Below are 288,358 nucleotides of genomic sequence, written 5' to 3' on the forward strand. Positions count from 1 at the left end.
GGTCCTAGTCCCAGATAAAGCTTTGAACCAAAGAAGCAATATGAGAGAAAGTGCAAGCTGGATCTTTTCCACTGAGAAAACACCACCAAGCTACAGTGAGTTTTTCAGACCTATACAGAATCTGACAGCTATAGCCTAGGATCAGTGAGGCTGTAGCAAGATCGATGAGAAACTGCCCCATGGCAGCTTCTCATCAGACTGCTTACCTGCACTGACTGCAGCAGAAATTGACAGATGCTGGGCCAAGACTCTGGGAAGACTGTGGTCCAGCCTTGACCACGTAGCCCCAATGGAGACATGCAAGGTCATCAGGACACTCCTGCTTTAGATGTGCCCTTTCACCCCTGGATTGACCCCATTGTTCTTTGGTTCCTATAACAGGTAGCCCAGCCTCCCTCGGGTTTGTTTAAAAACACTTTTTATTATAAAGTCCATTGATAAATTATTTATATATAAACTTGCTAGTCTTAAAATATTATAACATTTGATACTAATATCAAATAAATGTGAACTTAATTACCTAGATAGTTCAATATTGAGACAATAAAAATTGTCTAAAAATGAAGTAATTTGAGTTGCAAACCCCAAGGCTGCTGTGAAATGCTAGTACTGAAGAACTCTAATAAGAGAACATACATAAGTAATGTTGAGTACATTCCAGACATGAGGACTAGAATCTTAAATCTACTGTCAATTCTTTAAATTATATAGAATGGATGAAAAAAATGAGGCAAAATGATTAGATAAAAGGGGTCAAAAGATCAAATACAATAAATCTATGCTGCTCAGAGCCCTAATCAAGAAGAAACTTGGCAATGGCCAGGGAACAGTAAAATCAATGTTTTCTACGATCCACTGCATCATTTATGCTTAATTCAATATGAACAATTTGAACTTGTCGTTCCCTAGCCAAGGGATTATAAAGGAAGATTGTGCATACAGTGAGAGCAGTTCCAAACAGCTGTTCAAACAAATGTAATTTCTGAAAATGTTCTTGATGTTCTTTGGTCTGATGTTTAGTTTAAAAGGAACTCAGGTGAGGATTCCATTTGCAGTGGAATTTAGGAAGATTGAACTTGTGATGAAAAAGCAAATGAACCTGGGAAGCTGTCCCATTTTGTTGCCACCTGAGGTTGGCCTTTTCAGCTTTGTTGGCAAAATACAAGCACACGGCCATGGCTGGTTAGTGATGGATTCAGCTCTATAGAAGAAATATAGAGTAAGAAAGAATTTTGGTAGGAAAAAAAAGAAACAAGGGAGACTAAGAAAGCAGGCCAAATGGAGGAATTGGCATCTCTTCAGCCAGTTAACACACCACCTCCTGCTTTTGAGGACACAAACTGTAATCCAGTGACAATCATCAATAATTGTTAAAGATCTAGAAAAGTGATGCCACTGTGGTGGTGGAGGGTCACACCGGAAAGAGATAGGAGGAACTATAGGCAACAGAGGATGATTGGTTTAAATAAAAAATATTCAGGAGATGGGGAGCAGGGAAGGATGCTAGATTGCTTAAAGTGTTAGTCATTCAGTCAAGTCCTACTCTTTGTGACCCCATGGACTATAGCCCACCAGGCTCCAATGTCCATGGAATTTTCCAGGCAAGAATAACAGAGTGGGTTGCCATTTCCTTCTCCAGGGGATATTCCTGACCCAGGGATCAAACATGGGTCTCTTGCATTGCAGGCAGATTCTTTACCATCCTAGTTACCAGGGAAGCCCTAGATTATATGAGCAGATATCTTTCTTTTAATGAAATAATTTATGTGCTCATTCCTTCCTTATTGACTTTTAAAAGGTATATGAATAAATTTGTCCTTAAAAAAAATCTCTTAGGGATTTCCCTGGTAGTCAAGTAGCAAAGACTCCATGCTCACACTGCAGGGGGCTCAGGTTTGATCCCTGGCCAGGGAACTAGATCCTACACAGTGCAACTGAGAGCTTGCATGCAACAAATAAAACCCAGTGCAGCCAAATGAATAAATAAATATGTGTTTTTTTTTTAAGCTCTTAAACTAAAATTATAGGAAATGAATTCTTCTACTCTATTGATTTTTAGAACTCAAGTAATATATGTGTTCACATCTCTGGTGAATGGGCATAGGTGCATCCAGGTCTAAATATTCCCAGTCATGATGGGTCTCATTTCCTCCAAGAAGGCTCGCACATTAAGCTATACCTTCCAAGCTATCAAATTAGCATTACTGTTTAGAAGCACTGAGTGATGACAAGCCATCATCTATGTCATGCTTCAGAATCAAAATTATCCAGCAGAGCAAGATCTAAGTTTAGGTTGTTAATTTTCAAATTGGTTTGCAAACTGTGAGCTTTGTTTTTGTTCATTGCCCTTGTGGTTGGTATACATTCAGATCTCCATCAATTCTGGTGAGTGAAAAGGACACATATGTGTTTATGATCGAGCACTTCTACACAAATTGCATGGTGAATTCCTTGGGGACAGGGTCTGTTACAGCATTTCATTGCATCTCGTAGTATTCAACATAACATGCTGAATATATACATTTAATAATGAGGAAAGAGAAGAGCCAAACAGATACGTATTTGTTGAACATGTGCTATGTGACATATACTCTGCAGGTCATAAAATGGCAAAATAGAAGAGTGGAAAGTTTTATATCGTGATAGTAGGTGCCCATGCACTAGCAGTTATTTATCTTTGAGTCTAATTACCTTGACTGAATAAGAGAATAGTACTGACCTCACAAATAATGGTCAAATGAAAACAGCATGTATTCTATGTAGTATAAACTCTAATATGCTATGCAAATAAGGAGAGTTCTTATAATACTATAGAGATGAGATGTGGTCCACTGGGAAGAAAACTTTACCATATATTTGAAGACATGAGAGCTGATTCTTGATACAGCAAAAAATATGCAGTGATAAGTCATATAACAAGGAGATCATTTAATGTATATAAGTAAAGCAAAAGCAAAGTACAATCTAAACTAGTTTCTTTACAAATGTATTTTCATTTTGAAACATTCTTTTCTACCTTGTGCCCAAGGAAAGGAGATATCTCTCAATTCATAGCACCTAAGCCAGACCTCACATTTCTCTGTGTACCGTAACCAGTTCTTACAATCTGATGCCTAATAAGTATTTGTTAGGTACCAGTTTTGTAGGACACACTGTGTGGAATCAGAGAAAGATAACACGTAGTCTTGTTCCTTACCTTAAGGACGTTTTTGGGGAGAGATGGAAAAGAAAGTGACACAGACATTAGAAATAAAGAATGCAACACCATTAAGGAAAATGATTGGTGTAGGCACAGACTAGAGGATATGAGGAGAGTTATGTGCTGGAAATGTGACTTCAGCAGGAATTACTCAGCTAGAAAAATAGATTTAGTGGAATACTTCTAACATCAGTAAATATGAACCGTGCAACACATGAGATGTACTTTTGTTTCTGAGGAGACTGGTCTGGATTTTAGCAGTGATGGCAAACCCAACTCAAAATGTCCTAGTGGGATTCTTTTTTTGCTCAGTAAAATGAAATTCACAAAATAGAACTGGCTTCATCCCAAAGGATGGTGCTTGAAGAAGCAGACGACAGTGGTTAAGGCTGTCCTCCTGGAATCGCGTTTCTAAGGTTCCAACCCCTAGTTCTGTCTCTTGATGACTGTATGTCTCTTCAGTTCAGTTCAGTTCAGTTCAGTCACTCAGTTGTGTCCAACTCTTTGCAACCCCATGGACTGCAGCATGCCAGGCCTCCCTGTCCATCACTAATTCCTAGAGTTTACTCAAACTCATGTCCATTGAGTTGGTACTACTGTCCAGCCATATCATCCTCTGTCATCCCCTTCTCCTCCTGCCTGCAATCTTTCCCAGCATCAAGGTCTTTTCAAATGAGTCAGTTCTTCACATCAGGTGGCCAAAGTACTGGAGTTTCAGCTTCAGCATCAGTACTAACAATGAATATTCAGCACTGATTTCCTTTAGGATGGGCTGGTTGAATCTCCTTGCAGTCCAAGGGACTCTCAAGAGTCTTCTCCAACACCACAGTTCAAAAGCATCAATTATTTGGCACTCAGCTTTCTTTCTAGTCCAACTCTCGCATCCATACATGACTACTGGAAAAACCATAGCTTTGACTAGACGGATCTTTGCTGATAAAGTAATGTCTCTGCTTTTTAATATGCTGTCTAGGTTGGTCAAACTTTTCTTCTAAGGAGGAGCAAGCATCTTTTAATTTAATGCCAAGTGTGTCTCTTGGCACCCTTTAAAAATTGTGCACCTGTTTCCTCAGCTGTAAAACAGGAATAGGATTGTTGCAACCAACACAAAGTATTCCCCCATGTCTAGCGATTCCTGATTCGGGAAGATCCCTTGCAGGAGGGCATGGCAACCCACTCTAGTATTCTTGGAGGGAGAATTCCATGGACAGAGGAGCTTGGCACGCTGCAGTCCAAGGGGTCACAGAAAGTCAGACACCACTGAAGCAACTTAATATGAGCCTGAGTGCTTAGAACAATGCCCATGACATCATAAATGCTCCATGAGTGTTAACTTTAGTTGTTAGGATCCAGTCTCTCAAGATTTTTCCATGTCTCAAGAACAAAGAGGTGTCTAAAAGCTCCCAGATGAGGACCAATGGAAAGAGAGTGTCCTTTTCCAGGTCATGGCTCTGATTGGTCATCCTTAAACAAATCACTATGGCCTGAAAAATACCATGTTCTGAACAGGCCTGAATTCTTTGCATGGACTATCCTTGGAATACTGTCGAGAAAATAACCCTTAAAGGAGGGGGTTGAGAGGTTTTCAAAGAACAAAATAGGAGTGCTGTGGACACATAAATGATGACTAAATCAGTTCAGTTCAGTCGCTCAGTCCTGTCTGTCTCTTTGTGACCCCATGGACTGCAGCACACCAGGCCTCCCTCTCTATCATCAACTCCCAGAGCTTGCTCAAATTCATGTCCATGAGTTGGTGATGCCATCCAACCATCTCATCCTCTGTCGTCCCTTCTCCTCCTGCCTGCAATCTTTCCCAGCATCAGAGTCTTTTCCAATGAGTCAGCTCTTCTCATCAGGTGGCCAAAGTATTGGAGTTTCAGCTTCAACATCAGTCCTTTCAATGAATATTCAGGACTGATTTCCTTTAGGATGGACTGATTTGATCTCCTTGCAGCCCGAGGGACTCTCAAGACTCTTCTCCAACACCATAGTTCAAAAGCATCAATTCTTTGGTGCTCTTCTTTCTTTATGGTGTAACTCTCACATCCATATATGACTACTGGAAAAACCATAGCTTTGACTAAATGGACCTTTCTTGGCAAAGTAAGTTTCTCCTCTTTAAAATACTATCTATGTTGGTCATAGTTTTTCTTCCAAGGAGCAAGGGTCTTTTAATTTCATGGCTGCACTCACCATCTGCCGTGATTTTGGAGCCCAAGAAAATAGTCTCTCGCTCTTTCCTTTGTTTACCTCTCGATTTGCCATGCAGTAATGGGATCAGACGCCATGATCTTTGTTTTTTGAATGTTAAGCCAGCTTTTTCACTCTCCTCTTTCATTTCATCAAGAGGCTCTTTATTTCTTCCTCGCTTTCTGCCATAAGGATGCTGTCATCTGCATATCTGAGGTTATTGATATTTCTCCTGGCAATCTTGATTCTATCTTGTGCTTCATCCAGCCCGGCATTTCTCATGATGTACTCTGCATATAAGTTAAATAAGCAGGGGACCAATATACAGCCTTGATGTACTCCTTTCCCTATTTGGAACCAGTCTGTTGTTCCATGTCCAGTTCTAACTGCTGCTTCTTGACCTGCATACAGATTTCTCAAGAGGCAGGTCAGGTGGTCTGGTATTCCCATCTCTTTCAGAATTTTCCACAGCTGGTTGTGATCTACACAAAGGCTTTCATGCAATTAATAAAGCAGAAGTAGATGCTTTTCTGGAACTCTCTTGCTTTTTCTATGATCCAATGGATGCTGGCAATGTGATCCCTGGTTCCTCTGCCTTTTTTAAATCCAGCTTGAATATCTGGAAGTTCACGGTTCATGTACTGTTTAAGCCTGGCTTGGAGAATTTTTTGAGTATCACTTTGCTAGCGTGTGAGATGAGTGCAATTGTGCAGTAATTTGAACATTCTTTGGCATTGCCTTTCTTTGGGATTGGAATGAAAATTGACCTTTTCCAGTCCTGTGGCCACTGCTGAGTTTTCCAAATTTGCTGGCATATTGAGTGCAGCACTTTCACAGCCTCATCTTTTAGGATGACTAAATACTAGGTAATAAATGCAATGAGTTACTTTTGCAAGCTTTAAAGGGAATAGTAAATATAAATTAATTAAATTAAACAGGAAAGTTGGAATCAGGTTGTGAAAGTATTTGATTTTGGGCATTAGAGAGAATAGGTGAACAGGAGGAGACACTGAGGACAGAAGATCCAACTACAGCTGCCAGGCGCTGGAAAGATAAGGAATTTCTGGGATCAGTTTGAAACTCTCCAGGATCTGTTCTTGTCCACAGTGAATGACAAGAGCTTTATCTGATTTCAGATGCCCTTGATCTTCCAATATTAATATTTGCCTTGTTTATATAATATGTATATATGTATGTGTGTGTATGTATATATATACACACACACACAAATATGTCATCTGCATATAAGGATGCAGATGACAGCATCCTTATGGCAGAAAGCGAGGAAGAAATAAAGAGCCTCTTGATGAAATGAAAGAGGAGAGTGAAAAAGCTGGCTTAAAGCTTAACATTCAAAAAACAAAGATCATGGCATCTGATCCCATGTGTTCCTATATTGGGTTCCTATATATATATAGGAACCCAAAATATATCTGTTTTTATACAGAGCATAATTTCATTGCAGTTAAGTGAAATCAAAGAGGTTTTTTCCTTACACTGTGAAGATTTAGATGTGCCTAAGCTCTGTTACTGTGTGTAAGAGTAATTTAGAGAATGGAAATTATTGCTCTTCCTTTAAAAATAAAATTGGATACAGGATGAATACATTTACCAGACCAAGCAGATGATGTACACATTATAGAAACCATTACGAAGATTTTAATTTGAAGTACCAGGTGGACCACTTTAATGCTGATAGAAACCTCTGGCTAATTCTAGTTCAAATGATCATGAAACCTCACATGGCTCACATTTCTCATTTTACTCAAGTACACGTTTCTGTGGCATTTAATAAAAATAAGAAAAAAATAATGGACCAAGTAATGTTTTTCTTAGCTTCAAAACTCTGTTACATGATGTGTTAATATAAATGGAAAGTTGGTTCTTTTGTACTTTCATTCAACAAACATTCTTCGAATTTCTTCAAACCATATGCTCCTGCATTGTTTTGTTAATCCATTAACTTGTATAATGATCACAGTAACTGTGCAATAAGTACATTAACCTCACTTTCTCCTCCCTCCATATATGTATCCATACATAACTTGTAGTAAGAAATATTAAATAATCTGCTGCTTCTGCTGCTCAGTCGCTTCAGTCATGCCCAACTCTTTCTGACCCTAGGGACTGTAGCCCTCCAGCTCCTCTGTCTTCCATTATCTCCTAGAGTTTGTTCAAATTCATATCCATTGAGTCGGTGATGCTATCTAACCATTTCATCCTCTTCCAACCCCTTCTCCTTTTGCCTTTAGTCTTTCTCAATGACTTTCCAATGAGTCAGCTCTTGGCATCAGGTGGCCAAAGTATTGGAGCTCCAGCTTCAGCAACAATCCTTCCAATGAAAATTAAGACTTGTTTGAGCTCTTGCAGCCCAAGGGACTCTCAAGGGTCTTCTCTAGGGTCTTCTCCAGTTTGAAAGCATTTATTACCAGGAAGCAATGTTCCCATTGAGGGGATGATGAGGTTCAGAATCTATCTTAATTCATTTGAAGTGTCTTGTAGCTCAATAATCTGAGGGACTTGGATTCAAATTCTGTCCCAATGACTCATTACTTCACTTCTCTTAGTCTTTGTTTAAAATGATGAAAACAGTAGTACCCATCTTATAGAATGGGGATTAAAGGAGTCAGAGTTGTAAATTGCAACAGCACCTCACCAGCTCCTTAGGAAGGACTCAGTAAGTGATATCTGTTGTTAGTTATTAATCTTCCAAGAGAAACCTGAGTCCCCTCTGCAGTGCTCATTTCAAATGGCCATTCTGCCTTAAGTTATACACTTAAGGCAGAAGATAATTCATTAGCTCCCAATCCAGCCCATTTCATCTTTAAACAGCTCTCTGGAATGGTTGGAAAACTATTCCTTGTAAAGAATAAAATCCTTCTTCGTGTACCTTCTTCACGTTGATTTTTGTTCTGTCCCTTAGGACTTCGTTGTATGTTCCGCATTCTTCTTTCATTTGATAGCCTCCCAAATACATGAAGACAACTTTCAAGTTTCCCATTGAATTTGTTTTGCTCTAAGCTAATAAGCAGCCCAAGAATGCATGGGGTTGTTAGGTTGATTAGTCTTTTGTTATTGTTTATTTTGATTTGTTTCTTTTCCAAGTGCATATTAAAAGGTAATAAAATGTACTAACACAAACAAATACACAAACAGAAAATTCAGCTTCAGCCTTAATGTTACTCTAAAATCTCTGGTTTTGGCTTTATCCTGGGCCTTTGGAACACAGAGAAGCAAGATCCCTGTTTCAATGTAATGCTTGCAGCTGCTGCTGCTAAGTCGCTTCAGTCGTGTCCGACTCTGTGCGACCCCATAGAAGGCAGCTCACCCGGCTCCCCATCCCTGGGATTCTCCAGGTAAGACCACTGGAGTGGGTTGCCATGTCCTTCTCCAGTACATGAAAGTGAAAAGTCAAAGTGAAGTCGCTCAGTTGTGTCCGACTCTTAGAGACCCCATGGACTGCAGCCTACCAGGCTCCTCTGTCCATGGGATTTTCCAGGCAAGAGTACTGGAGTGGGATGCCATTGCCTTCTCTGAATGTAATCCCTAAAATTCCTAATTTCTGTGTAATCAACCATTATGAGATATTTTATGATACTCTCAAATCCAATCAGCACACTCAGTTCAGAAATTGAACAAGGCATGCCATTCAGCTCTTCTGTGTATTTACCTCTGAATATTCACTTTCAAATATAGGTAAGCATTCTGAATGTAACTCAGATCATAAGTCTTTTTCTTTCTTTATGGGCTGAAAATTTTGTCAATGATGTGCAGTGTTTATTTATTATTGTGCAAATAAAACTATGATTATGAAAGATGTTAATTTTATGCACAAAACATTAATGAAAGTCTTTTTTTGAAGGCATTTAAAATAGTTAAACAGGAAAACATATTGATAGCTAATATAAATGTTTACAATAAGTAAGGGACTCTGCTGTATCAGTGTTTCTCATGCTTTAATCTGCTGACAAATCAGCTGCAAATCTTATAAAAATTCAGATTCTGGTTCAGTTGGTGGACCCTAAGGTTCTGTTACTTCTATCAAGTTTCCAAGTGATGCCTATTTTGAAGAATATTAAATCCTGTTTGGGACAATGAATGCTTATAAAAATAAATATATATTCATAGCAGAAAAACAGGATGAAATATCATAATTTTAAGAGCATTCTTTTAATATTAAAGCCAATGAGATCACTTTTGTTTGAAAATTTCAAGTTTATGATGATCACATAGGCATGTTCCAGACAAAGTACTAGTCTATTACCTTTTTAAACAAATAAATTAGTGGTTTTGTGTTACAGTATAAGACTTTTGAAACTTGACTAATAGATTTTTCACAGTAAATTTCAATAAAAATTTGTCATGTGTGCATGCTCAGTTATATCTGACTCTTTGTGACACTATGGACTGTATGTAGCCTACCAAACTCCTCTGTCTATGGGATTATCCTGGTGAGAGTACTGGAGTGGGTCGCCATTTCCTCCTCCAGGGGATCTTCCCAACCCAGGGATCAAACTCATGTCTCCTGCACTGGCTGATAGATTCTTTACCACTAAGCCACCTGGGAAGTCCCACTAATAATTATTTTTTTTATAAAATTATATATTTATTCTAGTGTCTCAGGTGTTCCATTTTGATGGTGATAATAGCTTGAACTTTATAGCATAGCCAGCAGAACAATGACTCTGCAGAAATGTCCGTGTCCTAATCCCTAGGGCTCATGCACATAGTATATTATATAGCTAAGTGGAATTGACTGACTGTAAAATAAGGAGATTGTTCTGCATTATCCAGGTGAACAGAATGTGATTACAGGAGTCCTTAAATGGAGAAGAAAGAGGCAGAAGTGTCAGAGTGATAGGACTTAGGAGAAGCTTCAACTCATTGCTGACTTTGAAGATGAAGGAAGGGCCATGAGCCAAGGACTACGAGCAGCCTTTAGGGGAAGGAAAAAAAGGAAAACAGATTCCTCCCTAGAGTCTCTAAAAAGACCTGCAGATGCCTTGGTATTACCCATCAAGACCTATTTCAAATTTTTCAACTCCAGAAGTATAAGAAATGAATCCAGGTGGTGTTAGCCACTACATTTGCTGTCCTTTATTCCAGTAACAATAGCAAACTAATATGCTCATCTTTGGCCAAAAAATTATTCTAATCCTTAGCCATGCAGCACACATCTAAAACATGTGTCTCTTAACATTCATAGTCTCAAAAATACATTCTCTGTGCAAGGTACCACTCAATGCCCCAAAGCTCAAGAAACAATGAGTGGCATACACCCTTCAAAATATAGTCCAGTGAAGTTATCCTCACAATTAGTCATAAATTTTATCAGCAACAAAGTGGATAGAAAATGGCCATGACTTTGTCTGACACTAAGGTATAAATGTCCTTCATTTTACCCACAAGTGTGACTAGGATATGTCAAGTGAGAATAAGCATGATGCATCTTCCCAAAGCATTTTATAGCATTTATATGTTCAAGTGACTATGTGATGAAGAAGAAACAGGACCATAGATTTGAATGGGAAATGAAGGAAACATTGGCAGGCTGTAGAGTCTCCTCACATACCTCTCCTCTTCTCTAGGATGGTCATTTCACACTTCTCAACTCTTAAGTTTAGGTGTAAACACTTAAGCAACTTACTTCTTTTGAAGGAGTTCAGAGATTGTCATTCCAAAATACGCCATTTTGGCACACTGGTTATTTTGAATTAAAGGCACTTGAGAAACAGAAGAGTACTCTGACCTTCCTTTTCCTTCTTAGCAGCAGGAGATACAACTCCCATGTGAAAGATGCTCTCCCCGACTGGGAGGTACAGTGACTTTTTTATCTTTAAGGACAAAAAGTTGAAAGAATTCTGTACCAACAGACCTTGTTAAAATAATTCTCATCTTCTCTTAGCCTCCACACATAGTTTGGTCATTTCTTCACAGTCGCCTCTCTCTTTACATCCTATTATAAAAACAACTAGATTTTCTCATTTCTTTAGGTTATTTCCTTATGCTATTGTTCAGTCGCTCAGTCGTGTCCAACTCTTTGCAACCCCATGGCCTGCAGCACGTCAGGCTTCCCTGTCCTTCACCATCTCCTGGAGTTTGCTCAAACTCATGTCCATTGAGTTGGTGATGCCATCCAACCATCTCATCCTCTGTCGTCCCCTTCTCCTGCCCTCAATCCTTTCCAGCATCAGGGTCTTTTCAAATGAGTCAGCTCTTCACATCACATGGCCAAGTATTGGAGTTTCAGCTTCAACATCAGTCCTTCCACTGAACACTCAGGATTGATCCCCTTTAGGATGGACTAGTCTGATCTCCTTGTGGTCCAAGGGACTCTCAAGAGTCTTCTCCAACACCACAGTTCAAAAGCATCAATTCTTCGGCACTTAGCCTTTTTTTACAGTCCAGCTCTCAGTAAGGTCACTCAAATCATGTAAAACTTATATTAAATGAATTTGTATGCTATACTCGTGTTAGTTCATCTTTGTCAGTTTAATTTTCAGACACAGTCAGGGTCCCGAAGAAGACTGGAGGAAACTTTTCTTGTCTTCACTTTGGTTAGAGGCTCAGCTTTTACTAAGCTTATTAAAGATTATCAACAAATTCTTAAAATTTCAGTTTGATTAGGTAATACATAGACTTATTTTTAGAAAATAATTTTTAATAAGTCTTATGACGATCCACTGTCTTAATCAAGAATTGTATGAGCAGTCCTGGGATTTTCAGAAGCACTGGTCCATATGAGATTTAACATATTTGCCAGACAGGTTGGGGTTTCCTAGGTGGCTCAGTGGCAAAGAATCTGCCTGTCAATGCAGGAGATGAGGGTTCTATCCCTGGGTAGAGAAGATACTCTGGAGGAGGAATTGGGAACCTATTCCAGTATTCTTGCCTAGAAAATCCCTTGGACAGAGAAGCTGGGGGGCTACAGTTCATGGGATGGCAAAAGAGTCTGGCATAACTGACCATGTGCACATGCACCAAGCAGGTTAGTCTCCAAGAATCCAAACATTAAAAACCATCATTTTCATAACTTTTTTGGAGGAGTTCTCAGATGAAAGCCTTTTGTCAAACACTTGCCAATGAGTTTAATTTGCCTCTCAAAAAAAAAAAAAAGTGGGCCAACCTGATCAGTAAGTCAGTTTAGTCACTCAGTCATGTCTGACTCTTTGTGACCCCACGGACTGCAGCACACCAGGCCTCCCTGTCCATCACCAACTCCCACAGTTTACTCAAACTCATGTCCATTGAGTTGGTGATGCCATCCAACTATCTCATCCTTTGTGGTCCCCTTCTCCTTCCACCTTCAATCTTTCCCAGCATCAGGGTCTTTTCAAATAAGTCAGTTCTTTGCATCAGGTATTGGAATTTCAGCTTCAGCATCAGTCCTTCCAATGAATATTCATGACTAATTTCCTTTAGGATGGACTGGTTGGATCTCCTTACAGTCCAAGGGACTCTCAAGAGTCTTCTCCAACACCACAGTTTAAAAGCATCAATTCTTCGGTGCTCAGCTTTCTTTTTTTTTTTTTAATTTTATTTTATTTTTAAACTTTACATAACTGTATTAGATTTGCCAAATATCAAAATGAATCCGCCACAGGTACACATGTGTTCCCCATCCCGAACCCTCCTCCCTCCCCCCTCCCCATTCCATCCCTCTGGGTCGTCCCAGTGCACCAGCCCCAAGCATCCAGTATCGTGCATCGAACCTGGACTGGCAACTCATTTCATACATGATATTTTACATGTTTCAATGCCATTCTCCCAAATCTTCCCACCCTCTCCCTCTCCCACAGAGTCCATAAGACTGTTCTATACATCAGTGTCTCTTTATAGTCCAACTCTCACATCCATACATGACTACTAGCCTTGACGAGATGGACCTTTGTTGGTAAAGTAATATCTTTGCTTTTTAATATACTGTCTCAATGAATTTGAGTTGCTCTGCATCTGACTTTCTTCATGAGACCTCGTTTCCTGATGATCCCTTTTGTCCCCAGTAGTAGTTCCTCATACTGACTTCATTTCATAGCGCAAGACCTAGTACATGTCTGACTTGCATTCTGACACCTTCTCCTCTGAGACTGAGAATGTGATTTGGCTTTGATTTCTGCCTTTGTCTTTCCTTCCATCCTCTCCTTCTTCCTTCATTGATTCAGTATCTATCAAAACTACCCAGCAACCAGGCACTGGCCCAATACTGTTCCAGAGTGAATGCAGTGCACATCCTTTAAGCTTCCTAAGCTGTCTTTTGCCTCGTGTGGATCTCTATTCAGCTCTGAATTTACTGAGGGACAGTGTTTTATTATATAGATTTAATGACAATTGTTAACATTCTTTTAAAGAGGCTCCCAGGTTTATTGCTGGATGGCTTGCTAATGTTTGTTGGTACAGTATGGAAGAGTCCATCAGGCCTTCTGTAACAGTCTTTTATTGATAAAAGAAAAACAATCACTTTGAACTAATCTCACTTTAATTCCTATTGTGGTTACCTTTGTGACTCAAACAAAGGAACACAAACTCTAATGCTATATTATAGAAACGCCTGATGTAAATGCTACAAGGAAAATAGGAAAAACTGAATGTAATTAAACCTAAAACTAGGACCAGAACAACATCTTAACCCTTGAATCTGAAGAACAAGATGGGCTCTTGTGAACTTCCACCAGGCTGAATGTGTTTAGCTAATAATAATTATGATTGAACAGATGACTCAATTATGCCATATGCCATTTTATTGGTCCCCAGAGTGTATTTGTGAATACACAGAGATAAATGTAATTCATTATTATGTTAATCAAGACCAAAGGTCTTGTGGCAGACAGGTAGGAAAATGATAGTGGCTAATGAAACGTTTGCTTTTCTGTGTTCAACATCATGAGAGGATAGCATTCTTAATGCCCAAATGAGTCAACAGTGACCACAGTGCTAATATATGAGGTTTTCTAGAACAAAAGTGTTTGATCAGGCAGAAATAATGTGGTATTATTTTTAGGGTTCTTTGGTGATTGATTTGTTGGACTTTAGTTCTCTCTCCTTTTACTTCAGTTACCTGATTAAGTGTTATAATAGAAATAATCTCCACTAATATTTAGAAAAAAAAAACAATATGCAGAGTACACAGGAGATTTACTTAATGGATCTCTTAAGGAAATTCTTCTAGATTAAGGCATTCTCTTTAGCTTTGTTTAACATTTCAAAATGCAAATCACTCTGTAGGTAAGATTTGATTGTAAGTTTTTGACCAAATTAATGTGAGTATAGCTTTAATCTTTTCAGTTAGAAAAGAAAATCATTTAAAGTTTAAAAATTTTTTTTAAAATTTTAACAGAATATAACAAAGACTTAGATTTATCTGAATGCCAGAGTAATACTGCTTTGTGCAGGAGACAATTCTGAGCTCTGGTTCATACTAAAGAAAATCCTGCTAGATTCTGTGTTCCACTGGAGCAGAAGATTCTGCTTTGTTTTATAATTTTTCACCTATTTACACTAAAACTCTTACAAGTGGGTGCTCAGTTAAATGTTTCCACTGAATGTGTCCCACCATTAGCAACTACAAATTTAAATTTATGACTATATGGTTTATTGGAAATATAAATGTTTACTTTGTTCTTAGCAATTAGTCAAGAATATACAAGCTGGTTCTAAACTAGCTCTTTATTGATAAATTTAAATCCATTTCTTCTTTATCTGCAGACACATGTGAAGATAATGAAGAACAGTCCCCTTTTTAGAAATAAGTAACACATTTTTCTTGAATTCTTTATTGGATCTTTTATTGGTCATTTCTACTTCCAGTTTTAGAAGCTCTTATCTAGTGTTTTTCCAGTTTCTCTTTAATCCTTTAAGAAACATAAAGATAAAATTCACCCAAATTTTCAGGAAGTGAGGAGAGTAAGTGAGGGGGAGAGATATTTACAGTTACTCCTGTTCTATTGTATTATACCCCCTAAAAAAGAGATTCATCTCATATAGCTGAACAATTTAAGTTGTTGATAGAAATGGTTTTAAATTATGTGCTCTTAAAAAAAAGTTATTGGAGTATAGTTGCTTTACAGGGTTGTGTTAGTTTCTGCTGTAGAGCAGAGTATATCAGTTCTATGTATACATATATCCCCTGTTTTAGATTTTCCTCCCATTTAGGTCTCCATACAGCACTGAGTTAGAGTTCCTTGTGCTATATAGTAGGTTCCTATTTTACACATAGTAGTGTATTATACGGAGAAGGCAATGGCACCCCACTCCAGTACTCTTGCCTGGAAAATCCCATGGATGAAGGAGCCTGAAAGGCTGGAGTCCATGGGGTCACTGAGGGTTGGACACGACTGAGCGACTTCACTTTCACTTTTCACTTTCATGCATTGGAGAAGGAAATGGCAACCCACTCCAGTTTTCTTGCCTGGAGAATCCCAGGGATGGGGGAGCCTGGTGGGCTGCCGTCTATGGGGTCACACAGAGTCGGACATGGCTGAAGCTACTTAGCAGCAGCAGCAGCAGTGTATTATATGCCAATGCCATTTCATCCAACCTCTTCCTCTGATGGTATCCGTAAGTTTGTCCTTTACATCCAAGTCTCTATTTCTTCTTTGCAAATAAGTTTATCTGTACCATTTTTCTAGATTCCACATACAAACAATATTATATGATACTTTGTTCTCTTTCTGATTTACTTCACTCTATATGACATTCTCTAGGTCTATCCATGCCTCTGCAAATGGCATTATTTTTATTCCTCTTGATGGCTGAGCAAATAGGACTTAATTAAACTTAAAAAGCTTTTGCACAGCAAAGAAAGCCATAAACAAAACAAAACAAACAAAAAAAAGCCCTTAGAATGGGAGAAAATATTTGCACATGAAGAAATCAACAAAGTATTAATCTCCCAAATATACAAGCAGCTCACTCAGCTCAATACCAAAAAAAATTAAACAACCCAATGAAAACATGGGCAGAAGATCTAACAGGCATTTCTCAAGAAGATTTACAGATGGCCAAGAAATACGTATATTGCATATATTTTACTGTTTATTTTTTATTGAGCTATTCTACATTGTGCTATTGTTTTGGCCATATCATGGGGCATGTGAGGATTTTAGTTTTACAATCAGTGATCCAAACCCATGTGTGTTCTGTCTTAATCACTGGACCACCAGGGCAGTCCATACTTTGTGCAATTGTTATTCATATATGTCATTTTTCTCACCAGAATTTGGCCCCCTGGTGCCTCAAATGGTAAAGAATCTGCCTGCAATGCAGGAGACCCTGGTTCCATCCTTGGGTCGGAAAGATCCCCTGGAGAAGGGAATGGCTACCCACTCCAGTATTCTTGCCTGAAGAATTCTATGGACAGAGAAACCCGGTGGGCTACAGTTCATGGGGTTGCAAAGAGTTGAATACGACTGAAGTGACTTTGCACGCATGCACACAAGTTAGCATCAGGATGCCCTGTCCATCTTTGTATCACCCAATGACTAATGTAAAACCCATCCCACCTCACCAGAATCTCACAGAATCTTATTTTCTCTCAAGAGTAAGATGGCCAGAAGAGAAGGTATCCTCATATCCTGGACCTTCACTTTTGAATTTAAAACTTGCATTTAGAAAACACAGGATGGGTACTTTGCTCCTGTGGAATGGATTCATTGTGGCAGGATAACTGGGATGACTGAAAGAGAAAGGAACTTATCCATTAAGTGAATAATGCTTCTTTTAAAAGAGAACATTAGTGATCATTTGTACATAGGCATGGTGAAAATTGCTCATATACTATTTCAAAATTGTTTTACCAATGCAAACATTTCTTAAAGCTGAAAGATGACTCACCCTAAATAAATGTCGGATGTACCTTATCTGTTTTTTCTATGTAAGGGTCTCACTAGGTTATCCTAGGTTCTGTCCCTAAGAAGTCTGTGTCTAACCTTTCCAGGGACTTGAGAGCATATCACATTTTTTCCCGTTCAGTGGGTAGCTCTGAAATTGCCACTTTGGCTATTGTATACAATTTTCCATCCATCTATTCTCATTGTCAACCATCCTTATAAAGTGGCATTTGAACACTTCACTGAACATGAGAACTATTTTATGGAGGAAATGATTAATTGCCAGATATGATAAGAATGGAGACCAGCAGAGAAAAATCTGTTCCTGGAATAGACTTTGGGGAGTGGAATTTGACAGATAAGTTAGTTTTTCTGTGCTTTAAGAGATGGAAGTTCTTGCAACTTCCACCTTCACCTTTCATCACTGGAACCTGTATGTCTCAGTCCTGCTTTTGGCTTCATAGCTTCTACCATGTTTAATTTAGGGACCATCATAGGGCAGTAAGGAAATACAAGAATGTTTCTAAAAATTCCACTTATCTTAATGGAATGAAGATGGAAGAACGTTCGTTGACAGTGATTACAAGGACTATAGCCTTAAAAATAAAATTAAGCTTAGTGTTTACAGTTAACTGAAGAAAAATAATAATTTATGTATCTTTTTTGTATTATTTATTTGAGTTAAAACATGTATCTTCTTCTGCCACAGATTGCAGTATAATTAATGTGGGTCTCTCAACATCAACACTAATTAGTTAGAAATGTAAATTTCCAGATCGCTTGATCCTAATTAGAAAGTGATTCTCCCCCTAAAGTTTGCATGTAAATCATGTAAAAAATGCTATCTAATCAAATAACTTGAACATGTAAATGCATATATATGCTGTATCTTTGCACAGGTTACTTATTAATATACTGTTTTAGTTCATTAGATTTGCTATTCTACATATGTTTCTGTAGAGATTTCAAATAAATGCACAAGGCACTGAATTATCAAACTTGAAAAAAGTCTGAATGTTTAAGCCATGACAATGATTAGAAATTGGATTTAAAGAATGAAATGAAAGGTACATTTCTCTCTTGTCTCTTCATTTTTCACTCTCTTGCTGTGAACTCTTTCCCTGGCCTCTCTGTTACTCCCATCATCTTTCTACCAGGATCTGACTTCACCTCTCCTTTGTGTCTTGCTACGTTTTACCTGCTTTCCTGACCACTGCACCCACTCAGACTAGAAGACTCCACTTTCCAATTCTTCCATCCCAATGAATGGCTTTATAACTTGGATGATGTTATATAGGGGTCAGAGGAGAAACACATCTGCTATTCATCTTCTTGATCTTATTAGATCATCTTTTTCCTGGCCAGCTCCAAAGAAATTTAATTCCCTTTAAGTTCAGTTCAGTCGCTCAGTCGTGTCCGACTCTTTGTGACCCCATGGACTGCAGCACATCAGGTTTTCCTGTCCATCACCAACTCCCGGAGCTTGCTCAAACTCATGTCCATTGAGTCAGTGATACCATCCAACACCGAAATCTCTGTCTTTGTAAATGCAGATGACCTGAATCAGAATTAAAAGCAATTGAAGTATTTTTAGAAATTCTGAGCTCTAGTCAGATCAGAATATTATTTAGAGTTCCTTCAAATAGCTTCAGTTGGTACCTTAAAAAAATCCAGTTTATGCTCTAGTGGCCTGTGATTGTATACATCAAGAGCATTTTAAAATGTTGATTGAGGTGATTTAATTTGAGCCATCTTTAGTGATTGATGTATCTTTAAGTGGTAGTGATCAATTGGTTCCTATTTTAAAATGATCCATAGCAGGAGGTTCAAACTTACCACCTACTGGGTCCTGATGTGTAAACTTACATAATGAAGCGTTCCAGGTTAGAAATGAATAGATGAAGACTGGAGAAGGCAATGGCACCCCACTCCAGTACTCTTGCCTGGAAAATCCCATGGACAGAGGAGCATGGTAGGCTACAGTCCATGGGGTCGCTAAGAGTCGGACGACTGAGCGACTTGACTTTCACTTGTCACTTTCATGCATTGGAGAAGGAAATGGCAACCCACTCCAGTGTTATTGCCTGGAGAATCCCAGGGACAGGGGAGCCTGGTGGGCTGCTGTCTATGGGGTTGCAGAGAGTCGGGCATGACTGAAGCGACTTAGCAGCAGCAGTAGCAGTGATCCAGTGAAGGATGCTCCATATATGTCTGTCAGTTGCCTCTCAGCCCTCTCTGAATAACATACAATAAATCCCCTACATGCAAACCTTCAAATTGAGAACTTTCAAAGATGTGAATGTGCGTTTGCACGTCCTTTCATGCAAGTTACTTCAAGCGTCTGGTGTACATCATCACACGAGAGCATCCTTTACAAGTGTTTGTGCTTTTGTGTACTTTATTGTACAGAACTGTATATAGCACAGCAGTAAGGTGTCTTTATGTCAAGTCCAGGATGTCCAGAAACAAGCATAAAAGCAGCAGTGATGTAGCTAGTACTAGTATATTTTTCATGGTACTGTACTGTAAGAGGATGAGATGATTAGATGGCATCATGGACTCAAGGGACAGAATTTGAGCAAACTCCAAGAGATAGTGAAGGACAGGGAAGCCTGGCATGCTGCAGTCCGTGGAGTTACAAAACGTCAGACACAACTTAGAGACGGAACAATAATTGTAAGATTAAAAATGCTTTCTTTATCTTTTGTGTTTGTTTTTTATGTATTATTTGTGTGAAAAGTATTGTAAACCTACAGTACTATATAGCTGATTATGTTAGTTGGGTAACTAGGCTAACTGTTGGACTTATAAAGTTGGACTTCTGAGCACACTCTCAGAACAGAACTCGTTCATACATGCGCGACTTACTGCATGCATAGAATACATTTCAGCACCATAAATTCCAAATAAACATTGCTGAGAACAGGATTAAACTTGAACCTAAAAGACCTTAGGCTTGAATTTAGCTGCATCATAGGGCAAAATCCTTCGGGATTTTGCTGGTCCTGCTGTTAGTGCTGGGGTGTGGGATGGAGTGTGGGTTAAGGACAGGCCCAGTTCCATCTCTGGCATTTGGAATGATTTTGCAGCAGATTCTTGAGTGGCAAACAAGTCTGCAGAAATAATTTTGTCAAACTGAATAGGTCATCAGTCAATCAATCATACTTTAAATAATATATTTGTAGTTTTGATTAGCATGTCATTTGTGAATAATAATTTTGCCCATTGTTCAGAATTTTGCCTACTTTAAAAAATGCATTGCTTAGCTTTATTTGTGACAGTCAATACTTCAGGGCAGGGGAACCTGCCCCTAGCGTACTCTAAAGTTACCAGAAAAATCATTAAACCAATGTTTAATTGCACCATTTGGACAAATTGCTTTTAGCCAAATCATTCGGAATCATTTTCCTTCACATCATTGTGCCCTTTCCTTTACACCCAGACCCCCATTCCCTCTCCAGGTCCTTTCCAGGAGACTCAGAAAGCACTCAGGTGATAGAGTGGCAGGCAGAAGCAGAGTAAGCAGAGCAGTCTATCTGAGTCTGGATTCTAAGCCTGTATACTCCAGCAATGCTGGAGGACTCTGCTTATGTGGAAAGACAGCTAGATAGACCATCCTGGTGACTCTTCTGGGCTAACAAGGCTCGAGTCCGCCTAGAAGTTGTCCTAATATAACTAGTGCACTGCAAGGACCCATCAGTGTCTCCTTAAATATTAAATCAGGTGAGAGGGGCCGAGGGATGAGGCAGGTGCAAACTGGCCTCGTGGATGTGATTTGACAGACTTGTCAAGGAAAGCCTTGTCTTCCCAGCTGAGGGGAGTACAGTCAGTAGGACACAGTCCACATTAAGCAACTGTGAAAGGCAGGGGACTAGGCCAAACTTAGGACCAATCTGACAAGCCATTTGCACTCCAGAATTCCTTGTGGGTTCAGCCAAGAAACCTTCAGAACCATGTTGCAGCTGGAACTTCATAACCTGATATCACAAAGCGTTGGGAAAAAGCAGAGTGACAGGGCCTGTTGGAGAAGGTGCTCATACATAGGAACATATTTGTTGCATCAGAAACAACACAAAATCAAAAAACCTTGAGGGGCCAGGAAAGTAGCATGAGTAATGGAAGTGTTGCAGGAAGAGGGATCCCTCCCAGGGCCTGGGAGTAGGCTCTTGTCTGACACACAGAAATGAATTCTCTGAGGAGAAACACATGCTGACAAAGAGACTGTATTGCAAAGGGGCGCTCAGGCAGAGAACAGCAGGGTAATGGAAACCAGAAGGACTGCTCTGCCATGTGCCCCCAGTCTCATGTTTTATGGTGATAGGGTTAGTTTCAGGGTTGTTTTTGGCCAATCATTCTGATTCAGGGGCCTTCCTGATAGTGCGTGCATTGCTCAGCCAAGGTGGATTCCAGCGAGGAGGATTCTGGGAGGTTGGTAGGACATATGGACTGGCATTTCCTCTCTCCTTTTGACATTTTCTGTATGGTTCAGATGGTAAAGAATCTGCCTGCAATGCAGGAAACCTGGGCTTGATCTCTGAGTTGGGAATATCCTCTGGAGAAGGGAACTGCTACCCACTCCAGTATTCTGGCCTGGAGAATTCCATGGACAGAAGAGCCTGGCGGGTTACGATCTATGGGGTCGCAAAGAGTCAGACATGACTGAGTGACTTTCGCTTTCACTTTTCATATCATTCTGGTAGGTGAAGCTCTGTCATTTCTGCATTCTTTACCAGGACCTCCTGTTGTAAGATAACTCATGCAAGTGGTTGCTCTCATGCCTGACCAGGGCGGGTGGTTTAGGTCGGTGGTTTCCCAAACAGAGGCATCCTAATTCTAAAATTCTAATCCAACAGAGAAGGGTACTGTCTGCAGTCAACTGGAGGCTCATACACCCTGCAAGGGTCTCACCAAACTCAATTCTATCCTACTGCTGCATCAGGACCATGTGATTTTTTTGTAGACACACCTTCTTTACTAAAGGAGATGTCACAATTTTATCAATATGAACTTTTAAAAATTCTTATAAGTGTATAAATTATGAGAAAGGGATCAACTTGTAGTCTTCTAACACTTTCCATCCTATAGGTGGTTTGGGGGAAAGGTAAGATCATGGACTATGAAGCACAGATGTCCCCTTATTTTGCACAGGGAAAGAGATGATCATTGGTTGAGCAGGTTCAAGAAACCAAGCAGTCTGACTAGCATCTGTAATACTTGCTTCTTTCCCTTTTTGCTGCTTGTTCTCTGCAGTGCTCTAGATCACTTTGGGAAAGCATTTGTGCAGCAAAGTCAGCATGGGATGAGTTATTTAAAGACTTTTAATCCGATTACTGGCAAAAGTTGTATTTCCATCTCGCCTTTAGATAGGGTATAAATTTAGAAATCCAATATGTCGAAGGCAATTAAATACCATTTTAAGTACAGAAAAGAGCTGTTCCAAGGGGAATACTGAATTTCCTTAGGTTCCCCATGAAATCAAGAGCAAAGGAATGAGCAATGGGGAATGGACTTTCTTTACCAGTGAAAGCCAAGAAGTCTGTTTGCCTGAACCATGGGAAGTGAAGTGAAGTGAAGTGAAGTCACTCAGTCGTGTCCGACTCTTTGCGACCCAATGGACTGTAGCTTACCAGGCTCCTCAGTCCATGGGATTTTCCAGGCAAGAGTACTGGAGTAGGTTGCCATTTCCTTCTCCAGGGGATCTTCCTGACCCAGGGATCGAACCCAGGGTCTCCTGCATTGTAGGCAGACGCTTTACCATCTGAGCTACCAGGGAAGAACCATGGGAAGGTTTCCTAAAAGTGGATTTTCTACCTATGTAAGAACCTGGCCCTGGTATAGGTAGGCCAATTTGTATCTTTTATCAAACTCTAAGCCTCTATGTTTCTGCCAGAGTTATACCTCTGAAAGAGACTTGTGAAGGAATTTATACTGTTGGATGTTTCCTAGACCGGCATACATTCTAAACCTACTCTCTGTGAGCTTGAGAGCTTTGTAGAAAAACATGTCTGACATCCCATGAATGCATTTCAGTGGACAAAAATCTGAACTCTTTTTCTCAACCACAATAACCACATGCAATCACTTCTGTCCATTGTGAGGGTTCTTGTGAAATGCTCAGTTTCTCAACCATTCAGGCATTCCTTGCTGCTGCTGCTGCTGCTACTAAGTCGTTTCAGTCGTGTCCGACTCTGTGCGACCCCATAGACGGCAGCCTACCAGGCTCCCCCGTCCCTGGGATTCTCCAGGCAAGAATCCTGGAGTGGGTTGCCATTTCCTCCTCCAATGCATGAAAGTGAAAAGTGAAAGTGAAGTTGCTCAGTCGTTAAGCACAAAATAACTGCACTCTTAAGAAGCAATCAGCAGGCTTATTAAGGCTCACCTGCAATTGAAGGCACCATGTTGTTTGTTAATTTGCATTGCAAATAAGGTGGCCTGAACCAGTCCCTTTAATGGCTTGAGGGCTTTGTGATACAGGAAAGAGTCTGCCCTACCTGTGTGCTATCACACAATACTCAACTGAAAAAGCAAAAAAAGAACACATACACAAATTTCCCAAAAGTACCATTTCCCCAAAACATTTTCACCTCAAACATGTGCAGAAGATTTATGCCCACTTGACAAATCCTGTTTTCCCTTTCTCCATCTGTGATTTATGGGAATTTGTGCAGTTTCTTTTATTTCCTTTCTTTTCTGTGGGTGGCATGGATGTCTGTTAAATTTTGCAGATATTTAATCAGCAGGGTTAAGAAAATGAGCATTTGGGCTTACTTTTGGGATAAAGAGACTACTTAAGTAAAAGCATTAATAGAAAGATGGAAATTGTTTAATTCTCTTATTTCAAGTATTCTTTGTCATGTTTACGACCCCAGGTGTGAGGCTTCTTCTGTTCCCCATTGTGAAGCTGATGAGGGGTTATGAAAAGTTAATAGTCGAGGCTGCGGGAGTTGTTCCTATGATTTTCTAGTTAAAATGCTATTTAGCAGTAAATTGGGTATATAAACAGATATGTGTCTTTTTCCCTAATAAAACATACAAATGGAGAGAAAAACATATCATCAAAAAAATTAAAACTTGAAGTCTGAAAGATATGTCCAGATGGTATCTAAACAATTCGAATCAGCTAGATATCTGGAATTTTCTATAATAGTGAAAGACTTTGCATTTGGTTTAAGCAAAACATTAATCACCAATCTATTTGGCTTTGCTTTAATCTCAATAGGCCTTTTCCTGCCTGAAATAGCCTCCACTTTTTCTAAATGTCTCTAAACGGGCGATTGATGTCTCTGTGCCTTTCAATCAGATTTTTCTAGACCAATCAATTAGCAAAGCATTTATCAGATTATCATCCATGTGGGAATCCTATGCTGGACTCTGTGACTCTGAAATTGAAAACAGGGATAAAACAGTGCCCTTCACATTCTTTTAGAGGAGCAATTAATTTAAATAAAGCAAATAACCCTAAGCCACTGGGTCCAAAAATAACTGAATTATATAGTATAAATTCATTTGCTTGTTGACTATAGTCTTTTGTTCAACAAATACTGATTGAGTTCTTACTATTAATATGTGGCAGCCACTCTTCCAGCCTCCTCGAGTACAGAGATGACCAAACCTGTCATAGTTAATGCCCCCAGTGAGTCATTCGATCAATGAAAATTCGGAAAAGTATGAGCTGAAGAAATGAGAAGCGTCTCCTTGATGGAGTTGGGGCATATTTTGAGCAATGAGAGATGGCATTTTCTGAGTTGAATTGTGTCCCTCCAAAAGATGGATTAAAGTCCCAACCTCCTGTTACCTGTGAATGTGATCTTATTTAGAAACAGGATCTTTGCACACACAGGCAAGCTAAGGTGAGGTCGTCCTGAATTGAGATCTTAATCCAATAGAAATGATGTCCTTGTAAGAAGAGATGAAATCCAGACTCAGATACAGAGAGAAAACAGCCATGTGAAGGCAGAGGCAGAGTTTGAATTGATGGGTCTACAAGCCAAGGAGAATTGCTGGTAACACCAGGAGCTAAGAGACAGCCATGGGATAGGTTCTACCTGAGAGACTTCAGAGAGAGTCTGGCACTGCCAACATGCCTGGATTTCTGACTTCTGGCCTCCAGAACTGCAAGAGAATTTCTGTTATTTAAAGCCATCTAATTTGAGCTGTTTTGTTATGGCACCACCAGGAAATTTATACAAGAAACAAAGACAGGACAGTGAGAAAGAAAGGTTCAACAAGCAAACAGAACAGAAACAGCAAAAGGGGAAATAAATAAGATTGCTGGAACTACAGGTTCAATTCAAGTGGGCAATATATTCTAGAGACTCTTGGCATTTAGATTAAGAAAGTGATTGCATGACAAACGGAAAAATTTAGACTTAGACAGTAAAAAATCATTGAGGAATTGGGAGATTGGGATTGACATAAGCACACTACTGTATATAAAATAGATAACTATTAAGAACCTACCCTATAGCACAGGGAATTCTACTCAGTACTCTGTAATGGCCTATGCGGGAAAAGACTCTAAAAAAGAGTAGATATATAGATACGTATAACTGATTCACTTTGCTATACACCTGAAACCAAGACAATATTGCAAATCAATTATACTAGTCATTTTGACAAATACCTGAACAACATCCACCGTCCTAATGAGAAAGAAAGAGTAAGCCACTGAAGACATGAAGAAGACATAATGGAAAAAAGAGGAGGCACTAGCCGACTTTGGTAATGAGTGATTTCATGTAACCTATAAATTTAACAGTTTTGAGTATATATTTAAATTCTAGCCTTGGTATTTAGAATTTCTCTGTCAGGTGGGTAGGTGGTACTTCAAAACTCTGATTTCAGACTGACAAAATAAAGGGGGGAAGTGCTAATTAATAGCTAATAGGTTATTCAGAATTAAAAAAAAAAAAAAAAAAAAGAAGGATCACTACGGAAGGTGACTGCAGCCACTAAATTAAAAGCTGCTTGCTCCTTAGAAGAAGAGTTATCACAAAACTACACAGCATATTAAAAAGCAGAGACATCACTTTGCTGACAAAGGTCCATATAGTCAAAGCTCTGGTTTTCCTAGTACAGATGTGAGAGCTGGACCATAAAGAAGGCTGAACACTGAAAAATTGACACTTTTGAACTATGGTGTTAGAGAAGACTCTTGAAAGTCTCTTGGACGGCAAGGAGATCAAATCGGTCAATCCTAAAGTAAATCAACCCTGAATATTCATTGAAAGGTCTGATGCTAAAGCTGAAGCTCCAATACTCTGGCTACCTGGTACAAAGAGCCAACTTATTTGAAAAAGACCCTGATGCTGAGAAAGATTGAGGGCAGGAGGAGAAGGGGACGACAGAGGATGAGATGGTTGGATGGCACCACTGATTCAATGGACATGAATTTGAGCAAGCTCTGGGACATGGTGAAGGACAGGGAGGCCTGGTGTGCTGCAGTCTAGGGGGTGGCAAAGAGTCAGACACAATTTAACAACTGAACAAGGTTATTCCGAAGATTTCACAATAACATATATTTCTGCTTTCTTATCTATTAGGCACTGCGTAAATGGTAAATAATTGCATGTGTGCTTCCCTTTTGGAGCCCACACAGTTTTAAAAGTTGGTGTGTTTTCCTAATGTTGCTTGTGACCTAGTTTTTTTGTGCCTGAAGTAATATGTCTGGTAAAACTCTTCTCTTGAAATATTACCACAGAAAAATCCCGCCCTTCCTTATTGTCTAAACATCTCTTTATTTTTATATTATATGCAAACACATAAACGTCCATTCTGCTAGTTGTTAGAAATAAAATTAAAGCCCATTAAGTTTACTTGGACTTATTCATTAGCATCAACTGAAACCGCAAATTTCAGGACAGAAGTGAAGTCTGGCATGCATAGTATAGGCTCTTTTGAGTTTCTGTTGAATCTTGCTAAAATTTGTGTCATGATTGAGAAAAAGTGCAGTCAGCATTTCTCTTGGGTAAAAAACAATCAGAATAAAAACATCTTGGGTGGGAGGGGAGCTTGTTTAGAAATTCTCCTTTCCCATGGAATACAGGAGATTGTATGCTCTGTTTCACATGCATTCTAAAATAATGAAAATTCTAAAATAATAGCCAACCCTTTACTAGGACTGTAGTGAAAAATAAAAGCTTAGTACATGTGGTAGTCTTGCCTGTAAGGCCTATATAAATATAAGTAAAATTTTACATATATCTGTACATATGTATATACACACATATGTGTAGAATCTTACATGAATCTTACAAGAAACATAATTTTTATATGACAATGCAAAAAATGTTGCTGAATCTTAATTTTTCGCATTCACACCTTTGAAAATTTGACCACAGTATATGTTAAAGCAATATGGAAGATCAACTTTCATTCAATCCAGTGTAGAGGAATTTAAACAAATCTCCATTGTCCATGAAGACAGGACTCCTCTGACCATTCTGCTATGAATGTCTGCCAGAAACCATATCTGTATTGTTGAGTGTGCTATACACATGTTTGTTCCCAAACAAAGATGCAGGAATCAGTTTAAAAACCAAGGCGGAACAGCTATTCAAGTCCTGAAGTGTGCATAACCATGTGTGTAAATGAATATGTGGGAAGCAGAGAAGTTTGGATGAATCTTAACTTGTGAGCAGTGAGTGCTCAGTCATGTCTGACTTTTGCAAACCCATGGACTGTAGCCCCCAGGCACCTCTGTCTATGGAATTTTTCAGGCAAGAATATTGGAGTGGGCAGCCATTCCCTTCTCCATGGGATCTTTCCCACCCTGGAATCGAACCTATGTCTCTTGTGAGTGAAAGTCGCTCAGTTGTGTCCAACTCTTTGCGACTCCATGGACTATACAGTCCAGGGAATTCTCCAGGCCAGAATACTGGAGTGGATAGCCTTTCCCTTCTCCAGGGGATCTTTCCAACCCAGGGATTAAACCCAGGTCTCCCGCATTGCAGGTAGATTCTTTACCAGCTGAACCACAAGGGAAGACCAAGAATACTGGAGTGGGTAGCCTATCCCTTCTCCAGCAGATCGTCCCAAATGAGGAATCAACCCGGGGTCTCCTGCACTGCACATGATTCTTACCAACTGAGCTATCAGGGAAGCCCACATCTCTTATGTCTCCAGTATTGCAGGTGCTAGCGCCATCTGGAAACCTAGAATTTTAATAAGAAAGCTGCTCTAGAAAAGCCTCTGTGGCCTTGATCCTTGGATATTGCTGTGGTGATAGATTAAGAAAAATATACCTGAAACTTTTTGGAAGTAATGCTTTTTTTTTTTTTCTCAAAGATTTTTTTCATTGTCATGTACAAGAAAATGTTGAGGCAGAGTAGTACTTAGACATATTTTTTTATTAACTTTGTTTACTCAAATTTGGAGTGAAACTCTAAACTAGATATATAGTAATAACATGCATTAAATATGAATAGAAATAACCTGGAAAGCCACCCTATGGAAACACTGCATGTCTGTGGTTGATTTTGGTGAACACATACAGCCAGTTTTCACAAGGTTCCAGGTTTTGGGGGAAGGCGCTATACGTGCATTATCTTATTTAATCTCCATGCAGCCTCTGTGAAATGTTGCCTCATCTGACACAGGAGAAAAGAAACTGAGAGGGCAAGTGGCTCACAATCACGGATGGTGAATGGGAAAACCAGGACTGAATTGTCTCTATTAGTCTTTAAAGCCAGCCTCAACTCTTTTCTGTTTAACAGTGAAAATGCTTTCATGGAATGCATTAAAATGCAGCATAGTAACAGGGACACCACTTAAGTTGCTAATATTTTAACACACAGAACTTAATGAAGAGGTCAAAAATAATGACAAGAAATACCACTTAATGAGTGTTTATTATATTTCCTGCCAAATGTGTGTTATCTCATTTAATCTCCCTACAGTCCTTTAAGGGAGCTACTAATATTTTGTTTTATGAATGGATTAACTAAGGATTAAAGAGGTGAAATAATTTGCCTAAAGTCATACATCTAGGAAGAAGCAGAGCCAGGATTTGAATCTTGAAAAACTGACTTTTAAGAAAATACTGCCTCCTGAGGAGAAGAAAAGTGGTCAAAATCAACCAAATTCAATGTTCTAGCTCTGAGATTCATGCAGGTCTACTCAGACCCTCAGGTTCAGACTCTCACCTGGTTGCTCTTGACTTTCATTTGAATTTATACATGCTTATGGTAAAAATTTTTGAAAGTATATATATAACATAACAAAAGCATAAGAAAAATGATCAGTGAACTGAATCAGTGTATTCACTATATGTCTTTTGGTATATGTCACTCTGAGGAAATATGTTTCCCTTGTGGACAGTTTTTCAAGTTTTTGTAACAGCCAAGGTTTAGACTATTACAAGACGAAACCAAACTAAGCCATTTGTGGTTTAGTGAACTGACTAGCTTCATTCACTTTTCTCAAACAGCATCATCTTCTCTTTGCTGTCATAATACTTGCTAAGTTGCTTCAGTCCTGTCTGACTCTCTTTGCGACACTATGGACGGTAGCCCACCATAGGATTCTGTCCATGGGATTCTGCAGGCAAGAATACTAGAGTAGGTTGCCGTACCCTCCTCCAGGGGATCTTCCCGACCTGGGATTGAATCTGTGTCTCTTATATCTCCTGCATTGGCAGGTGGGTTCTTTTCCACTAGGGCCACCTTGGAACTTCATGATCCCGTAATACTTAAATTTCTTGTTATTCTGTTAAGGATAATGCTGAGGTTGAAAACAAATAAAACTGACAGAAATAAGTAAAACTAATGTGAGAGTTGGACCATAAAGAAGGCTGAGCACTGAAGAATTGATGCTTTTGAACTGTGGTGTTGCAGAAGATGCTTGAGAGTCCCTTGGACAGCAAGGAAATCAAATCAGTCAATCCTAAAGGAAATCAGTCCTGAATATTCATTGGAAGGACTAATGCTGAAGCTGAAACTCCAATACTTTGGCCACCTGATATGAAGAACTGACTCATTGGAAAAGACCCTGATGCTGGAAAAGATTGAAGGCAGGAGGAGAAGGGGACAACAGAGGATTAGACAGTTGGATGGCATCACTGACTCAATGGACATAAGTTTGAGCAGGCTCTGAAAGTTGGTGATGGACATGGAAGCCTGGCTTACTGCAGGCCATGGGGTCAAACACGACTGAGAGACTGAACTGAATTTTTATTTGATTTATACATTATGGGTATAGATTCCAAATACGGTAAGGAAAAAACAGTTCTACCTGAATTTGAAAAGCTAGATTGATGTTTTGGCATTTTCCTATGTTTATGTTACACCCAGAAATCTAGACTAAGAAATCAGTTAGACATTTAGATGTGAGAGTTGCCGTTTGAATAGGTAAGTTGTATATCTTAATAATGGATCTTTTCAGATTTCATTCAGCTATTTTGTCTTTGAGTAGATAGTGCTAGAGAGTAAATCAATATTTCATTTATAATTCAAATCTCCTAGTTCAGTTTTTTGTATATATTTAAACAACAATGAACTGATTTCCCAATGAGAAACTGAAGAACACACTTATTCCAGTCTCTAATGAAGTACATGTTTAGAATTTTGAATATATTATGCATGAGTTGATGAAAACCTCTGGGGTGGATTACTTTAATTTGTATAGATGTCTGAAAATGTTTTTTTACATCCAAAACATGCCGGGTTTTGTTCATTGTAGGAACATTCTAGTTCTAGTGTCTTCGCCCAGTAATATGCTGGTCAATGTTCAATAGGCTTCTTCAGAAAAAGAAAACACGTTAGTGTATGTTTTGTGATGTACCTAAAAGGTGATTTTAAAACTAAATCTTTTTTGTTTGGTTTCTTAAATTTTGTACAAAATTTAAATCTTGCACTCCATTTAGTTATTACAAAATATTGGCTATATTCCTTGTGTTGTACAATATATCCTTGTAGCCTATATTATACTCAAAACTTGGTGCCTTTCACTCCCCTTCCACTATATTGCCCCCCACCACACACACACACACACACACACACACACACTGGTGATCTTTAGTTTGTTCTCTGTATCTGTGAGTCTGCCTCTATTTTTGTTGTATGCACTAGTTTGTTGTGTTTTTTAGATTCACATTTAAGTGACGTCATACAGTATTTTATATGCACATCATATATATGTGTGTGTATAAAAAATACACACACATATATATGATGTGCATATAAAATGTATATATATACATACATAGCATATATATATATACACATCACATCTTCTTTATCCATTCATCTGTTTATGGATAAGACATACCTTGAAGTCTAAACTGCATTATTATCATTTTCTCCATCACTTTTCCAAATCCAGACAATCAAAACAATACCAAGCTCTGACTGGTAACATTTGTGAATTTCCACAGCATAGATACTATTTTAGTGACTGATATAAAGCAACTAACCAAAGGCTACTCAGTTGCAAAGAGGCATACACATCATTATAAAGTATCACACCGAACAGGCATAATAATTCTAAGTCACTTCAGCATATATTAATAGTAGAATAAGTAAAATAACTAGGAAATAATGAGTTTTTAGCATGCCATTTTTGTCCCCAGTATGATTTTCTCTTAAGTTTGTATCATTTAATGTTAAGAATGGCTGCATTTAGCAACTATTTCAGAAACTTACTATAATTTTAATAATTGGATTTTGCTAGCTTGTATAAGCCAGCTTTAGCCATCATTGCTTATGCCTTTGGAGGAAAGGAACTGTAAAAAATTACACAATGCATTATGTATCATCTTATATATTATAATCAACATGAGAGGTGTATATATGTGTGTGTCTGTGTCTATGGGTGTGTGCTTTTAAAAGTATAACTCTAAAGCAGCACTTCTCAAACTTTAATGTGCATAAAACTCGGGGATTTTGTTAAAATGCTGTTTCTGATCTAGTAGGTCTGAGATTCTATATTCTAACAAGTTCCCAGATGTTAGTGATGCTTCAGGTCTATGGACCATACTTTGGTCTCACTCTATATATAAATATACAAAGAGACTGATAGATATAGAACACATGCACACATGTGATATGAAAGGGTCTACTCTATCTGCCCCAAATAGAACAGTGTGTAATTAATTGTCACTCTATAGAGAAAACAGGGATAAAAATGAGAATTGGAAAAGTTAGGGATGGCCTAGTGGAAGAGGAGGAACTGCCACTGAGGACAAGTAGGATAAAAAAAATGCAAGCAAGAATTAGAAAATCAAATTTAAGGCCTGAAGTCAAAGCTTATCAATCCTAGTATTAAAGAAAATGTTTAAGGAAAAACCAAATCAGTTCAAGCTTTGTGAGATTTTAGGACCTAGGAGAGATGAGAAAACCTTGAATTTCAGCCAAGATCACTTGAAATTAATGCTGTAGGCATTTATAAGAACGTAAGTGATTGATGAAAATATATTTATTATGCTCTAGGAAGTTTAATCTTGTGCCATCCAAATTGAATACAATGTAAACTTGGTACAGAGAGGTTGTTTGTCATAAATTAGGGGTAAGTGGTCAATGGCTATGCTAGAGGGTGAAAAAAGTACAGGAAGAATCCGAGTCCTGGGAATGGAGGATGAAGTGTATCAGATACCAAACCACTGCGACTGGGAACATAATAGGGTAGCTGATTAAATGGTAGCCCTGGGAAGGGAAGAAGCCAGTCTTTAATTTTTCTCTTTTCTTTTTAAGCTGAGAGTAAGGCAGAAGGCATTAACTTTGCTTGTTAATCCATGTTTTCTCAAGGTTGAAGTAATTCTAAGGTGTACCTCATGGCAGAGTTTAGAAACATGATCCTTAGGAAATTCATGATTATAAACCTCATGAGTTTGTGAGAAATCGGGTATCTTGTATTACTCATTTGCCTTTACAACAAAACAAATTTTCTGAAAGGAAACCAAACAATGAGTTACAGTTTTAACCTGGAGGTGGGATATATATTTCTAATCATTTCATTGTTTATATTGTTTTTTTTTCCTAAGCAATATAACTTTAAGTCTTTTTCAGGAATAATCTGGGTATTAAAATAGATAATCAAAAACTTTCATGAAGAGCTGTGATTTTGAAAGATTCAGAAAGGAGACAGTAGAATATTTCAGGAAAAGGCAACCATGGGCTTTACTGAACGGTAGAGGAGAAAAGCATATTTTAAACCCTTATGTGGGCTTCCCTGGTGGCTCAGAGCATAAAGCAACAGACCTGGGTTCGATCCCTGGGTTGGGAAGATCCCCTGGAGAAGGAAATGGCCCTGAACTTCCAGATGTTCAAGCTAGTTTTAGAAATGGAAGAGGAACCAGAGATCAAATTGCCAACATCCACTGGATCTTAAAAAAGAAGGAGTTCCAGAAAAACATCTATTTCTGCTTTATTGACTATGCTAAAGCCTTTGACTGTGTGGATCACAATAAACTGTGGAAAATTCTTCAAGAGATGGGAATACCAGACCACCTGACCTGCCTCTTGAGAAATCTGTATGCAGGTCAGGAAGTAACAGTTAGAACTGGACATGGAACAACAAACGGGTTCCAAATAGGAAAAGGAGTACATCAAGGCTGTATATTGTCACCCTGCTTATATAACTTCTATGCAGAGTACATCATGAGAAACACTGGGCTGGAAGAAGCACAAGCTGGAATCAAGATTGCCGGGAGAAATATCAATAACCTCAGATATGCAGATGACACCACCCGTATGGCAGAAAGTGAAGAACTAAAGAGCCTGTTGATGAAAGTGAAAGAGGAGAGTGAAAAAGCTGGCTTAAAGCTCAACATTCAGAAAACTAAGATCATGGCATCCAGTCCCATCACTTAATTGCAAATAGATGGGGAAACAGTGGAAATAGTGGCTGACTTTATTTTTCTGGGCTCCAAAATCACTGCAGATGGTGATTGCAGCCATGAAATTAAAAGACACTTACTCCTTGGAAGGAAAATTATGACCAACCTAGACAGCATATTAAAAAGCAGAGACATTACTTTGTCAACAAAGGTCTGTCTAGTCTGGAGAAGGCAATGGCAACCCACTCCAGTACTCTTGCCTGGAAAATCCCATGGACGGAGGAGCCTGGTGGGCTGCCATCTCTGGGGTCGCACAGAGTCGGACACGACTGAGTGACTTCACTTTCACTTTTCACTTTCATGCATTGGAGAAGGAAATGACAACCCACTCCAGTGTTCTTCCCTGGAGAATCCCATGGACGGAGGAGCCTGGTGGGCTGCCATCTCTGGGGTCGCACAGAGTCGGACACGACTGAGTGACTTCACTTTCACTTTTCACTTTCATGCATTGGAGAAGGAAATGACAACCCACTCCAGTGTTCTTCCCTGGAGAATCCCAGGGACGGGGGAGCCTGGTGGGCTGCCATCTCTGGGGTCGCAGAGTCGGACATGATTGAAGCAGTAGTCAAGGCTCTGGTTTTTCCAGTGGTCATGTATGGATATGAGAGTTGGACTATAAAGAAAGCTGAGCACTGAAGAATTTATGCTTTTGAACTGTGGTTTTGGAGAAGACTGTTGAAAGTCCCTTTGACTGCAAGGAGACCCAACCAGTCCATCCTAAAGGAGATCAGTCCTGGTTGTTCATTGGAAGGACTGATGTTGAAGCTGAAATTCTAATACTTTGGCCACCTGATGGGAAGAGCTGACTCATTTGAAAAGACCCTGATGTTGGGAAAGATCAAAGGCAGGAGGAGAAGGGGACGACAGAGGATGAGATGGTTGGATGGCATCACCAACTCAATGGACATGGGTTTGGGTGAACTCCGGGAGTTGGTGATGGATGGGGAGGCCTGGTGTGGTGTGGTTCATGGGGTTGCAAAGAGTCAGACACGACTGAGCAATTGAACTGAACTCAACTGAACTGAACTGAAACCCTTATGTATAAAGGGTTTTCCAAACAGTATTACAAAGAATTTCAAAATAGCTATTTCACCTTTTTTATAGTATAGAAATTGGTCTGGAAGTAGTGGAAGGAATGGAAGATGACTTTTCACAGATAGTTTACAAGAAACATGTTTGAATAGTGAAAAAAAGAGTAAAGAAGTTTGACTTGAATTCAAGATGCCATCAGGGAATCCAGTTGTTCTAAAGAAACTAGGGATTCAGCATTCAGTGCCAATTTGTTTTAATATTATGATAATAGGTTGACTATTGATGGAGCCACAGATGATTCAGAGAACTATGGATGAGTGGGAACCAAAGGAGAAAACAATACAAAAAGATGGGAACATTAATGAGAGATATGTTAAAAAGGAGTAGGACTTCCCACAGTTGGAAGAGGAATTCGGGCAAATAAGTTCACTGTTATCAAATCCTTCCCTTAGAATTCAGTATTATTTGCACAGGAATTTCTAATTCTTGCAAAATCAGGTCAGTTACTCTTAATTTAAAATGCAAGTTGTCCTAAATTAATACTATACCTCAGTGCATTAGAGTCTCTTGATGTGATTCACTTATTAAGTGAATCTCAGAAAGAATACTTAATTAAAAAAAAAGTCCAGACAATTTTTTGACCCATTGGGCTTCTCTGATAGCTCAGTTGGTAAAGAATCCACCTGCAGTGCAGGAGACCCTGGTTCAATTTCTGGGTCGGGAAGATCACCTGTAGAAGGGAAAGGTTACCCACTCCAGTATTCTGGCCTGGAGAATTCCATGGACTGTATAGTCCATGGGGTCGCAAAGAGTTGGACACGACTGAGCAACTTTCACTTTCAAATGACCCATCAGTTCAGTCAGTTCAGTCGCTCAGTGGTGCCAACTATTTGCGACCTCATGAATTGCAGCACGCCAGGTCTCCCTGTCCATCACCATCTCTCGGAGTTCATTCAAACTCACGTCCATCGAGTCTGTGATGCCATCCAGCCATCTCATCCTCTGTCGTCCCCTTCTCCTCCTGCCCCCAATCCCTCCCAGCATCAGAGACTTTTCCAATGAGTCAACTCTTCGCATTAGGTGGCCAAAGTACTGGAGTTTTAGCTTTAGCATCATTCCTTCCAAAGAACATCCAGGGCTGATCTCCTTCAAAATGTACTGGTTGGATCTCCTTGCAGTCCAAGGGACTCTCAAGAGTCTTCTCCAACACCACAGTTCAAAAGCATCAATTCTTTGGCGCTCAGATTTCTTTACAGTCCAAATCTCACATCCATACATGACCACTGGAAAAACCATAGCTTTGACTAGATGGAGCTTTGTAGGCAATGTAATGTCTCTGCTTTTGAATATGCTGTCTATGTTGGTCATAACTTTTCTTCCAAGGAGTAAGCGTCTTTTAATTTCATGGCTGCAATCACCATCTGCAGTGATTTTAGAGCCCAGAAAAATAGTCTGACACTGTTTCCACTGTTTCCCCATCTATTTCCCATGAAGTGATGGGACCGGATGCCATGATCTTCGTTTTCTGAATGTTGAGCTTTAAGCCAACTTTTTCACACTCCTCTTTCACTTTCATCAAGAGGCTTTTTAGTTTCTCTTCACTTTCTGCCATAAGGGTAGTGTCATCTGCATATCTGAGGTTACTGATATTTCTCCGGGCAATCTTGATTCCAGCTTGTGCTTCTTTCAGCCCAGTGTTTCTCATGATGTACTCTGCATATAAGTTAAATAAGCAGGGTGACAATATACAGCCTTGATGTACTCCTTTTCCTATTTGGAACCCGTTTGTTGTTCCATGTCCAGTTCTAACTGTTACTTCCTGACCTGCATACAGATTTCTCAAGAGGCAGATCAGTTGGTCTGGTATTCCCATCTCTTGAAGAATTTTCCACAGTTTATTGTGATCCACACAGTCAAAGGCTTTGGCATAGTCAATAAAGCAGAAACAGATGTTTTTCTGGAACTCTTGCATTTTGATGATCCAGTGGATGTTGGCAATTTGATCTCTGGTTCCTCTGCCTTTTCTAAAACCAGCTTGAACATCTGGAAGTTCATGGTTCACGTATTGCTTAAGCCTGGCTTGGAGAATTTTGAGCATTACTTTACTAGCATGTGAGATGAGTGCAATTGTGTGGTAGTTTGAGCATTCCTTGGCATTGCCTTTCTTTGGGATTGGAATGAAAACTGACTTTTTCCAGTCCTGTGGCCACTGCTGAGTTTTCCAAATTTGCTGGCATATTGAGTGCAGCACTTTAATAGCATTATCTTTCAGGATTTGAAATAGCTCAACTGGAATTGACCCATGAGGATAGTTAAAAGACACTGTTAACATATGCATAGCAAAAGTCCCTCAATAAAGTAGTGTGGCGTGCCAAAGCTTCAACTTTCCACAGGTTTTGGTGGTCCAGCCAAAATAACTTTAATAGCTTTTTTGGATCTGTTACAATGCATTATGAAAACACTTAGATTTCCAAAGTACAATTATTTTCTTTCCCTTTTTTAATCACCAGAAATGAACAAAGGTTACTTGCTTATGCAATCACCTTATATATCTTATAGTATGATCAGCATTTCTTTAAGGGCAAACTTTAGAAGATCTAGGGGTTACATTTAGCTAGGCTGTTAGAATTTGAGAAGCATCTCAATTTTTCAGAGTACAAAATCGAATTTCATTGAATGATTCCCTAAGTGACTTCCTTTCCCCAGTCCTGTTTTCTACAAAGAATCTTTCTTAATGCAAAGCATTATTCCATCTCTATGTTCCTCTCTTCAATTTCTAACCAATCCCAAAGGTGAACATATATTAAGAAATTCTAGTTCTTCACCTGTCTACTGGCAATGTCAGGCTTCACCAACCATGCAACCTTGGTTGAAATTAAAGCAATCAAAATATGCATGACTTTCTAAGGACATTTGAATCACTCTCATGTAAATTCCTAACAGCCATTCTGATAGTCTGAGATAACCTTAAATCTTAGGAAATTATTTTCTAAAATCTATGTTCTTTTTAAGAAAACTTTTTAGTTCATCAGACAATATTGAACGTCTACTATGTATGGATATCATATCAGGGCAGTTGTTATTGGGGTTGTCTGTGCAGAGAAATTCTAGAAATTAAGAAAATATGATATCTTCCCCTCCAAATGCTTAAATATACAACACGGAAGATAGAGATTTATATGGAAATTCTAATACAAAACAAAATGTACTGCTAGGAATTGGAGGCCTGATGGAAACGTGAAAGGGAGGAAGGTGGAGGTCAACTAGGCGAGTTTAAGTATTATTTCTTAGATGCAAAAGCATTTGAGCTAGCCCTTGAAGAAGTGTATGTTTTCAGTAGGATGGGTGAACTTTATTCGGGATGGACTTGGAGGGGAAAGGAAATAGTATGAAGGAATATTGAGACCCAAGAATACAGGTTTTATAGCACAACTAGTTTGTGTAATTGACTCATAGGATATATTGTGAAGTTTTGCATGGCAAAGGTGGCCCAGAGAATATCTAGACAGATATTGAATGCAAAACTAAAAAGAATGGCAAAAGAGATCCATTGAAGATATTTAAGCAGGAGAATTGCATACCCATGGCTGTGCTTGAGAAGAGGACTTAAAACTTGTTTGATATAAGAGTAGTGAGAAGACAATCTGACTTTCTTATACAATTTAATTTTTTAAGTTAAAAATTTGTTTAAAAAAAGAGTTGCTATATTTTTGCTCAATAATACAGTCCAGGTAATAAGGGTCTGCATTAATTATTTTAAATTTAAAGTAAACAACCCTTCTGCTTATTTATAATCACTTTGTTTGATGTACGGGCTATCTTACACTTCAATAAGAGATCTAAAATGGAGATTTATTTTTTTTTCCTATTTCTTCTCTTAAGTTGACATCCCTTTGAAATTTCAGAATCATTCTTAATTTACGCACCATGAAATCAAAGGGAGAAATCAGGGGAAAATTGGATGATGGCTATTGATCTCAAGTTTTTTTCTTTATAACAAGAATGCCTTTTCTACAGAAATATTTGTCAATTAAAAGTATTACCTTATTTATAATTCATCATCTCTTGGGAAATAATCAGGTTATCTATATACTTCTTGTAACTTTGCTTTATCTAGGTTTCTATCAATAGTTGAACTTTCTGCACTAAATGGGAAAATTATGATGATTATTTATTTTCTCCAATTAGTTACTGTTGATTCATTGAATGCCCACTATATTCTAGCTAATGCTTTAGAATGTAAATGTTGTCTTAAAATAGTGAATACATTTTATTCCATTTATATTTTTTTTCCTAAATGTCAATGCTAATTTTTGAATGAAAAACTTTGTGATGTCCTAATACACAATTATTAGGTCACAATAATAATAATGTAATAATAATAACGATGATGATGATGTCACAATAAAGAATGTGTTGTTGGAAGAGGGTGTTTGCTATGAAATATTTGTCAATTAAAAGAATTACCTTATTTATAATTCATCATCTTTTGGCAAAACTCTGTTAGCCTTTGCTCTGCTTCATTTTGTATTCCAAGGCCAAACTTGTCTGTTACTCCAGGTATCTCTTGACTTCCTACTTTTGCATTCCAGTCCCTATAATGAAAAGAACATCTTTTTTTTTGGTGTTAGTTCTAGAAGGTTTAGTAGGTCATCAAAGAATCATTCAAATTCAACTTCTCTGGCATTAATGGTTGGGGCATAGACTTGGATTATTGTGATATTGAGTGGTTTGCCTTGGAAATGAACAGAGATCATTCTGTTGTTTTTGAGATTGCACCCAAGTGCTGCATTTTGGACTCTTTTGTTGACTATGATGGCTACTCCATTTCTTCTAAGAGATTCTTGCCCACAGTAGTAGATATAATGATCATCTGAATTAAACTCACCCATTCCAGTCCGTTTTCATTCATTGATTCCTAAAATATTGATGTTCCCTCTTGCCATCTCCTGTTTGACTGCTTCCAATTTACCTTGACTCATGAACCTAAGATTCCAGGTTCTTATTCAGTATTGTTCTTTACAGCATCAGACTTTACTTTCATCACCAGTCACATCCACAACTGGGCATTGTTTTCACTTTGGCTCAGCCTTTTAATTCTTTCTAGAGCTATTTTCCCACTCATTTCCAGTAGCATCTTGGGCTTCTATGGACCTGGGGAGTTCATCTTTCATTGTCATATATTTTTGCCTTTGCATACTGTTAATGGGATTCTCAAGGCAAGAATCAGATCAGATCAGTCACTCAGTCATGTCCGACTCTTTGCGACCCCATGAATCGCAGCACACCAGGCCCCCCTGTCCATCACCAACTCCCGGAGGTCACTCAGACTCATGTCCATCGAGTCAGTGATGCCATCCAGCCATCTCATCCTCTGTCGTCCCCTTCTCCTCTTGCCCCCAATCCCTCCCAGCATCAGAGTCTTTTCCAATGAGTCAACTCTTCTCATGAGGTGGCCAAAGTACTGGAGTTTCAGCTTTAGCATCATTCCTTCCAAAGAAATCCCAGGGCTGATCTCCTTCAGAATGGCCTGGTTGGATCTCCTTGCAGTCCAAGAGACTCTCAAGAGTCTTCTCCAACACCACAGTTCAAAAGCATCAATTCTTCGGCGCTCAACCTTCTGCACAGTCCAACTCTCACATCCATACATGACCACAGGAAAAACCATAGCCTTGACTAGACAGACCTTTGTTGGCAAAGTAATGTCTCTGCTTTTGAATATGCTATCTAGGTTGGTCATAACTTTCCTTCCAAGGAGTAAGCGTCTTTTAATTTCATGGCTGCAGTCACCATCTGCAGTGATTTTGGAGCCCAGAAAAATAAAGTCTGACACTGTTTCCACTGTTTCCTCATCTATATGCCATGAAGTGATGGGACCGGATGCCATGATCTTAGTTTTCTGAATGTTGAGCTTTAAGCCAACTTTTTCACTCTCCACTTTCACCTTCATCAAGAGGCTTTTTAGTTTCTCTTCACTTTCTGCCATAAGGGTGGTGTCATCTGCATATCTGAGGTTATTGATATTTCTCCCGGCAATCTTGATTCCAGCCTGTGTTTCTTCAAGGAAAGAATACTGAAGTGGTTTGGCATTCCCTTCTCCAGTGGACCATGTTTTGTCAGAACTCTCCACCATGACCCGTCTGTCTTGGGTGGCCTTACACAGCATGGCTCATAGTTTCACTGTGATATATCCGTTGGTTAGTTTCTGTGATTTTGTCTTTCATTTTGTTTGCCCTCTGATAGATAAGGATAAGAGGCTTGTGGAAGCTTCCTGATGGGAGGGACTGGCTGTGGGGGAATCTGGGTTTTGTTTTGTTTGGGCAGGGTCACACTCAGTAAATCTTTAATCCAATTTTCTATTGATGGTAGGGCTGTGTTCCCTCCCTGTTTTATGGCCTGAGGCAAATCTATGTTAGGGATAATGGTGGTAATGGTAACCTCCCTCAAAAGGATTTATGCCAGGACTCTTGTATTCGGTGCCACTGACCCCGTGGCAGGCCATTGTCAACCCATGCCTCTGCCAGAGATTCCCGGACACTCATAGGCAAGTCTGGGTCAGTCTCTTGTGGGGGTCACTGATTCTTTCTCCTGAGTCCTGGTGTGTACAAGGTTTTGTTTGTGCCCTCCAAGAGTCTGCTTCCCCAGCCAGTCCTGTATAAGTTCTGTAATCAAATCCCACTGCCCTCCAAAGTCAAATTCCCTGGGGGCTCTCAGTCCCTTTGCCAGATCCCCAGGTTGGAAAATCTGTTGTGGGTCCTAGAACTTTGGTAACAGTGCAAGAACTTCTTTGGTATAATTGTTCTCCAGTTTGTGGATCATCTGCTCAGTGGCTCAATGACGGGGCTAATAGCCACTCCTCCAAGAGGCCTTATGCCACATGCCTTGCCTCTCAGGTCTGCTGCAGTCAGAAGCCCTGTCCCTGAGGCGGGCCACTGCTGACCCAGGCCTCCACAGGAGACACTCACACACTCAGAGGCAGGTCTGGTTTATTCTCTGTGGAGTCCCTGGGTCCTGGGGCACACAAGGATTTTTTTGGCCCTTCTGAGTGTCTCTGGCAGGTAGGGAGTTTGATTCTAAATGTGATTTCACCCCTCCTACCTGTTGGGGTTTTTCCTTTGCCCCTGAACATATCACCAGATGGTCAATACCAAAATTGGATTGATTATATTCTTTGCAGCCAAAGATGGAGAAGGTCTATACAGTCAGCAAAAACAAAACCAGGAGCTGACCGTGGCTCAGATCAAGAACTATTTATTGAAAAAAAAAAATCACACTTAAATTGAAGAAGGTAGGGAAAACCACTAGACCATTCAGGTATGACCTAAATCAAATCCCTTATGATTATACAGTAGAAGTGACAAAAAGATTCAAAGGATTAGATCTGATAGACAGAGAGCCTGAAGTGTTATGGACGGAGGTTCATGACATTGTACAAGAGGTGGTGATCAAAACCATCCCCAAGGAAAAGAAATGCAAAAAGGCAAAATCATTGTCTGAGGAGTTCTTAAAAATAGCTGAGAAAAGAAGAGAAACTAAAGGCAAAGGAGAAAAGGAAAGATATACCTGTCTGAATGCAGAGTTCCAAAGAATAGCAAGGGGAGATAAGAAAGCCCTCCTAAGTGAGCAATGCAAAGACATAGAGGAAAACACTGGAATGGGAAAGACTAGAGATCTCTTCAAGAAAATTAGAGATAGCAAAGGAACAGTTCATGCAAGGATGGGCTCAATAAAGGAACAAATGGTGTGGACCTAACAGAAGCAGAAGATATTGAGAAGAGGTGGCAAGAATACACAGAAGGACTATATGACAAAGATCTTCATGACCCAGATAACCACAACGGTGTGATCACTCACCTAGAGCCAGACATCTTGGAATGGGAAGTCAAGTGGGCCTTAGGAAGTATCTCTATGAACAAAGCTGGGGGAGGTGATGGAATTCCAGCTGAGCTATTTCAAATCCTAAAAGATGATGCTGTGAAAGTGCTGCACTCAATATGCAGAAAACTTGGAAAACTCAGCAGTGGCCACAGGACTGGAAAAAGTCAGTTTTCATTCCAATCCCAAAGAAAGGCAATGCCAAAGAATGTTCTAACTACTGCATAATTGCACTCATCAGGAGGAAAAGGGTATGACAGAGGATGAGATGCTTGGATGGCATCAGTGACTCTATGGACATGAGTTTGGGCAAGCTCCAGAAGCTGGTGATGGACAGGGAAGCCTGCTGTGCTACAGTCCATGGGGTTGCAAAGAGTCGGACATGACTGTGTGACTGACCTGAACTGAATGAAGAACTGAATGAGTTAAGAATAAAAATGGGGAGAACAGAGTTTTGGGACCTGTGTTATTGTTTGTTTAGTCAATATTAGGTCTGACTCTTTTGTGACCCCAAGTACTGTGTAGCCTGCCAGGTTCCTCTGTCCATGGAATCCTCCAGGCAATAATACTGGAGTGGGTTGTCATTTCCTTCTCCAAGGGATCCTTCCCACCCAGGGATGAAACCTGCATTGGCAGGCAGATTCTTTACCACTGAGACATCAGGGAAGCCCATTTGGGGCTTGTTACTAATTTATTAAATTTTTAACCTCAGCAGACTGATTTAAATGGATAGTATTTACTTGTGAACCAGGTCTCTCCTTAAACAATGTTGTAAATTAAGTGTGTGTGTGTGCTCAGTTGGGTCCAACTCTTTGATATCCCATGAACTGTAGCCCACCAGGCTCCTCTGTCCATGGGATTTCCCAGGCAAGAATATTGGAGTTGGTTGCCATTTCCTCCTCCTGAGGATCTCCTGACCCAGCGATCGAACTCATGTCTTTCATTCTTCTGCATTGGCAGGTGGATACTTTACCACTGCAGCACCTGGGAAGCCCTGATGTAAAGTAATATGTCTCAAAACTTGGTCACAGAATATTTTCTATACTGGAAACCAAATATGTGAAATAAAGTTTGTGATGTTCTGGTTCAGAACACTTAGGCATTTCACTCTTAGGCATTTGTTTATTGTGTACTCAATACATGTTTTTGATTCCTGGTTTGGCCAAACATTGTGCTAAGTGCTGGAGATCAAAATGAGGCAGACTCAGAGCCCCTGCAGTTTGTGATTCAAATTGAAAGAGAAAGACATCAAAATAGTAACAACAAATATACACATACACACATTCAATGGCAACTGTATGATAACTGATAGTGAAGTCACGCAGTGGGGTCCAACTCTTTGTGACCCCCATGGACCATACAGTCCATGGAATTCTTCAGGCCAGAATACTGGAGTGGGTAGCCTTTCCTTTCTCCAGGGGATCTTCCCAACCTAGGGATTGAACCCTGGTCTCCCACATTGCGGGCAGATTCTTTACCAGCTGAGCCACAAGAGAAGCCCATAAAAAGCAACAATACATAGGGAGTTTCCCTGGTGGCTCAGCGGTAAAGAATTCACCTATAATGTAGGAGATGCAGGAGCCATGGGTTTGATCCCTGGGTCGAGAAGATCCCCTGGAGAAGGAAATGATATCTCACTCCAGTAATCTTGCTGGGACAACCCCATGGACAGAGGAATCTGGTGGCTTACATTCCATGGGGTCACAAAGAGTGAGACAAGACTGAAGGACTGATTATGCATGCAATGATACATAGAATTTGAAAAAGTGTAATAAGAACAAAAATAAAACAGCAGGATACAAACTTATCCTTATATGGGATACATGATGATAATTTCTTTTCCATTTTCTATTTTTTAAAATAGAATTCTTGTCATGAAACCCTTTAACCATCTCTATCTACAATTTGACAGAAAAAGTTTCATTCAAGATGGTTTCATTACAAAACATCTTTCTATCTGTTTTTTTCAAATAAAAGTTGGGGGCAATTTTGTTGGGATGCTCTTAAACTTTGCTTATGTGTATATGGTGATTGATGTGAGAAAGGAAAAAGACTGAAAACAGAATGCTACATGCTGGGGTAGTAGACCCTTGTCCATCCCCAAAGCATGCTGGCTCTTCCACTGTTTCTCCGCTCCTTGGCCTTCCTTGCTGTCATTATGTAACAAACCAACTAAGAGGCCATCTAATATTTTTTCTTCTTCACTAGGTCAGCAACAGCTTAAAAGAATATTAAAGGAGAATGTAGCTCCTAACGATGGATAAATAAGTCATTTCAGTGGAAAGCTGGAGATTGCTGAGCAGTTGGGGAAATTCATATACACACCCCTTCTTCATTTCCTCTTTATTCAGAGGCAACAGAAAACCAGACCTCCCAGAATGTAATTTTATGTACTTGCTGCTTCATCTACACCATGCCTATTTGGTCTATTGCCAACCCTCGCCCCCCTCCCCCTTCCCTTCTAGGGTCATCAGTTCTTTAAAATTCAAATTCCCTCCTCCAGGTCTCTTAGCTGGAATCCCTAAGGTAGTTTCTTTTCCCCAGCTGGCCCTACCCAAGCAAATGGCTTAGGTAAACAAATGTGCAGTCTTGCTGCAAATGGGAAAAACAACAGGGTGAGAGAAATGGATGAAATGGTGTTTAGAGGAAGGCGGAAGCCTGTGGACTCATTATTTCAGGGATTCCATGGACTGTTCAGGACTTCTTCAGATAGCTGGTAAATATTTCATCTCTTTTATTGAGAAGAGATTGGCTTATGTTTACCTTAAAGAATATGTTGCTATGGTCCATCTGTGTGACTCTTCCATGTTGGCAATATGTAGGTATGAGTACTGTGAAATTCTTTCATTTATTTTTAATTGTTTAAACATTAAGTTAATCCACCATTATGCAACTTTCCTGCCCTGGTGGGAGTAGAGACTTTAAAAAGGAAAAGTGTTAGTTTCATGTTTACTTATGTTTTTTTTCTATTTTCTAAAACTGGGAAATGCTGGGTAAAACACTGGTTAGAATTCTACTTTTAATAATTATTTGTAATTTTGACAAAAGGTACTCATAGAAATGTTATGAAGTATACACGCATATATACAACATGTATACACTATTAAAATATATTATGAGTAAAACTATGCCTAGGAAGAATATTGATTCTAAGTAAATATTTAACTTAGTGCTCAAAATACTTGTTAAAGTTTTGAGTTTTACATGAAGAATGGAAATAATTTTATTAATGCTTGAGTCCCTCCAAGTTTTATGTGGAACTAATTTGATAACAATTGGTAAACGAATAAAAATGTTATACCATTTATCTATTTCAGGCTCAGGAAAATAACTCTTGAAAAGTGTAATTTAAGCCTTTTTAAATTCTATCAGGGAGCAAACCTGTTTGCTTAAGGTATCAAATGCATGATAAATACATGTAGGGAATTTAATGTCAAATTTTAAAATAAATGCAGTTTTTAAAATCAAAGGACTCACATCTGCCAAGATGTATTTTGGGATTGTGGTTTGCAGGGAAAATTTGAGGGTCAACATTGCTAAGGTTCTTGAGAAGGTATGATCCTCCATCACAGAAGTTTTCCAGCTTATAAATCCCAAATGAGCAACAGTGCTGGATTGGGAACACAGCCCTTTACTAGGGCTCAGCCACTGTTCAGGCTAGCTGCAGAATAGTAAGCATCCTTACATCTATTCACATCTAGTGTCATTATTTATCATTTAAAAAAATCTCATTTTGTAGTCTCCATGGCACTGTGAAGTGGATAAGGCAAGTATTTTCTCTCTATTGAAGATAGGAGGTTGAGGATCAGAAATTAAATGGCTTCCCTAAGACTACTTAGTTCAACTAACTTATAGGTTAAGGCACCCTCCTTCTAGAATCAGGTGCTATGATGTGACCTCCTTTACTCTTTGTACCTGACATTAAGCCTCTTGCTTACTGTTGAGTAGCTTAATGCTGAGTTTCCTCAGAGTTATTGCTAAGGTTAATTACTGCTTTAAAATGTTATTTGTGAATCTTAATGTTTGATCATGAGCTTGGGAATCAAACTTGGCACATCTAGTCCAGTGGATCTCAATGTGTGGTCCCCAACGAGCTGAGCCTTAGCGCCACTTGGGTGCTGGCTATTAATGCAAATGACAGTTCTTGGGCCTCACACCAGATTACCAAACCAGAAGCTCTAAGGGTAGGGCCCATTCACTGGGGGCTCAACAAGCCCTCCAGGTGATTTTGAGGTCCTCTGAATGAAGTTTAGGATCACTAGCCTGGCCTATTCAGACTCCTGTTGATGTACTCGCCATAGTGGGTCACTGACTCTGAAACCTTAGTAACATCTCTCCTGAGTTAGCTTTGTACTTGCTTTAACCCAAAAGTTTTTCTAAGAACGATTACTGGAGACGGAAGCAGGGTGAGATGTCTATAAGTTAAGGTACTCTATTTATGATATTTTCCAGAGGACTGTTTGAAAGCAGCAGAGCAGTAGGGAGAAGTAGATGGTACACAGGTATTCACTTGGCCAGTAAAAGTCCATAGAGTACATATAGACTTAACTCCCTCTCATTGAATTCCATAGCCCCACACTTAGGGCCATACTTGGAAGGAGAAGATGAATATTTTCCAAATTTCTGAAATGACTAAATAATGGGCATGAGAGGAGAGTACTACATCATCACCTTGAAAATTTTCAGAACACTGAGGTTACATTATCTCAACAGTGGCACAGTTGCTACTTTTTCTTTAATTAATTTTTATTGGAGTATAATTGCTTTACAATGTTGTGTTAGAGTTTACTGTATAAGAAAATGAATCAGCTCTAAGTATAGATATATCCCCTCTTTCTTGGATTTCCTTCCCATTTAGGTCACCACAGAGAATTGAGTAGAGTTCCTTGGTGCTATACAGTAGGTTCGTATTAGTTGTCTATTGACATATATATGCTACTGATTTGTTGTTATTGTTGTTTATTTGCTCAGTCATGTAAAACTCCTTTGCGACCCATGGATTATAGCCTGACAGACTCCTCTGTACGTGGGATTTCCCAGGCAAGAATACTGGAGCGGGTTGCCATTTCCTTCTCTAGGGGATCTTCCAGACCCAGGGATCGGACCCACGTCTTTGGCATTGGCAGGCCGGTTCTTTACCACCGAGCCACCAGGGAAGCCACACTGTTGGTACTGTATATAAAGTAGACAATTGCCATTTTGGACTAGATAACTCTTTGCTGTGGCAGCTGTCCTAGGTAATGAAAATCTTTAACAGCATCTCTGGCTTCTACTCACTAGGTGCCAGGAGCTAGCCCTGCTAGAGTCATGGCAGACAAAAGGGTCACTGGACGTTGTTACTAGGCCCCTGGGGAGCACACTTGCCTCCACTTTGCTTGAGAACTAGTGTTGGATGGTACCCCCTCTCACTTTCCCCACCTCACAGTGCCAACTCTGAGCTAAGTGCATGGTACCCTGATTGAAATAGCCATCGCCTCTGAGACTTCCTTCTCCTGGACATTATTTCAGGACCAATGTAAAAAGAGAAGAATCAGATTTTTGAGAAGCTTTGTGGCTGTGAATGGAAAATAAATGAGAAGTAGGAGGGAGATGGTGAAGCCAAGATGGTATTCACTGATCTGATACTCCTGTTGACAGCCCACTTTGAAAGAATAGCCAAGGGTGGGAGCTAAGGAAGAAGAGGAGCTTGAGAACTGCAGCTATTAGCACTTCTGTAGGAAATAAATGTTCCAGGCTTTGATGCTACAGAGAATTTTCTCAAGGCCTGCGCAAACAGCTCGATGGATGAGCCCAAGGAGCAAGCAGACATAGGCACTGAGCCTTGCCTGCTGCTGAGCTGGGCTTATGGTATTAGGTAGACCTGATCTCCACTTTCAAATGCCACGCATTTCCTCCATGGAGACATTTGCTTCTCATCAATAACCATTTGAAGTAACCTTTGGGTTTATTTCCTGGCACTGTTCATGTAAATTCATTGCCCCCAGGCAAAAGCACGTTTGGCTATTTTAAACTACAGAAGAAGAACCCCCATCAGAGCCCACGTGGGAGGTAGGTGTGTTGGCTGGAGATGACGCCCTCCTTCAGGCTCTGAGAGAATATGTTCTCATCCTCTACCCCATTCCCCTCTTCACCTGCACAGTCCAATCTCTCTGGCCTTTCCCCTTTGAGGAAATGGTCTGACAGCTCCTCCTCCATGTACATTTAAGTTCCAGTTCTTCCTCAGAAACCCTTACATTTAAAAATATTCCAAAAGGAAAAGACTTTCCAGATAAGGGAACTGTAGCCAGCTGGAACCAGTTAAGTCCACACAGCAGAAACTTTAGCCAGCAGTGTGGGAGACTGGAGAAGGTAATGGCAACCCACTACAGTATTCTTGCCTGGAAAATCCCATGGATGGAGGAGCCTGGTGGGCTGCAGTCCATGGGGTTGCAAAGAGTCAGACACGACTGAGCGACTTCACTTGCACTTTCACTTTCATGCATTGGATGAGGAAATGGTAACCCATTCCACTATCCTTGCCTGGAGAATCCCAGGGATGGGGGAGCCTGGTGGGCTGCTGTCTATGGAGTCTCACAGAGTCGAATATGACTTAAGCGACTTAGCAGCAGTAGCAGTGGGAGACAATGGCTCTGGGTGCAGGATATATATGACCAGCACTTCAGAAATCACACAGAGACAAAAGCATCAGCTGTATCTGGTACCCAAGGCCAGCCTCTGGCTTCTCTCTTTTCTGGCTTCTGTTCTCTTGGACGCTTTCTGGGGCTGATGTCCCTTTCTCTCTGGGAAGGAGCATCCCGGCACATTCTCTGCTTTTGCTCTGGGAATGATGGGAGCGGACAAGGCACATACTTGGGTGTGACCTTCAAACCTGGAAGAATCCTCAACTTCCCCTCGACCTCTAACTCAGCCTCAAGCTCCTTTCCTGCTTTCTCATAGGTAACTTTCAACTGGACAGAATACAATTTTTTAAAGTTAGTTTTCATAGACCAGGTTTACCCCATTCTATAAGACAACATGCAGTATTTCTGGTGGTACTGTTTATTTATTTATTTAGTATTTTCAGATCATTCAACAGTCCCTTTTCCATCAGTCTCACAAAGGCCTCCCCCCTCCCCCCACACACTTATATCTACACCCACAGAAAAAATTGCATAGACAGCATTTTAAACTAATCCTCTTTCTCTGTGTACAGTAACACATCTTTGGCAGTTCTGGCAGAAGGTTGGCTGACATTCTCAGGGTGCTTGGGAGAAGAGAGGAAAGGTCCCATTGGGGGCTGGAGAGGAAAATTTGTCCACAGCATTCACAAAGCTCTTTTTGTTCACTTAAGAATTTTCTTCTGATCCGTATTGATTGACCATCATAGGACTTAAATCAAAATGCTATGTTATTTCCATTTCTTAATCTTGCTGTTGCTTGGAAAAAGGAATAACAGAGGAAAAAAAAAAAACTTCATTGTTCTCCCAACAGAGCTTGAAGGAGAACAAACATGCTTGGCAGCATATGCCTAACGAAGTCATGAGTGCCAGGAAAAGAATGATAATCCTTGGCCTTTAGAAATATAACAAACAGATTCTGTGTATTTAATTTAAGAAAGAAAATCAGACTGCTCATTTTGTAAGCCAATCGTGGAAACTTAATGGAATTTTTATTTCATCTCTTTGATATGACTTTTATTTCCCAAACTTTCTAAGTAGGCAGATTGCATCTTCATTCTTCTCATAAGGAACATTCTTTCAGGGTGGGTTTTAGCCTTTTTCTGTGAGGGTCTGCAGAGCCCAGGAGAACAATTGTCATGAAATGAATTCCACTGTGATGGTTGCTAAGTGTGAGTGTGTCAGTAGCGTTGAAACAAGCACTCCCCTTAAAGAACCATCTAGCTCAAAACCGCTTGGCAAGAGGGAAACAAGCATATTTCCAGGTAAGGAAACAGAGGCTTTCCAGCATAAGAACCCAGGGAGGAAAGGGGTTCCAACTTCACCTACAAAATTATTCAATGACTGAGGATATCACCTCCCAACTGAAATAAAGTTTCACTCAGCTGCATGCCCACTCCAAAGTCTGCATCATACTCATGTTTTTCTAGCTGCTTCCTCGTAGACTAGAAGTTCCCCTTTTTCTTTCAAACATGTGTTGTCCCATTTGCCCATAGCTGGTAATTAATCATAACAAAAGCCAATAGATTCCTGTTTTCCTTTCTTATTAAAAGTCTAATAAAATTTTTATTATCTTTTTTAGAGCTGAAACAAGTGCCTATGTTCACCATATTCTGAAATTCCCAACATTTACGATGGTCATAAAATCAATATGGGCTCATGCAGCCAGAGTCTAGGTGTGTAAGTAAGCAGGCTTTCCTCACTTCTAAAGTATAGAGGTTAAACTCACATAGTGCAAGGCTCCTCAACCCTAACTTGCCTACTAAGAGACTCTGGGGAGCTTCTTAAATAGCAGAGCCAGGGACCTTGACCCAGATAACATAATAGTTCCTTCCGGGGACTGATCCTGACCCTAAATCTCCCCAAGTGGATCCCATGCAGGTTGAAAATCAAGAACTACAAGTCCATTCTTCAAAGGATGCTCATAGCTCTATGAGATTCTCAGAAAACCAGATTGGGAAACACTGAAAAGTGTAAAAGTTTCTAGGATGGTCACAGTACACATTCACATGTTGTTCTGCTCTATACCATCCAACATGCAGTGTTGTCCCAAAGGTATCCCTTTGATTACTTACAACATAAAACTCTTGTTCAACTTCCTTAGCAACAACATGTGGGACCCATAAACATTATCCTTTGAAGAGAAATTTTCAAGGCATCTCCATGAGCAAAGCTTTAGAGCAGTGATTTTGAATGCTTGTTGCTAAATGAAGGGGAAGATTAGTTTTGAGGAAGATTGTGGATTTTCCTTGTAGATGCAAATACCTCTCCCTGACCTGCTTTGTAAGTTAAACATTGCGAGTAGCATCTTCTGTTCCTACAGTGAAGTCTCCTGGGTAACAGAAATGTCAAGGAGGCTGGGAAAGGCATAAAGCTTGAGAGGATTAAGTAGCCACAAACCAAGATTACCAATCCAGGGCCCCAAAGAGGAGTTTATGCAAGGCTGAGTCAGAGAGGAGTGTTGGACAGTATGGATCCTGAGAAGACAGAGAGAACTAATTATGTAAATTAAAATTTTGATAGATCTTTGTTTTCTCTTAAACGTGGACTTCCTAAATTTGTCCAACAGTTTGCTGTTAGCCAAGGAATCTCAAACACGTCTGGGTACTTGTGTGGTGAGTCGAATGACTAGTTTCTGTTAAGAGGGATTGAGATTCATATTCACCCACCTGAGCTTTACACTCTTGACTGCCCTTACGAGATTGCTCGTTTGGTTTGTATTTAACCAGAGCTTCTTGAAGGTGTTCCAAGTAATATACTTGATGCTGGATTCAGATTGAGAGTCAAGATGAACAAAGCTTAGGGTCTTCTGAATACCATCTGGCCCATCCAATATCCCTTCCTAATGGTGCCTGAAGAGTTCTTAACTCAGGATTTTAAAAGTGGGAAAAAAAATTAAATAAAATTAACACGTTACAGAATAATTATGGTTTATTAACAGTAGTGGAGAAGGCAATGGCACCCCACTCCAGTACTCTTGCCTGGAAAATCCCATGGATGGAGGAGCCTGATGGGCTGTAGTCCATGGGGTCACTAAGAGTCGGACACGACTGAGCGACTTCACTTGCACTTTTCACTTTCATGCATTGGAGAAGGAAATGGCAACCCACTCCAGGGTCCTTGCCTGGAGAATACCAGGGACGGGGGAGCCTGGTGGGCTGCTGTCTATGGGGTCGCACAGAGTCAGACACGACTGAAGTGACTTAGCAGCATTAACAGTAGCATGATTATGTAAGCAGTAAACAAATTTGTTGTTGTTCAGTCACTAAGTTGTGTCCAACTCTTTGTGACCCCATGGACTGTAGACTGCCAGGATCCTCTGTCTATACACTCCATGAAAGATGATGCAAGGAATAAATTTCGATCAACTTGCTTTCTAAGGAGGTAGTGATAGTGAATCCTTTGGCTGGACTGTGGTTAAAGGGAAGGTCCCATTGCTGATTCAACCCATCTCTACTTCCTCAGGTACTGTGGTCCTATCATTCTTATTATGCATGCATCACATCTCCTGTTGAACACTATCACTCCACCTGTCTGAAATGTCTTCTTCTTTCATTATAGGTATTATATCAGAGAATTTATGTGTCTCTGATTTTATTTTATATCAGAGAATTCATTTTATATATTTATTTTATATCAGAGAATTTATATTTGTACATTTACAATCTCTCAGCAGCTCCTTGAAATTCATACTTAACTCTAGAATCCTCACCAACTGTAATTCTATAATTTTTACTATAGTTTGTCTTTAGAAAGAACTTAGTAAAATTTCCTCCTCCTCTACTGCGTGTGGTGCAAGGCCATCTGCTATTGATGACTTCTTCCCAGTGGGTTGAGCAGGGGTCTTTTCTTTGTAGTTAGTGATATTTCAAGCCCTGAGAGATGCTTGTAGCACTGCTGAATTTTGCAGGAGACATTTCCAGATTGGGTATGATCTATGGAAGGCTCATCTTCACTGTAAAATTCACTGATTCTGTGACACTTCCTTCAATGCAATAAAAGATTCCCTAGCCTGTGAAAGCTCATTACTTAACCTTGTATTTTTATTATGTATTGTCTGCATATTCTCAGGTAGTAAAAGATTAGAAACCTATATCCTGTCTGGTTGTGGAACAGGAAATGATGAACAGACATAATGGAAGAGGTGGTGGTAAGGATCAAAAGGATGTGGGTTGAGTCCAGGAACCAAGTAGAGCAGATCAAGGGCAAAAATGTGTCCCCCTCACGTATTGATTGCCCCATGGCCCATGGGACTGGTGTGTGACAGGAAGAGCAAAGTCCACAGGTCATAATGGCAACCCCTTTGCCTGTTGATTATTATAAGCATCTGTATCAGGGCCATCAGAGGCCACACTATTTTAACCACACATTATATTTTTATCTATGATTCTATACTTAGAATTTTTCTTTTGAAAATCCCCATGATCCATGAGTCATAAGCGTATACTCAAATTCTGGGGACAGGCAGGCCTGGTTCAAAAGCAACTTAGTTGCAAGCTCTAAGACCTCATACAAATTATTAAGCTCCTTAAAGGTCATATTCCATCTGTAAAACATTGACAATTAATAGTCCCTAATTCATAGGGCTGTTTGGAGATAAGTCATATATAGGATCAATAAGTCATGTGTAAGTCATGTATAGGATAATACCTTATACATAGATGTTTATGATTTCAATGTCACTACCATTATTGTTACAAGTAATTTAATCCATGCACTCATTTAACACACATCTTCATTAATGAAGTACCTGGGATCATTAATCTTCAATTCAAATGTGAACCATGTGACTCCACACAGGACACAGAGTGTTATAGAAGGGGTATGTATCAGAATTGACTCTACCAGTCCATTTACCAATTGGGGTGTGTTTCTTTATTCATAAAGCAGGTATAATCATACTATATGGCATATTCACAAGGACACTGTGACAAGCATATCACTTGAAGAATAAATGTATTTTGTATAAATGTAAAATACTCATAATTTTGATGCAATTTCCACAACGTATTCTGTCAGTATGGTGCAGAGTATAAAGTAGGGTCTGCTAAAATAAGAACATTTTAAAAAATTTATTTCATTAAAGTATAGTTTATTTACAATGTTGTGTTAATTTCTGGTGTACAATAGAGTGACAGTTATACATATACACATTCTTCTTTATATTTTTTCCATTATAGTTTATCACAGGATATTGAATATAGTTCCCTGTGTTATACAGTAGGATTTTATTTATCTAATTTATATATGCTACTTTGTATCTGCTAGACTTGCCTGACAACACTGAGAGCAGAGGTGTCATTATCCACATTTTTTAGTTGACAAAACTGAGAATCATAAAGATTCAGTGCCTGACAGAGCCAAGACCAGAAGTCAAGAGTTCTTGATCTTTAATTCAGAGCTCTTTCTTTCTTTCTTTCTTTCTTTTTTTAAATTTTATTTTATTTTTAAACTTTACAATATTGTATTAGAGCTTGTTCTTCTATCATAATTTAGGAAAGGATAATGTAGGGAGGCTGCCTTTTATGAGAGATTTTTTTTTTTTTGGCATTGAGGCTTAGGGGGAAAATAGCATTTTTTAATAACAACTTTCATGTTTTTTAAAAACAGTGTTTAAAATGCACTTCCAAAGCATATATTAGTAAAGAGTGATGTCATTATACTCTGTCTCAGTAAGAAGATGGATTGGTTCAGAGCGGTGAACTGAAAGCTGAAGAGTAACATCTGCTCATAGCCATGTTTACCTAAACATGGTGTACAGAAAGACCAACATAAAAATAATGGGAGACTTAACACAAAAGTATTTTTATATTTTCCCAACATGACTAGTAGAGTTGTTTTCTTAACAGCAGAATTGCAAGAAAACTTTTCTTTCTGTATCCACGGTCACCACCCTAGCTCAAGTCACTTGGGATCTCTCCAAGATTAGCACAATGGCCTGATCATTTGATCTATCTCATTTTATTCTTGCTCTGGGGCTTCTCAGGTGGCGCAGTGGTAAAGAATCCACCTGCCAATGCAAGAGACACGAGAGATGCTGGTTTGATCCCTGGGTCGGAAAGATCCCTTAGAAATGGCAACCTGCTCCAGAATTCTTGCCTGCAAAATGTCCTGGACAGAGTATCCTGGCGGGCTACAGTCCATGGGGTTGCAAGGAGTCAGACATGACTGAGCACGTACACACACACACACACACACACACACACACACATTCTTACCCTTCAACTCCCACTATTAACATGGAACTTTACACCATCTCACTCTTTTGTTTAAATCACCAAAAACTTCAACAATCACCTTTACCTGGACAACAACAACAAAAAAGGAGCCTTGATGGGTGACATTTGCTAGTTCCCACCTGTATAAATATTTCTATTGTGACTAATTTCAAACCAGCAATGTGAAGTCATCTTGGAGGTGGGAAGATAAGTGCAGGAGATGTTCTGCCTAGCCAGGATAATCAGCTCCATGTATAACTGGAAATCTCCCCAAAGACATCCCAAGCCACTCAAAGTGGAATTGAGTAGCTATGAATTATGCCCATGTTTCCAGTTACCTCTTTAGTCTCACTTCCAATCCAAGTCTCTTCTTGTTAGTTTCACTCTTTATTACTCAGTTATTTAATTGGTAAAATGGGGATGTGCTTGTGAGGACACATCACATGAAAAGTATGACAGCATTCAGTACTCCCAAGAAGGCAAATATTTTATAAATCCAAGTTGGTGGGAACACTGGCAGTGCCCTGAACATGAGGGGATGTGACACATACTGAGCCAGACAAATTACTCAATGAGTGTGTGTCCCCACAAAACTGGATATGAACCAAAGTTTCTGTCACCTGATTTTCTGTGAATAGTCTCTAGATCTTTGGGTGAAAAAGGGAAGTATTAGTTTGCTTGATTTTGAGGATGATTTCAAAAGGCAGAGATGAGTCATTTGCAGTGATACATACAGTCTCATCAAATCCTCTCCGTTTTGTAGGTTCAGTCACTAGGACTTTACTTTGCAGTGACCAGTTTGGCTGGATTCACCTTATTGTCTCAATTAGCCATTCATTTCTGCTCCAGAATCTGCTTGTGGTTTTTGAAGGGAAGATACTAGAAATCAAGATATAAAATTTCATTCCTTCCAAGAAACTGTATCTCAGAAAGGGTAAAAGAGGTTTGAAAGAAATGGTTTGAAAATAGACCTTCCACATGTATCTGTCAAGGTATGACTTTGGGGTTTTTTTTGTATTATCTGAACTTGGTCATATTGTGTAGGGAAATGTTATTTTCTATTTATGTTAATGATGCCTTGAGAATTGAGAAACAGTGGGAAAAAAGGTGAGGAGATATAGCCCCCGGAGGAGAATCCCATGGACAGAAGCGCCTGGTGGGCTAGTCAGTACGGTGCAAAGAGTCGGACATGGTTGAAGTGACTTAGCACAGCACAGATTGCTTTCTGCTCTTTGAGCTTGTATACACAAGGTAATCACTTCTTTACTTGCGTCCTTATGCAGGGTAGGGGAGAGCAGATCTTGTTAGCCTGGATTCACAAGAATGTTAAACATATGCAGCTTGTTTATGTCTATATTTCTTATACCACTATCATTAAAGCTAATAATACCAACCCAAAACAATGCATCTTTATCTAAACTCTTTAAATTTGGCTGGGGGAAAAAATTGAAAGTATTTATTTGCTTATCACACAGAATTAAATTAATACTGCTCATGTAACTTCTTCATTGTAAAAATTCTACACTTGTACTTATTTTGATAATTTATAAAGAAATATTGGTAGATCAATTTTTCTGTCAATATAGTCTTCTAAAATTTCAGGACTGTGCTAGGACCTATGCGAACTAAAAATAAGCATAAGAGACTTCTAATTTATTTAGGAACAAAAACTCAAAATTACAAAATTAACTGGGAAAAAAATCTGTTATATTTGCACTTCTGAGGGCTAAGAAAGTAGAGAAGCTTAGAGAAATAGCTATTAGTGAGAGTGAATTGAAAGATGAGTAGATGGTATATTTTAAAGGACATGTAGAATTTGCAGAAGTGGAAAGGATATCTTCTGTGAAGAATGAATTATCCCCTCATCCCCCTGTCTAAAGCAGGTCCCCTCCACTTTCTTTCATCACATTTTTCACTTCCACCCTATTTTTTTCCTTGCTTGCTGAGTTGCTTTAATCATGTCTGACTCTGTGACCTCATGGACTGTAGCCTGCCAGGCTCCTTTGTCCATGGGATTCTCCAGGCAAGAATACTGGAGTGGATTGCCATGCCCTCCTCCAGGGCATCTTCCTGACCCAGGGGTCAAACCTGCATTTCTTTTGTCTCCTGCATTGGCAGGCAGGTACTTTATCACCTGGCATTAGTCTTGATCACCTGGTTCTGCTAGTCTCTTAAGTTTGGGAAAGATAAACAATCTTGGTCTCTGTTGAAAGACGGGGACCTAGTACATTAGCTGGCACAGATAGGTCTTCAATAATTATGAGTTTAAATAGCAAATTGTTAATTAACCAGGTATCTGTGTTTTTGAAGGGGATTATCAGCAAAGAAAGGATATTGAGAAGTATAGTATCAGAAAATAAGTTTGAATGTGTATGGTGCTGTCACATTAGAAAATATTTTAAGATCAAATACTATTAGGGGCATTTGAGCAAGGGAGTGTTCCGTTTAATGGATCTTCAGTAGACTGACCTAGTAATGCTCTGGGAGAACCATGAGAGGAGAAGGCTGCAGAGTAAATCTGGTTCTTTGCTTGAGGTCATCTGCACATGATGATGACAGCCTTGCTGCTATTACCCAGAACTGGCTGATCACGATTTCCGCACTCGATACACCCATGTTCATCATATGTTCTTCATATTAATATTACAGCACAAGGACTAGGGTGTTGAGGCTAGTTGCCAAGCAGTGATAATAACAATTGTTCATAAAACTTAAGCTGCTCGCAGAAACACAAGTTTTACAGCAATTGAGGAGGAACATGGAGATGATTGCAAGACCAGTAGAGAAGAGGTTTCAAGAAAGTGTCAAAGGAGATTTGAGATCAAGCAAACAGAGGTAGTGAGCAAAAAACAAAAACAAAAACAGGTGTTGGTAGTCAATGATACAGATGCTTAAAACTAAGGTTATGGGGGGAGTGAAGCTACTGGCTATTGAAAGGATAGGTTCTGACTATGAGAGAGGGGGCTGAGATAGGAAGAGAAAAAGGAAATATTTGAGGAAAAGATTTCAAAAAACTGAGTGGCCAGGGAACGTGCATATATTTAACACTGTGTCTTACATGTTCCTAAGTTAGTCTAAAATTTACCAATTTTTCCATTTTTTAAACTGAGTTGCAATGAAAATCTCTTTTGGTGATTCCAATCTGGAATCCAAAGTCTGCAAATGCTTAAAAAAACTTAAAACAGATGCTCACAAATGACAGTTATAAATGCAGTAAAAATCAGCCTTTGCCAAAGAATCATTACGTTAATTGTCCTCCTTAAGTTGAACAATTCCTCAGAAAACAAAAAACTTCCTTTTCAATAAGACAGCCATGAAGTCACATGTCCTTGCTTCCCTTAGATGTGCATAAGAAGGGTTTATTTCAATAGGGTAGATCTTAAATTCAAATGTGCTTTCCATTAAACGGTAAACCCTGGGGGCTGTGTATTTTTCACTATTGTGTAACACAGGCAACAAATAACAGATGATAAATATTATAATGAGGCCAGCTAAGATACCGCATCCATTATAATGGGGAAATTGTTTCTTTTTATTTTAGGATGCACTGTGGGCATTAAAAATGTTGCTAAACTGTTGTGATAATAGCTTCTAATTTGTTATGAATAAAGATGTGTAGGAGAGGATGAGGTTTGATCAAAAGCAAAATTTTAACACTGGACCCTGAAGCCCTTAAGGGTTGCACTTTAAAGTGAACAATCCAAGTACATGCATTGACAGGGAGCATTCGGTTCAATCATTTTGTCTGAAGGAAACCAATCTGGGAAATTGTTCCCGGAAAGTCATTCTAGAAAAGCAGAGCCAAGCTTCTGACCTCTGCATAGGCTGTCTACGGCATCTATATTTCAGTCTTTTATATTATTACATTTGGGTGCATTAAGCAGATGTAAACCTGATGTGTATAAAGACACACACTGGCCACTCCGTTTAGAGTAACTAATGTGTCTATGAATGAGTGTTTCGTTCTTAAGCAGTATCTCTAGCGATTCCATTTACAAGTCACTCATTATATGGATGAGAGATAGAAGGTTGGATTTTAAAATGGCATACATTTTTTAAAAATGAACTTTAAAAATGCCAAGGAATACAGTTCTCAGACTTACCAGTTTGCCAAGATAGGGTGTTCAATAGAAAAAAAATGGTTTCTGTTTTTAAACAGGAAAAACACTTCATGAATATAACCTGACTTTGTTTTATGCTCACATTTTTAATGCCACAAATATTATGAATGATTGCTGGGTAAGGTATTATAATACTACCCTAGTGGTAGGTGAAAGAATCTATTTGGACATGATTTCTCCAGTAGCCTTATGGTCATATGGTGATGTACAAGCAGAGCTAGAAACAGAAATCTCCCAACTAGGGTGGAAAAAGCATGCATACAGTGTGAATGTGTGTGTGTGTGTGTGTGAGAGAGTGTGTGTGTGTGTGTGTTTGTATGCGTGTCTCTCTGTCCGTGTGAGATTTATAGCGTCTTTTTCTGTAAACGCAACAATTATAGATTTTTTTTCACTTTATCAGTACTTCCTAGAAAAACAATGGCTTGATTATTTTTCAGTTGTAGACCTTGAGCTCAGTCTTCTTTAGAGGCTGGGAATTTCTGAAAGAAGTAAAATTCTCTAAACTTCACTTTACCTCTTCACTTCCTTCCAAACCAAACTTCTATTTAAAAAAATGGTCTTATAGACTTATTTATTGAAGAAATTTCTAGACAGTTTTAATCTTTTAATGTAATATACACTTGGAAATACTGAGCTAAAATAATTTACTCTATATTCATTTTCATTATTGTCTGAATTTACTTTAAATTCCTAAACATTTACATGTTACTTTCTATGTGCAAAGAAGCATACCTGATACTATGGGAGATAAAGAAATGTACAAAATTTGATCCCCATTCTCAAAAAATTCTAGAATCTCATGTTTGTGTATGATAGCTGTATGGCAGAAAGTGACAAAAAACACACAAGAAATTCAAGATAGTGGAGAAAGAGTATTGATAAAACGTTCAGGGAGAATGTGGCACTCAAGTTAGGCTCCGAGGAACATGAAATTTATTTTTTTTTTCAAATGGAGATATAGTTTGAAGAGGAAGTGATCCCAGGGAGACAGAATTATGGAGTGGGTGGAAACGAGGTTGGGCCGTATGTACAAAGTTTGAATTGCCTTACAGATAAACTAGACTCTATCTTGGGTAATACTGAAAGCTCTATAGAAGAAAGAGGTAATCTTATTTCTTTCTTTTGTTTTTAGGATCATTGTTGAGGTTAGTGAATATTGAGGTGGGATTCAGATAGAGAATCAATTTAGTAGCCAAGACAAAAGTTAATTAAAGTCTCATTGATGGTTTGAAAATAGGAGACCAATGTGAGAGCCAAAGAGAAAAGGAAGGATTTACTGACCAGAATGTACATAGGAAGATTGTAGGTGTGAAATTGCTTGGGAATTTCTGTTCTGTGACTGGTAGCATGAGGATGCTATTGAACACCAAGTTTCAATAGAAGGAAGTGAGAGGTGATGCTGAATTGGTTTTGGAATATACTGACCTTGTGTATCAAAGGGATATCCAATTGAAAATACCCAGCATTTGTGGGGAGTGCAAGTATATGTCTCAGAATTTAAGAAACAATAGAATATTGGATTTAGAAATCAACTGAATAGAATAGAATGTTGAACTCTTGAAAATTGATAGCTGTCAAGGACATGTACAAAGAAAAGACAATAACGGAAAAAGAATCTTGGTTTATACTGAAGCCTGAGGGCAAGGAGAGAAATCAGTAAAGATAACAAGCAGGAGGAGCCAGAAAGATGAAAAAATAACAGAGGACATTTTCAGGGAAGCCAAGAAAAATGGGACATTCTAGAAGGCAGCTGTGGTCTAAAAGAGTGAAACCAGCTCTAAAGAGACCAACAAGAATCTAGACAAAGAAAAAAGAAAATCTCCTAGATTATAGGCTTTGCAAGGAAAGAGTGTTTTTTAAGGAAACCATTTCAGTAGACTTGGGTGGCAGAAGTCAGATAACAATGGACACAGAGAGGATGTGATCTGTGGATCAGTCACAAAGGAGGCCAGACTTTTGAGAATTTTACGTCCTGTTTCAAGGTGCATCTTCAGCAGCTAACGATGTTTTGGATGCAAAAGAGATGTTCAGTAAATATTTGCAAATTAAATATAAATGAATGACCTAATAAATGAATGTGAGAGAAGGAAGAAAGGCAGAAAGGTAGAGTAAAAGGGGAAAGAAGAAGAGAGGGAGAGAGGAAGAGTGAAAGGGAAAAAGAGAAAGAATGAGAGAGATGGGCAGGAACTCACACAGGTTTGAAGGAAAGTATTTCTAAAGAAAGGGGAGCCTGGAATCTTCTGGATTGTCAATGAGATTAAGCCAATGGAGAATGCAGAAAGATGAATGTATGTCAGAAAATCCTATGAGAGAGATTGAGTCAGAAAACCAGAGGAAGAGTATATAGCTAATGATGTAGAGAGAATCACAGATGAAGAAGCAAGGGTCTCCTCATTAGAGGGTAACAATCTTCTCAGTGAAAGAGACTTTGAGGTGAGCTCTACTGAGGGCCTGGGCTTGGATTTACCAAAACCGAGGTGTCCTAAACAGTCATTATGCCGTGTACCATTTGTCAATATAATATTATCTTAACCTTTAGGGAAGTGGAGAAGGGAATGGCAATCCACTCCAGTATTCTTGCCTGGAGAATTCCATGGACAGAGAAGCCTGGTGGGCTACAGTCCGTGGGGTTGCAAAGAGTCGGACACAACTGAGAGACTAACACACACAACATAACACACATGAGGTGTCCTAAACAGTCATTATGCCATGAACCATTTGTCAGTATAATATTATCTAAACATTTAGGAAAGTATAAACATTTAGGGAAGATAAACTTAGTTATATTTGGATAATTTGAAAATACTATTTAGAAAGACATGATGATTATTGGTTTGATAAGGAAGATGAAAGAGCGATATCTTTTTATTCACTGGCAGCTCATTTTCCACAGTTATTCTAGAACTTAAACTTTCTGAAGTGTATTATCCCCTTTTAGCCTCATAGTTCTGTTTAAACTGCACAATATTTCTGAGACCTGAGCAAAATAGTTTGCAAGTAATATTTCACTGTGTTCAAATACTCTGCATTTGTAGGTACTTTCTATAATGCTTTTGAAGTTTCCTTTTGCCCAAAACATTTAGAGCATCATTCCATTAAATTTTAAGATGCTGTTACTGACAGAAGAATATAGTTCAAGTAATTGAAAGGGTGAATGCCTTATGTTTAAGACAGATGTGACACTATAGCTTTTTTATTCTGGTTCCCTGATTTTTCTTGGCAAATTGTATCACATCACTTGTAGAAGGTCGGTGAATAGTTAGGTGGTTTTGTACTTGGGAACTTTACAGATTCAAGGAAAAATTATTTTGGGGGTGTAAAATCATGTGAAAAATAACTCTGGGCTATACAAATTCCTTTTTGCCAATATTATGGGTAATACAGACTCGCCAAAATGTGATACATGTTTTGCTAGATCTGAACAAAAAACAATAACAGAAACTTTCCGTGGTGATGTCAGCATCTAATGTGATGTCATGAATAATGGTTTGGGCTGGGAAAGTCATTAGGTACCCAAATGCTGATTTGTACCTTCTCAGAAGAGAAAATATCTTGAAATGGTACTGAAGAGTTTAACATTTGCTGCTTTCTGGAATTGTCCAGTTCTTGGCCTTCCCTGGTAGCTCAGCTGGTCAAGAATCCACCTGCAATGTGGGAGAACTGGGTTTGATCCCTGGGTTGGGAAAGTCTCCTGGAGAAGGGAATGGCTACCCACTCCAGTATTCTGGCTTGGAGAATTCCATGCACTGTATAGTCCATGGGGTCACAAAAAACCGGACATGACTAAGCGACTTTTCACTTTCCTGAATTCACGGCATTGCTTTGTATGGCTTCACCACTGGGAAAATAGGTTCTACCTCCAGAGCCATATCCAAAGTGCTTTCAAGAATGTAATTGTTCAAATAATTTTCTATGAGTAAATTAACCTTTTACATTATTTTATTGACTATGTAATCAACTGTACACAATTCTACCTGAATAAAAATTTGACTTCCTGTAGGTCAATGGCTATCTCCAAAACTTTCTTTGAATCAATTATCTTTGAGTCTTTAGTGGATAATTTTGTGGGTGTTTTTTTTTTTTTTTTTGTAGGGAGGAAGGAAATCAGCATTTTTTAAGGCTTATCGAAACTACTGTGTGCCAGGCTCTTTGCTTGATGATTTTTTAATAGAATATAAATATAGAAGATCTGATTAAACAAAATATTGAAAAATTGGAGCAATATTTTTTAAAAAGAAACACATGAACCCATATAAAACTCTAAAATGTAAAGTAAATATACACTGTTTACCAAAATTTGAAATACAGTCTTTGATTTATGTGTGCTTTCCCTAATTGGATTTCCATATAATCTTTATGCACAAAGTGTGTCTATTAGTTTTCACTTTTTAATTTAGTTTTGGTTTCTTTAAAGCTGAGTCCAAATTTAAAGCCGGACATGACTTTGGAAAAACCTTTGGAAAAACAAACAAATAAACACAGTTCAGACTCCTTTTAGATTTAACAAATTTACCCTAATCTCACCACATCCAATAACACCATTTTTTTTTTTTCAGTAAAACTTGTTATATTGAGTATCTTAAAAACCATTGACATAGTTTCTCAACAAAGTTTTTGGAGAAACTCTTTCTAATTGTTCAAACTCACATTTCTTTGGTTTATATACTATTTGGTAACATAGTTACAGGGACAAGTACAATTGACATAGCAGTTTTGAGGGCAAACTTAACTGATTCTGCATACAATTCAGTCTTCACAGCATAAAGGCCAGGGGCATTCAGAGTGCTGTGGCTGTTAGTCAAAATGTCTTACAAAGTGTAAGAATTCTATCTAATCCAGGGATTTGTTAAATAAAAATTAGTTCTCTAAACTTCCACTGTGCCATTTCAGGCATCCAGACGGTCTATACACACTATGACAGGTGACTATTAGTAACCTCCTTTTTGTTTGAACAGTGAAAATAATTATTGGATACTTGAGTTCCACAATGTCCTGGAAAACTTTTCTTTCTAATGATAGTTCGAAAATGCTCAAGTCAAAAGAGTTTTTAAAAAGAATGGCTCTGAAAATATCAAGCAATTTTTCATGGATCATATCTTTCCCTCCCTTCCATTATCTCCACTTAACTTCCACTTGCTGCAAATAATTCATGGTCTGTCCCTCACGTAGCCCACAGACGAGAAGAGATCAACTCACAGATGAGAACTGTAGAGTATCTTGAAGGAGGCGCTCTGATACTTTGATATGGAGAAGGACAGAGCCCTCTGTCAGCCATAGAGAGGCTTGGCGATCAAACTTGAAAAGACTGGCTCTTAATACAAAGAAGCCTGGCAGCCTACAGTCCATGGAGTCACAAAGAGGCGGACATGACTGAGTAACTGAGCACACATATAATATAAACCTTCTTCAAAAAACCACATCTAGATTGCCTTTTTTTTTTTTTTTTTTCTTTTTGGCTGCATGGCGTATGGGATCTTAGTTCCCTGACCAGGGATTAAAACTGCACCTCCTGCAGTGGAAGCACTGAGTCCTAACCACTGGATGGCCAGGGAAGTTCCTGAATTACGTCTTTAAACATGATTTAGCCAAAGGAAGAAGCTCAAGCAGACAGAGCAGTGTGACTGCTGGCTGAGGTCACAATTTAACCTGCCTGTGTCCTCAAAAGTCATTACCGCCTTTCCTCACATAGTCACTCTTGAATTCTATCCCTGGATCAACCATCTGGAACAAAGTTAAGGTGGGAACACCTTGTATTTGGGTGATTTTAAGGTCAAGGGGAGAAAACATGGCAGATGAGATTTGGTATAGGATCGAAATCTGAAAAACCTTGAGTGTCAAATAAAAGTTTGAATTTTTAGTCTGAAGAAATGGAAATGCTATCACAGGGTTTTAATTTAGGGAGTGACATGAGCAAATCTGCATTTACAGGGATAAATCTGGTGGCACCGTGGAGAAAGATCCGCTAAGAGGCAATTGCATTAATTTAGCCCAGAATTGATGAGCACCTAAAACCAAGCAGGCCAGGGGAAATGGAGAGGAGGGAATTAAACTGATCCCTGCCTTGAGATTACTCTTATAACAAGGATAAGAATTAATAGCGTGTGAATATTCACAGATTTTTCCTTTCTCCTTCATCATAAACTAAGAAAGTGGCAACTGAAGCAAAGGAAGAAGTAGAGCAAAATGTGCATGCTAAGTCACGTCAGTTGTGTTTCTGAGACCTCATGGACTGTAGCCCACCTGCCAGGCTCCTCTGTCCATGGGATTCTCCAGGCAAGAATACTGGAGTGGGTTGCCATGCCCTCCTCCAGGGGATCTTCCCAACCCAGGAATCGAACCCACATCTCTTATGTCTCCTGCATTGGTGGCAGGTTCTTTACCACTAGTAATACCTGGGAAGCACATAGAGCAGAATATTATTAAGTGTGCTTAAGAAATCTGGGAGTTATTCTTGAACTATGCCTAATTGTACACACATTGCTCCATTCATTTCACTAATAAATACTTACTGGGTTTCCTATTTGAGCCAAGCACAGTTCCAGCCATTGAAATATGGAACTAACAGGTCCAGTGAAGTTCTGCCCAAATACCTCTGTAATTTTTCACTTTCTCTTGATTTCAGCTGTTAGTACACACATTCTATTCTCTCCACTGCTATCCCTTGTCTGTGTCTTACTAATGCTCTGCATGACCTGGAGAGTCACTTCTTCCCAAGGGACTTCCCAGACCTTCAGCCATGGTTGGGGCCCCAGGACTTGTGCTTCCCTTGCACCTGCCTCGTACTTCCCCTGAAAGAACATCTGATCACATGGGGCTGAAATCATGCTGGTTCAATAGCCTGTGATGCCCTGAGAACAGGGACCTCTCTGCTCTGGTCACTGCCCAGCCAAGGGGAGGCACTCGGATACTTCATAAATAAATAGTGTGTCGATGAATTAAGTGGCTCAACACATAGAATTTTTTCTTCCTCCATAAAAATGATACCTTTAGGAAGCTAAACTTCTCATTATACTTTAAACTGGCATTATGTTAGCCTTATGCCCAGGAAGCTCAAGGCCATTATATGTTAACATTCTATGTTTCTAGCCTCTACTTCTAGATTGAGAAATGAGCTACATATGGTTAGCTAAACTCATTTGTAAAAACTTGGCATGTTCTCAAACCATATTCAAAGCTTATGTTAGTTTTGAGGATACAAATAAAACATATATTTTCCAGAACTTCCCCTTCTTCAGTTGAATTTTTGGAAAAGATCTCCCACATTGTGAACTTCTATAAACTATATTCTAAGTTGAATCTGAATATCATGATTTGATTTGAATTTTCCATACACTCTTATTCAAGCCATGACACTTTAAAGAGAAGAGAAGTCTCATTTGTGTATAGGAATAAGGACTGTTTTAATTTTAGATTTCAAAGTACTATAGATAATAGCATATGTTAATCTTAAAAGCACTTGTCATGTTTCAAGTAAAAATAAGTCTCTTAAAGATGTTCCATAGAATTTGTTATGCCTTTAATAAGCATTAGATTTCAGTTCTGTCTTTTTAGAACCTCAGAAGTGAATAATAAGAATGTTGATAAAGTTTAAAAAAAATCTCTCTACCCCTCATTCTAAGTTCTTCACTTTATGACCAATCAATGGGCCACAATATCACCTTCAAACTCTTGGCAATAAGCACTTATGATAAATAACAACATATTTGTTTTGCAAGCATAACTCACTTGCCATGACTACCTTAAGCCCTAACTTTCAGAAAAATCTTGAGTTATCATATTTTTTACAGAAATAACCATAAAATTCATTCAAAAGATCTGCTGAACTCTGTATGATACCTAACATAATTATGACAGAAATATAGATTATTTATTTTTATTACTTTTCCATTTTCAAGCAGTATCTTCCCCTTCCCCCCAATTTGGTCTTGGGAATATATTGCCTGATGATTATTGCCAAAGCCCCCTTAGAGAAATACGCAACATGTATTTTTACTCTTGAAGTATTTTTTTTTTTATGGTGCCAAATAGTGGAAATGTACTCAACTTATACAGGGTACCTTGCTAGGTGTCTTTGACATATTTGATCTTTTTTAACTTATAATAACTCTGGAAAGTATTTCATAACTCCCTAAAGATAAAGGTAATGGAGATTCAGAAAGTATGTGTCGCCCATCTAAAATTAGATAGCTAGTTAATGGTTGATTACACATTTAATATTCTTTCCGAGATACCAAATTTTAGGAAGAGTTAAAATGTCTTTTAGTATGGAGAAATAATACAATTGTTGCTTAAGTATATCAGTTTTAAATATAACATCTGAAGTTAATAGAAACTTCATCCCTTCTTTTTGGGACAGGTTTCTTTGTTTCCCATCGTTTTGTTTTGCTTTTATAAGTCACCACAGCAGGTAATAAAAAGATATGTAATGATCCCATTTTTAAAACTTGACCTTAAGACCCGAGAAACATCAATAAACAGCCAGACACAGGAAATTGATATCTGGAAAAAAATGTGAGAAAGTTAAGATATCAGTGTAGCACAAAAGTAGGAAACAGATATCACTGAGGATATGAAGTGGTGAAAATGACTGTTTGAGCCTAAGGCAAGAAATCCACATATTATGGCTCTGAATAAGCAACTTGGGGTCAGGGAAGACATTAATGGTAATGGTGAGTGAATAATTTGGAAGAAAATATGAACACAGTTTGATGTTACTGGAGCCCAGTTTCCACATCAAAGTGTACTGCGTGAGTAAAATCATACATTTGGGGCAAACATATTCAGTAGTTAACTACTTCCACTTATATTGTTAAATAGAAAAGGTATTTTCAAGCAATAAATAAAAATGACACATTAATTTCCTCCCTTGTGTCATTCCTTTCCTGAGACCAACTACATTTCTGAGATGTTAGCCCCCACTAACATTTATTTAGTAATTGCTGCATTGTGATGGTTCATTTAGAACTGCATTACAATGTAAGTGCCAGAAAACCCAACTATACTGGGCTTTAACAAAAGGGAATTTAGTATTTGACAAAACTGATGAGTCCTAGGGTTGATCTATGTGGTCAGGTATCTGATTCTTTGCGACCTCATGAACTATAGACCTCAAACTAGCAATTCTACAGGAGAAAGGGTCATCATCAGGGTGAATGTAACAGAGAAGATACTAGAAGGATACTGAGACTCATTCTAACACCATTTTGTCCCAACTTGGCCTTACACATGACCTCTGTGTGTGTGTGTGCTCAGTCATGTCTGACTCTTTGCAACCCCATGAACTGTAGCCCGCCAGTTCCTCTGTCCATGGGATTTTCCAGACAAGAAAACTGGAGTGGGTTGCCATTTCTTCCTCCAAGGGATCTTCCCAACCCAAGGGTCAAACCTGTGTCTCCTGCATTGGCAGGGAGATTGGTTACCACTTAGCCACCTGATCTAGCTGCAGACATATCTAGATCCAGGTCTACAGTGGCACAGACCTGATTCCACTAGTCTCCCTTTGTACTGGCAAGAGGGTTGAGGCACGTCTGAGCTGCTACACAGTACCTGGGTTTACTGTAGTTCAACCAACTTGAGGAATTTTCCAGTCTCCACAATAGTCACAGTGGCCACAGGGATCTAGTGGTTGATTGGCTGAGTAACATGTTAGACTGAGAGGAAGAAGCCCGATCTCCACATAGGAGTTTCCATTGCCAGGAGTAGAGAGAATGAATCCCAGGGAGGCACAGAAGACAAATGCTCAGGAAATCCTCTAAGCCATCCCTCTATCTCCCCAGAGTGGACTTACTTCCTTTCTTCATGTTTTCCTTCATAAAACATGAATGTTTGAGCACTTGTAATATGATGGTGTTTATAGCAGTGAGCAAGAAGACAAGACTCTTGCCTGCATGAAGCTTGAGAGGAGTGAATGTGAAGAGCCACTTGTACTCATCAAGGATTAATGGGACTGTGAAGATGAATTGTATGACAATTTCCATCCATCAAAAATTGTATAAAATGTAATGAATCATGCTCTCTTTTAAAAGTCTAACTATGGGTTGGGGCATATTGCTGTCAAGAGAGAGAAAAGTATAACATACCAATCTCTTGGTTCTTTCTATATCTAATTTTTCATAAGCTCAGGCTGTTTTAGTGGGACATGATGCCTACAAGAGGCCATTGCTGAGGGGGTGAATGACAAGTTCTAGAGCAGGAGCCCCCTGGCGAGTGAGATAGTGGGGACTCATGGGGCAGCAGAGGGTCAATAGCTTTTGGCCCCATGTAGCTGTGGAGAAAGTAAGAGGAAGATAGCATGAAATACAAACTTTTTAATTAATTATTTTATTGAATAAAACATTAATTTCCTTCTATTCATTCATTGTAAAATGCCTAACATGAGAGATTTGAATAGTTAGCAGATAACAGTGGTAAACTTGCCCACAGGCAAGTTTTATTATCTCCTTTAAAGATACAGTCTTCATTTCCCTTTCAGACTTTTGCCATTTATTTTATGATTTAATTTCCCTTCTCCCTAATATGATCAAACCATCTTAAAAAATCAACAGAAAAAATTCCAGGTGGTTCAGGGTTTTGCAAAGGTATAAATACACTGGATTGTGCATCAGGGTCAGAGATGGATTTTTGAGCTTAGCTTCACAGGACTGTTTGACTCTTTGTGACTCTATGGACTGTAGCCCTCCACCCCCGCCCCCCAGGCTCCTCTGTCCATAGAATTCTCTAGACAAGAATACTGGAGTGGGTAGGCATTCCCTTTTCTAGGGGATCTTCCCAACTTCCCAACCCAGGGATCAAACCCGTGTCTCCTGCATTGCTGGCATATTTCTTACCATCTGAGCCACCAGCACCCTGGGTCAGGAAGATGCCCTGGAGAAGAGAATGGCTATCCACGCCAGGATTCCTGCTGGGAGAATTCCATGAACACAGGAGTCTGGCAGGCTATAGTCCGTAGGATCACAAAGAGTCAGACACGGCTGAGCAACTAACTCGTTACTACAACACTTTTCACAGAATGTTACTCCCTCCCAAAAAAAATCCAAGCAAGCAAACTCTTAGGTAACCCCTGAGTTTGCATCCCAACTTCCTAGATATGCTTGAAAGAGGATAAACATATGAACTAGGGTTCTATTTTTTTCCAGTGGTTCCCAGGAAGACTCTACTATGAGCTATTGGCATGTTTGCTTCAAAACTACCCAGAGAAGCAATATCTCTGTCACTCTTAGAGCTGACATCTCACCTTAGCAGCTCACCCTTCTCAGAGGTTGTGTTTTCATCTCTGAAAAGAGGTATTTCTCAGAAGGAGATATAGAACATTAATGCTGATGGATTTTCAAGAAAACAGCAAGACAAGTAACAATCTCTGTTGAACACTGCTGTCAAAGCAGTTTTAAAGTTCCTGTTTTGTACCTTTATTTGTCAGTCTTGATCAACAGGTACTTTAAAAAATCAAAGCAAAGTATTGAAGAAAAAGGCTAGATTATTTTGAGTTAAATGTAAGATTCTGTTTTGACTTTGTGTGAAGTTTTGTTGAGGATATGTGGTATCATACACTTTTTAGAGATGTAGGCTAACACTGCAAATGATGATCCCATAAACAAAATTCTGGAGGATTGGACTTAAAAGAAGGAATTGCAAAGTTAAAATTATTGACTGCATATTATATGTCAGTGCTGTGCTTAGTCGCTCATCTGTGTCTAACTCTTTACAACCCCATAGAGATATCCTGCCAGGCTGTCTGTCCATGGGGATTCTCCGGGCAAGAATATTGGAATGGGTTGCCATGCCCTCCTCTAGGGGATCTTCCAACACAAAGATTGAACCCAGGTCTCCCACATTGCAGGAGGATTCTTTACTGTCTGAACCATGAGGGAAGCCCAAGAATATTGGAGTGGATAGCCTATCCCTTCTCCAAGGGAACTTCCCAAACTCCAGGGGAAGTTCCCAGGTATCGAACTGGAGTCTCCTGCATTGCAGGCAGATGTTTTACCAGCTGAGCTCCCAGGGAAGCTTATTATATGTCAGACTCTGTGGCAAATGCTTCAGTGTAGCATTTCAAGTTAACCTGATAATAATTCCTTGGGGCCAGTACTACTATTTATCTCTTAAGGAAATAGTCTTTGGGATTAGCAGCCTAAGGAGAGGTGCTAAATGATGGAGCTGAGGATAGAAACCACAGCTCAGTGATTCCAGAGCACATGTCCAGCCTGTTCATAAGCCAATAACTTGTTTGGAGAAGTTTGCAAATATTTTATACACACTTCTAGGAAAACAACCTCCATTGATTTAAAGTAGTGCTTTATTTATTTAATTATTTTATAATAGAAAAACTAACCAACAGACAATTAGATCTCGCAACATCACCTTCATTGTGTGAGAAAAGTGTACTTGTTTAAATTCAGTGCTATGAAACTTATTTGTATTTTTATAACATTAGATGTGTCAGCCCTAGTCTATCTTGAGCGCTAGAGTCTCACTGCAAAAAGACTCTGCCTTCTTCAGCCCACATAACTTTCACTTCAAGCCAAGTATTCCTGTATTGGAGTTGGTTCTTACTTCCCTAACCAGCATTTAAATGCTCAGTCTGAGGCAAGAGTCTACCCTATTTTCACGTGCATTTCTTATTTCTGGGGTCTCACTTCTGTTTTTAGGCTTTCTCTTTCCTCCTTCTTTGGTTTCCAAATGTCAGAGATTATATGATTGTTCCCAAGTATGTCAGTTCAGGCCCTCCAGCATACAGACACCAAGATAGATGGAATTTAGAATAAAAGATTTATTGAGGAGGATGCCTGGGATAAGAAAGGAACAGGAAAAGGCAGGAAGGCCTCGGGTCACAGTGCAGCATCACACCTGTGAAAGGAGAGGGGCAAGGAAAGATAACTGGATAGGAAGAGCCTCAGATCATGGTGCACCTATGGGGCAGGCTCAGCCAGCCCTATGGGAGAACTCAGACACAAGGACTCCCACACTAGGCAGAAATAGCCTAGTCCCATACCTCATCATGCTCAACCACTAGCCAGGAGCTTTCCATGGGCAAAGTGGCCTTGACCTAAATGCTGCAGCTGATTTGAAGACTCTGTGGCTGGTGGCTGGCAGCTAACCACTGTCCATGGAGAAATTTTATGGCTGCCACAATTGAGCTCTTATGCTCAGCAGATGCTCTTCTGCAGATCTGAGGGCGAGCTCTTTCATGGCTCCCATTGGACTCTTCCTTAAGGGAAACTTACAAGGGAACAGTTGGTATGATCAGCTATAGGCTCCTTCCTTCCAGTTCAAATGCATGCCAAGTCACTTCAGTCGTGTCCAACTCTTTGCACCCTATGGACTGTAGCCTGCCAGGCTCCTCTGTTTATGGGAATTTCTAGGCAAGAATACTGGAATAGGTTGCCATGCCTTCCAGGGGATCTTCCCAACCCAGGGATTGAACCTGCATCTCCTATGTCTCCTCCTCCAGCAGGTTCTTTACTATTAGTGCCACCTGGGAACCCCATTCAGTTCGTATAGGGGCTGCAATTAATTCTCATTATCTCCCTCCTCCCACACTTATTCTAAATTCACCTTACTCTCACACAGCTAATACCTCTGCTGGTCTCTGTCACTCACTTAGTAGTCAAACAAATTTAATAAGAGGTTGGGATGTCTGGTAAACAAAACCTTCTCTTGCTAGATTGCTGCATGTGCCCTTTCAAAGCCATACTGGGCACGGGAATATCCAGGGATGTCCCACACATTTTTCTCTCTGCACCATCTTGTAAGAGTAGGTGCACCTTCTCCTATTGATTAGGGTCCATGATCTCTTCCGTAATGGATACCTTAGTTTTTTGCCTGCTGGCCAGTATACAAAGAGAGCTCAAATTACTTAGGAGGCAGCTTCGATGTTCCATGAGATCCTTGCTGTGTCGTCTAGAAAGAATGTGTCTTCTTTGAAGACCAGGACTTCTAACTCAGTAGAGACCAGAATTATGGGGATAAGAAACAGAAAACCCCTCAATGGGTTGCTGGTTGTCAGCTACCTTAATTCCTAATGTCAAGTCTCCTCTTGAAGACAGATCTCAGAGTCATATACCACAGGTGTTGTACCAGTGCTTGGCCCTCTACCTCGGAGAGGATTATACATCCCCATGTATGGTCATGTAATTTGCAGTGTTTTCCTGTTGGGCAGATTCAGTCCTCACCCATCAACATCAAGCTTGTGGTTTTAGCCAATGAATGTGTGTTCATGATATATATACTCCATCTGAGCAGAAGCTTTGAGACACACCGTGTGGTTCAGTTCCAGTTCAGCCACTCAATCGTGTCTGACTCTTTGCAACCCCATGGACTGCAGCATGCCAGGCCTCCTTGTCAATCACCAACTCCCGGAGTTTACTCAAACTCATGTCCATTGAGTTGGTGATGCTATCCAACCATCTCATCCTCTGTTGTCCCCTTCTCCTCCCACCTTTACTCTTTGCCAGCATCAGGGTCTTTTCAAATGAGTCAGTTCTTCACATCAGGTGGCCAAAGTATTGGAGTTTCAGCTTTAGCAACAGTCCTTCCAATGAATATTCAGGACTGATTTCCTTTAGGATGGACTGGTTTGATCTCCTTGTAGTCCAAGAGACTCTCAAGAGTCTTCTCCAGCACCACAGTTCAAAAAACATCAATTTTTTGGCACTCAGTGTTCTTTAGAGTCCAACTCTCACATCCATACATGACTACTGGAAAAACCATAGCTTTGACTAGATAGACCTTTGTTGACAAAGTAATGTCTCGGTTTTGCAATATGCTGCCTAGATTGGTCATAACTTTTCTTCCAAGGAGCAAGTGTCTTAATTTCATGGCTGCAGGCACCATCTGCAGTGATTCTGGAGCCCAACTGTGTGGTTCAGTGAGTGTTTTTCCCTTTCTGCCATGAGAACATATCCTAGTGGGGGTTAGTTCCTAGAATGAAGAAGACATGTGGAGTAGAGCCACAGCTGATGCACAGCCAACTCAATGAATACAAGCAAAAAATAAACCTGTGTTGTTAAAAACAACTTAGTTAAAAATGACTAAGAATTGGGGATTATTTGTTACTTCAGGATAACCTAACGAGATCTTACTAATGCATGGTAGCTTGTCTTATCTGTGATATTTTCCCTGGTCTCTGGCAAGTCATCTTTGCTTGATTTCTGATACCTGTGTCTCTCTCCCTGTTTCTAACTAACAGACATCTATCATAAATATCTTTAAGTATTGTTCTTAATATTTCTGGGGGTCTCTGGATTGACTATATCAGAGACACCTGGATATAGTTTTTAAGAAATTGTTGGCTACAGAATTTGGTTCATTGGCTACAGAGATACTGATTCAACAAATATGATTCAGTAGTAGTCAGTATGGGTCCAGAGATTTGCATATCTTAAAAACTACACATAGTCCTCTCATACATTCAGGAGTTAGTTGTATGTTATATTCCATAGTCTTCAATTTGCTTTAGACTAATTATCTTTGCTGGTCTCTTGAACCTAAATGTACCATAACTTTTACTGCTCAATTTTAGCCTTGGATAATGGCCTTTCTATCAGACTTATCTTAGCCCCATATCTTCATCCTGCATTTACAGCCTGGTCAAATGAAATTTCACCTAAGACCTACCATTGTTTAAAGCATACACTGAATTTCTCTTTGGAAAAGTTGTTAGTGTGTATGTGTATTTGTGTGTATGCATGTGTGTCTGTGTGTGTATACATGACATATACGAACAAAAGGATAGAGAGAGAAAACTGTACTATGCTGAAAAAGGTTTTGAACATTTTGAAATGAAGCAGCAGAGCTAATTATCTGTCTGGGAAAGGTACGTATTTAGGTTTTGAGCTATTTAGGTCAAAAGTAACAGAGAAATTGCTGATACAATTATTCCTAGTAACACTCTCATAAATGCCTGTGTGCGTTCACACATGCATAATCCCCTCACGTGGATATGTTCCTGGGAATGACTGTCTAAATAAATCCTCAAAGTACCTTTTGTTCAGTGATATGACAGTGGAGGTAAGGAAAGGATGCATAGAATGATTGAGGCAAAGTTAGATGAGATCAAATGTTTCATCTTCCATAAGAAAGATTAAGGTCACAATCATCACAAATCAATGATAAACCTTCCCATTCTATCACACCCTGATCCACCCTCTACCACTTCTGCCTTAAATTCTTACTGATTTTGCACAAACTGTTCCATTTGAATTTATTCTCGCTTATTTTTTGACTGACGTTCTAGAAGAAAGCCCAGAATATGAAATGCATGAGGACACTGAATGGATTTAGGAGACTGACCACTATGATGTGAAAACTGCCACCTAATCATTTGCTTGATTTCATTCATGTTTCTAGATATCAACTGCTCTGGACAGTACACTGAAGTTCCCTTATTTTGTTTTGCAAAGACAGTATGTCTAGAGTTTATCAACTCAAAATACTCCGAAAAATATGAAATAAATATAAAAATCATTTTTGATTGAATAGCAAATTGTGATCAGAATTAAATGCCAGAATCAAAGTCACATGCACTAGTTGGATCCTTTCTGGCTCTATTCTCAAGGCTCATATAACTGTCATAACTGCTTCACTGAAGATGGAAAAAAGGCTCATTTACCATTATTGTTCCTACCGGAATTAAAATGTATGACAAACCTTAGAGTCATGAAAAATACAATGAAGAGACAACTAAAATTAAAATTAAGACTTCCCTGGTGGTCCAGTGGTTAAGACTCCAACTTCCACTGCGAGGGACAGGAGTTTGATTCCTGGTGAGAGTAATACGATTCTGCATGCCGCACGCATGGCACGGCCAGGATAAATGAAAAAATAAATGAAATTTAAAGAAATAAATTTTTAAAAGGCATAAATAAACTTATGTTTGGAAAGGTAGATTCAAGAGGCTTCCAAAATTCATTTGCTCAAAGATACTTTTTATACTTCATACATGTCTAAGAAAATTAAATATTTCTAACAATGCTTCATTTTATTCCCTCTATTGATGAATGGCCATAAATGGGAAAAACTCTAGAAAAACATCTTTTAAAAATTCACATTGACATTCATGTCCTTTTTGTTCATAAAAGGGTCAACATTACTTAATAGCATAGAAAAAGGCCTAAGGGTCATTTTCTCTATGATGAGTTGAGCTTCAAACTGAGAGAAATTTCTTATGAATTTAAAATTTTTTGTTCAAACATTCCTATTTGAAACTTAAGAAACTTACGTTTGGATACCTCTCATACTTCGGATGTTTATGAAGTATTTAGAACTGTTCCAGAATTGGATGAGATTTCAACTTCATCCCTTTATTTTATTCAGTGTGGCTAATTTATTAGTTCAGTTCATTTTAGTTCAGTCACTCAGTCGTGTCTGACTCTTTGTGACCCCATGAACCGCAGCACACCAGGCCTCCCTGTCCATCACAAACTCCCAGAGCCCACCTAAACCCATTTCCACTGAGTCGGTGATGCCATCCAACCATCTCATCCTCTGTCGTCCCCTTCTGCACCTGCCCTCAATCTTTCCCAGCATCAAGGTCTTCTCAAATGAGTCAGCCCTTCACATCAGGTGGCCAAAGTACTGGAGTTTCAGATACAATATCAGTCCTTCCAATGAACACCCAGGAATGATCTCCTTTAGGATGGACTGGGTGGATCTCCTTGCAGTCCAAGGGACTCTCAAGAGTATTCTCCAGCACCACAGTTCAAAAGCATCAATTCTTCAGTGCTCAGCCTTCTTCACAGTCCAACTCTCACATCCATACATGACCACAGGAAAAACCACAGCCTTGACTAGACGAACCTTTGTTGGCAAAGTAATGTCTCTGCTTTTTAATATGCTGTATAGGTTGGTCATAACTTTCCTTCCAAGGAGTAAGCGTCTTTTAATTTCATGGCTGCAATCACCATCTGCAGTGATTTCGGAGCCCCCAAAATAAAGTCAGCCACTCTTTCCACTGTTTCCCCATCTATTTCCCATGAAGTGATGGGACCAGATGCCATGATCTTCGTTTTCTGAATGTTGAGCTTTAAGCCAACTTTTTCACTCTCCTCTTTCACTTTCATCAAGAAGCTCTTTAGTTCTTCTTCACTTTCTGCCATAAGGGTGGTGTTATCTGCATATCTGAGGTTATTGATATTTCTCCCGGCAATCTTGATTCCAGCTTGTGCTTCATCCAGCCCAGCATTTCTCATGATGTACTCTGCATATAATTTAAATAAGCAGGGTAACAATATACAGCCTTGATGAATTCTTTTTTCTATTTGGAACCAGTCTGTTGTTCCATGTCCAGTTCTAACTATTGCTTCATGACTTGCATAAAGGTTTCTCAAGAGGTAGGTCAGGTGGTCTGGTATTCCCATCTCTTGAAGAATTTTCCACAGTTTGTTGTGATCCACAGAGTCAAAGGCTTTGGTATCGTCAATAAAGCAAAAATAGATGTTTTTCTGGAACTCTCTTGCTTTTTTGATGATCCAGCGAATGTTGGCAATTTGATCTCTGGTTCCTCTGCCTTTTCTAAAATCAGCTTGAACATCTGGAAGTTCATGGTTCATGTATTGCTGAAGCCTAGCTTGGAGAATTCTGAGCATTACTTTACTAGCGTGTGAGATGAGTGCAATTGTGAGGTAGTTTGAGCATTCTTTGGCATTGCCTTTCATTGGGTTTGGAATGAAAACTGACTTTTTCCAGTCCTGTGGCCACTGCTGAGTTTTCCAAATTTGCTGGCATATTGAGTGAAGCACTTTCACAACATCATCTTTTAGAATTTTAAATAGCTCAACTGGAATTCCATCACCTCCACTAGCTTTGTTCATAGCGATACTTCCTAAGGCCCACTTGACTTCACATTCCAAGATGTTTGGCTCTAGGTGAGTGATCACATCATCATGATTATCTGGGTCATGAAGATCTTTTTTGTATAGTTCTGTATATTCTTGCCACCTCTTCTTAATATCCTCTGCTTCTATTAGGTCCATACCATTTTTGTCCTTTGTTGAGCCCATCTTTTCATGAAATATTCCCCTGGTCTCTCTAATTTTCTTGAAGAGATGTCTAGTCTTTCCTATTCTATTGTTTTCCTCTATTTCTCATTGATCGCTGAGAAAGGCTTTCTTATCTCTCCTTGCTATTCTTTGGAACTCTGCATTCAAATGGGTTTATTTCCTTTTCTCCTTTGCTTTTTGCTTCCCTTCTTTTCACAGCTATTTGTAAGGCCTCCCCAGACAACCATTTTGCTTTTTTGCATTTCTTTTCCATGGGGATGGTCTTGATCCCTGTCTCCTGTACAATGTCACAAACCTCCATCCATAGTTCATCAGGCACTCCATCTATCAGATCTAGTCCCTTAAATCTATTTCTCGCTTCCACTGTATAATCATAAGGGATTTGATTTAGGTCATACCTGAATGGTCTCGTGGTTTTCCCCACTTTCTTCAATTTAAGTCTGAATTTGGCAATAAGGAGTTTATGATCAGAGCCACAGTCAGCTCCTGGTCTTCTTTTTGCTGACTGTATAGACAGTCTTCATCTTTGGCTGCAAAGAATATGATCAGTCTGATTTCGGTGTTGACCATCTGGTGATGTCCATGTGTAGAGTCTGCTCTTGTGTTGTTGGAAGAGGGTGTTTGCTATGACCAGTGTGTTCTCTTGGCAAAACTCTGTTAGCCTTTGCCCTGCTTCATTCTGTGTACCAAGGTGACATTTCCCTGTTACTCCAGGTATCTCTTGACTTCCTCCTTTTTTGTATTCTAGTCCCTTCTAATGAAAAGGACACCTTTTTTTGGTGTTAGTTCTAAAAGGTCTTGTACGTCTTCATAAAACCATTCAACTTCAGCTTCTGGTCGGGGCATAGACTTGAATTACCGTGATATTGAATGGTTTGCCTTGGAAACTAACAGAGATCATTCTTTCATTTTTGAGATTGCACACAAGTACTGCATTTCAGACTCTTTTGTTGACTGTGATGGCTACTCCATTTCTTCTAAGGGATTCTTGCTCATAGTAGTAGATATAATGGTCATCTGAGTTAAATTCACCCATTCCAATCCATCTTAGTTCACTGATTCCTAGAATGTTGAAGTTCACTCTTGCCATCTCCTGTTTGACCACTTCCAATTTGCCTTCATTCATGGACCTAACGTTCCAGGTTCCTATGCAATATTGCTCTTTACAGCATCAGACCTTGTTTCTATCACCAGTGACACCCACAATTGGGTATTTTTTTTTTTTTGCTTTGGCTCCATCCCTTCATTCTTTCTGGAGTTATTTCTCCACTGATCTCCAGTAGCATTTTGGGCATCTACCGACCTGGGGAGTTCATCTTTCAGTGTCCTATCTTTTTGCCTTTTTATACTGTTCATGGGGTTCTCAAGGCAAGAATACTGAAGTGGTTTGCCATTCCCTTCTCCAGTGGACCACATTCTGTCAGACCTCTCCACCATGACCAGTCCATCTTGGGTGGCCCCACACTGCCTGGCTTATTTTCATTGAGTTAGACAAGCTGTGGTCCATGTGATCAGATTGGCTAGTTGTCTGTGATTGTGGTTTCAGTCTGTCTGTCTTCTGATGCCCTCTCTCAGTGCTTACCATCTTACTTGGGTTTCTCTTACCTTGGATGTGGGGTATCTCTTCATGGCTGCTCCAGCAAAAAGCAGCTGCTGCTCCTTACCTTGGATGTAGCTCCTCTTGGCTGCCGCCCCTGAGTTTGGGTGTGGGGTAGCTCCTCCCAGCTGCTCCTAGCTGTTCTACTAATTTATTAGTAGAAATAAGTTACTAGTGTAACCAAAGGATTCTGGAAACTGAAGAGAGATTGACCATTATTTTACTGATTTAAGCAAGTATTTCCCCACCCTTTCTTTCTTTCTTCCTTCTTTTACTCCTTCCTTCACTTCTTTACCCATTCCTGTCTCTCTCCCCCCTTGTATTCCTAACAGAACCCCCTTTGTGGTTGCTGTTTGTTTTGTTTTTCCCTCTATGCTAACTAGGTAAAAGTAGGGATGAGCTTGTGAAGTAGAAAAGAGGTACAGTTGCTGCCCCCTTGACCTCAGTCATGTGTCAGTCAACAACATATATGTACTAGTATATATAAGTGAAGTGAGTGAAAATCACTCAGTTGTGTCCAAGTCTTTGCAACCCCATGGACTGCAGCCTGCCAGGCTCTACTGTCCATGGAATTCTCCAAGCAAGAATACTGGAGTGGGTTGGCATTTCCTTCTCCAAGTATATATAAAAGAGATAACTAATAAGGATCTATTGTACAGCACAGGGAACTTGACTCAATACTCTATAATGGCCTATATGGGAAATGAATCTTAAAAAAGAATGGATATATGTTTATGCATAACTGATTAACTTTGCTGCACACCTAAAACCAGCATAACATTTTAAATTGACTATACTCCAAGAAAATTTTTCTGAAAAAGCAGTCTGCAAGTCATTGTCACAGATTCTTGTTTCCTTTTTAAGCCACTGGCAAGATCTCAGTTCAGTTCAGTTGCTCAGTTGTATCCGACTCTTTGCGACCCCATGGACTGTAGTACGCCAGGCCTCTCTGTCCATCACCAACTCCCGACTTTACCCAAACTCATGTCCGTTGAGTCGGTGATGCCATCCAACCATTTCATCCTCTGCTGTCCCCTTCTCCTCCTGTCCTCAGTCTTTCCCAGCATCAGGGTCTTTTCCAATGAGTTAGCTCTTTGCATCAGGTGGCCAAAGTATTGGAGTTTTAGCTTCAACATCAGTCCTTCCAATGAACACCCAGGACTGATCTCCTTTAGGATGGAATGGTTGGATCTCCTTGCAGTCCAAGGGACTCTCAAGAGACTTCTCCAACACCACAGTTCAAAAACATCAGTTCTTCTGTGCTCAGCTTTCTTTATAGTCCAAGTCTCACATCCATATATGACTAGTGGAAAAACCATAGCCTTGACTAGATGGACCTTTGTTGGCAAAGTAATGTCTCTGTTTTTTAATATGCTGTCTAGGTGTTCTTTGGAAAGTCTGATGCTAAAGCTGAAACTCCAATACTTTGGCCACCTCATGTGAAGAGTTGACTCATTGGAAAAGACTCTGATGCTGGGATGGATTGGGACAGGAGGAGAAGGGGACAACAGAGGATGAGATGGCTGGATGGCATCACCAACTCGATGGACATGAGTTTGGGTGAACTCCAGGAGTTGGTGATAGACAGGGAGGCCTGGCATGCTGCAATTCATGGGGTCACAAAGAGTCGGACACAACTGAACGACTGAACTGAACTGAAGCGTCTAACAAGATTTACCTGAAAGTAAAGAAAGACAATTGAAGATGAAATGTTCTATGTGGTAGTCTGGGGCTTTTTTTTTAGAATGCTAATTTTTGAGTATCTGAATACCAGTATAGCAGAATTTCTGATTATGGTTAAATCATATTGCTTTAACATCATATTGAATGCAAAAGTATAGAATATATTCACACTGTTGGATACGCTTCTTTACAAGTCTTAAGTTAAAATGTGAACTGTCATCAGTTATAGATATACTTGTGCCCATGACGTTGCCCATCCTGGCTCACCTGGCACTGGTTTCCTCTTTCTCTTACAGCATAGGTGGAGAAGTGGGGCGAGGCCACGAGGGAACTTACGTGGGCAAACATTTCCGCATGGGATTCATGACAATGCCCGCGCCCCAGGACCGGCTGCCCCACCCTTGCTCCAGTGGCTTCTCCGTCAGGTCGCAGTCGCTGCATTCGGTCGGGGGCACAGACGACGACAGCAGCTGTGGCTCCCGGAGACAACCACCCCCCAAGCCCAAGCGGGACCCCAGTACCAAGCTGAGCACGTCCTCTGAGACGGTCAACAGTATGGCCGCCAGTAAGAGCGGGAAAGGCCCCGAGCGGACCGAAGGTAAAACCAGCCAGGCCCATTTCACCTAGAAAGAGGCTTCACACCAAGTGTCCAGGCCTGCATACCCACCAGCATTTGCCTGGGTCACATGATCTTGTCTCCTCCACCTTAAGTCTCAGAAAAGAAGAATCCAGGGGCATTGGAGTGTTGCCAAATGACACCCCCCACAATATATTTAATTTATATCACCTGAAAAGGACGTGAGTTTTCTAGCCCCCTTTAAGGGGCTTTGAATCATTAGGAAATTATTTTGCCTAGCAGTATATCTAAAATCTATATTTTTTTGCTTTTATTCCTATTACTTGTATAATTATAGAAGTTTTATGAGATTCCCAGGTGGTGCTAGTGGTAAAGAACTCACCTGCCATTGCAGGGGAGGTGAGAGGCAGGTTGGATCCCTGGGTAGGGAAGATCCCCTGGAGGAGGGAATGGCAACTCACTCCAGTATTCTTGCCTGGAGAATCCATCCCCTGGACAGAGGAGCCTGGCAGACTGCAGTCCATAGGGTTGTAAAAGTGTGGGACATGACTGAGCAACTTAGCACAATTGCACACATCATGAAATCATAACGGGGGCTTTGTAATGCCAGAAAATATAAAAAAGAAAAATCGTAATCATCTTTAGAAATAATCATTTCTTAGTCATTTTGGTGTACTTCCAGTGAATTTGAATTTATGCATGTATGTGTGTACATTTGTAGCCTCTACTTCAATCCCTGTCTTCTGTTTTTACCATATCTACATTTTTTTCTCAGCCATGAAGTACATAAATCAAATATATCTTAGTCTCTCTGTTGGTCTATAATTATAAATTAGGTCAGATTAACCCCAGATCTCACTGGTACTTTAGCCTTGCTTGAATAAATCAGTTTCAGCTTTCCTGAAATTTCCCCGAGAGTCCCTTGCAGGGCGAGTAGTCCCAAGTGAGTTTTGATACAGGCGCATTCAGATCGTTGTGTGTCAGTTGTGGGAGATGCTTCAGGGCGTCCAGTGCTGACAGGACTGGCTTGAGAGCATGTTTCCTCCAGGTCCCATGGTCTTTCTCTTACCCTGCCTGTCCCTGACATTCTTCCCCAGTGGCTCACGTGAGCACCTGGTATTCCAAGTTTCCCAGTAGCTTGCAACAAAGAGTGGACACCAGCTGGTCCTTTCCTTAACTGGGCAGGTTTCTTTGTCACTTAGGCTCCCCCGTCCTTCACAAAAGCTCCCTCATCTTGTGGTCTAATCCTCCCACAGAAATGTAAACCTAGCCTATGGTATGGTTACCCACGAAGCATATTCCATCTCTTCTAACATCTTCATCTCTCCTTTCACCTGTATCAGTGTCCAATGGCATATTTAGCCAAAAAGCAAAAGCTTCAGAGAATATTGAAGAATACAAAATAATGCCTGGAGATTGAGCTAATCCATACTTTCTTCAGGGAAAATCTCCACTTAGGCTCAGTTTCTTCTACTTCATATACAGTCAGAATACATCACAATTGTGGGTATGTGTGTGAGATTATATGTGTGAATAATATGCATTTGTGCATATTTAGAAAATTGAAATCCTAGTGCATAGTTTTGTGCTTTATATTTTCACTTGTTTTCTTGTGGTTATTTTCCATGGCATTCAGTTTGTTGGGAAACGCCAGTTTTAAGGAAGGGCATGAACATCATGGTAATTTATGCAATTGTTATTTCTTTGATGAAGTCTTACTTGGGCTTCCCTGGTGGCTCAGATGGTAAAGAATCTGCCTGCAATGCAGGAGACCCAGGTTCAATCCCTGGGTCAGGAAGATCCCCTGGAGAAGGGAATGGCAACCCACTCCAGTATTCTTGCCTTGAAGAATTCCATGGACATAGGAGCCTGTCAGGCTACAGCCCATGGGGCCTCAGAGTCAGACATGACTGAGTGGCTAATACTCAACACACCAGATTGGTTCCAGACTGTTCTGCTGTAATCAATCACACTGCAATGAAGGCTTGTGTGTGTGTGTGAGGGGGTGTCTATTTGTTTGTGTAACTCTTTTGTTCCTCTACCTTGAAACAGATTTGAATTCTGAGTCTTTTTTTCTCATGATTCAAGGTCATCAGTATGTCCTTCAACTTGTAACACACTGATGTTTTAGAGATAGTGTTCAATTTACTTGTTAATAAACTAAAAGGCTCTAGAGATCTGCGTTTTGTAAATTTTAAATATTGCTCCTAAGTTTTCCCTGATATGGATACATGGTGCCTTTTGTTTCTCTTTATAGTCTATGAGGTTATTTCCAGAAGTCACCTCTTCTTACTTGTACTGGCAGAAAACTACATAATCAATTACATTGCATTGTTTTCAAAAGCAGATTATGATTTAGAGCTCTCTGAATGATGAGGGCCTGAATATAATCTAAAATGATTCAAGAATAAAGGGGGATAAAAGAACCATTGGAAGGGGAAGCGAAAAGGAATCAGACTAGGTGAGCAGCCAGTAAAAGGGTGTGTTATCAGGTGAGGTAACGGTGCTGGAAACACCCATGGAAGCAGTGTAACATACACATCTCAAAATAGTCCCCTCCCTAGGGAGGGGAGCCTCGGGGTCTTCCGAGTGGTCATGTGGAAAATTATGATTGTCCCACAGAAGAAATATTTGAGTGGTGATTCAATTGTCTTAAAGACAGAACTGATTGCCATTCATTTGAGATGCTTCAGGTAGCTAAATCCTGAGATAGAGAAACTCATAAGTCTCTCAGATCCCTTCACCATCTCAAGATTTAAGGCTCTAAAGAGCTTATTATCAGAGAAGACAGGAAGTCTGTTATCTTTATTACTTCTGAGGCAGAAGAGAAGACAGTGAGTAAATTAAAGCAGTAGCAAAGGCTTATCTCAGACTTGGAAAACTACCTTATGGTCGGTAAGGCTTATTAAACACTAAGTTCAAGTTCAACATCTCTCCTCAAAAGGACTTCTAGGGCAGTTAAAGAGCCTTCAGCTGTAGTGCCTCTTTAAGGATGGTCAATGGACCAGAAGGACTATTAAGATTCAGTGCAGAAATGGTCAACTTTTATAGAAGAGTGATTTTTCAATGCAAATTTCAGCTTCTCTTTGGAGCACTTAATCAAAAGGCAACTGCAGAACTGGATATATTCAAATCTGTTTTACCAAGGTATGACTTCAATAACAGGAGAGAATCAGAGCTCAGTTCAAAGATGGGAGAAAAATCTTGAGTCCAAATGCATGTATTCATATGTGTGTACTCAAAGCGAAAATTATATAACTATGTAGATTGTTCTTTTGTGAATCCTCAACTCTTTATAATTGTGAGTTAACTGGACTTCATTATGGAGCATATGTTTTCTTTACAATTTTTCTAGCTTTAAGAATTATAACAAAGATGAAGAGTGACTTTTATAAATCTTAGTTTGTCTTTTCTTTTTACATTAAATGTCAGCAAAGTCAAAATATTGATTCTGGGGCATTAGAATGATTTCCATGGTAACCAGCTTCTATTTAAGTCAGGGATTATGACTTCCCTGAGGATGAAAGTAAAAAGGAAATGGCCTTGTAGCAAAACAGCTTTCAGAGTAGGAAAGAAATAGTTTAATGATGAACACAAACAAAAAAATCACATACCAGGAAAAGTATAATTTAGCTTTTAAAAATTGTAATTGTGTCATACTGAAAATATATATTTGCAATTCTATTTTAAGATCTTTCATAATGACACATTTCAAAATGTATACAGTAGAGAAGATAAATTGACCATAAATATGCAATAGATATTTTAATTGCTCTTTCTATTGCTTCAGTGTAATACCTGCTGAGTTTGAGGAAAGATTAGTGAAGCAAAAGGAGCTAACTAGAAAGGATGAGAGACCTGACAACTACATCTGTAGGATGCAGGAAAGAGCAGTAATTGTGCAAACTCACATTCTCCATTCCCATTGTTCAGGTCAACACGTATTTCATTTCTTAATAGAGTCATTCGCAGAGATGCTCTGTGGTACAGGCAAAAGAGACTGTGCTTAGAATCTACAAGCAAACATTGACTTTGAGACAGTGATCTAATGAGACTGTTTCTTCACCTTTAAAATGATGATGAGGCACTGAAAACTAATCATAGCCTGCCCCTCTCACAGCCTTATGACCGTACAGTTGGCTAATGCCCACAACTGTGCATGGTAAAAAGAAAATGCTATACAAATGTAAGTTCATATGATTTTAAATGTGTACTTACACTTATTAACTAAACTGAACTGAATTGACTTATTAACGGGCCAGAATAACATGAAATTTTGGTTTCATGTGCACACATGCTAAGTTTCTTCAGGGGTGTCTGACTCTTTCCAACCTTGTGAACTGTAGCCTGCCAGGCTTCTCTGTCCTTGGGATTCTCCAGGCAAGAGTTACTGGAGTAGGTTGCCATTCCCTTCTGCAGGAGATCTTCCCATAGCACATATATTAAAAATATATAGGAGAAATACAGAGGTTGGTTCCCTCTTTGCCCACTTTCTGAAGAGATTTTATTATTAATGGGTATTGAATTTTAGCAAAAACTTTTTTCGCATCTATTAAGATGATCATGTGGTTTTTATTTATTATTATTTTTTAAATTTTATTTTATTTTTAAACTTTACGTAATTGTATTAGTTTTGCCAAATATCAATTTTTCAGTTTGTTACTGTGCTGTCTCTCACTGATTTGCAGATATTGAAGAATCCTTGTATTCCTTGGATAAGTCCCACTTGATCATGTTGTATGATCCTTTTAATGTTTTGTTGGATTCAGTTTGCTAGTATTTTCCAGAGAATTTTGCATCTACGTTCATCAGTGATCAAAATGTTAGTCACTCAGTCATGTCCAACTCTTTTTGACCCCATGGATTATAGCCTGCCAGGCTCCTCTGTCCATGGAGTTCTCCAGGCAAGAATACTGGAGCGGGTTGCCATTCTCTTCTCCAGGGGATCTTCCTGATCCAGGGCTTGAACCCCCGTCACCTGCATTGCACAGACTCTTTACCATCTGAGCCACTAGGGAAGCCCTCATCTTGGTCTGTAATTTTCTTTTTTTGTGATATCTTCTTCTGGTTTTGGCATCAGGGTGGTAGTGTCCTCGCAGAATGACCTTGGGAGCATTCCTTCTTCTGCAATTTTTTTGGGGAAAATTTTAGAAAGATAGGTGCTATGTCTTCTCTAAATGTTTGAGAGAATTCACCTGTAAAGCCATCTGGACCTGGACTTTTGTTAGTTGGAAGTTTTTAAATCACTGTTTCAATTTCAGTACCTGTTATTGGTCTGTTCATATTTTTTATTTCTTCCTGTTTCGATCTTGGAAGGTTGTACCTTTCTAAGAATTTGTCCATCTTTTCATTTTTATTGCCATATAGTTTACAAACAGAAACAGACTTAAAGACATCAGAAACAAACTATGGTTAATGATGGGGAAATGTATGTGGGGGAGGGATAACATGAGTTTGGGATGAACATATACACACTACTATATGTATGGTAGATAACCAACAAGGATCTCTTTATAGCACAGGGAACTCTACTCAATATTCTCTATAACTTACATGAGAAAAGAATCCAAAAAAGAGTGAATATATGTATGTGCATCACTGAATCACTTTACTGTACACCTGAAATTAACACAACATTGTAAATCAACTACACTCCAGTAAAATCAAATAAATTAATAAATATGTAAGACAGGAAAGAAAAAGCCATACACACATACCTTATATGTTAGGCTTAAAATTTTTACACAATGACCCAAATAAACAGAGAAATATTTTCTGGTTGTAATAAACTCCTCATAATAGCATGACATTAATATGTTTAGTGTAATGAAGAAAACATATTTTTATTAAATCAAGTATTTCTATACTTTAGACTCCATTAAAAAACTTAAGTATTCTTTTTTTGAAGTATAATTAAGGTATACCATTATGTTAGTTGGTTCTTCCCAGATGGAGCTAGTGGAAAAGAATCGATCTGCCAATGCAGGAGATATTAAGAGACATGGGTTTGATCCCTGGGTCAGGAAGATCTTTTGGAGGAGGGCATGGCCACCTATTCCAGTATTCTTACCTGGAGAATTCCATGGACAGAGGAGCCTGGTGGCCTACAGTCCATAAGGTCGCAAAGAATCAGATACAACTGAAGCGACTGAGCACACACGCATTATGTTAGTTTCGGCTGTACAACATATTGATTGAATATTTGGATATGTTGCATAATGATCACCATGATAAATCTAGTTAGCATCCATCACCATACATATTACCTACTTTTTGGTGATGAGAACTTTTAGAATTTATTCTCTTAGAAGCTTTTAAGTATTTAATACAGTATTATTAACTGTAGTCACCATGCTGTACATTCCATCCTCAGGACTTACTGGATGTCTGTTCTTCTTAACCCTCTTCACCATTTCTCACACACCTTCAAAACTAAGTGTTCTTAACTTTCTTTTGTTTTAAATTCTTCTTTCAAGTAATTGTTAACACTTAGTTTATTATATTGCTTCATGATTATCTTCAGAAGACAATGAATTAGGATGGTTCTTCTCGTTTCTGATATTACCTTCTAGATATATTTGTTAGAGTCGTCTATGAATCAGAATTTGGAATACATGCAGAAACATTTGGAATCACAATGTGTCCTCAAAAACTTGAACTGTGAGGTTGAGCCAGAACCAAAGGAAGACTAAATTCATTATAGGGTCACTGCCTTAAAAAAAAAGAAATGCAAATCCCTCTTTCAAGATTACCAAAATAGATGACAGTCTTCAGCAATGTTGCTTTTCTTTTCTTTATTTATTCTGCCAATTCTTTGAGTGTCTACTTGGTTGTAGGGAAATCCAGCAGTGAACAAAATAGAAATGGTCCTTTCCTTCATGTTCTTTGTATGTGCTCAGTCACTTCAGTTGTGTTCGACTCTGCAACCCCATGGACTGTAAGCCCACTAGACTCCTCTGTCCATGGGATTCTCCAGGCAAGAACACTGGAATGGGATGCCATGCCCTCTTCCAGAGGATCTTCCTGACCCAGGGATTGAACCTGTGTCTGTTATGTCTCATGCATTGGCAGGCAGGTTCTTTACCACTATTGCCACATGGGGAGCTCTTCCTTCATGTTACTTACAACCAATATTGTTTCCAATTCTGTAGCTCAGCCTATTTCCCTCTATTTACACCATGAGGCAAGCACTGATTTGTTGTTGTTGTCGTTCAGTTACTCAGTCGTGTCCAACACTTTGTAACACCCCTGTCCTTCACCATCTCCCAAAGCTTGCTCAAACTCTTGTGTCTGGTTCTAACTGTTGCTTCTTGACTTGCATACATGTTTCTCAGCACTGATTTACAGGAATATTTTCTGGAAAACAGAAAATCTGGCATGACAGCCACGTGAGCATCATCTGTGTAATTAGTTGTTTAGCTCTGGAAGAAACAGTTTAGCACATTTTAATAATGTGTTTTTGTCCTACAAAGAGTATTTGCTGTTCTCTCATTGTTCAATGCTAACAATTTAAAGATGCCTGTATCTGATTTTGTACCAATGTACAGCTTTGTAGGCAACCTATATGCATTTGAGGGGAGAGGAGAAACAAGTTGAATGTACTTTTTATGTTGGGGAATTTACAAATTTTCCAGGTCAGAATTCCAGTTTGGGAACTTGAATAAGCCCCAGTCAGAGCCAGCCATAAACTTGGTTTTGCTTTTTCTCAGTGACTAGCCCAGATTTCTAATCCTTACAAGATATTTATCAAAATTAGACTGTGCCTTTTATGACTCAGCATGAAATATTAGAAAAATATGGGCTCCAGAAGGAAACAGACATTGGTTTCATATCAGTGCTGCCAACAAGTAATACACTCTCTCTCACAGACACAGTTTTCTCATCTGTACAATGGAAATAGCAATATTAGTCTTAGGCAGTGGATAGAATCTTGTCCAAGATTTTTATCCAGGATTCTCCACTCCCTCGTATACTCACCTTGGATATTCCCTGGAACTCTCATACCATTGGTGGCCTTAAGATTAAGGGGGCCATGTGGCAAGGAATGTGTTGTTGTTTGTTGTTGTTCAGTCACCTAGTCATTTCTGAGTCTTTGCGATCCCATGGACTGCAGCACACCAGGATTCCCAGTCCTTCACTATCTCCCAGAGTTTGCTCAAACTCATGTCCATTGAGTTAATGATGCCATCCAATCATCTCATCCTCTGTCATCGTCTTCTCCTCCTGCCCTCAATCTTTCCTAACATCAGGGTCTTTAAAGTCAAGGAATGCGGGTGGTCTCTAACAACTGAGCATAGTCTCTGGCTAAAAGCCAGCAAGGAAACAGGGACTTCAGTTCTATAACTACAGGATATGAATTCCGCCAACAACAATACTCAGCTTAGAAGTAGGGTTTCTTCTATAATCTCCAAAAATGTCACCTGGCTGCCACCTCGATTTCAGCCAGTGGGACCCTGAGCAGAGATCCCAGCCTTCTGGGTTCCAGAAGGGTTCCATGGCTGGGTTCCAGCCATGCCCAGTGAAAGTGAAAGTCACTCAGTCATGTTCTAGTCTTTGTGACCCCATGGACTATACAGTCCCTGGAATTCTTCAGGCCAGAATACTGAAGTGGGTAGCCTTTCCCTTCTCCAGTGGATCTTCCCAATCCAGGGATCAAACCCAGGTCTTCTGCATTGCAGACAGATTCTTTACCAGCTGAGCCACAAGGGAAGCCCAAGAATACTGGAGTGGGTAGCCTATCCCTTCTCCAGTGGATCTTCCTGACCCAGGAATCAACCCAGGGTCTCCTGCATTGCAGGTGGATTCTTTACAACTGAGGTATGAAGGAAGCCCAGCCATGTCCAGACTTCTGATGTATAGAACCAAGAGCTAATAGAGGGGTACTGATTTTCAAGCTGCTGTATTTGTGATAACTTGTTATTGTAGCGATAGAAAAAGAATCCATTTTATTAAATTATTGGGCAGAAAAAGTGGGGTAAAATTCATTGGCAAAGCACATAGCTTAGAGCCTGGAGAAGAGCGCATCCTCAGCAACCTTGCTGTCCTTTTCAGTGTGTGTGCGTGCTCAGTCTCTTCAGTCGTGTCTGACTCTTTATGATCCTATGGACTGTAGCCCACTACACTCCTCTGTCCATGGAATTTCCCAGGCAAGAATACCGGAGTAGGTTATTATGCCCTCCTCCAGGAGATCTTTCCGACCCAGAGATCAAACCTATGACTTTTGCATCTCCTGCATTGCAGACAGATTCTTTACCACTAAGACAGTGTTGGTGGTTTTCCAGATTCCCCAGGTCAGACTTTGAAAGTAAATGAGACGATAGAAGCCCAGAAAATGCTGACATGTTAGATCTCTTGAATATCTGCTCAACTCTTTCTGAATTTGTGTGGATCTTTTCTTGAGAGGATCTGTCCTTTCTTGCCAGCAGTTTTTGTTTTTTCAAAGGACTCAGTGATGGCTTTTCAGTGGTGTTTTCAATGACTCATTTAAATGACTGCAACTTGCAGGCTTAGTGCCTTTTTTTCATGTAACAAGTGGCACTTGTAGTTCACAGCAGGCTTTCTAGGAGCCTTCAAAGCTCCATTTAGCACCACACTAATGAAACACAAGGAAAGTGGAAAACAAGCTCTTGAAATCTTCATCGTTTTGGCACTGGGTAGTGTTCTAGTGTATGTTCTTGTTGCTTTGATGGGATGAAATGTGGGGAATTGTCACTGAAGCCCCACATTCCTAGGTTTCACTTTCCAGGTTGACAGAATCAGAAGTTGCTAGGCTTCCTGGTGTAAAAGCCATCTGTCAAACCAGGCTGCTCAGACAGAGACAGAGTTGTATGACTCCAGTGTGTGATCTTTTTCTAAATGTACCCCGAGGCCCATGAATGAAACTATTTGTAAGTCAAATCATCTTTCTCTTGGTCCTGGCTATAGATTCTAGTCCAGAGAACTACCCTGCCTCTTTCTGGTCTCACCCAACACCCTTTCAGTAACACTCTGAATTTGGTCTGATTGGTCTCAGTGTCTGAAATTCATAAGACGATTTTTATCTATTTTGTTGCTACTGATGGCATCTTCCACGAGAGACCAATAAGCTCAAACTTCCCGAGTATCTGTTCTGATCATGGCATTGATTGTGGAGTATTCTATTGCTATACTGAGCTTAGTCACTGAGTCATGTCTGACTCTTTGCAACCCCGTGGACTGTAGCCTGACAGGCTCCTCTTTCGATGGAATTCTCCAGGCAAGAATACTGGAGTCAGTAGTCATTCCCTTCTCCAGGGAATTTCCCAACGCAGAGCTTGAACCTGGCTTTCCTGCATTGCAGGGAGATTCCTTACTGTCTAAGTCACCAGGAAAGCCTGGTGCTGTACTCAGTTCAGTTCAGTCATTCAGTCATGTCTGACTCTTTGCAATCCCATGGACTGTAGCACACCAGGATTCCCTGTCCATCACCAACTCCCAGAGCTTACTCAAACTCATGTCCATTGAGTCAGTGTTGCCATCCAACCATCTCATCATCTGTTGTCCCCTTCTCCTCCTGCCTTCAATTTTTCCCAGCATCAGGGTTTTTTCAAATGAGTCAGTTCTACAAAGCAGGTGGCCAAGGTATTGGAGTTTCAGCTTCTGCATCAGTCCTTCCAATAAATATTCAGGACTGATTTCCTTTAAGATGAATTGGTTGGATCTCCTTGCTGTCCAAGGGACTCTCAAGAGTCTTCTCCAACACCACAGTTCAAAAGCATCAATTCTTCGGTGCTCAGCTTTCTTCACAGTCCAATTTTCACATCCATACATGACCACTGGAAAAACCATAGCCTTGACTAGATGCACCTTTATTGGCAAAGTAATGCCTCTGCTTTTGAATATGCTGTCTAGGTTGGTCATTCCTTTCCTTCCAAGGAGTAAGTGTCTTTTAATTTCATGGCTGCAATCACCATCTGCAGTGATTTTGGAACCCAGAAAAATAAAGTCTGACACTGTTTCCACTGTTTCCCCATCTATTTCCCATGAAGTGATTGGACTAGATGCCATGATCTTAGTTTTCTGAATGTTGAGCTTTAAGCCAACTTTTTCACTCTCCTCTTTCACTTTCTTCAAGAGGCTCTTTAGTTCTTCTTCACTTTCTGCCATAAGAGTAGTGTCTTCTGCGTATCTGTGGTTATTGATATTTCTTCCAGCAATCTTGATTCCAGCTTGTGCTTCATCCATGCTGGCATGTCACATGATGTACTCTGCATATAAGTGAAGTAAGCAGGGTGAAAATATACAGCCTTGAAATACTCCTTTCCTGATTTGGAACCAGTCTGTTGTTCCATGTCCAGTTCTAACTGTTGCTTCTTAACCTGCATACATATTTCTCAGGAGGCAGGTCAGGCAATCTGGTATTCCCATCTCTTGAAGAATGCTGTGATCCACACAGTCAAAGGCTTTCGTGTAGTCAATAAAGCAGAAGTAGATGTTTTTCTGGAACTCTCTTGGTTTCTTGATGATCCAACGGATATTGGCAATTTGATCTCTGGTTCCTCTGCCTTTTCTAAATCCAGCTTGAACATCTGGAAGTTCACAGTTCATGCACTGTTGAAACCTGGCTTGGAGAATTTTGAGCATTACTTTGCTAGTAAGTGAGATGAATGTAATTGTGTGGTAGTTTGAGCATTCTTTGGCATTGCCTTTCTTTGGGATTGGAATGAAAACTGACCTTTTCCAGTCCTGTGGCCACTGCTGAGTTTTCCAAGTTTTCTGGCATACCGAGTGCAGCACTTTCACAGCATCATCTTTTAGGATTTGAAATAGCTCAACTGGAATTCCTTTACCTCCACTAGCTTTGTTCTTGTGTTGCTTCCTAAGGCCCACTTGACTTCGCATTCCAGGATGTCTGACACTGGGTGACTGATCACACCATCATGGTCATCTGGGTCATGAAAATCTTTTTTGTATAGTTCTTCTGTGTATTCTTGCCACCTCTTCTTAATATCCTCTGCTTCTGTTAGGTCCATACCATTTCTGTCCTTTATTGCGCCCATCTTTGCATGAAATGTTCCCTTGGTATCTCTAATTTTCTTGAAGAGATCTCTAGTCTTTCCCATTCTATTGTTTTCCTCTATTTCTTTGCACTGATCACTGAGGAAGGCTTTCTTCTCTCTCCTTGCTATTCTTTGGAACTCTGCATTCAAATGGGTTTACCTTTCCTTTTCTCCTTTGTCTTTTGCTTCTCTTCTTTTCACAGCTATTTGTAAGACCCCTCAGACAACCATTTTGCCTTTTTGCATTTCTTTTTCTTGATAATGTTCTTGATCACTGCCTCCTATACAATGTCACAAACCTCTGTCCATAGTTCTTTAGGCACTCTGTCCATCAGATCTAAGCCCTTCAATCTATTTGTCACTTCTACCGTATAATCATAAGAGATTTGATTTAGGTCATACCTGACTGGTCTAGTGGTTTTCCTTACTTTCTTCAATTTAAATCTGAATTTGGCAATAAGGAGTTCATTATCTGAGCCACAGTCAGTTCCTGGTCTTATTTTTGCTGACTGTATAGAGCTTCTCCATCTTTGGCTGCAAAGAATATAATCAATCTGATTTTGGTATTGACCATCTGGTGATGTCCATGTGTAGAGTCTTCTCTTGTGTTGTTGGAAGAGGGTGTTTGCTATGACCAGTGTGTTCTCTTGGCAAAACTCTGTTAGCCTTTGCCCTGCTTCATTCTATACTTCAAGGCCAAATTTGCCTGTTACTCCAGGTATCTCTTGACTTCCTAATTTTCATTCCAGTCCCCTATGATGAAAGGCACATCTTTTCTGGGTATTAGTTCCAGAAGGTCTGGTATGTCTTCATAGAACTATTCAACTTCAGCTTCTTCAGCATTACTGGTCAGGGCCTAGGCTTGGATTACTGTGATATTGAATGGTTTGGCTTGGAAACGAACAGAGATCATTCTGTCGTTCTTGAGATTGCATCCAAGTACTGCATTTCGGACTCTTTTGTTGACTATGATGGCTATTCCATTTCTTCTGAGGGATTCTTGCCCATAGTAGTAGATATAATGGTCATCTGAGTTAAATTCACCCATTTCAGTCCATTTTAGTTCACTGATTCCTAAAATGTTGATGTTCCCTCTTGCCAGTTCCTATTTGACCACTTCCAATTTGCCTTGATTCATGGACCTAACATTCCAGGTTCCTATGCAATATTGCTCTTACAGCATCGGACCTTGCTTCCATCACCAGTCATACCCACAACTGGGTGTTGTTTTTGCTTTGGCTCCATCCCTTCATTCTTTCTGGAGTTATTTTTCCACTGATCTCCAGTAGCATATTGGGCATTGACCAACCTGGAGACTTCATTTTTCAGTGTTGTATCTTTTTGCCTTTTTATACTGTTCATGGGGTTCTCAAGGCAAGAATACTGAAGTGGTTTGCCATTCCCTTCTCCCATGGATCGCATTTTGTCATAATTCTCCACCATGACCCATCTGTCTTGGGTGGCCCTACATGGCATTCCTCATAGTTTCATTGAGTTAGACAAGCTGTGGTCCATGTGATAAGATTGGTTAGTTTCCTGTAATTGTGCTTTTCATTCTGTCTGCCCTCTGATGGAAAAGGATAAGAGGATTATGGAAGCTTCCTGATGGGAGAGACTGACTTGGGGGAAAACTGGGTCTTGTTCCAATGGGTGGGGCCATGCTTAGTAAATCCTCAATACTGTACTGTGTTATTTATTTCAGATTTTTTAGGGTCAAGTCTGTGGAATGTTGCTTAATAAGTGTTTACTGAATCAATCAGGATAACAAGTTTAGAGCAGCTGAGGATAACAGTTCTGAGGCCCTATTCTCCTGGTTCAGAGTCAAGCTGATTACAACACTTCACTTCAGAGACAAGATATCACCATAAATAATGACCTATTACAAAGATCAGGTTAGCCCTGCCCTGGCTTAAAGTAGACAGTGCAGTCTGTCTTTGTCAGGTTTTCCAGAGTCTGACTTCCTGTGTGTCTGCATTGGGAGAATGCAGACCACCCTTAAGCAGGCCACCACTGACCCATGCCTCTCCCTGAGACTCCTGGACACTCACAGTCAAGTCTGGGCCAGTCTTTTGTGGGGTCACTGTTCCTTTCTTCAGGGTCCTGGTGTGCACAAGGTTTTGTTTGTGCTTTCCAAGAGTCTGTTTCCCCAGTCCTGTGTAAGTTCTGATGGCTCTATGGTGGGGTTAATGGTGACCTCCTCCAAGAGGGCTTCTGCCATACCCAGGACTGCTGCACCCAGAGCCCCTGCTGTATTAGTTGACATAAATTTGTGGCTTAAACTGTACACCTTGATTATTTCACAGTTTCTGAGAGTCAGGAATTTCCACAGCATCTCCCAAGGCTTCAATCCAGGTGCCAGCTGGGGCTGGGGTCTTATCTGAGGCTAAAAGTCCTTTTTGGTTCGTATGGATGTTGGCAGAATCCATTTCCTTGTGGTTGTAGAAAATTATATCTTACTTCAAGGAAACAAGGAGAAATTGTCTCTCTCCCTTTGTTTCTCTTGCTTCAGGAAATGCCTGCATCTTCCATTAAAGAACTAACCAGGATAATCTCCCCTCTGATAAAAGCAGAGTCTACTGATTCAGTTCAGTTCAGTCACTCAGTCATGTCCGACTCTTTGTGACCCCATGGACTGCAGCATGCCAGGCTTCCCTGTCTATCACCAACTCCTGGAGCTAGTTCAAACTCTTGTCCATCGAGTCGGTGATGCCATCCAACCATCTCATCCTCTATCATCCCCTTATCCTCCTACCTTCAGTCTTTCCCAGCATCAGGGTCTTTTCCAATAAGTTGGTTCTTCACATCAGGTGGACAAAGTATTGGAGCTTCAGCATCAGTCCTTCCAATGAATATTCAGAACTGATTTCCTTTAAGATTGACAGGTTTGATCTCTTTGCAGTCCAACGGATTCTCAAGAATCTTTTCCAACCCTACAGTTCAAAAGCATCAATTCTTTGGCACTCAGCTTTCTTTATAGTCCAACTCTCACATGCATACATGACTACTGGAAAAGCCATAGCTTTGACTAGATGGACCTTTGTTGGCAAAGTAATGTCTCTGCTTTTTAATATGCTATCCAGGTTGGTCATAACTTTTCTTCCAAGGAACAAGTGTCTTTTAATTTCATGGCTGTAGTCACCATCTGCAGTGATTTTGGAGCCCAAAGAAATGAAGTCTGTCACTGTTTCTGTTGTCTCTTCGTCTAATTACCATGGAGTGATAGGACTGGATCCCAAGATGTTAGTTTTTTGAATGTTGAGTTTTAAGCCAGCTTTTCCACTCTCCTCTTTTACTTTCATCAAGAGGCTCTTTAGTTCCTCTTCACTTTCTGCTATAAAGGTGGTGTCATCTGCATATCTGAGGTGATTGATATTTCTCCTGGCAATCTTGATTCCAGCTTGTGCTTCATCGATCCTGGCATTTCACACAATGTACTCTGCATATAAATTAAATAAGCAGGGTGACAATACACAGCCTTGACGTACTCCTTTCCCAATTTGGAGCCAGTCTGTTGTTCCACATCCGGTTTTAACTGTTTCTTCTTGACCTGCATACAGATTTCTAAGGAGGCAGATAAGTTGGAATAATTCAAATACCTCAAGGCGTCTAAACAACTGGTAAATAAAAAAGGCAAAGCATCACCCCATTTCTCTCTGTCTTTTCCTTTTTCCATATAAAAGAAGTTATCCCTGTTGCAAAAGATCTGAATTATTATTTTAGAGTTGAAAGTGAGAAAATCTCATTTATTTTGGCCTCAGCCTTCCTGGAAGACATGATAAAATATGCTCCTTTGTTCAGCAGCTCCAAGTCCAAAGGAATTCTAGAATATAAAGATCCAAGTATTGACACCAAAATGGTACAAATAAGAAAAGTTGTATTGTGCATAATTATCAGTCTATTTGATCCTCCCTGCTAATTTTGCTAGCTGGGGAGCTCTTTTGTTGACCCAAAGAGCTAGCTTGACCCAACACTGTCATTGTCCCCTAAAACATCAGATGGATGTGGGCTAGATAATCCACAGCATCTTTGATATGGCAAAGATGCTCCCCAAGCTTTGGCTTGTCGATTTCCCCAGAACCCCAGTATTGTAGGAATTAGTGGTTGTAATTTATACAAAGTGATTTCCTGTCCTCTCTCTACGTGTTGAGTAGTATTTTGATGACAAGTAAAAATGAGACTGTATGTTTCTAAATTATACAACTTCTCATAATTTTTATCTCTCAAAAATTTTATCAATTTCCAGTTATAGGAAAACAGACTTCAGAAAGCATGTGTCCTCAATGAAGAAGATATTAAATGTAACCCTCAGTGCAACTTTCTGCTGAAATTTAATAGACTAATGTAAATACCATAAGACATCTAGATAATTGGTAAATAAATCTCTGTTTTTGTCAGACCTCAAACTTGAATAAGGTTTTTTTCTTCTATGCATTTATACTGAAAGATTAGGAAGTAATGTGGTAAATTCTTAAATTACTAAGATTTTAAAAGGAAAATGAAGGACAAGAGTTGATGGCCTGCCTTCCTTAAATGGTTCCTATTTCCTTTGGCTCTCTTCTCTACAAGACTGTCAACTCTCACATCTCCTCTGCTTCTCTGTGCTTCAGTCTGGCCTCTAAATTCTGAAGCTAACTGAGAACATCATCCTTAGAAGGCAATTCAGAACCTCCTTGCACTTACATAAACATGTTTCCTGCAAGTAACCCAGCCCCTTCTCAATCTTTCCAACCTCAGTCAGTGCATGTCTCAGGGTATTTCTGATAAAAACATTTTCTTCCATTTGGCTACATAAAGCATTTGATACAATTAAAATGTAATTTTTATTTTTTAAAAAAGTGGCATAATCTCCTTTATACTTGTACAGACCACCTCATAGATCCTCATAGATTTAACAGTCATTGGAAGGAGTCTTTCTAACTGATGAACTTCCCTCAAGGTATGATGGAAATGAGATTAGCTCCTTTCGGGAGAATCTGACCTTGACTACTAGTCTTACCTACTTCTAACCTTGGCTTAGTGGCTTCTTCAAACCACAGTTTTGCATCTCTCCTTCCTTGTTTAGCTGATTTCTAAAAGGCCTTCTGCATGCCCATGCTCCGTGGCCTCAATGTTCATTTGCCCCAGATCCATAGTTTACTGCTGACTCCACCTTCACTGTCACTGAATCCCATCTTGGTCCCCAGCTCAGTGACTTCCTTTTATGCCTGTCCTTTGGTATTTCTCTTCAGCATTTTAGACTGTTGATCATTCCCATATTTCCTAAATCAGCTATTCCTTTGTTATTCATGCATGGCTCCCTACTGGTTTTCTTCCTCTGGCTTCTAATTCTTCTTTGAGGGTATCTCTTGTTCTGCTTGATTTTTCAGTGATGATGTTTCTACAGGCTTTTTCTAGGAACGTCTAGATGCATCTAGATGATGTTTCTAGATTAATAAGATCATTGGATCTTATTAATATTTTCTTCTCTTATATGCTACTCTATATTTGTTGAATAAGCAAGTGATGAATTTTACACACTCTCTGAGTGTCTGACTGCATCTCTGGACCCACGTGTCTGTAGATGTCACAGAGTTTTCAAACTCATCATATCCACATTGACCCAGCAGTTTCCTCCATGTTTCCAAACCTGATACTCAGTTTAGAAAAGTGAGAGCCTTATCAGATTTCTCTCCTTAGCTTAGCCCTGACATCTAATCAGTTAACAAGTGTAGCCAATTCTTCTCCTCATACTTCTGCTGCCTGACCTTCTCCATCATCTGCAGTCTTTCTCTCCTATCCTAGACCATCGTCATTTCTCACTTGGACAACTGCTCAGGAACCTCACTGGTCTCCTTTCCTGCACCATCACCTTTTCAAGTCCATCATTTTTACTACATCCAGAGAGGATTTTTCTCTCATACATACCAGATCACATCATTACTCAGCTCCTGATTTCACTGAATCATGTCTGTTCTTCATTTACCTGATAAAATGACAACACGTTAGCAGAACCCTCACCATCTGACCCCTGCCAGTCCCCAGAACCACATCTCCTAACAGTCATGCTTCTCACAGCATTCCCAAACCATATAATTTTCTCTGAACAAAGGCAGAAAGCTTGTTCCTGCCTCTGTACCCTTGAGAGTGAAATCCCTTCTTTCTGTAACATCTTCTCCTCATTAACTTCTATGGCAAATTTCCACTCATATATCAAGACCCCAATGCAACTGCTACCTTCTCTGTGATGTTTGTAGGCACATTCTTCTGTGTAGTTTGCGTATGACTCCAGTATATCTATTGTTATGTGCTCAGTCAGTTCAGTCATGTCTTACTCTTTGTGACCCCATGGACTGTACCCTACCAGGCTCCTCTGTCCATGGAATCTCCCAGGCCAGAATACTGGAATGGGTTACTATTTCCTTCTCCAGGGAATCTTTCTGACCCAGGAGTCAAACCTGTGTCTCCTGCATCTCCTACATTGGAGGCAAATTCTTTACCACTGAGCCATCCAGGAAGCCCATCTATTGTTATGTGCTGTGCTAAATCACTTTAGTCATGTCCCACTTTTTGCAATACTACGGACTGTAACCCACCAGGTTCCTCTGTCCATGAGATTCTCCAAGCAAGGATACTGGAGTGGGTTGCCATGCCTTCCTCTAGGGAATCTTCCCAACCCAGGGATCGAACCCATGTCTCCTGCATTGGCAGTGAGGTTCTCTTACCACTAACGCCACCTGGGAAGTCCCTATTTTATATCATATGCTAAATATTTGCCTGATTTTTGTATCCTGAGTCTAAACATGCCTTAGAAATGTGGACCTGTTCTTTTCCTCTTTGCGTCTTCAATGCCTACCACAGAGTAGGACTTAATAGGTAAAGTTGAAGGAGCATATTTTTAATAACACACTCTTTCATTAATGAGTCTTCCAACTGGCTAATTGCTATGAAGAGTTATTGCACTTTCAAGCATCTTTAGAGTAAAAAGAAGTTAAAGCATTTGGAGAGCTTAGAGGAAAAAGCAGGGTGATTCATGATACTCAGGGAGCAAGTATCTTGGCCATCCATCTACCCTTCAGTCCCAGCTTTGTTTACGATACGGTAACCACTCTGAATGATTTAAAAGATGAAATGCTTCTGCTTGCTCTTAGGCTAGGTTTGTAAAACCTTACAATATGCTTCCTCCGTTGTTTTACATTTCTGAATCTTGATGGGTATGCAAATTAATTATAGGGGGTGGTGAAAAATACTGTTGACAAGCTGTAATGTATTATTGGTGCCATGTACTTATTGGTTTATCTTCATGTTATAAATAAAACATATTCTGATTGTGCCCTTCAGATAAGGTTTTTTAAAAAGTTTCTCAATTAATATGCAAGAGATAACTGAGGTTGCTTTCTCTTAAATGACTTTTGAAAGTTGTTTTAGTCTTTCCTATCCTTATATATAATGGGGTTTCCCTTGGTTGCTTATGTCATCATCTTAGGAGGCCAGATATGTTCTTCTAGATTAATTGTATTTTTCCATTCTATAGGCATGCAGCTTCTGAACAATTCTTCATTCTACCATGAAGAAGCATGTGTAAAGCCATTTTTTAAGCCAGAATGACTGCGTGTGTGCATAAATCTTGCCTTTAATTGACCTCGACAAAGCATATACTTATTGCAGAATGAGTGCCTTGATTTAATGGCCCTGTGTCTTTCCTGAGAGTTTCTAGAATATGTATTGCTTTCTACACTTTTTCTTGTTAAGTGGAAGGGCAGTGATTTAAGACAAGCTCTTTTTATTTTTTTCTATTAATATGTATTAAATTAAGTTGATTATATGGAGCAGAACATGGGAACACATTGCCCTTTGGAAATCCCTGCTTTCTGACAGCTCCATCTAATGAGAACAGCTGAAAACTAACAAGAATTTTAAAAAAAGAGTTTAGAGGAGAAAGACTTATTCTTGCACTAAGGCTTGTGAATTTTTACAGAATATAAACTACACAGTTTTTTCTTTTTTTTTTAACTGGTATAAATTTGTTATAAGCAATGAATGAGCATGGGAAAAGGAAAAGTAAGGATTGTTTTACTGATATTAAAGGAAGAGAAACATTTAAAGAGTGTATATATTTAGTATCAAGTTAAAGAGCATCAAAAGGTCTTGATTATAACTAACCTCCTTTTCCGTTCAGGGTTAATGTGATGACCTGAGGATATCATTTGTCGAGAGTTATTTATTAAGTATCTATCATGTGCCAGCTACAATGTTAGGTAACAGAGAAACAGGAAAGATGTGTTATCTCCCCTAAAAAGACTTGACAACCCAAGGAGGCCCACTGATAATCAAACAGGCAGTCACGGTAAAGTGGGATCAGTTCCTGGGTGGAGGCAGGGGTGGGACAGAGTATAGGGCCCACTGTGTGAGCATAAATCAAGGGCACCTACCCCAACTTAAAGAGTCAGAGGTGGGTTCTTAGAGGAAGTGTCATTAATGCTGAAAATAAGGATGCAAGATATTTTAGAAATATTCTGTGTAAAAATACTTAAAATGACAAAGTATATTGCAACTGAATGAGAAAGCTCTTCTTCCTCCAGAAAATATGGCAAAGCAGACTGATTTACATCCTTGTAGCTCTAAATAACCAAAACTCTACTGTCCATATATAATTTTATTTGGGGAATTCAGATGTTTATTTTATCTTGTTTAATCTTCCATCTCTAAGAGATGTGAAAGGCTGGGTTATCTTTAAGAGAAAGGTAAGTGTTCACAGAGATGAAATTCAATTTGAGATACTCACTTCCACAAAATATTAAATAGACCTCCTTGTACCCATATGTGAAATATAAATAAGAAACATGAAAATTAGAACTGGCCTATTTTTATACATTTTAATTTTATTTTCTTTCTCCAAACTGTGGATAATATGTCCATGATTGTTTACATGATGGGTCTTCCCTGGTAGCTCAGCTGGTAAAGAATCTGCCTGCAATGATATGGGGCTTCCCAGTGGCTCAACAGTAAAGAATATTCCTGCAATGCAAGAGACACAGAGGATGTGGGTTTGATCACTGGGTTGGGAAGTTCCCCTGGAGGAGGAAATGGCAACCTGCTCCGTATTCTTGCCTGAAAAATCCCATGAACAGAGGAGCCTAGTGGGCTACAGTCTATGGGATCACAAAGGGTCAGACACAACTGAGCACAAGGTTTACGTGAAATATAAACTTGAGGGAGAAAAGGAATACATGTTCTATCTATGCTCCCTTAAATCAAAGAAGCCAGAGCCTTATCGATCTGTCCCTTAGCTGAGATGCTTTCTCCTATTCCCATTCAACATTTAGATTTCTGTGGCTGTGAAAATCTTTGTTTTAGCAACATGTGCACACCAGCTTAGGGCTTCCTACATGGTGCTAGTGGTAAAGAACCCACCTGCCGATGCAGGGGACACGAGCCATTCATTCGATCCCTGGTTTGGGAAGATCCCCTTGAGGATGGCATGCAAACCCGTTCCAGTATTCTTGCCTTGACAATCCCATGGATAGAGGAGCCTGGCGGTCTATATTCCATAGGGTTGCAAAGAGTCGGACACGACTGAAGTGACTGAGCATACGTGCATGCACATCAGCTTGACAGTGGGTACTGGATTAAATATAAAATTAATTGTCACATTAAAAATAGTTGAGTAAAAAGTTGTTGATTTGGTTCTAGTGGCAAAATGAATGTTGAAACAACATTCTCACATGGTGATAGAGAAAGAGCTATGTCTTACAAGTGGAACAGAGAATGATGAAGAGCTTCTATACTTGTAATCTGGGATGTATCTAATGGAAGGATTACTGTCTTTCTCAGTCCCCAAACAATATGGAAATGCTGACTATAGCCACTGAAAGGAAGTTAAATTCCTCCATTATGGGCCAATATGTCCAGAGAGGCAACTTCTTGTGATCTATGAGATTGTTCTTTTAACAAATATTTATTGAGTACCTACTATATGCCAGTCACTGTTCTAGGAGTTTCAGATACATCCATGAACAAATTTTTGCAAAAGGTGCATGACCTTTGAAGTATTTATATGCTAGCGGGAGTAAGAAATTGATATATAATAGACATACCAACGGAGAAGGCAATGACACCCCATTCCAGTACTCTTGCCTGGAAAATCCCATGGACGGAGGAGCCTGGTAGGCTGCAGTCTATGGGGTCGCTAAGAGTCAGACACAACTGAGCAACTTCACTTTCTCTTTTCACTTTCATGCATTGGAGAAGGAAATGGCAACCCACTCCAGTGTTCTTGCCTGGAGAATCCAAGGGACGAGGAAGTCTGGTGGGCTGCCATCTATGGGGTCGCACAGAGTCGGACACAACTGAAGTGACTTAGCATAGCAGACATACTAAACCCACACATTGGCTAGTATGTTATGTGTGTATGTTAGTCGCTCAGTCGTGTCTGACTCTTTGTGACCCCATGTACTGTAGCCTGCCAGGCTCCTCTGTCCATGGGGTTCTCCAGGCAAGAATACTAGAGTGGATTGCCACCTCCTTCTCCACAGGATCTTCCCGACCCAGGGACTGAACACAAGTCTCCTGCATTGCAGGCAGATGCTTTACCATCTGAGCCACCAGGGAAGCCTGACTAGCATGTTAGCATGTTATAAATGCTATGGGAGAAAGAAAAATCTAGACCAAGGCAGAGAGATCCAAGAGGCTGGGGCACCTTTAAGAAGAGAGGGCAGAAAAGATTTCATCCTGATTTTTGAGTTAAGGTATGCACTCAATCTCATCAGAGGATGAGATGGTTAGATAGCATCACCAACTCAATAGCATGAATCTGAGCAAACTCTGGGAGATAGTGGAGGACAGGGAAGCCTGGCATGCTACAGTCCATGGGGTCACAAAGAGTCAGACACAACTTAGTGATTGAACAACAACAACAACATTGGATCAGTCTAGATCTGATCAGGAGAGAAAAACCATGCAGTTATTTGAAAAGGGAGGCTCACTGTAAAGAATCACTAATTATAACTGAGGATCAGAGTAATGGGAACAGTCAGAAATAAGTAAAGAAAACTGCAAAACTGCAATGAATACAGGATTGAAGATGCAAGGAACAGTCACTAGTCCCAAGGCTGAGATAGAGTGCCCCCTTCAACCTAGGTGAGACCCATGCCTTGTTGGAAGGCATAGCTGTGAATTATTGGCAGAGACATCACTGTGGTGCAATGGTACTCTTACTGAAAATTCATCTTCTGGAACTTCCTGAAAAACCACCTTTTTAGGTGCTGGCGCTCATAGGAGTTTCTCATCAGTGGTACTCCACTACCTGGGATTTGGCTTGCTGCAAGCAACTGATGTTTTGGGAGCCAGATGCTAGTGAAGCTATCTGCTCTGTGGGGTGGGAATTAGATGTGGGAAAGCCACTTTGTGCAGCAGAAGGTTGGCTAGTGAGCCCGGGAACCAGGAAATAAAACCCTTTTCTGCTGTAATGTTCCTCCAGCATCCTCTGTAGACAAAGCTTAACATTGTGCCAGCTGGCCCAGGAGAAAATATTTAAAGGGCCTAAATTCCTTGTCACAAGCAGGAGAAGAGGATGCATTTGGAAGTGAGAGTCACCTAGTTGATAACTCATGTGGACAGAAAGGAGATAAGGACTCCCACTTAGGTGGGTGTCTTGAGGGAGTGCATTCCCAGTGGAGAAAACAGTTACCTGGAAGGTCCAAAAATTGGAATTGCATAAGAAAAAGGTCAGTGTAAGGGGAGCATTGTGGGTGAAAATGACAAGACCAGGAAGTGAGGTCAGAGAGGAAAAGAAGGTGAGACCCTGTAGAATCTTCCTTGTAGGTCTTCCTAGGGCTTGGTGTACAAGGGAGCCATTGCAGGGGGTGGAGCAGAAGAGTGGCAGGGTGTGTTTGTAAAAAATATTTGTGGTGACTGTGGTGAGGATAAATTTATAGGGGTCAGATATAGAATCAGGAAGACAGCCAGGATGCTTTTGCAGTCATACAGATGAGTGCTTCAGCCAAGGTTGCTTACCAGGGGTTCTCAACTTTTTGGCACCAAGGACTGGTTTGTGGAGGACAGTTCTTCCATGGACTGGGAGTGATGTGAGGGGAGATGGTTTCAGGATGATTCATGCACATTACATTTCTTGGGCACTTTATTTCTATTATTGTTACATCAGCTCCACCTTAGGTCATCAGGCATTAGATCCTGGAGGTGGGAGACCCCTGGCTTAGACCAAAGTAGAAGTGGAATTGGTGAAAAATAGAAAAGTATTACCTTTTCTGTTGGGGCAGTTACTCAAAATCCTATCTCCATTCCTTCCTTACTAGTGCTATAGATATAAATGTAGATACAGGTATAGATCTGGATGTAGATATAGATACCTAGATACACTTAGGGTATACTTTTCCTAGCTGTGAAAACTTTTTCCTTAAGAAAAGGATGCTAGTGCTCCGTATCCATGAAAACTCATTAAATGTGTGCTGTTGATTGCATTTTTTTTTTCTGGCAATCTGAAATGTTTTAAGTCAAGAATGAGTTTTAGTAAAAGATCTGTAGATGCTTAAATTATAAACATAGCAGACATGGCTAGTTCATCAAAGAAATAAATGCAAAAAGTTGTATTTATTGTTTGTGCTTTCCAAACAAAAACATATAAAAGATGTTTTAAGGGCCGCCCTCTAGAGCAGCCCCCAAACCCTCTCCAGCTGTCCCAGCCTTGCTTTTCTGCTGCTCGGCCTAGGTTGTGCCCACACATGAAGCTTGGGTTTCCCTCCAGCTCTCCAAACACATCCCTCCCTTTCCTTGGCCATTGCTCTTAGCCTTACCTGCATTGAAATGCCAGTCTACTTTCCCCTGACCCTGGGAAAATCCTCATGTCCACCACTCTCCTGCCCCAGACCTCTTGGAGCGAAGACTTACCTAGTTCCTTGCAGGAGTGTATTTTTTCCAGAAATTTTTTGTTGTGGTTGTTTAGTCTCTAAGTTGTGTCTGACTCTTTGGAACCTTATGGACAGTAGCCCCCCAGGCTCCTCTGTCCACGGGATTTTCCAGCTAAGAATACTGGAGTGGGTTGCCATTTCCTCCCAGACCCAGGGATTGAACCCGCATCTCCTGCTAAGTTGTGTTTTCTTAAAGATCTTACTCTTCTTTGTATCCCTACTAAATTCCCCAAAGCCTGCTATATTTAATAAATACATATTGAAGTTGACTTTTATTTATTTGGAAAGAAAGTTGTAGAGATGAATACTAAACCTACTAATTAGAGATACACTATGTAAGAAGAATTGAGATCATTCTAACAAACTATTTTCCACCATTATATGCCAGCTTAGGTCTGTGACCAGTAATTACTCCCCTGGAGTATTGAACTGAGAAGTAATTCCTTGCAACAGTATTATCCGTGGAATTTCCCACCTCTCCAGGTACAATAAAAGACACAGTTTATTAATAGTTTGAATACTTTTTCCTATGAACCATCATTAGTTTCCATTAATTCTTGCTCTTCCAGGGACTATCACACTAGACAGATGAAATTGTCTGTGATCCTTAATCTTTTAGCACTTTCTGAGTGAACTATTATACATGGGATATTCACATACCTTTATTAATACTCAAACTGGCACCAAATGCAAGTACTTAATGTCTGTGTATTAAGCGATGTACCTCACTACTTAATTATATAATGCTCATGTGTCTCTGGAGAGTAGGAGGTTTACTGGGGATGTCAAATTTCCTACAACTCTGAAATTATGCTAGCTTGGAGCAAAACAAAAATGCAGAGAGAAAGAAATGATGTGGGTTTTATTGCCATATTCTCTAAGAACACTAAAGGAAAAATAAAACATCTGATGAGGACAGGAATAATCAAATTCTATGCAACAATGAAAATCCACAGCTTGACAAAAGTTGCTATGCTAGAAAATGCTTCTAAAAACATTTACTTCAAAACTAAGAACTTTCCATCCTAAGGGATAATTAATTGTGAGCTAAATTGTTTAGTTACTTTCAAGTAATAAGCCAAGCAAGATACTGAATGGTTCTTGTAATGAGAGCAAAATTTTTCAGAACTTGGCTATTTGAAATAGCTTTCTCCATTCCTAGAATAGTATTGAAATCCTATTTTTTTCTGCTTATACATGTATTTTATCTGGTCTCTTCTATCACAGTTTCCTGGTTGCATTATAATTATCCCTTCACATCTGTTTTCAACTCTAAGCAGTGAACTCCTGTGGAATAAGAATCACGTTAATCTAACACATGTTTGGTGCTAGTAAGCGCTCAATTAAATATGTGTTGGAAGAATAAGAGAATCAAATACAACTCTTGTGACTCTAGATTGAGCAAATGAACATAGCATGGAGTCATTACCACAATGGGAAAGATCAGGAAAGAACTGAGTTTCAGGTTGATATGCCTGTAAGATGTCAACTGGAGAGAAAAGTGAATAATTGGATATAGTTCTCTGGGGAATTGAGATAGCACTATAGATTTGGTGATCATTAGAATAAAGACAGCATTTAGCCACTGGATCAGACAGAGTCACCCTGGGAGAGAAAGATGTGGGTCAGAGGGTCTAGAAACATCCCATGTGTAACTCAAGACTCAAGTAGGTATGAAAGAGGTCAAGAAAGAGAACAGAAAAACATCCAGTAAGTTAGGAGGGAACAGGAGGGTAAATTAAAAGCCAAGAATTAAGTTATAAAGATATAGTGATGAATGGCAACAAGCCATAGAGAGCTTAGCTAAGTGGAGGGCAGAAGTGTGCCTGTTAGATCTGGCCGTATAGGGGTTGTTGGTGATCAGGACAAAACTAATTTGGGGACTGGAGGAGGTAGAAATTGAAATTGAAAGGGGGGTGCAGGGAAAATGGACTAGGAGGAAGTGGAGAGAGGGCAAATGTAATTTTGGGGGGAAGGCAGGCTATGAAAAGGAATTGAGAAAAGGGATTGAAGCTGGAAGGAAATGAGAGATAAGGCTAAGATACGTGTGTACATGCTTGTGTGAACTACAGGAGGAGTAAGAATGTGTTAGGAATGGTCAGTCAGGATCCAGAGAAGAGGGAAAGACTAACAGTCATGAGAGAGGAGGTAACCAATGGAGGAAAGCGCCCCCTCCAACTGAAACAGATCATGGATACACTTAGGGCTTTTATCTCTGTACCCAAAGAAAATGAAGACAGGTATAAATTCTGGTTTGTGTCTTAATTTGATCCTGAGACTAAAGAAATTTCTCTCTGGTGGTGTTCCAGTAATCTTTGGCTACATAGCAAACCACCCCACAGCTTTGTGGCTTGACAGTGATTTATTGTTGCTCATTCTGGGCTTTGACCAGACTCAGCTGAGTAGTTCTGCTCCACATAGTGTCAGTGAGATCACTCATGGTACTGTATTCAGCTGAGAGCTTGGCAAGAAGATGGCCTTCCAGCCTCAAGGGTTTTTTTTCATGTGGATTCTTATACATCAGTAGTCTATCATTATAGCATGGCAGCTGTCTTCCAAGGGCAATTATTTCTATGAGGACACATTTGATATTCAAGTATTCATACTGATATTTCAGTATTTATCTGCTTGTATTATGCATTGGCCAAGCAAGTCTCATGGTTAAAATGAGAGTCAATATGGGAGAGGCTTTACAAAGCCATTCATGCCAGGAGATGAATTCATCAGGAACCACTCATTTTTCATTGTTGTGGACATAACCATTCCATTAAAGGGTCTGATATCATAAAGTGTTTATGCCTACCATTTTGGCTTTAAAATGGGGTGAAAATTGATCAGGTTTTATCAATAATTTTGAAAGTATTTTCTAAAAAAGACAAAAAATAGGCATTTAATTAACTAGCCTATGATAATCTGAGAATGAAAAAATTCGCTTAAAACTCAACATTCAGAAAACTAAGATCATGGCATCTGGTCCATCACTTCAAATGGCAAATAGATGGGGAAACAATGGAAACAGTGACAAACTTTAATTTGAGGGGCTCCAAAATCACTGCAGAATGTGACTGCAGCCATGAAATTAGAAGACACTTGCTCCTTGGAAGAAAAGTTATGACCAACCTAGACAACATATTAAAAAGCAGAGACATTACTTTGCCAACAAAGATCCATCTAGTCAAAGCTATGGTTTTTCCAGTAGTCATGAATGCATGTGAGTGTTGGATTATAAAGAATGCAGAGTGCTGAAGAATTGATGCTTTTGAACTGTGGTGTTGGAGAAGACTCTTGAGAGTCCCTTGGACAGCAAGGAGATCCAACCAGTCCATTCTAAAGGAAATCAGTCCTGAATATTCCTTGGAAAGACTGATGCTGAAGCTGAAGCTCTAATACTTTGGCCACCTGATGTGAAGAACTGACTCTCTGGAAAACACCCTCATGTTGGGAAAGATTGAAGGCAGGAGGAGATGGGATGACAGAGGATGAGATAGTTGGATGGCATTGCCAACTCAATGGACATGAGTTTGAGTAAACTCCAGCAGTTGGTGATGGACAGGGAAGCCTGGCGTGCTGCAGTCCATAGGGTCGCAAAGAGTCGGACAGGACTGAGCGACTGAACTGAACTGACTGAATCTGATCCTTGTCTCTTAGCCCTCACTGCTATTCCTTTTTTTTTTTTTTTTGGTACTAGAATTTTCATGTTTCAGTGGTAATAAAACAATAAGCAGTGGAATACATATTTTAAAGTAGCCCACGTTTTTCTTCCTGGTGTGCTCCTATGGCCTTAATAGGAACTATTCGTAGTATAAAAATATTCCCCAATCCAAAAACAGCTGTAAAACTGTCATCTGAAAACATTGATCCTGGTAACAACTAATGCACAGATCATGGGAATTTTGAACACCACTTGTGAAATAATTACAGTTTTCTAAATGCAATATTATAGCAGCTTATAGAAACTGGGAGCATTTTCCAGTTTCCTTTTCAATTTTTTGTCTTTATGTATTTTCTATACAAAATATGTTAGTGCTTTTGGGATGGTTTTTGTACACCAAAATAATCATACTTGAGCTTTCTTCCAGAAGGATTTATGTTTTGACCAGCTATTCGGAAAGAGGTGTGAGCAAACAAAGTAAATATAGGCTAGGGTGGGAGGAAAAAAACAAGAATTTTGTTTCTTATGTTTTAAAAATACATTTCATGCACTTCAGCTGGGTTTTTACTTGATTTCCTGTTCCTTCCTATTTTCAAATTATAGACAGAACAAGGTCAGATCAAATCTGGGTTAATCAGTGAACCATTCTCTTTTCCTTTTCCTTTTCCTGGATCTGATCTATTTACTATCACCCTTACAATAAAAAATTCTTTGCTGTTAAAATCTTTTAGTCATAATCTTACGTTAATAATAAGATTTTAGGGGTCTCCAAACCCTCCAGACTTAAGGTCTATCCATTCAGTTAACAATGGTAGATAGTGTAACTAATAGTTCTGGCCCATATATCACTGGATGCCATAGTAGTCTTTCCTGAGGACATGGAAGAATGCCTTCATCCTATCCACAGAGGACCACTTCCATACAAACCAGCCTAATCCTGATTAGTCCCTGTTACTGCCTTTGCTTGATAATAATAGTCAAAATCATTTAGAGCTGATACGAGGACAACAGAAGCCTCAAGAGTTTCTAGAGTTGTCCTGACAGCTGGTGAGGGATACAGATGGAAACCTTGTTTGGCAATGTTCCTCTCTCCCCTCCATTTCTGCTCACTGTAGGTAGGGATCATCTAAATATTAGTTAAGCATTTTCTCCTCCTGGCTTCCCTGGTGACTCAGTGGTAGAGAGTCTGCCCATAATCTAGGAGAATCAGGAGACTTGGTTTCGATCCCTGGGCTGGGAAGATCCCCTGGAGGAGGAAATGGCAACCCACTCCAGTATTCTTGCCTGAGAAATCCCACAGACAGAGGAGCCTGATAGGTTCCAGTCCAAAACGTCACAAACAGCTGGACACGACTGAGTGACTGAGCCTAAATGATATACCCCTCCACTCTCACAATCACACAGATCCTTGTACCACAGTCCAACAGTCCTTATCCTGCTCTCTGTTTCTATTAGCAGCTATTACCTTCTAATATACCATATAATTTATTTGTGGCTATATATTTTCTGAGTGCTATTAGCATAAAAACTCCCTGAGAGCAGGAATCTTCTCATTGATGGATTCTTACCAGCTGGAACATCTAAAGAGTTGTTAAATTTCTTCATATGTAAATAAATGAATTTAAAACATGATAATACTGGAAATCTGGCTTTTATAAAATGAATATTCTCTTTTGAGGAACATTCTCCTAAGCAAACAAAAAACTTTTTCTCATTCTGAAATAATCCTGTGTATATGCTTTCGTAAGTATGCAGTGCATATAATTTTAGTGTATGCCAAACATATTACAGAGGCCAATATCAGTGGCTATAAGCTAAATTTTAGTAGCTGAACAAAATAGAAATTTTGTTCTTGACTATGTCATAGTCCAAACGTGGGTGCTTATGGTCTAGTGTGGTTTCCTCATATATGGTAATTCAGACACACAAACTTTTTCAATGTGTGACTGTCCTGTTTGTGGGGCACCTCAGTCATCAATGTCCAGCTGGGTTGAGGGGAAATAGATGGATTTGTAGTCATCTTGGATTTGAGGAGACACACCTCACTTCTGTTGATTCCATATCTTTAATCAGAATTGTCACATGACTCCACCTGGGTGCAATAGGATATGCAGCCTCTGGACAGCTCCTTCCTAGGCTCTACACTAAGGTGTGTGTGTGTGTGTGTGCACATGTGCGTGTGTATGCATGTGCATGCTCAGTCGTGTCCAACACTTTGTGACCCCACAGACTGCTGCCCTCCATGTTCCTCTGTCCATGGAATTCTCCAGACAAGATTACTGGAGTGAGTTGCCATTTCCTTCTCCAATGAATCTTCCCAATTCAGGGATTGAACCTGTGGCTCTTGAGTATCCTGCATTGGCAGGCAAATTCTTTACTACTAGTGTTATGGCACCCCACTCCAGTATTCTTGCCTGGAAAATCCCATGGACGGAGGAGCCTGGTAGGCTGCAGTCCATGGGTCTCGAAGAGTCAGACATGACTGAGCGACTTCCCTTTCACTTTTCACTTTCCTGCATTGGAGAAGGAAATGGCAACCCACTCCAGTGTTCTTGCCTGGAGAATCCCAGGGATGGGGGAGCCTGGTGGGCTGCTGTCTCTGGGGTCACACAGAGTCGGACACGACTGAAGTGACTTAGCAGCAGCAGCAGTGCTGCCTGGGAAGCCCCTACACTATGGAAGGTGAGAATGAATTTTGATGAACTGTTTATTATCTCTGTTGCAATTCCTGACCAAGTTCTTCTGCAGCTTTACTTCCCATTAACAAGTTTACTATCATAATATTGCATGGTAACTTAAAGAATATAATGGTTGACAACATTGTCCCTGGCTCTGTCCAACTTCAGGCTACAGGTCAGGGTTAATTAAGTATGCACCAAATATCTTTGATGCCAGGACATAAGCTAAGCTCTTAGCATTGGTACTCGGGGCAGATTTTCTCATAAGCATGATTGAAAGAGTCCAACTCAAACCACCCATATCCAAACCCTCTTCTGAGCTATAGAATAGATTGTGTGCATGCTCAGTCAGTCAGTCTTGTCTCACTGTTTGTGATCCCATGGACTATAGCCCTCCAGGCTCCTCTGTCTGTGCAATTTCCCAGGCAGGAATACTGGAGCATGTTTCTGTTTCCTACTCCAGAGGATCTTCCCAACCCAGGGATCGAACCCACATCTCCTGCATTGGCAGACAGATTATTTTACCACTGTGCCACCTGGGAATGTCCACAGAATAGACTAGGTCTGCTAATTTCATTGATCAGTGCAACTCACATAGCTAAGCTCAACAAATAAGGAAGACTGCTGCACCTATGGCATGTAGCATATGAAAGGGAAGTAAGTGTCTAATGACAGATTACATGCTCCACAGGCTTATGTTAAGCAGCTTCAAACATAGAAGTCGAAGTTAGTAAGGCATCTCAAATGGTTTCACCTGAGAATAGAGGGTGCGCTGAAGTGAGGGATTCTTCATATTCAGAGATCACAGGTTGGTAGAGGCTCTTTTGAATTAACAGTTCCCAGAGATAACTTCCCATTTTCTCATGATCCTTATATATACAATAATCCCAGCTTTTCTTCGGTCCATCACTGTCTTTATGTTACAGCCTTTTCAGGCTAGTTCCTGTGCTCCTCATACACCAAAGACATTCTCTTCTGGTTTTGGCTAGTTTTATTATTTGCATGACATCTGTCACCTGGAATTCTTGCTTCTCTCCATCTCTTTTAATAGCCATCCATTGAATACTTAAGAGATCTCATTACTTCTTTGAAAATTTCTTTACCTTTTGGGTACTGACTGACTTCTTTCCTCTCTGCTCCATGTATCCATCCATCCTTTTAACAGTATTTAATGCTCTGGGAGTTGGTGATGGACAGGGAGGCCTGGCGTGCTGCAATTCATGGGGTCACAAAGAGTCGGACACGACTGAGCGACTGAACTGAACTGAACTGAATATATATCAAGCATTCTTTTACAAAATGTGGATATAATATGAATAAGATAAATAAAAACTTCAATTTTGTGGAGTTTATATTTTAGTGGGGAATGTAGAACCAAGACACAAATATAGTTTTAAATCTATGAAAATGAATCTCTGCATCTATGGAAAAGGGAAAACATGACTTTATAGGGGGAATGAGCAACATTATATAGGTAGTCAGGAATGACCTTCTCAATATTTAAGCTGAAAACAAAATAGCCCATGCGGCTATAGTCAAATATATAATTCTAATCAGAGTCAGCATACCAAAAGTATTTTTAAAGTATCTCCTTTATCCCCACCCTGGCATCCATTTCTCATATTTAACTTGTTGGGTGAATACAAAAAGGACCAAGTAGAATAAGGAAAGGCTGTTTGCCAGGGTCTATAATTTGCTCAGTTATTTTAGAATTAGGTTAAATTACCTTGTTTTAAGGGTCTTTTTTTTTTTTTTTAACAAAGCCACAGTTGAACAAATATGGTAGAATAACATAGCCTACTGTATTATGACTCTACTTTAAAAGATCAAGAGAAAAATTAACAAAGGTCCTCATTCATATTATTTTCTTACCCTGGTTTTTTTGTCCTCAGTTTGTATTGTTTTTGGTGTTGACTGGTTTAATCCCAATTTTCCAAGGAAGTGATCTGACTGTGGAGGGAGGACAAACTTGTCCCCATCAACATTGAGGGTATTTTTGCTTCTGATTAAGAACTAAGTGGTGATGTAGATAATAAAATGGGGATTTGAAATTTCCACTGTTTGCTTCATGTTAGTTTCCTACTGCTACTATAACAACATACCACAGACCTAGTGGTTGAAACAACATAAATTCATTATCTGATAATTCTGTCTGACATGAGCCTCACTGGGCTAAAATCAAGATGTTAGCAGGGCCGCTTTCCTTTCTGGAGGCTGTAAGGAATTCTCTCTTTCTGTGACTTTTCCAGCTTCTGTGTGTTAGTCAGTTAGTCATGTCCAATTCTTTGCAACCCCGTGGACTGTAGCCTGCCAGGTTCCTCGGCATGGAATTCTCCAAGCAAGAATACTGGAGTGGGTTGTCATTTCCTTTTCCAGGGGATCTTCCCAACCCAGGGATTGAACCTGGGTCTCCCACATTGCATGCAAATTCTTTATGGTCTGAGCCACCAGAGAAGCCCTTTCCAGCTTCTAGAGGACACATGATGTTTTTGGTTTATGACCCTCTTCCTCCATCTCCAAAGCAAGTAATAGCTGGTCAAGTCCTCATGACACATCTCTCTGACCAACTTCCATCATCACATCACTTCCACTGACCACAGCCAGGTAACAGATCCTCTGTTTTAAAGGTTCATGAGATTCAGTGCACTCACTGGCTAATCTCTTCATCCCAGAGTCCTTTTGCTTAACCATATCTGCAGAGTTCCCTTTGTTGTATAGGATCATGAATTCTAATTTCCAGATTTTTAAGGATTTGGGCATCTTGGAGTCTGCCACAATTCTCTCTTACCCAGCTTTCTTGAAATTAATGAGTGACATCCATAAATGCAGACAGCCTTCCCAAAGAGAGCCATTCTTTACTGCTTCCTGGGAATGCATAAGGTTAATGAAAGTGTTTTCTTAGCACTGTGACACCACTCAGCTTCTGACCAAGAACTCTTTGTGACATGTTATGGGAAAAGTCCCTCCTGTTTGGCTTCTGTAGCTAGAATTTGAATCACACTGTGCAACTGTTCTATGACAGCCTGGAGAAATTCTTTCTATTACATTGGGAGGTCAAGGCAGTCTTCCCATACCCTCCCCAATTGTTTGTGTTTTAGCATCATCCCCTTCTTTCCTTTTGATGTATTCCAAATTGTTCCTGGGAGGAAACTCTGGTGATAATTCTAATTTCAGCAGCTCTTGCTCTGGGGACTGATCTGGGCCTTGTCTTTGATATTGTGCTTCTCTAATCATAATCCTGACTTTCTGAAATATGAGTGTCAGTAGAGAAAAGGCTTGCCAACCCCATCGCTCATTTATCACTGAGACGATGCTTTTAAGGAAGGTCTTAAATGAAGGCATTGTACAAATGCCAAAAAAAAAAAAAGGGCATTATGTCTAGGGATTAGTGAAAGCTTCCCATTGTCTGACCTCAATTAGAAAAAGCAGAAACATTTCTAAGGTTTGCTTTCAAGACGCCTAAAGTGGCTGGCTGGATTGGAGTTAACTCTCTCCTAAGTCGAAGCTCTTTGCCATTAGTGATCTAGTAACCTCATTCCTTTACTTCTTTTTGGAAACTCCTCATGAATTGATGTAGGGCCCTCTCCTCAGTGACTGAGACTGGATTTAAACTCATGCATACTGGAAGTGATGAGGGGTAATTGTGCAAAATAATGGAAGAAATTTAAATATTTCTGAAAAGATACATAAACATACAATTAAAAATTGGGAGTTGGAATGAAGTGAAATTCCTCAAGCTTTTTCTCATTACTATATAAGGAGTCTTCCTGCTAGTGGTAAAGAACCTGCCTGCCAATGCAGGATACATGAGATGCAGTTCAGCCCCTGGATTGGGAAGAACCCCTGGAGGAGGGAATGGGAACCCACTGCAGTATTCTTGCCTGGAGAATCCCATGGACAGAGGAGCCTGGTGGACTACAGTTCATGGGGTCGCACAGAGTCAGACACAACTGAAGTGACTTAGCACACATGATCACAAGGAGTCTTCTAGGTATATTCTTCCTCACTGTCTGCCCTCCCATGATATTTTAATACCACTGATAACACTGTATATCTGATGATGTGTGATATGTCTATTCATGCTTTATATGTGGAAAGAGTAAGATATTTTCCTCCTGCCCCCCAAACTAATGTTTGTCTCCTTGAGGAAGATGTTGCCCTGTTGTAAATGCTTGATATAAATTGAAACTGTACACTTAAAAAAAAATATCCTCACCATTTTTATAATATTACAATTATTTTAAAAGTGAAACTTGATTTGACGTAGATGTATACATATGGAAAAACATATACATGTACATATGTTTTTCCATACATGTACAGGTACAGCCATACTACCCTAAGTCATGCAAATATAAGTATATAATACTTATAAAAATATAATTTTGTAAACATGGCTATCTTTCCATATCAGTTTCTGTATTTGTGGAGTACTTCATTATATATTATAGCTATAATGTCTTCTAATTTAGTACACAGTACTTTTGCTGGATATTATGTTGTTTCTTTGGGATCATGCATGGATGTGAGAGTTGGACTGTGAAGAAAGCTGAGTGCCGAAGAATTGATGCTTTTGAACTGTGGTATTGGAGAAAATTCTTGAGAGTCCCTTGGACTGCAAGGAGATGCAACCAGTCCATTCTGAAGGAGATCAGTCCTGGGTGTTCTTTGGAAGGACTGATGCTAAAGCTGAAACTCCAATACTTTGGCCACCTCATGTGAAGAGTTGACTCACTGGAAAAGACTCTGATGCTGGGAGGGATTGGGGGCAGGAGGAGAAGGGGACGACAGAGGATGAGATGGCTGGATGGCATCACGGACTCGATGGACGTGAGTCTGGGTGAACTCCAGGAGTTGGTGATGGACAGGAAGGCCTGGCATGCTGCGATTCATGGGGTCCCAAAGAGTCGGACACAACTGAGTGACTGAACTGAACTGATGTTGTTTCTAACTTATTTTGACAGAAATAACACCATGATATATGCATATTCTTGTATGTATCTTTTCATATGTGACTGGATATTTCCTTGGAATCCATACCTACAAGGACAACCTTCCAGCAAATGCACTTCCCAAGGCATTTGATATAGGATGCTGAATTACTCACAAAACTGCATGGTTCCTTTCAAAAGGCCATAATCATAGCAAAATTTGTCTGGGATCTGGGTAATTAAGTGGTATATTTCCTCCCAATAAAATATTACATTCACAGCCAGATGATTTGGCATATTTTTAGAGGGTATAATTGTTCAATTGGAGCAGAAATTCTCTTGCAAGCAGGCACTGGCAGGAGATTTGTGACGTGTATAGAATTTTCCATGTGTAACTCAACTGTCCAAAACTATAGGGGATTTTGTGAGAAAGGGCCAGGAAAAATGATGATTATCCATGTTGCTTTTTGTTTGATTCCTTCTAACATACTTTCTTTTAAAAAACGTTTTATTTTGAATTGGGATATAGTCAGTTAACAATGTTGTGTTCGTTTCAGGTGAACAGTGAAGGGACCCAGTCATACATATACATCCTTTCTTCTTATTATTTTTTTAGTATTTTAGAACTAGCTACTCCTTTCAGCTTAGCTTCTGTGAACAGATTTTCTGCTGAAGTTTTACATGGCAAAGATGCAGATTACAAAGGAATTATCTTCCCCAAACTGTTTTTTGTTGCTTCTCATGACTTTATCAATTCAATATATATTTCTTGTGCAACTGACAGATGACAAGCACTTCTACAGGCCTAGAGGAGACAGCCATGCCTACAAACATTTGTAGGTATATGTTTTAGAGGAGGTAGACAATTCTACTTATTCCAAGTAGATATAAATATATAATATAATGGTAGTTAATGATAAGTACTATGAAGATATAAAGTGAGCAGTGGTGGGGGGGTGAAGAGGCAAGGGGATGACTATTTCAGATATATAAAATAGATAACTAATAAGAACATACTCTATGGCACAGGGAACTCAATTCCATACTCTGTAATGATCTAAATGGGATTAGAATCTGAAAGAGTGTTGTGCACACACATATATAATGGAAACCCTCTCCAATGTTCTTACCTGGAAAATTCCATGGGGAGAGGAGCCTGGTGGACTACAGTCCATGGGGTTGCAAAGAGTCGCTCAGTTATATGAGTGACTGAGCATAGCACAGATACATACATATATATATGTAATTGATTTACTGTACAGCACAAAACAAACATAACTTTGTAAATCAACTATGCTCCAACAAAGAATATTATTCCAGTGAAATTATATAATCAACTAATTAAAAAGGACAGATAAAACCTTTTGAGCAAAATTAAAATGAAATGATGAAACAAGCCTTGCAGATATCTGGAGGAAGATCATCACAGATAGAAGGAAGAACAAGTACAAAAGTCCTAAGATCAGAAGATGCTTGGCAGTTAGGAAGAGGAAGAAGGTCAGTGTGGCAAGAGCAGGGTGAGCAAGAAGGATACAGGTAGGAAAAGAAGTTGGGGAGGTAGACAAATATTTTGGGTAATGTATGGCATTATGAGATACAGTGAGAACTACACAGCATCTCCAATTTTGAATCATTACAGCCACTTGTTCAATAAATAGCTTAAAACTTCTGCTTCATCCCAGAGCCCTGGCTAGACACCAGGTATGTAAGATGAAGGCAGGCAGGGCTCTCACTGAGGGAACATTCCAGGGTGGGGTGATCTCCCTGCTTGCACACCCCTGGCCCTGAGCTCCTTTGTAGTTGTCTTTGTTGTTGTTGTTCAGTCACCCATTCATGTCCAACTCTTTGTGACCCCATGGACTGCAGCACACCAGACCTCCCTGTCCCTCACCATCTCACAGAATTTGCCCAAGTTCATGTTCATTGCATCAGTGATGTTGTCCAGCTGTCTCATCCTCTGACGCCCTCTTCTCCTTCTGCCCTCAATCTTTCCCAGCATCAATGAGTCGTCTGTGCACATCAGATGACCAAAATATTGGAGCTTCAGCATCAGTCCTTCCAGTGAATATGTAGGGTTGATCTCCCTTAAGATTGACTGGTTTGATTTTCTTGCTGTCCAAGGGACTTTCATGAGTCTTCTCCAGCACCACAGTTCAAAAGCATCAATTCTTTGACATTCTGCCTTCTTTACAGTCCAGCTCTCACAACCATGTGTGACTACTGGGAAGATCATAGCCTTAACTATATGGACCTTTGTCTTACCTCCTCCTAAACTACCGTCTTAGTTTGGATAAACTTGGGCCACATCTCTTGTCCTATTCCAATCGTGACTTTTTTTGCTGCTCTTCATACTATTAGTTCCTTCTACATGGGTCACAGATAAGATGTCTGATGATGAGACAAGGTTACCTGCTTATCTACTTCATTGCCAAATATCTTTGAATTGAAATTAATAACAAGTGTTTAGAATGAATGAGAACTATGAATATTTACATCTTTTTATCTGCAGTCATAGAGGCAATTGTGGTTTATTATGATAAGGCTATCGTGGGTGAGGGAGATGGCATTAGAGCTCAGTAAGAGTTCACCTTGTGGTTGTTGTTTATCCCCTAAGTTGTGTCTGACTGTGTTGTAACCCCATGGACTGCAAACCACCAGGGTCCTCTGCCCATGGAATTTTCCAAACAAGCATACTGCAGTGGGTTGCCATTTCCTTCTCCAGGGGATCTTCCTGGCCCAGGTATCAAACCTGCATCTCCTGCATTGGCAGGTGGCTTCTTCACTGCTGAGCCACTGGGAATAACCACCAGGGAATAATTCACCCATACAGCTGCAATATAGAGATCAGTTTATTTTTAATAAAACAATATTTTTCATTTAGTAGCCTTCACACATCATTTTACTGTTGCACGCATTAAGTTACTGTGCCGTGTGCTCAGCCATGTCTGACTCTGCGACCCCGTGGACTGTAGTATTCCAGGCTCCTCTGTCCATGTAATTCTCCAGGCAAGAATACTGGAGTGAGTTGCTATTTCCTACTCCAGGGAATCTTCTGGACCCAAGGATCTATTGAACCAGAGTCTCTTGCGTTTCCTGCATTGGAAGGCAGATTCTTTACCACTGAGCCACCTTGGAAACATGTTTAGAAATTAAATATTAAGTCATCTGCTCACCCACCCCCAAAGGACTGGGGACCCCATTTTTTTCATCTGTTTCTTTTCACTCAGCTCTCTGTCTGGAACAGGCTTTTACCACATTCATGGCAGTGAACATAATAGTGCAAAAGGAATAATTAATGTCTGGCTTCCTGCATTTGAAATGTTCTGGGCCTAACTGGACCATAGTGAAAAGATTAGAATGTTATGAAAAGCTCACTAGAAATCTTCAAGACCTGGAAGACAGGGTGGGGCAGGAAAGAGTGGGCACAGCAGTTTGGATTACGGGTGCTTTTGCTACTTCTTTTGTCAGTTGTGAGTCTCACTTGCTGGTAAATACTTAGAAATTATATGTTTTTGTTTCCCCTTTAAATGGTACATTCACTGGGGGAAAGAACAGTTTCTGCTATGGCTTTGTGTGGGTGGGTGACAAATGATACATAAAGGAGGAAAATGATTCTTCTTTGAATCTGTTCACAGAAATACAGAGAACAATCTGAGAAATCCAGGGCATGTGGCTTCCTGCTCATTCTAAGGGCATTTGCCATATGTGTCCAATATCTCAATTATCTCTGTGACTCCGGAATTTCAGTTATTGTTTCAAGTAGCTTGCCAACATACACCACTGGAAAGCTCTTATGCTCTGGTCTAAGTGCTGTGTGCTTTAGGGTGATTGTCAGAGGTTTTTGGGACATGGGTTTGATTGCAAAGGATCCTTATCTCCAAGGTAACACCGACATTCCTATTGGCTGGGAACAGTTTGTCTTCCCTGTTTGGGTCTTTGTGCTATTTGAAAAGCATCACAGGAGCAAATTTACTTGAGAACATTCAGAGTCCAGGAAATGGAAGAGGCGGCACTGTTCTCAACTACCCTGTGTGCGTGTTCTGTATAGCTTGTACCTGCTGAGTGACCCAGGACATGACCCCAAACCTTGTTCCTGTTAAGATCGACTTCTCCTCATTTGATCTCCTCACTTGCGTATCCCCAGCATTGAGCTCCTGTGTAATGGTCTTATCTCTACCTAAACCACCATCTTAGTTTGGATAAACGTGCACCACATCGCTTCTCCTGTTTTAGTTGTAATAGTTTTTGCTGGTTCTCATACTATGATTGGCTTCCCAGGTGGCTCAGTGGTAAATAATCCACCTGCCAATACAGGAGATGCAAGATATGTGTGTTTGATCTCTGGGTCGAGAAGATCCCCTGGAATAGGAAATGGCAACCCACTCCAGTATTCTTGGCTGGAGAAACCCATAGATAGAGGAGCCTGGTGGGCTACAGTCTATGGAGTCGCAGAGTCAGACGTGACTGAGCACACATGGGCAGCATACTATGATTATGATTAGTTAATATATGATTAATATAATTAATATATGATTAGTTCTTTCTACATGGATCACGGATATCTGATGATGAAACAAGGTCTACCCATTTATCTGCTTCATTGCAAAGTATTTTTGAAGTGAAATAAATATAAAATAGTTTTTTGTTCTTTAATTAAAGATTTCTATGTATAAAGTTACAAGGACATACAAGAAAAAGTAAAGTGAAATGGACATAATAGCCTGGGGTGGGGAGAGTAGCATCTTTTTCTTAGGAGTTGGGAGAGGGTGAGGGTAAAGCCTAGATTTTTTTTTTAATTTATTTTTAATTGGAGGATAATTGCTTTGCAATGTTGTATTGGTTTTTGCTGTGTAACGTCGTGAATCAGCCATAAGTATAAATGTATTCCATCCTTCTTGAGCCTCCCACCCATCCCCCGTCTCACCCCTCTGGGTCGTTACAGAGCACCAAGCCGAGGTCCCTGTGTTATACAGCAGCTTCTTGTCTTACACATGGTAGTGCGTATATGTCATTTCTACTCTCTCAGTTTATCCCACCCTCTCCTCCGCACGCTGCATTCACAAGGACATTCTCTACATCTGCATCTCTATGAGCACTATGAAATTTTACATCCATCTCTTTGTAACTTTGCAAAAAATTTAATTTTATTCTAAAACTTGCACTGTGCTTTGTGCTTGGATCTGGGGCTTCAGAGGTGAGGAAGGCAAACATAATTTTCCTACCTAGGGGAGAAAGAAGATATGAAACAATCAATTAGATAATTCAAATAGGCATGCACCTAGAAATGAGGACACAAAAAAGAGAAGAGTTCCAGGGGAGGTTATTTTTAGATTGAATTTCCCTGAAAGAGGTTCCTGAGTGAAAATTACACTAAGATTTGAAGTAAGGGGTGGTGAGGTGGGGCAGGGTGCTGGGAAGGGCATTCTGACTCTAGGAAGTCCTTGATGGAGACTCATTTTCTTGATCTGAATCACTGAAAGAGAAGCCTCTGGCTGAAGCAAGCTCTCAAAGGGATGGGCACTGCAAGATGTGGTTGGAGCAAGAGATTTGAGCCACATGGTGGAAGATCTTATTTATTACAATGATTATGAGGAGTCATTGACAGATTTTGAGCAAGGGTTGGGGAACGGGCTCATGGCATAGTCAGAGCTAATTGATTATTGTAGTTACAACTGTATATGTAAAGGATCTGATCAGGCATTTTCATTATCACAAAGCAGGGCATTTCTGGGTGTATAGGGAATAGATAGACTCAAAAATGTATATATGATAATATGCTACATACACTTATATATATGCAGGTATATATGTGCACACATATACATGTGTACGCACACACATAGAAATTCAATTTTGAGTTTGAAAGTACACTTTGAGACTAAGAGCATTTCTTTAGATTCCCATTATTATTGTGCAAAACAACTATGAGTTGAAGTTTAATTTGTAGATTAAAATTACAAGCTGAGGTTTAAGTTAGATGTCTAAGTTGTGACTTGAATATAGGAAAGACTCTCATGGAAAAATCTGAGGACTGTAATCTAAGAATAATACAGACTGGGCAAACCATCATGTCTCCCTCTCTTTTTTTTTTTTTTTCTCACATTGTAGGTTCAGAATTCATATCAACTTGATGACTTTATTGTAAAGAAAAAAAGCAAATCAAAATCTAAAACTGAATCCACAGTTGTCATACTGTTTGAACAATAAAAGGCTAGATTCACATGTAGCCCATGAATTCATTCAAGGTGAGAAAGACTGTGGTCTCCTCTGCAATGTTACTTCCTATGGCCCACTATTTGCCTGCCTATGGAGCCCCAGCTCTGAAGTTACTGTGGGTTAAACAGAACTGCCAAATTAAAGGAGAAATAAGAGGCAAAACTGATCTGAGGCCTCAGGTCCAAAAGTCAAGGCTTACATTCTCCCATTGACCAATGCTGCTTCAGTTTGTGCTGTGTTTTCAGTGATCCTTAAGAATTCAGAACCAAAATAGACCAGTATCTGTTCCTCCTGGTCAATGAGCATGTGGCCTGGGTCATGCCACTGAGTCCCCAATGGAACCATTTTCCTCATTTGAATTTCTAGAAAGATAAATATGGACCTTATTCAAAGGGCTTGCTAAAGAAGAATGATAGAATCATCAGGATCAAACAAATGTTGTGCACAAACAAAAAGAAATCATTTCACTTTTCCAGTCCTCATCTGCAAAAATGGAGAGTAGACTACACAGGGATAAGTGAAAGTCGCTCAGTCATGTCCGACTCTTTGTGACCCCATGGACTATACAGTCCATGGAATTCTCCAGGCCAGAATACTGGAGTGGGTAGCCTTTCCCTTCTCCAGAGGATCTTCCCAACCCAGGGATCAAACCCAGGTCTCCTGCGTTGCAGGAGGATTCTTTACCAGCCGAGCCACCAGGGAAGCCTGTACAGGGATAAAGAAGTACCTATAATATCCCAAACTTAATTACATAAATATTACGCAATCTACATGCTCATTAAATGCATAGAGCATAAAGCAATAAGATGTTCTTGAGATGAGCCACTTCATCTTTTGGAAATATTCTTTTTCATTTTTAGAATCTAGTCCACACTCTTCTTAAATTTGAAGCACAAAAAGCTGTTCCCAATGTCATTTTGCAGAACCTAGAGAGTATCTCTGTGGTTTGGAAAAAGGAGAATTTGAGTAAGAAAGTATTAATCTGTTGAATTTTCTGCATTGCTTCATGTATGCTGTGACTTCCATCCACATTTTCTCTTCTGTTTTGATTTTTAATTGCATTTTTAAATTAAAACCCACTCAAGAAAAATCATCTTTTTAAAAAAAATTAAGCTGTTAAGCTTGAAAGAAACTAAGAGTGCCAACATTGAAATGATAATATCCAAAAAATTCCAAAACTATATATCTCTAAAGGAAGGATTACATCTTCTCAAATAAATTCACTTCAATTATGTGGCTATACATAAGATATAACTCTAATACTGAAGGAAACTGAAATATTGATCTCATAGTTCAATGAACATAAAATCTATATTTATTTAGGCAATCATTCATTTTACAATTTCCCAGAACTGGTAGGCTTGCTGGCATTGGTGCCATTAATTTTTATAGCTCAGTGCTAAATAAATGTGAAGTATGCGTGAAAGCATACAGTCTCATTACATATCTTCCAACATAGAGACATTTTTTATGAATACTGAAAATAATGGATAATGATATCGGCTTTACTTTTTAAGCCCTTCCTGTGGCCCGGGCAGTATGCTAAACACTTCAGTACAGTGTCTTTTTAAACTCTCACAACATCCTGCAAACAAACATCATTATAGTCACTTAACAGTTGAGTTCAATGAGGCTTAAAGAATTTAGAGTTGACTTTTCCAAGGTTACACAGCTACTAAATTGGATTTGTAGTTTAGGCTAATCTTACTCATGAAAGAGTATTGTTAATGTTTTTTAAAAATTGTTTAAAACTCCTATTTAAAACTCCTTAAAATATTTGTAAAAAAAAATGCATCATCATATATAAAGGCAAATTATTATTTGACAGTATGGCACCTAGAGTCAGATCACTGGGTTCAAAGCAAGTTTCTACCACTTGGTCAAGTAATTTATTTTCTCTATAATGTAATTTCAGTGCCCATAAAATGGGTTTTATAATAGCATTACCTCCCAGTGATGTTGTGGGGATTAAATAAACTTGTCTCCCAAAAGCACATTGCCTATTACCAAAAAAATACATTTGATACACGATAGCCTCCTCCTCCTCTTCCTCCCCTTTCTCCTTCCCCTTCTTTATATTATTCCTATACTTTTATTACAGATGTTACACACATCAACACATCAACTTCAGTGAAATTGAATGAAATGTTTTATGGTTCTGTAATTTCATGCTGCTTCCTCTGTGATCTCAGATACTTTAAAAGATCACAAACATTTCTATCTTTATATCTCAACCAGGACAGATTTACAAAGGATAATCCTAGTAGACTGTATCTATGGAACTGCAGGGAATCGGCTTCTACAAAGTTGGCTGCCCAAGGGACAGGGGAAAATGTTCTGTTAATCGGATTTTTCTCCCATCTTACTTTTCTTTAACATAGTATCCTCCTGGGTTGAATCTAAATTAACTGAGCTTCTGTTGGATCTTCAGCATCATGCATTTTCCATGGCTCATTTTTTGTTGTCACATTTTTCTTTTTTTTGCTCAAGACTCAGGAAATTAACTTATTTGCTTACTTCCTTACTCCACAGGTAGTGATGTTGCAACTGATAGCTACCATGAACTTGTAAAGATTGCTAAAATATTTGGGCAAAAGGATAAAGAGCTATAACAAGTGGTTTAATAACTCAGCTATATTAAGTTTTAAATATATGTGTTACTTTCTATGACTTGGACTTCCTAAGTATCATTTGGTTGAGCACTGGGTGGAAGTTAATATGTAGCACAGATAAAACCAAGAAAGATTTTGGTTTGGGGAACCTGTAGTAATATAGGCACAGAGTTTTGTTCAGGTTCTTTTTTTTTTTTTAAATAAAACTAGTCTTTAAGGTTAAGTATGCCTAAAATCTCTAAGGAGGTCAACTTTTATTAAAAAAAAAAAAGATTAAAAATGGAGGAAAGAATGATAAATACCCGAAGGAATATATGAGAAAGAGAACTGAAAATTTTAAATCATTATGCTTACAGAGTAAAATAACTGAGAAGCAAACAAGAGAAATATCCAGTGTGATAAGTACTGATTGGATGGTTATAGAAGACTTCTCTGAAGAAGTGACTTTTTTTCGCTGAGTGCTAGGAAGAAGCTGGGCTTCCCGGATGGTGCTAATGATAAAGAATTTGCCTGTCAATGCAGGAGGCATGAAATGTGGGTTCAATTCCTGGATCAGGAAAATCTCCTGGAGGAGGGCATGGCAAACCCACTCCAGTATTCTTGCCTAGAGAATCCCGTGGAGAGGGGAGCCTGGAGAGCCACAGTCCATAAGATTGCAAAGAGTTGAACATGTCTGAAGCCATTTAGCATGCACACACAGGAAGGAGCCAGCTGCGCATAGTTCAAGGATATCAAATAGAAAACAGGACTGGACAGTAAATGGTAAAAACAGATTTTATTTAGGACTATTACAATCGGTAATGGAAATATCAAACTGGATATTTGTGATAAATACTATAAATAGAGGAAATAGCAACCCACTCCAGTATTCTTGCCTGGAGAATTCCATGGACAGAGGAGCATGGTGGGCTACAGTCCATAGATGGCAGTGTCGGACATGACCGAATGACTTTCACTTTCACTTTTATTATAAATAGAAGGTTGTGTCTCCTTAGGAATGCTGGCTGGCTCTCTGAACAAATTCCAATGCAATTATGTTACTGTGATGAATTTCCCTGTTAAAGTGTGTACGTGTGTGCTGAGTCTCTTCAGGCGTGTCCAACTTTTTATGACTCTAAGGACTATAGCCCACCAGGCTCCTCTGTCCATGGGATTCTGCAAGCAAGAATATTGGAGTGGGTTGCCATGCCCTCCTCCAGGGGATCTTCCTAACCCAGGGATCGAACCCGAGTCTCTTACATCTCCTGCATTGGCAGATGGGTTCTTTACCACTAGTGCCACCTAGGAAGCTAACCCTGGTAAAGTACTGCCCTTTAATCCATAAACTCAGAAAATCCATCATTAAAGGTCTAATAACCAAGATGTCAAAGTTCAGTTCAGTTCAGTTCAGTTGCTCGGTCGTGTTTGACTCTTTGCAACCCCATGAACTGCAGGCATGCCAGGCCTCCCTGTCCATCACCAACTCCCGTGTTTACCCAAACTCATGTCCATTGAGTTGGTGATGCCATCCAACCATCTCATCCTTTGTCCTCCCCTTCTCCTCCTGCCCTCAATCTTTTCCAGCATCAGGGTCTTTTCCAGTGAGTCGACTCTTCGCATCAGGTGGCCAAAGTATTGGAGTTTCAGCTTCAACATCAGTCCTTCCAATGAACACCCAGGACTGATCTCCTTTAGGATGGACTGGTTGGATCTCCTTGCAGTACAAGGGACTCTGAGTCTTCTCCAACACCACAGTTCAAAAGCATCAATTCTTTGCTGCTCAGCTTTCTTTATAGTCCAACTCTCACATTCATACATGACTACTGGAAAACAGAGAGCCTTGACTAGATGGACCTTTAATGACAAAGTAAAGTCTCTGCTTTTTAATAGTAGCTAAGCTCAAAAGTGTTGGTACATGTCTCTCTTTAGGCTTCTGTAACAAAATATCGCAGACCTATGAACAACAGAAACTAGTTTCACGGTTCTAGAGGCTGTAAGTGCATGATCTGGTTCCAGGCTGCATACTGCTGACCTATTCAGCACGCCCACATAGCAAAAGAGGCCAGTGAGCTCTGTGGGGTCACTTTCCTATGATCTTTAATCCCCTTCACGAGGGTGCCACACTCATAAACTAATTTCTCCCAAGGCCCATCTTCTAACACTGTAACATGAAATGTTAAGATTCTGTCTTGTGAATTTGTTGGGTGGGGAGTGAAGGGACACAAACATTCAGACCATAGCAGTGTGCTGCTAAGTCGCTTCAGTCGTGTCCGACTCTGTGCGACCCCAGAGACAGCAGCCCACCAGGCTCCCCCATCCCTGGGATTCTCCAGGCAAGAACACTGGAGTGGGTTGCCATTGCCTTCTCCAATGCATGAAAGTGAAAAGTGAAAGTGAAGTCGCTCAGTCGTGTGCGACTCTTAGCGAACCCATAGACCGCAGCCTACCAGGCTCCTCTGTCCATGGGATTTTCCAGGCAAGAGTACTGGAGTGGGGTGCCATTGTCCTTGCAGTCGAAGGAACTCTCAAGAGTCTTCTCCAACACCACAGTTCAAAAACATCAATTCTTCCGCACTCAGCCTTCTTTATAGTCCAACTCTCACATCCATACGTGACTACTGGAAAAACCATAGCCTTGACTAGACAGACCTTTGTTGACAAAATAATGTCTCTGCTTTTGAATATGCTGTCTAGGTTGGTCATAACTTTCCTTCCAAGGAGTAAGCGTCTTTTAATTTCATGGCTGCAATCACCATCTGCAGTGATTTTAGAGCCCAGACAAATAAAGTCAGCCACTATTTCCACTGTTTCCCCATCTATTTGCCATGAAGTGATGGGACCGGATGCCATGATCTTAGTTTTCTGAATGTTGAGCTTTAAGCCAACTTTTTCACTCTCCTCTTTTGGATATTACTCTTCTTAAAAAGTTTCTTGATGAAACAGAAGTCAGAGAAGGAATGACTCACAAGAATCACATTGTAGTAGCTATAGACTCTTACCAGTGTGCTGGGCCCATCCCCACAACAGGGAGATAACAGAGTACCAGGTTCCCCAGCCATTGGTGCAGAGGCCACCATCTTTTGCTCTGTGACTTTCCTGGCTTGATAATCCCTGTGGCTCAAAAGAGCCCTGTTAGTTGTTTTTCCTTTACATATGTTGATACCTACACTCTGATTTCAGTCCAGTCTTTTTGACCAGAAAGTATATAATCTCTTTTTATGTCTCTTCTCTGAATCATCCCATGGTGACTTTGTAAGACTCAGAAAGCAATCTTACTTCTTTAATTTCCCTATTCTTCAAGGATGCTTTCTGTTTCCTCAGGGTGCACACTGTGCCCTACTTCTACGAAAATAACAATAGCATTTTCTGTGAGATAGCTACACAAACAGGAAATCAATTTTAGGATTTTTTTTCAGTTATCTATGTGTGCAATAAACCAACCCAAAATGCTGTTGCTGAAAACACCAACAATTTTTTACTTATTCTATGAGTTGAGCTGGCTTCTATGCATAGTTCTTCTATTCTGTGTTTCATTGTTTGGGGTCTCTCATTTAGCCATACTCAACTGGCAGTCAGGATGAGTTGAAGGATCCAACAAGGCTTCACTCACACTCCTGGGTGGTCTTTCTTCTCCAGGTGGTCTCTTCACATATTTGCGTTGAGTTTCTTCACAGCATGTTGGTCTAAGAGATTTTACATGGCAATTTACAGTGGCTTTTGAGATACAGGCAGTGAAAGCTGTCAGTTCTCTTAATTCAAGACACATTATCACTTCTGCCACATTATATTTATCAAGGTAAGTTAAGGCCTGCCTTGATTTGAGAAGGACATAGATTACTTACTGAGAAATGGAAAACATACAAGGAGGGGAGGAATTGAGGGTGGCTTTCTTAGAAGCCAATCTATCACAACTTGCCTTCTAGTCCCATTGTTTTTAATAATCAAATATTGACCAGAAGTTTCACTGAATTATACCATAAGCTTGCAATCCAGGATTTCATCATCTAGATCATGGCCTTATGGTTCCTTGGGTGCAATTTGTCATATGCAGAGGTCTTTGAATTAAAAGTACAGTTTATCTGCCCTACAAAACTTGACACAGACTGGCAGTTCAGGAGCAGGAAAACCACAGTGTACAGTCTTGTTCAGAACAGTAGGGATTGGAGGCACATAGAAGTCACTGCAATTAAGTGACTAGTGCTATAACATAGAAGTCATAGCAATTTGGGAATCCAGTTGTGTACATATGTACAGTTCTTCCTATTCTCGTTGTTATTCAGTCACTAAGTTATATCTTACTCTTTGACTCCGTGGACTGCAGCATGCCAGGCTCCTCTCTCCTCCACTATCAGAGTTTGCTCAAATTCATGTCCATAGAATCAGTGATGCTCTCATCCTTTGCTGTCCTCCTTTTCCTTTTGCCTTCAATCTCTCTGAGCATCAGGATCATTTCCAACGAGTGGGCTCTTACATCAGGTGGTGAAAGTATTCGAGCTTCAGCTTCAGTATCAGTCCTTCCAATGAATATTCAGCGTTGATTTCCTTTAGAATTGACTGGTTTGATATCCTTACAGTCCAGGGGATTCTCAAGAGTCTTCTCCAACTCCACAATTTGAAAGCATCAATTCTTTGGCACTCAGCCTTCTTTATGGTCCAACTCTCACATTCATACATGACTACTGGAAAAACCATAGCTTTGACTAGATGGACCTTTTTCAGCAAAGTGATGTCTCCAGAAGAATTTATTGATTAGAGCCCAGTTCTGCTCCCCAGTTTGGGTTCTGTAATTATCCTCTCTGAGCTCTTAAATCTTCCCTCCGAGTCATCTTTCCTTGTTCACAAGAAATGCCCTGTATCTAATTTAAGCCAAGACTCTCAGTCCCACTCAACTTTAAGACCATAGTGGTGAGCCAATTCCATGTCTTACACTGTTTCAATCCAAACTTTGATCTGAGTCTTGTGTTTTCATTGTTGGCAGATCTAGGATGGTACAAATAGCACAAACACTACAATTCTAAATCTGATCCTTTTTGTATATTTTCACACTTTTGTGGTCCTACTGTAAACAAACCAAGAGTATTTGTAACTCCCATCCCTTTATAAACACCTTCATTAAAAAAAAAAAAATAAAACAAAATAAGAAAAGAACAATTTTGTGGATTCTATTATGGGGGTTGTGACTGTGAACATAAAAATATTCTTAAAACTCCTGAAATTCTGAGTTGTGAAAAGAGAGTTATTGTGAGCAGAATTCTACTGAAAGTGGGAAATGTGTCTCTCACCTTCTAGAATCAGCCAGTTCAGTATCTTGTAATTTGGCCATAACTTCTGTTCACTGGACACTCATTTCCCAGTTTGAATGACCTATTTAAATATAATTCTGTAACCAGAGCTATTTAAGTATACCTCTTTAAGGAAACCACACAATAGTGCCATTATAGCATGCATGAGGACGACCTTTCTAAGTGATACTTTTTGCCATATACAAAATAAGGAATTTTAGGGTTTTTTCCCTTTTTCCTTTCCTTCATTTTAAAAGGTATAAAAGATTGAATCGACTGAAATTTTTTTAAGTAGTTGATAAGGAATTTATATTTCTTCATCAGTGGTATATGAAGTTTGGGTTGGATAATCTCTAAGACTCTTTCAAATTCTGGGAATCTGTGATCAAAGGGACTTTTCATCAGAGGAGATACTCACCTGTGTTGTCTCTTTTCTCACTTCTTGCATCAAGAACATGCATAGACACTAAAGTGTGGTTATTCATTACTCTTTCTTTAATAAGGAAAAAATATTTCAGGATAGTTTGACAAGGGACATGGTGAATTTCCAAAATTAACTGTGAAAGACAGATCATTTGGGCATGACTGAAAGCCATACATAATCTCTGTGCACAGATATTTCACTTCAAAAATGTCACTTTCTGCTTATTCAATGCTACTGTCATTATACTATTTTAAGCATAAAGTTTGTGTTCTGGAGCTGAACAGGGATTACTGCTTCTATCTTTGGTCTTATTAGAAATAATTTACAGTTCATTCAAGTGCAGTAAAAGTCACCTTTTTATTATGGTTGAATTAGGTTAAATGTTGAAATCTGCAATGCAAATTTTATTATCATTTATTAGTAGAATTTCATCATCTATGTATATAGAACAAAACTATTTTTAAGCACCTTTTAAAGAAATAATTTTTAAAACATGAATTTTTAGTTAATTTTTAGTTCTCTAGAGTGATGTTAAACTAGAATGAATCATGAGACAATGTTGCTAAAAATTTCAGTCTTTTCCTTCTTTTGGTAAGCAAACAAACAAAGCATATATGACAGCTGAAACAAAATTTCATTGCTCAATGAATTATTTACTCAGTACTTGGAATAAGGTGAAACCAGGTGATAAGTTGCAAATGCAGAGAAAAATCAGTTCATTAGAGATGAAATCATTCCCTCTTCTGACTTTTCAGAGAGAACCATGAGGTTGCAAGGGGGATGTGTAATGGGAACCAGACATTGCCTGGAATAAAATTCTCCTGATATTGAAGCAATGAATCTGTTTGTTCATCCTGATTGGCTGTAATTTACTTATTGCTTTACTCACTAAATAATCCTCAATACTCTCATCTTGATTTGAATCAAACAAAGGAAGAGGAGCAGGAAATAAAGTGGGTTTGAATTATATGAATCTGCTTGCCTTAGGCTCTTTTCACTATACATGGAAAGGGGGAGGGAAGAAGCTTGTCCAAATAATGAAGGATTCTCTGGACAAGGATGGCTGGAGAATTGCTTTCGATGATGGGCAGGAGGACACACCCAACCCAGTGGAGGAGCAGAGAGTCTATATGCCACAGGAAGCAACAACAGAAAACAAAGAATATCTAGAAAGTGGGTTCATTAAATAGCATGACATGTGCCTTGGCATAAATCAGAGGTTGGATTATCAGAGAGAAAAGAACCAGAATAACAGGCAGTGGGCAGGGAAGGATGCTCCTGGGTGGGTACCTTAGATCAACATCTCTGTATTCCGCATTAATATGCTCTCTAACGTGGCTTCAGTGGTTGAGGAGTATCGGGGAAGGGAAGGTGCAAATTACATCCAAAAGAATTCTCCAGGCAAGAATACTGGAGTGGGTAGCCATATCCTTCTCCAGGGGATCTTCCTGACCCAGGTATTGAGCCCGGGTCTCCTGGATTGCAGGCAGATTGGTAAATAATACCAACTGAGCTATGAGGGAAGCCCAAAAGACTGGGAAAGAGCTATATTAATTCTTAAAGTAACAAAGCTTGTTAAAGTATTACACCACCAGAAGATGAAAGAGTGGGTGCTTGAGTGTTAACATTATAGGGTGTTTCATTCAATCAATCAATTCAGTTGCTCAGTCGTCTATGACTCTTTGCGACCCCATGAACTGCAGCACGTCAGGCCTCCCTGTCCATCACCAACACGGGAAGTCCACCCAAACCCATGTCCATTGAATCGGTGATGCCATCCAACCATCTCATCCTCGGTCATCTCCTTCTCCTCCTGCCCTCAATCTTTCCTAGCATCAGGGTCTTTTCAAATGAGTCGGCTCTTCGCATCAGGTGGCCAAAGTATTGGAGTTTCAGTTACAACATCAGTCCTTCCAATGAATACCCGGGACTGATCTCCTTTAGGATAGACTGGTTGGATCTCCTTGCAGTCCAAGGGACTCTCAAGAGTCTTCTCCAACACCACAGTTCAAAAGCATCAATTCTTCGGTGCTCAGCTTTCTTTATAGTCCAACTCTCACATCCATACATGACCACTGGAAAAACCATAGCCTTGACTAGATGGACCTTTGTTGACAAAGGAATGTCTCTGCTTTTGAATATGCTGTCTAGGTTGGTCATAACATTCCTTTCAAGGAGTAAGAGTCTTTTAATTTCATGGCTGCAGTCACCATCTGCAGTGATTTTGGAGCCCCAAAAAATAAAGTCTGACACTGTTTCCACTGTTTTCCCAACTATTTCCCATGAAGTGATGGGACCAGATGCCATGACCTTAGTTTTCTGAATGTTGAGCTTTAAGCCAACTTTTTCACTCTCCTTTTTCACTTTCATCAAGAGGCTTTTTAGTTCTTCTTCACTTTTTGCCATAAGGGTGGTGTCATCTGCATATCTGAGGTTATTGATATTTCTCCCGGCAATTGTGATTCTAGTTTGTGCTTCTTCCAGCCCAGCGTGTCTCATGATGTTCTCTGCATTTAAGTTAAATAAGCAGGGTGACAATATACAGCCTTGACATACTCCTTTTCCTATTTGGAACCAGTCTGTTGTTCCATGTCCAGTTATAACTGTTGCTTCCTGACCTGCATACAGGTTTCTCCAGAGGCAGGTCAGGTGGTCTGGTATTCCCATTTCTTTCAGAATTTTCCACAGTTTATTGTGATCCACACAGTCAAAGGCTTTGGCATAGTCAATAAAGCAGAAATAGATGGTTTTCTGGAACTCTCTTGCTTTTTCGATAATCCAGCGGATGTTGGCAATTTGATCCTGTTTCCTCTGCCTTTTCTAAAACCAGCTTGAACATCAGGAAGTTCATGGTTCACGTATTTCTGAAGCTTGGCTTGGAGAATTTTAAGCATCACTTTACTAGTGTGTGAGATGAGTGCAACTGTGCGGTAGTTTGAGCATTCTTTGGCATTGTCTTTCTTTGGGATTGGAATGAAAACTGACCTTTTCCAGTCCTGTGGCCACTGCAGAGTTCTCCAAATGTGCTTGTGCATTGAGTGCAACACTTTCACAGCATCATCTTTTAGGATTTGAAATAGCTCAACCTGAATTCCATTACTTCCACTAGCTTTGTTCATAGTGATGCTTCCTAAGGCCCACTTGACTTCACATTCCAGGATGTCTGGCTCTAGGAGAATGATCATACCATTGTGACTATCTGGGTCATGAAGATCTTTTTTGTACAGTTCTTTTGTGTATTCTTGCCACTTCTTCTTAATATCTTCTGCTTCTGTTAGGTCGCTACCATTTCTGTCCTTTATCAAGCCCATCTTTGCATGAAATGTTCCCTTGGTATCTCTAATTTTCTTGAAGAGGTCTCTAGTCTTTTCCATTCTATTTTTTCCCTCTATTTCTTTGCATTGATCACTGAGGAAGGCTTTCTTATCTCTCCTTGCTATTCTTTGGAACTCTGCATTCAAATGTGTATCTTTCCTTTTCTCCTTTGATTTTCGCTTCCCTTCTCTTCACAGCTATTTGTAAGGCCTCCCCAGACAGCCATTTTGCTTTTTTGCATTTCTTTTTCTTGGGATGGTCTTGTTTCCTGTCTTCTGTACAATGTCATGAACCTCCATCCATAATTCACCAGGCACTCTGTCTATCAGATCTAGTTTTAATCAGTATTCTGTGTTCTAAGTCATCTCAAGCTGACATAACAAAATTCCACGGACTAGGTGGCTTAAACAGCAGATATTTATTTTCTCATAGTTCTTGAGGGCAGAAGTCCAAGATCAAGGTATTAACATAGTTTCTGCTGAGAATACTTTTCCTGCCCAGCAGATGGCAATCTTTTCACTATGTCCTCACATGGAGAAGAGAATGAGACAATGAAAATGCTTTCTGGTGATGCTTCTTATAAGGTCACTAATCTCTTCCATCAGTAGTACCCAGCCCTCATGACTTCATGACCTAATTATCACTCAAAGGATCTCCCTCCAATAACATCACATTGGATGTTAGGACTTCAAGAAAATAATTTGCCAGGGACACAGTTCAGTCCATAGCAACTGTCAATTTTGATTACCTTAGATTCATCACAAGAGTCACATATGTAATTCCCCTTGTCAGATAATATTTGTACTTGGTTTGGTATTAAAGTTGTCCTCACAGTACAAATAAATTATCTAAATTTCTTCGCAATGAACTTTTTTAGTCGCTAAGTCATGTCTGACTCTTTTGCGACCCCATGAAGTGCAGTCCTCCAGGCTCCTCTGTCCATGGGATTTGCCAGGCAAGAATACTGGAGTGAGTTGCCATTGCCTTCTCCAGGGCACCTTTTGACCCAGGAATCAAACCCACATTTCCTGCATTGGTAGGTGGATCATTTATCACTGAGCCACCTGGGAAGCCCTAATAATGAACAGTTATCTTAATTCTAACTATGTTGTGTTATAGAATAGAATCTTTTTCTTTCTTCCATTATTTAATAGATATGGTGGGTCTTTATTTTATTTCATTTTTTTCTGTTTATTTTGGCAAACAAAACTAGTGTCATTTGCTTATATTTTGAGTGCAACCCAAGCATTGGTCTTGCCTGTTCCAAAGGCCACATTCTAATCTATGTGGGAAGAGGGATGCTGGTTCCAGGGAAGAGGCTGATGCTTCCACTTTCCTGAATATCATGTCACTTTCAGCTCTACCCTGACCTCTATGTTCCTGGGAATCCTGGGCTGCAGTCTTCCCTCAATGCACTGTTTCTACCTAGGTTTGGGCTCAGTAGATGCTTGTGTTCTGCTTGTCCTGTTAATTCTCTCCACACAACTACCCAAGTCTATGTTGGTATTATAATTTAGAGGAAGGTCAAAAAAGAAAAAAAACCCAGCAGTGAGTTATAATTTAGGAATCAGAATAATGAAAGTCTTATTCTAAGTATGATAATTCTTAAATCATGAAGTTATCCATTTCATGGACACACATTCATTCCTAACTTTAGATTAACCCTCAATTTACAGAATGACTTGCTACTTCCCACACCATTCAATTCCTATAACTCAATACTCAGTGGCAAGTATTCCTAGAGGGTGAATTATGCAGTCTAGGATGACAAGCTGAGGTGGAAGATGGCAAGAAACAAGCTACAGAATAGTCTGGGTGGACTTTTAAGTCTTGGCTCTTTCAAAGTCCCTTCCAATTCAAAGTCAATCTTATTCATTAATTTATGGTTTTACTTTATTTGGGCCCAGATTTTTGTATATAATTTGATAATTTACTTAAACCATATAAAGTGAAGATGCATGGTAGATTTCAAAACCAATAAAAATTTATTACCAGTAAGAGATACAGAGAGGAACTATTAGTCACTTTGGGTCCTGCCTAAAGAATCTTCTGGGTCGTTTTCATCCCATTATGTCCCTAGATTTTTCTTATTTGACATGAAAAGGCTCTACTGCTGTATCACCCCACCCTGGAAACGGCATCTAGTTTTTTCCTACTGTAAGTTAAAGGAAAAGTATACATAATATTAAGAAACTTCCCTCAACAAGCTGTTTGATTGTAATGAGTGAAAAAAATCATCATGGGAACAATGGAGCAGAATATTTGAAAGCAGGAATGACCTAGAAAAGAAGTGAGCAATATAGCCACTGCTAGAGTATGTGATGGGTTCTCTTTCTCAGAAGATATGATTGATGTTTAGGGAAGCCACCTAAATAAACTTTAAGCACTTGATTCTCCTATAGTAAGTTTTAGAAGACTTTCTGTATCACAGGTTATACTAATTGAAAAACAAAACTAAGGAAACTTGGGGTATTTCCTGCTTTGTGCCTTGAGACCTCCTCTCCCTTCAAGCTGCAAATTATAGAGAAGTCTGTTCTTTTCTCATAGTTTTATACCTATAAACTAAACTGTCAACTTACATTGTATGCTATCACTTACCACAATGAACTACATTCTGCCACATTGGATAAAAATGATAATCATTATAATTCTGTATCAGCACAATGCAATAATGAGATAATAACAAAACTTCAGTACCTTCCCTGCATGCTAAACAATTGTTTGCAGTCACAGACACATTGCCTGTTTGGCCCTCCTGGATGGAGTCAGAAGTTTATACTCCATTGCAAGGAGGACTTCCAGCAGGCTGTGGAATATACTTGTATGTACATCTATTGTGAGTTTCCAGAAGTTATTCTTGAAGCTTGCACATCATTCTCTGGATTATTCTCTTGTAAAACTCTCTAGGGGCTTCTTATGTGTCAGGGCAATAAATTCATTCCAAGACAGCATTTGGAATATCATGAGAGACCTTCTGAACAAAAACAGAATACACCATAATCAACACTACCTGGAGATTTGGAGATTAACTTGTCTAGCCTCATAAGATGTTCACATCAATTTCCCCTGATGTATCAGCCCCATCTGTATAAAAGTTATTTGTCTGAACCAAGACAGAGATTAAGTCTAGCAGGCTGGAACATTTTTATCCCAAATGAAAGCAAGATGTGATCATGTGTAATAGCCATATCATTAAATGGGCACAGTCCCCATGGTGTTATTATAACCATTTGTTCTAACAGAAACTGTTTTGTTTTTTTTCCCTTAAGTTTCTTTGTTGCTTAATTGGTAGAGGTTGATTTTTATCAAATATGTGATTGTTTTTATCCAATTTGTGTCATATGAAAGTTTCTATTTAGAAATTCTAAGACAGTGGTGAAGAGTTCTGGCCTTAATGCATTTATCAGTGTTGGATTATTAATATTAATTTGAAGATAAATATTACTATGGTTTTCACATCATGTTTTTCTAAATATTGAAATGTTTGATTTCTGTTGCAATTTTAGTCTATGCCTCCATCTAGAAATGATTCAGGTTACCCCTTCCCTCATAAGTTTAGAGTAGTAAAGTGTTAGTGGTTCAGGGGTGTCTGACTCTTTGTGACCGCATAGACTGTAGCCCCCCAGGCTCCTCCATCCATGGGATTCTCCAGGCAAGAATACTGGAGTGGGTTGACATTTCCTTCTCATTAGAGTAGGAAAGCCACCTGCAAGTCATATCTGAAAGTTTTACTATCGTACTCATCTGTTTTACTGTTTTCTTCTTTTAGTGTCAACCAAGCCAAGACCCCACAGTGATGAATATTCAAAGAAGATTCCTCCTCCCAAACCAAAACGGAACCCGAACACTCAGCTCAGCACATCTTTTGACGAAACGTATATCAAAAAGCACGGACCCAGGAGGACCTCACTCCCGCGGGACTCCTCCCTCTGCCAGGTCAGCAGCCCCGCAGGGGACCCCGAGGAGGAGGAGCCCGTGTACATTGAGATGGTGGGGAACATTCTCAGAGACTTCCGGAAGGACGATGAGGACCAGAGTGAGGCCGTCTACGAAGAAATGAAATACCCCATTTTTGACGATCTAGGCCAAGACTCAAAATGTGACCTCGACCATCACAGCTGTTCTTCGCAGTGTGCTACTCCCACGGTGCCTGACCTGGACTTGGCCAAGTCCTCAGTGCCATGTACTCCAAAGGGTTTGCTCTGTGACATACCCCCGCCCTTTCCCAACCTGCTGTCTCATAGACCCCCGCTGCTGGTGTTCCCCCCGGCCCCGGTGCAGTGCTCCCCCAACTCGGATGAGTCTCCGCTCACCCCGCTGGAGGTCACCAAGCTTCCTGTGTTGGAAAACGTGTCTTATATGAAACAGCAGGCCGGGGCCTCTCCATCCTCCTTGCCATCGCATGCCTCCGGCCACGCGAAAGTGGAGAAAGACCAGGCCGGAGCCCTGGGGCCAGTTCCCACCTCCTCCGTGCTCTCCTCGTCTCCTCCCCCGCCCTCCACTCTGTACCGAACGCAGTCGCCGCACGGCTACCCCAAAAGTCACTCCGCTTCCCCATCGCCTGTGAGCATGGGCAGGTCCCTGACCCCGCTCAGCCTCAAAAGGCCCCCACCCTACGACGCCGTGCATTCGGGCAGCCTCTCCAGGAGCTCGCCATCAGTGCCTCACTCCACCCCCAGACCGCTGTCAGACGGGAGCAAGATGGTCAACGCCGCGGTCAATACCTACGGCTCGGCTCCGAGCGGCTCCCGGTCCAGAACCCCCACGAGTCCTTTGGAAGAGTTAACCAGCCTCTTTACCTCGGGGCGCAGCCTGCTGAGGAAGTCGTCCAGCGGCCGCCGCTCTAAAGAACCTGCAGAGAGTAAGTGCACAGACGCTGTCCTTTGTGACTTGAGTGCAAGGAAGCCCTTGATGTACAGATAAGGCACGTGGTATGTGGGCTTGGCGGGGCTTCCCAGGTGGCTCAGTGGTAAAGAATCCGACTGCAAATGCAGGAGACCAGGGTTCGATCCCTGGGTCGGGAAGATCCCCTGGAGAAGGAAATGGCAACCCACTCCAGTATTCTTGCCTGGGAAAGCCCATGGACAGAGGAGCCTGGTGGCTATAGTCCAGGGGGTCGCAGAGGACAGGACTTAGTAACACAGCAACAAAGTGAGCTTCGGTCCTTTTAGTCGAAAGCTCAAGATGCGTGATTTTTTTTTTTTTTTTCACCATACCAAAGGAAATATTGCCTTCTTACAGGTCCTTAAAAGTGAAAGACAGAGGCAGGGCCGTCGGAGGCAGAGAGATGAACATGCGGGTTTGAGGTTGGGGGAGGGGGTTGTGAGCCAAGAAATCAGAAAACTTCTAGAACATTGAAGAGTCCAGGGAACCCATTCTCTCCTAGACCTTCAGAAAGAATGGGAGCCCAGCCTACAGGCTTGATTTCAGTCATGTGAAACGCGTTTCAGACTTCTGTCTTCTAGAATTTCGAAGTAGTAAATTTGTGTCATTTTTTTTTAAGCTGCCCAAACAAAAAAGGGACTAGTGTGTTCTGAAAGAACTGAAAGTGACGGTCTGCACAATATAATATATTAAAAAGAGGAATCGGTTTTAAATTTAAAATGAAGTGTAAGATCTCAATTTAAGTGACCCCTGGAAGTCTAACAAAGAAAACATATTAGTATAAAAATTTTTAGGTACGTCTTGATTTGGCAGGAAATGATACATTCAAACATGGAATTGGTAAGTGTTAAAATTGCCTTATATTAAAAACTGCTCGAGCAAATCTGTATTAGAAAGCCTTTACTGGAAAGAGAGCAATTTGAATAGAATTATTACTTTTTTAAAAAACAACAAATTATTCTCTCCGCATACTCCATGTTGCTACATCCTTACCTTCCTGCTAAACTAGACTAGGCTTGCTGTTTCCCTTTTAAAGCCCTTGGTAATTAGCATCTTATTCCTATGGTACTTTTCCTAGATCTATCAACACATAAATTACAGAAAGATTGTTAATGATAAGTAGGTGGGGAACATGATATTTACCACTGAATTTCAAAGACTAGGGATTGTCTCTATCTGAAGGACTAACGCTTTTGTGAGATCCAAATCACTACGTAAAGATTTTGTAAAGTCAAAACAGATCCCAGTTTTCTCAATGTTCATTTCATTAAATTACACTGTTTTCCTTTATTTAAAAATGTCTTAGGGCACTTAAGCTGAAACGTAATCATTTACATCTCCAATGATGCCATAGGATTCCTAAAGAATCCACCAGCCAAAGCAGGAGACGAGACGCAAGAGACAAAGTTTCCGTCTCTGGGTCGGGAAGATCCCCTGGAGTAGGAAATGGCAACCCGCTCCACTGTTCTCACCTGGAAGATTCCTTGGATAGAGGAGTCTGGCAGGCTACAAGTGACTGAGCACACAGGCATTCATGCAGTTACACTGAGAAACTTCTTTAAAGGAAAAGAACTCTTCAGCATGTCTGATGAAGATGGTGATGAAATTCCATAGATAATTAATATTCATTAGTGGTTATAAGCAACTTATCTTTTTCCTCTTTAATCAGAAAGATTGATGAAAACATTAACTTCTTACTACCAGACATATTCACAACTCAGCGTTGTTTCCGCTTTGGCCCAGCCTCTTCATTCTTTCTGGAGCTATTTCTCTGTTCTTCCCAGGAGCATTCTGGACACCTGCTGACCTGTGAGGCTCATTTTCTGGTATCTTGTCTTTTTGTCATGTCTTCAACTCTGAATGATTGAGTTGGTTTAAACATACATCTAGTAAGCTTTTTGGAAAAAGGTGGAAAAAAATTATGGAGAAGACTTTACTCTCAAAATACATATTGGTTAGTATGAAATTAGTAGAAGTTTAATCCTAGAATTGGTGAAATGAGCCGGTGTTCCCCCTACCTACCAATTTCTTTGGACATTTCTTAACAGCTCCAGCTGGCAGTTATACCAATTAGCTAGAAAAAGTATATGTAAAAAAAGTGATTAACTAATGAAGTTATTTCAAGAAAAATCCATCTGTTAGAATCAGACTATGTGCTATATGTCACAGACTTTCCTATTCAACTCCAAAACGAGCTTTGTATGCGTCTAAAACCAAGCTTGTACGTGGAAAAGTGATCTAGGCTCTTTATAGCTTTTTAGAGATCTGAGGATTAAATTCCTTTCCATATGTTATTAACTGTGCATCAGCTCTTCAGAGAAAGGTCATGCCCTGAGTTATATCAATTTCAATATTTTACTTTATCATATGGAAGGGAGGAAAAATGCACATAGAATTTCTAACGAGTAATCCAAAGCCATTTTTTTTTTGACTCAGGAAGAAAATAGAAAAACACTGTCTGATTTTAACACAATCACAGGGGCTCTTAGAATCATCCTGTGATTCAAAATATAGATCCAAAAGTGTTGATAGCTGAGAGTTTACCTACAGTTACTGCTGCCCTCAGTGATACAACTATCCGCTTCCCTCTTGACAGATAGGATTTGTAAACACTTGCCCATAACATGGGGAGAGGATAAGTGATATGAAGTAGTATACCATTCATGACCCCTGAGTCACATTCTTTTTTTTTTTTTTTTTTTTGCATTTCAGAAATAAAAGTAAGACTTGTATCTCTGTGCTCCATACCCCACTAAGTTTCACTGCTGCTGCTGCTGCTAAGTCGCTTCAGTCGTGTCCGACTCTGTGCGACCCCAGAGACGGCAGCCCACCAGGCTCCCCCATCCCTGGGATTCTCCAGGCAAGAACACTGGAGTGGGTTGCCATTGCCTTCTCCAATGCAGGAAAGTGAAAAGCGAAAGTGAAGTCGCTCAGTCGTGTCTGACTCTTTGCGACCCCATGGACTGCAGCCCACCAGGCTCCTCCATCCATGGGATTTTCCAGGCAAGAGTACTAGAGTGGGGTGCCATTGCCTTCACTAGAAATGTTCATTTTGCTAATATTCTGATATTCAATTCAAAGCAAATATAATCTTTTGGCTTTAAAAAGCTATGTCAAATAAAATGTATCCCTTCAACTCTTATTTTTAATAATCTCTAAAAGATACACCTAATTTAATAATTTCATGTCTTAGAGGCTTATAATTATTGATGGGGTTTGGGAAATAGGAAAGAGTTAAAATAATACAGTAGTGTTAGACTATGAATCAATTTCATTTTGCTTCACAGTTTTCTAAGTACAGCCTTCACATTAATTGAAGCATGTTTTTTTAGGAAGCATTTTTTTTTAAACTCAGAAGCATGCTTTTCCTAGTTGATCTGGCATTATTTTGTTATTTAACTATGCATGAGCATAGTAATGATAAATTTATGTAAACTGGTTCTTATTAGTATTTTTAAAATCTGTGCAGTGCTATATGCTTAGTCGCTCAGTTGTGTCCAACTCTTTGTGACCCCATGGACTGCAGACTGCCAGGCTCCTCTGTCTCTGGGGATTCTTCAGGCAAGAATACTGGAGTGGATTTTCATGCCCTTCTGCAGGGGATCTTCACAACCCAGGGATTTAACTCAGGTCTCCCACATTGCAGATGGATTCTTTACCATCTAAGCCACTATATATCACCTGTATACTGATAAAGAAGATAGCAAACATGTTAGAAGTGATTAACTTGTATTTTATTATTCCACATTTCTTTGTCTATATGAGAAGTAGGTGAAGTATTGCATTGGCCAAAAAATTTGAATAAACCTTTGGTCAACCCAATACAAATATGCTTTGTGGTGAATTTTCTACTTATCATTTTTATCTTCCTTTTACACATTCTTTTTCTATATATTCTTTGATTGGAATCTAGAACACTTAGGTCGTGAATAGGCCATTTTGTTTTAATAAATCAAAAGCCCTGAATCATAGAAACTATTAGCCAGAATCAAGTGAGAAAAAAAGAAAACTCTTTTATCCTCTCAAATAAATCTTTTAAAAATAAAGTTCAGCCTATATTTAATATAAATGCATGAATGTATGTTCCTATGAAAATGTATGAGGCATAATGAAGGATATAATTAAATTTATGGTATACTTGAGGGACAAAATGCAACAGAAAAGTTAAAAGTGGAAAAGTGGAAAGAGAAACTTTAAAGAAAAAAATAGAAACATGAAACAGCAAAGAGAAGCAATAAATTAAAAATACTGAGGCACCAAGAAGCATACACAAAAAATGCACACAGCAAGTCAAGTGGTCACATAAACAAATATAAGTGCCAACCAATGAAGCACATACAAGGTACACAGAAAACCAGAGGAGAAACACCGAAACACAGTAGGGTCAACCAACGATCAAAGAAAAATAAAGATGTAAGCTCATTCTTCTGGTACTGTTGCATGAGTGCTAAGTTGCTTCAGTCGTGTTCAACTCTTTGTGACCTTACAGACCTTAGCCCACCAGGCTCCTCTGTCCATAGGATTCTCTAGGCAAGAATACTGGACTGGGTTGCAATGGCCTCCTCCAGGGAATCTTCCTGACACAGGGATTGAACCCATGTCTCTCATGTCTCCTGCATTCGCAAGCGGGTTCTTTACCACTGCCACCACCGGGGAAGCCTATGAAAGTGAAAGTCACTCAGTCGTGTCCAACCCTTTGTGACCCTATGGACTGTACAGTCCATGGAATTCAGGCCAGAATACTGGAGTGGGTAGCCTTTCCCTTCTCCAGGTGATCTTCCCAACCCAAGGATCACACCCAGGTCTCCAGCATTGCAAGTGGATTCTTTACCAGCTGAGCCATAAGGGAAGCCCAAGAATATTGGAGTGGGTAGCCTACCCTTCTTCAGTGGATCTTCCCGAGCCAGGAGTCGAACCAGGTAATCAATCCAATATCAATCAATTCATATATATATATATATTTATTTTCCCATCCCTTTAATAAGACTCCCTTTTAAGACTTTTGGATGCTATGTTACATATTTACAATTGTAGATATACATATGTCCTTTGGGTCTGATGACAGACAGTTGGGAATCAGATGTAACTTTTGCCTTTCCACTCACTTTCTTAAACAACAACAACCCTAAACCATCAAACAAGCAAAATAACCCCATGCCCTCCACCTCCCATACGCATGCCTTTTTCATTGTTTAAGTAGCTTGAGGTCAAGTGATTCCTAAAATATTAGGCATTGCAGGCAAAGCAACTGATCCAATTGACTCTTACTTATTTAATTAAAACATAATTTTAAATTAGAAAAACAATGATTTTGGAAGGTTGTATGTGTATAGTACCCCATTTTAAAGAAAAAGGAAGGGTATATGAATATCAGGGTGTTTGACTCAGGGTCACTGTTGTGATCAGCACTGCGTGGGTACCGTGTGCTAACACTTGAGACGTGTCCAGCAAGATGGCCTGAACAAGGGAGGCCTCACACAGGGGTGGCCCTCATTGTCCCGTCACTTGTAGTAGCAGTGAGAGTACTGATAGATTAACTGTGATACTGAGGTCTCCTCCAGTGGGACTGTTTGAGGTTGTAGAGCTCACTAGTCCTCTATAGCTCTACTATTTAAATTCACTTAAATTCTTCTGTCTGGCTCTTGTGGTTTTCCTGCCTGCTCTGTCTTGCAGGTAGTTTTATTGATGGATCTGGCCTCTCCTCCCCTCCCCTTCTTCCCTCTTTTCCTTTTGTGCTTTTCCTCATTGTATTATCATATCATTAATCAGTTTTGGACCAAGAAACCAGATATCCAAACTTTTCTGTGGAGCCTCTCATCGAACTTAAGTGCTTGACCTGCAGTGTAGGGACTTTGTGACTTTCACTTTCAAAGGCCACATGAATCCATTTGCTTAGTCTTGGATGAAGTTCTCAGATTCATGTCTGAGATGGTCAGGGGTGACCATTTCTGAGAACTCAGCTGTCCTGGGAAACATGAAACTAATGTTAACTTACACATTTTGTTTAGCCCATTGGAAATATTTTTTCCTAGTAAAATCTGGCAAGCACACTAGCTAAGGACTTTATTTTTCTCTCCTGTTAATTCCTGTGAAAGTAGAGACTGACAAAGAGTGGGTTGGACAGAAAAGCTGAGGGGAAGGGTGGGGAAGAGAACCCAGGAGCCTGAATCTTGCATTTACTGTGGGGAATGGGTGAGCCTTCAGCCTGTTACTGCCCACTGCCCAGCATGCTGACTATGAGCAGAACTTCCATTTGCATGGTGACTAGAAGCCACCTGGCCAGTGTTGAAGGGTGAAACCTGGAACCTCTTGAACATACGAATCCTCCAAAGGCTCCAATCCTCCAAAGGAGTGGTAAAGGACCCACTGGCCAATACAGGAAACATGAGGGAAGTGGGTTCAATCCCTGGATCAGGAAGAACCCCCTGGAGGAGGGCATAGCAACCCAGTCTGTATTCTTGCCTGGAGAATCCCATGGACAGAGGAGCCTGGTGGGCTACAGTCCATGGGGTTGCAAAGAGTTGGACCCAGCTGAAGCGACTGAGCATTCATGCAGAACAGTTGAAGTGATATCTGAGGATATAACAAGGAGAATTCCAGAAGATCTGGCAAGATCAGAGCCTATAGGTTCTGCTAAACTTCTTAATCTAAACTTTACAATCCTTGTCAGGTTCTTTTCCTGCTGTTTATTGATTGCCCTCCTGCTCAGAGTCCCACACTGTGGCCTCAAACTGGTTTCTGTCTTAGCAGGACTCCTTCCAGTAGCTCAGAAGGAAAATTGAGCCCTCCTCTGGGTTATGATGATGTCCTCAGGCCAGGACTGTGGAGACATGCTCCCAGGAATATCCTTAGGTCGTTCAAAGTACAGTGGGCAAAGGACCTCGTGCATTATTTTCACCTGCCTGTTACTAAAAACACAGATTCCTGGGCTTTATCATAAATAGACCTGTTCAATGAAAAATTTTGGAGCTTGGGCCTGTGATCTTGACTTTTTGGTAATCCTCAGTAATGTTTATGGCTGTACATGTGTGCTAAGTCGCTTCAGTCATGTCTAACTATTTGCAACCTCATAGACTCTAGCCCTCCAGGCTCCTCTATCCATGGGAGGAGGAGCCCATGGACAGCCCAAGAGAGCCCTTGTCTCTCTCTCCAGACGAGAATACTGGAATGGGTTGCGATTCCCTTCTCTGGGAATATTTATGGCTAATATCCAACAATAACTCAGGGGTATATGGCTAAATATTATCAACACTATTTACTGTGTCCAAGAGAAACCTGTAATACATCAATACTTTGAGTTTGCTTTCTAATAAACACAGGCAGGGAAAAGGAAAGGAGGGAGGGAGGAGTAAAATTGAGATAACATGAAATGAGTAAATATTGTTTTTCTTTCCTTAAGTCAGTTACTGATTAGTTGACAGCTTGCCAAAAAAGACAGTCAGGGTCATTTGATTGAACCAGCAGGGAAAACAATTTCACTACCTCCAGTTTCTTCTGGAGTCCTTGAGAGTTTAACAGCGTATCAGGTAGTGGACGATGTGTGAAAAACATCCATTCTTGTTCTTAAAACCTTCTTGCATGCCAGGTATGTGTCATTTCTTCTTCTCCTTTTTTTTTTTTAATTTTTATTGCAGTATAGTTGCTTTACAATGTTGTGTTAATTTCTGTGTACAGCAAAGTGAATAAGCTGTATGTATACATACATTCCCTGTTTTTAAGATTTCCTTTGCATTTAAGTCACCAGAGAGCATTGAGTAGAGTTCCCTGTGCTATACGGCATGTTTTCATTAGATATCTATTTTATCGTAGTGTATATATGTCAATCCCAATCTCTCAGTTTACCCCATCCCTTTCTTCCCCTTCCTGGTATCTGTAAGCTTGTTCTCTACATCTGTATCTCTATTTCTGCTTTGCAAATAAGTTCATCTGTATGTGTCATTTCCTTCCTCTGAATTTCTTGACTCTTAAATTTGAGAACCACTGTTAAGAACTGCTTCAGGAAGGAGTTGTTTCTGTTGGTTATACAGTCAGGAGAATTTGAGACTCAGGCCAACAGCAGTCTTCACCCCAGAGATCTGTTTAGATGGGTCTAGACCATTCAAGGGGGAGAGCTAGACAGAGCAGAATGGTACCCACAGATGGAGCCATGATACACAACGAGGGTGTGCTATCTAGGGAGGTTCCCCAGGCCACAATCTAGCCAATGTAGTAGAGCAGAACAAGAGAATGGGGGTCTTCCTTCTGGGACACTGGAGGGGATGAGGAAAGCAAGGAGGAGGTCTAACTGTCATAACTGAGCCAAGCATCTCAGTAGTTAGAGCTAACAATATTAATGGGGAAATGAGGTGATGAGCTTCTTGGGAAATGTTTCTGCCTCAAACAGGTTTGCCTCAGAAATGATTTCAACATGAACTAAGTATGATGGAATTCATCCGAGAAGTAGTGTTGAGGACTCAGGGAAAGAATGCAGCCCTAATCTTTTCCTTCAGAATGCTTCCGAAACAAGAGTAGGATGGACTTGCTTTTCTGCCATTGCCTCTGTGCCATACAGAGTCCGAAGCATTTTACTTGTATTCCACCTTCACTGCAGTACTAGGAGGTAGGTAATATTAACACTGCCATTTTAAAGATAGGAGAAGCTGAGGCATAGCTTACCCAGAGTCACATACGGAGTAAATCTAAGGCTTGAATCCAGATTATTTGGCTTCAGGGTTTTGGGTCTTAATGATACTTTATCTATACTTGTCAGTCTCCCCGATTACTTTCCCATCCAATTTCCTTAAAATACACCAGTACCATCAAAAACTCTAATGTCTCATACTGCTGTTGCTCCCAGAGTTATCTGCTGGATAAGATAAAGCTGGATCTATACCTAAATGACATGGACCACTTCATATTTGTCATCAGCTTAGGAAGGGAGAGGAAAACCTTTTCAGGACCCTCCAAAATTCACTTTGGATTATCCTAGTCACTCTGATGAAGAAGGTAATGGCACCCACTCCAGTATTCTTGCCTGGAGAATCCCATGGACGGAGGAGCCTGGTAGGCTGCAGTCCATGGAGTCGCTAAGAGTCAGACACGACTGAGCGACTTCATTTTCACTTTTCACTTTCATGCATTGGAGAAGGAAATGGCAACCCACTCCAGTATTCTTGCCTGGAGAATCCCAGGGATGGGGGAGCCTGGTGGGCTGCTATCTCTGGGGTCACACAGAGTCGGACACGACTGAAGCGACTTAGCAGCAGCAGCAGTCACTCTGAAGGGATTTTCTGGACCCCAGGCCTCTGAGCTGTCACTGAAGGACTGTGGTCTGCCCAGTGGGCCTCACAGTCACCTAAATGGCCTGGCAGAGAGACCATGAGCACTCATCTCAATGCCTTTAAGCATAACTTAGGGATGCTTGGACATGTTTATTTGGGCTGGGAGGTTTATAGTACTGAGCTACCAACTAGATGATTCATTTTCCAGGAATATAGGGCTTTTGCCCACACTTCCTTGCATCTTGTCCATAACTAAGCAGTATCTTGGTGGCTCAGGGCTGCCCCAAGAGGAAAAAAAACACTCCATGGACTAAAAAAAAAAAAAATCAGCCAATGCCCAAAGGCAATGAGAGCCTTAGCATCACTCACCTAGAAAATGATCTAGTGAAACAAACAAACAAAATCTCCTAAAGAGGCCCTTGTAAAATGCTTCTTGGCTTGATTTCTTTTCTCTTCAGATTTATGTTAATGTGTACTTGGCAGAATCAGACACCAATCTTTAAACACACACACACACACACACACACACACACATGCAGTTCTTTAAGAACACACTGGCCTATTTAATTATTATTTTTTTTAAAGTTAAACAATATTTTCAAGATGATGAAGTTAAATAATATATAAGTAAAATCCCTTGATTTTGAAAATGCATGTGACTCCTTGGCTACTGGGACCATGACACTACCTGTTTTCCTCATTCAGTTTCTCTTAGGATTGCAACATAGAATCACTGAAGAAGACATAATTTCATAAATAATTGCTCACCTTTCTGGGAGTAGACTGCAGCTGTCTTTGATTGATGCAGGCAGACATGTTTATTCCCCGTGTTTATGTTCTCTGGCTGCTGAATCTTTAAGTGCAATTTCTTGTCAGCAATTTAATCAGCAGTTCTCTCCATTAAGAAGAACCCTCCCTGCTTTAGGCTTAAAAAATGCAGAAACATTTTCAATTCAGACATAAAGCTAATCTAGTCAATTTTTTTTTTAAGCCAGGATTTCCTTAGTTTGTATTCAGTATACTAAGACTGATTTCCTTTTCTTCTGTTGAATTATCTCAAACAGAAAATTCAGTTTCTGATTTGTATTTGATATCATGTGTTTTCAACAGTTTGACATCTACGAGAAATTAAATGGTAGGTAAAAGTAGAGTGAATATTCTTTGGAAGGACTGTTGCTGAAGCACCAATAGTTTGGCCACCTGATGTGAAGAGCTTGGAAAAGACCCTGATATTGGGAAAGACTGAGGGCAAAAGGAGAAGTAGGCAACAAATGGTTCGATAGCATCACCAACTCAATGGACGTGAATTCAGGCAAACTCCAGGAGATAATGGACAGAGGAGCTGTAGCCCATGCTGCAGCCCATGGGGTCACAAAGAGTCAGACATGACTTAGCAACTAAACAACATCAACAATAAATAAAGGGTTTCTTATCAGTCACATAGTTCCTCACATGTGTTCTACATTTTCATATGATCTAGAAGGCTTGGCAGGGCCTGGACATCGTAAGAGATGGTTTTCTTCTTGGCTGAACCATTTAAGACGCTTTGACAACTTTGGATCAATCAGTTCATCTCTTAATGCCTTAGTTTTCTCACTTTTCAGATGAGACTATTAAGTGCTCAAACTGTGAATCTCTTTGGGCTCTGCTGTTTGATACATCTGTGGATTATTGAATGAGCTGTAGATCCCCAAACAAATGACCACTTCCTGCCTCTGAAGCTTTCTTTCTGATGCTGTTTTATCTTGCGGAAAGGATTCCTCCAGTAACTCCATAAAACAAAGTCTAATGGCACAGAGTCGGACACGACTGAAGTGACTTAGCAGCAGCAGCAGCAATGCTTGGATCATGGCTTGCATCTTGATTGACTTTTTCTTATGCTATTGTCTAGAAATAATCTCTCTTTCAATTCTTGGAGCATTATATACATCTGTGATGGTATGTGTCTTATTCTGACCTATTGTAAAGTTGCTTTTTTTTCTGTTTTATTCCCCGTTAAGACATATGGCTAGGGAGATCAAGGGCCATACCTTTTCATCATTTTGTTTCATGTAGCACTTGGCTCAATGCAATCTTTCCCAAAGTTGATACAGGATAAGTATTTATTGAACTTGTTGAAATAATAGGCATAGTGACGTGAGAGAGCTATTGAAGAAACAAAAGCCATAAGAGAAATGTTTGACCATTAAGTAAAAAAAAGAGAAAAAATCAGATCCTATGACTTAGAAAATTCTACACTGAAATCAATATAGTCATTCAGCCAAAAAGGAACTATACTAAATGCTAAATTCATTGCTTCTGCACTTAAATATCCTATTTAAAAGAATGCCCATTTCATTCTAGGCAGATTTATTAGGGGAAAGATATAAAGATTATAGCCATAAAGCATTTAAATGTGGGTCATTTTGTAGATGTCAGATCATCACCAGTTCCTGTACAAATGGATAGCTGAAAAAAAATTGATCACGTCTCAACATTTGGAGATAGAGAGATGCATTTTTCATGAAGAAATAACAGAGACTAACATCTTAAAGAAGGAATTTGAATCTGCTTAACATTATGCATTATTGAACTCAAATAGTAAAGAGAATAAGAACACATTCAGCTAAGTCATTTTACCTCCTTGGTGAAAAAGCACTGCATAAACCAAGGGAGTTATTATTATGGGACCACTGGTCTTAAATGAATGTGTTTCCAGGTAAGAATTTGTTTAAATTATAAAATATTTGAAAAGCTTTTTTTTTTTTAATTTTCAGAAAGATCAATTTTCAGAATTCAATAAATGGATGGCAATTCTGAATTTAATGAAGTGTCTGTAGTGGTGCATGGTGTTTCTCGGCTGAAGCAAACTCATTATTGTTGTTAGTTGATGGGAGCTGGGTTAATTAAATGTTCCACTCCTGGTAGAATAACCAATCAACTGAAGAATCTGGGCTATTGCTATTCCCAAATGAAAGGAGTAAAAATGCTATAAAGAATCTAAGAGGGGAGGAGGGAGGATTAGTAACATGGATTTGGAAGCAGAATATCCTGTCTAGCCAGATACACCCCGAACATATGAACTGAAAGGAAAAAATTCAAATACAGAAGTCTGGAATAGTCTTGTAACAATTGAAGGTAGAAAGAATACTTTCCCCAGATTTTCTTCTGGTCAAATTTCAGTTACATTCAAAAATATATCATTTTTTTAAATGTTTTGCATCTGTGCCCTTGTTACAGATGGAACTGATATAATTAAATTGAGAAAGAAAAAGGATAGTAAAACTATAGAATCATAAAGTAAAGATTGGCGGTATCCGTGTATTGTCCAATCCTAGATCCACCCATGTCACTGCTGCTGCTGCTAAGTCACTTCAATCGTGTCTGACTCTGTGTGACCCCATAGATGGCAGCCCACCAGGCTCCCCCATCCCTGGGATTCTCCAGGCAAGAACACTGGAGTGGGTTGCCATTGCCTTCTCCAATGCAGGAAAGTGAAAAGTGAAAGTGAAGTTGCTCAGTCGTGTCCGATTCTTAGCGACCCCACAGACTGCAGCCCACCAGGCTCCTCTGTCCATGGGATTGTCCAGGCAAGAGTACTGGAGAGGGGTGCCATTGCCTTCTCCGACCCATGTCGCTATGGGTGGGTAATTCTAAAGTGGTCTCTGTTCCCGTGACACAAATAAGAAATCAATATTTCTAGGAACTTGGAAACTGGGAAAAGTTTTAGATGTTAGGACCCCCCAACAGAAGGATCAGAGCTGAAACAAAGCATTATTCTCTTTACATTATCAGATTTTGAATCTCAAAGTTACCTCTTTAATTTTTTGATTGATAAGTTATTAACTACTTATGATTAAGGACAAGAGAACTCTGTCAAAACGATGAAAGGCTTTTGTCAAAGAAACTTGACCAAGCTTTTGTGCAAAAGAACTTTTAAATCTAAGAAATTAAAACAGATTGCCTGAGAGTCATCCTTCTTTGATTGATTGCTAATCTCACTCGAAGCCTGCAAAACTCACTTTGACTTCTAGACCATGCTTTGTTTGTGATCAGTGAATATAAATGATAATAAAATTGTCCATCTGTGTTTCAGAAAAAGCAGCTAGATTCTACACCCAGCCATGATACTCATTTCCTTTTCATGGCCAAGACATTCAAGTGAATGTTTACTTGCTGCCTTCATTTCCTATCTCCCATCCCATCTTTCATTTCCTACAAGCTGGCTTCCTCTTCTACTCACTCCAGAGTCACTAAGGGCTTCCTCACTGGCCTCTGGACCTTTCCTCTTTTGGACGAGAAAACATCACAGAACATTTGATATTCTTAATTCCTCCATCTGAGGGCATTCTTGGTTCTCATGCAATATGATGTCTGTATTAACAATTAATTTTGAACTCTATCCATTCAGCTTCCTTTTTGCCTTTTCAACTAAACGGTCAGGACATAGTGGTAAGTCTTTTTTTTTTTTTTTTTTTTTCCCAGCACCTGAACAATTAGCACATTTTCTGGCACAGAGGACATTTTTGTCAATATGTATTCCTTGAATGATCAAATGACTGGCTAAATTGAATGAATGTGTGTCCAGTCTCTACAATTGAATGATTCATTTTTGAGCGGAAAGACTATGTGTGTGCTGTGTGCTAAGTTGCGTCAATTGTGTCCGAGTCTTTGCAACCCCATGTGCAATAGCCTGCCAGGCTCCTCTGTCCATTGGATTCTCCAAGCAAGAATACTGTAGTGGGTTGCCACTCCCTTCTGCAGGGGATCTTCCCGACCCAGGGATGAAACCTGGGTTTCCTGCACTGCAGGTAGATTCTTTACCGTCTGAACCACCAGGGAAGTGAAGCGCATTTATTATCTAATTTCCAGAAGATGATAAGGAGTTTTAGAATGAATCTTCATTTCTATACTTTCGTTTGTTCTTAAAAATCCTTTTGTTTGACCAGCTTAAAAAGCCATCTTGGTATAATGCAAGGTAGATGGGAGGGGGATCACTTAATATATATAAATGGAAAAGAAACAGGAATCAGATATCATGGGGTCAAAAGATGAATTTATCACTGAACAGTTGTTCTTTCAGGGCAAGTCAAATCCTCCCAGTATCAGCTTTTTCATATTCATCTCAGAGGATCATTGTGTAAAATGAAAGAAAAAATGTGTTCTAGAAAAGACTTCATAAAATATAAATAGCTGCAGAGGTCTAAGGGGTGATTGTTTGATTTTTAAATATCTGGGGAAAATAAATATTTTATACAAAAAAAAATGCAGCAAGGTCAAAACGAATTAAATTTTTAGGCAGTCCACTCTGTTCCCACAACTCTCTTCAGTTCGGTTTGGGTAAAGGATCTGACATCTTAAGTGGATCCCACACCTGATGTAAAGGAGCACATAGCAGTCGGCAGAATGTTCCCTCTGGAGGCAAGTTGTTTCAGGGTTGCCAGATGATATCTAAGGCTGGAGGGTGGAGAGACATCACACCTGAGAGAGCAGTTACCCTGACCCGAGAAAGAACAGTGCTGAGAACAAAGAGCTCTTCCTCATTGAAAAAAGGGCAGAGAAACATGGCAACATGATTGTGAAAGATGATTTTTTCACAGAGGAAAAAAATTCAGTATAACTGGATAGTGGATGTGTTTTTCAAATGTAATGAATATTTTTCTTTTCCTGCTTATGAATTTAAAATAAAAATCTTGCTTCCAAAAAAAGTATAAGTATTAATATTAAACAATGAATGAATAGAAGCCAAAGACTCAAAGTGTTTAATACAAAAAAAAAAAATATTTAGTATGTTGATGGAGGACTGTTCGCAGGGTGATATGTGAAGTGTTGTTTCTAAGCAGATTCAAAAAGAATCTCTTTTCCTTCTAAAGTGATTGGTCAACATGCAAACGGATTTGAAGGTTAGCATTTGGGAAAAAAAATCAGAAAAAAAGCAATAAGAAACACAAATTTTGTATAAAAACATGTGTGCAACTACAGATAGAGGAATAATGCCAACCCCAAAAACCAGATTAACTAGCATCAGTAGGCAGAGCATGAGGTGACCATCCCTATACTTCTCATAAATGAAAGGCTACAGACACAAAAATAGCTGTCGAAAGACTTCATTGTCGATTTTCTCATTTTATATTAACTTGCGTGGCTTCCCTAGTAAAGTCTTTATCTAGATGCTAATTAAGCAGAGGTTTGCTTTTCACATCAACTTTTAATATTCCCTCCACATAGCTAAATGAAACCTGCAGCGTGAGGCTCCGCTAGTTAAAAGCAGTCCTGACCTACTTCCATGTGAAATCAATGGATGACTTAAAGAGACTCATGAGTAGCTGACATTTAAGGAGGCCAGCTCATCGTCCGGGTTGGTGTAAAACGTATGTTTCCTTGGGCTTCAGCATTCTCTCCTTTTTTATTCATTTTAAAAGTCCTTCTAAGAATAGAGAGGACCGTGGAAGCTATTGAGTCAGAGAAGTGGAGCCAGACCTGCATTTTGTGCCCCTGGGAGATTTTGAGCTCCTGTGTCAGATATGTCTATAGTGGCTTCAAATTAGCAGAAACCCCTATATCTGGGACTGAGGAAGGGAAAGAAAGGTCTAAAAGGCCCCACTTGCACTCAAATATAATCCACAGAAAAGCAAAATCGAATCCACCAGAATAAGGTCTTCAGACACCTATGTTTCAATTTCGAAAGTAAGAATCCAGGGTATATGACAAACCGTTTTGAAGACTAGTATGTTAAAGATCTGAATTGTAGGGCATGAAATAGGAACAGGAATCAAAACCAGCTAGGCAGAGGATCAATAGTCCCTTGGGGTATGGAAAAGCACAGTGGGTCTCCATCTGGAGAGGGACTTCTATGAAAGATCGGATAAGTTCCTGCCAAGTGTTAACATGAATCCACAGAAGGGGTCACTGTACAACCTGATGGAAGTGGAGGGTTGCCTGGCTTCACATAGATTCCAGAGTTCTGAGCTAGAATACTAAGCTAAAGTGGAGTGAGCTAGTAAAATTAATGGTAGAAGTAGTGTTCAGTGTACATATCTTTTACTTCCTTGGTTAAATTTATTCCTAAGTATTTCATTCTTTTCAGTGCTATTAATACATAGTGTTTTAACCATGTATACACATTCACTCAGTCTTTCATTCATTCAGTTAATGCTTATTAAATAGCTACTCTGTGCAGGCACTATTCCAGGTGCTGGCGTGTCTATTTTGAAGTGTCAAACAATGCCTGCGTGCTCATCACTTCAGTCATGTCCGACTCTTTGTGACCTTATGAACTGTAGCCCACCAGGCTCCTCAACCCATGGGATTCTCCAGACAAGAATACTGGAGTGGGTTGCTATGCCCTTCCCCAAGTGTTGAACAATAAAACCTAATAATTCAAGTGAAGATGAGGGACCCCTTTATTAAGGGAGAGGGTTCTTTTTGAGTGGAGCTTTGGCAATCAAAAACACATTTTGGGAACTTCCCTGGTGGTTCAGTGGTTAAAACTTCCTACTTCCAATGCAGGGAGCCTGGGTTCAATCTCTGGTTGGAGAACTAGATCCCACATGCTGCAACCAAGACCCCGCACAGTCAAATAAATAAACACATATTGTTACAAAGACATAAATAGTAGAACTAAGCATTCAGAACTGAACATTTTAGAAAAAGGCTCTGTTTCTCTTTCTCCCTTGCCCCTGCATTGTGCATGCTGACCCTCCTGGCTTATGTCACAACAGTTCTTTAGGTTCTGAAGGTCATAAAGCCCTGGGCACTCTGGATTCACTCCAATGGACTGGCTCTGGTGACCCTCAGGAGATAAGTGGGTTTTATTTGAGGCATAATCATGGCCTCATCTAAAGAATCTAGTATTGCAAATATTGCTCTCTCCTTATCCTCCTCCTAATTTTTTTCCCTTTTCCCTTTTTTCCTTTTTTTTTTACTTATGAGTCTAACCCAGAACAATGGATATTGGAATTCCCTGAGGCCTTATTAATCATTCAGATTGGTTTTGGCTCAAAAATTCTGCTACTAAATAACTTAGATAACTAGTATCACAGTAATGAAGAGTGTTGGTAACATCAGAAATAAGGAATGATATCCAGGTTTAAGGATTTTTAAATTTAATTCACAAAAAATGAGAAAGGTACCTCTATTCCTGAGGTACTTTGTGATTAAGGAGTTCATACATGATCCGTATGTATGTTTATGTGAAAGTATGTGAAGATGTTGACCAGAGTTGAGAAAAGGGGACAGGTGACTGACTTAAGCATTGATGGCAGAGGTACCCAATTCAAAGATGTCTATCTTGAATAAATGTATTGCTGGCCACAGGACTGAAGAGCCAGACACTCCCACTGCCTCCAATTTCCTTTGTTTTAGAGATCTTGGTTGATTTCATAACTGACTGTTTAGACCCACTTGTTTTTTCTCTCCCTGGGCTTCAAATTCTTGCAGTTGCTATGTTTTAAATTCGCCAATAAAGAGTGAGCCCATAAAACCCTAGGCTGCACTCTCAACCCTAAACTGGTGATTTTTCTTTCTTGTGCATGTGGTACCATAGGGCTTCCCAGGTGGCTCAGTGGGTAAAGAACCCACCTGCCAAAGAAGGAGACATAAAAGATGAGGATTCGATTTTAGGTCAGAAGATCCCCTGGAGGAGGGCACGACAACCCACTCCAGTATTCTTACCTGGAGAATTCCATGGACATGGACAGAGGAGTCTGGTGGGCTACAGTCCATAGGGTAGAGTCAGACACAACCATAGCAACTTAGCCCCTACACGCTGCCGTGCACTTTTGGGGACCTGTGAGCAACAAAAATTTTTTTTTTCAAGGTTTCATGGTGATTTTTTGCTGAAGGTGTCTTGCAATCATAGAGCCACAAGGGCTGGTCCTATGAGGGACTGGCTACTATAGCTTGGTACAAAAGTAACTGCAGTTTGAGATTGTGAATTATAAACTATTATAACTAGGCTAAACACATCTTTACTGATCGAAGCAGGAACCATTACAATCAACACATTTTTGCCAATGAGAAATAAATTTATTTACTACAGCATAAAAATCCATGCTTTGGGATTCAACAAAGTCTTGGAAAGCATTTTCTGCTTCCTGCTGTGGACGCAGTTTTGCCTGCAAAAAGTCGTGATGCTCAAAGAAGTGCTAAGTCAGCTGGTGAGAGGTCAGGTGAATATGGCAGATGAAGCAAAACTTTGTGGCCCAATTCGTTCAACTCTTGAAGTGTTGGTTGTGCTATGTGCGGTCAGGTGTCGTCTTGGAGAAGAATTGGGCCCATCCTGTTGACCAGTGCCAGCTGCCAGCATTGCAGTTTTCAGTGAATCTCACTGATTTGCTGAGCATACTTCTCAGGTGTTCATGTTTCACTGGGATTCAGAAAGCTGTAGTGCATCAGACCAGCAGAAGATCACCAAACAGTGGTCATAGTCATTTTTTTCTTGTTAATTTGGCTTTGGGAAGAGCTTTGGAGCATCTTCTTGGTCCAGCCACTGAGCCATTTGTCATATACAGTCCACTTTCCGTTGCAAGTCACAATCCAGTTGAGAAATGGTTTGTCATTGCATAGAATAAGAGAAGATGATGCTTCAAAACAACACTTTTTTTGATTTGCAGTCAGCTCATGAGGCACCCATTTATCGATCTTTTTCGCCTTTCCAACTTGCTTCAAACCACAGAATGGTCAACATTGAGCTCTTTAGCAACTTTTCATGTAGCTGTAAGAGGATCAGCTTCAATCATTGCTGATTGATTGAGCAATCAATCAATTACCAATTGACCAATTGACCAATTCTCAGTTAGTCATTGTCAACTTCCAATGGCCGGCCAATATCCTCCTCATCTTCAAGACTCCTGTCTCCTAGGCAGAACTTCTTGAACCACCACTGCACTGTGTGTTCATTAGTAGTTCCTGGGCCAAATGTGTTGTTGATGTTGCAAACTGTCTGCTGCTTTAAGACCCATTTTGAACCTAAATAAGAAAACCACTTGAATTTGCTTTTTGTCTACCATCATTTCTACAGTCTAAAATAAATATAAAATAAACAACAAGTAATATGTCATTAGCAAAAAAAAAGCAAGAAATGTGCATTAAAATGATATAAAATAACCACATTTATTTAAGCATGTCTTCCAGTATCAAACTGCAAGGTACAACAATGCAAAACCACAATTATTTTTGCACCAACGGTCAGATTGGCTGAAACTGGAACAAAATAGAAAGGGAGTTAGGGAAGGAAGGATGGAAAGAAGGAAGGAATGGAGGGACGGAGGGAGAAAGGAAGAGAGGGAAAGAGAGAAACTGAGAAATGCAATGATGTTGCCACAGGAAAATTCCAGAGAAGAATTTTTACATCTTACTTTTCTTGGCTTCAAAAAGAACAATTGGAGAATAAAATCATTGATTTTCTACTCTTGTTGTTAGACCATGAATCACACAGTAGGTGCTCAATAAAAAATTTGCTGGGTCTTAGAAAGAATCTGGAGAAGGCAATGGCAGCCCACTCCAGTACTCTTGCCTGGGAAATCCCATGGACGGAGGAACCTGGTGGGCTGCAGTCCATGGGGTTGCTAAGAGTCGGATACGACTGAGCGTCTTCACTTTCAGTTTTCACTTTCATGCATTGGAGAAGGAAATGGCAACCCACTCCAGTGTTCTTGCCTGGAGAATCCCAGGGACAGTGGATCCTGGTGGGCTGCCATCTATGGGGTTGCACAGAGTCGGACACAATTGAAGCGACTTAGCAGCAGCAGCAGCAGAAAGAATCTTATTTAATTACATATAACAGACAAACTAAAATAAAAAGAGGCTCAATTCAGTTCAGTTCAGTCACTCAGTCATGTCCAACTCTTTGCAACCCCATGGACTGCAGCACACCAAGCTTCCCCGTCCATCACCAACTTCCAGAGCTTTTTCAAACTCGTGTCCATTGAGTCAGTGATGCCATCCAGCCATCTCATCCTCTGTTGTCCCCTTCTCCTCCTGCCCTCAATCTTTCCCAGAATCAGGGTCTTTTCCAATGAGTCAGTTCTTTGCATCAGGTGGCCAAAGTATTGGAGCTTCAGCTTCAGCTTCACCATCCAATTAATATTCAGGACTGATCTCCTTGCAGTCCAAGGGACTCTCAAGAGTCTTCTCCAACACCACAGTTCAAAAGCATTAATTACTTGAGCAAGGATTTAATGTTATGTAGAAAAATAATCTGAAAAGAATTTCAGCTTTTTTCTGTGTCCTCTGAATATTAAGAAAGCAACATTTACATATATTTCTACTAGTTTACTTCTAGCATTACTTCATCTTCTTGACTAACTACTTTAAAAAGAACATGTTATGGGGGAAAATCAAACCTAGATAACTTATAATATCCCCAAACAAGTTTTTTTTTTTCTCTTTTCAAATTTATATGTATATTTTCCCCAAGAATATGATGCAAGATTATTCAACCATGTTTCCCAAACACAATTTCTATGTGTTATCTAAAGACTCTGTGATTTAAAATCAAGAATGTACAATATACACTCATTTCCATATCCATCTTATATTATCCTTAAAAAGATTGCTATTCCTACCATGCTCTTCTTATGAAACTTTAAGAGCTAACTCCTTTAATCCCCCAAATAAGGCTATTAGTAGCTGTGGTTTCAACAATACTCTTTTGCATTTATTTTGATAGAAATTAATTATTATGTTTTTTGATGAAGACATTATTCTTCATACTATCTAATGTTTGCTTCAGAAATATTTATGACTGTGTTTTCAGAATTATACCTTTTAGGAAGAATAGAAATGATATTTTTCTCTTCCCATGCATTAATATTTTTAGTGCCTGAATGCCTCTGTTACTTTAAAAGAAGACTGAAGCATTTTTCCATCTGCCTGTTAAAATGATATGAGTCTTAATTAAACTCATTTGCACCTGTGCATATATCCAGCTACCCACACATCTCCCACCTACTAGTGAAAAAGCTTGTATCTCCTTCAAAAATAAAAAAGGGAACTATGATCCTTAAAAAAATCATAGAAAACAGACAACACTGAGAAGTAAGTTATGATGGTTTTGGATATCTTCTATTGATGACTTTTTCATCTTTTAATATTGTTTGGCGGGTGATATAAAAAAGTTGGTTGTATTCCTTAAATTGCTGGTTTCTGTGTCATTTATAAGGCAGCCTAGCTGAAAAAGTCAAGTAAAGACATAAAAATTCATCAGCAAATTCTCACCCACTCGCTGGTTGCTTGTATGTGTTGTTAGCTTTGGCAATTCAATCTTTCCTTATTTATGAAGATAGGAAATAATCCAGGTTCGATGCACGATACTGGATGCTTGGGGCTGGTGCACTGGGACGACCCAGAGGGATGGAATGGGGAGGGAGGAGGGAGGAGGGTTCAGGATGGGGAACACATGTATACCTGTGGCGGATTCATTTTGATATTTGGCAAAACTAATACAGTTATGTAAAGTTTAAAAATAAAATAAAATTAAAAAAAAAGAAAAGGAAAGAAAGGACAGAAGAAAGATATTTAAAAAAAAAAACAATAGGAATCATCTAAAAACTTGATGTGATCAAATATTTTTCTCCACCTACAAATTTTTTCCAAAGAATTCTAATAAATATAAAACAGATGTGTCTTTTTTCTAGGTCTTTTTCATTTATCTTGGGTAAAGAAGGATAATGAAAATGCTTTCAATCAAAACAGGTGAAACTGGGAAAATAAAGGACCAAACTAGTCTACAAAAAGAATGCTACTGTTGCCATTTAGTCCCTTAGTCATGTCTGACTCTTTGCAACCCCATGGACTGTAGCCCGCCAGGTTCCTTTGTCCATGGGATGATCCAGGGAAGAATACTGGAATTGGTTGCCATTTCCTTCTCTGGGGGATCTTTCCTACCCAGGGACCAAACCTGCGTCTCCTGTATCAGCAGGCCAGTTCCTGGGAAGCGCACAAAAAGAATGGAAAGTATATTAAATGTTGCTTTAAAAACAAACAAACATTCAGTTAAGTATAGAATAGTGATTTTGAACCCCAGCTTTACTTTCAAAACTCTTGGGGAGCTTTTAAAAATGCTTACGTTCTTAGCCCCATACTCAGTGATGATTTAATTGTGGCCCAGGCATGGATACTTTCTGAAGTCTCTCCAAGAGTGTCCAACAGGCAGTCAGGATTGAAACCTGCAGTATAGAGAGTATTCTGTATTTATCAATAGACTCCTAAACCTGAGTTCAGATGCCTCATTTAAAGACAAGCAAATAGGCTCAGAGGGGAAAGTGATCTGCTCAAGGCCTCACAGTTAATTAGGGACTTAGTTTGAACTGGTACCCAGGGTCTCATAATCCCAAAGATGACTCAGTTTATACTGTAAAATGCTGTGGCTGAGACTTCCCAGATCATGACATTAAGAGCTGTGAACCCTCTGTACTTGGTTTCCAAATTGCTGGTATGAATCCAGGCACTGCATTATTAGTACAGAGTTTATATCTTCCAACAACATTCAGGCCATTTCTCTAAAAATGTGATAATAACCCATGTAACAGGAACTTCCCAAATGTCTAATAGTAATTTCCTGTGCACATTAACTCAGTCTTGAGGACACATAAAAATGTCCTATATTACAAAGTCCTCCCAACCTTCCTATGTCTGGTAGCAGAGTCTGGCTTGGATCTTTCTAGTCATTCATTTTTTCTATTGGTCAAAGGGTTATTCTGACCTAACCACGTAAAAAATAGAAACAAAAATGGTAGATGAATGAATAGAATTCCACATTTTTCTTTCTTGTACCAGAAGAAGTTAATGTGGATTCCTTGCATCCAGTAGTTAACTGGTCTACTTTCTCCCAGTGGCCTTAATGAGCAGCGGTTCTGCTCATAAAGCCACATCCTCTTGGATATCTCATAAAGGGCAATTCAAATTATAGCCATGGTTTCTTTATCCTACTCTTCCCATTGTTACTTCTGATTGGACTTGGCATCGTTTCTTCCACATTTTGGCTGTGCGATTCTTCATGCTGTCAGTCGCACCCAAGGATATTTTGTATGTAAGAGCTCCCCTCTTTTGTTGTATACCAAGGTATCATTAATTAATTTGAAAAATCTCTTTAAAACAAGCCCAGATCATATTTTAAGAATATTATTCTTCAATAGTCGGTCATTATCATCAAATAGCATTTTTGTAATATATTTCAGTGCACTTGAACCCTATTTCACTTTAAACTGAGGAACCAAGTGCATGATTTTGGACTCTTTTTTTCCATTGAATTTCAGATTCAGAAGGCATCTTAGAAATGCTGTGGTCTAAATCCTTTATTTGAGACATGAGTTCATAGGAGCAGGGAAAGTAAAATAGCATACCTAGTGTCACCTTGATGATGGCAGAACCATTGCCTAGGTCAAGTTTCCCAAACAGTTAGATCCACAAATCTCTGTGCTATGCCAGCCTCTATTCAGCATGACTGTGACTGGGACGGTAGGAGGAGAAAAATGTAAAGCTAACATATGTTCGTGTCCCTGTGGCCTCCTTTCTTCAAAAAGATTCTTTTTTAGATTGTTAACTTTATGGTAATCTGCTGCCTTGTGTCCTACTTAAGCTGACACTCGTGTCAAGTCTTCTATAACTGCATATGATTTTGGAATTTGTCAAAGGATATAGATAGCTTAAAACATCCTAAGCCGAAATCTGTGACTGATCCAGGTTTAAAGATTTTATAACCCTAGAACTCTGTATTTTAGAATTGTCAAATATTTTAGTATTCCCTTTGTCTTCTAAGAGGTTTTATTGGTAGCTTCTCTATCCAATATGTGAAGAACTGGATGTAGAGGGAACTCAGCTGAGCTGCAGTCCTGTCAGATTTTAAAAGGGAAAGAAGAACGGAGAGACCTCCATTGACATTATGGGTGCTATAGACAGCTGTGGGCATAAATATTTAATGTAGTAAATTATAGAGAGATATTTGCATTTTATGCACTATTCTGAAGTAAAAAGGATTGTTGAACAATAAGGACACTTTCTGTAATTATGTTTCATTTTTAATATGCAGAGAATTGACTCTGGGTTCAGAGTAGTTATTTAATGAAATCTCAAAGTAACCTTGTCTGGTATTTCTCTCTTTATATCTTGACATCAGATTAAGAGCAGACAATGAGGTTGATTTTTTAAAAAATGATTATCTTGTCATTGAACAGATGATATATTTTGAATTAAAAAATGATCTTCATCAGGTAGATAGTCGCAAATTCATCTGCGTTGGATGCAAACTCTAAAAATTGTCTATAAAAAATAGGCAACAAAATAGTTTATGTTTCTGCATCTTTGTATCTATGTCTGTACAATTCAGTGAAAAAGATGTTTAATAAGTTGGTGACATCAGAATGCTAAGATAGTGATCTCTGGAGTGCTGGGGATTTCCTGTACCCAGAGATAAGATGGTGCTGATTATAAGCCACTGACCTGCGAGAACTCCTTACACATTGTTTTCCTGGTTCTTGCACACTTCTGGAGAATCTTCCTTTAATACTGATGGCATCACCATTACTCTTCTCCTCAAAAATAAATACAAACTCTGAAGGCTGTCACTCAAAACCCTCCTTACTTCTTCTTTTCTATGTACATTCAGGCCCCATTCTTTCCTAATATAAGGCCTCTCTAGACAGATTAAACTTATTGTAGAACCCAAAACGTTGTTCCTGTCTACCCTTTGTTGAAAGTATTTGCTTGTGCTATTTTGTCAGACTGAAAGTTTGTTGTTAGACAGGATCAGTTTTGGGGAGGATAGCCCCAAAGTAAAAGCCTGGAAGCCAGCTTGGGGCTATTAACACAAAAAGTTCAGGGGTTCAAGGTGTTTGAGGAAAGTTCTAGAAGGAGAAAATGGAGGTTCTGGATGGACACAGGCTTTTGGCCCCCTGGACTCCTTGCCTTATGGTGAGAGTGCAACAGGAGGAGAATCAGAATGAGATCCTCCAAGGAGTAGTGCCCAGGACAGGGGCCCTGGTTGCCCAGGGCAAAGGGGGACATTGTCTTTACTTAAATCTGCTCCAAATAAAAGACATAGAACGCAATGATATTAAAATGTTAATAACGTAATGGTATTTGAGATTTGGAAATGTCCTTAAAAGTGAATTTATATCGCATAATGCATGCATGCTCAGTTGCTCAGTCATGTACAACTCTTTGCAACCCTATGTACTATCGTCCACCAGGCTCTTCTGTCCATGGGATAGCCCAAGCAAGAATACTGGAGTGGGTTGCCATTTCCTCCTCCAAGGGATCTTTCCAACCTTGGGATCAAACTCAGGTCTTTTGAATTGGCAGACGGATTTTTTTTTTTTTTTTTTTAAACCACTGAGCTCCCTGGGAAGCCTATTATTATACTGACCAGGGCTTTATGGTTGAGTGATAAATATGGGCTTCTGCTGATCATATTCACAGCCCACACTTCCTCTGTGGCAGATAAGAAAGACACTGATTGCCTTCATGAATAATTCTCATTGAACAAAGCAGGCCACAGCATTGGCTGAAGAGAAAAGCCTAAAACAGTCATTTCTGAGGGCTGGCCTATGCACATCATTTCTCTTCTCTGGCCCAGAGTAAGTGAACAGCATGATACTCACATTTTAAAAATAAAGATTTCAGAAAGAGAATGTGCCACACTGGGAGTCAAAACACTATTCAGAGTCAGACAGATTGGGAATCACATCTCGGCTTTATTATTTACCAGTGTGTACTGGTTTCTTCATCAGTAAAATGAGAATTATGTAATCACAGAGCAGTTACTCAACAAACATCTGTTTTCTTCCACTCATTTTTTCAAATCTCTCCCTACCCTAAGAAAAATCCAGAGAGTGATGGAACTAGATCAAGATTTCATGTACAGTCTATATGTTAGTCTTCAGAAGCTTATTTCTTAGAGTTCTAGAGGCTAGAAGTCCAAGCTCAAAGTATCAAGAGGTTTGGTTTCTCCTGAAGCCTCTCTCCTAGGCTTGCAGATGGCCGCCTTCTGACTGTGTCCTCTTGTGGCTTTTTCCCTATAGGTATGCTAAGAGTCAGACACAACTGAGCGACTTCCCTTTCACTTTTCACTTTCATACATTAGAGAAGGAAATGGAAACCCACTCCAGTGTTCTTGCCTGGAGAATCCCAGGGATGGGGGAGCCTGGTGGGCTGCCGTCTATGGGGTCGCACAGAGTCGGACACGACTGAAGCAACTTAGCAGCAGCAGCATGCATCCTTGGTATCTCTTCCTCTTCTTACGAAGAAGATCCCAGTCATATTGGATTGGGATCCCACCCTTATGACCTCATTACCTTAATTACCTATTTAAAGACTGAATCTCCAAAGATAGTCACATTCAGTGTTAAGCTTCAACAAATGAATTGAGGTCAGGGGAGGGCATTGGAGAAGACTCTGATGCTGGGAAAGATTGAAGGTAGGAGGAAAAGGGGATGACAGAGGATGAGATGGTTGGAGGGCATCACCAACTCAATGGACATGGTCTGAACAAACTCCAGGAGTTGATGAGGGACAGGGAGGGCTTGCATGCTACAGTCCATGGGGTTGCAAAGAGTCAGACAAGACTTAGCAACTGAACAACAACAGGGGAGGGCACAGTCCGGGTTCATACGTGTGGGAGTAGAAAAGAGATGGAAAAAAGTAAATAACTGGAAATTTCAATTACATACCAGAGTTTAAGTTTTTCTCTAAAAATGTGTTATAGGATGAGATTGAATCTGAATTTCTGCTTCATCTTTACCAACAGCAGACTGTCTGGGGACCACCCATGAATTTTCCAGAGTGCCTTCTGTGAGGCTGAAGAAGCCATGAGATTTTTTTCTGAAATAGGAGAAAACAAGCAAGCAAGCAAACAAATGCTCTAAAAAATAAGTTCAAGAAACTCTGCAGATTATACCAGCCTCCTAGACAGGGATAGTGTACAAAATTTTGTTAAAAGACTTGAAGAAATCTTAAGAGAGCAAAGCTATTTAACATTGTTTAGCCCAGCATTTTCCCAACTTATCTAACTGTTGAAACATTTTGTTATTAATACCTATAATCTATTAAGAGTTGTAGGTGTTTATGGCATGCAGAATTTGTGTTTCACCTGTGTGAACACATTTGTTCTCAGAGTTTGAGGTTTCAGCAACTTGGTTGGTGTTGGGATGCAGAGAGAGGAGGAGCTGAGCTAGAAGCAAATTTTTAGAATATGTTGTAGACGGAAATGAAATCTACGCTGGGGTAACATTATATCACTCCAGTAGGAAAAATCTGGCAAGAGCCACTCAAAACCCTAATTTCCATGAAATTGCCCTCTTCAGATTTTTTTAAATCAAGGACAAAGAATTAATTAGAAGACTAGGCATCAGTCCCTCTTCTAAGCTGCAACTAGCATAATATTTATGTCTCTCTCTCTCTATATATATAGTCTATCCCTATTAAAAAAAATGTTCAATTGTTTTCCTTTGCTCTCAGAATTTGCAATGAAGCTCTTTCCCCCAGGAGATCTTACATATCTGAACCAAGTTTCTCTCTCCACCTCACTTAGTATTGGGTTGGTCAAAGACTTTGTTCAAGTTTCCCATACTATCTATGGAAAAACCTAAGCAAACCTTTTGGCCAACCCAATAGCTCTCACATCTTCTCCTCTCTGCTCTAGCTATGCAGACCTTCCTTCCCTCTTTCAACTTGCATGCATACTGGACAGTAAGTTTACCATGGGCTACAAAATTCATCTAGCCCATCCTCATCCGTCCTTTACCACTTGTTGAATCACTATTGAATCAAGATTTCTTGATCACTCTACTAATAAAATGTAGTGTCAGGCCCTTTCGTTAGACCCCACCATCTCTCCTTGTTCATACCAGACCTCAAATACCACCTGTATTAGTTCATGTAATTTCTTTCTCTCTCTCTCTCTTAGAGTAGGAGCCCCATATGGGTAGAAGTCGTGGTGTTGTAGTTTGCTGTCCTTTTCTCTCACTGTCACAGCGCCTGGCGTGAAAATGTCCATACAGACCGAGCAAGACATGTACATTTAATCACTGATTGAACAAAATAAGGAAAAATATGTACTTCACTTGCCACTTTTTTCAAAGCAATCCAAAAAATATTTCAGAGTGAAATGGTCAAACCAGTCTTAGAAAATTGCACTTAATTAGACATTCTGACTTGTTTCAGTGTAACTGATAAATATCTCTTAATAGCTATGGTTTACTAATACAATCTACATTCCATCTGAAAACTACTGTTAACTTCTTTTTTTTTTTTAATAGATCATATGACAGTTCCATTTTTAATTTTCTGAGGAGGCTCCGTACTGTTTTCTATCTTGAGAAATTTACAATTTACAATCTCACAAACTGTGCACAAGGGTTCCCTTTTCTCCACATCCACACCAAGAGCTTCAATTTTTTAAGTTAAGTTCAGCCCTGCTGAATAAAGAAATCTTACTGTTAACTTCTTTATTACTTGAATGTTGATATCAGAAGCTGAGTTGTTTGTGCATGCTTCCTGTCTGACTCCTTGCCACCCTATATGGACTGTAGCCTGCCAGATTCCTCTGTTCATGATATTTTCCAGGCAAGAATACTGGGATGGGTTGCCATGCTCTCCTCCAGGGGATCTTTCCAACCCAGGGATCGAATCTAAATCTCTTGTGTCTCCTGCGCAGGTGGATTCTTTACTACTAGTGCCACCTGGAAAGCCCTGAGTTGTTTGTAATCTATACTATTTAGATTGACAACTGATTTCTCCCAAATATCTTCAGTGGATTTTCTACTTATACAATCTCCAAATTTCTGAAAATAAAATTATTGATTCTTTTTAAATAAGGTAAATAATCCTCCTTATAGGAATCCAAGCAAAAGAAAACTAAACAAAGCTGCACTGGTGGGCTGTTTGTTCAGAGAAACCTGAGTTCAAATCCATAGTATTTAAAGCATTTACTGTGTACTCAATAAAGATGTAATTATCAGTTTTCTAAAGTGGTTTTATTATAACTAGAGCTCAGAGAGAAGCATTGCTTGCTGAATTCCTATACCACATTTGGCAATTTAACTCACCATTTTGTCCTTCTTTTTTCTATCAGTATGCCAATAAAAATATTGCCCTCATTAGAAACTCAAAGACCTTTTGTTTATTTATTTTTGACCACATCGTGTGGCTTGTGGAGTGATCTTATTCCACAACCAGAGACTGAACTGGGGCCCCAGCATTGAAACACCGAGTCCTAACTACCGTGCCCTGGAGGAATCCCCAAGAACTTTATACTTAGAATATAGTTTACAGGAGACAAAATGAGAAATAGTCTATTGAAATCTGTATTAGAGTAATCCACCTGCTACAGCAAGCAACTCCACAACCTCAGGGGCTTAGTAGAGTAGGACTTATATCTTTTTCACGGCACGGACCACAACATATGTCACAGACACGATAATGAATTAATGGGTTCAATGGGAAATGGGCTATTTTCCCCCTAGTTATTGGGAATTTTCCTTCTGGTGGTTCTTCCAGAACTCAGGACCTCAAAAAAAAAAAAAAAAAAAAAAATCCTAATCAGCAGGAGAGGGATACAAGAGAATGCGGATTCTGCGGGGAGTTTTAGGACTAGCCCTGGAGCTGGCATACGTCACTTCCACCCACATTCTAGTGACCAAATCTCAGTTGTATGGCTCTCCTTGACTGCAAGGAGTTCTGGGAAGTGTGATTTTTCTAGGTGCTCAGAAAGAACAGTTTGGTCAGCATCTAGCTAGTCTGCGCCCACAGGTCCATTTGGCTTCTGCACTACAAGAATAGACAAAAGCATGAAAGTGAAAGTGAAGTCGCTCAGTCGTGTCCGACTCTTTGCGACCCCTTGGACTGTAGCCTACCAGGCTTCTCAGTCCATAGGATTTTCCAGGCAAGAGTACTGGAGTGGGTTGCCATTGCTTTCTCCAGGAGATCTTCCTGACCCAGGGATCGAACCTGGGTCTCCCACATTGTAGGCAGATGCTTTACCCTCTAAGCCACCAGGGAAGCCCTAAACATAGATTATGTTATTTGAGGGGCTTCTCTGGTGGCTCTCAGTAGTAAAGAATCTGCCTGCCAATGCAGGAGTCACGGGTTCAGTCCCTGGTCTGAGAAGATCCCATGTGCCACGGAGCAACCAAACCCTGTTCCACAACTACTGAGTCTGTGTCCTAGAGCCCAGGAGCTGCAACAAGAGAAGCCACCACAACGAAAAGTCCATGAACCACTACTAAGGAGTACTCCCCACTTATCACAACTAGAGAAAAGCCTGAGCAGCCCTGAAGACCCAGCAGAGCCATAAATAAATAAGTAAATCTTAGGTTACATACGTTGAGAAAATTGTCTCTCGTTGGCCTGCAATGCTAGAATTTTTTAAAGAAAGTGTTACGAAAATCTGTCAACATTTACATTGTGCCTGATGACTTCAGTGAAGGTTTTTTAGGTAGAGAAAATCTCTTGATGAAAAGAGAGTAATTAAATCATGTGGGCATTTGTTTGAAAGTTTTTAAAGGCCAAACACAGCCTTTAAAATTCTATTTATTATGAATAAGTATCATTCTTTGCAACCATAAAAAAATAACTTTTGAATATAAGTCAGTATGTGAGTTTCTGTGTCTTAGGGTGATAGTTACCTGCTGGGCTGTGGTCAGGAAACCTGTCGCTTTATCAGGTCTTTACTAATTGGCATTTGTGTGACCTTGAGTAAGCTACGCAAAAGCTCTGAGCTGTCTTTAAATGTGTAAAATAATTAGGATTCTTTGCATAGTCTCTCTTAGTTCAATACGTGTCATCTGTTTTATTACTTTATTAAATGGTGTGTGTGTGTGTGTGTATGTGCTCAGTCCTGCCTGACTCTGTGACCCCAGGGACTGTAGCCTGCCAGGCTCCTCTGTCCATGGAATCTCCTAGGCAAGAACCCTAGAGTGAGTTGCCATTTCCTCCTCCAGGGGATCTTCCCAACCAAGGATTAAACCCTTGTCTCTTGCACTCCTGCGTTGGCAGGCAGATTGTTTACTACTGGCGCCACCTGGGAAGCCTACTTATTAAATGATCTGCCTCATCTATTTTATTAAAACCAAGCTTTTACTTTACCACTCTTCTTAACACAAACAGAAGTTTTGTTTCTGATTTTATTTAAAACCATGGACTCTCTAGCTGCTTGAGCTATTATCATTCTTTCTCTCTATATATATTTGAAGAGAAGGCATCCCTTAAATGTTAGAATTGATGTAACTGACCCCAAATGACAGAGTTCACACAAGAGAGAAGCAATCATAAAAAGTTAAAAACTCACCTCTGCTCCTCAGTGCCCTTTCATTGTGCAGACAGAGGCGCCTTTGCCCTGTTTTCCTTGGAGACTTGGGAGGTGGAATCATAGAAGGGCAAGGGGAAGATCTCAGAGACCACCTGGACTCTTAGGTAAACCATGTCAGGCTGTCTGGCTCTGATCAGTTCCAGACACCACAGTTTGAAAAGACACAATGACATGCAATTACTGTCCAGGACAGAGAGAATGGGAGAGTGAGAGTTCTGGATTTGTATTCTGAATATGATGTGACCAAGGGGAGACAGACTCCCTGCTCTAGATGCTAAAGGATGTTTACTTAAGAACAGAACTAGACTAGCTCTCTGAGTTGTTGCAGAAACAGGATGACCAACAACCAACCAATGATGGTGCTTGGAGAGAGACCAACCTGAGCTCCGGATAGGAGCTTTCTAGTACTTAAATATGTTTTCCGTTGAGTCAAGCTTTCCCATGAGATGGGAACACTAGGGGAACACTCCCCTAGTGGGGAGGCCCACTAAGTAAGATGGCCATCAGCAATTCCATACACTTACACCCTCCTTTTGATGAGTTGTTGTGTTTAGGATTTCTGAGATCTCTTTCAGCTCTCAAATTTGATGCCTGAATCTAATACACATCTGATAATGCATTTTAGTGTAGTGCTTCCTTTAGAGTCCAAATGTGTTGTCTTTTCTGCCTAATTAAGTTGCCTTTATCGCCTTTCATTATTTCCATGGTTCAGCAGTGGGAATAGAATGGAGAGACTTCAATCTTGAGGATTATACTAATATAAGGGGATAGTTCTAAAGTGTCCTTTATGCCCATAGCAAACTTGAATTCTCATCAGAAACATGAGATTTGGTCTCTATATTTCCAAGCACTATTAAGTAGGTATTTTGTATCTGAGGGATCTCTGTGTGAAAGTGTGAAATTTTGAGTACAATGGCAGTCACAAACCACAAATTTAAAAGTCTCATGTCTAAGTCATCTGAATCATGTAGATGTTTCATGGAAGCAGTTAAGTGATAAGGTAAATTAATCTTTTTAAATATTGCAAAAAATCAAAATAATCTTATGTCTCCCCAAGAAAACAGTGTTTACTGGTCATATTTACAAATAAATATTTATTTACTCAGACAGATTACTTATTTTCTGGTCTACCATTAGCAAGTCAATAAAAAACATGTATGCATTAACAAAAAATAATAATTTTTACTATAGGAATTAACTTTTGTTTGTCAGTGAGGGTTATTGGTTCTTGCCATGGTCCATGTGCTGGCTGAGTTTGGAAAGGTTGGTGGGGAGGCTGAGTCATGGTCTAAGATAGGGTTACATCTGGGACTTACACGCTAATAAGTCCTGAGTGAAGAAACAGGGATGCATTCATTCATCCCCTTGATTTTCATTGATGTCTATTCGATATTAAGTACCAACATGAAAGATGTAGTCTTTAGTCCTAAGAAGTTTATGGTCTGCTGGGAAAATCATATGTGTAAATTAGTAATTACATGACCTTTCCAACCTAAAAAAACAACTTTGGAGAGATGACAAAACTGTCCATTTTAAACCATTGTGGTTCCCCAGACAGCCATAGGTAACGGTCCATCAGAACAAATTGTTTTCTTTGTCTCTAGAGCTTGAAAGGGGTTTTTAGGTGGTGGAAATCTGTAAGAATCTTTAGTGCTATGTCACTGTTGAGAGAGTGAATGTTGATGAGAAAGAGTGAACAAAGATTCAGGGAAAACTCAGTGTCTGGTGGGCAGCAGATCTGGGGGAAGGCCTTGACACCCATCCAGGGAGCCATGTGGCTGCAAGTGGCCCAGGGCAGAAAAGAGAGAGAAATGAATTAGAAGCTGGAGAGACAAAGATACGCTCAGAGACAACATAAAGTAAAAGTGAAAGTGAAGTCACTCAGTCGTGTCCAACTCTTTGTGACCCCATGAACTGTACCCTACCAGGCTCCTCCATCCATGGAATTTTCCAGTCAAAAGTACTGGAGTGGGTTGCCATTAGACAACATAAGCAGCAGAGAAATGGGAAAACTTTGAGAAAGGACTTCAGAGTTAGCAGCATGAAGAGTGATGGACTGACATCCTATAGAGAATATGTTGGTCATAAAATGATGACTCCTGATCTTTTAACCTTATTTATCAGTCTTCAACCAAAACACTGTAAAATGTTTAAGACAATAATATGTAAAACATGCAGTCTGAAAGATCAATGCAATACATTAATATGTGCTTTTATATAGCAAGATGAGATTTCAGTGTGAGAATCAGATGTTTAGATCAATAGTCAACACCCCATGATAGAGGATGAGCAATTTCTCTGTGGTTGACTTCTTGCTACATGCTGGAGCTTAACTGTTCTTTCAACTAAACTGAAAGAACTTAGTTTCCACATAAAAATGTACCACTGTACTTAAGATTCATTTTGTTTAGGAAAGTTTGTTACTAAAATCAATTTTGTTTTCAATAGGTGTTAAGAAAACACAGAGATATGGATATGGATAAACACATCCTTATTCCTCTGAATAGATTTCTTTGGGTTTCAGTATTTCTTAGTCTAATTGTCTACTTTCCATTTGTCTCTGGTCAACAGCTATTTTAAAGATTTGTTTTTATTTTATTTAGGAAATGCATTTTGTAGGAAGCTGCTCTTGAACATCAATGGCAAACCTGGTTTCAGTTCAGTTCAGTCGCCCAGTTGTGTCCGACTCTTTGTAACCCCATGCATCGCAGCATGCCAGGCCTCCCTGTCCATCACCAACTCCTGGAGTTCACTCAAACTCATGTCCATAGAGTCAGTGATGCCATCCAGCCATCTCATCCTTTGTCGTTCCCTTTTCCTTCTGCCCCCAATCCCTCCTAGCATCAGGGTCTTTTCCAATGAGTCAACTCTTCGCATGAGGTGGCCAAAGTATTGGAGTTTCAGCTTTAGCATCATTCCTTCCAAAGAACACCCAGGACTGATCTCCTTTAGAATGGACTGGTTGGATCTCCTTACAGTCCAAGGGACTCTCAAGAGTCTTCTCCAACACCACAGTTCAAAAGCATCAATTCTTTGGCGCTCAGCTTTCTTCACAGTCCAACTCTCACATCCATACATGACCACTGGAAAAACCATAGCCTTGACTAGATGTACTTTTGTAGGCAATGTAATGTCTCTGCTTTTGAATATGCTTTCTATGTTGGTCATAACTTTTCTTCCAAGGAGTAAGTGTCTTTTAATTTCATAGCTGCAATCACCACCTGGTTTACTCTCCAGTAAAATGCTCAATAGTACATTTATGATTTTCCTACTGATTTTTTCAGATTTGCCTTCTACTTATATATGAAGGTACAGGAGCACAAGACTGAGTAGTATGATTTCTGCATGTTTTTTGTTCAGGTTTCCCTAAATATACCTGCCAAAGTTCACTAAAGTCTAACTTCTGGGACTTGAAAACAAAGAAAGGAAAAAAAAGAACCCTTTTTGTTCCCAAAGCTGTACTGGGCTTTTATTTAGTTGAGGTTTGAGACCAAAGTGACACTTCCCTGGTGCCTGTAAGTGAGTAATTTGAATGAGAACAAAGAAACTGAGACTGGTATAGGGGGAGAAGCTTGACATACATCCTCAGCCTTTCATATTTAAAATAGTATCCGAACCTGTAGCAACAGTATTGAACCCAGTGATAAATTAGAGCATTTTTTTTTAAGTTGGTTAGTTTCAATTCCAGTGGTAGAAGACTGTGTGTATGTGTGTGCGCCCGCGTGCGCATGAGAGAGGGGGAGAGAGAGAGAGAGAGAGAGAGAAGAAAAAATTTTAACTGCTTAATGATGGCAGGGGAATAAAACCTAGAAAGTGATAATAAGGCAAACATCCCAACATTAAGTTTGAAATCTGGAAGAGAAAGCGAGGTGAAACAGATGGGTCATTAGGTTCTGAGGCTGTGACATTTGGAAGCCAGTCACATTTTCTTTGAAACTGTGAATAAACAGCTTGGAAATAGTCTAGGATGTTCTTTTCTGATACTCGTTTTATTCCATTTGACTCAGGGCACAGAAAAGCAATTGTTAGTTAAATTGTCTTGCTGTAATTAATTGCTGGGATGTATTAGTTTGAAAATATTTTTTTCTTATATTTGATTTCAGTATAACTGGGACTTAAGCTTATAAATGGGTCCAGGGATCTTTCTGAGGTTGTTTTATGGAACTGCCCTCCTGGTTTACATTCTGTCTCATAGAATTATATTTTTGACAAGTGTTTATACAACTTCATAGCATCTTGACTCTGGAAGGGACCTCAGTAATGTGGAAATTAGTGAAGACCAACAAATGAGAACACACGGGGCTATTTATTCAGACTTTGCTGTAGCAAGGCAGTCAGCCACCAGGATGGGCAGAGACTCAAGGCAGGGAGAAAGTGCAAAGCTTTATAGTGGGAAAACGGACTACTTCAGGTATGCCCCCAGTGGAGGCAGTTGGCATAGGCGAGTTGCAGGCAACCTAACCTAGAAACAGGGTTGTTTCGTTGCTAAGTCCTGTCCTGCTTTTTGTGACCCCATGGACTGTAGCCCGCCAGGCTCCTCTCTCCATGGGATTTCCCAGGCAAGATTACTGGAATGGGTTGCCATTTCCTTCTGCAGGGGATCTTCTCGACCCAGGGATCAACCCATGTCTTCTGCATTAGCAGGTGGATATCTACCACTGAGCCATCTGGGAAGCCCAGAAGCAGGGTATCTTATGTTATTGTTAGGGGAACATATTTGACTTTCTCTGTTTGGTCCTGTGTTAAAAGCAGGGATAAAAACTGCGGAAGCTGACAGTTTTTAATCAAATCCTGTCTGTTTTGGGCCAATTCTTACACAGGTTGCAGTTTGCTAGAGATAGCAGTCAAAAGTCTCTACAAGTCTGACTTATGCATTGCAGGTTAGCTTTTTAGACTGATTACTGTGATGATCAGCTAGAATTCTATTTTTATATGTGGTCTGGCAAGTTTACATCTGTATCTTCAGTCTCTCAGTGATTATCCAAAACAAATGTAGGAAGAATAAATAAATTCATGAAGGACAAATTGCCGCAGTTTTTTTTTTTTAATGAATACTCTGTTTAATATGTGTGGCCCTGTTTCATTTTTAAAATATTAAAAATGTAGGATATGATTAGATCCTTCAAATTAAATTGGGAAAGTTAGGCAGGGCTGGTCTTACGTCCATTTTGAAGTTAAGCAAAGCAGAGATCCAAGAGAAAAAGCCAAGGGCTCAGTGTCATGGGTCACCAGCCATGTGGCCACAGTGGCTAAGGATTCCAGCTAGGCCTCTCAGATCCCTCTCCCAGCTGCTTACTGTATTACAAACTATTCTATCTCTGCCCCACAGATTCAAATCACAGGGAACCAAAATATGACATTTGTCTTATCACACTGCTGGAAGATGATGAGTGTTTGAACTTCCGTGCAAAGAAAACAAAATACAGATTCTCTGAACCTATTCTGTCACTGTTCATTATACTCTTTCTCAAAGATTCTTTATTTGAATTAAACTTTCAACCTGGCAAACTTTACAGCTTGTGATTGTCAGGTAATTAGACTTTTGAAAATACCGTTAGCTCTGTGCCACTTGAATACATTTGTATCACTCACCAGATCCCCGTCTTCCATTAGGAATGTTGTATTTCCTACACACATTGAAAAGATGCCAGAGGATTTAGGAAAACTACTCCGTAAATGAGTTAGTCACATACCCACTGAGCAATACGCTAAGAGCTAGAGGCACCAATGGAAAAAAAAAAAAGCAAAAATCAACACTCAGATCCTACCTTTAAAGAACTCAGGGCCTTTTAAGAAGAACAAGTACACAGAAAAAAAGTGATACAAGACAATGTCAGTACAGAGATGTTATCCCACCATGGGCTATATATGGGGTAGGGTGGCTTCAAACGATACTTAAACCGAGTAAAGATGACTGAGGAAAGAGTTCTCCGATGAAAGGAAAGGATATAAGGGTTTTTCAATGCAGGTGAGGTAGGAGATAGTAGCTATGGAAACCAGCATTGTTTTTGTTGGAGAGGGAGTAGAGAGGAAGAAGCTACAGCTAATTTATTGATGTTTCTTGAATACAGTGTTCAAGTAGGAAGTGAAAAAGTTAAAAAGGCAAAGAGTGAGATGGAGAATCATGCAGGTCATAGGGACCTTAGACATACTTCTGTAACAGGAAGCTTCTGGAAGGATTTTAGCCAGGGATACATTATGAATAGATTTGCATTTTTTGTTTTTGTTTTTTGTCTTTAAATACTTATCTATATGTACTACAGAATTACTATCACATCAGTTCTCTGAAATAACATTATTCTGAATGTAGCAAGCTGGTATCACTCCTAAACCATATTTATTTACTACATATGCTCTTTTAAAAATTAGGAAGTGATTATATTTTTAAAAAAATTTCCCATAGGCTATTTTTTAAAAAATTGAAGAGTAGTTTATTTACAATGTTGTGTTAGTTTTAGATGTACAGCAAAGTCATTCAGTTTTATATATGTATATACATTCTATACATAGAAATTTATATATGTATATATAATTTATATCCATATATACATTTATATATGTATATACATTTCTATATATAGAAATGTATATATATATGTATAGAAATATATATATAAATGTTTATATATATTTCTATGTATAGAAATGTATATATATTATATATAGATGCATTTCTATATTTGTTGTTTAGTCGTTAAGTCATGTCTGACTCTTTTGCAACCCCATGGTGGACTGTAGCTCACCAAGCTCCTCTGCCCATGGGGTTTCCCAGGCAAGAATACTGGAGTGGGTTTTCATGTCCTTCTCCATGGGAATCTTCCCAACCCAGGGATCAAACCCACGTCTCCTGTATTGGCAGGTTTTTACCAGTGGACCATCAGGGAAGCCATACATATGTAATATCTATCTATCTATCTCTTCATATATATATTCTTTTCAGATTCTCTTCCTTTATAGATTTTTACAAAATATTGATATAATCCCCTGTGCTATCTGGTACGTCCTTGTTGGTATCTATTTTATATATAACAGATATAATGTGTATAATATTATAGTACTATATAGTGTCTATCTGTTAATTCCAAACTCTATGTGCTTTTAAATACTAATGTACATGACTTACAGAATGGCTATCACATCTAGTCCCTGAAAAAACACTTGATCAAATTTGCATTTTACACAGATCACTTTGGCAGTATATGGAGCTTATTTTTGGGGAAGTCAAAGACAGAGTCAAGGAGGTAAGTTTGGTGATGATTAGAGCTTGAACCAGAACAGCTGAGATAGACATGATAGAAAGAGCAACAGAAGGTAAAACAAGATATTCGCAGATAAAATCTGTAGAATTTGCAGACTGATGGATTGGAGAGTAGCAGTTAAAAAAGAGATAGATAAGTTTCTAAGTTGGATGGTTGGCAGAACAGAAGGAATCATTAGTTTAGTTAGAAATGGTGTCAGCACAGTATGTGAAATGTTAAATCTGTTTTATCTAAGGGACATCCAGATGGAGCATCCAGTAGGCAGTTGGATGAAAAAGTCTACAGCTCAGGAGAATGGTCCAGCCTTCCCATAAACTATTTAGAAACCACCAGCCTCAAACAATTGCTAGTAGAATCCTGGAGGATAAAAGCATAGAAAGAATATATTCTTTCCAGTTGTGACTGTATTTTTTAGTTAACACAACCCAAATGGAAGGGACACTTGGAGGAAGAGAAGGTGTGAATGACACAGAAAAGGTGTTAGACAACACACCACAGAAAAATGGCCATCAGTGACGCCAAGAGAATTGAAAATATCAATAAGAGAGTAATACACAGATTAATCTGGTTACTCTCTTATTGTAATGATGTAAAGAGAGTGGCTTAAAAGTGTCTTCTAAATTTGCCAACTAAAAGGCACTAGGTGATTTTAGCAAAAGCACTTTGTAGTAGAGTGGCTGGGCTAAATTTATGTCACAGGTGGGTATCAGAATGAATGGAAGATGAGAATGTAAAGAGAAGGAATGTAAAAGTGCTTTTTATGAAGTTTCCTTGAAGATTTGCGCCAGGGAGGAGTTACTGAAGAATACTCAAGATTCATTGAGGTTCTCCATCCCAAAGGTATAACTGTTTCTCACTGATGATAACCTGCAAAGCTTGGAAAAACGGGCCCGTGTGATGTGTCCCTGATTTATTTAAATGTTATCATCTCCAACACACCTAAGTTTCCAAAAATACATTAAAATATTTTATAAAATGTTAAATATTTTCTAGAAATTAGAAAAACATTAAATATCCTTTAATTTTTCAAGGAATCTGGGGAGGATGTGACTTTTGTTTAAGAGAATATATTTCTGGTTAATACACAGAATCCACAGAGGAGCTGAAGGTTCGGAGCCACAGCACGGAGCCAATACCAAAGTTGGACAGCAAAGAGAGAGGCCATCATGGGGCATCGTCCTCCAGAGAGCCTATCAAAGCTCAGGAATGGGATGGGACCCCTGGACCACCTGTGGTCACCAGCAGACTGGGAAGATGCTCCGTGAGCCCCACATTATTAGCAGGAAACCACAGCTCAGGTAAGAAAGAGAGTAATCCCCCAAATGGTAAGTCCTCATGGCTCTAGAAGCTATTTTTATGCAATTATCACTTAGAAAATCATAACCGCAGGTATCTCTGTCTCTACTCATAGAGACAGTGTAAGTAGCCCTTTGCACAAAAGGAGGGAACAGTATGTGGTACACTCCGGGGAACATTCTTCACATGGATGATGGAGAAGTGAATGGTGCTTTTCAGAGCTGTACAATGCAGCAACCCTGACAATTCCAACCATCTGTACTAAATTTCTTAACAAAACAAAACAAAAAAAAACACTAGGGGCTCATCTAAAGCAGTTTTCATTTTATAAAGTCGAAGTAATTTAGAGTTTATGCCTCCTTTGCTTTAAAAAAGATTTTAGACTACTGGGAAAAATGAATAGGAAGTAACATGGAGAATAAAAATGTAGCAAAGATGATTGGAAGGCAATAGAGTACATATTATAAGGCATCTGATGTCATAAGATGAAGACAGTGGTCATTGGGCAAGGTACTATGTTTCCATATAAGTTGAAAGAGTTACAAAATTATAATTTAATACATCTTAAATTCACAAGTTGAAATTAAAATCTGAAATGCAGTTTTGCCATGTTAATTGTTGTTGTTTAGTCACTAAGTCCTATCTGACTCTGCAACCTTGTGGACTGCAGCAATATTAATAGATAAATATTATTAAACAACATTTTTAAAAACACAGAATATATGTGCTTTGAATTGATTGACCGACATGGTGGATTCACAGAGAACTGTCAACTGAAATAAACAACAATCAGGCAGACGCCTGTAGTTTTCAGCTTTCTATTCTTTAAGAGTGTTAGGACTCTGAAAGAAAAGACCAGTCCTTTAATGTTCTTTTCAACTCTGATAGTCATCTTGGAAAGCAATTAGCGTGAATTTAGCCTGGGGTCTCTGACTGTCATGCACAAGTTAAAATTGGAACAGGATGGATGATATATGTATTGGGAAAAGGATGCTTCCAGAACATTAGCCAGGCGAGGCAGAACAATAGCTTCCTCAGACTTAAATGTAACTAAAAGCTTTGGTGCCATTGCCATATCACATATCATATGGGTCATCAACTTGATAGCATGAGTTCAAATTTCAGAGAAGGAACATGTGAATTTAGTAGAAATCTAAAAATAGATGTTTGATCATAAAATATAAATATCTATAGGTATATGAGAAGATATCTGTTCATTTTGTCATGAAGAAGAAAAACATAGGAAACAAATGGAATTTTGTAGGATAAAAGCCACTCCCAAAGAAGGTTGACATCACTATTCTATTGGGAATTGTGATTCATTTTAGTTTACTTATTAGTGTATTATTAAGGTATATTTTTGGTTATTTTGTTATTAGTATTAGTTGTATTGTTTTTAGTTATTTGGTTATTAATATATTAGTATCAATAATGTTTTTAATTATTAGTATATTTTTAGTGATTAAGTTTGTGCCACTATCAAAAAAAAAAAATGTATAGTATTTGCTCCTGTTGTGACCACAGATATTTTATAAAATCCAGAAGCATTAGCTGAATGTTTATTATGTAACAGCCACTATTTGAGGATCTGTGAATACAGTAATGAAAGACATCTTCATATTTGGGGCCTCAAATGCAAGTGCAGGACAGATGAGTGGATCATTGCAATAGAATGTATTGTATACACTTCACTCACTATTAAATAACAGCCACTGTTTGAGGATCTGTGAGTACAGTAATGAGTAAGACATCTTCATATTTGGGGCCTCAAAGGCAAGTGCAGGACAGATGAGTGGACTATTGCAATAGAATGTATTATATACAAATAATATGCAAACCTAGTAGGGAGAAATAAGCTAATTTTTCTTGGGAGGATATGATTTCAGGGAAAACAATGAGAGGATTTTGGTGTATAGATGAAATCATCATTGCTTACAGAGGTAACACTTTGAGCTAGAGCTTGAACTATCAGAAACCTGCTCACCAGGAGGACACAGAAGAAATGTCTGCCTTCTAAATGAAAATCTGAAATACTGTAGGATGGACTCTAGCATATTTGGTGTGACAATTTACAGAAGATTTACTGAAAAAACCACAAGTAGGTTGGGACCAGATAGCAAGAATTGTGAAGGGCCTTGTGCATTAAAGCAGAAATTCTTTCAGTCACAGAGTACCAATTAACAGTGGCTAAAAAGGAAATTCAGAGAAGGCAATGGCACCCCACTCCAGTACTCTTGCCTGGAAAATCACATGGACAGAGGAGCCTGGTAGGCTGCAGTCCATGGGGTTGCTAGGAGTCAGACACGACTGAGCGACTTCACTTTCACTTTTCACTTTGATGCATTGGAGAAGGAATTGGCAACCCACTCCAGTGTTCTTGCCAGGAGAAACCCAGGGACGAGGAAGCCTGGTGGGCTGCCGTTTATGAGGTCACACAGAGTCGGACACGACTGAAGCGACTTAGCAAAAAGGAAATTCTTTGGAAGGAATGATGCTAAAGCTGAAACTCCAGTACTTTGGCCACCTCATGTGAAGAGTTGACTCATTGGAAAAGACTCTGATGCTGGGAGGGATTGGAGGCAGGAGGAGAAGGGGATGACAGAGGATGAGATGGCTGGATGGCATCATCTACTCGATGGACGTGAGTCTGAGTGAACTCCGGGAGTTGGTGATGGACAGGGAGGCCTGGTGCGCTGCGATTCATGGGGTCGCAAAGAGTCGGACACCACTGAGTGACTGAACTGAACTCAAAGTAACCCTGGCTTCTGTTAAGACTCCATAGCCTGGAGCAGGAGGTAGGCAGTTTCAAGAGTATCGTAACTGTTTAGTGATATCACCGAGGGCTGAGAAACTTTCTGTCCTATAACTCTCCTCTTTTGCTACCCTGGATGGTACCTTTGTGATCACAAGCTGAGGAGATGGTTCTGAGTATCATGTTCCAGCAGACTCTCTTTTTGATCTACTTGGGCAAATCTGGTAAGCATTCTCTAGATCAATCACTGAGTGAAGAGGAAGGGACTTCCACGAGCTTATAGAGGGCCTTTCTTTCCCTTACATAAAGAGACCTCTGCTTTATACCTGAAGATGAAATCAACAGTCTATTTGCAGGGAGTGTAGCATAAGCAATGGACAGTTATCTGTCCCATTGTGGTTAGGTTTGGCACATTATGTGGCGGACTTTTGTAGTCATTTGTATATTTTTAAGATAGATAAAATATAAATTTAGTTTTCATTGTGAAAAGCCCAATGATAATACCAAGGCTTCAAGCATAGTCAGCGTTGTTACTGAGTCCAAGCTTGTACTGCTCACTGCATGACAAGTCAATAAATTGAGAGATGAGTTGTTGGGGCAAGGAACAGTGACTTTACTTGTAAAATCATCAGACTCAGAAGATGGTGGACTGGTGTCCCAAAGAACCATCTTCCCAAAGTTAGAATTCTGGCTTTTTTTATTCTGAAAAGGGAGGGAGTGTGGCTGGATGCTGCCAGCTTCCTGGTGCCAGAATCCTTTGTACTTGCAGCTGTCCAGATAGGTCTGGTAACGTGTTCCTGCAAACCTCCAATAGGATAAGTGTTATTTTCTGTTCTGTAACTTTTTACCTTTGTATGAATGGGAAGCTATTATCAGATACTTGAAAATGTCCTATCTTGTATATATATTTCAGGCTATAGGCAAACTTGGCTTCCTGGGTGGCACTAGTGGTAAAGAACCTGCCTGCCAAAGCCAGAGACATAAGAGACCTGGGTTGGATCCCTGGATCAGGAAGATCTTCTGCAGAAGGGAATGGCAACCCACTCCAGTATTCTTGCCTGGAGAATTCCATGGACAGAGGAACCTGGGGGGCTACAGTCCATAGAGTCACAAAGAGTCAGACATGACTGAAGTGACTTAGCACCGAATATGTTTACCTCATAGGCAAAATTAGTTTACAAAAGGTGCAGAATTAGCATGACTGAGTACAGGCGACAGAACAGAGAATAGTGCTAAAGGAATAGATCCAACAAGGAGTCAGGTTTGCTCTTCTCCGTTACAACATGAGATGTGGAACAAGGTTAAGGTGGGAAAGCCAGTATTCACATTTTGATGATGTTAATTTGGAAATGCTCTGGGTCGTCTAACTGAGAAGTTAGCATACAGTTGGAATTGTACGTCTAGAGCTAAAGAGATTTAGTGATGTTAGAGAATGAGACTAGGGCTTTTTGACATGGCTGGTACCATAAAACTGGATGATTCTAATCTAGGAGGGCAGGAAACTGAGATTAGAAGGAGCCTGAAACTGTACCCTGGGGAGTCCAAACATTTCTAAGTGTAGGCAGAGAAGAAGCACCTGTGAAACAAATGGAAACAAAACCATCAAATAATACACAAATGAAGTTTTACTGAACACAGTATGTTGCATAAAAATGGGTAAACTGTAATATGTCTTTGACACTCTGACACAATTCTTCTACGAGATTCAGAGTGTAAACTGAATTTATAATGTGCTTTCACTTTCTTCAACTGAAAACTCCTGAAGCATCTCTTTCAGTTGATGGCACCTAAAAATCTCCTCTTCTAGGTCCTTAAGCTCTGTTTGTAGAGTGATAAGTTGACTACTGGCCAGGAGAAATAGCACAAATAGCTTTCGTTTTGCACACTCTCCATATTAGATTATGAAGGAAGTAAATAAGGTGGAAGAAAAGATTTTTGTTACAATTTTGATAAAGATATTTTTGTATCTATTTTACAAGAAATGTGAAATGCAGGGGCAAATATAGAGTTACATATACAGTGTCCATGCCAATTAGGGCTTCTTCAGTGATACTGAAACATATTAGCATGATATAATCCTTGAAAAAACATTACAAGTATTGAACTTTTAGAAGTCCCTGCCTCCCAAATACTGGGTTAGCCCAAAAGTTCATTTGGGTTTCCATAAACTGTTACAGAACAAACGTTTTGGCCAGCCCCATAGATCATTGAAATTCTATCTGTCAAGCCTACTCATATTCCAATTTTGAGAGGAAAAGTGAAAGTTGCTCAGTCATGTCCGGCACTTTGCTACCCCATAGACTATATAGTCCATGGAATTCTCTAGGCCAGAATACTAAGAAGAATAGGAAAATATTTGTTATGTTGGTAGTTCTAACTTTTCTAAAAAGAAAGGACCTAAAATGTGCCAATTCTATATTAGAAAAGGGTATATTTCCACTAGCAAGGAGAGGTTTACTATTTGAATTATAAAGTTCACTCACTTTTGGGGTTTTAAACAAATGGGACACTCCTTAAAGAATCACCTCCATCAGTGAGATGACCTTCATCCAGACTAGGTAAATAGCTATGTGAACAGAACATGTTGGACTTGCTATTTTGGAACAGAAGAGAGTGACTCAGTATTTACGCTTTATCCCTCTTCTCCTCACACTTCCTCTTCATTTTTGTATCCTTGACATGGGACCACTGGATGAGGAATATTCCTGCACTACACTAGAACTGCAAGTGATAACCCTCCTCCCTAAACGAGGAATCACACAGCTCCACACCTGACACCCAAAAGGAATGCAAATCCCACCAGGTCCAACTTTAAATTCTCCCTCTCTGTGTCAGTCAACTTTCTGCCTCTGGTTCTTTCTCGCTCTCTCTCACTGACACACACACATAGATACACACACACACACACATATGCACACAAAGACACAAACTGCTACCAGTCACAGACTATTTGCTTTAACAGACGTAGTTTAGCCACTTGAAATGGTTGTTCTTAACAGCTCTTCTGAGGGATGAAGGAAATGCTGAAGTAAAGCAGATGAGTGTATCAGGAGATCTCAGTTCTAATTACTGGTGCTACTGTTTGCTGTGGCATTTTTTTCAAGTCACTGCTGTTTAGTAAATCAGAAATTCTGCAGAGGGGAGAGTCTTGCGGGTAGTGGAGAACTGGGACCCCAGTGCTCACAAAAACAATGAGCAAAAGTAGAAATTATACCAGTATATATTATATTAACAGCAATTTAGATTTCAAAAACTAAATCCATCAACACGTAGTTTCTAAGCTTGTATCCATCTCTGCTATGTTTTGTGGGGGACAAGCACATACACACATTATAGGGTATATAAAACATAAACATGGTCCCTGCCACTCTAAAACATTACTATGCTTCTTTTTGACACAAAACTATTGAACGTAAATTAATTAGATTATAATTGAGCATATTATTTTTCTTATTGTCTCTACTTTTAAAATTCAGAGATCAAAAAATGAGGGCAAGCTAGAAAAAGGATGGAGGGATTAATGAGAGACATTGAGTCTTTAAATAGGATTGTATCAGGTCTTTTGAAAAAATCATTTATTATTATTATTAATTGAGTAGAAATCTAGAATGAGGACTTTCTACATGGGATGAAGAAGATAAGTAGCACATCAGACTTCTCTGTCCATCACCATCTCTCAGAGCTTGCTCAAACTCATATCTACTGAGTCAGTGATGCCATCCAACCATCTCATCCTCTGTTGTCCCCTTCTCCTCCTGCCTTCAATCTTTCCCAGCATTAGGATCTCGTCCAATGAGTCAGCTCTTCTCATTAGGTGGCCAATGAGTTGGAATTTCAGCTTCAGCATCAGTCCTTCCAATGAATATTCAGGGTTGATTTCCTTTAGGACTGAATGGTTTGATCTCCTTACAGTCCAAGGGATTTTCAAGAGTCTTCTCCAGCATCACAATTCAAAAGCATCAATTATTTGGTGCTCAGTCTTCTTTATGGTCCAACTCTCACATGCATATGTTACTATTGGAAAAATTATAGTTTTGATTATACGGACCTTTGTCGGCAAAGTGATGTCTCTGCCCTTTTAATGCGCTTGTCATAGCTTTCCTTCCAAGGATCAAGTGTCCTTTTCTACTCTACTTCATATTCTAATCATGTTTTTGAAGACTGGAAAGATCATAAAGATGTGAGTGTTTTAGCCAAAGGTCTAATAGTGTATAGGATATCTGGGAAGAAGATTTGGCAGAATGGGAACCATTTAATATAAGCAACTGAAAACTAGGATTCAAGAAAGGGAACTATATACAATTGAACCCAAGAGTGTAGTCTTTGAAAATTGATGATTAGTTGATTTATAAGAAAGATGCTTTCCTCTTGATGTTCTGAAACATACTTTACTTGATAACCTGGGATAACTGGTAACTTTGCTGATAAACCTCCAGGCAACCATAACTGAAAAATATTTCTATCCAGAAAGTCTTATGTGCACAAGTTCAGAGAAAGAAAAACACGTGAGAAGCATGCATTGGGCTGCAGAACTGAGGATAGTGGAATAGTATTTATGACAATAATTCCTGGAAAACCATAATAAATCAATGTGGTCTTCCCTCTTTGTTTATGTAAGCCATGCTTTACAGTGGTGTTAATAAATTAATATTTTGGTGTTAATAACATGTAACACTGCTATGCCCCAGTTTATCTTTATAGAAAAGATAAGGGGAATCTCACCATGTAGGTTGTTATGAGAATTAAACTCAGAAATGTATAAGCAGGTCTGGTACAAATCTGACTTGTAATAGCTAGGAGACCATGGTTTATTGTGTTCCCATTCAGTTTTATTAGAAAGATCTCCAATTCTTTTTTTTCTAGGACAAAACCTGAGTATTTCCTTTGGAAAGCTCAACTCATTGCAAATATAAGGTTTTCTTGAGTCACACAGAATATAATTGGCTATAGGACCACTACTAATAGGAACATGACCACAACATCCTGTCTTTCATTTATTTGTGTATTTCTGACAAAGACTAAGTCAATGTAAAGGCCATTTTTGGATTCTCTTGAGTCTGAATTTATGAAATCTGGAGAAAGTATCAGGTACAGGCTTTAAAATTTACTTGCTGTATTATATACAGTTATCAAAAAGTCATCTTAAACTCTCATAGTGTTTCTTTTCTGCTTCGTAGCAATGAATGAAATTTAAATACACAGATTAGTAAGGACATGGGAATCACAAGAAAACACTGATATACACAAAGTTACACATTTCTTTAATAAATACTCAACTTGACATTCATTCATCTGTTAATTCAGTCATTCATTCCCTTTGTGTATATTTAACAAACACTTATTCAGCATCTACTCTGTGATATTCAGGGACTAGGTTCTGGGGGTGCAGGGTAAGTGGGGTAGACCTGATCTCCCCCTTCCAGAGCTCATGTTCTAACAGGAAAGATGGAGAGTAAAGTTTAACAGATTCTTATAAATGATATGAGGGGGAAATTCTGGGCACAGTTCAGTTCAGTTCAGTTCAGGCACTCATTCGTGTCCGACTCTGCGACCCCACGGACTGCAGCATGCCAGGCTTCTTGTCCATCACCGACTACCAGAGCTTGCTCAAACTCATGTCCACTGAATCGGTGATGTCATCCAACCATCTCATCCTCTGTCGTCCCCTTCTCCTCCTGCCTTCAATCTTTCCTAGAATCAGGGTCTTTTCTAGGATCTTTTCTGGGCACAGTCACATGATTTATTCATCTAAAAGGGAATGTAATTCAGACAGGCTTCCTTGAGAAAGTGATATTAAATTTGGTACTAGCATGATGAGTAAGAACTAGGCACATAAGAGGGGATAAAGTGCTCTGTGCAGCTCACTCACTGATGGGTGGATGAAAAAGATTTATTGTTAAAAGCTGATTAGTAGTAAACTGTTTAATATGGCTGTGTAATTCCCAAACTTTATACTCTTCTCCATATTTTCTTATGGCTTGATGCCTTATAGTTGCAATAACGGTCTCAATCATTCTCATCTTCCTGAATGCACATTCTTTGCAATGTGCTTTAATAACTCCTTATCAACTAGTAAGGTCTATTTCCTACCCTTTAAATCTGGGTTATCCTTGTTTCTTGCATTGATCAATAGAATGAGATGGAGGTGACTTTGTGTCAGTCATGAGCCTCAGCCTCAAGAGGCCATGAATGCTTCCAGTCCTACCTCCACCATGAAAATAAGCCTGAACTAGCCTACTGGGAAATGGGATACATGTGGAAGAAAGCCAAGGGTCTTCAGCCTTCAGCCAGCCAACTCCCAGGCATGTGAGAAAGCACAGCGTGAAACAGCAGAAACGCTTACCTGACCCAGAGCTGACCACGGACGCATGAGTGAGCCCAGCCCAGACCAGAACAACCACCCAACTGATCCATAGACTCAAGAACAAAACTCAGTGAGCGTCATTTTAAGTCACTGGGTTTGGGTGCAGTGTGAAATCATGAACTGACTGTAGCCGCCATGGTCTGTTTCAGTTTTGCTGGTTTTCCATCAAATGGAAATATTTAATTACTATTATTTGATTGCAGTATGCTTCTTAAAAACCCAAAAGTCACAGAAAAAAAAGTGAAAACCCACCCACCTTTTGCTTTAGCATTCCACTTTTCAAAGCATCATTTTTTCATAATTATATTTATTTATTTTTAATTGATTGATGATTGCTTTACAGTATTGGTTTGATTTCTGTCATGCATCAACATGAATTAACCATGGGTATACCTATATCCCCTACTTCTTGAATTTCTATCCCACCTCCCACCTTTTCCCACCCCTCTAGGTTGTCACAGAGCCCAAGTTTGAGTTCCCTGAGTCATACAGCAGATTCCCATTGGCTATCTATTTTACATATGGTAGTGCATATGCTTACATGCTACTCTCTCCATTCATCTCACCCTCTCCTTGCTGTCTCTAGCCCTTTCAAAGCATGATTTTTAACTGTCAAGGTTGCATCACTGTTTGGGGCCTGTGCATAGATAGAAACTGTCATTTCTATTATTTTCATTGTTATTATGCAACAGGAACCACAAACCAGTCAGGTAGCATTCAGGCCTCATGGTGATTCGGGCTTCGCTGCAGGAAATTGACTAACTTCCTGTTTGGCTCTGTATGAGCCGCAGGCGGCTGTAGGTTTCAGCGTCTATGACCCTCAAGGCTGCCGTTCTGTACTGTCAGCTCAGGCAGCAGAGCTCAGTTCCCCACATCTGCTCTCCGTCCCAGTTCTAATTGGATGCTGGGTTATTTCCTCGGGGAACACTGGCCAAATCCGGTTGCTAGGTTCTGCTGGCTGATTTCACACTCCAGAGTTTAACGCTCCCTTTCTGAATTCTAGTAGTAAACACATAACAGAATTCTCATGTGGAGTCTTTGGAGAGTATAAGTCATATTCCCAGTCGTCCCACTTTCACTTCTCTGCGGAAAACTGTGACTTCTGGCTGCTAGAATTTGTGTTCGCCAGAGAAATGGTTTTATTTGTCTTTCTCCTGATACTGGTGATACAGCTTTGAGAAACAACCAGGACAGGAGAAGTTGGTCTTAACCATTGTAAACAACCCAGATGTGTCTTTTTGGGGTTCGAATGTGCAGCAGGTAATTACAGAATGATAGAAGGTGATTATGCTCATATTCCAAGGCCAAAAGCTAAAGCACAGAAGCAGAATTTGCAAAGGAGGTGATGGAAGTGAGTGTCCTTAACTGAACCCCTTTCTCTAGCCTAGGAAAAGGGCTAGAGGCTAGGAGGCTAGAAACCAGCTGTTAGAGACTTTGAAATAGTGTGTGTTTGTGTGTGTGTGTATGAGAGAGAGGCAGAGACAGAGAGAAAGAGAGAGAGAGAGAGAGATGAGATGAATCTCCATTTCTTATAGACAAGGGATGAGAAAATTGTCTCCCCCAGTGAAAAATCAAATTATAGAGACTTTCACTGGACCACCTGGAAAATTTGTTATTTTTTTCAGGTCATTGAAGGGACACCATTGAGGAAAAAAAAAGTACAAGAGGTTAGCTGAATAGCCTATGACCACAGAATAGACAGCTTCCTAGCAAGTAACTCTTCAGCTACTTCTGATGGGTTAAAGATGTGTGCAAAGTGTGTTTACTGTGAACCAGATTAAGCCATGGGGAGAAACCCATGGAGGTTGTTTAGGTCATGTGACTAGCCAGAGTGGCAAGGCCTCTGCAGGACATGGCTCAAGGCCCATCCACAGGATGCCCACTGGGCAAAAAGGAGATCTCAGGTGAGAGATGGCCAGCCATGTGGGCCTTTCAGGGTGCACTTGAAAGCACCCCACAAAGAGTATTCTCCTCCCTCTCCTTCCCTGCTACACCACAGTGTGAGGCACACCAGCTCGTGCTAGCACCAGGCAAGAAGGCTTTTCTTATCCCTTCACCTCCCCTCTTTCCTCCTACCTCAACCCTTGTGAAGGCAGACATAGTGAGGATCAAGCTGGGGGCACTGGGGTTAGAACATTGTCAGGCAAAATGTCAGTGTGTGCTGGAGCAGAATGGACCAGGAAAGAAGCATCTACTTGAAACAAAGTTCAAAATTGTAATTAATGTAAGGAACTAGGCATTTAAATGATTATTTCAATAAGTCTTTTGTGACTTGAAGAAACCAAAGGATTTTAAGGTTCTTTATGTTAACAGCTAAATGGAAAACTTAAAAAAAGAAAAACAGAATCAGATGTAATCATAAAATTTTCTCTAAGATTATTGCAGATTCCATTTAGCCAAGTTATGAAATTTCAGTTTATCACCTTTGTTGATTATCTGTGACCCATTTAAAGCAATGGGTTTCTCTGGTGGCTCAGACGGTTACAAATCTGCCTGTAATGCAGGAGACGCGGTTTTGATCCCTGGGTCAGGAAGATACCCTGGAGTAGGAAATGGCAACCCACTCCAGTATTCTTGCTGGAGAATTCCATGGACACAGGAGCCTGGCAGGCTACAGACCATGGGGTCACAAAGAGTCAGACACAGTTTGGTTCAGTTCAGTTCAGTTCAGTTGCTCCATCATGTCCTACTCTTTGCGACCCCATGAACTGCAGCACGCCAGGCCTCCCTGTCCATCACCAACTCCCAGAGTCCACCCAAACCCATGTCCATCGAGTCGGTGATGCCATCCAACCATCTCATCCTCTATCGTCCCCTTCTCCTCCTGCCCTCAATCTTTCCCAACATCAGGGTCTTTGCAAATGAGTCAGCTCTTCTCATCAGGTGTCCAAAGTACTGGAGTTTCAGCTTCAACATCAGTCCTTCCACTGAACACCCAGGACTGATCACCTTTAGGATGGACTGGTTGGATCTCCTTGCAGTCCAAGGGACTCTCAAGAGTCTTCTTCAACACCATAGTTCAAAAGCATCAATTCTCCGGCACTCAGCTTTCTTTATAGTCCAACTCTCACATCCATACATGACTACTGGAAAAACCATAGCCTTGACTAGACAGACCTTTGTTGGCAAAATAATGTCTCTGCTTTTTAATATGCTGTTTAGGCTGGTCATAACTTTCCTTCCAAGGAATAAGCATCTTTTAATTTCATGGCTGCAGTCACCATCTGCAGTGATTTTGGAGCTCAGAAAAAGTCAGCCACTGTTTTCATTGTTTCCCCATCTATTTCCCATGAAGTGATGGGACCAGATGCCATGATCTTAGTTTTCTGAATGTTGAGCTTTAAGCCAACTTTTTCACTCTCCTCTTTCACTTTCTTCAAGAGGCTCTTTAGTTTTTCTTCACTTTCTACCATAAGGGTAGTGTCATATGCATATCTGAGGTTATTGATATTTTTCACGGCAATCTTGATGCCAGCTTGCACTTCCGCCAGTCCAGCATTTTGCATGATGTACTCTGCATATAAGTTAAATAAGCAGGGTGACAATATACACCCTTGACATATTCCTTTTCCTATTTGGAACCAGTCTGTTGTTCCATGTCCAGTTCTAACTGTTGCTTTCCTGACCTGCATACAGGTTTTTCAAGAGTCAGGTCAGGTAGTCTGGTATTCCCATCTCTTTCAGAATTCTCCACAGTTTATTGTGATCCACACAGTCAAAGGCTTTGGCATAGTCAATAAAGCAGAAATAGATGTTTTTTCTGGAACTCTCTTGCTTTTTCCATGATCCAGCAGATGTTGGCAATTTGATCTCTGGTTCCTCTGCCTTTTCTAAAACCAGCTTGAACATCTGGAAGTTCATGTTTCACGTATGGCTGAAGCCTGGCTTGGAGAATTTTAAGCATTACTTTACTAGCATGTGAGATGAGTGCAATTGTGCAGTAATTTGAGCATTCTTTGGCATTGCTTTCTTGGGAATTGCAATGAAAACTGACCTTTTCGGGTCCTGTGGCCACTGCTGAGTTTTCCAAATTTGCTGGCATATTGAGTGCAGCACTTTCACAGCGTCATCTTTCAGGATTTGAAGTAGCTCCACTGGAATTCCATCACCTCCACTAGCTTTGTTCATAATGATGCTTCCTAAGGCCCACTTGACTTCACATTCCAGGATGTCTGGCTCTAGGTGAGTGATCACACCATTGTGATTATCTGGGTTGTGAAGATCTTTTTTGTACAGTTCTTCTGTGTATTCTTGCCACGGCTTCTTAATATCTTCTGCTTCTGTTAGGTCCCTACCATTTCTGTCCTATATCGAGCCCATCTTTGCATGAAATATTCCCTTGGTATCTCTAATTTTCTTAAAGAGATCTCTAGTCTTTCCCATTCTATTGTTTTCCTCTATTTCTTTGCATTGATCGCAACTGAATGATTAACACACATTTAAAATAGTGTTTTTATTTATATACCATGTGTTAACTTCTAAAATAAGTGCTATTTTATCTGATCTTCACAAACACCCATACATCTGCAGATTAGTGTTATGATCCAAGTTATTTAGCTGACCAAACTGTAGCTCAGGAGAAATCAATTAAACAGCCCAGACCCACCGATCAGTAGTGGGTTCAAATCAAGAATGGGATTTCAAGTTTCTGAACAATAGTACAGCTCCCTTCCCATGACTGAATTAGGTTGTTTCCCCATTTTCACCTCCATGTTCATAAATTCATTTATTTATCTATGCATTCATTTATTCTTCTATTTTTCCAATATAAAGTTCCCAGGCACTGAGCGTGAGCCAGTGAGGGAAACTGCTATTAATCACAAAAGTTAAAAATGTAATTACAATCTGTGACAAAACTCACCAAGGAAAATGACACCACACTCCCTCTGAAGTCACAGGGCCTCCTGGTCCCTTGGGAGCTAAGATCTCATATGATTTAGGAGAAAAACTAATCCAGGGAGAGGACCCAGGAGGTGTAACAACTCTGGAACTTGGGGGCATGTGTGAGAGAGTGGCCAAGGGCGGCTGCCTGACAGTGTGAGGCTGAGGTGACCACGTCAGTGATTCAAGTCTTACCTAAAAGTGCCAGGAAGCCATTTATGGATTTTAAACTCCTGGGATTATAAACTCAGGGATCAGGTTTACAAAGTCAGCTAATGTATTTTCATCCTAAACCAAGGGGAACCGAATTATGAAGATAAATATGCTGCCCCCAAAAAACCTACCTTATCAATTCAAAGAAGTGTTTTCTCTTCTCTCTAGTCCGTGAAATTTCTCTGTTCTTCTGACTTACTCAGAGTTGTTCATAACTGTTTGTTTTGCTATATCTAAACATTAACTCTCAAGCACCTGAGCAACTGTGTCACATGTATGTTTTTTTCACTAATAAAATAGCAACATGATCTGTCCTTGTCTTTCTTTGGTTCAACCATTTACTCATCCATCAGGCTTGTGAGAATACCTGTTTTTTGAACAGCACCCTATAAGGTGGGGTGACACATGACCTCTGCCTTCAAGGAGCCTATGCTGGCCTATGATGGTGCTTGAGTTTTTACGAGAGGGCCTCACTGTCCCAGATTCAGAAAGAAAGGACCCTAGACTTTGTTTCTCAGTGGTTTGTAAGGATTTCCCTAAAGTACTTACATTCTTTTTCTCATTTTTTCCCAAGCAAGATGACTTGTTAAAACTATGGGAACAGTTCTGGAGTCAAGCAATTTGATGATATTAACTGGTGTATATGTGTGTATGTGTGTGTGTGTATCTATAGCTACTTATAGATTTTAAACTTGAGTTTTCTGTGGTCTGATTTGCAGTCAGGTAGCTTATTATCATATTCTGTACATAACCGTGTGACTACACATACATATACACACATAAAGTTCCTTAAACCTGATTTCTAATAAACGCCATGCACAGACCATGACATTGCATATCATACAGATACCCTGGGAGCTGCTAGAAAAAACCCAGTTTGATAGTAGTTCACTCTTGTTAGAAAAATTCTGAATTTCTACCTACTCTCTGTTTGATTCTCTTGGGGAAAAAAGGTCATTTATCCGGCATAATTCAGAGAATGCAGAAGGTACCTTCTCCTTACTCGCCTCTCAGCAGGTTAACCCTGTTTAGGCATCATGATGACACTATGCTTGAGTTCTGACTGCAGCGCCATTCCTCCGGTCTTTCACTGCAGGAAACCTGCCCACCCTGTGCCTCCTTGGGGAGAAGGGGCTCTGACATCGCTCCTGGTTGACAGTTGGCTTTCTTTGGGAAAGCGCTGTGGGTACAGCACACCACCAGTTTTCGCAAAGCATGTTCTTACTGCATCTGTGAAAAGCCATAAGAGACATGACAGAAAAGAAGGTTCTGTTTGACTTACGCTGGGAGTGTACTGAAACTAGTTCTGGGAGCTTGTAGGCACACCAGAATACGTAGCAAATTGCATTTGCACTGCCATCTCCTGTCCAAGTCAGGCATTGCAGTTTTCCCCATCATGAGTTTTTTTTTTTCAAGTTAAATTCAACTATAATCTGGTATGGACCTAACAGAAGCAGAAGATATTAAGAAGATATGGCAAGAATACACAGAACTGTACAAAAAAGATCTTCATGACCCAGATAATCACAATGGTGTGATCACTGACCTAGAGCCAGACATCCTGGAATGTGAAGTCAAGTGGGCCTTAGAAAGCATCATTATGAACAAAGCTAGTGGAAGTGATAGAATTCCACTTGAGCTATTCCAAATCCTGAAAGATGATGCTGTCAAAGTGCTGCACTCAATATGCCAGCAAATTTGGAAAAAACTCAGCAGTGGCCACAGGACTGGAAAAGTTCAGTTTTCATTCCAATCCCAAAGAAAGGCAATGCCAAAGAATGCTCAAACTACCACACAATAGCACTCATCTCACATGCTAGTAAAGTAATGCTTAAAATTCTCCAAGCCAGGCTTCAGCAATACGTGAACCATGAACTTCTAGATGTTCAAGCTAGTTTTAGAAAAGGCAGAGGAACCAGAGATCAAATTGCCAACATCCGCTGGATCATGGAAAAAGCAAGAGAGTTCCAGAAAAACATCTATTTCTGTTTTAGTGACTATGCCAAAGCCTCTGACTGTGTGGATCACAATAAACTGTGGAAAATTCTGAAAGAGATGGGAATACCAGACCACCTGACCTGCATCTTGAGAAACCTGTATGCAGGTCAGGAAACAACAGTTAGAACTGGACATGGAACAACAGACTGGTTCCAAATAGGAAAAAGAGTACGTCAAGGCTGTATATTATCACTGTGTTTATTTAACTTATATGCAGAGTACATCATGAGAAACGCTGGACTGGAAGAAACACAAGCTGGCATCAAGATTGCCGTGAAAAATATCAATAACCTCAGATATGCAGATGACACCACCCTTATGGCAGAAAGTGAAGAGGAACTCAAAAGCCTCTTGATGAAAGTGAAAGTGGAGAGTGAAAAGTTGGCTTAAAGCTCAAATTCAGAAAACGAAGATCATGGCATCCAGTCCCACCATTTCATGGGAAATAGATGGGGAAATAGTGGAAACAATGTCAGACTTTATTTTTCTAGGCTCCAAAATCACTGCAGATGGTGACTGCAGCCATGAAATTAAAAGATGCTTACTCCTTGGAAGGAAAGTTATGACCAACCTAGATAGCATATTAAAAAGCAGAGACATTACTTTGCCAACAAAGGTCCGTCTAGTTAAGGCTATGGTTTTTCCAGTAGTCATGTATGGATGTGAGAGTTGGACTGTGAAGAAGGCTGAGCGCCGAAGAATTGATGCTTTTGAACTGTGGTGTTGGAGAAGACTCTTGAGAGTCCCTTGGACTGCAAGGAGATCCAACCAGTCCATTCTGAAGGAGATCGGCCCTGGGATTTCTTTGGAAGGAATGATGCTAAAGCTGAAACTTCAGTACTTTGGCCACCTCATGCGAAGAGTTGACTCATTAGAAAAGACTCTGATGCTGGGAGGGATTGGGGGCAGGAGGAGAAGGGGATGACAGAAGATGAGATGGCTGGATGGCATCACTGACTCGATGGACGTGAGTCTGAGTGAATTCCGGGAGTTGGTGATGGACAGGGAGGCCTGGCATGCTGCGATTCATGGGGTCGCAAAGAGTCGGACACGACTGAGCAACTGATCTGATCTGATCTGATCTGATAATCTGGCCAATACAATTTTTTGCCTCTTTTGTTAGAGTCTTGGGAAAGATGAAGCAATGGAAGAACACATTTTCTCAGAACTTGAAGAGATACACAAAGAAGTCATTTTTTACACTGACTTCATTCTTTAAAATGTGGTTTAATGCTTCATTTAATAAATACTGCATGAGTCCTTATCAGGGATTAGTTTTCCTGTTGCTCAGGTGGAGAATGAGATGGGCATGGCTCCCGTCCTCACAAAGCATTCAGTTTAGTAGAGAAGGAGATGGAAGGAGGGGGCAGGAACAAGTGTGCCAGCAGAGTGAGCAGCATGATTAAAATTCGAGAGTAAGGGAATACATGGGCCTTTAGGAGAATTTAATGCAATGTGACAGGTGCAAGGTTGCAGGTGAGGCTGGCTATGTAAGCTGAGCCATGTGTACCATTGAGAGGAAGCAGTTTAGACTTCTTTATATTATAAGCAGAGGAACTGAAAGATCATATGTGCTTTAAACAATAAAATAAAAACAGCTAACATTTATTGAGACTTTATGACATGTTGGCCACTATGGTGAAATCCACACTTATTATATTACTTAATTCCTAAAATAATGTTCCGAAGCAGCTACCTTTATCTCTCCCATTTTTCCTGTGAACAAATGGAAGCTTAGCGACGTCAAGTAAATTGTCTTTAGTCATTCAACTAGTCAGTGATGAGAACTTAGCATCATTGGTAATACATCTTTCCAAGAGCTCCAGCAGAAGTATGAAGGCAACTCTCATTGGCTGCCTTGGGTCACATGTTCAATCCTGAGCCAGTCAGTGAAGCAAGGGGATAGAAGGATTGATTGGACAGGGCAGAATCACATGGCCACTTCTGGAGCTGAAGTTGGGGTCAGCCCATAATAGGGAACCATGAAACTTGAGATTACTGATGGTTGTGTTCTCCAAAGGGAATTCATACTATTCCAGAAGAAAGAATAAGTGGATTCTAGATAGATGAAAATGACAGATGACCTTCATACCTCCTCAATTTTATTTTTAAATACTTATTTTTTTTAAATGTTTAACCATTTACTGCCAAAGCTTTCACCAACAATTTTATAAATGTTTGCACATAGCACACTTGAGTTATGCATAATCCTACCAACACTGATACAGAAATTAAGCACAGAAGTTTTTCAGTTCTTCTGGATCTCTCCATGTATAGGTGTTATTAAACTTTGTTTGACAATAACTATCTAAATAAATAAGTAATAAAGCATGAAAAGCAAACCAAAAGGAGGAGTAAAAGAAGTGACTTTAGTAAACTAACTCACCATCAATCAAGAGTATTTTTGAGGTCATTTCAATGATTCCAACAGATTTAATTTATGAACATCCAAGAATCAGTGAACCTTGGCAAGTGCTTCTTATTATAAGTGATGAAAAAGCACCCTGAGAATTTGGATGGCTTCCCTCAGGTCTCACAGGACGGTCATAGCATTTCTTAGACATTGCTGTCGAGATTTTACTAGGGCAGCATTTTACAACTAGTGGTTCCCAAATCCTCTGGAGTTTTCAAAGGTTTTCCCGTGTTTCTGGTACTTCAACATGATATTTTCCACTGTTTCAAATTTTTGTTTTTCAAATACTCAAATGGATGATTAACTGGATAAAAAAATGACCCTTTTAAGAGAACTTTTTGGGGGTTCAGAGTCCATAGGAAACAACAGTGCTTAAAGTCTTCATTCTCAGAACCCTTTACGTTCTTCAAAGTTATTGAGAACCCCAAAGAGCTTTCCTTTCTCTGGGTTAGGTCTACTATTTCTTATGCTAGAAATTAAAACTGAGAATTAAAAATTATCTGTTCATTCAAATAGTAAACCCATTACACATTAACATAAAATTTTTTTCTCATGAAAGATGACACTGTTTTCCAAAATTGTAACAGATGCTTAGAAGATTGACATTTTTTACATTTTTACAAATCTCTCTGATGTCTGTTTCAGTAGAACATAGGATTTCATCTATGTTGGATTCAGTCTGTTGTGATATGTTACTTTGGTTAAAAGGTATCAAGGAAATCTAGACTTAAATATAGGTGAAAGAGGAGGGATATTTTAATAGCATTTTCATATAATTGTGGCTATTCTTCTTTAACGCTTTCCCCAAATTCAACAAACAACAGTTTGGTTAAGGTTAGCTACATATCAATAAACTCATTATGCTTTATTACATTAAAATACCTTGGTCTATCTTAGACTTAAGTGTATCTTTATTGGTGAGTGATTTATAACATAGGGCTTTTAGAAAATGTGTCATGCAAATCTTCCATAGGTTGACACATTTTGTTATAAAAAATCAAAAGCAACGCATTCATTAATATAGCCACTGATCTCCTAAGAAAAGTCTTTAAGTATAAGGGTTCTGTCAAGCTCAGAGCGAGAAATACAAGTGTTTGAAAAGTTTACTTTTTGCCTGAAAGCTCAAATACATCATTGTCAACACATACTGCTAGTTGTATTCCTTAAAGCAATAAGCTAACTTCATTCATTTTTTTTTGAGAAGATGTCTGCCAAATATGAAAGTGCGTGTGGCAGTGGAAAAAATGCATAATTACTAGTACAATTTGGTGCTATTGTTTAATGTTCTACTGTGTCAGCAGACTTATCCAACCTTGTTTTTGTACTTTGAGTGTGTTTGTCAACACAGTAGAGAAGACCAAATAATGTCTTAGTGTTTTTATGAAAGCAGTTTTTACCTTATGCCGTCCACCTCCTCAAAGGGTGTTAGAGCCCTTCAGAAGTTCTGCTGTAGAGTGAATAAGCATAGCCATTGCTGGAGATCAGATTGAAGTCCCTGCCATGGGGATGTCAATGTAGAGTCTTACACTCATTTTTTTTTTTTTTAATTGGGGTAGAGGTAATGTTGAGTTAGCTTCTAGTGTACAATGAAGTGAATTAGCTATTTGTCCACGTATATCCCCTCCCTCTTGGTCCTTCCTACCATCAGCCCCCTATCCCGCCCCTCTAGGTCATCACAGGGCACCAAACTGAGTTCCCTGTGTTTTATAGCAGGTTCTCACCAGCTAGCTAGTTTACACACGGTGGTGTGTATATGCCAATCCCAATTTCCCAAGTCACCCCATGTCCTATGACACATGTTGTTTAGTTTATGTCTGTAACAGACAGTGTATTTAAGGTGGAATAATAAGAACATCATATTTATATATGAAAATAACATTGCATTTATATATATAAATATAAGAACACTGCATTTATATGTATAAAGAGCATTGTATTTATAGTAAAACATGCTACAAGACCATGCACAATTTCAGTATCTGGTCACCCTTTGTCACAGGATATTTGCTCTTCTTTAAACCACAAAATCAGTTGTATAAAGAAGAATCACTAGTATGATGTCCAATGTTGATTGTCATTTACATTAATAAGGTGAGTGATACACAAAAATTTAAGCCTGGAATTTCTTTATTTTTGTTATTTAGAAGTCATATATCACATATTATATAAATACATGAAGTTATTTATGCCATGCATTCATTCCTAATATCAGAGGATGAAAGAGTTTTGTTCTGTTTTTTGTTTGTTTATTCTATTTTTGACATCATAACATGAAGTTAAATTTTTATTCCCATGGTAATAGTTGATCCTGTATATCAAATGCCTTTCCCTCTATTTCTTGGCAGATGAATTTTTATGTAATAATTTTTAAGATACTTAATTAGCATATATTACTTGTTAAATAGATAAAATATGTTCCTTTATGAACATATACTTTAAATCTCTTTTATGTGGAATCAAGTATCTTTTTTTTTAAAGCACACTTTCATATTCAGCTAAGGTGATGAAGATCTTAAGGGCATTTCAGAAATCATGTGTTTTAATAAAAGAGACTCTCAAATTTAAAAAGCTGTTAATGCTACTGTATGCCATGTTGCCGTGTAAGAAACTAACCGGGCATTACAGCACTGGGGGCATCCCTGTGTATGAGCAGTGTGAGTTAAATTCTCTCTGCATAAGAAAGTCGGAGAAGGCAATGGCACCCCACTCCAGTACTCTTGCCTGGAAAATCCCATGGGCGGAGGAGCCTGGTAGGCTGCAGTCCACGGGGTCGCTAAGAGTCGGACACAAATGAGCGACTTCACTTTCACTTTTCACTTCCATGCACTGGAGAAGGAAATGGCAACCCACTCCAGTGTTCTTGCCTGGAGAATCCCAGGGACGGGGGAGCCTGGTGGCCTGACGTCTATGGGGTCACACAGAGTCGGACACGACTGAGGTGACTTAGCAGCAGCAGCAGCAGCATAAGAAAGTGGAAGCAAGGGAAAGCCCAGCCCTCAGATACTCAGAAGGAATACAACCGGCACTCCTAACCGCAAGTGCATGGGATTCTCTTTCTCTTGTATGCAATGGATTCTTTAATTTTCTACCTTTGACATTGGATTATATATTTTATCCATCAGGTTGCCACCTCACTTCTATCTGGGTTTTGGATCTTTACCAGAATTCCAGTATTCCCAAGGAGAATCACCAATTACTCCAGCATCAATAGTTTTACTATCTGACCCTTCAGATAACACTAGAATTTGGTCCATAACTAAAGGATGCCAGGATTCATTCAGTACCATATGAATGCTTGCTTAGAGGAATGCCCCTAATGGAGATGGAGAGAAAGAAGTATGTCTACTCCCAGGATGGAGTTTTACATTTGATTTTCTTTCTCCACAGTCACAAAGTGATCACATAATTGATCAGATTTGTTTCATCTTTCAGCATCATAGTGACAGTGCCTGGGTCTGTGGGCCGATGGGTTCTCATGGATCTATACAAATGCTGTTGTTCAGTCACTAAGTCATGTCTGACCCTTTGTGACTCCATGGACTGCAGCATGCCAGGCTCCTCTGTCCTTCACTATCTCCCAGAGTTTACTCAAATTCACATCTATTGAATCGGTAATACTATCTAACCATCTCATCCTCTGCCACCCACTTCTTTTGCCTTCAGTCTTTCCCAGAATCAGGGTCTTTTCCAATGTGTTGGCTCTTTGCATCAAGTGGCCAAAGTATTGGGAGTTTCAGCTTCAGCATCAACACTTCCAATGAATATTCATGGTTGATTTCCCTTAGGATTGGCTGGTTTGATCTCCTTCCTGTCCAAGGGACTCTCACGAGTCTTCTCCAGCACCATAGTTCAAAAGCATCAATTCTTCAGTGCTCAGCCTTCTTTATGGTCCAACTCTCACATCCATACATGAGTACTGGAAAAACCATAGCTTTGACTATACAGACCTTTGTCATCAAAATGATGTCTCTGCTTTTTAATATGTTAAGTTTGCCATAGCTTTCATTTCAAAAAGCAAGTTTCTTTTGACTTCATGGCTGCAAATATTTGATACTTAAAAAAAATAGTAGCACCAAAATTCCAAATGAAACTTCCACATTAACATGAATGAATATCTAACTAAATCAATACAAAATGAACTAATCAATACAAAATGTAGGTCAATTTAATTAATTGTTAAGTTTAACATTAAAACAGTTTCATTACACCTGAAAACAAATTCCAGATTAGATTGTCTAATTCTATAAGGATTCCTGAGTGTGCATGATTACTGTCTAGAAATCATAGCCAATCATGAATTAATTGGATTATTCACAGTCCAGTACTTTCAAAGCAAAATTATAAAAATGTATTCCAATTTTGTATAATAAAATTTACATTTAATGTAGGACATGAGGGCATCAGATACATTTGCTATGATGTGTGATGGAAGCTTGAAAACAAAACATTTGAAATCAGTGAAGGTTTTAGCATAGTCCTGGCAAAACTGTGCCTTTATTACTCAAGCATCAGTTTATCTCAAATAGCAAATGTGTTATTTAAAAAAAAAAAAGCCTTCCCCAGAAATGAAAGTAGAGTTTGCAATCAGCATACCTTGGAGTATTAAATAAAAGACCTTTCTGTGACCTCCATGTAGCACAAAGTCATTGATTAGAAACTTTCAGCAGTGTGATTGACCAGGGAAAACCATGATATGCCTCTGCCAGTAGAGAAAAATATTGTGTACTGAAAAAATAAAACAAGATGGAGAAAAAATATGTCTCCCCAGAATTTGACTGATCTTATTTCTTTGACGATAGATGAAAGTGTTTTCTTGAGTGAAAATGCACTAATCTCTTATTGCTGTGTAGATCCAGATTGAGAACAGTCATTTGTCTTTTCTTTCTGAAAGCAAAGAAAACCTCAGTGCTCATGCTTGAAGCTGTGGATGCCTTGGGGATTCTCCTGTAACAACACCAAGGAACATAATCCTGAACAGAAATTAAATTCACCCTAAAGGGAAGATGGAAAATGATGGCGAGATTACCATCCTTTAAAAATGCAATGAAAGATTGTATCCAGTAAGAATAAAAAGAAAGATAGTAGTTCTTTCTTCTTAAGTAATAAAGTCCAGTTGGCACTTCCTTAATAAAATCATAAGATGATGATGAATTACTAGCCTGGAAACATCACAGAATAATATCTTGATGATAGTTTATTTTAAGGAGTTAAAGTTAATGTCTCCTTTCTCCTTCCTTCCTCCATCCCTCCCACTTTCTCACCCTCACCTTCCTTCCTTCTTCCTTTTTTCCATTGTCCTCTTTCATTCTTTCTGTCCCTGTGTATCTCCCCCTACTTATTCTTTCTTGTTTTTTTTATATTTGACCTTCACTAAAATTGCACAAATAACATCAACTTTTACCTCTAGGTTTTTGGTAGCTTATTACACAAAGACAGGTTTTTCCTTAGGTGTACAAAGAATAAGTAATTTCTAGCTTATAATGAATCTCTTAATGAAATGAGTTTTTTTTAAGGGGAGGAAAGCCGCATTTTAGATCTGTTTTGAGGCATATCTCCATTGTTTGTGGTCCTCTAAAGCCTTGGCAATTTTTTATATTAACAAAGTTCAGGATGAAAACATATTGTTTTCAGTACTATAGATCCTAAGCCCCACTGTTTAAGACTTAAAGCACAGTGTATTTCCAAATGTGAGTGAACTGGACAATTTAACTTCAATATCATAGCTCTGCTGCTGCTGCTAAGGCGCTTCAGTCATGTCTGACTCTGCGCGACCCCATAGATGGCAGCCCACCAGGCTCCCCTGTCCCTGGGATTCTCCAGGCAAGAACACTGGAGTGGGTTGCCATTTCCTTCTCCAATGCATGAAAGTGAAAAGTGAAAGTGAAGTCGCTCAGTTGTGTCCGACTCTTCGCAACCTCATGGACTGCAGCCTACCAGGCTCCTCCATCCATGGGATTTTCCAGGCAAGAATCTCTAAGAGACTCAGTTATAAAAACAGTATCTTTTCTAGGATTTTCAAGACTTTTTCAGAACATTCTTTTGGCCAAGATCATAATGGTTTGTTTCACCAACCTGGTCTCACAAACAACATAAAAGATTGCAAATGCATTTAAGTGAAGGACCAGGTGAAATGGAAAACAAGAGTGAAATGAGTACGCTAAAAATAAACCAAAAACTCACAATAAACAAAATTGTCCCTATGACATGATACCATTAAGCAACAATGGAGTATGTATATGTGTGTGTGTGTGTGTGTGTGTGTAAACACAGAAATGTGTTTATTGTCTGCATATGCATGTGTGCATAATGCATTTATAAGTAGTCATCTCAACCTGTCACTGCCACTGCAGGTGAAGTCATAACCCATGTGAGCCATGTTGGGAATGGACTTTAAAGCCACAGAATGTCTGGCCTGTAAGGGAAGCCACCATGTATGACTGGTTTATGGCTAAATTGCAGTCCCTAAAGGGGTGATGGATGAACCAAGACATGATCTGGACCACTGTCCAATGAGGGTAAGGCAAGGCCTTTCTGGGTCATGATGAAATTGGGAGTTTGCTTGGATTTTGGTAAGTCTCAGTCTGTGCATTAGAGATATCAGCATCTATGCTTGAAAGATGCTGATTAAGTCGGAGTCTGACGGGAAACCTAGCAGGGGAAGTTAATCCGTAGGTACGCCGGGTAATATGAAAGGCATGGGATTGTGTCACTCATCGGATAATCTCTTCCACATACACTTTAAAGGAACCTCATAGTAAAAAATATTATTTGCTATCCTTTTCAAGGAAAAAAAAATGTCTAATTTTCTTCATGTACCTAAATGTATTAATGCCATAAAGGGATATATGGAAATATTGGCTCATTATAAAAACATGTCAACCAGGATTCCAATAGATGCTTACCTTTACCTTTATTTTATAAGATAAAAGATGATTCTTTAAGACATGCAAGGACTTATGCCTCCTGGGAAGTTAAGTTCATTTATAAGTTAGAGAGATAGTTTATGTTAACGTGTGGTACACTTAGATTTGAACACTCATATTTTTAGAGTGTGTGTGTGGGTACTAGAATCACCTGCACAATACTCTCAAATATGTCTGAAAATTAGTGTCCTCTGTAGACCATACATTCTGCACTTCTTGGATGAAGGAAACTCTTTCCATCCCCCAAATTCTAATCTCCAGAGTATCCTGACAATGACCTAGGTGGCCAGTCTAGGTTCCTTAAATAAAGGAAGAGTTAGGAGAAGGCTTTTTAATTTTGAAAAATAATATTATTATGAAAGATTGAAAAGGTCTCAGAAGTATCTATAAACTTAAAAGCAAATGAATTTAAATTAGGGAAATGATATGTTGAAAACAGTATATTGTGAAAATAGCCAGAACAAGACAACTTGAAAATCAGAAAGCTAGAAAATAGAAAAAGAAGGAAAGAATAAGAGAAAGAAGAAAAGATAAAATGAAAAGAGGGCAGGTAGAAGAAAAATTTGGAGAGGGTAGAAAGACATTTTAGGACATAGGAGAACCATGGACCAAAGCTGAAAATGAAGCACCAAAAATTGGCTTTTTAACCAATGGGATGTTGTGTCGGTCACTTAGTCGTGTTCAATTCTTTGCAGCCCCATGGACTGTAGCCCCCCCAGGGTTCTCTGTCCATGGAATTCTCCATGCAAGAAAACTGGAGTGAGTTGCTGTTCCCTTCTCCAGGGGATCTTCCCAGCCTAATCACTCTGTAGAAACTCATTGTAAATAGGGTAAAGTGGACAAGGGAACAAAGCCTTGAACTTAAATGATTTGTTCTTTATTCCCAGGAGCTGATCCTCATGAAAAAATTTCATTTTAATCTGTTGTTATGAAATTGTTTCATCACTTGCCAATGATTAGCATGCATCAGAAGAATTCAGTACATTGAAAGAACCTGCTGCAAAACCAAAAAGAAAGTCTGAGAGCTGGTTCATCACTGCAGACTTTGCTCAGCTAATGCTTTGTCTTTCCTCCTTGTCCACAGAACCGAAAGTAAGCTGCAAACTAGGGCGGTCAGCGTCCACATCAGGTGTGCCCCCTCCGTCTGTTACTCCTCTCAGGCAAGCCAGTGACCTGCACCAGAGCCAGGTACCATCATCGTTAGCCAATCGTGATTGACTTCCTGTGATGCAACATGCCAAACGCTTTCCACCTCTGTCTGTCGTGTGTTGCTGTAACGACTTTTGCATCTGCTTTTATTTTTCTCTGTGTGTATGGGTGGGGGTCGGGATAAGCTGTGGCCGTCTGTGTTTTCATCTAAAAAGGAGATTCCTTCTTCCCTGTGATTGGTGCAACTTTCTTTGCTGTTTGTTATCAAATCGTTTTTGTCTCTGGTTCCCATCGTTCTGTAATATAAATGTAAACTTGTACTATATGTACTGGCTTAGTGGTTGTTTTTTTAAAATTCTTTCTCTCTTCCATGTTTTGTGTACTTTTATACCGTCTCTGAAAATTTATCAACATTTGATAAATTTATCAACTTTGTTTTATGTAGATTTCTTTTTAAATGTTTTGTCCACAACACTCGCACAGATGTTGTCAATGAATTTGTACATATTGTTTAGTTCTTAACCTATGATACTGTAATATTTGTGGCCGTTTAACTTTTATTTTTATTTCGCTTGGAGCATGATTGTAAGATACAATGAATATTGATGTCCTTATAAATATTCCTATAACAAGTCATTTGGATTGAACATGGCAGCTAGTCTTTTTTTCTTAGGCCATAAGGACAAACTGACCAACCACATAATCTAGATATTACCAAAAACTGTAGAAAAACAAGGCAATCTTTAAATAAATTACTTTCTCTCTTACACCAACAGTATCAGAAATGTTCTCAGTAAGGGAATTTAAGTGTTTATGCATGGTAACTGAGATCTCTATTATCATTGGAGAAAAGAGGCGAGAAATAAAGACATAAGCTACAGTATCATTTAACCCTTTATAGTACAATATGTTGCTCTGATGTTCACTTGGTTACATAACTCTGTATGGGAAATTTAGTATGGGGAAAAAAATCACTACACGTAAATTCTCTACCTATAACTCATCCAATAGGAATTCAATACAATGACTTAATTTGTGAAGCTTAATTGTGGTTACTGTTAAATATTATGGGTGTTAAATAGGATAATGCTATCCTGCAGTAGTTTTTCTCTGCTTCTTAGCTTTAATCTTCACTTTCATAAAACTCTCTGAAATTGTAAATTAAAAGACTAATAATGATACCTCCATGGGAACTGTCCATTACTGATTAGAAAATTACATATTCATCAATTATGTAAAATGTCAAGCTATTTTAAAAACATAACCAAGCAAACTAATTGCATTTTTTTCTAATGGAATACAGGGTGCTTTTTTAGTATTTTGGCCTCACTTAAGTAGTCACAGGATTTGATTTATGAATATATGTGATATCTACAAACCCAAGAGATGAGAGGTTTCTCTCAAGGGGGTGTCTCAAGTGCCACTTAGAATTTTTTGTGTCTTATTTAAAAGTTTAAATGCCTTTACAACTAGATGAATCCACCTCAAATGCTTTTTCAGTATAAAAGAAGTAGAAACAAGAAGACAATGAATAAATAAATAAATAACACAACTAACCTCACTAAGATAAACCGCCATCTTAGTTGATTAAAACTATTGCAAAATATTACACTTGTTGATTTTTAAAGCTTAAAATATTGGATACAGAAAGGAGAGAGCTTTAGTTAACTGGCAGAGGATTGCATTAATACAATCAATTTTCCAAGTGCTTATACCTTAGTATTACAAGACTTTGGTAACATAGAGAGGCTTTGTGGTCTTTGTTTCCTTTGCTTTTTTCAGCTTATTATCTTTGTAGCTGTTTCATCCTGAGCCCCTTCAATTCTCAATGAAAGGGTTCTTGGGGGTAACTTCCAGAACAGAAACAAGGTGCAATCTTTGTGTCTTTGCATTATCAGCTCTTCATTTATCTGATGGGATGTTCTTCATTCTTCAACATACAGCAACAAGAGAAAGGCCCTCTTGGTACTTGTTTGCTGCACTTTTTCTTTCCAACCAGGAGAAATTCTGGCACACAGCCATGTCATAGATAGGTTGTCAGGACTGCAAATTAGAAGGCTGACCTCTGTGACTCTGTCCTGTGTGTTGTGACCAGATGTAGCATTCACCTCTTCCATATTCTGAGCTAATGAGGTGAACATGGCTTAGAAGAACCCTGCTCTGCATTCCTACAAATTGGACCTGAACTGAAGTTGAGTACTTTTTGAAGTCCCTCTTCTCACCTCATTCCCATGCTCTTGCCTGAGATGTCGCCTTAAGTTACAACAAAGATGACCCTGTCCTTTGCCTAGTCACCCAAGTCCACCCTTTGCCAGTTTCACCCAAAGTGAAAGGCATTTAAGCACACTGGATATTCATACACAAATTAGGAGACGAAACACCTAACACTGTTACACAAATAATTACCCTGGTCACTTTTTTGGTGCTGGTTTTTCCAACACCAGAATTCCTGATAGCTATTAAAACACAGAAAGCTTAATATAAGATGGATAAACTTCTTACTAGGAAATCTTTGGAAGACCAGGTCATCTCGTACTTTCAAGCAAACAAAAATAATCAGTGAGCCCTGAAATAATTCCAGTGGTGCTTATCTACTGATGAACCTGGCTTTAAGAAGAGATAGGACTTTTCTGCTCATAGAGCAGGAACTGCGTGCGTGTGTACTTCAGATTGTTAATGCCTTCCCTCTTTTCAGTTTCCTCGGTACTGGTTTCTCACTTACCACTTTGGATCATGGTTAGAGCTTTCTGAGAAGGATTGCAGGAGGAAACAGAAGGGCCTAAAGTTACTCCAGCAGAGACAGGCAGAGGTGACCAAAACGGATGGACCCTTAGCCTTAGGAGCCTAGGCCAAAGGTGATGGACCACCCTAAAGAATCTAGAGATAATAGTGATTGACTGACCCACAGAGGAGCACGAGGCCCTTGGTGATTGCCCTCTAAGGCCATTGATATAAAAAGTGGAGGTAGTGTTTGCTTGGTTTTGCAGTCTGTTTTGGCTTCAGGTAGTAAAACAGGCACAAGATTTGTAGAAATGTACTGGAACTTAAGAAAAAATGTTTAAAAGGGGAAATGGGAAACTCAGGAAAGAAATATGAGTTCCAAAGCATTTACAATTTTTATACAACAGATACTCTTCTTTGAAATGCAGAGAGATGAAAAATAGGTCTATTATTTCTTAATTCATTCCTGAATAAATAGAGCAGTCATGGGACAATTAGGGAAAAGTGACATTTCCTTGGAATTTCATAGCAAGGCAGCCACATATTTTGGCATTTGTCATAATGCAGATCTTTGGAAATTAGATGGAATTTCTGCAGCTGCAATGACAAAGCTATTTCTTATCTTATTGATAAGAGCAAAACTGTATAGAAGTTATGTTTTGAACTTGGATATTATCACTTTCTCGATTTCTTTCTTCTGTGGTGAAGTAGAAAGCCTGTGCTCAGAGTGAAGAAGTGTGAGCGCTATTAGAGACAGCAGATTACGTTCACATTATCCCTCCATCTCTGACCTGTGTCATCAGTGACCCCCATTTCATTGGAAATGGGTCACCTCCAGTCTTACTGCAGCCAGTGAAGGAATAGAAAATAAGGAGCACGACCATGAGAAAATCAGACTGTCTTTCAAGAAAGGAGTGACTAGAGTGTGTCTTCAGACAGAAGCACCCACTGTCTTTGGAAAATTGTTCCTAAGAAATGTTTGTACTTATTTTTCTGGGAACGAAGGAGTTGAGAACCACATTCTCTGTCTCTCTCTCTCTCACACACAAACAGACACACTTGCAACACACTTAAGCACACACATCCACACAAACTCTCACATACTCACACAATCACACACACACACGCCCCACACACATACCCACTCACAAACGTATGCACTTTTTAATTAACAACTCCCCACGTCAAACCAGGGAGTCACAGAGCTAACAGTGACCTAAGTGTTGAACAGAGAACTCACTTTCTCTCTAAGGTTTATTGTTCTAAACTAGATCATATCTGATATTCCTTGATGTTGGGGAGGGGTGACAAAGGCCATCTGTCATTTCCTTTGGACATACAGTTTGAAATCTGGAGGTCCTGAATTTCCATGGGAATTTAAAACTCACCCCCCAAAGCCATTATCTCTTGTTCTTTGGGCCCATGTGGGATGAGAGCTGCCTTCTCACCCTCCAGTCGAGCCATTGCCCAGACCAGATCCTGCTGTGCGCTTACAAGCTGTTATCCAGGCAAACAAGCCCAGTCCCTTTCAACTTGCCCCTTCAGGATCATTTCTCAAATGGTTATTTCTTTTGATGCAGTCCCCTGGACTCCCCCCAAGCTCCTAACATCCTCCTTGAGCTTGATGACTCTGCTGAGGCCTAATGAGAGCCTGCCCGGGTTGCCTGCTGAGCAGAATTCCTCTTCAATTCCCATGGGCTCCATGGCTGTGTCTGTATGCCGGCATCTGGCTAGGTTTCTGAGATAATGGAAGATGAATGTGTTAGCATCTACAGCAAGACGCATGTCCAGGTGTGTTTCTAGATGTCACTCATGTCACAATTGTTTTCTAGATACATTAAAAAAGACTAAATCACCCAAAGATAGAGATCAGGAATCCGTACCTATGAAAGACTAGAATTTAAGATTTAAGTAGATTCTGTAACAAGGACTTTGCCCAACTTAGTGTGTGACACTCAGTGGCTTTCGTTGACCTACTAAATACCTCTCTTGATAAATGTCTCTTTCTATATATCCTTGAAAAAATGTGTTTCTCACGCAATCCAATGTAATCTTTTCGCTTGGCCTTGAATACCTTCAAAGTCGTGGGATGTTTCTGCTGGTCCCACAACCTCAGTGATGCTTTGCCTTAAAGCTTTGAGAAGACCCATGCTCTTTCTCAGACTGTGTGTGAGTTCTAGGCTTTCATTTGACTCTCAGACAATCAGCACATTTGCACACAGAACCTGTAGGAGCCTGGAGAGCATGAAGAAGACTAAAGACAAAAGAAGACTGAGCATAGTAACGTAAATACACAAGCAAGGGCAGAGCAAGGAATTCTAGTTTCATCTACTTGTTGCCCACCCACGTTTCTCAATAATGTAAGCTCAAAGGGTATGTCCTTAGTTAATGTCACCTTGTGTGCATTGTATCAGGTGGAAAAATGAAAATAAAGCTCTCGATTAGCTGAAGTTAAAGTATCCCGCAATGTGAGAGCTCTGAGTTTTAGTTTTATTTGAGGACTTACTGAGAACTATATCCTGAGAGTTATAGCTGCTCAGATGACTCTGAGGAACTGCTCCACAGAAGAAAATGGAGGGGCCAGTGCACATGTGATTCTAGCAGAGGGGCAAATGCCATCTAGGAAACATCTCAGAAGAACGTTGCTGCTAGTCCCGAAGAACGGATATCTCAGTTCATGATTTTAGTGCTTTGCTAAGTGAAGATGCAAGAATCCAGGTTCATAAAAAGTTTCTCTTTAAGTATTTATTTCTACGGGGCTGATTTGCCTGTTTTCCCAGGACACGGAGTGTCTCGTTCTGATCTTCACCCTGAAAGCAATTCAGGGTGTGTTGCAGGTCAGCGACGACAGTGGCTAGTGACTTCATCATTGCATGGCAGTACCCGAGGACGGGTGACATTCCTTGCCTCACAAGTTCTAAGAGTAGAACATTTTCAGTCCTCTTTAGAATTCATGTGTTGCCATTAGTATAGATGGGACTTGTTTTGCCAAGACCAAAATTCCTGCCCTGGGTTCTGGAACATGTATGCCGTGAGATTTTGCCTGATCAGTTTCATATACACTGTTAAGTGCCCCCGTCGAGTAGTTAAGGTTTTGTGTGAGATGGGAGAAAGCGGTATTAGTAGAGAAAGGGCAGAATAGGTGGAGAGCACGTGGCACCCCAACTTAACCTGATGAAGGGGCCCTTTTTCTACCATCCCTTGCTCAGGTATTGAACGAACTTTTCTTCTGTTTTTGAGACCCTGTAATTTTCCAGGTCCTATTAGACCTGAGCTAAGAGAATGTTTACGTTGCATTTGTACCTGTACACAGCTGGTTTGATTGTATGCTCAGGGATAACATCATAGTGTAGAGATGGTAAAAAAACAACAACAACAACAAAAAAAAAAAACAAGCAAAACAGAAAGAGAACATACAATCGGGGGAAGTGGAACTCACTGCATTCTTTGCATATAGCTCCCCCACCGCAGACCCTCCTTCAGGCTATGCAATCGAGTTTTAAATGACTCCTGTTGTTTGTTTAATTCTGCATACAAGTTAACCTGACAGTTATTTCCAAATATGTTAAAGCCTGATGGGAGGTGCTTTGAAAACCCCGCTAAGTTTACTGTGCAATGTTCTCATCTTATTGGAGAAGGGTTTATCTGTACAAAGTTCAAACTGTAAAATAAAATGCCATCTTCACAAAGATTATGTTACAAAGAATTTATCGTTATTTGTGATAATAATATTATTCACCAAAGAGATTGGATCTAGGCTTGTCAAAAGTGGAATAAATTCATGTGACCAATAGGAATGTCAGTGGTTGTGCTGATCTATTGCTGTATATTATAGCATCATTGTATTAAAATAATGCAAGTGCCAAAAAGTAAACAAAAGCTACTGTGTGCCCTCTGCAGTCTTGCCTGGTTGATTTATAAAAATGGTAGTCTTTAGTGCCTTGTGGACCTCCCTAAATTAGTGTCATATTTAAAGAAGAAGATTTTGTCACTACCTTTCAATAATAGGCAAATCCAGTAATCTGTGTCATGAAATGTTGGCATGATTTAGCTTCCATTTTCATACAAAGAATTCAGAGGGCAGAAACTAAGATCGCTTTCTGTAGTGGACCACAATCTGAATTGAGAAACTTCGACGTATTATGAAGGAATTGTGTGCTTGTGTATATTTCACATGGCAGAATATTTAGGATCACTTTTTAAAGGCCAATTATCTCAAGATCAGTCTCTCAATAGCCCCAATATTGAGTAGTATGAAACTAAAGAAACCCATCCTTTTACCCCAATTCCAATCCCCCCACTCAGTAATCTTGCATTTACTCCCTTGGTGCAGGAGGCGGAGTGTAACAAAACAAGAGAATGTTCTCTGAGAAATCTTGAACATATTGACAAGTTAGAATGAGGATAAGGAAAAATGAACTCTGAGAGTGCCTGCTACCTGACTTTGCCTACCCTTATCTGTGTATGCCCTGCTCAGCGTCAAAATTGTTGCCATAAACCACCAGGGCTACAGGAAAAGGTGTACAGTTGCTTAGGTATATAATCCAGCATTCTTTAACACCTGGGAAGGATACAAGGATCTCTAGGGTTCTTAGATGAAAGGAAAGGAAAGTGAAGTCGCTCAGTTGTGTCCGACTCTTTGCAACCCCATGAACTGTATAGCCTACCAGGCTCCTCTGTCCATGGGATTTTCCAGGCAATAGTACTGGAGTGGATTGCCATTTCCTTCTTCAGGGGAATCTTCCTGACCCAGGGATCAAACCCAGGTCTCCCTCATTGTAGACAGACGCTTTACTGCTTGAGCCACCAGGGAAGTCTAAGATGAAGTCTTAGATGAAGGTGCATGATAAAAATTATGTACCATTCATTGTCATTCCGGATGAGCTTCTTGTATGCCAGGCCAGTGATGACAGCCTTCTTATATTGTTGAAGGTGTGCTTCCTACAGCCCCACCTTGTGATCATCTCATTAATTTCAAATAAGGATACTAAAGTGAGGTTACATACCTTGTCCAAATTTTGTACCTATTAAGTGTCAGTCTGTGATTCCAACTGGTTCACAGTTGGTTAAAATGTGAGTGGTAGAGGATGTAAAACTTGCACTGGAATCCTGGCTCCAGCCCTCAGTCACTGTGTGTCCTTGAATACATTGCTTAACTTTGCAGAGTCTGTTTTCTCATCTGTAAAATGAGAGCAGTATTATCTGCCCGTGGCGCTAGTGGTAAAGAACCCACCCGCCAATGCAGGAGATGGAAGAGATGCGGGTTGGATTCCTGGGTGGAGAAGATCCCCTGGAGGAGGGCAGAGCAACCCACTCCAGTATTCTTGCATGGAGAATCCTATGAACAGAGGAGTCTGGTGGACTATAGTCCATGGGGTCACAAAGACTTGGACACCACTGAAGCAGCTTAACACACAGCACATGGTTGTTGTTGAGGATTAATAAGATAACATATGTATGTAAAGTCCTAGACAGAAATTACATGTTAGAAAAATAAGAATTCTTTCCTTTATAGCTTTCTCCTTCTTCCAAAATGCAAATTTCCTGCTTGCTGACAAGTCCTAAGGAGAAGAGTCTTTGTAGTCAGTGGAATTCTGAAAACGATGGCCACAGAGAGATGGTTCTGTCCACCCTGTATTGCTGACCTTGTATAGAACAGCTAGCATGTGGTAATAATAAGAAAGCAGACAGATTTTTAGCGAGTTTTATTACTGACTTTAAGTTCTTTAGAGGGTGTATCTCTTTATTACAGCATCTGAGACAGATTGGTTTCTCCACCTCATCTAGGTACACTTGATACGATTATCTTTCTCATTCCTTCTCCTCCAAATAGGGAATTAGATATTCAGTTGTTTACCATCTAATAAGGATGCATGTTATTAGATGGTAAACATCAAACAAGATGTCTTATGGTTTAGTTGCTAAGTCGTGCCTAGCTCTTGCGACCCCATGGACTGTAGCCTGCCAGGCTCCTCTGTCCGTGGGATTCTCCAGGCAAGAACACTGGAGTGGGTTGCCATTTCCTTCTCCGGGGGATCTAATCTAATACGATGGTAAACTTCTAATAAGGATGCATCTTATTAGATGGTTGTAGTTGGCATGTCTTCTTACCTTGTAGATGCCACATGTGATATGGAAGCAAAGCAAGTGGAAGTCGACTAATGGTATCAATTCAGAAATACCAGCAGTCCTCTGACACTGTGCTTCTCTGCAGCGTGGGTTCAGATGTGAATGAATGTAATGAAAATGCTAGAGCTGCTGTGAAGTTGTTATCTGCAAAGGCACAGCATACATTTGTTGCCAACTTTGGCTTTGCTTAAAGCTTCCCGGGGCCTCAGTTTGCGATGCTTTGTTTTCCGAGCTGCACGTGTATTTGCCCACAAGCTCGCCCATTATGATATTTCATCCTATTATATCAATTTAACTTGTATATGCCCACTATATCGATGCCGCTTGCTTTTGTTTTTCATTTTTATTTTTTTTCCTTGTCAATGAAGAAAGCATTAAGGCTATTGCATTATAAACGTTATAGAAACAAGGCAGCCTGAATTTTAACAACATTCAGCCTTGCCAAGTGAATGTGTGCCAAATCTAGTCCCAATATATAGAGATCAGTTATCACTGTTTAGTATTTCTTAGGCAAAATCAGAGGCAATAAGATTTATTTATTTATTTATTTTTACTTAATGTCATTTTTGGAATTCCCATTTGTTCCTCTTCAAATGCCAAGGGTGGTGTAGTTAACTAACAGTACTATGAATGTATCTGGGGAAGTGAAGCTGAAGATTTTAAATCCATTTACAGTCACATTAGTTTATGCCATGCGTTCTCAAGCCAATCTTTAAAGTTTCCATGTCATTTTTTTCTTTTTTAGAAAATAGAGGCTTTGGGAAGTATTTGAAAATATTTAACTGTTAAATTTATGCAAAATGTCAGTAGAGCTGAATGTGAAGCTTTAGCTCCAAGTCTAGAGGACAAATCAAGAATTCCTAACTGTAGGTTTGGTTTGAGTTGTACACAGAGAACTGCTGAAAGAGTATTAAAGTTTTACAGAATGAGAACTCCGCTTGAGAACTAAATGCTATGCTTGTACTCTGCTGTCAGTTTTATCAGCAGACGTCACATTTTAGAAACCTTCTCCACAACAAACTCAAACTATTAACATGCACGTCAGGCTCTAGATGGGCGGCAGCCAACCTAGTTTGGGGAAAATAAAGTAACATTGAGTGGACACTTGGCGCCACCTAGTGTCTAAAGTGAGCTTTGCAATCTGTATTTACATAGGAAGAATTGACTTCAGCAAAATTGCCTCCTGTCAGAGATGTTTCGCAGTTTGGGATAATGAACATAATGCTTATAGAAATCTAGGGAAAACATTTGGACCTTGTTTTGGACCTTTTCATTACTTCAGATTTGTAATTTTAAGTTAACTTTTAAATGCACCTTTCTCTACTTTTGTGTGGATCGGTGATGAACCACAGATAGTAATCACCGAGGGTTATATATTATTTATGAATCAGTTCAGTTCAGTCGCTCAGTCGTGTCCGACTCTTTGCGACCCCATGAACCGCAGCATGCCAGGCCTCCCTGTCCATCACCAACTCCCGGAGTCCACCCAAACCCATGTCCATTGTGTCGATGATGCCATCCAACCATCTCATCCTCCGTTGTCCCCTTCTCCTCCTGCCCTCAACCTTTCCAAGAATCAGGGTCTTTTCAAATGACTCAGCTCTTCACACCAGGTGGCCAAGGTATTGGAGTTTCAGCTTCAACATCAGACCCTCCAATGAACAACCAGGACTGATCTCCTTTAGAATGGACTGGTTGGATCTCCTTGCAATCCAAGGGACTCTCAAGAGTTTTCTCCAACACCACAGTTCAAAAGCATCAATTCTTCGGCGCTCAGCTTTCTTTATAGTCCAACTCTCACATCCATACATGACCACTGGAAAAACCATAGCCTTGACTAGATGGACCTTTGTTGGCAAAGTAATGTCTCTGCTTTTTAATATGCTGTCTAGGTTGGTCATTACTTTCCTTCCAGGGAGCAAGCATCTTTTAATTTCATGGCTGCAATCACCATCTGCAGTGATTTTGGAGCCCCCCAAAATAAAGTCAGGCACTGTTTTCACTGTTTCCCCATCTATTTGCCATGAAGTGATGGAACCAGATGCCATAATCTTCGTTTTCTGAATGTTGAGCTTTAAGCCAACTTTTTCGCTCTCCTCTTTCACTTTCTTCAAGAGGCTCTTTAGTTCCTCTTCACTTTCTGCCATAAGGGTGGTGTCCTCTGCATATCTGAGGTTATTGATATTTCTCCCAGCAATCTCGATTCCAGCTTGTGCTTCATCCAGCCCAGCATTTCTCACAATGCACTCTGCATATAATTTAAATAAGCAGGGTAACCATATACAGCCTTGATGTACTCCTTTTCTTATTTGAAAATCCAAACATTTCTGCTTTATTGACTATGCCAAAGCCTTTGACTGTGTGGATCACAATAAACTGTGGAAAATTCTGAAAGAGATGGGAATACCAGACCACCTGACCTGCCTCTTGAGAAACCTGTATACAGGTCAGGAAGCAACAGTCAGAATAGGACATGGAACAACAGACTAGTTCCAAATTATTTATGAAAAATGAGGCTATTTTCATTGGGATTTATGACATTTTCTGTGCATTGTGATTCCCTAAATCCAGGCTGAGCCTTGAAGAAGGGGGATCATTACCCCTGTTTTGCAGATTGAAAAATCATGGAGCAGAGAAAGCCTGACTGACTGGAAGAATTCCTTCTTGATTTTGTTTGACATTAATATGTTTAACCCTGGAGAAAGAAATGAGAAACCACTCCAATATCCTTGCCTGGAAAATCCCATGGACCAAGAAGCCTGGTGGGCTGCAGTCCATGGAGTCTCAAAGAGCTAGGCAAGACTGAGTGACCAACACACAACAACGTGTTTAGCGCACCTGACCAGTAGACGAGTTTACTTCTCACTTAAGTTATATGTGGATTAGCAAGAAATGTTTATGTCAGGGCTCCCCAGCCTCTGGGTTTCAATGCCTAATGATCTGCGGTGGCGCTCAAGGAGATCCAGCCAGTCCATCCTAAAGGAGACCAGTCCTGGTGTTCACTGCTAGGACTGATTTTGAAGCTGAAACTCCAATATTTTGGCCACCTCATGTGAAGAGCTGACTCATTTGAAAAGACCCTGATGTGGAGAAAGATTGAGGGCAAGAGGAGAAGGGGACGACAGAGGATGAGATGGTTGGGTGGCATCACCGACTCAATGGACATGGGTTTGGGTGGGCTCTGGGAGTTGGCGATGGACAGGGAGGCCTGGCGTGCTGTGGTCCATGGGGTCGCAAAGAGTCGGACGTGACTGAGCGACTGAACTGAACTGAACTGACTTGCAGTGGAGCTGATGTCATAATAATAGAAATAAAGTGCACAATATATGTCATGTGCTTGAATCATCTCAAAACCATCGCTCCAACCCTTGGTCTGTAGAAAAAATGTCTTCCATGAAACTGGTCCCTGGTGCCAAAAAGTTTGGGGATCATTGGTTTACATGATATTAATATTCAGAGTTAGACTACACCTGACTCAGAATAACAGATATTATACATCCACATTGTGAGTGCCTTACTCCGAAAGTTCTAGTGTTAGTCACTGAGTCGTGCCCGACTTTTTACAACCCCATGGACTGTAGCCCATCAGGCTCCTCTGTCCATGGGATTTTCCAAGCAAGAATACTGCAGTGGGTTGCCGTTTCCTTCTCCAGGGGATCTTCCTGACCCACGGATTGAACCTGGGTCTCTTTCATTGCAGGCAGATTCTTTACCAGATTCAGTTTCTCCACCCAGCTCACCTGCTGGACAAATCTTTGTTCTTTACCCCAATAAAGCAGATTACTAAAATTGTTTTTGTTGAAGGCTGATTATGTGCTTGGCATGGTGTTCAGAATGTTATATCCTAAAATTTCATTCTCACAACATACTTAAGAAGTAGGTAATATACCCTCATTTCACTCAAGAAAATTGAGGCTGGAAAATCTGTTACCTGTTAAAGGTTTAGAGCTTGAAAGTGACTGTAAGTCCAGGAGGGTCTAGCTATTTATCTTCTGCTTTATTTTCTACTGTAAATAGCTGTCTCTCTGAACTTAATCTCTTTATAAAACTCACCTTCCTTCATTTTCTTTCACCCATTTGTTTAATTGTTCTTTGATTTTCTTGATATTGCCTTATAACTTTTCTAGATTAAAGCTACTTAGTAGAGGGATGAATTCAATTAAGACTTCAACTGAACAAGGCATCGCCAAGGCAGTGGATCTGCAAGAGTGAGATGGGGTTGGGACTGTAACTTCTGGAAGGAACCTGATGTCACTTGTGGCATCCTTCTCTTGAGGACCACAGGCTGGTGTTGTGAGAGCTCACCACACTGGTGTGTGTGCCAGTGTGCACAGGCATGCACACTTGAGAATATCGACATCTACCTCTCTCCACATTCTGAAAAGAAAATACACCCCTCTCACAAACATGCACACCCAAACACCAGCATCTAGAATATTCTTGTAGATTTAACCAACAACACACAAAAAAATAAATAATACATTCAACAAGATTTCTCTGGGCTTCCATAGCCATCTATTGAGCAGACACTTTAAAGTGGGGATGGGGGGAGAAAAAGCCATGCAATCACTCCAAAGCCTCTGTTTTCTAAAGGAAATGCTGCAATCAGTTCAGTTCAGTTCAGGGGCTCAGTCGTGTCCGACTCTTTGTGACCCCATGGACTGCAGCATGCCAGGCTGCAATAGAGTTAGATGTCCCCAGTTGTCATCTATTTTGACACGGGTGGTGTGTGGAATGCTGCATAGAATGACTTTCTTTCCAGAAAATGAGGAAGTTATTTGAAGGACCCAAAACTATCAAAAGTCATCTTACCCAAACCAGTCAATTTTGAAAGTTGAGTTAAGTCAACTTTGAGTTAGACAAGGGCAGAGGCTTTTTGGGAGAAACCAGCAGAGCCAAAGCCACATCATTTAGGATACAGCCCAGGAAGAAACCCACTCTGTGTTGTCACTTGTCTGATACAAATCTCAACAATGGAGCAGGAACCCTTGAAGAAGCCTTCCATGGGAAGCATTTACAACCAATGGTGGCTTTCCTGGGTTTCATGGAATTTCTAGGTATTTTGACTTCTATATCCATGTGACATGAGATGATTCATATGAAAGCACCTTTTAAGCTAGAATGTCTAAATATAAATGCCTATTTTTAGTCATATAGCTATTCAACATGTTTTTGTTGTTGTTAAGTCTTTAAATTGTGTCCGACTCTTTGCAACCCCATGGACTGCAGCAGACCAGACTCCTCTGTCCTTCACTGTCTCCCGGAGTTTGCTCAAACTCATGTCCATTGAGTTGGTGATATCTACATTTATAGATGTGCATTGGAAAGTGCAAAGAGGAGGATTTCACAAATCATGCTTCTCAAGTATATTTGACCAGAGAACCCCTCTTTTTAAAAATTTTTTCCAAGGCGTAGCTCTTTGGTTATAAAGATGCAGACTACAATGGTTTTCATGAAGGTGTAGGCTCTTTGAGGGCTGGAATGCATATTTTCACTTGGACATCTCTAGCTGTCAGTCTATGATAGTAAAAGTGAAAGTCGCTCAGTCGTGTCCAACTCTTTGCGACTGCATGGACTATACAGTCCCTGGAATTCTCCAGGTCAGAACACTGAACTGAGTAGCCATTCCCTTCTCCAGGGGATCTTCCCAACCCAGGGATCAAACCCAGGTCTCCTGCATTGCAGGTGGATTTTTTTTTTTTTACCAACTGAACTATCAGGGAAGCCCTGTCAGTCTATATATTTTTTAAAATTTATCTTATTGAAGTATAGTTGATTTATAATACTGTGCTAATTTCTGGTGTACAGCAAAGTGATTCAGGTATATATACATATCCAGTATATGTTCTTTTTCATATTCTTTTCCATTACATTTATCACAGGATATTGAGTAGAGTTCCCTGTGCTGTACAGTAGAACTCGTTGTTTATCCATTCTATGCGTAATACTTTGCATCTGCTAACCCCAGTCTCCTAGTCCATCCCTTCCCCACTCCCCTCCCCCCTGCCCCTTAGCAACCACAAGTCTGTTCTCTGTGTCTGCTGTCTTAGTCTGTATGAATGAATAAATTAATGGTAAGGGTGGAAACAGATGTCTTCTCACTGTAATACTGTTACAACAATTTCCAGAAGCGTTTGGGCTCCTGACAGGTGACTCTATACACAGTCATCCCATGTGCTCACCTCAGCTAGTTAATGAACTAGTTTTACCTTCTGGTGGAGGATGAGACACAGATGTTAGAGAACCAAAATGCAAGTGCTCCTGGGAGAAGTATCACCATGACTGCAATTTACACTGAAAGAGAAACCTCAGTTAAACTTATTCCTAAACATTGATTTTTTTTCTTTAAATCAGTTTTTATTAATAGAAGATGAAAGAGCATATCATGGAAATTACTTTAGAAAGATAAACTCTAATGATGAAAGTGTATATTTAGGACAGAACATAAACTGGGATTGGAGCAGACTAAGGCCTTTCAAAGCTGTACCAGGAAGTGATTATAAAAACCTTCCTCCTGTGAATAGTTCAATATGAATTTTATCTTTTAAATAACGTAAAGTTTACCTCACATCTGTACTTCTGGCACCAACCACAACGTGTGTTCATCAGTTCACATTTTGATGTGTGGGAGTTTTTCCCCACACCACCTAGCAGTTCTGTACCAGAAGCTGGGTGTCCTGCAATTTAACTCAGTTCAGATGCTGTCTACCCAGAGAGAGTCCCAGACCCCACGGGTCAGGTCTCAGTCCTACAAGAGTGCTCCCACTTCAGACGTCAGTCAAAGTCCAGGGACCAACCAGCTGTAAATTAGAGGTTCCCACAACACTCCTCGAGTTGAATTCATTTGCTAGAACAGCTCACAGAACTCAGAGAAACATTTACTAGCTCACCTGTTTATTATGAAAGGTTATAGCTCAGGAGCAGCCAGATGAGACAGACGCACAGAGCAAGTTAGGGGCAAAGGGCGTGAAGCTTCTCTGCCCTCCGATCTTTACATCCTCTGTGAATCTCTATGAATTTACCAACTGGCTGTTCTCCAAACTCAGTTCTTTTTGGTTGTAATGGAAACTTTGTTACCTTCAGTTCAGTTCAGTTCAGTCCCTCCATCCGATTCTTTGTGACCCCATGGACTCAGCATGCCAGACCTCCCTGTCCATCGCCAACTCCTGCCTGGAGTTGACTCAAACTCATGTCCATTGAGTCCGTGATGCCATCCAACCATCTCATCCTCTGTCTTCCCCTTCTTCTCCTGCCTTCAATCTTTCCCAGCATCAAGGTCTTTTCAAAAAAGTCAGTTCTTCACATCAGGTGGCCAAAGCATTGGAGTTTCAGCTTCAGCATCAATCCTTCCAAAGAATATCCAGGATTTATTTCCTTTTTTTTTTACTTAGGCATGATTGATTAGATCATTGGCCATTGGTGATATAATTCAATCTTCATCTACTCTCCCCTCCCTGGAAATTCAGGGGAATACAACTGGAAATTCCAAGCCTGTAATCATAGGACTGGCTCTTCTGGCAGCCAGCCCCATCTTCGGCACTGCCCAGAGGTAACCGCCTTAAGTTAACAAACAGCATCTTTATTGCTCTCATCACAGGAAAGTCTAAAGGTTTTAGTAGCTCTGTGCCAGGGACAGGGATGAAGACTGAATATATGTTTCTTTTCATAAATCACAGCATTGTCAGGGAGGAGGAAATTTTCCTCTACCCTTTTAGGTTATTCTGGCTGATTTAAGAATCAAGTGCACATGAGAGAAATTAACAGGAGAAAATCAAACAGAAGTTTAATAACTTGTGGGAGACACCAAGGGGATTTGAGTAACATGCCTAAACGGCCGAAATCTTCATCTTAAATGTCAGCTTCAGCTAAAGACAGAAGAGGGTGTTGGGATAGTGATTTGGGACTTCCAAGGGGATGGAGGCAATTCACGTGGATATGGAAAAGCAACATTTGGTAAATAAATGTTTTCTGGGTCAGGCAGAGATGATGGGACACAGAGAGAATTTTAACAGACTTTCCTGGGTTCTTCTATGTCTACACAGATAGTTCGTCTATTGTAGTAGCTGACTTCCTGGATTAGGTCCTCTGTCTACATTCTTTAAGGCAGTTAGTGGAAATGTCAAAAGTTCTTCCTGAGTGTTTTAAAACTTGATTTTCTTCCTAGCTTGAAATAATTCACATGCCAAAGAGACATTTTGGGGTGGCAAATTTTGTTTCCCTACATATCAGTCTCTATATATTCTACTGTATTTTACTTAACTTCATTTAGATTTTCTCTGTACAAAATTTTATTTAAGGTTATTGAAGCTGAATTCTTATTTCTTGCTTTCTCTCTTTTTTCCCTATTGTTTTACTTCATATTTGCTGGTTAGTTGCCCTAAACATAGGGCTTCCCTGGTAGCTCAGCTCGTAAAGAATCCTCCTGTAATGCAGGAGACCCCAAGTTGATTCCTGGGTTGGAAAGATCCCCTGGAGAAGAGATAGGCTACCCACTCCAATATTCATGGGTTTCCCTGGTCGGCTCAGATGGTAAAGAATCTGCCTGCAGTGTGGGAGACCTGGGTTTGATCCCTGCGTTGGGAAGATCCCCTGGAGGAGGGCATGGCAAGCCACTCCAGTGTTCTTGCCTGGAGAATCCCATGGACAGAGGAGCTGGCAGGCTACAGTCCATGGGGTCACAAAGAGTCGGACACAACTGAGTGACTAAGCACAGCACCGCGCAGCACAGCCCTAAGCACATGAGAACATGACCTTTGGGTGATTCGGTGCTCTTCACATGCCCAGAGTATTTCTACAACTAATCCTGCAGCCAAATTTATTAATAAATACAGAGGCAAATAGTTAAAAACATTTTTTAAAAGATGTGAAAACCAAAGAGCTGTTTGCTATTAAGGTATACTGAATTTAAAGAAAGTCTGCCTTTTTGTTGCACTGTCTTCGCAAAATGAGTTGCAAGAAGGGAGCTGTTTTAATACAACCGCTTGATGAACTGAGTGTGAGGATTTGCCAGTAGAAGGCAGCACTTAATCTTTCTTGACCTGCTTTAAAGTGGGTCCAAGCAGAAGTGATCCATTTCAGTATTGATCATGGAGATGGAAAGAAACGAGGTGCAGCAATGAGGTCGAGTCTCATCTGGAGAAGAACACGTCATGTCTTTTTTCCTCTCCTCGTCTTTGTCCACCATCTTTGCTCTCTCTCCTCACTGATGCCAGGGCTTTGGACAGAGGGGCTGGACCCAATGAAACAGAATTCACTGAAAGATATTTCTAATAGAGATTTGACAACCTTACATTTCACAGCTCTGCTAACAGTCACCTGGAGTCTGGGGGAAAAAAGATAGTGTGGATAAAATTAACGTTTGACCATTTTCCCTTTTCCTTCTCTTTCCAAGGCCTCTGTGCTCTAAATATCCTATCATGCTGTGTTATGTGCTTAGAAACTCAGTCATGTCTGATTCTTTGTGACCCAGGACTTTAGCCCACCAGGTTCCTCTGTCTATGGGGATTCTCCAGGCAAGATTACTGCAGTGGGTTGCTATGCCCTCCCCCTGGGGATCTTCCCAACCCAGGGATCGAACCCAGGTGTCCCACATTGCAGGTGGATTCTTTACCATCTGAGCCACCAAGGAAAATATCCTTTAATACTTCACACAAGATTCTCCAGCTCCTGAGGCCCATGTTCCCTATGTACCCTGCCATCTCTGCCCCACCAACTGAATTCTAATAAGTAACCTGTACAGCTGCCAGTGCTGATGCCTAATCCATGTGTGACTGCCACTGGCACCCTGTGGTAGTTAGCATTAGCGCTTTGGTGTGGTGTTTAGTCGCTAAGTCGTGTATGACTGTTTGTGGCCCCATGGACCGTAGCCTGCCAGGCTCCTCTGCCCATGGGATCCTCCAGGCCAGAGTGCTGGAGTGGGTCGTCATTTCCTTCTCCAGGGGTATGCTAATTGTTTTCATACCTTCCCTCAACAAATGCTCATTGCCCACTTGATCAATAGCCGATGTTCTGACCGATGTTCAATAGTTGATACAAATGCCTTGTGTTCAAGGGAACTTCAGCCCAGTAAAAGATACACACACACACACTTGCAACTGGTATAATTAAGAAGAGAGTGCACAGAAGACCAGGGACTAACTGAGTTTTGAGAGATGGCATTGAAGGTGGTCAAGCATGATTTTACAGAAGAGGAAATGGCCACAATTTCTCTGTTGGCTCAGATGGTTAAGGATCTGCCTGCAATGCAGGAGACCCAGGTTCCATCCTTGGGTCAGAAAGATGCCCTGGAGAAGGGAATGGCAGTCCACTCCAGTATTCTTGCCTAGAGAATTCCACAGACAAAGGAGCCATGGCAGACTACAGTCCATGGGGTCACACAGAGTTGGACATGACTGAGTGACTAAGACTTTCACTTTCCTGATATTTTAATAGAAGAAGTTAGAAAGCCATTACAGACAGGGAAAAAAGATTTGCAGAAGAATAAGGTGTCGGAAACCACACAATGCAAACAATTTAGCATTATAGTAGTTACAAAAGTTGAGGTATGAAAATTTGAAGGAAGAATTATAAAAGGATGAATAACAAGTAGTAAAGTTCCTGGAGAATTCAATACCAGAAACATGATTATTCTTATAATTCCCATTTTACAAATAGGGAAAGTGATCCACTCAGGGCAGAATGCAGAGGAGCTATTTCTTTAAAATTCAAACTTGAATTACCTGAGATCATGTCACAGAAGCCTCAGATAAAGGTGGTCATGGTTGTAGAGGAAAGCCTTTCCCTGGACAATTAGAAATGCAAAGAGGAAATTGTTAGCCCCAATAAATCTTCAGTTGGAAAGCTAGCACACTTGTATACTTTTCAACACACGAATATGTTTTAATTATGGCACTTCATCTCTAAGTAGTTAAACCTGTATGTCCTAAGATTAAGGACATTCTTCTAAACAATCACATGCAAAAAAAAGTCAACAAATTTGAAAGGTTCAATATCATGTTTTCAAATAAAGCGCCTTTTCAAATATCTACATGTGCGCCAATATTATGCGCCTCCCCTATTCAGGAAGGACTCAGTCAAGGATCATATATTATACTTGTTTCTCACAGTTTTTCAAAACAATCCCTTTAATTATGATTTTTTTCTTAGCCTTATTGATTTTTCAAGATACTGAAGTTTTCAGACATAAGAACAGGTTTTTGTTTTTTCCCCAGAAAAAACCCTGTTTTGATGTGTTTGATTGTTCCTTTGTGATTAGATTTGAATTAAACATTCTGAGCAAGAAGATGACATCAGAAGCCTTCTCAGAGGGTCACCTGACCCCTGATGTTAGTTTTATTTCCGTATTGCGAGATGGATGTTTGATCACCTGTTAAAGGCTGTTTCTCCACTCAATGCTCTAAGTACAATACCAGGAGGGAGGGGCCATGGAAGCTGCTGCGAGTGTTCATCATAGGATCAAGTCCATCGATTAAGTACATTATGTCCCTTTGCATTTTCTTTAAATTAAAAAAACAAATCTAATTGTATTTGATCAGTTTCTAAATGCTTTTGACTTAACATTTTCCATTATGACTATCACAACGATTTTGCAAATCATCATCATTACTCTGATGAGAAAACTGAAAAACAAAAGGCCACGTGGAGTCGCAAGTTCATAGTTGTCAGTGGCAGATATGGGGCTTGAATCCTCTGCAGTCACTCTTCCAGCAGTGTTCTTAGCTGCAATCCCCTGGGTATTTCAGGGCAAACGCAGCCGTTCAAGTGTCTGTACTGCTTTGCATCACTAGAGGGCGAGAGAGGACCTTCGAAGTTAATATAACTGCATTTATTTAGACTCCTGTACTCTTGCCTGGAAAATCCCATGGACGGAGGGCCTGGTGGACTGTAGTCCATGGGGTCGCTAAGAGTTGGACACGACTGAGCGACTTCACTTTCATTTCACTTATTTAGACTAGAAATCTTTTGACAGTTATCAAATTGAATGCTGGGCAACACTTGAAAGAATAAAGGGAAAAAAAGTTAATCTGTCCCAACTTAAATTTTTTGTTTGCTTATTTTAAATTAAAATAGATTAAATGTGCACTAAGTACAGACATTATTGAATAAGATTAAGAACAAGTATATGATTATTAACAAAGTACAAAATGAGTATATGGCCCATGCATAATTTATAGTGAGAGTTTAAGAAAAAATATGAAATTAGTTGTTCTTTTTCTCTATATATATGTACCTGGAAGAATAAGCATACTGCATGCACCTATCACGAGTTTGTCCCTTCCTTTATAGACAGAAGGTCAAAAATCATTATGAAATGTGAATTTGGCATTTACTATACTGAGTTTTTGAAAAATTAAAGGCTCCCAAATGAGTCTCAACTCGTTACAACTTTCCTTATCACACATTTAATTCATTGTTTAAAAACTCACTCCCATAGAAAAATATGGAGAAAAGCTGTCTTTACCCTGACTGGATTATAAAACCGAATCCTCTCTAGAGATCTAAGAGAAGGCTACTTTCTTAATCACCTGGAGTAACAATAATAGTACAATAGTAATTATTCAGTGGCGGAAAAAAACAGAAAAAAAACCCCCAAAGTCTTATGTCAATTATATAAGAACAAAATGCACTGGGCAGACATAAGCTTGGTCTATGCTTTGAAAACCACTGGGAAGTGCTAAAATGAATAACAAAAAATCAAAGTTTATTAATATTTAAAGTGTTAAATGAGGAAAATATAAAATAGCCTTCAGTTCAGTGATAGAAAAAAATAAAATGCTAGACTTTAAAAAGAAAAAAAAAACCTTTAATTTCAGTTTTGTCCCATAGTTGACTTGCAAAGAGTAAAAACATTAATAGACAGTATTATTCAAAAATCTCTTGATTAAAATCCATTTTGAGTATCGCCTCTGAGAAGAGTGAGGGTTGGTGCGATCACATGCAGAGGTCGGGGGCATAGTGATTCACCTTCTATGAGGCACCTTTGAAGCAGTCCTCAGATGGAGAGCTTTGCTTTGAACATCCTGGCCCTTTAAACCACACCCTCTGCTTTGAATGGTGAGCCTAGTAACTACAGGTTTTCCTCTGGGCAGACATATAGGTGGACCCCGATGAGTTCCTCTGATTAAATCTGTTTCATAAAATTTTGATGTGGCTCCTTCTTCATATAGTCACCTAGGAATAAAGAGTAGAGACCATCTGTTTCTGATCTCAACCGCAGAGGCAGGTTTGAGACAGGTTAGAGGAAATGGGTGCATGCTGTAGTGCAAAGCATTTTAATAGACCTGAGAGTAAAATCCTGGAATGTTTTATAGGGAGAGGTCATGAAATCGCCCCTTTGAAGACATTTAAAAACACCGCAGATTCCCAAGCAGATGAGTGCCTATTGCCACCAGGGGGTGCTATTGACTAGTTTATCTCTTCCAAACTGCTGTCCGTCTTCTCACTAAAAATCCTATGTAATAGTTTAGGTTTTCGGCAATCACTTTGGAAGCATCAAATAATAATTGAAAAAAATATGTTTTAGGATGACAAAGATTTTGATTAAAGTCAATTTTCCTAAAATACATTTGGTTTGGTTATAACCTTTCTTTCTTTTTCTTTTTTAGAAAAATAAACGTGATTCTTGGGTTGTTACTATGAATCAATAGAAAACTTCACTTTTTCCAGGCATTGATAGGAGATATAGGCACTTGTGAATCAAATTCCTGTCATATGCTGAGGGCATATAATGATGTTGGTAATAGATTTCTGGTACCAATGGATGAGCAATTATTAGACATGCAGGATAATCAGAAAGCTCCGTCTCCTTTTAGAACTAATTGTCAATCAAACAAGAGCAACTTGGGACACCAGCAGTCTTTGCTCCTGACCATTCTTTCTTGGCAAGGAGGCTGACAATGCCAGGGGGAGCTTCAGCCATCTCTGTACGCACTACCAACAGCCCTCCTTTCCCCCTTCGTCTTGGGCATAATGACAAAACAAGGTTAAGGCTGAGGAAGTCGGGGGAAGCCACAACACGTAGGGTCTTAATGTTCCTGCGTTGCATCCCGTTGAGTTTCAGTAACTGGTTTTCTTGCTCTGAGAGCTGCTGGGCAGAGAGAAGGAGCAAAAGTAAATGAAAACCGTCTGCTTCTCCCAGCAAGACTTTGGTGAGGGAGCTAGTCTCTTGAAGAGAGTGTAACTTGCATAGAGTTCTGGGCTTTGACTATATATTAGGTTGTGGTGTGTGGATTCAGAGGTTTAAAAAGTATTCTGACATGCCGTGTCAAGAAGGGCTGTATTTTCTGGTGTTTGCTTATGCAACACTTTGTGAACCTAACATATAAATAATATGAGAGTTTATGAATCTCTCTTAGAAGAATTTATTATTCCTTTAGAAGTTTTGGTGAGGAGTGGGAAAGGTTAGTGCTTTTGGAATAACTGACAAGAAATGTTTGAGACCACATTTGCCCCCAGGGCTATTCCAGGTGAGTGTGCAGAGGGCAGCCATGAGTAATGGTGCTATAGTGATTCTCGGAAGAACAAGAGATGTGCAAAGTCAACCAGTGCACACTGCAGGGTGGACAGCTGCCCTCAGTCTAGAAGGCTCATCCTATGACGATGACCCCTGACCTGTTATTGCTTTATTGCTGTGTCTCCGTTTGCTATTTGAGACCAGGAAGCCCCTGCCTATTTGCCATTAGTCAGTTGAGAAGTGGAACATATGTTCCATCCCGTATCCTGAATCTGATCTCTTTGCAGGTTCTCGTGGGAACAATCTGTTGATAGAAAACCAGAGGTTATATTTGGTCCCAGTGGGTGTGTCCTGGAGATTAGTTGTTTGCCAAGAGCACAGAGGTCACTGAGGTTCAGAGAACTTGAACACGGGGTATAACCTGGAAGTTATATTTCTAGTAGCATAATGATTTTAGAGTAGATCACGTGTTAGTAAAGTGGGGGACAAAACTTCAGTCTTATGGGTTAATGGGAGAGAAATTCGGGATTATTAATTTCTATAGTAAATTGAATGATTAATCATTACTACTTTCTCAAATCATCTGACAAGTTTTTTTTTTCCACAATCTACCTAGGTTCCATTAATGTCATTAGTCACTGTTTACAATGGATGAAAGAGTTTTCAGTTGCTTTTCTGAAAATTTAAAACAAACTAAGGGCTTTCATCTTCCCAGGACAAAGTCTTTCAGAAATTTTTCTAAAATTTCATGGGAAAGAGGCAATATTTTCTTCAGCTTGCAGTATTTTATGAAGAGGAACTATAAAGACCATTTATTTCTTTCATGATTCCAGTATATTTTTGAATTGCATGAAAAGATGTAGGACATAAGCGTGGGGGGTTCAGAGAAATCTCAATCAGAATAGTCTCATTTATGGAATGCATGGCTCATGAACGTGGTGAGATTGGATATAAATGTGCAGATGTGTGGAATCTTTGATTTAATCCTGGCTCAGTTATCCCTGGCTGAATTTCATGGACACATTATTTAACTTCTCTGACTCAGGTGCCTTATATGAAAAATGGTAGCAATTAAAATAAGCTATAATTATAGTTCTAAAGGGTATATGATAATTGTAATATATGATGAAGTGGACGGCATCATTGGTTTTGTTATCATTACACAATCCTCTAAGGACAATGAATAAATTATTCTATTTCTATCCCAGCTAAGAGAAATATATTAAATATATTGTATGAGAAACTTGGCAAGTATGTTCAGGGAAAAATGTAGCTTAATAAGTATGGACACCATTACAACTACATGTTCTCATTTTTGAGGAATGTTTTAGAAAAGCAAGTAATTTATTTCTGTGGAGGAGAAGGTAGAAGAGAAACCATTAAAAAACATTGTATAAGTTGAAATCTCGGTCCTAGGGAAAAACATACTAATGAGTGAGATATTTTGCATTATTTACCACATATGATACAGAGAGGGCATTGGTATTTTAAAGCATTTTCTACAATGTTTATGCAAGTTTTAATAGTTACATTTGCAGGGGAGCAAAAGTTGCCACCCCTAATTGTGTCTTTTTGGCAGGATTAATTTGATTATTTTTAAGGCCCGAAAGACTCAAGAATCACCTTTGACCTTCCTCTTAACTGCCTAAAAGATTGCAGATTGAGGACTTGTTCCAGGAAGAGAGCTATCACCACAGATAAATGTAATATGAAGTCGGTGTGCAAACAGGGAGGAGCCCAACAAATTCTGTTTGTTTACATTCTTCTGTTGCCCCCTTGTCTCTGCCCGGCCCAGCAAGCATTTACTTGACAGACACCTGCTTTTTCATCTCCACGTGAATTGCCTCCGCAGGGTGCATTTTAGAAGTCCCAACACACTACTCCCTTTATACTCTTTTGTCTTTAGCTGAAGATGATATTTCAGGTGAGAGCTTGTGTCTTTTGGTGAGTTACTCAGTTTTCCTAGGTGTCTCCCATCTATACATGTTATTGAACTTACTGTTTGACTTTCTCATACTAATCTGCCTTATGTCAATTTGATTCTTAAACCAACCAAAAGAACCTAAAAGGGTGAAAGAAAATTTATTCATCCTCAACATATTGAATTAAGGAATTCTATTTATTAACTATGGCTTCTCTTGTGGCTCAGCTGGTAAAGAAGCCACCTGCCATGTGGGAGATAGGTTCGATCCCTGGGTTGGGAAGATCCCCTGGAGAAGGGAAAAAGCACCCACTCCAGTATTCTGGCTTGGAAAATTCCATGGCCTGTATAGTCTACGGGGTTGCAAAGAGTTGGACACAACTAATGTAACTTAGAATAATATTTAAATTTTGAAGACAGATTGGTAATCCATTTTCATTTGAAGAGTGAAGTTTCTACTGGTTTAATTTCCTTTTCAAAACTATTTTTCTATTGACTATTTTTTTTTTCTAATTTGAGAGAAAACTTTGATAGGTAGAAAGATGACAGGTTGTAGAATCAATCAGTTGTAGAATCAATCAATCAACTTAAAACTGGCTCTGGGACCTTGGTTTCCTCAACTGGAATATAGAGAAATTTGCAACTATTTTTGTTGTTGTTGTTCAGTTGCTAAGTTGTGTCCGATTCTTTGAGACCCTGTGGACTGCAGCATGCCATGCTTCCCTGAGCTTCAGTAACTCCCAGAATTTGCTCAACTCATGTCCATTGAGTTGGTGATGCCATCCAACCATCGCATCTTCTGTTTCCTCCTTTTCTTTCTGCCCTCAATCTTTCCCAGCATCAAGGTCTTTTCCAATGAGTCTACTCTTCCCATCAGGTGGCCTAAATATTGGAGCTTCAGCTTCAGCATCAGTCCTTCCAATGAATATTCAGGGTTGATTTCCTTTAGGATTGACTGGTTTGATCTCCTTGCTGTCCAAGAGACTCTCAAGAGTCTTCTCCAGCATCACAGTTTGAAAGCATCATTTCTTCTGTATTCAGCCTTCTCTATGGTCCAACTTTAACATCTAGATGTACATGACTACTGGAAAACCCTTAGCTTTGACTACACAGACCTTTGTCAGCATAGTGATGTCTCTGCTTTTTAATATACTATCTTTGTCATAGCTTTTCTTCCAAGGAGCAAGCATCTTTAATTTCATGGCTGCAGTCACCATCCACAATGTTTTTGGAGCCCAGGAAAATAAAGCCTATCACTGTTCCCATTGTTTCCTCATCATCTATTCACCATAAAGTGATGGGCCTGGATGCCATGATACTCCTATTTTGAATGTTGAATTTTAAGCCAGTTTTTTCACTCTCTTCTTTCATCCTTATCAAGAGGCTCTTTAGTTCCTCAATTCTTTCTGCCATTAGATACCATTAGAGTGGTATAATCTACATATCAAGGTTATTGATATTTCTCCCAACAATCTTGATTCCAGCTTGTAATTCATCCAGCCTGGCATTTCACATGATGTATTCTGCCTATAAGTTAAATAAGCATGGTGACATTATTCAGCCTTGATGTACTCCTTCCCTAATTTTGAACCAGTCCATTGTTCCATGTCCAGTTCTAACTGTTGCTTCTTGACCTGTGTACAGATTTCTCAAGGGGCAAGTAAAGTGATTTGATATCCCGATCTCTTTAAGAATTTTCGGCAGTTTGTTGTGATCCACAGAGCCAATCCCTAGGTCAGGAAGATCCCCTGGAGAAGGGAATGGCTACCCACTGCAGTATTCTTGCCTGGAGAGTTTCATGGACAGAGGAGCCTTGTGGGCTATAGTCCATGGAGTTGCACAGAGTCAGACATAACTGAGCAACTAACATAGACAGAGAGGACACAGTCAAAGACTTCAGCATAATCAATGAAGCAGAATTTTATTTTTTTTCTGGAATTCACTTGCTTTATCTATGATCCAATGCATGCTAGCAATTTGATCTCTTATTCCTCTGCCTTTTCTGAATCCAGCTTGTACATCTTCTCAGATGTATCCTGTTGAAGCCTAGCTTGAAGGATTTTGAACATTACCTTGCTAACATGTGAAACAAGTGCAATTGTATGGTAGTTTGAGCATGCTTTGGCATTGCCTTTCTTTGGGATTTAAAAGAAAACTGACTTTTTCCAGTCTTGTGGCCATTGCTGAGTTTTCCAAATTTGCTGGCATATTGAATGTGGCAATTTAACAGCATCATCTTCTAGGATTTGAAATAGCTCAACTGGAATTCTGTCATCTCTACTACACTTGTTTGTAGTAATGCTTCCTAAGGCCTTTTCCTAAGCAAATTAAATTAGAATTATATTATGTTGGCAGGTATGAGGAGCCATGGGAAGAGTAGTTAAAGAAGGAAGAAGAGATGTAAGCTAACAGTACTATTTTTTTGGCCACTTCGATTCCATTTGAATTCTTCTGATAGCTGCAAATTATTACAAAATACCAATATCCTCTTGCTTGTCCTTTGTCTTTCTGATTTTCACCCCCACCCCCTTATTATTTCTGAGTGGCTTATTGATTAAGTTTGAGTAAGAACTGGTAGGGATGGGATGTTTTGCATAGCTTTTATGAAAGCATGGACTTGTATAGTTTTATCAGTTATTTCCAAAGGCTCTTAGAAATGGGGCTCAGAGCAGCACACTAAAAGTGATTCCTCATATTTTATTTAAAAATTAAAAAAAATTATTTGGTTTTGGCTGCACTGGGTCTTCCTTGCTTTGCAGTGGTTTTCTCTAGTTGTTGTGAGTAGGGGCTACTGTTCATTGCAGTGCAAAGGTTTCTCATTGTGGTGGCTTGTTGTGTGGAGCACAGGCTCTAGGGTGCATGGGCTTCGGAAGTTGCAGCACTCAGGCTTGGAAGTTGTGGCTCGAGGGTTCTAGTTGTGTGGGCTCAGTAGTTGTGGTGTGCAGGCTTAGTTGTTCCTCAGCATGTGGAATCTTCGTGGACCAGGGTTTGAACCCATATTCCCTGTGTTGGCAGGAGGATTTTTATCCACCGTGCAACCAGGAAAGCCCTCATGTTTTCAAAAGTAGTAGGTATGTCATCTTCTTGGCCATCTAGAAATCTGAATTGAGAGCAGTCTTGATTGAGAGAAATATAATATTCCAATTTGAATCAGAAATGGTGTACACTGCCACAAGCTGGAGAGAACCCAGGATTCTATTAGTAATAAGGGAGTTGTAGGCAATGAGATCATGAAAGTACATGTGGCCATCAGGCCCACATGTTTCAATGCATCCCCGAGTTATGTAGACACAATTCTCTTGACAGTGGAAGCACTTTGAGATTCTGGGAAGATAGAAGACATGATTAAAGCAATTGTCTATGAACAAAAGTATTAGAACAGTAGTATTGATAATTCCCTCCCCATTCTGGTCTTCCTTGTCACTGTCTCCAAGTATTATCCCTGTTGACTTGCTTTCATTTCTCTGAAACCCCCAACTGAAGGACATTATGATGACAAATTCTACAGAGACTTGTCAATGAGGGCAGCATGATATGGCAGAGATGCAGGGACAATCCTAGAACCATTTCCTGTATGAACAAAATAAAAATATTCACAACCTAAAAGTTGAGAGTTATCTTTTATTTGATGGGAATTTTTAGGACTTCAAGCCCAGGTAGCAGCATCTTAAGTAATCCTGGGAGAACTGCTCTGAGGAGATGATGCGGGGGAGAGAGTTTATATGGAAGTTTTGCAACAAAGGGCAGGTAGTCAAAGGATTGTTATTAATTTAGGGAAAAAAACAGATATCTCAAGTTAAGGACTTTAGTGCTTTGCTTTGTATGGGAAGATACAAGAATCTGGGCTCACTAAAATCCTTCCTTTGATATGTACCTCAGTTATCTGGGACTGATATCCTATTTTTCACATCCTGAGTTTTCTCAGGGCTCACCTTAGGGAGTGGCTGGAGTCTGATAGCTGCTAAAGTGAAGGTGAAGTCGCTCAGTCGTGCCCAACCCTTTGTGACCCCATGGATAGTAGCCTGCACCAAGCTCCTCTGTCCATGGGATTTTCAAGGCAAGAGTACTGCAGTGGGTTGCCATTTCCTTCTCTGGGGAATCTTCCCAACCCAGGGATCTAACCAGGTCTCTCACATTGTAGACAGACGCTTTACCGTCTGAGCCACATTAGGAACTCTAAAAAGCTACAAAAAGCTGAGGTCCTGTCCTCAGTCCACTAAACCAATCTCTGTTGTGGGGCTCTATCACCATTTTTCAAAGCTCCTCAGGTGAGGGTTTGATAATAGAAGACAAATTTAAGAAATTTCTTAAATCAATAGCCTATACTTGCTTTTCATTTTACATGAGATTTTTGTGTGACATCTTTATACTGCACTAAGACTTCTGAACTTCACCCCGATGAAATAGAGACAGAAGCAATCAAAAGAACATTCTGAAAGTCAAGGCTTCAGGCATGGGCATATGTCCTTTGCAAAATGTAAGTTACTAACGCCAGGCATATGATAAGATGGCTGCTAGATGGCAGGTATTCTTGCCTTCCTGAGTCTCCTCAGGGTTCTACAGCTCACCATCCATGGTGCCTGCAACCACTGATGATTGTGACATTCTTTGTTTACTAATACGGCAGGAAATATTCCATTTCTCACGCACAGGGATTTTATTGCTGTATGTTTTAACTTTGATTCTACCTCTGAGCATAAGTTGCTCATTATGACCAGTGGAGAATGATACTGCAGCCCATTCATGATTCTTTGAAAGACAGAAGCTGAGAAGATCTGGAATGGCTGAGCCATTTTCTAGGTAATAACTTCCAGGTTGAAAGAGTGTATGTTTTTCACAATTAGAGAACCTTTTGAATATTCCTTTAGAAAAGGTACTTTTAAATGAGCTGATTTCCTCAATTGTTATAACATAAATTACCACTGAATAAAAGAAATTTCTTCTAGTTTTCAAATGAGTAAAAATGATCAAATTGCCCTCCTGAGAAGTGAGTTAACAGCACATAAGAGACTTCAATTCTGGAAATCAGATTTCATGACTTTCAACTTGAGCCCCCGCTGGAAGCCCTTGTTTGTTCTTTGTAGAGCAGGGGTCCCCAACCTCCATGATATAATGCCTGATGTTCTGAGGTGAAGCTGATGCAATAATAATAGAAATGAAGTGCACAAAAAATATAAGGTACTTGAATCAGCTGGAAACTGCCTCTCACCCACCCCACCCCCCGTCCTGCCTCACCCTGCTCCAGTCCCTGGAAAGATTCTCTTCCGGGAAACCAGTCCCTGGTGCCAAAACCTTTGGGCCCCACTGCTTTAGAGCACATCTTACAGTCCATGCCTCCTCCAGAATTCAGTTAGGTGATTCCATGACACCTTGATTTTAGCTGCCCTGAAGGATGTTTTCTTGGGCAGTCAGTAAGCAGCATGGGAAGCAGGATAAAAGAAACTGAGATGGAGGACATGTAGGCAGCAAAGAAGGAAACTCTCTACTGAACTGTTGGCTTTGCAAGGGAACTGCTTGCTCTTAAGCTGATTTGGGGTTTCTTGTACAAGGTGCTCATTTTTTCCTGCCTTTCCATACTGACTCCATGAAGATTTGGATGAATTTGGCTAAAAGGAAAATGGCCAACTTCTTTTGAGGAAATCCAATTATAATTGGATTAGAGTCCAATTACAAATCCTTGTAATGTTGACCACAGAGTACTTGGAGTCTAATTACAAGGGTTATTTTGATTACTTGAGGCATAAATGATGATTTTGAATTAAGATGAAAGGCCTTAGACTTTAGGTCCATGTGGCTCAGACTTGAAATCATAGAATGAAAAGAAATTTATTTAGATGGTGAAGTTACAGAGTCATAGACCCCAATGCCCACAGCTGCCTAGGAGGCATCAGAAATGGGTACTTTCTCACTTTGATAGAATCAACAGAACAGAAAATATTTTTCTATCAGATGAAAAGTATTATACCTAGTGAAATGAAAAATGGCAACTGGTGCTTTGTCTCAGCTTTGAGTGACATGGGACCAAGTTAAATTGAAGGCTTCCCTAATGACTCAGTGGGTGGAGAATCTGCCTGCAAATGCGGGAGACAGAGGAGACACAGTTTCAATCCCTGGGTTGGGAAGATCCCCTGGAAAAGGAAATGGCAGCCTGCTCCAGCATTCTTGCCTGGAAAATCCCATGGCCAGATGACCCTAGTGGACTACAGTCCATGGGGTTGCAAAGAGTGGAACACGACTGAGCGATTAAGCACACATGCAAGTTGAACTGGACAAACAAGCCTATTTAAAGAGAGGAAAGAAAACAGCCCTAGCCAATTGTTACCATCTTCCTCTGATTTTTCAAGAGAAGCCACATTCCAGGTGAATTTTCCCTGGCCCTCTCCTTTCCTCCTCTCTTCTCTCTCTCATTCTCTTTCTATATAATGATTTTTTTATTCACATAGTTTCAAAACTTTAAAATATTGTGCACTTCATACAACATACATCTGTGAACCTGATGCAACCTTGCATTCATTTTTTTTTATTATTCTTTTTTTTTAATTTTATTTTATTTTTAAACTTTACATAACTGTATTAGTTTTGCCAAATATCAAAATGAATCCGCCACAGGTATACATGTGTTCCCCATCCTGAACCCTCCTCCCTCCTCCCTCCCCATTCCATCCCTCTGGGTCGTCCCAGTGCACCAGCCCCAAGCATCCAGTATCGTGCATCGAACCTGGACTGGCAACTCATTTCATACATGATATTTTACATGTTTCAATGCCATTCTCCCAAATCTTCCCACCCTCTCCCTCTCTCACAGAGTCCATAAGACTGTTCTAATCTTGTACCTCCCAGTCCTTTCTAACCTGAGGCCAAGAGAAGTGAAGTGACTTACCAGAGCGAGTAAACAGCAAAGCTGACTTCAGGATGGCATTATTAGGATCTGTAACTTGTTTCTCTTACGTTCCTATCGGGCAATGTGTTCTACAGAAGAAAAATATATTTTACATACTTTTTCAGGTCTAGTCAAAGTTCCAAGATATGAAAATTATTGTTAGCTCTGCCAAAGATGTTTAAAATTGTTCTTTGAGGATTAGTTTATTCTGGTTGTCTCTGAACTTCCCTTTCTTTTGCTAGATAAAACAAGTGTCTATTGAGATGTGACACTCCTTAATTTATCTGTGGTCAAGTCCATATGAACAATTAAAAACCAGTATTTTCTAATGGAATTAAACTCTAAATTAACTTAATGCTAATGTAAGTGATTAAGAGAATATACTTTGTGAAGAACATCAATACACTTGTTGTAATTGAATTTTATCTTGTAATACTGTTTGCTCCTTCAGGGAATGTCTTTTTAAGTCGTTCTACTTAGAAAGTTCTTGCTCATTTAGAAACATAAATTAATTCTGAAACCTGCTCAGAGGTTTTCTTATTACAAACAATTCATTTAATCAATTAGCAGCTAAAATTGTAGTCATTATTAGATTTAATTGCTGAAGAATATGCTGTGCCTTTTTTTGTTGAGAAAAATGTATCACAATTTTTCTATAGTTTTTTTACTTTCTAAGGGTAAAGAATTCATAATCATAAAATAGTAAAAGTCAAATCAAGTTATATGTCTATATATCTGTGTCTATATCTGTATTTTAAGATAATATGTGGTCCTGCATGCAGGCACAGACATAATATTTTTGGTATCTGGACATAAATCAACTTTCCTCTGTAAAGCTTCTTCTTGCATTTTGATATAGGAATGCCATGTATCAAATCATATATCATTTATGCTTATATTACATGTCCCTTACAACTGTATACAGATTCTAATGTAGCAACACTTTAAGACAATTTCAGACATTTGAGAACTATATCATAAATTAACTCTTTCTCATGCAGTATTATGAATATTTCTCAAAGTTGTTGCATTTTTCTATACCCTATACAAATGAATGCACTTATTATACCTGTATATATGCTCTGTACCTATGTATAAAGACACACATATGACGTCACACACACCTGAATAGATGATAGGCAGTTTCTCATTGTATATTTGACCATAGTCTTTGACCATAGTTCTGGCACATGGAACATGTATGTGCCAAATCACATTGTTATCACTGTGCACTTTGTATGTGTTCATAAGAGATACAGGTTAGCATCCAGTTTTGACAATTTGCTTTGCACATAGCTGTCATCTTGTTATACAAAAATGTGATGCATTTTAAGTATTTAAGCCTTCATTTTTCTAGATGTTGAAATTTTATTCTTCTCAAATTTCTGCTACAGTGAAAAAGTTATTAAATGGTGGTTTGATGCAATTAGCATCTTCTTTCATGGTGTTATGAAAAACCACCTTTGGTCTTTTCCCTTTATGCAGTGTTTCTTGGACTTTTTCTCCTAATGCTACTCATTGAATCAGCTAACCCTTTTACGTAACTCAATAAGGAGACACTAACTATACTTATGACTATACTTGGAGAGGTATAGAAACATGTAGAAGGACTACTATCCTGTTTGTTGCCATAAAACTTAGGGTAAAAGTACTTACTGAAATGAACCTGAGTTGTGGTTGGTGAATAAAAAAGAAAATACCTTCAGAGGGCTTCCCTTGATGAAGTACACGGAGCAGGTAATATATTCTCAAAACACAAACAGAGATACAACAAGTGAGTAAGCAGTTTGAAAGTGAGATGAGACGGAGGTATTTTTATATAATGAGAAAGGAGCCCTTCTTTTTTTGTCGGGGGGGCATGCTACTTGGCTTTTGGAACTTAGTTCCCTGACCAGGAATTGAATCCTGCACTCTTGGCAGTGAAAAGGCCGAGTCCTAACCATAGATCCACCAGGGAATTCACCCATTGTTCTTAATTGTTAATGAAATTGTTACTATTCATCACTTGGACACATCTCCAGTCAGAATGCTCCATCCATTAGATGTTTGAGTAATAACTTCTTTAAGAAGGAAGCCAAGAGGGAGGAAGTGAAGACAGAGACCTATCTTTGCAGTTTATCTCTGTGATATTAAATATAACCAAGTGAAAATATTCTGAGGATGAATGAATGTATTCCTATGGATTCGAGGCAAGGAACCTGAGCTGTGGATAGAGGGTCCCACCCAGGAAGAAGATGACATGTTCTACTATATTAATAATTTTCTTTCACACCCATTGTGGAATCTGTCTTTAGAGATGGCTAAGTGAGCTTTAACCTCTTCCGAACTTGATCTTCTCATCTAGAATATAACGATCACAGGGCTATTGTGAGGCTAAAGTGAAATGAAGAAAGCTGAATGTTCACACAGTGCTTTGCTCACTGAGAAGCCATGCTATGGTTATTGTGCCCATGATCTTGATAATAATAGAGATGAGAGGATGGTATGATGATAATTATGACACGTATAACAAGTAATAAAATCAGTTTCACCCCTCCCCCAAAGTTTTGATAGTTTATAAATCCTATAATATTTCAGTTGCAAATTTTACCACCTTTATTTAATACAGCACACTTTCACATGTTACTGGCTATGTGAAGTGAGAATACCCTGACGATTGTTTGTGAGTGTGTGTATGTGTGTGTGTTTCCAGTCTGGGCCACTTTAATCAGAATTAGCTGTGAGACAATCCCATGTACGAATAAGGGCACAGACTTAAGCATTTGGTATATTTGGTTTTGAATTCCAATTCTAGTTCTGCCTTCTGTTAGGAATATGATACTATACAAATTATTTAACCTTTTTAAGCCTCAACTTATCATCTAACAAATAACAAGCTTATACAGTTATTAAGCTATATAGGAATTGATATACATGAAGTGCCAGGCTGGTGTCTGGAACCTGGTTTATGTATAATAAATAATGTTTGCTGCTATTATTACATTGTTGATGTTCTTATGATTAATAGTTAGATTGTGACAATCCTTCATTCCAAAGTCACTTGATCAAAGGTTAATATAACTTGCTAATTTATTTTTGAACTTTTGTAAAATCATTCAAGGGTTTTTTGAGATCATTCCTTGAGATCAATCAAGAATCTTAAGATATGAGATTTTATTAACTTTAGCATACTATTTTTTTCTTCAGTAACATTGTTACAGTTTAGTCGCTAAGTCATGTTGAACTCTTTTGCAACCCCGTGGACTGTAGCCCACCAGGCTCCTCTGTCCAGGGGATTTCTCAGGCAAGAATACCAGAGTGGGTTGCCATTTCCTCCTCCAGGGGATCTTCCTAACCCAGGGATCGAACCTGAGTCTCATGCATTGCAGGCGAGTTCTTTGCTACTGAGTCACCAGGGAAGCCTTTTAGTGACATTAAAGATACATATATTCTTTCACCAATATTTTATTATTTTGTTTTTTGAAACCCATAAGTTTCAATAATTTAATCATACTTGTATGTTATATATACATGTGCACAAATACACACATACATACTTATATACAAAAATGTATGACCTATACTTTATGCATATATACATACTTATGTTTATGACTGTACATAAAATGTTTGTGTGCATATATACTCATGTGTGCATGTGTTTGATCATATGGTCAGATGCCAGACAGCTTCAAAACAGATTTTTATTTTCTTTTAATGAAATGTAATGATTCTTTGGGAGAATGAAACGGCAGCCCGCTCCAGTCGTCTTGCCTGGGAAGTCCCATGGACAGAAGAGCCTGGTTGTCTACAGTCCAAGGGGTCGCAAAAGAGTAGGACACAACTTAGTGACTAAACATGACAAACAATGCTTTTTTTTAAACATAATTGCTAAATATTTTCCGAAGTGAAACACTTCTGAAGACTTTGGTATAATACATTGGAACCTGGAAAACTATATTTTTCCATTATATGAATCACTTAAAGCCAGAAAATGAAACAGAGTATTTTTTGCAAAAGATGGATTGTGTATAAATATATATATATATGTGCATTCATATACATTTATGTTTCCAGAAGATAATGATTATACCAGGGTAATTTGAAGAGGAGAAGTTAATTTTTTTCCCCTTAGACATTATTTTCCTTAAGATAGAACTGATATACAGATTGTAGTGATTGAAAGTTTTATATCAGCTACTACCTTATAAAATGAGATTATAGTACAGAATTTTAAAAATTGAAATATGGTTTAACCACTATGATGGATATATACATATATATACACACACACACACACATATATATATATGCTCGAACAATTGATTAGATACATGAAATAAATAAAGATAGATTCTCACCTCATGAAAAATTAAAATGCAAAATTCACCCTTTTATTGTTTTACCTTTTGTATCATTTTTCTTATTAAATATATTTTCTCTTCATAAGCAATGTACTTTTGGTAACAAAGAAGAACATAAACAAATGAAGTAAAAGTGAATTCAAGAATATAATAAAACCATAAACTCTGAAAAGAGTAAGAGTTATATTTATATGTTATCAAAAAGTCAGGAAATTTGAAGAATAAAAACTGGAGAAATTTTGAAAAAATTAACTGATTTTACTACTTAAAATTAGAAGCACCTGTTAGTAATAACATAAATGACTAAAAGTGTTAAATATTGGATATTATTAATATAAATAGTATATAAATACCTAAATTAAAATATAAAAATTAGTAAGCAAAACTATCTTATAGAAAAAAACAGAAAATAAGGCTATGGATCAACTCTTCTGTTATCAAGCATTTGAGAAATATCCATATCCATTCAACTCAATATTAAAAGCAAAGCATTATTTTAGACACATAAAATGCAGGAAAAAATACTTTTGTTTCCTTGCTTTTTATTTTGGTAGCACAACTCAATGCAAATAAAGATGTAGTATGAGTACCATCCTGCTATGGGAATGGAAAATAGTTCAACTTTCCTGGAAGACAAATAGGCTAGGTCTGTATCCAGAGCCTTAAAATGTTTTGACCCTTTGACTTGAGAATTACTGTTTGAGTGGCTTCATGGCAAAAAAAATGACAAAGCATTGAAACATTATTTATTGCATTTAAGAAAGGAAAGTCAATCAAATGTGAGCAATTATAAAATGACTAAATAAAGATGTTCATAGTGAATAATTTGCTTTTATTAACATGTCTTGAAAAAAGTATTTAAGACTAATAATGGGGAAAGTGCAAGGATATAGTAATACTGTATAATCCCAAGTTTAAAAAAGATATTTTATACATACATAAATATCCCTATTAAAAAAAAGTGAAAGTTAGTTACACAGTCGTGTCCAATTCTTTGCAACCCCATAGACTGTAGTCCTCCAGGTTCCTCTGTCCATGGAATTCTCTAGGCAAGAATACTGGAGTGGGTTGCCATTTCCTTCTCCAGGGGATCTTTGTGACCCAGGGATTGAACCCAGGTCTTCTGCATTGCAGGCATATTTTTTAGCAACTGAGCTACTAGGGAAGCTTATCATATCAAATATCATTATATGTATATATAGTTTATGTGAAGAAATATGCTACTTTTTGGTATGGTGGTATCAGATAATTTCCTTGTTATATTATTATTACCCTCTTTTGTAGAATTGGCATATATTACTTTTATAATCAGAAAAATTTAGTGAAAAAAATGTACCTCTCAAACTAGTCACTTTGAAATATTATTTCAGTGAATTTTAACTATTTAAAACATTTTTAGATTTTTTTTCAGGAGTACTAACTCAGGATTCTAGGGTTACAAAAATAGTGTAAACAAGATCTCTGATTTTCAGAAGTTCAGAATCTTGTGCAAAACTTGTAATAAACACAGTATTCATAGCATGGTGTAAGAGGGCTGCTGATTTCAGTAAGTGATGAATGAATGAGTAGATGTACTCCAGCAATAAGCCAGCCTGGCAGTGAGTCACAGAGGATCTCTCAATGGATTCTTGCTACATTTAGCTCAACTTTAAAAGCATCAGTGGAATTTCACATAAAAGATGAGGCTGCAGAGAGAAGGAGAGTTCCAGAATGAGGAAACAGCTTGAGCTAAAAATATGATCAAGTAGTGTGCCTGTGGTGTTGGGTGAGTTTTGAGTGGTTCTTATGACTGGAGTATGAAGCAAATAGATGGGATGTCCCTGGGGTTCTTCAGTAAAGAATCTGCCTGCAATGCAGTGGACGTGGGTAGGACACATGGGTTTGTTCCTGGGCTTGGGAAGATCCCTGGGCGAAGGAAATGGCAGCCCATGCTAGGATTTTTACCTGGAAAATCCCAACCCATGGGGTCGCAAAGAGTAGGACATGACTGGGCAACGACAAAGGACAACAACAAATTAATTAACTGGCAAAAACAACACTAAAACTCATTGTGATGGATGTGGGGCATTTACTATTTTCTGTAGGTAAAGGGGGAATCATTGAGTTGACATGACACTGTGGGGGCTTTTCAGGGAGGACTTGGGCAGAAGTGTGGATGGTGGATGAGAAGTAGCCAAGAAATGGAGCATTAGAGACAATCTTATTAGTCCAGGAATGGAACTGAGTCCAGGAAATGACCTGAAAATGTAAAAGATGATGGCAAATTTGAGAAAAATTTATGGAACAGAATTAACTGCATTTTGGGCCATTTGAATGCAGTTGCCTGAAACCTGCCTTATCTAGAACTTAGATTCAGGATCTCTAGGTATAATACCTAAGAATTTGATTTTAATGATTTCCTAAGGGGAGCTGAAAACATATTAAGATTTAGGGAGCATCAGTTCATCATTAATCTGAGCCAAAGTATCAAGGATTCTGAGACCCCAGAATTCAAATCCTTGAGACCCCAAGGATTCAAACACCCCAGAGCGATTTCAACTATGGAACACCCCGACTGTGACTCACATGACATCAAGGGCTGAATTTAACACTAGATTATTTCTGTGGCTGAAAAATCCCAGGAAATATATTCTTTTAACCTTGTAAAATTTGGGATATTTATTGGATTCAGTTGAGCCAAGTGAAATCAAATTGTTCAATAAATCAAAGAGCTCCAAAACTCCTTTCCTGAAATAGGGATTCCCTGATAGTTCAGTAGGTAAAAAATCCTCCTGCGATGCAGGAGACTCCAGTTCGATTCCTGGGTAGGGAAGATCCTCTGGAGAAGGGATAGGCTACCCATTGTAGTATTCTTGGGCTTCAATTGTGGCTCAGCTAGTAAAGAATCCACTTGCAATCTGAGAGATCTGGGTGCGATCCCTGGGTTGGGAAGATCCCCTGGAGAAGGGAAAGGCTACCCACTCCAGTATTCTGGCCTGGAGAATTCCATGAACTGTATAGCCCATGGGGTCACAAAGAGGTGGACATGACTGGAGCATTAGTCTTCTAGTCATCCACTTGCTTATCCATTCGTTCCTTGCATGAGTTTTTATGACATATTCCCTTGTGCTAAAGGCTAAGGGTGTGGTGATTTACTATGGAACCTTTCCCTGCCTTCAAAGAGCTCGCTAGTGGTGTCTGTACTCAGTCTACTAGGGGTGTGTGTGCTCAGTTGCTCAGTTGTGTCTGACTCTGGCCATGGGATTCTCCTGCCAAGAATGCTGGAGGACATTGCCATTTCCTATTCCAGGGGGTCTTCCCGACCAAGGAATCGAACCCGCATTCTTTACCACTGAGCCACCTTGTAGAGGAGCTTATGTTTTTGTGTCCACCTTGAGGTAGATGTTAACTTATTACATGTGTTTCTCCCAACAAAACTAAGGTCTTATTATTTTTACTTCAAAGCTAAAGAACCAAGGTCTCAGGAAGATTATATGACTTGTCCCAGATCTCACAAGTAATAAGTGGTAAAACCAGGCCATGATATTCATTTTACCCACTTATGCTGTCCCCTAAGAAAGAAGGAAATCAAACATGCACACAAAAATTGTATTGGTGTATTACAGAAGGATGCACAGTGTATTGGCGGAGCGTGGGGACAGCTGTGATTGCCATTGTTTAACAGAGTAGTTCAGACCAAGCTCTGTCCTTAAAAGTGACCTGTGGGTCTTATTTAGAGGACATCATAATAAAACTGAAGAGTTAGATGTTTCCCTCATTTTGCAGGCAGAGAACATGAACAATCTATATTAACTTGAAACTCTATTTATAGACTTGCAATTTTAAGGCTTATTAACTTATAATTTAAAAATCTTTATGATGAGTGAGTTTTACATAATTGGTCATAAAACCCAACACAGATATGTAAAATAGCATATATGGTTTAAAATACCAACATGTGATGTTTCTTAGAGCTGATCAGAGATTGTATACTGAGGCAGATCTTCAAATCTAGAAAAAGAAGGGTGAAGATTATTCTAATTTTATCAATAGATATCTCAAAGCTAAATTTAGACCATTTTAAATAAAACCTGAAATTTTTGCATATACCTTAGGTGTACACTTTTAAAATAACTCTTTCATATACCATAGGTTCTAAATCAACAGTGCTGATAAGTGAGGAAAGAGTACAAAGGAACAGTTTAAAAAATAATATATCATAGTTAAAGATGAGTAAAAGCATAGGCATAAAACTATGGAAAATCCTTAAATTATCCCAAGGGTGCTATCATTTCAAATACTGTCATAGAATTTTAAAAGCTAGGAATGTTTCAAATATAATCTTTAATTCTCATAATATCTCAAGCAAGAGAACCAGATAAGTAACTTGCACATCACCAAGTGAGATTAAAAGTCAAAATAAAATCCAGGTCTGTGGAACTGACAAGTACCTGTTTTTTTGGTTTTGTAAACTTACATTATCTGCTTCGATGTTTGGCGGAGCTAATACAATATTGTAAAATTTAAAAATAAAATAAAATTAAAAAAAATAAAAAATGTTGCACATTTATATTATCTCTTTTTGTTTTGCACACTTATGTACTTTTTTATTTTTGATATTTCATACTTTCCTGTTCAAATAACTTCATTCCAGCCTTCATGAAAAAAAGAGAAACAAATTCATTTAGGGTAGAATCATCTTCCTGACCTTGAATTTGTAATTTTCAAAGTAAAACTAATAGTATTTTAAAGTAATTATGAGCTTCCCTAATGGCTCAGCAGTAAAGAATCTGCAATGCAGGAGCCGCAGGAGATGCAAGTTTGATCCCTGGGTCAGGAAGATCCCTTGGAGGAGGTCATGGAAACCCACTCCAGTATTCTTGCCTGGAGAAGCCCATTGACACAGGAGCCTGGCTACAGTTCACAGGGTCACAAAGAGTTGGACACAACTGGAGCGATTCAGTGTGCAGCATGTAATTATAAAGTCACATGGATTAATTTTTTAATTTATTTTTAATTGGAGGACAACTGCTTTACAATACTGTGTTGGCTTCTGCCGTACAACATGAATCAGCTACATATTTACATATGTCCCCTACCTCTTGAACCTTCTCCCACTCCTCGACCCCATCCTACCCTTGTAGGCTGTCACTGAGCACTTCATTGAGCTCCCTGTGTTATAGCTGCCTATATACTTGTGGTAGTAACCTCCCAATAGCTATCTATTTTACTTACAGTAATGTATATGTTTCAGTGCTACTCTCTCAATTCACCACCTGCTCTCTTCTTTCCCCGCTGTGTCCAAAGTCTGCTTCTCTATTTCTGCCCTGCAAATAGTTCATCAGTACCATCCTTCTAGATTTCACATAAATGCATTAATACAGGAATAGAACTACCATATGCCTCAGCAGTCCCACTACTGGGCATATACTCTGAGAAAACCATAACTGAAAAAGTCACATGTATCCTGGTGTTCATTGTAGCACTATTTATAATAGTTAGCACATGAAGGCAACCTGGATGTCCTTTGACAGATAAATGGATTGGGAGGTTTCAGTGCATGCGTGCCATGGAATATCACTCAGCCATAAAAAGGAACACATTTGAGTCAGTTCTAGTGAGGTGAATGAACCTAGAGGTTGTTATGCAGAGTGAGGTGAGTCAGATTATTTGATGGTATCATTTAATATTTACCATAGAAAATACTGTGATGTTGGGTCACCTCTATGTGCTTTCAATTATTTTTCACAAATACATAGGCAGAGATAGGTAGATGCATACATACATACATACATGGATAAGCCTTATTAAATCAAAGAAAAATACATTTTTTTCCATTCTGTATAATTATCAAGGAACATGGATTTGATAACTTGTTATTCAATAAGTAATAAAACAATTATTGAATTTGCTGACAACTGCAGATAATTATAACCTTTTCAATTTTTTTGTTACATCAATTTCAAAAGATTTATTTAGGGTCTATGTTGCTGCCTATGCTATGGAAGACTGATATCTTCTTTCTAAAATATGTTTGGAAAAGTATAAAAGAAATACAAGTCACCAAAATATTATTTAAAAAGTTCTCTAGGCAACTTTTATATTGAAGTTGAATCACCAGTGTGACATATCACAGACGAACAAATAGCCACTTCAGAGTTATTAAAAGAAAAGCTTGACCTTATAGTAAATCTCTTATTGAGAGGACTTAAACTAGATTATCCACTTTATTTCTTTTATTCCAACATTCCTCTTCTTTCTTATAATGATGAAACTGTAAAATGTGTAGTCAGTGGGCCCAAATAATTTCTTTAAACTAGTTGTCAAAGCTTATTTTAAATCTGTCTCATCCTTTATGATTCACCTAATGGGCCATATTTGACATGAAAAATATTGTAAGTGTATATGAGTCAATGCTCTTGATTTTGTGTTAGCCCTTTTATAGTACTAACATTGATTTTATCTTTTTTGGTCTCTTATCAGGCATTTCTTAGGGTTAATATTAGGCATTTTAGGCATTGTAAGGGTTAATTGGACATTTACTTAGTAACCTAGAGAACTTTCTTGAAAGAGGCAGACAATAAACACTTCAGCCTTTACGGGTCATGTGATATGAGTCCCAACATGTTGCTCAGTTGCAAAGTCATGTCTGACTCTGTGACCTCATGGACTGCAGCACATCAGGCTTCCCTGTCCTTCCCTATTTCCCAGAGTTTGCTCGAATTCATGTCCATTGAGTCCGTGATGCCATCCAACCATCTCATCCTCTGTCACCCCCTTCTCCTCCTGCCCTCTATCTTTCCCAGCGTCAGAGTCTTTCCCAATGAGTCGGCTCTTCACATCAGGTGGCCAAACTATTGGAGCTTCAGCTTCAGCATCAGTCCTTCCAGTGAATATTCAGGGTTGATTTCCTTTAGGATTGACTGGTTTGATCTCCTTGCTGTCCATGGGACTCTCAAGAGTCTTCTTCAGCACCACAGTTTGAAATCATCAATTCTTCTTTATGGTGCCAACATGTCCTGTACTAAAAAAGGCAGTGGGTTTTACTCGGGAAATGTGCTGTAGTTGGCCAATCTCTGTCTGTTATCCTGAAATAGATGAAAAAAATCCGTGCTACTTGCATATTTATTCTATGTACATGTGTTAAATAAAGAATCAATCTCTTTGCCCACTAAATGGGACAGGAAAATGTTTTCAATGAGAGCACTATCACTTTTGGCTGACCTGTGACTCCGAAAGACAGAAACAGCAGAGGTGAAAGTGTCTTTCTCCCTTCTGTAATTCCTGAAGAAGTTGCTTCCCCTTCTCAAATCATACCAGCTGACCTCATGCCTGCTCTTCCTTGACGCCCCACTAATGTTATCCATGCTCTCCTGGAGAAATTTTTCTCTAGGGTAAAGAGAAAATTCAGAGAAATTTGATAATCTAGCTTCCCTTTCAGCTAGACTAAAGCTTATACTCTGCATACTGGAAACGATTATTTCCTTTTTTAAATTAATTTTTTTGGTGTATAGTACTACTATAGTGCTGTGTTAGTTTCTGTTGTACGGAAATGTGAATCAGTTATACATGTGCATATATCTACTCTTTTTTAGATTCTCTTACCATATAGGTCATTACAGAGCTGGGAATAATGATTTCTTAGAAAATGAGCTACCCAGGTAGCTCTACCCAGGTAGAAATTGGGACAAAGAGAGCAACATGGAACTGATAAATCCCCCTCGCCCCCCCTGCACCAGAGCTTTTGGAAATTAGTATTGGTGTTGTGTCTATTGTTTAAGGAATTAAATTTAATTCTCAAATCTTCAGGCTTACAGCCAAACTTTATTTCAAAGCAAACATCACACCTGCTCAAAAATCTTCAATGATTTTTTAAATGTGTTTATTCATGAAGCATAAAAATGAAAATCAGTACAGATAGATATGCTTGCATCAGCTTAATTCTTGTATCATTTTTAATATTGAAATGCTCCATGTGTTTACTCAGAGTATTATTTTCTCCTATGGTTTACATGTTTTGAAAAATTGAATAGTTTAGTTAAACATTATAGAGATTTTTTTATTGGATAGTCTCACTATTTCTTTGCTTTTGGGATAAAATGTACTCAATATTAGGAAGTACTTGATTGTGTTTTTTTGGAGAAAATAATTATTGAATTGAATTAAAATTCCTCATTTACGTTATTCTCGATGCATTGAAGAATCAGTAGATAAGATCATGAATGATGTATGGGACTTTACTGCTTTTCAATTTCTTGCATGTTAGTTAACTGCCTCCTGTAACCTTGTGCAATGTGGTGCATAAATATGCATAATATATATATATAAAGATATTCAAGTGTACATACTGTGTATATATGAATTATGTACATATATACATATATAATGTATAAAGGAAGTACATACAACTTCAGAAAGACACATGACTTCTCAAGGTCACACAACAATCAAGATCCCAGTCAAGTCATTTAACTCTTCTATTATACCACGTTGCTTCCCTCTAAAGAATTAAAGATACAGTTACTTATTCTTTGGAAAGAATGTGATCCTATCATGTCATTTCTTAAAATATATATTTTGTGAATTTTAGAATAGTTTTGAACTTACCAAAAAGTGGCAGAAAACACACAGAGGATTCCTGCATGCCCCACACTCAGTTTTCCCTTTTATTATTCCCTTACACTATTATGGTGTTTTTGTCACAACTAAAGACTCAATATTGATAGATTGTTATTAAAACCATACTGTGATTGCTTCTCAGACTTTCCTTAGTTTATGTGATCTTGACAGTTTTGAGGATTACTGGACTGGTATTTTGTAGAATGTCTCTCAATTTGGGTTTGTCTGGTGTCTTTCTCATGATTCTATTGGAGTTATGGTTTAGAGGAGGAAGACCACAGGGACTAAATGCACTTCTCATCATGTGATATCAAGAACGCATTCTCTCAACATTACTGATCAGTGTGGACCACCTGGTGTGGTGTAGGTAGTGTAGACAGGTTTCTTCATGTAAACTTCATCTTCTCCTCCTTTCCACATTGTACCCTTTGGAAATGTCATGTGTATAGCCTACACCTGAGGGATGTATATTTATGATTCATCTTCTTGAGGAGGAGATTCATTTGATTTGATCTCCATGAAATTAGGCAAAAATATTGTCTCCATTGAATCTTGCTAATAGGAAAATCTTCTCCAAGATATATAAGTGTGTTCATACTAAGTGAATAATTGTCTCCCAGAGCATGCTTACTTGCTTGTCTATTTTTTTTTCTTTCCTTCATGGTTCATACAATAAATGCATTTGGATTAAAGATAAGAAACAGACCACTTGATTAAATAACTAAGGAAGGGTTAGTCACTCAGTTGTGTCTGACTCTTTGTGACCCCATAGACTGTAGGCTGCCAGGCTCCTCTGTTCATGGAATTCTCCTGGCCAGAATACTGGAGTGGGTAGCCATTCCCTTCTCCAGGGGATCTTCCTGACCCAGAGCTTAACCCGGGTCTCCTGCATTGCAGGCAGATTCTGTACCATCTCAGCCACCAGGGAAGCCCCTAAAGAACTAAACTACTAGAGTTTATTTACTAGGCTTACTTTTAAATATTAATATTTATAAATTGGCATAGAAATGTTTCAACTATAGTATGAAGTGGAATGGAATTTTACAGCTAAATTTAAATTAAATATGAAGAATTAGATGAAAAAAAAAATAGGAAAGTCTCAATACCTTTTATGGAGAAGGCAATGGCACCCCACTCCAGTACTCTCACCTGGAAAATCCCATGGATGGAGGAGCCTGGTAGACTGCAGTCCATCGGGTCACTAAGGCTCAGACACAACTGAGCAACTTCACTTTCACTTTTCACTTTCATGCATTGGAGAAGGAAGTGGCAACCCACTCCAGTGTTCTTGCCTGGAGAATCCCAGGGACGGGGGAGCCTGGTGGGCTGCCATCTATGGGATCGCACAGAGTCAGACATGACTGAAGCAACTTAGGGGCAGCAGCAGCAATACCTTTTATGGGTAGTAGTCTTAACACACTTCATATAATGCCTAAACATACTATTTGTTATGCCTAAAGTAATGAATTAACACATACTATCAGGATGAAATATAATTTTTGGACACATTTTAGGGGGAAGGGATTTGGCCATGTCAATAGGCATAGAAGTAACACTGAGTTTAACTTGGGGATTTAAAAACAATGTGTACTCTTCAGGAAAAAAATTTCAAAAACATGTGTTCTTTAAAAGTAAGTATGAGAAGCAGATTTATCCCCCCCAAACTGAATCTCATTCTTCATTTAATCATATTATTGCAACATAATAACAATTTGGGGGTGGTATTTTAAATGAGAAAAAAAGTTTGATAGCAAATTTAACATTAGAAGATTCTGTACCAGACTTGTTAGATTTGTTAAACTTTAAAATTAAAAAATGAATTTTACTATCTTCTAAGAACCTGAATTCTCTTAGAATACCTCTCCTTCTTTCATACACTGGGCAATGCTTTGTCATGGAATTTTTATTGACTGTGTAACAGACCCCCAAAAGAAAATAATTAAACATTGCAGAGTCAGTCTGGAAAACAAGAGTGATTGTCTACTAGTACTATTCTGAACCATTATATATCAATCAAGTGATATATAAGTATTCTAAAATAAAAATGCAATGAGTATGAAACTCAATTTATAACTCAATTTTTAAATTCTTATTCTTTATATTTTTAAAGAATGGGTTATTCTTAATAAATTGACATACCTATTTAGCATAAATACTAATTGACTGAAAACACTTATTCTCAATGATATAATGCATTTATGAACTGTAATGACAACTATGAAATGAAATGAAATATAATGAAATATATTGGTGGCACTGTTGTCAGAGGAATCCAGAAAAAAATTATTTTTCAGTTATATGTACTGATTCACACCCTAAAAATATTAAAGGAAATTAATAAGTGATTTAATGTTTGTATGGACAAGTAAATACCATGCAAATATTGAAGTGATGCTGTAAATATCTTACCTTAAAGAAGATGGGAGGTTTTGTGATTTCACTGGGATCTGTGAAATCCAGTGAGAATTTACTAAAAAGGAAATTATCTTGAGAGTTTTCTGAGGATAGCAAGTACTGTACAGTGATGGTGGCCTCACTCCGTTTCTAAAACTTTTATTGAGAAATGATTCCGTTCTGCATGTCGGGGCTACTGTGTTGGATGCTATTTGGGGCTAGCCCTCTGAGAATTCTGTATTATAAATTCCATTTATAACAGTTTATAGTCACTCAATAAATTTTGCTTGTATTTCCACCCAAATAGAGTTATCGTATTTTTATTGCTTAGATTATCATGTTATAAAATATTACAAATCGTTTGAAAAATTATGAGCTACCCTGACAGTCTCATGTTGGGACAAAAACCTGTTGGTCATTGTCCCAGAAATTCACTTAAAAAGTGAACAGCCATGGCCATGGCCCTCTCTGCTTGGGGCCAGAGGACACCAAAAGGTGTCAAAGACAGCCCATCCTTTCAAGAAACTTTATGTCAAGTTAAGCTTATTACATACAAGATAGTTACCCAAGAGAATCACCCTCTGGAATCTAAGCCATAGGCTAATCAATTCAAGCCATTGATTTTACTTATTTGACAAGCAGTTTTTATTCACTCATAAAGCTATGAATATATTTGCATTTTTAATAGCATCTGGAAATGGTAGTACATACAACAACAACTATTATTATAATCTCTAAATAATATTCAGGAGATGGAGCTTGCTGTAGTAGAAAGATGATTTACTGTGGAGTCAAACAGATCTGAATTTGAAATAGACTTGCATCACAGCCAGTAACCTATGACCTTCCTTGAACTAGTTCCTTAAGCTTTCTGAGACTTGTCTTTCTCACTTGTGATGTGTAACTAAACCCTAACTTTCAGTGTGGCTGGGAGGCTTTAATATTAATATAACATATGTAGAGCTCTTTCCACATGAATGGCAGAGAGCATGTATGGAACTGTTGCTAGGTATTTGTCAGTATTAGGATAATAATTCCAGGGCAATGTTTCACTGTTTTTGTTTTTGTTTTTTTTTAATTATTTCACCTTCATTACCCAATCTAATTTTTAAACTAACTTCTGAAATGAAGATGTTATCAATTCAGTTATTCAGATAAAGAACTGAGAAAAGGAGTGACCAATGGAAACTCATCAAGTTTCAGAATTTGAATCTTTGACTTCTAGCTCAAGATCTTGTCCTTTCCATAAAGACTCAAGAAATGTGAGAATTCAGTTTTGCCTTGTTCACATAAAAACCTACCTTCCTGGTTTGGACAAGATGTACAAATTCTTGAAAACTTAGCTTCCTCACCATCCTTGGAGGGTGTTGTACTGACTCGTCTCAATCCTTTCCAGTTTCACATGCACCAGAACCAGTAGCATGGAGTTTTGAAGGGCACAGGTGCTGAGATAAACTCTTGGGTTCAAATGTGACCCTGTCATTTGTTGGTTCTGTAAGCTTAGGCACATTACTAAATCTCTCCAAGTCTCATTTTACTCATTACGGGATAACAGGGGCTTCCTTGGTAGCTCAGACGGTCAAGAATCTGCCTGCAATGCAGGAGACCCGGGTTCAGTCTCTGGGTCAGGAAGATCACCTAGAGAAGGGAATGGCAACACATTCCAGTATTCTTGCCTGGAGAATTCCATAGAGGAACCTGGTGAGCTACAGTCTATGGGATCACAAATAGTTGGACATGACTGTGCAACTAACATACACATGGGGTGATTAAGAGTACTTAATTCAGAGCATTGTCATTGTGAGGAATAAATGCATTAAACTATGCAAAGTAATAAGAAGGGGTTTTGGTATAGAGCTTTATATTGTTGTTTAGTGGCTAAATCATGTCCGACTCTTTTGCAACCCCATGGGCTATAGCCCACCAGGCTCTTCTGTTCATGTTTCCCAGGCAAGAATACTGGAGCAGGTTGCCATTTCCTTCTCCAGGAGATCTTCTCAACCCAGGGATCAAACCCATGTCTCCTGCATTGGCAGGCATATTCTTTACCACTGAGCCACCAGGAAGCCCCAGAAAAAGTGTTATAAATATTTGTCAATTATTTCCTAGAATTGTATCATTAAATTTAGTGCCTCCAAGTGAGCTGTTTTAACTCTCAAGTCATACAATAGATTTGCTCAAATGATTAATTGTAAGCATCTCCATCCTGGATTTCTGTCTCAATCACACTGCTATTCTGTAACAGATCCAACCTGCTAGCTTTGTGCTAAAGAACAGTTACTGGTGGACATAGTCACATACACCTGGGAGCAGTGTTTGCCTGTCCAGTAGTAGATGTATGTGTATCAATATACAGTCATCTCTAAATCTTCTCCTGATATCCAATTGACCTGATGAATCTGGTTCTTTGAAGTTCTGGAAATATTCAGGATCTGGATCAGTATGATTGTAGAAACCAATGATTCTAATTAAACATATTCTGTAGCATCAAGATGTATAGTGAAACTTCTTTGCAGAGTAATTATTTAAGTGTTTATATTCCAAGCATTGGATGTACATTGAAATTCATTTTGGTAGAAGAATGATTAAAAGTCTAAATTCCATGCTATTTATAAACAAATGTTAACCTTTAATTCACTAATAAAAATGTTCATGAAAACATATCACATTCATATAAGATCTCTCTTGAAAGTAATGCTAATAATTGAACTTAGAATATTGAGACCCATAAGACAATGGAGTCAACATAAAAATAATAGCCAAATATTTGGCAAATGGCTTAAAAATTTTACAGATTTTATTTCCATAGCATGGAGTTTTAGAACATATTGGTAAAATATTCACTCCTAAATTATTGTTTCATAATATCTCAATGTTTAATAATATAAGTACAAATTTTTTGGCACTTCTATGCCTTAATTTTGCTTTGTAAGAATTTTAAAAATATAGAAATGGCTGACATTTTTCAAAACAACTACTAGCACAGTGCAAAACAAATCTGCTTTCTTTCCATTTTTTTTTTCTGTATTCACTCTTTCTTTTTTGCTAGGTGGCATGCATGCAGTGGTTTCATGGAGACCATACAATGCTTGAGATGATTGAGAAAAAGCGTTGCTTGTGCAAGGAAATAAAAGCTAGACAGAAAACGGAAAAGGGGCTTTGCAAACAGGATAGCATGCCTATCCTACCCAGCTGGAAGAAGAATGCAGGTGCAAAGAAGTACAGCCCTCCACCCTATTCTAAACAGCAAACGGTATTCTGGGATACTGCCATATGACTGTGCAGGATGGCGTGAGCTCCACGTTACTTAACACGAAGAGGGAGGTCGACTCAGTCATGTGATAAGTAACTGTTACATATCTTCTCAGTCAGAATGGAATGCCAGTGGTTCCCTGGAAAGCCCATGGGAAGCTGTGCCTATTCATGGCGAGTTCAAGATAAAATGCGTATTTCCTTGCATTTAAGGCACACTTATTTATCATGGATTATTTTGAATCCAGAAGATATTGAGATGTAAATATTTTACTAGTTTATGGGTGACACCTGAAATAATACACATTATACATATATAAATGATAGAAATACCAAGAGTTTTACTATATGATACAATTTCGGTATTAACTGGTTTGTTATCTCTTTTATATGTCCCTTGATGCCTTTGATTATTAATTTTTGCATTTAAAATGTTTTTCTTTCTTCCTACATTTGGTTTCTGTACACTAGCTCATGTATGAATTATGTTCAATCACATAATATATGATCTGGTGCTAGTAATGTAGAAGTTGAAAATCACATCGTTAAGAACATCTGTTTGTTGCTTTGTACCTTTTTAAGGGTTTGATGGGAAATGAATGCCAATGTGATGCTGAACTTGGACATCCGCATTGCATCAACACTGATATTTTTGCCGCATTGGCTTTATAAGAATTTCTCTTCAAATGTCGTCTTGTTTATACTAAGCAATGGTGAGTCAGACTCCAGAGAAAGTTACTAGGGTATATTTGGACATCCCAGCAGAAAACATTTCTTTCAGAAATGACTTTAGGGACACATGTCCTTGCATCATTGATCTGATTGGAGGAGACCAGGGTTCACTGTGACAATGGAAGGGACAAGGAATAGAAGGCGAAACAGCACGACTGCTTTCAAGGTGAGACCAGTGGCTTTAGAGCTGCTGCAATCGCTACTTTTGAGTAACTTTTCACGTGTATGTTTGTTTCCCCTAGAAAATGATCAATTAACATTCAGTCAGATGAGTTTGCATATTTCAGTACACTAAATGCCAAGCTTTCTCAAAATCTAGATGCCTGAATGGAGTAGTATTTCATGTTAACTTTTCAACGAGTTATCACCCTATTTGGGGGGTTAATCTTTTGTGCATGTTCATCACGTTCTTACCGATGATGACACCATGACCAAAGAATTATGACCAATTGTTTATTTTATTTTATTTCAAGGAAGAAACAGGAAATGCAGGGGATGGGAGATGGGGTGGATTCAATTTTTGAGGTGGTAAAGTTTAAGTTAAACAAATCATATATATCTTTTAAGAGTAACTTGTTGAGTATAAATAACCCCATGGAGGAATAAAAAGGAAACTATCATATATATTTTGTATATTTAAATTACTATTTATGCTTCCAAAAAATGGACAGTATGTGATTCTTCTTTAACAATCAATTTAGAATTATATTTCTGAGAGAAGAGGTTTGTGTTTGAAGTTGTTGTCATAGCGGTTTTCCTTGTAAGGGTTTTGACAGCGATAGTACAGTGCTGCTCAATATAACCAAATATAACAGGAAGTAGGGGAATTTTGTAATCTATATTGCTAAAGACCTGGTAATGCTTTATCAGTAATAGTTTCTTTCAAGCCTTTGAAATGTTATAAAATAATTTTTTAATATTTTATAATTAATGTATATTTTGATGCCCAACTAGAATTCTGAAAGAATAAGGGAAATAAGGTGAGTGGGAGCATGTGTATCTGTTATGTGTGCGTGTGTACACTACACGAGAATGAGTACTCGGTGGGGGAACTGTATACATAGAATGCTTACTGATGTTTTAAATTTTGCTTGCATCGTTGAGGTGGAAAAAAACAAAAGTAGAGTCACAAGTTAGTACATGAAATCATGGAGAGATCTTAAGTAGCTTAAATAGATCCTGCTGTCGTATTTCACCAGTTATAGATTATGTTTCAAACCCCAAAATCAATGGGGTACAAATCTTAAGAGTGGTGAAAATGTGTTAAGGTAAAACTTAGAATTGACATTAAATGTGTTTATGACTCAAATTATTATCCTGATTTAAGTTATTATGACCACATACACTCAAGCCCATGAATTAGATATATGTAAGCCATCAATGATTAGCATCTTTATGATGATCTTGATACATGTACATACATATATGTCATATGAATATGTCAGGCTTGACCTAGTTACAATTGGATAATTCCCCTGAAATTTTCATTTAGGTAAAACACACAGGTGTGTTTTTCAAATGCCCATCATTACCATATCTCTCTGAATTAGGCAGAAGATATTTTTTAATGCTGGCCACTTGTCAAGAAGGAAATAGTTAACAAAATGATTTGTGTTGGGTTCAGCCATTTCCATTTGTTCTGCCAAACGAATGCTGTTGCCAGGTTTCATACACTCCCTTTTCAAGCAAGTTATTTTCTGAGAAGGTAGCTTGTTTGAAAATCTGACCTTAGGCAACCATTTCCATTTGCTGTCTCCAAATCTTGCCTTCAGTGGGAAGTAACTGAAAGATCTGGAAAAGCAGCTTCACTGATATTTAACTTAAGAAATTATATTCTGTACCTATAAAACTCTTCACTGTAGTTTAGCCGATGTGGCAATAACTATTATATAATTAATTTCCTTTTTGTGCAGCATTTCTTTATGTGGGAAAAAGAGGTCATTAGGATAAAAAAGAAAAACTTACTCTCTGACAGTAGCCATTTAGGGCACTTATACCTATGAATTTAGTCAAATAATGAAAAAATTCCAACCACAGCCAGAACACTATGGAGTGATAAAACTCCATATGCTATTTTAGTTTTTTTTTAGCAGTGCCAAAGAACAAATCATATCATTGTATGGTTACCAGTTGAAAGCTCAGCCCTATAAAAAATGATCGTTTCAGAGCAAATTTTATAGAAACAGAACTTTATTGGCTGTCAGCAAGATGTTTTTATATGTGAAAAACTTCTTAGAAGACACACATTTCTTTAGAACTGATGGAAGGTAAATATCAAATCCTGCTTTTCTATCCAGTCTCAGAAGCCAGCATTTTCTGAAATGTCACAGTAGAGTAGTTCTTTAGGTAAACACTGCCAACATCTCCCTGAGTGTTGGTACTATGGAAGCAAGTTTGGAGTGAAAACTGATTGATTTGTGGAAAAGGTAATGCCCACTCCCCCAAAATAGATGTTAAAATGAAACAATGAAAAATATTAAGAAATTAAATAGTGTAGTTTTAAAGACTGTTCATATTCAGATACACGGTAATTGAATGGATATAGCCAGATACAACTTCGCTTTTCAAACCAGTGACACTAGGACTTCAGAGACCCCAAGGTCCCAAACGGGTTTCTTTCATTTTTCTGGAGAGAAACATGTTTCTTATTACATTTTGGCTTAGGCCGCATCCTTATATCCAAAGTGGTTTGACTCTTATGAGCGAGTTTGGTAATCAAATTAATAAACTAAACAACTCTATTGTTTTATTGTTCTAATTAAATGAGACATCAGAACAATGCACATACAATGCAATTTCAATATTACTTCTATGTTAAGTTGACTTACTTCCCTAAAATTGAAAAGTAATTGTAAGCTAATTATGGCTACCTATAAAATTAAGGAAACATGTGTATGATATTAACAGCAAATTATCTGAGATGAGAGGGAATTCACCCTTGCAAAGAAGTAGAAGTAGAATAGAAAAGCAATTCACCATTCATTGCATCCCAAACTTAAATGGAATTGAAAAAAAAATGCTACTTATGTACTTAAGCTTAACTCACTGAATCTTCCTTGTAAGGGAAAAATTACAGCTAACTCTGGAATGTGAACAATTTACTATTAATCCATTATTCATTTAACAGTTCATTATTGAGCAACTTATATATCAGCTATTTTAAAGCATTTCTAAAGCATTTGACATTAAGCATTCAGAAAAATGTGGTCCCTGCCTTCAAGGAGTTTCATTATACAATCATTAGTAGTTTCCAACAGAGTTTTGAAGAAGATATACAATATCATATGTGTTCGACATCTCTTATGTGTTTATATATGTGTTTATATGTTTTTCCCGGATCAAGTGTATAATCAAAATAAAATGCTAAACATACTAAAGTTGATGTCTAAATATAAAATATGTTTATGTGTAAACCTCTATGTGTACACATAGGATATGTACTGCTGTCTATATAAACCAGTAACAGAATAATCCATTTTGCCATGTTGGACTTTGAACATTATAGCTGGGGGTTTGGATTTGTTTAAAACCCTTTGATATTTGGGTCAATGACATTGTAGCAAGATGTGTGTTACCTGGGTAAAAAAGTCTATTTCCCTTTAAATATTATAAAGTTTTAAATTTAAGGGAAAACATCTTTACAGTAACATTGCTGGATTTATCTCAACCAAACCTATGTGAAGATCTTCTTGAAGTTTTGAATTATTCCCAAATATGACTGGGTTTGCCCACCCTAAAAGCATTTACATTTTCACATGTATACACCCACATACAGTATACATACTGTATATAATATATATGAAAATGTTTAGTATGCACTTCTTCTGTTTGGAACTCCTTCAGTTAACATTTATAGTGTAGCAATTTGTGTGAAGTGCACTGTGATTATAAAAGACAAAGCACAGTAAAGTCACAGGTCTTGTTATCTTGCACTAAAAACGTGTTTACGTATTTAGCAGTTGTATGTTTACTTTCTTGCTCTTTTCAAGAAATTGAAACAAATAGCTATTGAGAAAAATGATATCAAATAATATGTTTTTTAGTGGATAATGACACTACGCTTTTAAAAGACAGGGTTTTTAAAAGAAACCATTTAACATCAATTCCAACATCACATGTTTACCGTATTTAAAAATCTGAATGTCATATTGCATTTTTCATAACTCATTAAAAATGTCAGGTATATGCCTGAAAAGTTGTGCAAATAAGCATTAGATAACAGATTTCTCTACTCATGTGTTGTTAGCCATTTCTATATACATATTAATACAAACACTGATGTTTTAATTTCTTTTAATTTTTGTACTTGATTTTTTAGGTAATATGTAATTATAAATGTACTTTGATACTACTGAAGTAACCAGATGTTGTTTGAAAACAAATTGTTTTCTTTAGTGCATTGGCAATATTTTGCAATATTTTGTGCTTATTTATTTGTGCTCCCGTGTAATTATAATAAAAGCAATAGTTTAAATTAGTTGACTTTGTTGTTGCTGGTATTTATTCATCAAGAAATAAGATTAGTAAGAAATCTTTTACAGAAAAATGCACACATTTTTCCATGTTTCCAGTTGCCTGGGAGATTGTATGGTGAACGACTCTTGCCAGTGAGTCATTGAAGACTGAGGCTTTCACCCTAGTTATGTGACCCCCAATTGTCCTTAGTCACCCTCTGGCTTCTGCTTCAAATGGGGATTCCAGTAAATAAGAGGAAACTACATTTTTTCTTTCATATGCACCTAATTTCAAGTAAATGATTCAGTGTGTATCTAAAGTGTTCTGGAGGCACTAAAGGAAAAAAAAAAACCCAGCAATCCTAGACTGGTATTCATAGAAAAGATATTCATTTATTTAAAAAGTGTTTAACACACTCATTTGTTCAGCCATACTTCTAGAATTAATCTGGCTTAAACAGGGAGCAAGAAATCAATCATGAATAGTCATTAAAAGGACTGATGCTAAAGCTGAAGCTCCAATACTTTGGCCACTTTGGCCAGTGAAGAGCTGACTCATTGGACACGACCTGCCTCATTGGAAAAGACCCTGATGCTGGAAAAGATTAAAGGCAAGAGGAGAAGGGAGCAACAGAGAATGAGATGTTTGGATAGCATCACCGACCCAATGAACATGAGTTTGAGCAAACTCAGGGAGACAGTGAAGGACAGGGAAGCCTGGTATGCTACAGTCCATGGGGTCAGACATGACTTAGTGACTAAACAACAATAACAACAAAATAGGGAGCAAGTCAGTATGTTTAATGTTACTGAAGTGTTGATAACTATAGTGCCACTGAGTGTCTGAAATATATAAAACAAGGTTCTGGAGTTCAGCAAACTTATAAAAAATGTGCATTTGTCATACAGCAGCCTCCTTTAATAGTTTCTAATGGTTACTTAATCAACTACTTACATCTTCTCTTATACATTGAATTTCAGAGTAATTTATTATAATTTCAAAATTTCTCACAAATTATTTCCATGTTCATTCTTAAGAGGAATCTAATTTATTCTCATTCTTCATTTCCACTTCTTTAGCTACTCAGAGGCTCTCTATGCACCCTACCTCTTGGTTGAACAAGAAATAACTAACCATACTTTCCATTGTCAACACTTCCAACTTCCATTCATCTCAGCTCATGACAAGTGCCCCATATTCTGAATTCTCTTCTGTTCTCCCTGCTCTCCCTCAGACTCATTGTTCCCAGTGATCTCAGAGTAGAAGAATGGACACTTTCGAATTATGGTGATGGAGAAGACTTTTGAGAATCCTTTGAGCAGCAAGGAGATCAAACTAGTCAATCCTAAAGGAAATCATTCATTGAATATTGAATATTCATTGGAAGAAATTATTCTTAAGCTGAAACTCTAATACTATGGTCACCTGATATGAAGAGCCACCTCATTGGAAAAGACCTTAATTCTGGGAAAGAGTGAAGGCAAAAGAAGAAGAGGGTCACAGAAGATTAGATGGTTGGATGGCATCACCAACTCAATGGACATGAGTTTGAGCAAACTCTAATAGATAGTGAAGGACAGTGAAGACTGGTGTGCTGCACTCCATAGGGTTGCAAAGAGTTGGACATGACTTAGAGACTGAACAATCCACCTACACATTTATTTAAACCCCACATTGCTATTATATAAGTTAAAGAAGTTCATATTAAAGTATAAAACACAGCAAGATATATGGTAGAACTGTATAACTATAAGAGGAAAAATAAAAGATTAGGGCATGATATTAAAAGTATTCAGAAATGATTTTAGTTCACAAAATGAACACAATGATACCCTAAGTTCATAATTAATCATAATAGCAACACAATTATTACATACTTCATGGTAGAAACTGAACTGTTGATGAATTTGTTTTGCTTAATTCCTACCTCAGCTCTATGATTATAGTTATTTTCTAGGTAAACTTGTTGAAATTTGTAGAACTTGCCCCAACTTATACAGATGGTATTTATAGATTCTGAAAATTCAAGCTAAGCTTATCTGATTCTAAAACAAAGCCACAGCAACAGAGCCTCTCATTTAAATTAGTGTCTGTTATTCACTGTTTGCAGAAATTCAAACACATTTTGAATAGTACACAAAAGCTCTACACTAGTTGCCTGCTAAGTCACTTCAGTTGTGTCTGGCTCTTTGAGACCCTATCGACAACAACCCACCAGGCTCCTCTGTCTATGGGATTCTCCAGGCAAGAATACTGGAGTGGGTTGCCATTTCTTACTCCAGGGGACCTTCCTGACCCAGGGATGGAACCCACGTCTCTTCTGTCTCCTACATTGGCAACAGGTCCTTTACCACTAGCGCCACCTGGGAAGTGTGACAACAATGGAACTAACTCATCTAACTTCAATATACTTATTTTAACACCAAAGAGGCCATCTTTTCCCCTCCAGTGGAATAAAGTTCACAGTTATGGTTCAGTGTAGAGGACTATAGTGGGTTTATTTTTTTGCCATTATTGATAATTTCATATCAGTCTTTTAACTGGCTGCAAGGAGAGTCAAATGAGTTCACTAAGGTCAAATAGTAAATTGGCTCTTAAATGGATTTCGCCTGTACATTTTCCTTAGGGTAACCACGGCCACGCTATATTAAGTTTCTTGATATGTTTCAAAGTGCCTTCTCAGTTCCATTCAACAAAAGGTTTATTGGCTTAAGGATGTACTTTGTTTTAGGAAATGCATCCATCCAAATTCTTACTCTTTCTTTAGGGAAGACACTGGGTCATATCATTTAAAATGGAGGGGATGGGGGAAAAGAATAACAGAGTCACACCCGGTTTTGAAAGAACTGGGCACTGACCCCTCCAGATTTTTCAGCCACGTTTCCTCACAAAGATCCATGAAATATGCTACTCATGACACTAAGATAGAAAAAAAACAAAAAACTTTGTTATTATTTTAGTTATATAGTTAAGAAGTTTTAGTACATTTAAAGTGTAATGCTAGCATATTAAAATATTTGCCTTCTTTCACTGAATAAATAATTTTTTTGGCATACCGCTTGGCATGAGGGGGATCTTAATTCCCTTATCAGGGATGGAACCCATGCACCCTACAGAGGAAGCTTGGAGTCTTAACCACTGGAGGGCCGGGGAAGACCTGAAGGAATTATTCTTGAGTGCTCCTGTGCAAACTGAAGCAATGATGGGAATTTGGTACTGAATAAAGGACAACTCTACTCCTCTTAGAGTTTACACGGTGGATACGATTACTAGTCTTACTAAATTGGTGGCTTACTGGCTGGCTCAGCCTTAAAGAATACACTTGCAATGCAGGAGACCCAGGCTTGATCCCTGGTCAGGCAGATCCCCTGGAGAAGGAAATGGCAACCCACTCCAGGATTCTTGCTGGGAAAATTCCACGGACAGAGGAGCCTGACGGGCTATAATCCAGGGGGTTGCAAGAGTCAGACAGCACTCAGGGACTAAATCACCAAGTTAGCCCCCTAGTTCAGACCTCAAGAATTAAAAGGTGTGGTGTTGAGATTGATATTCAGATGTGGCAACATTCAGAAGTATTTGAAAGGCGGAAAGGCGGCTGCTGTGAGGCCATAGGATTATACTATGTATGCCAGGGAAGGCTTTTTTGCCTCACCCTCCTCATTGCCTTGGGGTTTGACACCTCTGTATTAGAGACCACACATATACACATATTGCTTCCTTGCTAAATACACACTTTGCTTTTTACAATGGAAAGTTTCTGAAGAGAAAAAGACTACTGAGATCACTTGGAGATGATTATACATCTCTGATGATAATTATGTCAAAATGGGCTGCTGGCTTGAGGAGCCTCCAGACTTTATCTAAGACTAGCATCCAAATGTTTCTCATACCCTAGAAAACTCTTGATTTCTCTTAGTTTACAATGCTAATCGCGTTGTCCAGGTTCCAAACTGTTCCACTTGTTTCCAGAAACCTTCCAGCTTCAGTATCAAACTATAAGGCCCTTTTGCTTTCCAGACCCCAGCATCATCCATCAACAATCTCAAATTCAAAAGACTGTATGCACTGGGTAAGAAAAAGACAAGTCTCTATTGTCAAGTATTGAAACAGTCAATAATAAGGTTGGGCTTGAAAAAAATGGAAAATGAAAGGGATGGTAGACTGCAACATAAACTTAGACATGAGGATAAGGAGTCTGTAAGGGAAAAACACAGGAGTAGGAATACAGTAAATTTTTAAAATAACATTTGTAGTGTTATTTAGTTTTGGAAAAAGTACAATTTATCCCAAAGATGGCTAGGAAGGAATTTTTAAGGAAATTTACCTCATTTTTTTTTTTTTTTCTGAATGTGTGGCTTTCTTTCACATTTATATCAGGAGTCTTCAAAAGAGTCATTTGGGAAACTTGATCAAAAGTGTTTAGGAAGGGAAACAAGACAGTGAATCAAGGCATGCTGCTGCTGCTAAGTCGCTTCAGTCGTGTCCGACTCTGTGCGACCCCATAGACAGCAGCCCACCAGGCCCCTTGGTCCCTGGGAATCTCCAGGCAAGAACACTGGAGTGGGTTGCCATTTGCTCCTCCAATGCATGAAAGTGAAAAGTGAAAGGGAAGTCGCTCAGTCGTGTCCGACTCTTCGTGACCCCATGGACTGCAGCCTACCAGGCTCCCCCGTCCATGGGATTTTCCAGGCAAGAGTACTGGAGTGGGGTGCCATTGCCTTCTCCGGAATCAAGGCATAGAAATGAATAAAAGTGAGCACAGAGAAGCAAGGAATGGATAAGGCCCAAAATTATTGACTCAGTATTTTCTGATGACTCCTTATAGCTTTTTCTTCCTGCTTTGTAGATGTATTATTAATTAAATCTAAAGAGGTGAGGTGAGATATAAACAATGAATAGTGTTTGCGGGATTGTCAAACCTCTGAAATAATAAGATTTTGATGTGTTGAGGAACCCTACCAGCCACAAATACAGTGAACAGGAGGTCAGGGAGGGGAAGGGCCAGATATGTAGGTGCTGAGGAATTTATACACCAGGCAAGATGTAAAACATATCACTTGCAATATCTAAGAATCAAGGCATAGGTGGAATTTAGGAATACATGGGTCTAGTACAAAGGGTATCCATGACACCTTCCTAAACTGGTCGGCCCACTTCTCATTAGCCAATGCATGTGCGGAAAATCAAGACTCATCAAGCATTTGAAAATATGCAACAAGTAAAAGAAAATCCAACAGAAGAGGTAAGTAAACACAAATAGATTTTAATAAATTATAGTTAGGTTGAGCACCAAAGATAGGTTTAATGGGAAACTAATGACGTCAGTTTTATGGCCACACATACTTATATGAAAACCGTTCTAAGATGCTGGGAGAAGCCCAGCAATGGCTTCAGAGGATCGTACAATTGTGTAAAGTCTGCAAAAGCAGGCCTTTTGGATTATAAGTAATCAGTTCAGAGTGATGTCTTTTTCTACTTTAGTTTACCTTCTATCCTACTTCTCCTTGATTTGGGAACACTGAAGTGTTTCTGGGAATTTTTGAGATTTGGCTCAGAGATTAGGTTGGATGAACAATCACTTTAGGCTCAGTGGGATATTGTTACAGAAATCACAGAATTAATAATTTTTTTTTCTTAAAGAACACCCCTCCACAATTTGTATGAGCTTCAGTTCTTACAAAATTTGGAGTAGCACTGATTTTCACAGATATTTACAGGTATTAAAAGGAGTATCATTTCCATTACAGAAAAACAGCTATGCCAATGATAATAATCTGGAAATCAGAAAAAAATAACAGCTATAAAGTATGAAATACTTCAGCTCCCTGACCGTCTCTTACCTTTTCAAACCAAAAAATAAGTAGAATAAATAATAAGCAACAAACAGTCTATGGATAACAGATGAGAGACACTTTATGAAACATTTTAGAAAATGCTGATTTAGATTTCTAGGAAACACTTAGATTCACAGGCTACATGTTATATTTACCACCTACATGTTAGATATGCTCATATCTTTTAGAATATGATTATTGTAATATTTGGGGCTCAATGGTAATGAATTTGCCAGCCAATGTAGGAGATGCAAGTTCGATCCCTGGGTTAGGAAGATCCCCTGGAAGAGGGCATGGCAATCCACTCCAGTATTTTTGCCTGGAGAATCCCCAAAACAGAGGAGCATGGCAGGCTACAGTCCATAAGGTCGCAAAGAGTTGAACACTACTAAAGTGACTGAGTACATTATATATTATATATATATTTATATATATACACACATATATATTTAAAGAGCCTATAATGGAAAGGAATCTAAAAAGAATGCATATAATATCTAATGTTTTCATATTCTTTTCTATTATAGGTTATTACAAGATACTGAATAGAATCCCCTGTGTTACACATAAGGTTCTTTTTGTTTATAAACTACTTAAAATCTTAAGGACATATGTCCACACAGAAATGACTAGATAATAGAAAGTTAAATACAACTGTGAAAACGATCAATTCATATCATCTCAGCTCCAAATATAAGTGATGCTCATCTTCATAGAGTTTTAATGGCACCTTAGAGGGAGATTTCCAGCTTACCTAGGATCTGTGGACCATCTGCGGCCCAAGGCAACTCAGTAAACTACTCTGCTATCCATTAAGCCACAACCATACTCTAATGAGTTCTGAATCCCAGCATTGATGAAGGAAATCCCATCGTCCACATCTGTTCCTTCCTTAGGTTATATCTCTCAACCCCAAGGTAATTAGGGGGTTACAGTTAATGTATTGTTATGTAATGTTATATGTACAGTTTATTATATGTACAGTTAATGTATGTTATGTAATGTAATGTTACAGTTAATGCTTCTTTACACCAAATTTTGCCTATTCAAATTATTATGTGTTGCTATCTCCTGAGTGGGCTTCCCTTATCATTGGATCTCCTCATTGGAACAATGATTTTCTATTCTTCTTTACTATTGTTATGTTGCTCATTTTTCATGAACACTTTTCTAAACTATTACCTAGAATGCCAATGAAATAAATATGTATTTCATAAAACTTATAGCATCTTGTTAATATTGATGACAGCAAAACATTTGAAACTGGTGTTGGGCTTTTTGAGCCAAAATTAAATTGGTCAGTTTTGGTGCCACTTATTTGTTATAAGTAGCTTGATAAATTCTGAATATATTTTAATACTCAATCTCTTCTTGTTAAAAGCAAACACTTTTTTTGAGTTTCATTAAACAATCTGATTTCATTCCTGTTTTATTATTTTTTTGTTAATATTAACTGAAATTAAACACAACACATTTGATGTTTAAAAAAATTGAACACATAGAAGAATTGACCTTTAGCTGGCATAAAAAATATTCAATTCATTGCAACCATTCTAACTTGCTCTAGCAAATGTAACTGGCTTGGGAGTTAAAGCTTCCATAGGAGACAATGAAAATGATGAAGGGACTGAATCTCTAAGCCTTGGGCCGGAGATGGTCCACAGACCCTAGGTAAGCTGGAAATCTCCCGCTAAGGTGCCATTAAAATGATGAAGGGACTGTATTTTCTCTGTCATTCTGCAGAAAAACAAAGTTGGCTTCTTTCATTATACATTGTAATTTGTTATGGAAGATAAAAATGAGTGAATACATAGATAATAAATTCTAGTAGAGCTTCTATCCTGGAGAAAACAAAGCTCCATGATGGTACCAAAAACTTCATAATACTGTCTAATTTTATAAAATAAATGAATGCAAACATTTTATAACATAATTTTTAAATACAGGAAGTAAACATTTCCTTTTGTGACACTTTATAAATTTTAAGACGTATCATGATTTTCTGAAATATCATGGTGGTGGTGGTGGTTTAGTCACTAAGCTGTGTTCTATGTACCATATCCTGCTAGGCTCCTCTGTCCATGGGATTTCTTAGGCAAGAATACTGGAGTGGTTGTCATTTCCTTAATGGCACAAATATAACACATACAATTTATTCTCCACTGTAATATTTCTTTCTTTTGGTGGGATCTCCAAAAGCTTCTTGGTCTCTCTCTCATTGGCCTCACTTACTCCCTCCCTAGGGATGGAGAAATGACAAATGATTTTTACTTTGGGACTAACACCTGTCTCACAGACCTTTCACATCAAGGCAAGCAGTCTCATCTACTACTATTTGAGGTTCATTGAATCTGAAAGGAGACTTTTGGCTTCAAAGATAATTGTCATCTCATGTCTCACAACTATGAAAACTTGAATATGGTTAAAGGTAAGTTAAAGTTTAATTCATATTTGGTATAGTAAATCTTTTCTTCTTGACTTCACAAACCTTATTTTTTCTTGAAAAAGATCTTTGGTTGGAAACATACTTGTGCATTTTCTAGATCAGGAAGCAGGACATTTTATGTAATACATGTATTTAAGGGTTCTCTTGGCAAAAATAAAACTGGAAAAGGGGGCACACTGGGTCCATGTGTCTACGGAGCAGGAGTGGGCTGGTGCTGAGCAGCTCATCTTGTATGCAAGGCTGATCCTCTCCCACTTATCCCAACAGGGAGGTCTTTCCCTCCCTGTTGCCTTACTCCAGCTGCTTCATTCAGAGATGTTAATAGCCTGACGCCTGCTTGAACTTTCTGTTTCAGGCACTTTGTTGGTTTTCCTTCAGAACGGTGTGTATTCTTAGTATGAATAAACACCACGACCATTGACTCATTTCATGAAACTTGTTTTTATGAGGATAATGACTGACCATTCTCAAGAAGAAAATTCACTCATTAGCAAACAGAGTGCCAATCCTGTAAATACGTCACTTCTTCCCAAATTTTCACAGATTCAGGTCTTCCAGAAGCAGATGCTGAAATAGAATTTAGGGTGCAAGATGGGTATTAGAGATCCACAAATGGGAAGAGGATAGAAGCAGAACTGGGTGGAGAACAAAACTAAACGATTATGGGCAAACTGGCAAGGCAATCTGGAGGGAGCTCTGAATCCGTGGACAATCCCACCTGGGCCAAAATGGCTTGACTTTTACACCCCTCCAGCTTCCCAGGTGGCACTAGAGGTAAAGAATCAGCCTGTGCATGCAGCAGATGCAAGAGACTGGGGTTCTATCCCTGGGTCAGAAATATCCCCTGGAGAGGGAAATGGCAACCCACTCCAGTATTCTTGCCTGGAGAATCCCATGGACAGAGCGTGAACCCCTCTCTGTTCACACAGCAGTAGCAGTGGAAGCAGGTCCTTTGGGGTAACTAGGTGGAGATGTCTCTGCCTGCAGCCCCTGCAGAAAGGTTGAAGTCTTTCCTAATGGCTGCCCGACAGCATATCACAGGCTCTATCACACAAATTAATCTGGAATTCAGTACTCTTGAGACTTCCCTGGTGGTCTAGTGGTTAACACTCTGAACTTGCACTGCAGGGGGCATGGGTTCAGTTCCTGGTCAGGAACTATGATCTTGCATGCTGTGCAGCCAAATAAATAAGCAAATAAATGAAATAAAATCCAATACCAAATAAATTTTGTATCACATTTGAAGACCTGACTCTAAATTCATCTAGGTTAAAGGAAAAATGTGTGAGGATAAGGCAATATGATGTTTAAAATGAATAATAGAGGAGAATTTGCTCTATCAGATTTAAAATTATACTATGAAACTACAGTAATGAAATAGGTTCATATTGGAAGAAAGGATGTAATAGAGGAAAACAAAATGACAGAACAGAGGTCAGGAATAGAGTGCAGTGCATATTGGAAATAAACCTAAAATGAGTGTGGCATGTGGGGAAAAAATAGGTTATCCAACAAATCACGTGGGAGTAATTGTTCATTCTTTTGAACAAAAACATATGTTCATTCACTAAAATTCACCATGTAATTCACTAAAATAAATTCTAGTTCCATTTAAAAGTTAAAAATGAAACAACTTCCAAAACTTAAAATGGCATTTTATAAAATAATTTAAATTATACTAAAACATAATTCATTTTGTAATGCTTTGCTGAGTAGAGAAAAGCATCTTAAGCCCAAATTCCATATCTACCAAGAAGACAAAATTGACTATATATAGTGAAAGCTCTGTGTATAAGAGACACCAAAAATAAAATTAAAGGCAGTGATAGACTAGGAGAAAAGTATTTGCAACATATACGACATACTCACTATAAGGATGTGTAGCACATAAGTCCCTATAAATCTGTATGTAAAAGAAAAAAAGTCGAAATATAGATAAAGCTTATTGACAGGTATTCACGGTAGATAAAAAATAGCTAATATACATAAAGCCAAATCAATAATCAGAAAAAAAAACTTAAACAACACTGGTATATATTTTTAACTATCAGAGTCTGTGAAAATTAAATTATTGATGGATCATATCCAATATTGGCTACAACATGGGTCAATGTGTTCTCATGACTATTTCTACTAGTATCTATTCTGACAACATTTTTATAGAACACTTTTGGCAAAATCTACCAAAACTGACTTTGCATAAAATCTGCCTTGGGTATAAAAATGTAAGATACAAATGTTAAGAGTGTCCCTTGTCACTGTTTATATACAGGGACAACTGGAAGCAATGATATTGATTTCATTATGAGAGGTGATTGAATTAAAAATCGTATTAATACATAGATACTCTTTCAATGAGTCAAGAAATGCTGAGTCTGCAGGAGTAACACATAACTCCAGAAACCCAGTGGCTCAAAGCAGAAGGTTATTTCTTACTCACACACGGGAGCTTTGTCTTGAGCGCTCCTCACCCAGGACCCAGTCAGAAGGTTCAGATGTCAGTTTGGAGAATTAGACTGTCGCCTGGCTTCCTCTTAAAATTGATCCAGTTCTCTCTCACTCACATTTTATTCACAGGGCCACACCCAACCTCAAGGACACCCCAAACTATACAATGCCTGTAAAGACTATTAGAAACTACCAAGTTACCATACAATGGAATAAAATATTTACAACTAGAAAGAATGGGGCAGATAAGTACATTCTTATGTTAATTAAAAAGCCATTCACTTCTCCACTATATTTAAATTCCATTGCCATTTTGAAAACCCATATTTCTATATGTGCATATATATTGGTGTAAATAGACAAAGATTTGAAATCATAATGTATTAAAAAGAAGAAAAGGTACATTTGCTGATCAAGAATAAGGAGCGGTACTTTTATTTTGACTTTATATATGGCAATATACTTTTCAACATGTAATTGTAGGAATGAATCTATATATTATTTGCTTGATTTAAAAATAAAAGTACCACAGATTCTTGAACCTTCTCCCACTTCTTCAGATGGTAAAAATATGTCAAGAAGCAAACTGGAACAATTAACAATTACTATCTACATTTTGTATGTCCCGAGAAATATTTCTGTAGATTGCTGAAAATGCCAAGCTTTTATTAGCTGTTCCCAGATGAAAGAGTCATTAATTGTTTTCTTGTATCAGACCAAAGTATATCTGAGAGTAAACTGTAGTCTCTTCCTGGTGGCCCACCACTTCTTAAAACAAGAGTTATTTAGGAAAAAAATTGTGACCCATTTAACTTAACAATCATCATTTTCTACACACATATACAGAGCCGTTAACTGTTCTAAGCTAATTTGGTGGTCTTCCTCAATTATTATGCCTGTTGCTTCAACCTTGCTGATGGGTGACCTGTTAAACAAGTCTTTAGAATTTGCCACACTTGCAAATTGCAATTAACAAGTGGACCCAAATATGGTCATATAATTGGTTTGCAATCAGTTTCACAAGCTCCCTAAAGGCTCAGCTCTGAAGAGCCTCTTGTAGGAAAGGTTGGCGAGAGTGAGATGAGAAGGTATTCAAGGATAGGTGTCGGCTACTCCCAGTCAGCTCAGGTGACACAATCCTATGAAAACAATTAGACACAGGGCTACACTCTGAAGTTGCCTTTAAGCCCAGTGCCTTCTGAAAGCTTAGTCTCCTGGTCTTGCTGGATTTTGAGACTGAGGGTATACAAGGGTGCAGTTGCTGGTCATGACTGCATCTTAAACATGAATCCTTTCACCAATGGAAGCACATTCTTGAAACCCATTCTGCTAAATTAATAGCCTTCTGATGGGAGTGGAAATAAAGCTGATTGATGTGCTCTTGTGGCTACCTCTGGAATGTGGCTTCTGATTAGAGTCTGTATAATCCCCTTCTTGTGGACTGTGCACGCTTTATTAAGGAAAATAAAATATTTACTATTCATTATGGGGATAAAGATTTAAACAAACACAAAGATACCACTGCCTATGCCGAAGTGTTTGAAAGTAAGTTACATTCACTACAACTCCTGGTATGTCCAGGGTGCAGTGGCAGAGATGACAAAAGTCAGCGATAAGGAAGTGGTGTGTATTACTGCAGCCAACTTACATACAATAATTTACTCAAATAATTGACCTGATTTTTATTATCACCATGTGTTTGAGGTGATGGGGGCTGGTCACTGTCAGTGATAAACTACTTATTTCCTGAAAAATATATTTTATCAGTCTAAACTGTAAACCACCCTTGTAGCTAATATTTTTGAATATTAGCAGTATATATGTAAACATCTAATTAGCCATTGTTACTTTTAAAAAACACTGTATTTTATATGGAAGTTAATTCAGAGAACCTCCGATTATACAGCTCCCAACACACATAGACAAAGCTATAGATGACTCTCTGGAGAAAAAGTTTACAGTGGTTCATTATTATCGGAGTTTATTTTGAGCACAGTTTGTGCCTCCAGCCCTATGGTACTACCTAGTCTTGCATTTAAACAGTTAGTTGATCCAAAATAAATAATTTGCATGGTAACTGTAAAGATACAGAACTAGAAATGGAGTTATTTGAGTTTGTCATTCAAGGTCATATGTCAAATGGAATTTATACTGTGTTTGGAAGGTAAAACAGTACAACAGCCTGGACTGTAAGTACACATAATTTGTACAGTATTTGATTTAATAAGAGAAAATTTTAAGTAGCACATAAAGTATTTTAATGAATATAAATAATACATTGCATTCATAGAAATAAAATTTATGACTTTAACATATATAAAAATAAAATTAACCTTCTAATAACCTACAATGAGAAAGAATAAAAATATAAATATATACATATACCTGTATAACTGAATCACTTTGCTGTACACCTGAAACTAATACAATGTTGTAAATCAACTATATTTCAATAAATATATATGTAATTAAAATTTTACTCTTTTTCTTTAATAGTTATATCTTTTTGTTCCTAAAGACAAATACAATGTTACAAGAGCAGTATGATTCAGTAATTGCCTAAATTGTACTTTTTTGCTTATATTGCTGCCGCTGCTGCTAAGTCACTTCAGTCATGTCCGACGCTGTGCGAGCCCATAGATGGCAGCCCATCAGGCTCCTCCATCCTTGGGATTCTCCAGACAAGAATACTGGAGTGGGTTGCCATTTCCTTCTCTTATATTAGCAGAAGTTTAGCATATGCTTCTACTGTAATTAGCTTATATTTAACTAATATTAACTAATAAATTTAATGAACAATTATTTATATAACTAACATAGAACTGTCCCCTGAAGATCAGTGTTCAAACTGCTAGTTAGACATAAAAACTACTGAATAAATAATTGTGCTTTTATACTGAAAAAATCACTTTATTTTACTTTTAGCAACATAATTAATTATGCAAATTTCAATAAAAGAAATATTTTACTGTCTAAACTGCTTCTCTGGATATTATTTTATTAGTTTATTCCATAATTATTACTGAAAGCAATGCTTTCCTGTAGAGGAGGGAGCATTAAACAGGAAAAAGCTGATGCTTCAGTTGGAAAGCTGTCAGGTATGAGGAATTCTCTTAAAAGTGTATGTGTGTGTATGTGTGTGTGTCTGTGTGTAAACTCAATCATGTCTGACTCTTTGTGACTCCTTGGACTGTAGACTGCCAGGCTTCTCTGTCCATGGAATTTTCCAGGTAAGAATACTGGAGTGGGTTGGCAGGCTCTCCTCCAGAGGATCTTCCCAACCCAGGGATCCAACCAGCATCTTCTGCATCTCCTGCATTGGCAGGTGGATTCTTTACCACTTGGAGGCCCACTTAACCATGGTGGGGGATCAGATTTTTTGTTTGATTCAGGACTTTAACAGAATGAATGAGACCCACCCTCTTGATGAGAGCAATCTGCTTTACTGTCTATATATTCAGAGGTTAATTTCATCCAGAAACACCTTCACAGACACACTCAGAGAAATGTTTGATCAAATATGTGGGCATCCCATGGCCCAGTCAAATTGATACATAAAATTAACCTTCATAGAAACCTCTTAATACAACAAACTTGCTTCTGGAACTGTTAATTTTCCTAGATGTTAACTTTCTAAAATTATATTGTGGAACATGGTAGTAAGTTAGTCTTATCTTCTCCAAAATGTATTACAAGTGTATTTTTTTAGGAACTAATTTTATGTTATGACAAATCTGTAAGCTCTGAGCTTCATTTCTATTGTTCTTTGGTGATAATCTGATTCTTAAATAAATCATGAAAAGTTTTGAGAACTTTTATTTGAAATTCCTGTGGGTGACATTAAGCACTAAAGCTGTTGAATCTCTAAATTTTCATTTAAGTCAGGATCATTTACTCGATAGGCTATCTAGTTATCAAATGCATATTTATAAAAATAGATTTGACTTCTTACTTTTTAAATTTTATTGTCACTTTTAGAGAATAAGTGATCTTTAAGTTAAGTAAATGAACAAGTATTTGGAAGCTTCTATTTCATATGTCATACTAAGAAACTTTGCTCATTGCTTATTTTTTTCATTCTGAATTATAGCTGAAATGGGAAAATCTCTTAAAGTATAATATTAACTAAATGGAATGTGGTATATTGTATTGAGAAAACAGTTTTGCTCAATGAACATGGGTTGTATAAAAACTGTCAAAAATTTTTTTAGATGCTGCTGCTGCTGCTAAGTCGCTTCAGTCATGTCCGACTCTGTGTGACCCCATAGACGGCAGCCCACCAGGTTCCCCTGTCCCTGGGATTCTCCAGGCAAGAATACTGGAGTGGGTTGCCATTTCCTTCTCCAATGCATGAAAGAGAAAAGTGAAAGTGAAGTCGCTCAGTCATGTCCGACTCTTAGCGACCCCATGGACTGCAGCCTACCAGGCTCCTCCATCCATGGGATTTTCCAGGCAAGAGTACTGGAGTGGGGTGCCATTGCCTTCTCCGTTTTTATAGATACACTAAGTTAAAAATCATCAAGGTAATACTTTTATGCTACTCAATATTTTCAAGTGAAATTACATTTATTAAACCTGGTTAATAGTCAATGAACCCATGAAGCTTTAAACAAAGTGGTATCAGATTATCGGTCAAAACCTAAAACATTAGAGGGTTTGCAAGAGTATGTAGCCAGTGCGTGTGTGAGTGCTCAGTTGTAGCAGACCCTTTGTGACCCCATGGACTGCAGCCCACCAGGATCCTCTGTCTATAGAATTTCCCAGAATGGAATACTGGAGTGCGTTGTCATTTCTTTCTCCAGAGGATCTCTCAGACCTAGGGATCAAACCTGTGTCTCTTGTGTCTCTTGCATTAGCAGGCAGACATTTTGTGACTACACCACCTGGGAAGCCCCTATGTAGTCAGTAAACTCTCTGTATTTAGATTGTAATGATTCCAAATGGTAAGGGTCTTTCATTTTAAAATCCCTCAGGATTTCTTTAAGATTTATTATGAAAAAGTTATTGTATGGCAGCACATAACCATAATAAAATATGTTCTTGATATTTTTAAGCATAGAGCTGAGGTGCTTCAAAGATTCATCTGTCTTCACTTTAAAAATTTATGAAATATCTGCTAATAGGTACTTTCTTATTTCTAGAAGATTTTTTAAACTTTAATGAGAACTGTTAGAAATCAATTTAAATATCACCACAACTCATATTTAACCCATTTAAATGCTCTTTCAATGAGAGTAGAAAACAAATGGGGAAAAATATCTGATAAATGCAGGCCCCCTGAGGACTGAACATTAATTTGAATGGCCTTTAAGGGACACTAGAGAACAGAAGTTGGCAACTCATGGGAACCAACTTCCTTGGTGGCAGAATGCTGCTTCCTTAGAATCTTTTAGGAGCTTTTTTCTTTAGCATATCACTGTAGATCTGAAGTAAAAATCATGGCTTAAACCCAATGGGACTTCAGATAAATGCCCCAGAATTTGTGGGAGATCTGAAGTTAGCTTAATAGACAAGAGTGCCTTTAACTTTTTTGTCTCCAAATATCTTGAGATGAAGATGAAATTCAAAATAATTTTATATCTGCAGCTGAGCCTTTAAGATATATTAGTTCACATCATATACAATTTTGAAAATATTTTTGATCATCCAGTTTTGTTTTAGGAAATATGTAGGTCTAGTATGTGGTAAAATACTAAGGTAAAGAGTAGTCCATATAACCATTATCCAGTTTGAGTTTGAACTGAAATTCAGACATCCCTGGAGTGTGGCATATGGATAACCAGGAATCCATTTGAAGAATCAGTTTTCAGAGAAGTTTGGTCTAAAGAATATTCTACATACAGGTTAGGATTAAAAGGAAAACAAAAAGGGAAATAAAAGAAGATATTTATTGAAATGCTGGCCTGAAAGAAAGACTAGGAAGAATCATTGAGAATGGGTCTTTCTAACTGTAATGGAGATAAAAATGGTTTGGGCTAGGGGAAAAGGGTTATTGTTCAGAAAAAAAAAAAAAAAGGCAGGACAGTAAATCACTCATATTGATCTCTGATAAAAGGACTCCTGCTTTCTACTTTTCTCTGAAGTCAAATTCCTGAGTGGCATCGAGAGGCAGATATTAGGATAGATTTCCAATAGAGTTTGGAGAGCTCAAAAACAGAAAAGGGTTTTATATCATTTCTACCTAAATCCCTTAGAATCTAGCAAGCTTCATGGAAATCCTCACGCCTGATCAAGCATAGAAGAGTCGGGTGGAGGTAAGTAGTTATTTCAAGACAGATTTCTACAGCTCTGCCAAGTTTTCCCGACCATAGAGTGAAGCAGGGGAAAGGCTGAATGTTGTCAAAATCCAAGATGGGAGATGAGCTGATGAAAAACGAGGAAGAGGGCCAGGTAGGGTCACGCTTTCTCAGCTGATGACAATATGCTGCTGCTGCTGCTGCTAAGTTGCTTCAGTCGTGTCCGACTCTGTGCGACCCCATAGACGGCAGCCCACTAGGCTCCCCCGTCCCTGGGATTCTCCATGCAAGAACACTGGAGTGGGTTGCCATTTCCTTCTCCAATGAACGAAAGTGGATGAAAGTGAAGTTGCTCATTCGTGTCCGACTCTCAGCGACCTCATGGACTGCAGCCTACCAGGCTCCTCCATCCATGGGATTTTCCGGGCAAGAGTACTGGAGTGGGGTGCCATTGCCTTCTCCGTGATGACAATATAGACAGATTCTAATAGAGGACCAGGGTACCTCCTTCCCTCTCATGCTTTGATCATCCTGGAGCCACCAGAATCTTAGTGTTCCATTGGCAAAAGAGTGAGAGGGAAACTCAAATTGCTAGTGAAGATCATGAAGCAACTGCTGTTTCTCTGAATGAGAGGTTTGAAAGATCATAGGATGGTATCAAGGCACGTAGTTTGAAGAGAGAGGGCAGGGAAGAGGAAGGAAGGAAGGGAGGGAGAAAAGAGAGGAATAAAAGAAGGAAGGAAAAGGGAAAGAAAACACATAAAGAGGCAATTGGAAATGATAAAACTAAACTGTTCAAAAAGTCATAGTTTGACATGTTGTTCAATCACTAAATCATGCCTTTGTTACCCCACAGACCACAGCATGCCAGGTTCCTCTGTCCTTCACTATCTCCCAGAGTTACCTCAGGTTCACGTCCATTGAGTCAGTTGGTGATACTATCTCAACCTCTCACCCTCTGCTGTCCCCTTCTCCTCCTGCCTTTAATCTTTCCCAGGATCAAAGTCTTTTCCAATGAGTAAGCTCTTTGCATCAGGTGGCCAAAGAATTGGAGCTTTAGCGTCAGCATCAGTCCTTCCAATGAATATTCAGGGTTGATTATCTTAAGGATTGACCTTTTTTTTTTTTCTAAATTTATTTTTAATTGAAGGATAATTGCTTTACAGTATTGTGTTGATTTCTACCAAACATCAACATGAATTAACCAAGATTGACTGACTTGATCTTGCAGTCCAATGGAATTTTACATAGAACAAATTAAAATGTGGTATGATTTGGAATAGTAAAATAAAATCAGCTTGACCTCTATATGAGGATCATTTCTTCCAGCTTTAAAAGAGGTCCCAACATTAAATTTCTGAGATAAGAATGTAATTCTAATGCAGTAATTGAGGCAATAACATTACCTGCACCATCATAATAATATAGCTACTTATATGCCCTAAATCTCTAGAGTCAGTCTACAGACAAATCATGACCAACCTGGTTGTGAGTGCAGAATAGAGTGTAAAAGATGGTAAAGTTAATTACATAAAAAGGAAAAATTTAACTGCCAAGGTGGGAAATGAAAGAGCAAGGGAAGTAAGAGAGGGTAAGGGTAGTGAAAACTTCACCTTAAGAAATGTGGATAGGTCAATGTATACCATAAAAATCCTATAGAATAAGAAATAGGAACTTACATATATTAGTGAGGTCAAAAAGTGTCCGTATAAAAACTAAGAGCAACCATATCACTATCAAACACTGACAGTAGCGATGGAGAATGAGAGTTCAGTACATTTTATTTAAATGATCATCTATTACAGTGAGGCCAAAATGGGTATTGTTTTTATTAATGAGCATTAATAAGCATCGGAGAAGGCAATGGCAATCCACTCCAGTACTCTTGCCTGGAAGATCCCATGGACGGAGGAGCCCAGTAGGCTGCAGTCCATGGGGTTGCTAGGAGTCGGACACGACTGAGTGACTTGACTTTCAATTTTCACTTTCATGCATTGGAGAAGGAAATGGCAACCCACTCCAGTGTTCTTGCCTGGAGAATCCCAGGGACGGGGGAGCCTGGTGGGCTGCCGTCTCTGGGGTTGCACAGAGTCGGACACGACTGAAGTGACTTAGCAGTAGCAGCATTAATAAGCATACTATCTAAAATGATGAGGAGAACCACTGTAAGAGTAGAAACAATCAAAATTAAAAGGTATTTACAGAGGTGAGATTATGGAATAATGAAGGAGAATTTCCAAACATCAGCATGATTCTTCTGTGCCATTGGATGTCGCATACTGTAGTCAGGAATTACTACAATAAAGATTCAAGGATACTAACAATAATGCCACTATGGTTAAACCCAAGAGTGTTGGCATACCTGGATTTTAAATCTAGCAGTTATTATTAGTAGCTCAGAGATTTGAAATATTTTCTTTAACTTTTCTTTGCTTATTCATCTCTAAAATGGGGAAGAAATTGTAGCTTCTTCCTAAGATTATTGAAATGATTTAACCTGTAAATTTAATCTCAGAAAATTAAACTGTGCATAACATTTAGACACATAGCAAATACTATGGAAATAATGGGCTTTACTACCTAGTACCTCTGATCCTTAACCAACTTATGTTTGCTTATATCATGGTAACACCTAAATTTACATCGTTAAGTTGTATTTAGGCTTTTAATTTACATGTTGATGGAGACATACACTCTCTTTCGGTTGGGTTACTTCCTTGTTATCTCATAGCCCCAGCAGGTCCATGGCTGAGACTGTCATCTCTCATAAGGCCCATTGAAGAAGTCTCCTTGGCTTCTCCTCCCTTAACTCCCTCCCCACACAAGATAAAATCCAGTCCTCTATCTCATTCTTCATACTTGCTTCAGAAGATCTTTATAACCCAACTAGACTCTTCTTCTCCATAAAAGTCTTCAGCAAGTCCCAACTGCCTAAAGACAGTGTTTCCACTTCTTTGCAAAGTGACTAATTGACCAATCTGTTGTGTCCATCCATGGACATCTTGTGAGCAACCATGCTAAACTTTTGTACTTATTGAAAGTGAAATTTGCTGAATCGTGATGCACTCTTTGCGACACCATGGACTGTTTAGTCCTGGAATTCTGCAAGCCAGAATACTGGAGTGGGTAGCCATTCCCTTCTCCAGGGGATCTTCTCAACCTAGGGATTGAACCTAGGCCTCCCACATTGTAGGCACATTCTTTACCAGCTGAGCCACCAAGGAAGTCCACTTACTAAAATAATCTATTCAAATAATTAGTCCTTTCTGTAGGAACTGGGCCTCATCCAATATAGATAGCAGGGTTTTGACACACATTTATTGAATGAATGAATGAATAAGATTATAAAGCCATAAGACTTTGCTGTTTGATTCCAGAAATAGATAGTATTTATTCTATTCCTAAGCATCTAAAATTTATATAATCTTTTTCTATGGCTTATACACCCAATCTGATGAGAAAATAAAACCCACTTTTTCCCAGTATGTTTGAGACTCTGATTAGAATAGAGTCATACTGTTGATTCTAAATATATATTTTTTGAATGAGTTAATACTTGGATGGCTAAATAAATGAATGGATTAATATGTGTTCATTCTGAGCTCAAGAACTCCTATTAAACACAGTTAATTAAATTTAACTGCTAGCTGTATTTGTTTTCTCATTTTAGAATTAAAAACTTCAATTTCTAGAATAGTTTAAATGTCTAGGTATTCTTAAAATAAGTGATATTTAAATGCAAAATGGAAGCCAAAACTCAGGTATTCAACGTTTTATCTATTGTAATTCACAGTGTGAAAGCTTTTTCTCTGTTAAAAGCATTCACCCCCAAACATTAGTCTCCTTTTCAACCTTTGCTTGTTCTTGCTATGGTAATAGTACAGAAGATCCTAGCTCACCAGGAGTTGTAAAGAGTCTCAGTCACATCACCCAGGAGCATGGATGCTGTGGAGGTTTTCTAAAGCAGAGAGGACTGAGGACCAGGCAGCTTGAAGTATCTGTGGGATTAATGCAAGATGGTAAATGGTAATGGCTAGGAAAGGTCCGTCCAGTCAAGGCTATGGTTTTTCCAGTAGTCATGTATGGATGTGAGAGTTTGACTATGAATAAAGCTGAGCACAGAAGAATTGATGCTTTTGAACTGTGGTGTTGGAGAAGACTGTTGAGAGTCCCTTGGACTGCAAGGAGATCCAACCAGTCCATTCTGAAGGAGATCAGCCCTGGATGTTCTTTGGAAGGAATGATGCTAAAGCTGAAACTCCAGTACTTTGGCCACCTCATATGAAGAGTTGATTGATTGGAAAAGACTCTGATGCTGGGAGGGATTGGGGGCAGGAGAAAAAGGGGATGACAGAGGATGAGATGGGTGGATGGCATCACCAACTTGATGGACATGGGTTTGTGTGAACTCCGGGAGTTGGTGATGGACAGGGAGGCCTGGCGTGCTGCGATTCATTGGGTCGCAAAGAATCGGACTGAACTGAACTGAACTGAGGATACAACAGTAGCAAGACAACTAGGAGAGAAATTCTGTGGGAAGCTCTGACTCTATGTGTAAAGCAAATAAGAAAATGCCTCAATAAATTGTTTGGGCTATAATTACTGCAGCTTGCAAATATTTTTAATGCTGGGGCCAACTAGGAGAATTGGACCAGAGGTTGGTGGAGATGAACCAGCTTCCAGCTTCTAGGTTTCTTTTATTTATCTTCACCTTTTCCACATTAATACTATCTTGGTTGTAATTCACTGAAGATAGGAGGTGCACATCTGCTATTTTCTGTTTGAGTGTAGGGGTGTTAGGGGCCTCTGGGTGGAGTTGGCATAAAGAAAAATGGCTTGGTCTTCAGGTAAGCAAATGAGCTCATCTCATTTCAGTTATAGAATTTATGTTTCCCATTTAGTTCTAAGAAGATGCTATAAAAATCTTGATAATTGCCTAGAGGCAGAATGCTGTAACAAACCTTATTCTTCTCTCTTATGCCACTGCTTGGATTTTGACAGTAGAGGCTCAGACATAATTTTTAAGTCAAATAAACAAAATGCAGCAAAGGGAGTGGTTCAATTAATGGTAACCAATAGGAGCAATTAATGAATGAGTCAGATCATGAAGTCAAGAAAGAACTTAAATTTTATTTCTTGTTTCCAGGTGGAGATGACAGTTAAAATAATAGGTCTATGCCTGGACAAGACCATGGTTTCTGTGTACTTTAAAGCAGGCCTCTGAGTTGGTTTCGACCTTAATGATTGTATCACTGGTTTGGTAAGATAAAATAGGCTAAGATTTCCATACGTCACTCTGGGGTTCTTTTGTCTGGGCTGATTTTGACTTTAGCCTTGATAACCAAGTCATAGCCGTACTTTGCACTCATTGCAGAAATAACATTAAAAGTTATATATATTTAGTTTGTGATCCTCTGTTTTCTTTCCTCTCTAGGAGACTTTCAGCTTCCCAAGGAAAGGGCCACGCCACGCATGTTCTGTCTGCTGTAATATACCTGTGCTTGACATGAATGGTGCTTCTTTAATGGATGTATAAAAGAAGGATGATGTGAATTTGAAGGCTCAGTGTTAGACAAAACAAGTCATTTAAAGACAGAACAAGTGTTAATCATTGCAAGTGAAAGTCGCCAATCCTGTAGGACTCTTTGCAACTAGGATTCTCGAGGACAGAATACTGGAGTGGGTAGCCTTTCCCTTCTCCAGGGTAATTTCCTAACCCAGGGATCGAACCTAGGTCTCCCACATTGCAGGCAGATTCTCTACTAGCTGAGCCACAAGGGAAGCCCAAGAATACTGGAATTGGTAGCCTATTCTTTCTCCAGTGGATCTTCCCAACCCAGGAATCGAACCAGGGTCTCCTGCATTGCAGGCAGATTCTTTACCAACTGAGCTATCATTGGTGGCAGCAAAAAAAAAAAAAAAAAATAGGTTTTGGCAAAACTCAAGCAAAAATTAGGTAAAGTTTTCTGAAAATGGAATAAGATTCTTTGTGCGCTGGGGAGTTGCCTTTCATCTAGAGAAAACTCTGTTGGCTTGCGGTAACAAACAAAGAGCAATGCTCACTGCACACAGTCTCTTATGACATAACCTCCCATGGTCACTTGGGCTTTTCCCAATCACTAGGTCTTCTCTTGGGGCTTCCCTGGTGGCTCAGCAGTAAAGAATCTGCCTGTCAGTACAGGAGAGATGGGTTTGGTCTCTGGTTCTGCAAGATGCCTTGGAGAAGGAAATGACAACCCACACCAGTATTCTTGCCTGGGAAATCCCATGGACAGAGGAGCCTGGTGGGCTACAGTCCACAGGGTCGCAAAGAGTTGAACGTGACTTAGCAAGTGAATAACAACAGCAACAAGGGTCTCCTTTTGGTTCCCCAGCCCATTTACACTCCCCACTGTGTCCTTTCTGATCCTATATATTTCTTTAGACAGGACATTCCCTCTTTCTGGGATCCTTATGCCCTTTTTGCAGGTAATCTCATTACTATTCTCTAAATTTTACTTTATTTTCTTTATCTAAGAATATTGTTCCCAACATGGTCTTGTTTCTTTTTTAAAAAAAAATTTGATTGGAGTATAGTAGTGTTACAATGTTGTGTTAATTTCTACTATATGGCAAAGTGAATCAGCAATATGTACACATATATCCCCTCCTTTTGAGTTTCCATCCAATTCAGTCACCACAGAGCAGTGATTAGAGTTCCCTGTGCTAACAGCCAGTTCTCAATAGTTATCTATTTTAGACATAGTATCAGTAGCATATATATGCCAATCCTAATCACCCAATTCATCCTAATCCCTAAATTTTAAAGTTAAATCTCTTGAACACTGGTTTAGTACATGTTGACCCCACCCTCTCTTTCCAACCCCATCCCTTTGGCAACTATCTCACTGAATTTGCATTTTCCTATTTCCCAAGGGCCACTGAAGTCAAAGATCATTTTTTTTTTCATCTCATTGGATCCCTAGAATCTAGGGTAGACCTGATGCTTATCAGGGTGCCTATAAATATTGGTAGGATGAATAGATACTTGAAT

At 39.2% G+C, this 288,358-nt stretch overlaps 1 protein-coding gene across 1 annotated transcript; it reads left to right on the forward strand.

Annotated features, from left to right (window-relative positions):
* Window positions 1-82,465: 82,465 nt before the first annotated feature.
* On the forward strand, window positions 82,466-208,948 carry NYAP2 (neuronal tyrosine-phosphorylated phosphoinositide-3-kinase adaptor 2). Its single transcript, XM_044925309.1, has 4 exons — window positions 82,466-82,820; window positions 140,577-141,668; window positions 181,584-181,793; window positions 208,420-208,948. The coding sequence occupies exons 1-4, from the start codon at window positions 82,466-82,468 to the stop codon at window positions 208,551-208,553; spliced, it is 1,791 nt and encodes a 596-aa protein (XP_044781244.1). The 3' UTR covers window positions 208,554-208,948.
* The last annotated feature ends 79,410 nt before the right edge of the window (window positions 208,949-288,358 follow it).

This window comes from Bubalus bubalis, chromosome 2, assembly GCF_019923935.1.
Source record: "Bubalus bubalis isolate 160015118507 breed Murrah chromosome 2, NDDB_SH_1, whole genome shotgun sequence".
Classification (NCBI taxonomy): Eukaryota; Metazoa; Chordata; class Mammalia; order Artiodactyla; family Bovidae; genus Bubalus; species Bubalus bubalis.

Bases quoted from the DNA above. Each gene is read 5' to 3' on its own strand.
- NYAP2 (XM_044925309.1), top strand. From the start codon at position 82,466: ATGACGTTGCCCATCCTGGCTCACCTGGCACTGGTTTCCTCTTTCTCT. The intron at 82,821-140,576 runs GTAAAACCAGCC...TTCTTCTTTTAG, and splicing joins AGGCCCCGAGCGGACCGAAG to TGTCAACCAAGCCAAGACCC. The intron at 141,669-181,583 runs GTAAGTGCACAG...GTTAATACACAG, and splicing joins CTCTAAAGAACCTGCAGAGA to AATCCACAGAGGAGCTGAAG.